Genomic DNA, 288,358 nt, shown 5'->3' with positions numbered 1-288,358 from the left:
GCTACATTTTCATTTAAAATTTTAAAGATATTAAATATGCTTGAGGAAACTGAAGCACACTCAGCTCCACATAAGCCTCTGTGTGTTTGCATGCACATGCAGACACACACACTCACAAGAAAAGACAGCCAACACCCAAGAAGCCACTTTTTATTTTTCCGAAAGGGGGTTGCTGTGCAAACATCATACCGCAGTTGCTTCTATGAAATTTCAGGTTTCTGATTTTTACATTTACACACAGACCCCTGCAGTGATACTCTCACCTGCACACAGATGGACAAGGAAACAACACACTATTAGACTTCTTTCTAGGCTCCTGAGCTCCCTCTGGGATATGGCTGTTGGATGGTTTTTCATTTGTTCTTTCTTCATGCTCCACTAGCCAATCAACTATTTCCTTTCCTATGTTCTGAGCACTGTATACAGCTAAAAGGGAACATAGCCTCAAAAATAATACTAAGGAGTTGACTCATAATTAGCATGGGTCCACTGATGTATGTTAACTAAGGACAACTGATGAGTCAAGCTCATCCTCAAACTTTGTAAAAGTTTAAACACCACTTATTTCCCAACTGGTAGTTTTCCTGTTTTAAAACTTAAGACTGTTTTCCTTGAAATACAGCTGGATATCTTAAACAATTAGACCAGGCTTCCAATAGTTAACTTTAAAGATACGGATGCAAAGGTCACATATTTTTCTCTCTGCCCCATGATTAAATTTCTGAAACTGTAAAACAAATCTTTAAAAGACTTGAGTTAATATACCTGTGCACAAAGACCCCGTGTCTTAGATGAAGCTAACAGAACTTGCTCGGGGAAAAGCATATCCATATAGTTATATTATTATAAAGAGGGTAATGTCCATAAAGAACATTTGATTTATTAACCTAGAGATAGAATTACATTAAAGGAAAAATGACAATGAAATTCCATAATTACATGTCTAATAATTCAGTAACTAATAAGGGTGGTGTTGAATGCATCTCTATATTAATTGAAGTGATACGGTTTACTAATTTTTCCCTAAGTTATGCAAGTGCTAAAATTGACTTGTAACACTAGAAATTATAATGAATTTCTCTTATTTTTTTAAGTGACAATCTAATCATTATTCTAAACTCATATACTTTTATAGAACAAATTTTCTACTGTTACCCCTTTGGTAACTAACTAGATATATCACACATCTGTAACACTTAAGTGAACATTAATTAGTGCTAATTTACAATCAAATTCCAATGGAGAAGCAAATTATGCTTTCTTGAACATCAAAAGTCTTTATTATGACCATTATGATGAAGAATGCCAGAACATCTTAATTATTTCTGCTTATAAATAAGGTTTCCCACAAACCTTCAAAATTCACAAGAATGCTCTAGAAAGCAATAATAATAATAATGCTAGTCTTACTATAATTCAGTTTTAACTTAGTAATAGTGAGGTTCATTTCAATGAATATCTTGCTCTCTTTACTACTTTATAATAGAAAAGAGATTGCCTGAAAACTTAGGAGCAAAATTTTCCATTGTGTATTGTTTAACAGCTATTGAAATAGATTTTAAAATTTTGACTATACTGCCACAGGATTTTGCTACATAAATCCAAGTTTGTCCATAATAAATATATCAGTTTTAGATGAACCAAAAATCATTTAAACTGTAAAATATTTGCCTCCTTGTATGAGTCACACAGTTCTAAAGCAACATGCTTCCCAGAAGAAAAATAAGCAACAGATACCAACAAACTCCTATTCCACTCATTCTAAAATTGTGTATAACTGCCAATAAGTCATTGAAGAAAAAAGAGAAGTAAATTAAAAATTCAATAAACACTGATCAATATGCTTGTAAATACCAAGTCTATAAAATGATCTTCTTTTTAAATGTATTTAAACCACAGGCACATGTTCTATATTTTGGAATTCAGTTAAGTCTAGTTAAATTTTTTCAAATGGAAACATGCCTGAAACTTGAGACCACCAGAGAGGATAATAAAAAAGAAGAAAGGAAGGAAAGAATAAAGAAAAGAAAGAAATAGGGAGAGAGAAGGAAGGAAGGGATGGAGGGAGGGAGGAAAGAAAGGAGAAAAGAGAGAAAAAAGAAAGAAAATACGGGGAGAGCAGAAGATGGCGGAGGAATAGGACGGGGAGACCACTCTCTCCTCCACAAATTTATCGAAAGAACATCTGAACGCTGACCAAACTTCACAAAACTACTTCTGAAGGCTGGCTGAGGACGTCAGGCTTTCACAAAAACTGCGCATTATCTTCAAAAGAGTCCTCTATTACACCTTTAACTTTCATTTTCATAACCCACTATTAACTTGCAAAAAAAAAAAAAAAAAACCCCTATTTTTGAAGCAAACTACATACATATATCTTATACCTTTTGTGTTTTTTTTTTTTTAATGTTTTTTTCCTGTTCTACATTTTTTTACTGTTTCTTTTTTTACTGTTTTACTGTTTTTTTTTCTTTTTACACTGTTCCCTTTTTTCTTTTTTTTTTTTTTTTTTTTTTTTAGATTGTAAGTTTTATAAGAGTCTAACCTCTACTCTAGATTTTTAATCTGTGTTTTACATATTTGATATCAACTTTGTACATTTAAGAACCCAATCTTTAGGACCCATTTTTACTCAGGAGTGTGATCACTGGCCTGATCACTCTCTCCCCCTATTGATGCTCTTTCTTCTCCCCCAGGGAACCTCTATCTCCCACCCTCCTCCTTCTCTTCTCAACCCAATTCTGTGAATCTCTGAGGGTGTTCTGGGTACCGGAGAACACTTCAGGAACAGGATACTGCCCAGATCTCTCTCTCCCCTCTTAATTCCTCCCTTTCTACTCATGCTCACCTCTGTTACCTTCCTCCCCCCTCTCTATGTATCTCTGTGAATCACTCTGAGGGTTCCAAACTGTGGAAAGCACAGAGGGAAGTGCTTACTGGCTAGATTGCTCTCTCCACATTTGAATTCCCCTCTTCCCCTCCTGGTCACTACAACCCACCCCCCCCACCTCATCTCTCCATGTAACTCAGTGAACCTTTCTGGGTATCCCTCACTGTGGAGAATCTTTTCACCATTAACCTAAAAGTTTTATTATTGAGGCTGTATGGAAGGAGAAGTCTTGAGGCTACTGCAAGAATAAGACTGAAAGCCAGGGGAAACATTAATTAATAAGAGACCATCCAATAGCCTCCATAAATTCACTGAAACCAAGCTCCACCCAAGAGATAATAAGTTCCAGAGCAAGACATACCACGCAAATTCTCCAGCAACGCAGGAACATAGACCTGAGCATCAATATACAGGCTGCCCAGAGGCACACCAAATCCATAGACATCTCAAAAATTAATACTGGTCACTCCATTACACTCAAGAGAGCAGAAATCCAGCTCCACCCACCAGAACACCGACACAAGCTCCCCCAACCAGGAAACCTTGACAAGCCACCTGTCCAACCCCAACCGCAGTGAGGAACCTCCACAACAAAGAGGAACTTCATACTACCAGAATACAGAAGGGCCACGCCTAACACAGCAATCTAAACAAGATGAAAAGGCAGAGAAATACTCAGCAAGTAAAGGAAAATGAGAAATGCCCACAAAGCCAAACAAAAGAGGAGGAGATAGGGAATCTATCCGAAAAAGAATTTAGAATAAGGATAATAAAAATGATCCAAAATCTTGAAAGCAAAATGGAGTTACAGATAAATAGCCTGGAGACAAAGATTGAGAAGATGCAAGAAATGTTTATCAAGGACTTAGAAGAAATAAAAAGGAATCAATATAGAATGAATAATGAAATAAAGGAGATAAAAGACACTCTGGAGGGAACCAACAGTAGAATAACGGAGGCAGAAGATAGGATAAGTGAGGTAGAAGATAGAATGATGGAAATAAACGAAGCAGAGAGGAAAAAAGAAAAAAGAATCAAAAGAAATGAGGAAAACCTCCGGGACCTCTGGGACAATATGAAACGCCCCAACATTCGAATCATAGGAGTCCCAGAAGAAGAAGATAAAAGGAAAGGCCATGAAAAAATACTCGAGGAGATAATAGTTGAGAATTTCCCTAAATTGAGGAAAGAAATAGTCACAGAAGTCCAAGAAACCCAGAGAGTTCCAAACAGGATAAACCCAAGGCGAAACACCCCAAGACACATATTAATCAAATTAACAAAGATCAAACACAAAGAACAAATATTAAAAGCAGCAAGGGAAAAACAACAAATAACACACAAGGGGATCCCCATAAGGATAACAGCTGATCTTTCAATAGAAACCCTTCAGGCTAGAAGGGAATGGCAGGACATACTTAAAGTAATGAAAGAGAATAATCTACAACCCAGATTACTGTACCCAGCAAGGATCTCATTCAGATATGAAGGAGAATTCAAAAGCTTTACAGACAAGCAAGAGCTGAGGGAATTCAGCACCACCAAACCAGCTCTCCAGCAAATGCTAAAGGATCTTCTCTAAACAGGAAACACAGAAAGGATGTTTCAACACGACCTCAAAACAACAAAGTAAATGGCAACGGGATCATACTTATCAATAATTACCTTAAATGTAAATGGGTTGAATGCCCCAACCAAAAGGCAAAGGGTTGCTGAATGGATACAAAAACAAGACCCCTATATATGCTGTCTACAAGAGACCCACCTCAAAACTAGGGACATACACAGGCTGAAAGTGAAAGGATGGAAAAACATATTCCATGCAAACGGAGACCAAAAGAAAGCAGGAGTCGCAATACTCATTTCAGATAAAATAGACTTTAAAATAAAGGATGTGAAAAGGGACAAAGAAGGACACTACATAAAGATCAAAGGATCAATTCAAGGAGAAGACGTAACAATCATAAATATATATGCACCCAACATAGGAGCACCACAATATATAAGGCAAATACTAACAAGTATGAAAGGGGAAATTAACAATAACACAATAATAGTGGGAGACTTTAATACTCCACTCACGCATATGGATAGATCAACTAAACAGAAAATTAACAAGGAAACACAAACTTTAAATGATACAATAGACAAATTAGATTTAATTGATATTTACAGGAGTTTCCACCCCAAAACAATCAATTTTACCTTTTTCTCAAGTGCACATGGAACTTTCTCCAGGATAGATCACATCCTGGGCCATAAATCTAGCCTTGGTAAATTCAAAAAAATTGAAATCATCCCAGCCATCTTCTCTGACCACAATGCAGTAAGATTAGACCTCAATTACAGGAAAAAAACTATTAAAAGTTCCAACATATGGAGGCTAAACAACACGCTTCTGAATAACCAACAAATCACAGAAGAAATCAAAAAAGAAATAAAATTATGCATAGAAACGAATGAAAATGAAAACACAACAACCCAAAACCTATGGGACACTGTAAAAGCAATACTAAGGGGAAGGTTCATAGCAATACAGGCGTACCTCAAGAAACAAGAAAAAAATCAAATAAATCAACTAACTCTACACCTAAAGCAACTAGAGAAGGAAGAAATGAAAAACCCCAGGGTCAGTAGAAGGAAAGAAATCTTAAAAATTAGGGCAGAAATAAATGCAAAAGAAACAAAAGAGACCATAGCAAAAATCAACAAAACTAAAAGCTGGTTTTTCGAGAAGATAAACAAAATTGATAAGCCATTAGCCAGACTCATCAAGAAACAAAGGGAGAAGAATCAGATCAACAAAATTAGAAATGAAAATGGAGAGATCACAACAGATTCCACAGAAATACAAAGGATCATAAGAGACTACTACCAACAGCTATATGCCAATAAAATGGACAACTTGGAAGAAATGGACAAATTCTTAGAAAAGTATAACTTTCCAAAACTGAACCAGGAAGAAATAGAAGATCTTAACAGACCCATCACAAGCACGGAAATCGAAAGTGTAATCAGAAATCTTCCAGCAAACAAAAGCCCAGGACCAGACGGCTTCACAGCGGAATTCTACCAAAAATTTAGAGAAGAGCTAACACCTATCCTGCTCAAACTCTTCCAGAAAATTGCAGAAGATGGTAAACTTCCAAACTCATTCTATGAGGCCACCATCACCCTAATTCCAAAACTAGACAAAGATGTCACAAAAAAGGAAAACTACAGGCCAATATCACTGATGAACATAGATGCAAAAATCCTTAATAAAATTCTAGCAAACAGAATCCAACATCATATTAAAAAGATCATACATCATGACCAAGTGGGCTTTATCCCAGGAATGCAAGGTTTTTTTAACATCCGCAAATCAATCAATGTAATACACCACATTAACAAATTGAAAGAAAAAAACCATATGGTTATCTCAATAGATGCAGAAAAAGCCTTTGACAAAATTCAGCATCCATTTATGATTAAAACCCTCCAGAAAGCAGGAATAGAAGGAACATATCTCAACATAATAAAAGCTATATATGACAAACCCACAGCAAACATTATCCTCAATGGTGAAAAATTGAAAGCATTTCCCCTAAAGTCAGGAACAAGGCAAGGATGCCCACTTTCACCACTACTATTCAACATAGTTTTGGAAGTTTTGGCCACAGCAATCAGAGCTGAAAAAGAAATAAAAGGAATACAGATAGGAAAAGAAGAAGTAAAACTCTCACTGTTTGCAGATGACATGATCCTCTACATAGAAAACCCTAAAGACTCTACTAGAAAATTACTAGAGTTGATCAATGAATATAGTAAAGTTGCAGGATATAAAATTAACACACAGAAATCCCTTGCATTCCTATACTCCAATCATGAGAAAACAGAAAGAGAAATTAAGGAAACAATACCATTCACCATTGCATCAAAAAGAATAAAATACTTAGGAATATATCTACCTAAAGAAACAAAAGACTTATATATAGAAAACTATAAAACACTGATGAAAGAAATCAAAGAGGACACAAACAGATGGAGAAATATACCGTGTTCATGGATTGGAAGAATTAATATAGTGAAAATGAGTATTCTACCCAAAGCAATCTACAGATTCAATGCAATCCCTATCAAGCTACCAATGGTATTTTTCACAGAACTAGAACAAATCATCTCACAATTTGTATGGAAATATAAGAAACCTCGAATAGCCAAAGCAATCTTGAGGAAGAAGAATGGAACTGGAGGAATCAACCTGCCTGACTTCAGACTCTACTACAAAGCCACAGTCATCAAGACAGTATGGTACTGGCACAAAGATAGAAATATAGATCAATGGAACAAAATAGAAAGCCCAGAGATAAACCCACGCACATATGGACACCTTATCTTCGACAAAGGAGGCAAGAATATACAATGGAGAAAAGACAACCTCTTTAACAAGTGGTGCTGGGAAAACTGGTCAACCACTTGTAAAAGAATGAAACTAGAACACTTCCTAACACCGTACACAAAAATAAACTCAAAATGGATTAAAGATCTAAACATAAGACCAGAAACAATAAAACTCCTAGAGGAAAACATAGGCAAAACACTCTCCGACATAAATCACAGCAGGATCCTCCATGACCCACCTCCCAGAATATTGGAAATAAAAGCAAAAATAAACAAATGGGACCTTATTAAAATTAAAAGCTTTTGCACAACAAAGGAAACTATAAACAAGGTGAAAAGACAGCCTTCAGAATGGGAGAAAATAATAGCAAATGAAGCAACAGACAAACAATTAATCTCAAAAATATACAAGCAACTTCTGCAGCTGAATTCCCGAAAAATAAATGACCCAATCAAAAAATGGGCCAAAGAACTAAACAGACATTTCTCCAAAGAAGACATACAGATGGCTAACAAACACATGAAAAGATGCTCAACATCACTCATTATTAGAGAAATGCAAATCAAAACCACAATGAGGTATCATTTCACACCAGTCAGAATGGCTGCTATCCAAAAGTCTACAAGCAATAAATGCTGGAGAGGGTGTGGAGAAAAGGGAACCCTCTTACACTGTTGGTGGGAATGCAAACTAGTACAGCCACTATGGAGAACAGTGTGGAGATTCCTTAAAAAACTGGGAATAGAACTGCCATATGACCCAGCAATCCCACTGCTGGGCATATACACCGAGGAAACCAGAATTGAAAGAGACGCGTGTACCCCAATGTTCATCGCAGCACTGTTTACAATAGCCAGGACATGGAAGCAACCTAGATGTCCATCAGCAGATGAATGGATAAGGAAGCTGTGGTACATATACACAATGGAATATTACTCAGCCATTAAAAAAAATACATTTGAACCGGTTCTACTGAGATGGATGAAACTGGAGCCCATTATACAGAGTGAAGTAAGCCAGAAAGAAAAACAACAATACAGTATACTAATGCATATATATGGAATCTGAAAGATGGTAACGATAACCCTATATGCGGGACAGAATGAGAGACACAGATGCATGGAACAATTTTATGGACTCTGAGGGAGAAGGTGAGGGTGGGACGTTCTGGGAGAATGGCATTGAGACATGTGTATTGTCATATGTGAAACAGAGCACCATTCCATGTTCGATGCATGTGACAAGGGCTCGGGGCCGGGGCAGTGGGATGATCCAGAGGGATGGGAGGGGGAGGGAGGTGGGTGGGGGGTTCGGGAAGGGGAACACATGTAAACCCATGGCTGATTCTTGTCAATGTATGGCAAAAACTATTACAATATTGTAAAGTAAAAAAAAAAAAAAAAAAAAAAAAAAAAAAAAAAAAAAAAAAAAAAAAAAAAAAAAGAAAATACCAGCTCGGATTGTCAAATTCTCACTGTCTCCTGGTTTAGCACCAGCTCACAATCAGTTGAATAAAGAAGTCATCTCTGTCTAAGATGTAAATAAATCACAAGCCTCAGTTACTTTACCACTAGCTGTTTGTCATTCAGGAAAATAATGGTTAATCAATGTCTAATCAATGAAGATGTGTAACATATTAGTTTGCAGTCCTTCATCATCCTATTTTCTTCAATTGCCTGGGGGTTTGTGTTTAGTACTTACAGAATCGATTACAATTGAGAGTGATCATTCAGCTCATGTTGAGAGCTGTCAGCTGTGCTTTCCACGAGGCAGCTCTACTCTTGTGTTTAATATGAGATGCTAATATTTAGCTGCATCTGACAAACTAGGTTCCACAGTGCAACATTTTTGAGAAGCGCTTAAGTAACTAATTGTATCACTACATGTCACTTGATGAAACTAAACTTTTCCTGACTTCACAATAATCATAAGCATTACGGGTTTGCTGTGGAAAATTAAAGGGAAATAGCTGCCTGCTTGAGTCTGATCATGCCTTCAGGGAAGGTCTAAGAAAGGCAACTACAGTAACGCCTTTATAAATAACTACCAGGGGGGTCGGGGCAGGGGGAGGAGATAATTCTTCCATTTTCATATAAAGCAACATTTTTGACATAAGGTTTTGTGTATTCTCTAGTGCGAGCCTCTTTTGAATGCCCGCGATTTCTCACAAACACCAGGAGAAAAGTTAGACCCGCACCCTCTTGACACATTTCTTTTAAGAAACGATCTTTGGTGGCTATTCATGTTTAAAGTCGAGAAAATGTTAATTGCCTGACAAGCCTATTTTTCTTGCCATTTATAAAAATGTACCACCAGCCTATATACACATGCTGAAGAAAACCTGGAAGAGTATTATAAAGGTGGAAGAGGAAAATCCTGATTTCCTTTCAACAACAATAAATAATTGCCAAGTTATGGAGAGCTTTGCTTTCATTACTCCCTTGTAACTTGTTTTGGAAATTATGCTGATGACATTCACAGAACCCAATGTTAAAGACTAATAATAATATAGTATTTCATGAGAAACATTTTGGATCTGGATAGGACTGATTTTGAAAGCGCAAGTTCAGGTGTGTTACGGTTAGTATCAGCTCCAACAGCACCCTCTAGTGCCCACTGCCCTGAAACACCTTGTGGAAAGCGGAAAAGCCATTTGTATGCATGCAAGCTCATTGACACTTGCTTTATAGCCAATATTGCAAAACTTTAAAAACTGTAATTATCATCGCAAATGATGCGATGTGATGCAAATGTGCTCTTAAACTTAAAAATGTTTGAATATCATTCTGTGATCAAGCATACCTGAGAAATGTACAATGATCTAAGGTTTTTACAGGTAAAATAGTGCATTAATAATAATAATAACAATAGTGTGTTGCTTCAGTGATATGTTGTCCAACTTTATGGTATTTCAGGATGTGTTTCAATAGTTTAAATTGCTAAGATAGTTGAGAAAAACTTAACTAACGACCATACCTTAAAAAGAAACGTGGTTTATGCTCAATATCATAGTGTACAATGAAATATTGAACTTACATTGTTTTCACTAACAGTGGGAATTTTGGTGAATCTGACTTGTCTTTAAAAACAACTATTTTAAAGGTGAGCAATAAAGATCCCATCAAATGAGTAAATAAGCATTTTTGTTTTCTCTTAGCTTCAACTCCCATTTCACCAATAAATCCCATTATAGTCATGTGTACTTTGGACCAGAATGGGTCTGGTGGAAAAATAAAAGAAATTCTGTAAAATACTGGTTTTACTTATTTTTTGAAATAGAATTTCACAGTCAGAAGGAACAGCTACAGAGAAGACATGTGTATTCAACTTTAGATAATGTATATATCTTTCTGGGTTGATGTGCAGAATGTGTAGCAGAGAAATCAGAAATCATGGATTTATAGTAATATGTTATGCTGGCATAAACTGTATCATATAAAGAAGTCACTTAGCTCACCTGACCTAAAAAACAAACATGCAAATATCTCATCCTTTAAGTGAATCAAAACTGTGTGTATGTGCGTGCACACATGTGTTGGAGCATGTATGTGTGTGTGTGTGTGTCTTGGCAAGCCAGTGGTTAATACTTCCCTTCCAATGCAGAGGGTTTGGATCCCTGGTCAGGGAGCCAAGATCCCACATGCCTCAGGTCCAGCAAACTAAAACATAAAACAGAAGCAATATTATAACAAATTCAATAAAGACTTTAAAAAAATGATCTACTTCAAAAAAAATGTTAAAAAAAAAAGAAAACCCATACACCCTCAGTGTGTGTGTGTGTGTGTGCGCGTGTGTATGTGCTTGCAGATATGACAAAGAGACTAAGGACAAAATTGCTAGAAGTATGCAATCCCAGAAAGAGTCCCCACCACAAAAATGCTGTTTTATCAAATACACATGATGGTGTTTTTCTCCCTTACATCAAATTTCTTATTGAGAAACAGTTCATACATTTACATCCTGAGATATCTCAGCAAGCTTTACAAGGCTGTTTCTTATATATATTTTTGTGGCAACTGGAATATTCCAAAAGGAAAAAACCTAACATTTCTGCAATGCCTAATATATATGTTAGTCTCCAGTCTAGGCATAAACATATGTGTTATCCCACGGAGAATCACACCAAGCTTGGCAATAAACTTGGTCAACATTTTCTAGAAGTTATTCTTTTTCCTATCATATGTATTACTTAAGGGCATGAGAAACCTTATTAGCTGGATGTCTTATAAGCTGGGCTCACATACCTGTGCAAATATTTGTAGTCTTCTTAAATTACATTTTGACCATCAGCAGTTCCTAAATCAACCACACCACACTTTAAAAGGCAAACCAGCAAAGAAGTATGTAAAAAATCTTCATCTGGCTCTTTGCACAGCTACCAGGAGAGGTGAGCTAGCCCCATGAATGTCTGCACTTTGATATAAGAGCTGTGATAATGATGAAAAGTTAATGGATTTTTATCTATATCAACCTGATGATCATAGACCTTGTTATTTTTATTATTTTTTAAGAAGGGGATTGGTGCTGCATGAATATGAAGGCATATATTCACAGCATTTCTTAGATTCATAGGTACAGGGGCTACAAAGCCTTCTTTCCTTTCTAGGTAGATAAATTGAGTTCCATGCAGTTTACTATGTAGGGGTCTTTCAAATGAGACCACAAAATCTTAAATCCTACTCCCCTGCGTGGACATTAAAGATCCCATAGCACTTTTCATAAGAGTAGGGGCTTGTCACCATGCCACTAGGCAAATTCCTGCAACTTACCTTAAAGTCCAACAGCCAGCTTCTCTCCACAGGCTATTAGTGTATTAGGTACCTTGGAAAAGTTCAGTATATTTATTCAATTTATTAAAAATGTTAACCTAATGGTTCTGAAAATACCTTTTTTAGTGAAAAGGAACCAAAGGTCTCCTTAGGCAGAGATACCGTAATGTTTGTTGCATGAAATCAAACTTCCTTCCAAAATATTTGATTAGTCTCTTTTGAACACAAATGCCTACAGTATTAATTTTATTTAAAAAACAAAAACAACCAATATATAATAAAAAAATCTTATAATCCATGATCCATGCTTTCTGATACAGGTAATATAAAACAAATGATATAATCTACAAAACCATGACAAATGAAAGACTTGGAAAAGGTTATGGTTTGACAAGGTAACATTTTTGAAATCTGGACACCAATCAAATTGATGTAACTATTGGTGATGCAACACTCTTTGACACTAAAGTCTTTACCACTGTCTAAAACATAGAGAAGAGCCCATTGTGATTGCTTAACGTCAGCTTTTGTTCATAAGCTCCTTCATAAAACTGAAACGAGGAAAATGATTTAAAGCAGTTCAATTTGTCTATTTACCTTAATCTTTAACTATTCCCATATGTCTGGCTACATGATGTATGACTCTTCGTAAACCAATTTTTCAAAGATATACACGACAGAAAAAAGTCAGGCTCCTAACCTTTTATGCGTTGAACTTTTATAGAGCTCTAGAAAACAAAATGCTTTTAGGTTTCAGAAAAGGAAAAAAAAAGGGGCAAAAGGTTATTTTCTTTCTCTCTCCTCTTAGTAAATATTTGCATCAGTGAAAGTAGAGCAGACACTAATTTCTAGGTACATGAAGAATCATTTGGAAGGTCCTATCTGCAAACTTTGATGATAAGGACTTTGTTTTAAAAAGAGCTATTTAAAAAATGATGATGCATAAATTAATATCATTAAGTTCTTACAAGTCCAGCAGTTGAGGTAGGAATATTGTGCTAGGTATAATACCATTCAGTGGGGTGAGCAGAAAATAAGAAATGCAGGTTAGAGATTCCTTAGAATAAAGAGCCTGAATCATGACCATAGAAGATTTAGTTTCACTCTTATGGGAAACAGTAATTGGAGAAATTAGTCAGTGTTGAAATAGAATGTTTTAATTATTTTAAAAATATCACAAGATTAGTAAACCCATTTTAATTAATTTACATGACTTTATAAAGATGGAAAATAAAGAAAAATTAAAGTGTTTTTGCTCATTCATGTAACTGATATTTATTAAGTACCTACTGTATGCTGGAACTGGATAAACAACTGAACAGGACACATTCACATCTCTGCCCTCTTGGAACCTATAATTTTGTTTAGAACTAGAAAAAAACAGATTCAGGATCATTATTATCAAGTTATGGTTAGGAGTTAAGGTAAAAGTGAAGATTTTCTGGTACTTTAAGTTTTTAACCCTCCTACAAATTTTGTACTATAGCCTGTGTAATTTTCAAGGGACATTATAATATCCCAGGTAGTTTGTCCAAACTACAAAACCTAGTCTTTTCCCACAGAAAGGCACAAAACATTAGAATTCTTATATAAATAGGGAAAGAGAGTTAGCATTTGTTACATGTCTAACTATGTGCTTAGCCCAATTCCAGGCACTTTGCATATTTTTATCACAGTCACATCTTTCAAAGGCAGATTAAGATCAGCTAAATCATTTTATAGATAAGGATAGCCTTTATCCTAAAAATAGAAAAAAGCCAAATAGAAAAACCAATGAATCATTAAAATTAACTTACTTCAGCTTGTGGAATGATTAACTTTATTATGCCACTGTTTCTCCATTAGTAATCCCATAAAAAGTACCTTTCTTACGCAGATTTTGTAAGGGGGTCTTAATGAACTATCAATTGATAAGCTATAAGAGCTAATGCAAAAAAAGTAAATCTGTCAATCAATGTGGAAAAAATCTTCAAATTATTATCATCAAGCTTTGTTGAAATCTAATATATGAAATCTACATGACAAAAATCAGTATGCTGTCTAAAGTGTAATAAGGAATTTTATTTTCATCAACACCACAAGATGATTCTATGATTCATCTGTGCCATTTTGATGTGCCATTTGATCAAATAGGCATAAATGCCAAAGTAAAATTTTAGTACCAGCTTCCAAATTATATTGAATTTCCATCTCATGTACACAATTATTACCCTCCAGGTGAAATAATGAAGCACATGCTTATTAAACATATATGTATACACAGACACTTCCTTGTCGTGGCAAAGGGGCTTGTGCAACTCAGTGAAGCTATGAGCAGGGCCATGCAAAATGGAAAGGTCATAGTGAAGAGTTCTGACACAATGTGGCCCACTGGAGGAAAGAATGGCAAACCACTCCAGTATTTTTGCTACAAGAACCCCATGAACAGTATAAGAAGGCAAAAAGATATGACACTGAAAGATGAGCCCCCCCACCCCCACCCAACAGGTTGGAAGGCGTCTAATACTGAGGAAGAGCGGAGGACAATTACTAAGAGCTCCAGAAAGAATGAAGAGGTTGGACAAAGCAGAAATGACACCCAGTTGTGGATGTGTTTGGTGGGGAAAGTAAAGTCCAGTGCTGTAAAGAACAATATAGCATAAGAACCTGGAATGTTAGGTCCATGAATCAAGGTAAATGGTCAAGCAGGAGCTGGCAAGAGAAAACATCAACATCTTATGAATCACTGAACTAAAGTTGACGAGAATGGGTGAATTTAATTCAGATGACCATTACGTTACATTACTACTGTGGTTGCAAGAATCCCATAGAAGAAATGAAGTAGCCCTCATAGTCAACAAAAGAGTCTGAAATGTAGTACTTGGGTGCAATCTCAAAAAGGACAGATATTATATAACTATATATAATATTTACTATTATACATATAGCTATACTTGCAGTTCTTAAAACCCAAATGTGGCTATCCTTATAATTTTAAGAATGAGAAAGGGTCACAAAACTTACAAAAACTAGGATTTAACTAATGTGACATCATTTTAATGTACATCATCAATCTACTAAAACTGAAAAGGAACTCTAAGTGTACGAGGATAACAAGAAAATACTGTATTCTCAAATTAAGCATATTCCAAAATAATTATCTTTTTTCTACTAGTGGTAATCATAATTTCTAATCTTATTCCAATTTCAAAATAAAAAGTTGTCATCTTAAAGCAATTTTAAATAACTACAGAAAATAAAACCTCTAATAATTAATTATAGGATGTAAAGTTGTTAATTGTTTAATGAAATATACTGACAGTGCTCAGAAGGAAGGAAAAAGCAAACACAGCCATATGAGATTTGGTAAATGGCTCTAATCTATTTTGTTAGAAAACTTGCCACTTTTTCTTAATCCACTGATAAAGAAAAAAACAATAGAAATTAGATTAATATCACAAGGTATATATTCATATATGGCTATTGTTTGATAATCAGGAGGCTTTATGAGGATGGAATAGATGAGCATTTAACTATACTCTCACAAATAGAAATATCAGTAAATAACTTGAAAATTTTAAGTTATTTTTAAAACTTTATAATATTATACTATTTTTAAAGAAAATAAAATAATTTTAGACTCATTTAACCTGAAATAAAAATGATTCTTCTGTCTAGCTCATTTGGACAAATACGTTTTAAATCAACTATTCACAAAAACCAACTCATTTAAAATAGGTTTTTTGTTTTTTTTTTAAGTTCCAGCTTTTTTTTTTTCCAATGGTTCTTTTTTAAAACTACAAGTGTGCTTGAGAAACTGACTGTAGATCATGTATACAATGTAGGGTCAATGCTGTATTGAATTTCCAGACCATTTTCAGACTACCTTCTGGCAATGGAAGCATTTTGACCACTGACACTCCCTTTGGGTATATCTGACTATCCTGGTACAATGCACCATTCCCCATTATTGAATCTACAACAAACTGCTGTAGGTTATTCATTGATTGAGTGTTTAAGTATATTCTTTAGGAGCAAATAGAGAACTAATCCTTAAGCAATCACATAAAATAAAAAATCAGCAGAATTCCTGCTTTAAAGATGCTTTGAGCTTAAGCACTTAATTATGTGCATTCTTTGATTATATTGTGTTACATTCAATAAAGATATATAGGAACTCTGTTTCTTCGTACCACTGTAGATTCTTCTCAGCGCTTCACTGTACCACGCAAAGAAATTAAGAAAGCACCTCCCAAAGCAATCATACCAAGTTAAAGCGTATCTGCTCTCTTTTTATACCAATATTTTTTCCCCTGGGTCAATCACATTATTCTCTAGAATGTTTATTTAACCAACAAAGATGCTAGCAGTGATTCTATAGTTTTCTAATATGCATCACCTAAATATCAGGTGAACTGTTTTCAGACTCCAGATATACATTTGTCTAGGCATAGGCATCTACATTCATCTTAACTAGACTGTATTTTAAGAGCAGGCTTGAGGACTCCTTGCTCCGTGTTCTTAAACAATTCAGAGCCTGAGAGTGTGTGTAGTGGCATGTATGAGAGAGCAGACAGCTCTGCGTCCATTCTCACGGCCCCTCTGTCAGTGTGTATTTAGGACAGCTTTCTAACATGAAATCAGCTCAGCTGCAGAGTCGACTTCGGGGGCTTCTGAGAGAGAGAGAAAGAAAGAAAATACTTCAACTCCTTAAAATGTATTTGCTGTTTCTGTTCTCTGAAACCCTGAATGTGTTTTCTTATTTCTCAAGGAAATGACTTTTGGAGGATATATCTAATCATATCCAACTTACTTCTTTTTGTTCAAATCAGCTTGGTAGCTGTTAATAATTTGACAAACATTTAGAAATGTTTAAAAAGAGAGTAAGACATTCAAAGATATATATTTTCAGAAAAAAACTTTTTAGAAACGTGTACAATTTAACACCTGGATTTTAAAAAAGGTGGTGAGAAAATGAAGTGTAAATACTTTTTATAGCCATATAGATGCCAAGTCTTATTTTATTCTTTTGTAAAATATACTTCTGGTTGGTTAGGTTCTATGTGTTTTGTTCTGTTCTATAGCCAGCAAAGCTTTCATGGAAGCCACTATCTGCATAACAGAGGGAAGAAATGTACAAAGTGTTGATATCAATAAATAAAAATAATCACAATTTCATCTAAATTCCTTTTCTAAAATGCAACAGCAGCACTGCTTTGATGCTGATGCTTTTATTTACTGAACTATTTTTACTTAAACTCAGTAGAGAAGGCCTGTAGAAGAAATTATCCCTTTGTTGCCTACCTAATAGAAGAATTCAGCATAATCTTGAGTTTATTACAGCTAATGCTGGATGTGAAAACAGTTTATTTTAATAAAACATTTTAGTAACATTTCTTTCAAGTGGGAAATGACTAGAGACTGTAAAACAATTTTAAAATACAAGCAAGCAAACAACAACAAAAAAAGAAAATGTCAATCTCTGTGGCCAATGTCACATTACCAGTCACTTCTCTGTTCAAGTTTATAGAGTTCTTCAAGTGTAACAATTACTGATCCAGGTCAGTTAATCAACGTGATTATGCTGTGGGGACCTGTATGTGTGAGAAGAATGTAGCCTGTTCACAAAGGACTTTGCACCGTGAGACAAGGGTATAGAAATGGAACTCGGTTGATTATAAACTAGTGACAAAAAATGCTGACAATGTGAGAGATTTTAAAAAAGATTTCTCTTTTCCAGATATATTTCCCCTAAGTTATGACCAATTTCAAAAGGCTTTTTCTTTAGGTGGGGAGGAAATGCAGAGCAAATATTTTTTGCCATCTTCCTACAATATCATGCAAAGTTTTATTTTACTTTTTGTAAATTGTACTTTTGGTGGGTTAGATTTGGTAATGATAATACTTCCCAACTTGAGGTCAAGCTATTACATTCATATATACATAGGTATATATATATATATATATATATATATATATATAAAATACTTTTACTGTATAGAATTTGTCAACTACATGTTTTATATTCTTGAAAATGAATATCTGTTACCAAGATACACACTCAGAGGCATTTGGGAACTTTTCCATAATTTTTAATATAATCATTTTGACCCTTCCAGGAAAATGTCTTTTTTCAATTTAAGAAAGACTCGGCTAAAAGTTGACCAATGTATAAAAGCCCATATCAAACAAATAAAAAATATATTCAAGCCACCAATGAATCCCAGCTAACATCATCCTACTGATACTTAACTATACTTATACACTTGTCATGTTGAATTACTACCTTTTTCATATGTATATAGTTCTTATCAAACTATGGAGTATTTAAAGACTGAACCATATTTCATTCAGAGCCTAATTCATGTAGCAAATTTACAGTCAATATTTGTGGAAGAAGAGAATGGAAAGAAAGAAAGAAAAGGAGAAAAGGAAAAATGGACAGGCTTGAACAAGAAAGCTAAATAATAAGAAAACCCCAAAGAAAAGGAATGTATAAAATACGTGACAATATTAAGTTTAGCAGCCTTTCCTATTAGACAAGGAAAAGCATTAATCTCTAAGTCATATACATAACTATGGTAGCTGGACTTACTATTTATCTATGCTTGAGAATTTCAACATTTTTTTTATTATGTAAGCTCACCTTACTTCATTAACATTCTCCAAGGACACATTTTGTGAAGATGAGTTTATGTTTTGTTTTGTTTTTTCAAATAAAGAGAACACATTCTACCCACTGCTATCTAGTTTCTGAACCACATTGGCAAAACTAAGTTTCCCTCTGTGAAAGCCATACAAGAACACCCAAAGGTGTTCTTATGAACCATCAATAAACAGTCCCCTTAGGAACTTCTGGACAACAGCAGCAGCCATACCTGCATTCAGAGCCCTGCTACCTAGGAAGACTCTACCAGCAAGAGTCTCAGATTGATCTCCAGTGGGAGGGAAGTTGCAAACACGGTCAGTTTCTGGAACAGAGGCTACAGTGCTCACTCCACGAACAATCTTCACATGTATACACTAAGGAAAGAATTACTCTTGGTTGCTTCAGTAAATGCAGTCTTTCTTGTGCATCCATTTTTGACCTACAAAGAATGTCAGAGTCTCCCTAAAGTACTATTGAAATTTTTTAAGTCTTAAGTTTCATTGTCAGAAACTGAAAGTCTATGTACTGCTCTTTTCTGGTAATAAGCAGTGTGTTTCCTTCTCACAAATAATATGGATTTCAATTCTACCAACCATAAGACAAGGTTATACTATAGTCTAAAGCAATCATCTTTCATCTGCCATAGGGTCTGAATACATCCCTAAAACTGCATGATGTATCTGTCTTGAGTTTTAAAAGCTAATAGAAATGAATTCCAGTGTCCCACTAATTAGTCAATCACTGTTACAGTAAAAAAGTGATGATGCTATAAAAATAAAAATATGTTACAGTTTGGAAAACAATTTTGGAATAATCTTACTAACCCAAGGAAGAGGGAAAAAGATACATAACATGCTTAACGCTATAAAAGAAGAGTGGATTGGAGTTTAATTGTATGTCTGAGAAGAGAACAAGAAACTATTTAATTTCTTTTCAATTGCTTGGTTATAGTAATTTTTAGACAGATTGGATAATTTGAAAAATGAAATAATTTATTAAATTCTGCTCTTGATGAAGGTCAATTATATATGACATGAGAACTGAGTATATCTTTCCTTTTTCAGTATCAGGGCCTAATACCTTGTAGACACTGTATATCTTGTTGAATTTGTTGAGTTTATTTGAACCGAACGGGCCTTTGCATAGCATTTACCTAGTTCACTGATGCTGATGATGCGAGCTAAAAATAGTGAACAATATTTTGAGAATTTGTTTGTGAAAAGAGAGAGAGAAAATGAGAGGAAAAAATTAGCTGGATAAGCTTTAAGCTTAACTGAGAGATCCTCACTAAAATATTTCATAAAAGCTTCTTCAGTATTGACATACACATGTAGTTCCCCTCTCAGCTGGAATGACTCCAAAAGGGCTGTCATGGTTGGTCGAGTAAATAATACATGCTTTAAAAACAATTATAAATTTGTATTCACCTGATGGACTTTGTATTAATTCCAGTCAATTGGGCATATAATACTCGTTTAAAAAATAAGTACATATAATGCATTAAAAACTGTTTAAACGCCCATTTAACCGGAGGGGCCAAAACAGCTCTAAAATGGAGCATGTGATTAACACTAATGGAAGTTATGCATATGTAATGCAAAGGCGAACCCCAAACCCTTTTTAAAAGGACCTTGGCAGGAGAATGACAGCTGGGAAACAGTAAGATCTAAGGCTTCTATTGCTTTTGAAACCTGGCTCTGCCCACAAAGCAGGCAATAACTCCCAGGGTGGTGAATCTTGGGGTTCACTGCACTAATATTAAGGTAAAAGAATGCTAAAAAGAATGGTCATAACAGCCTGATAAGTAATGTAGCACTGTTATTGGGTTGTAAGTCTACTTAAACAGCTATTCACTGATGATGGCTTGTTCTAACTCACTTCAAGATCTTACCCAGGACTGCTCCTTTATAATGTCAAACACAAGAAGGATCTATATTTTGTCATGAATGAGCATAATGTGGGAACAATCTCATCATATTTTGACTCATGGTGTTTTTTTAATAAAAAGAGTATAGGACATATGCAACAGTTGACAGAAAAACAGAAATGATTCTAGCTTATTTCTTATTTGATTGGGCTTTTAGAGAGTATTTACCAATTAGCCAGATAGATGGTGAGATTTGAGAAGCAATCAAAAGTTCGTCTGTTGTCCAAATTGCTTCCCTGTTAGCCTTTAAAAAAAAAGTTCTAAAATTATCCACAAAGGTGCTTTGTAGGTGGTGAGTTAAGATGAGGGAAACTCCCTGCTGAAATACAAACAATACCTGGACATCATAAGCATTAATCCATTAGCACATCTCAGCCCATAAATTAACTTCATAGATAAGTTACCTGTGACCTATGGAAATAGAGTGGTTCTGCAGGGGAGTAGGAGAAGGCAATGGCACCCCACTCCAGTACTCTTGCCTGGAGGGTCCCATGGGTGGAGGAGCCTGGTGGGCTGCAGACCCATGGGGTCGCTAGGAGTCGGGCGCGACTGGGCGGCTTCACTTTCACTTTTCCCTTTTATGCACTGGAGAAGGAAATGGCAACCCACTCCAGTATTCTTGCCTGGAGAATCCCAGGGACGGCGGAGCCTGGTGGGCTGCCGGCTATGGGGTCGCACAGAGTCGGACACGACTGAAGTGACTTAGCAGCAGCAGGGGAGTAGGATACAGGAGGGCGAAGTGTGATGGGAGAAGATGTATAAGGTATCTTACGTATACTTATAAATGATCAATGAAAGCATGGATCTGTCTCAAGGAGCCTTGGAAATAAACACAATGTTGTCATCTGCTATTTTTCTGATCACTTTCAAAATGGTATCATACTAGTAACTACTATAATTCTAATCAAGTCTCAGCTTCTTTTCCATTTCCAATAGTTTGAATGTTGCTAGAATATGAATATCTTGAACACGGGATTGTTTTCGTGTATAAGATCTAGGTATTATTACCAGTACCAAGATGTGTGACAAAAAGGAGGAAGGCACTCAAGTGAATATCTGTTGAATGAATAAATAAGTAAAAACAGTAATGCTTGCAGAGGCACGGAATCAGAAATTAAGTTCAAAGTCAAATGATGAGCTGACTTCCTATTTAGTCTTCTCTTTCAAGGTGTAATGAAGATAATTTCAGCTATTGAATAGATGTTTTGACTAGATTAACACTTTGATATAGATCAAAGGACATACAGAGCAGAAGATGTATGAAAGAGCTAGCAGGAAGAGGAAAAAGAAGCAGACAGACAAAACCCAAACAACCCTGGGGATGCTTCGAGGGCCATTAACAGGAGGACACAAAAATGAAAGTACATAAAACAAAAATCCCTCAGAGATTCTTGAATCTAGTTCCAGTCTCTGCAAAGGGTGGCATGCTATGCTTACTGTTCTTTATTCCCATGAGATAAATGCTGCCTTCCTTACTGTCAGGTATAGTCTCACAATAAATCCCTATAACCTGAGCCTGGCAAACTTAAGGTCCCAATCCTCTGAGAGTCACAAAATACTGGGCCCTATGCAAGAGGGCACAAAGGTCTCCTTCCAAACTCTGTGCCCACTTTATCGCCTAAGTACAGTGCAGCCCTAAAGGATCTCACCACTGCCGACTCTATAGTTGTAGAAATCCAGTTCCAGGGATGTGAGTTGCCAGCAGGAAGGAAAATTGACTCCATTTCATTTCCCATCCTCCTCTACCCTTCCTACATAATGCACCGAATCTCTCCTTCACCAGTGAGAAAATAAATCTCCCAAATGAAAGGAAGCAAACAAACAAAAAATACTAAGGAAGTAAATGGGGAAGGGCAGTACAAAGATCTAAAATAACAATAAAGTGAAGTCACATAGTCGTGTCCGACTCTTTGCGACCCAGTGGACTGTAGCCTCCCAGGCTCCTCCGTCCATAGGATTTTCCAGGCAAGCGTATTGGAGTGGGTTGCCATTTCCTTCTCCAGGGGATCTTCCCAACCTAGGGACTGAACCCAGGTCTCCCGCTTTACTGTCTGAGCCACTAGGGAAGTCCTATAATAAAAATAGCTTGCCAAAAAAAAAAGTCCTATTATTCAGTCCTCACCATCTCCCAATGAAGTTATCCCACCTTTGATATGTGGAAACTGAGGCTAACCTGAGAGAATAAATAATTTACCCAAGGATGTATTGGATACCTGTAATGCATTAGCATTAGAAGCCCAGGGCTCAACCAGAGGAAATGGCCCTTTCCTTCATGGAACACACTTAGTAAAGGAGATAAAAAAAGTAAATGTGAAATAAAACACAGTGTGATGAGTGTTACAGTCACTAAGAACCTAAGACAGCTTCTAGCATAGACCTGAGGAATTAAAGACAGTGCTAGATACACTGAAATCTAAAAGATGAATTGGATTCTGCAAAGCAGAGGTAATGGAGACAGACCGTGTATAAAATACATTCAAAAGACCAGAAATAAGATGAACAAAATTGCAAAGGTGTAAAGTTTCAAAAAATGATGGTAAAGACATCAACAGAGACCAGCTCATGTAGGCCCTTGTAGGTCATGGAAAGGAATTCAGACATTATCATCAGGACAATGGAAAACAGTTGAAGGGGATTAACAAGGGTGAAATCTCATCAGATTTGTAGTTTTGAAATATTTCTCTTACTAATGTGAAACATGGATTAGAGCAAAAAGAAAAGTATTTTGGTCGAACTGTGAATATATTAATATTTCTCGTCTAACAAAGATGCCAATTTCATAAGGTTCAGCCTGCTGATTAGGCAGCTGCTGCCTGCACTAAAGCCGTGATGGGAGAATGGAAATATATAGATGCTTTCCAAATCATCTGTAGCTATTTTTGAGCAGGCATAGATTTGAAGATTGATCGGATATAGCAAAGAGAAAGAAAAGAAGGCATAGAGAGGGACCCTCCTCAGAGTTTCCAAAAATAGTATCTGGGTAGATAGTGAGGGTACCCATCTAAATATGAAAACAAGTGAAAGAAACAGAGAGAACAAGACAGAGAAATGGGCTGATTGAAGGAGTTTACATATTCCCAGAACTCCGCATTTCAAGAGTACAGGAAATGGTTTAAAATCAAAACACTATTAATAATTTAACAGAATAAAAAATGAGTTTAAAGAAAGGATGATATTATGAATACATCTATCAATTTTCTATATTTTAAAAATAAAATCCTTAAGCTAAATTGTCTATCCCTATCTTTCTGTAAAATAGATAATTGCTCTTAACCCATTAAAAAAATAGGCTCTTTTTTTCGCATAGATTGATAATCTGACCTTCTCCAGGTTGCCAAAGCCTAAGAAATAGCTTCAAGACTATAGATTAACCTTTATAGGGTGTACTTGACATGAATTTTTAAGAGATATAGTGTCTTCAAATAAATGATCCCAACACAAATTTAAGATTCAATCAGCATTAATGGTGGTATTAGAAATGATAACTTCAATTATACGCATAATGCATTTTCCTCTGGGAAATTAATTTATGTAGAGTAGGTACTTGGAGTTTGCCCTCATACAGCCATACTTCAAACCTACTTGTGACCAAGAAAAGGCATTTGTGCTAGTATGATCTTAGATAATAGCAAATAGCAAATGTTTTAGAACATTAATGTTATGTAACTCATTTTCCAAAAGTTCTTGTTTCCAGTCATCTAAGAAAAGAAGTGTGGGTTGAAATTAAAGCAAGGTAAGATATGAAATTAGTCAAGGAAATCTAGGTTTGTCCTTGCATAAGTTTTATATTCAACCCATGATTTCAAAAGTATAATAGTAACTGTAAAGTATTGGGATACATAAGAATAAAACAAGCAATTTAATCTCAGCATTTTTTATTACTCCACTTTTTGAAAGAAAAAGGTAGCTCTTCAAGGAGATATATAACCTAAAACTACAAAGTAATTTTTAAAGATGTTGACAGCTACTTTTTAAAATGAGGATCAGGAGAGTTCTCTTGAAAGTGAAAACAAAAATCTCTATAACATCAAAATTATCTAAATGAAACATTCAAAAGAGGAATTTTTTTCTCTAGCTAATTAAAAAAAAACTATTTCTAAAAGAAATTTTCCTGGGAACACTGACAGAGTATCAGTTCAATTCAGTTCAGTCGCTCAGTCGTGTCTGACTCTTTGCGACCCCATAAACAGCAGCACGCCAGGCCTCCCTGTCCATCACCAACTCCCTGAGTCCACCCAAACCCATGTCCATCAAGTTGGTGATGCCATCCAGCCATCTCATCCTCTGTCGGCCCCTTCTCCTCCTGCCCCTAATCCTTCCCAGCATCAGGATTTTTTCCAATGAGTCAACTCTTCGCATGAGGTGGCCAAAGTATTGGAGTTTCAGCTACAACATCAGTCCTCCGGATGAACACCCAGGACTGATCTCCTTTAGGATGGACTGGTTGGATCTCCTTGCAGTTCAAGGGACTCTCAAGAGTCTTCTCCAACACCACAGTTCAAAAGCATCAATTCTTCGGTGCTCAGCTTTCTTTATAGTCCAACTCTCACATCCATACATGACCATGGGAAAAACCATAGTCTTGATTAGACGGACCTTAGTAGACAAAGTAATGTCTCTGCTTTTTAATATGCTGTCTGGGCTGGTCATAACTTTGCTTCCAAGGAGTAAGCGGCTTTTGATTTCATGTCTGTAGTCACCATCTGCAGTGATTTTGGAGCCCAGAAAAATAAAGCCAGCCACTGTTTCCACTGTTTCCCCAACTATCTGCCATGAAGTGATGGGATCAGATGCCATGATCTTAGTTTTCTGAATGTTGAGCTTTAAGCCAACTTTTTCACTCTCCTCTTTCACTTTCATCAAGAGGCTTTTTAGTTCTTCACTTTATTCCATAAGGATGGTGTTATCTGCATATCTGAGGTTATTGATATTTCTCCCAGAATTCTTGATTCCAGCTTGCGCTTCATCCAGACCAGCGTTTCTCATGATGTACTCTGCATATAAGTTAAATAAGCAGGGTGACAGTATACAGCCTTGACGTACTCCTTTTCCTATTTGGAACCAGTGTGTTGTTCCATGTCCAGTTCTAACTGTTGCTTCCTAACCTGCATGCAGGTTTCTCAAGAGGCAGGTCAGGTGGTCTGGTATTCCCATCTCTTTCAGAATTTCCCACAGATTATTGTGATCCACACAGTCAAAGGCTTTGGCATAGTCAATAAAGCAGAAATAGATGTTTTTCTGGAACTCTCTTGCTTTTTCGATGATCCATCGGATGTTGGCAATTTGATCTCTGGTTCCTCTGCCTTTTCTAAAACCAGCTTCAACATCTGGAAGTTCATGGTTCACATATTGCTGAAGCCTGGCTTGGAGAATTTTATGCATTACTTTACTAGCATGTGAGATGAGTGCAATTGTGCAGTAGTTTGAGCATTCCTTGGCATTGTCTTTCTTTGGGATTGAAATGAAAACTGACCTTTTCCAGTCCTGTGGCCACTGCTGAGTTTTCCATATTTGCTGGCATATTGAGTCAGCACTTTCACAGCGTCATCTTTCAGGAATTGAGATAGCTCAATTGGAATTCCATCACCTCCACTAGCTTTGTTCGTAGTGATGCTTCCTAAGGCTCACTTGACTTCACATTCCAGAATGTCTGGCTCTAAGTGAGTGATCAGACCGTCGTGATTGTCTGGGTCATGAAGAACTTTTTTATACAATTCTTCTGTGTATTCTTGCCACCTCTTCTTAATATTTTCTGCTTCTGTTAGGTCCCTACCACTTCTGTCCCTTATTGAGCCCATCTTTGCATGAAATGTTCCCTTGGTATCTCTAATTTTCTTGAAAGGATCTCTAGTGTTTCCCATTCTATTGTTTTCTTCTATTTCTTTACATTGATCGCTGAGGAAGGTTTTCTTATCTCTCCTTGCTATTCTTTGGAACTCTGCATTCAAATGGAAATATCTTTCCTTTTCTCCTTTGCTTTTCACTTCACATCTTTTCTGACAGAGTATAAAGAAACACATTTCTTAAAGTATACTATAAAATATATGGATTAGAATCCATATTCAGTATCTATAAAACAACTATATTAATAGAATTAAAAAATTTTGTCAAATTGTAAAGCCTTAGAGTGTTAATAAGTATGGGTAATATTTACTAACAGCTTTATATGCCACACAAAATATATCAGATGTTTTAGGTACTTTGAGGTAAATACAGTTATTAGTTCCAGTTTACTAATGAATAAACATAGTGCGGAGTTGCTCATCTGAGTTCTCCAGGCTAAGGAGTGGCAAAGTCAGACCTTTATCTCCAATCTGCGTGTCTTTTGAGCATGAGCTTGACTCCAGAATGCTCTATATTGCCCCTTCAGCAAAGTAAAAAGTGACCTGATATCTTTATATTTACTTTAGATCAGCATATCTTTTCACTGGCAATATTTAAATAATGGGAGAGGTGACACTAAGAGGTGAAAACTGGAGGCTTTGAGTGGGAGTATCCAGCTATCCGTCTGGGCTGGTCATTAAGTTTTTAACCAAGTGAGTCATTTATCTATGCAGTTTTTCCATCTGCAAAATGAGAATGAGATTAGATTGCACTAGTACACCATTTTAAGTGATATTTCTGAAGTTATATTTGGTTATTATACAGATTCATCAGATAATTTTAAACATTTAAATAAGAAGCGCTTCATAAAAAATTCTCTTTAAAATAGTTCAGTATAGCTTTCATTTATTCTTACAACATATACATGTTACACATTGAAAAGAGCTTGGTGGGTACTTTGAGAAAAAAAATGTCAAAGACATTCTATGCTTTCCATGATATATCAATCTACTTGGAAAAATAAGAAATGCATGTAGCCAACACATAATTACTAAGCAGTATACAGACCAGAGAAAATAACATTGTAAAAGCAATCACCTAAATAATGAACAGATATTGAATAAAAGCATAATCAGTGTGCATAGGTATAGTTAGAAAAGAGAGTTGAAAAGATGAGTTTTGACCCAGAACATCAAGGAAATGATGAAGATGGACATCCAAAGGGAAAAGGTAGGGAAGCATGAGAATGTATTGTCTTGTGTTGTGTTAGTTGCTCAGTTATGTCCAACTCTTTGTGACCCCATGGACTGTAGCCCACTAGGCTCCTTTGTCCATGGAATTCTCCAGGCAAGAATACTGGAGTGGATTGCCATGTCCTTCTGCATGGGATCTTCCCAACCCAGGGATCAAACCTGGGTCTCCCGAATTGCAGGCAGATTCTTTACTACCTGAGCCACCAGGGAAGCCCAAAATGTATATTTGGGCTAATGAAGTTGTAGAAGAAATAAGAGCTGGGAACTTGAGACAGGGCAGTTGACAGATAACCTCAAAGATCATAAAACACAGATTATATGAATAAACAAGCTTATTTTAATTTGCTTCTTCAAGTTGCTTTTGCAGTTTGGAAGACAAAATTTCTAATTCTAATGTATTGTTGCCCCAAACTGTCTAAAGTATCTATCAAATCAGTGTTCTATAAGTTAGTCTATGTGTTACAATCTAAACAAATCAAAAGAGAGAACCAAATCCAAATATTTCCAATGCAAGCTGAAACGTGCATCTTTAGCCCAAAGTTTTCTTTTAGAAAACTACATACTTATATACTTTAGATTTTCTTCCACCCTGCTTTAATGTAGTCTTAAAGACAGTTGTGTCTTTTGTTTTCATTTAATCTCATTTGTGTAACTTTTTAATGCTTTCTGCAAAATTCAGCAGTTCCATCTTGAGCTAGAGAAAGAAAACCTTTATGACTCCTAAAGAGTTTAAGATTAATGCAGGAAGAAATTACCTTGGTTAGTCATGCCTGTTCCTATTAACAGCTTGAAGTTTGCTTGTGCTGCAGAAGAGGTAGGAGCTTGGCGTGAGCCAAGACTCAGTGGATCATGTTGAATGGCTTGTTTTTAATCACTGAATTCAAGTAAAAGCTAGAATTGCATTTTGAATGATTATGTGATTGTACATGATATCAAATACTAACTAAATAAGATGGGACATTAATGTGCCTGATAAACAGAAATAAGTATCTTCCTTCCTCTTTAGATTTTATCAACAGAGCAACTGAATATTCTATAGTTTGAAAGCAACATAAACACATTTTTAATGGAAGCCCACATATAACTATCATGAATATCTTTCTAAATAAGAATATTGAACGCAGCTACTCAACTCAAGACATATATTACATTGGGAAGTTTGTAATTGTTCTCCCAGAATATGTTATGAACACTACAGTTTTAATTAATTAATCATGCAGTTACTGTTCTGCAAACTGTAAGCTGTGAGTGTATCTGCATAGCGTACATGAATTAAGAATATGAACACAGAACAAAATGCCTGTTTTTAACCTGCTTTCCCTTGCTCAAAGTAAAAGACAACAGAGCTAGTTAAAACTGAACTAAGTATTCACACATGGCCTGAGAGTGAATGGTTTCTCCTAATAACTGGTTTTATTTAATACTGATAAAAATATTGCTCACATTTTTATCAATGAATAAAAATATCTAATAGGATTTCCCAGTTGGCTCAGTGGTAAAGAATCCACCTGCCAATGCAGGAGACATGGGTTCAATCCCTGGGTCAGGAAGATCTCTTGGAGAAGGAAATGGCAACCCACTCTAGTATACTTGCCTGGGAAATCCCATGGACAGAGGAGCCTGGTGGCCTATAGTCTGTGGGGTTGCAAAAGAGGCAGACACAACTTAGCAAGTAAACAACAATAGCAAAAATGTCTGATCTATATTGAACAATAATTACATGCCAGATACTGTACCAAGTGCTTTGCATGGAACCTCATTATTCTCACTAGTACACTATTGCAGTGGTCTCAAATGGGACCTTTTTGACCCCATGGGACATTTTTCAATGTCTGGAGTCATTTTTGGTTGTCAAAACATAGAAAAGAGGGGTTGTACCATTGGTGTATAAGGAGTAGAGGCCAGGGATCCTGCTAAATATCCTTCAATGCAAATGTCAGCTTCTGCAACAAAAAATTATCCAGTCCAACATGGCAATCATGCAGAGGTTAAAAAGCCTTGCCCTACTTTTATCTTCACTTAACAGATAAAAAAAATTAGGCTGAAAGAGATTAAATAAATATAAGGTATTTTAAATAAACACTAATTAAATAAATATTGCTCAAGGTAAGAGAGCTAATAAGTGCCTGAGGTAGACCTCAAATCCTGCATTTTCTGTACTCCGGATCCCACAGCCTCTCCACCATGTCAGATTCTTGCTGCACTGCACCTTGTTGAAAAATAATTTGTCTCCCTGTACATGATCTCATAATGCAGCAGACCTACTGCTTTGAATCAGAGGTCCTAGGATTTGGTATAAGTAGGGCTGCTCTCTACCTGTTTGATCTTCAGGAGTCAACCAGTTAATAGTAATCTGGGGGCCTCCAGCTAGATCTTTCTTAAATGTTTCCTCCAGCTGGCTATGACTTCAGTCCCGAGCTTTCTAGCAAGGTTACCTGATTGCCTCTGCATCCCTCCATGGGGTGTTAGAGTGGACCTCCCTTAGGCTTCAACCTTATTCTGTTCTCTGCTTCCCAGCCAGCATTGGAGGAGTCCCTGGAGTGGCCCCCTGCTGACTCTGCCACTTTCTCTTGTGGAATATAATTCTGCCTTCAGCGATGCCATGGATGATCTTTTTTGACCTGTAGTTCAGTTCAGTTCAGTTGCTTAGTGGTGTCTGACTCTTGGCAACCCCATGGACTGCAGGACACCAGGCCTCCCTGTCCATCACCAACACCTGGAGCTTGCTCAAACTCATGTCCATTGAATCAGTGATACCATCCAACCATCTCATCCTCTGTCAACCCCTTCTCCTCCCGCCTTCAATCTTTCCCAGCATCAGGGTCTTTTCAAATGAGTCAGTTCCTCACATCACATGGCAAAAGTATTGGAGCTTCACCTTCAGCATCGGTGCTTCCAATGGATCTTCAGGACTTATTTCCTTTAGGATGGACTGGTTGGACCTCCTTGCAGTCCAAGGGACTCTCAAGAGTCTCCTCCAACACCACAGTTCAAAAGCATCAACTCTCCGGCACTCAGCTTTCTTTATAGTCCAACTCTCACATCCATACATGACTACTGGAAAAACCATAGCTTTGACTAGATGGATCTTTGTTGGCAAAGTAATGTTTCTGCTTTTCAATATGCTGTCTAGGTTGGTCATAACTTTCCTTCCAAGGAGCAAGCGTCTTTTAATTTCATAGCTACAGTCACCATCTGCAGTGATTTTGGAGCCCCCAAAAATAAAGTCAGCCATTGTTTCCATTGTTTCCTCATCTATTTACCATGAAGTGATGGGACCAGAGGCCATGATCTTAGTTTTCTGAACGTTGAGCTTTAAGCCAAATTTTTCACTCTCCTCTTTCACTTTCATCAAGAGGCTCTTTAGTTCTTCTTCACTTTCTGCTATAAGGGTGATTTTATCTGCATATCTGAGGTTGTTGATATTTCTCCCGGCAATCGTGATTCCAGCTTGTGTTTCATCCAGCCCAGCATTTCTCATGATGTACTCTACATATAAGTTAAATAAGCAGGGTGACAATATGCAGCCTTGACGTACTCCTTTCCCGATTTGGAACCAGTCTCTTGTTCCATGTCCAGTTCTAACTGTTGCTTCCTGACCTGCATACAGGTTTCTCAAGAGGCAGGTCAAGTGGTCTAGTATTCCCATCTCTTTCAGAATTTTCCACAGTTTGTTGTGATTCACACAGTCAAAAGCTTTGGCATAGTTCATTCATAATAATCCATGATTGGATAATAATCTAAGAAAGTAAATAAATGTTTGAAAGTTTAAAAAATATACCATTCTCACACCCAGTTACACATAGTAATAGTAAACAGGCAGAACACAGAGTAGTCATCAAAACTAGATAATTGGAATTTACATGAGGACCTGAACTTCAACAAATAGTTGCTTCTTATCTTCCTAAGTCACCTCTTAGATGTGTTAACAAAGGCCAAAATTATCCAGTGTGGACTGTATTTCCTTGTTTGTGGAGGTCAACAAAGAGGACATGACCACAAGTTGATCCCAGAACTGGTCCCTAGCAATTGAAGCCCCTTACTCCCACCCTTACCCTTGGAATGTACATTCTGCCCACTGTTCCTGTACTCAGAGCCACTCTGAGGAGGACACACCTTTGGGAAAGTAAGGTGTTCCTGAGACCACCTGGACTGAGGGAGAGACTGAAGCCCATTCAGACCTCTCTATACATTCCTAGGGTTACAGCAGGTGGATGCAGAGACCTACTCATCTTACACTCACTCAAGACAAACCTCAGATGTAAGCTTATTAGCTTACTGAAATTGCCACCAACCAGTCTGGAGTGGTCATTCTTTTTCTTCAATGTATCTGAGAGTAAAATTTATATTGAGAGTCAGTATTCTCTTATCGCCACCAAACCAACGTCTCCCTGGTAATGGTGCTAACGATGATCAAAGTCCAAGCAGTAGAATGAGAGAGAGACAGAAACCCTCCAATATTCAGAAACTTAAAGTTTGCTATGAACAAATGCAAAGGAACTACAGCTTAATTATCAGTGCAGTGAAACCTTACCCATCCCCAGTTTACCTGGCTTGGCAGGGTTTCTGCTTTAATCCTTCTGAGGGAAGCAAGAGACTGCTCCCTGGAAAGGCGAGTGCAGTTCGTAACACAGGCACATTTCCCACCAGGAAAACAATCAAGATGATAAGAACCTCATCTCTGGCTTTGTTGCTTATGGTACTCATGTTCTTTCAAACCCACAGACCATATGATGGAGGTAGTGTCCAGTGTAGAACCACTGGTTAGATTCAAAGTGATCTTCCCATTATCTGAAAGCTAATCAAATGCCTTAGAAATAAAGCCCAGCACCTTTCTACTCTGTGAGCTCTGGATATTGCAAAAATGGACTCAACTGTGCCTAGTGGAGACCTAGGCTAATTTGATTCTAAATAATTCACTGTTTCTGGTCATCTCATTATGGTGCTCCCACCCTTATCCAATCTTCTACCTAAAAACATTCTCTCTCTCTCTCACTCTCTCTCTCTCATACACACACACACACACCTTTTCTTTTATTCCATTTATTTCCAAATATTTAAGTGGATGAAAGTGAGCTGGCTGAACCCAGCTAGAGCAGGACAGCTGGAGCTGTCAGGAAGTTATCTCCCCTTGACACAGAAGTCAGCCAAATTGCCATAGTCAAGTAGCAATCATTTGTCTTTTCCCCCATCTTTGCAGAGCAGAAGCTGATGCTCAGGGTGGTTTTAGAATATGGACAGGGGTCTCCACAGCCAGGAAAAGACATCTTATGCCATCTCTTCCCCTCCCCCAAACTGTGCTCAGCAGTTATGGCTTCTCTAAGGCTGGCATGCCAGTCTCCAGAGGTGAAAGGAGCATGAATTTAGCCCACTGTGCTGCCTTGCCCACAGCATAGTATAATATTAATTAGTCACCTTCCTTATTATTCAGTCAAAATATGCCAGACTGAAATAAATTACATTCTTAGCACATATTTCACACCCCTGGATAAAGTCTTGCAAGGGTTTTCTTTTATTATTTATAAGATCATGTGCTGTCTTCCTGTGGAAAATGAGATGGTCTGCATGAGGAAAAAGGTAAAAGAAATGCAGAGAAATGAAACAATCAGATATTCCCTAATGATATTTAAAAATAGAAAATTTGCTACTGTTACATACAGCATGTTCCATCTTTTGAGATTTAATGGCTCTCTTGTGGTTTAATGGAGAATTACTTTCAGTAATTGATTATTAAAATTTAAAATTGCTAACCATCTTCATTATTAGATGAGCGAACATGTTATCCTTGTAATTAAAAAAGCCCGAGACTCACTTTCATCCTGTTGACAGAGCAGGCAGACTGTCTCTGCACTCAGACTTGATGGTTTCAGGCTTCTTGTTTGACAAAAATAACCAGACAGTCATTTGATGATGAAAATGCAGAACATCCACAGAGACAGAGCAGAAAATATAATGAACAAAAAATAAAATAATAAAAAGCCCTACAAGCTAATTAAAGTTTTCAGTCCCGACTCATTAAATGCTTGGCATCACTTCTGTGATATTTCACTGTGCTGTGCTCAGGTAACATGGGCACTGTCACATTAGTCCAGCCTCCCTCAATGTGCCTTCAGAAAGCATCACAACCTGCACCCGCTCCTGCCCTTTCACATTTCACCTAGATATGTTACAGTACAAACTGTGGGTTTTGGCACATATTCCACAAAGGGGTGCTGGAAAAATACAGTGTGATTTCCTGCTCTCTGGATGTGTTTTTGATGTGTCCAGACTGGCATGGAGAGCACCAAGATTCAAGCACCCTGCTGAGTCCAGACAGTAGTACCTCAAAATCCCTTGCCAAGGCCCCATTCAGAGAGAGAAAGGGTTATCAGTCATTTATCCACACACTAGGGGTGGGGAATTTGTCTTGATGGGAGCTTGCACTTCCTTAGATGTTTTCATCATATTAGAGCATTCCTTTTGGGAAGACAGTACTCAGTGATTTCCAAAAGTATATTTTATAACTGTCAATGAAAAGAACCTACCAGAGGAGACATTTTTCACAACTCAAGTATTAGACAGATGACAGCCTTTGGGAGAGGAAAATCCAGCAGACTTGAGAAGCACAAATAGGAGCGAAGCAAACATTTTTGTACGTGAAGGTATATTCTGAAAATCAAGGAAAGCCCTCTGAATATCAGCATTTCTACAGAGTCTCAATTGTTTAGCTCATATAATTCCTGCTCAAACATCAATTTTTAAAAATGGATTAATCAATGACTTGCCAATATTCTCTTAAGATTCAGATCCTCAAGTATATCCTCTCTGTTTCCACCCAGACAGCCTCGATTATTCTTTAATGCAAATCACTACCCTCCCCTTTGTCCACACTCAGACTGAGATATCACTGGACCATATTTTGATGGTGTTATAAAGCTATTCTCATTTACTTGTCCTTGTATTTATCCTCCAAATTAGATTATAGGATTCTCAAGTGAAAGAGAAATGTCTTTTATTTCTTTTGCTATTTTCACTTACCTCCATAGCCTCTTACCTGCTATCAAACTCAGACAGACATCAGGTCCACCACCCATCTTATTTGCTTTCTGAGTTAGATGTGAAAGTTTGACAAGAAGCTGAGATATTTTGTACTAATTAAATATAACCTTGAATTTAGAACCCGTACAGACTAGCTCAGCTTTCTTCAACCATGGAACAATTGACTTAATACTCCCAAGGAGGCTAGTTGCATGCTAGATGCATATGAGATAAGTAAATTCATTACAAGAAATGAACATTAGGTCTTAATACGCAGAACACCTTCAAAAAGCCTGATTTGGACTGTTTTTTCAGATTACCTTTAACAATCTCACAAAGTCATTAGTAATTTTTTTTTTTATTATTTCCCTCTTCTATGGGCTTTCTGGCTCTAGTGATGTAACAACTTTCCTCCTGGAATATAAAGTTCTAACCAATTTATAAGACTATCTCACATGTTATCTCTCATAATCATTCATGTATACCCAAACACCAGGACACCTTACTTGTGTTAGTGACACGCATTTCCACCCTCTATCAGGTTAAATAGAAAATTATATGCATTCTGATAGCATAATTCACATTTGAATACCTTTCTACCTCTCTCAGCACCTAACATCTAGCTTTAAATGTGTAAGAGTTTACAGTGCATATTAACTGAAAGAATGAATGAATGAACAGATGAAATCAATAGAATGGGCTAGTCCTACACTTTTTTTTCCCTTTTCTCAATCTCCTTTCTTAAATTTAAATAGAAGGAAAATTGCTATCCAACACAACTGTACTGATATAGTGTTTACAAAACGTTTCTTTCTTGTATGTGGATCAAAAACTTACACCCACAAATTCCTGTTCTTCCCATTTCAGTTGATGAAAATTTCATATTTTCATCATCTCAGGCCATAATATCTGAATCTTCTTGGATGTGCCTCTTTTTCTCATACCCCTTGATCCTATCCACCAACAGATTTTTGTCACCTCTCTGTCAAAGTAAATCCAGACCATTTCTCACCACTTTCACTACTACCAAGGTACCATTATCCACTCCCTAAGATTACTCTAACTGGTCCTCTAACTGGTCCCTAAGGTCCCTCTCTGTTTACTGCCAGAAATGCTGCTACTGCTGCTAAGTCGCTTCAGTCGTGTCCGACTCTGTGCGACCCCATAGACGGCAGCCCACCAGGCTCCGCCATCCCTAGGATTCTCCAGGCAAGAATACTGGAGTGGGTTGCCATTTCCTTCTCCAGTGCATGAAAGGGAAAAGTGAAAGTGAAGTCGCTCAGTCGTGTCTGACTCTTAGCGACCCCATGGACTGTAGCCTACCAGGCTCCTCTGTCCATGGGATTTTCCAAGCAAGAGTACTAGAGTGGGGTGCCATTGCCTTCTCCCATTACAATATCACTTGGTTGAAGTCATTCCTCTGCCCAAATCCTCTAGTACCTCTTATTTCATCACAATGGCCTATAAATTCCTACATGATCCATCTACCCCTTCTCATCTTCCTCGTCATCCTCTACTACCTCACCTGTCTCTCACTGTCCCCAGTTATTCTGGCCTTCTTGCACTCCCTCCAACCAGGCACTCACCTGCCTCAAGAGATGCCTCTGGGCCTTTGCACATGCTCTTTCCTCAGCTTGGATTGCTTTTCACCAACATAGATGGGAGGAGAGGTTCAAACATCACCTTTAGACCTTTATTAAGACCTTTAGAGATGTAGAAATATGTTTATTCTACAAATAATTTAATCCAGTTAATTTAGCAAGACAGTTTTAAAATGGAGAAAACATAAAAGCTGTACATGGCTTACAGAATACCACCATATCCAAGGAAAATCCAAACACTGACATAGTTTGATGAATAACATAGGCTCACAATGTAGAACAGCTATGGCTTCCTAGTAGGAGGCTGCTGAAAATGCATTTTCCACTCGAGTTTCTTTTTGTTGCATTCCTTTCAGCTTCCACAAGTGGTGAGAATGCCTAAAAAAGAGTTCTCAGAAGGCTTTTGACAATTACCTGAAATGGTTTCTACCACTCCAAATTACCTTTGAACATTGATTTTATTGACTCCATTTTTCCTTCCAGGAATAAGGCTCTGGAGGGAAGGTAAGAAGGGAAAGGAAAAATTAAAAGAAAGAAAAAACTTATTTGCTACTGTCTTATAGTCAGATAAATCAGACTGACAACAAAAACTCACTGAGCAGCAAAAGATTTCCCTCCAAGCTTTTGTTTTTGTTTGTGTTCTTATTTTATACTGGGTCTTCCCACATATTATAATGTCTTGGCAGCAATTCAACTGATAACAGCCTCTTGGCATTAAAACAATTTCTGGAAAACATTTCAGTTTTGTTATATTTTTATAGCCTATCATGTGATGGGACCTGGACCAAGGCTAATTTTTTACATAATTTGTAGTGCATTCTCTTGAGGATAAAGTAAGGTGATAGATTAGAAAATATTTTGAAGATGATAAATTATAAACTGAAAAATATATGCCAATTTGAAAACTTTGTCAGGTTGAAAGACTTTGTAGTAGCATTTTTTCCTGATCAGCTTCATATATTTTTTTAAAAGTTCTTTCAAGGATCCCTTAAAATTTGATCTAGATGGAATATTGGTTGATCTTCTCCTTCATTTTAAGGATAAGGATACAAAGACAGTGATATTAAACGATTTGCTCAAGGCATAATTTGTTAGCAGAGAGTTGGGAATAACACACAAGCTCTTTGGCATTCACTGTTCTCTAGGCTTCACTGTGTTTGAGCTTTTTTCATGATTGTGCCACTTTGGTACTCACAGTGAAAATCCAACTACATTAGCCCTGCTGCCTAGGAAGTTGCAATCTAAAACTTGAGACCAAATGGATGACATGAAAACCATCATAGTTGTCATTGTAATGACATATATTTTTCAGCTTACAATTTATCATCTTCAAAATATTTTCTATCACCTTAGTTTACTCTCAAAATAATGCTCTACAAATTATGTAATAGAAAATATTGCATGAATATTTAATAGATAACTTTTACATACTCTAGTTTGCTCTCTGGGAGATGGTCAGGAAAGAGAAGTCACTGTGATTTCTTACATGTATGAACCATATGATGCTCTTACTATATATGCTGGATGCCACTAAATTGATTTTATGACCAACCTATAACATGCATATATACACATATGTATATACATATATATTTGTGTACACATATACGTGTAGGTATGTGTGTATACATGTATATTTTTTATAAATACACATATAATTTATGTTCTTTATTTTCCTAGGCATATTTGGAATCCACTAATGCTCTTTGCTATATTCCATGTGTCAGCACAGACAAAAGTCATCTCAGGGCTCTGGAAATGGCAGAGAGTGAATAATTAAGATCAGGCATCAAGACATTGACATGTCATTCACTGGTAACACAGAGGGACAGGATGCCAATAGTACTTTCTAAATATGCCACCAAGGGAGGGATTTTCTAGATCCTTAATAAAATTGGTCCCCATACATAATGGATACTACCAGTCAGTACCTGCTTTCTACTGCACAGCTTATGTCAAAATTATGAAGGAAAAAAAGAAGAAAAGGATACTGCCCATTTGCTTACGGAGTAGACAACTGTCTAGTTCGTGAAATTTGAATGGAGTGAGGCAGGGCCTCTGGCCAAAAGTATATCCCTCAATACCTGTCAAACTGCCTGAAATCCCACCATTATCTACTCAATCCTTTGTGTCTTGAATCTGTTTCAGGCCTTAAGCAAACTTATTAAAATGCAGATACTCTCAAAAGTGACACAATCTTCTTGCAGATTAGGCCCTTAATTAATGGGACCCAGGATAAACCAGGGATGAGGAGAATGATAGCAGAGTGTGTTTTTAAAATAATAGAACACAAATATACTTCCAGATATGGAAAATATGCCTGGGGCCATTATACATATCAGAATGTGGATTGGGACTTTTCTATTTGGGCATTAGGATCCACAGTTGAACATAACAGACAAAAAAAAAATGCTCAAATTATAAAGGGAATCACCAGCAACTGGGGCCAGGCAGCCTGATCCCAGGACTGCAGAGTGTGGGATATTTAACAAATCCCTGGAACCTGGTTTGGGGAAGGGGACCCAGAGCATATCTTTCATAAAATTCTAAGCCTCTTTATAATATTTGCTGGTGGGCACAAGGTCCTGATTTTTTCTTTTTAATATCTGAGTCCTTGTCTGACTCATATCTACCTACAAATAGAGCTGGGTACACAGTGATGTTTACCGCTTACTGTTTGCCTCCTAAAACCCAAATGTCATGATAGGCTTGCCACCAAGGAAGACCTCATTCCAACTGATCTGATATCATTAATGCTTAGATTCCTAAAATCTGTGAGGTTGAACTCACATGGGAGAGATTAGATGATAGACAATTAGATCATTTTGCATGAGATGAAGAAGATATGGTAAAAAAGTGCTATGCGAACTCCTTGACGAGGGACTGGCAGCAGAGTGATCATAAGAACATCCCTGACACCAGCCACTCCACACTACACTGCACGCCTGGAGCCCGCTCTGCACATCGGGACAAGCGAAGCACGAGTGTCCCTACATTTATTGCATCTGTTCATTTGACCACTGGTAAATGGAGACAAAAAAGTCATCCAGAGCCTCGATAGGAAACTCTACTCGTGACTGAAAAAACTCTTGACTGAGTTTGAGAATACCTCACAAGAGAAAGAAGGAGAGAGTAAAGAAAACCCAAAATGCAACGGAACCTAATCTGTACTCTAACAAAACCCCCTCAGCCAGACGGAACTATGACACATCCTGGGAAACAGCAGCTCAGCTCTTTTGAAGAAAAGACATTCTACGACCCCCAAGGGGACAGTCCTGCCCTCCAGGGACAGATTCTACAAACCTAGATGGACAGAGTGAGGAAAGGCTCTATTCACTCACTGGAATTTCCTAGAGTTTCTGTAAGTGTCAATAAACACCTGTCTAAGGGTTATATGATGTTCCAATATATTTTGGTATAATAGTGGTAACCAGGAGAGTCTTAAAATAAAAACACTGGAGGGAAATGTGTGAGTCTTTTGAAGAAGGCGAGGCCATTCTGAAAGCCAGCATCTAACTGCAGAGGGAGGCTTTAATCCCCCGAAACCAATCCAATAATCTGTTTCACTGATACAATTATTAAATCATTGATTAGTGTGCTGAGTCGTCTTTATTACAGGTTAAATGTAGCCACCACTAGCTGTTTCTGTGGTAAGTTCTTCTGCTAGAGAAAAGCTGGCATTATGCCCAGATGGAGCCTGGGAGCCCCACTGCTTCAAAGTATTTTTTCTTTCCTCCAGCGAGTGCTTCCTCCTGTCATTACATGGTTTCCCTGTGCTCTCATCATTCCAACAATAGAATCCATAAAACCAAACACAGAAACAAAGGGATAACTTATTGGCAACTAATGAAACACACAAAAAAATTGTTCAAGCAGTGTAAATGAGAAAGGGCTTTGAATTTGTTTAAATAATCTGCCTTTATTTCATCGCCCCACGGTTAACACAGGCATGAAGGCAAGTATCTCAACTTCATAGAAACTACACATTCTTTGCCTTAAAGGTCTGCTCGCTTTTGCTCCACTTCTCAAACTCTTGGAGTGCTGGTTTGCTTTCTGTCTGCTTGTCCAAATTCTTCTACCCATTTAGCAAGGCTGGCTTATCTCCCAGCTTTTTAAAGAAAACTTCCCTGGACATCCAAATTCTGCTAAAAAGCTTTCTTTTCATTCTTCAGTAATTCGGGTGTGTGTTACTCATTTGGCCAGCAGGTGCCAGGGCAAGAATGGGAAATTTCGAGAAGCCATGCTCCATCACAGTAGACAAAAAAAGGCACTTTCCTCTGATCTTAGATACACACACAAAAACTTTCTCAATCAATCCTCCCCGTGGTCCCATCACTTAGCACTGGCAGCTGAAACCTGTTTGCTATGTGCTGAGGAATTAGAACAAGCCTTGGCATCAGACAAACCAGGATTCAAACCCCAGATAAAAATGTTTAGTAGATATGCAACCACAGCTTTTGTGTTTCTTTGCTTAATCCCCAAGACTCAGTGTTTTAATCCATAGAATAGAAATGATATGATCTTTTTACACGGTGTGTGTTATGCCTGTGCATGCATGCTAAGTTACTATGGTCATGTTCAATTCTTTGTGATCCCATGGACCGTAGCCCGCCAGGCTCCTCTGTTCATGGGATTCTCCAGGCAAGAATACTGGAGTGCGTTGCCATGCTCTCCTCCAGAGGATCTTCCTGACCAGGGATCAAACCTACATCTCTTATGTTTCCTGCACTGGTAAGTGGGTTACCACCAGCGTCACCTGGGAATCCCATGTTATGCCCACTACTTGGCATAAGGTGGCACCAAGAGCCTAAAGTATGAACATGTCCTCTCCTCCAATCCCAATCTCCAACCCCGCCAGGACACTTATCATATACCACTAATCAGGTCTTCTCTCTCCAAGTAGACTGTAAGTTCCTGGACGACAGGGCTACCAAAGTTCTCTATTCTAAGGCTAAAACTGTATGCTTAGATTCTAAACTTTGCGGCCTTTTCCTGAAACTAGTAGGTAGACTGGAAGAAATGTAGGTGATTCTATAAATAGAAATAGTAGAATATCTGCTAACAGTTTCAGGTAGTTGATTTTTAGCATTATGATCATTCTCTATTGATTCAATGATATGCAAACATGATAGAATAAAATCCTACCCATTTTTGGCCCAGATATATAACAACCTCAATAATATTCTTGCAGATACATGTCTGAGAATATTCTGATGCATTATTTTAATGTCTCCATAGGGTCTGCTCAAGTTGGGAGATGAGCACCCTGATTTGGTCTGGCACAAGCTTGAAAAATGGTAAGAAAAGAACACATCTACCTATTAGTTTCAGGCATGCTGCCAAATTGTGCTTGAGAACCATTTTGAAAAAGGAGTATAATTAGCACAGATATCATATTATTCTTGAGAGAAGAAGTCATCTATCATAAATTGAAATTGCACTTTTAACCAGAACTAGCAGTATTTGGGAGGCTTCCCAGGTGGCGCTAGCGGTAAAGAAAGTGAAGCTGCTCAGTCGTGTCTGACTCTTTGCGACCCCATGGACAGAGGAGCCTGGTAGGCTACAGTCCATGGGATTTTCCAGGCAAGGGTACCAGAGTGGGTTGCCATTTCCTGCTAATGCAGAAGACATGAGAGATGCAGAATTGATCTCTGGGTTGGGAAGATCCTCTGGAGGAGAGCATGGCAACCCACTCTGGTATTCTTGCCTGGAGAATCCCAAGGACAGAGGAGCCTGGTGAGCTATCATCCATAGGATCGCAGAGAGTCGGACACAACTGAAGCGACTTAGCACACACACAGAAGGCTTTTAATGCTTCCGTGCCCTATCCCCACACCCTATCACTGAATAGGCTTACTACAGGTTATGGTACAGTAATGGGTTATTTTTTTCTTTTAAATAAATTTATTTATTTTAGTTGGGGGCTAATTACTTTACAATATTGTAGTGGTTTTTGCCATACATTGACATGAATCAGCCATGGGTTTAAATAATAGGTTATTATATATGGTCTAAAGTATATTAGAGACCAATTTCTTTAACTCAAACATCTCCGTTTTTTCTTTCTTTTGAAATACAGCTTGTGGTGCAAACAAAATTCAAATTTTCCAAGTTAAAAGTCCCCTTTTTTCCTACATAGAGAAATGCAAAACTCCAGCCACTGAGAAAAACATTAAGTAATCACAGATTCATAGAATTTTCAGTGCTGGAAGGGACCTTAGAGACCATCTAGTCCAACCCTCTCATTTTAACAGATGAGGAGACTGGTGTCAGTGGAGGATTACAGCCTCCAGGGTAAAAGAGTGTTCATTAATTCACCTTAGAAAGGATCTGTTTTTGTTGTTAGAATAAATGATTAAATGATTCCAATTTCATGCCATCTCCTTTAGTCAGAAAGTTTATCATTCGCCTTCTCCTTTTGTCCATGTAACCATGACAATTGCTGGGAATAATATAGCTATCAGTATAAAAATAGCCTCATTAGCATCAACATGGAGCTCACCAATCAGCTTGGACCTATTAAAGGGCTGATAACCACCTTCGGTGGCCTTACACTTAGCAACACACACTCTCCTGACTCCTCCCTTAGACTGGCTCTTTCCTCTTCTGAGACTATCCGTCACAGCTTGACAGCTGGGATTTACAAGTGGAATCCTACCTGAGAAAGCCCTGTTCTCAAGCAGGCTCAGTTGGATCTTGTCCTGTGATTTCTGGTCTGCCTCTACTTTTGAGAATGTCTAAAGCAAAAGTGACCATTTTCCTTCTCTGTGTATTGCAGAGATGGAGAAAAATGAGCTATAATTTAGGAATGGACACATTCATTAGCAGGAATCCTTTAGAAAGGGTTTGGTGTTTACTTTAGGTTCTTCATTTGATTCTTCCACTGCCACTCCCCACCCCATCTTGAGCAATTTGATGATTCATGCTAATTTCTATAGGTTTGTATGCAATATAAAACAATTTGTCAAGGCATTTTCATCACACAACCTTCCCCCACCACCTTCAAAAGCACAAACAACATAAAAATTAAAATGAAACAAAACTGTCAAATGATAGAGAGAGGACTTAGATCCATTTTAAATCACTGGCTAAATTCACCTTGGATAAATTTCACTAAAAGAGAAAGTTAAACTGAATTTTCTAGTTGAACTACAGAGATAGAGGAGGAGACTGATAGAATGGAGCTCAGCAAGCTGCTTTGAGAATTAAAAGATTACACAAAATAACACGGCCTTAAAAATAGACAAATGGAGCAAGATGGAGAGTCCAGAAGTAGACCCATACATATATGATCAATTGATTTTTGACAAAGGTACAAAGGCAATCGGGTGCAAAAAGAATAATCTTCTCAACAAAAGGTACAGTGACATTTGAATATTCATATCCAAAAAGATGAGCATTGATGTCTCAGCAAATGAACATTTTTACTCAAAATGTAGCATACACCTAAAAGTAAAACCTAAATGGAAGTGAGAAATAGATTTAAGGGACTAGATCTGATAGACAGAGTGCCTGATGAACTATGGATGGAGGTTCGTGACATGGTACAGGAGACAGGGATCAAGATCATCTCCAAGAAAAAGAAATGCAAAAAAGCAAAATGGCTGTCTGAGGAAGCCTTGCAAATAGCTGTGAAAAGAAGAAGAGTGAAAAGCAAAGGAGAAAAGGAAAGGTATACCTATTTGAATGCAGAGTCCCAAAGAAGAGCAAGGAGAGATAGGAAAGCCCTCCTCAGCGATCAATGCAAAGAAATAGAGGAAAACAATAGAATAGGAAAGACTAGAGATCTCTTCAAGAAAATTAGAGATACCAAGGGAACATTTCATGCAAAGATGGTCTCAATAAAGGACAGAGATGCTATGGACCTAACAGAAGCAGAAGATATTAAGAAGAGGTGGCAAGAGTACACAGAAGAACTATACAAAAACGATCTTAATGACCCAGATAACCATGATGGTGTAATCACTCACCTAGAGCCAGACATCCTGGCATGTGAAGTCAGGTGGGCCTTAGCAAGTATCACTATGAACAAAGCTAGTGGAGGTGATGGAATGCAAGTTGAGCTATTTCAAATCCTAAAAGATGATGCTATGAAAGTGCTGCACTCAATATGTCAGCAAATTTGGAAAACTCAGCAGTGACCACAGGACTGGCAAAGGTCAGTTTTCATTCCAATCCCAAAGAAAGGCAATGCCAAAGAATGCTCAAACTACCACACAACTGCACTCATCTCACATGCTAGTAAAGTAATGCATAAAATTCTCCAAGCCAGGCTTCAGCAATATGTGAACCATGAACTTCCAGATGTTCAAGCTGGTTTTAGAAAAGGCAGAGGAACCAGAGATCAAATTGCCAACATCCGATGGATCATCGATAAAGCAAGAGAGTTCCAGAAAAACATCTATTTCTGCTTTATTGACTATGCCAAAGCCTTTGACTGTGTTCACAATAAACTGTGGGAAATTCTGAAAGAGATAGGAATACCAGACCACCTGAACTGCCTCTTGAGAAACCTGTATGCAGGTCAGGAAGCAACAGTTAGAACTAGTCAAGGCTGTGGTTTTTCCAGTAGTCATGTATGGATGTGAGAGCTGGACTATAAAGAAAGCTGAGTGATGAAGAATTGATGCTTTTGAACTGTGGTGTTGGAGAAGACTCTTGAGAGTCCCTTGGACTGCAAGGAGATCCAAACAGTCCATCCTAAAGGTGATCATCCTGAGTGTTCATTGGAAGGACTGATGTTGAAGCTTAAACTCCAATATTTTAGCCACCTGATGCGAAGAGCTGACTCATTTGAAAAGACTCTGATGTTGGGAAAGATTGAAGACAGGAGGAGAAGGGGATGACAGAGGATGAGATGGTTAGATGGCATCACCGATTCAATGGACATGAGTTTGGGTAAACTCTAGGAGTTGGTGATAGACAGAGAGGCTTGGCGTGCTGCGGTTCATGGGGTCGCGAAGAGTCGGACACGACTGAGCGACTGAACTGAACTGAAATCCATAGAACTTCTAGAAGGAAGAATAGAAAAATTTTGTAGCCGTGACTGAAGCAAAGATCCATGAATCATGTGTGATAAATTGATAAATGATAAATTAAACTTCATCAAAATTAAGTGTCCCTTCAAAGACATCACAAAGAGAATGAAAAGGTGGCCACAGCAGGAAAAAATATTTCCAAGTTACATTTCTGTTACAGGATTTGTATCCTAAATATACAAATAATTGTCAAAATCATTAAAATTCAGTTTAAAAGTGGAGCAAAATATTGGAATAGTCACTTCACCAAAGAAGATAAAGGATGTCAAAAAGGCACCTGATAGTCATTAAGTGAATTAAAATCACAATAAGACTTCACTGTATCACTCTTTACATGACTAAAATTAAAAAGGCCAAGCTGACTCGCTGTTGGTAAAGGAATGGAACAGCTACAACTCATATGCTGATAGAGTATGAGATGGTACAACCGCTTTGAAAACAGCACGACAAAAATTAAACATACACTTACTGTATGATTTAGTCATTCCACTCCTACGTATTTCTTCCAGAAAAAGGAAACCATATGTCCATACAGAGACTTGTATTTGAATCTTCATAGCAAATTTAATGTTAACAGTTGAAACCTGGAAATGATCCAAATGCTTATCAACATTTATTATTGAATGGATAAGTAAATTGTGGTATAAATATAGAATAAAATACTACTTGGCAAAAAGAAGGAATAAATTATTAATAGACGCAACAACATGGATGCTGCTTGGATAGAAAAATGCCTTTGTTGAGGTAAAAATGCTTACCTTGAAAATAAAATTCAAAATAATTATGCTAAATGAAAGAAGCAAAATCAAAACACCAAAAAAGAAAGAGAACATGTTATATGATTCCATTTATATAAAATTCTAGAAAATGCACACTAATCTATAGTGAAAGCATATCACTGGCTGTCTGGGAATGGGAAGGGCTTGGTGTGGGTGAGGATGGGAGGGTAAAAAGAGAGATTGCAGAAATGCACAATGAAACTTTGAAGGGTGATGGATATATTTATTATTTTGATTGTGCTGAAGGTTTCATGGGTATAAATATAGGTCAAAGCATATTCAATTTCACAGTTTAAAACTAGAGGGGTAATAAATATACTGTGGACTAATTTACTGATATGATTCCTTTTGATGATTATAGAATGCTACTTTTGAGGACATGGGTCAAGGAAAAATAAAGTAGGAGATAAAGATGACAAAAGAATATTTAACCAAAGAGTCATACAACATAGGGGCTTCCCTTGGTGGCTCAGATGGTAAAAAAATCTGCCTGCAGTGCAGGAGACCTGGGTTCGATCCCTTGTTCAAGAAGATCCCCTGGAGAAGGAAATTGCAACCCACTCCAGTATTTTTGCCTGGAGAATTGGTGGGCCACAGTCCATGAGATCGCAAAGAGTCAGACACAACTGAGCGACTAACACTTTCATACGACATTGCCAACTTAGGTATCTGAGCGCCCTTATTTCAGCTTAATTTGGGGATCATTTTCTAGAGCAGCAATTTTCCAAAAGCAGCAATATTTCCACTTGTTTCTTTTTTAAATTCATCCTCAGCACTTCAGACAGTGCCCTCTACTGAGCACTTACTTTGTGCCTAGCATCTTACCAAGCACTTGACTTGTATTTCCTCATTTAATTCTCCCAGTGGGTATTATTGTTCCCATTTTACAGATGAGAAAACCCAAGCTCCAAGAGTTTAATAATATGCTTAACATTATACAATCCGTAAGTGACAGGTGGAACTCAGATTCCCAAGCAAATCTGACTTTACAACCCCATGTTCTAAGCTATTGCTACTTATTCAGAAGATAAAAAAAAAATGCTTGGTGTGAAAATAACACAACGTCCCTTTGACTTAATCTATCCCTTTGAAAAGGCTTCCCTGCTCAGGTATAAGATCTCCCTTCATGCATTTCAACAAAATTCATCCTACTCCATAATCCTGAGCAGATTAAAACTTTCAGGATGTAGGTAGACTAGGGAAAAGCCTGTATGTCCCTGATAATATAAAGACCTGAAATCACAGGTAAAGCTAAGTAAATACAAATAAGTAAGATGCAGAGATGTGACATAGAGCCCTGAAGGATGTAATATACATCTGCGCAATCTGTTCACTGTGCAAGTACATGGCACTGAAGGGGCAAATGAAGCTTTGCACCCCAACTTCATCCACCAAGACTGGTCTTGTGCCCTCACTCAGGGCTTCACTGACAAAACAAACAGCACTTTAAAAGAAAAACTTTGCTCAAAGCTAACGGTGGTCTTGATGAACAGATTTCCTTTGTTTGTCTTTTGTTCTTTTACTATCTTCCAAACTCATGGCATTACATTATTGCTCTGGATTTTGCATTATGCACGTCAAATAATCTGCTAAATAATATGTTCTAGAAGGCACAATCTGAGCCAAGGTAACTCACATAAAAAAGAAAAAAATAGCATAAATGATAAATGAAATAAAGATTTTTAAAGAAATTTTATGGTATTTAATTAATCTACCAGTTTTACTAAGTTGCTTTCAAGTGAAATGGCTCTTTACCACTGCCTTTTGAAAAGGTTAGAAGTGAATTCCCTGAGCTACAATCATTAGCATATAGATGTCTCTAAGTGTTAATTTCTGTTTTCACTGAATGAATGTAATTTAAAATGAGGCCCTTTCAAATCAGTTAACTTTGGCCATTTGAGGAAGATAAGAAAAATGGACTCAAGCATGAACCCCCAGCAGAACCTGCTTCTTCAGGATAAGTACTATATGCCAGAGCCACGCACTACTTTGGGAAATTACAGGTCTGCTCAGAAAGAGAAAAAGGGTTTGAGGTGAGTAGGTTAAAAGGACCCCAAACATTTGCTTTGGATTTAGCTAATCATGAAAAGGAAATTGAAAATGAATGAAGAAATCAATTTTGAAAAATATGGCCAACGTGTCCCTGTAGAAAATTTCAGTAATACTGTTGATGCAGTCCAACAGCACCAACTTTTTACTCCTGCACAGTGCTTGACACACAGAGGATACTCAACACACGTCTGCTGAACTGTGTCCTCATAAATGGAAACGCATGTGTAGTAGTGATCTCAAAGATCATTAAGCCATTTATTTTACTCATGCTCCCTTTAAAACCCCTTCTTTTTATAGCAATGATCCTTTGAAAATATAAATCAGATTCTGTCAGTCTTGTACTTACAGAACCTCAATGACTTCCCCTTGTTCTTTCTTAGAATCAAATTCTAACTCTTGTGCACAGCCCATATGATCTTACATGCTATATCTTTGTGACCCCTCTCACTCTCCTCCCCACTAGGCTCAGCTATGCTAGCTTCCCTGTTCTTCACACAGAGCCCTGTCCCACCTCAGGGGTCTTACATCTGCCCCCCTCTGAATGGAAGGCTGTTCCTCTAAGCTCTCCTATGAGCAGCTCCTGCTCATCCCTCAAGCCTCGGGTCAAACGCCACATGTTTAGGGAGGCCTCTCCTTATCAGCCTGCCTAAAGTGACTCACCCTCAGTTCCCCCAGTGGTTCTGCATCTCATCACTCTCCTCTGTCATTATATTTTTCAAAATCTGACATTATGGTTCTTATTTAGCATCTGTGTTTGCACACTAATGAAAGGGCATTGTGAGAGCAGGGAGTTAGTCTCGTTTATTCACAGCAATGTCCCTGGTGCCTAACACACCAGGCACAGTGACTGTTCCTGTGTGGGAGATCAAAGAATATTTTCTGACTTAATAAGGGAATGACATACAGATGAGCTTACCAGTCCCACTCAATTTTTGTAATGGCATATAGACCTAAAGATGCAGAAAGCCCGTTGCTTATACAGAACAGTTTAAATTAGAAAGACTATAGACTCACTGTCTTCAAAGTGTTATTTGAAAAATCCAAGTATTACCTACATTCCCCCATAGCACTTAGAACACAGTAGCACAACTGCACTTAACACATGGTGCTGACCTGTCTGCCCCACTCACACTAGACTCATATATTCGAGGAACGTACCCATACCCTAAATTGTAACATGTGACAGGAATCAGATCACATCTAGCTCAACTTTGCATCCCCCAGAGTGCCATGCACATGACAAACACATATTAGCCATTCTACTAGTCTCTAACTTGGCCAGAATTCAGACATACTGCTGCTTGGAATCCTCCTCAAAACTGACTTCAGGCACCCGCCAGAGCAAGGAGAAAAAGGTGATCACCTAATAGATCTCCATGAGATGAGACTAGAACTAATTATTCACTCATTCTTCACTCAGTAAATGCTACTGAACATGTACCCACACAATATATTCTATATAGTAAGCTGTGTTGGCCATACAGTGATAAACAGGCAGATAAGGTCCCTCTTGGAGCTTATAGTCTAATAGAGAAGAAAAACCATATACAAGTATAGCTTACGTGCTAAGCTGCAGTCGTGTCTGACTTTTTATGACCCTATGGACTGTATCCCACCAGGCGCCTCCTTCCATGGGATTCTCCAGGCAAGAATACTGGAGTGGGTTGCCATGCCCTCCTCCAGGGCATCTTCCCAACCCAGGAATCAAGCATGCACCTCCTGCAACTCCTGCATTGCAGGTGGATTATTTACCACTGAGCAAACCAGGGAAGCCCACACAAGAACAGACAAACTAACAAAACCCCATAATTCAAATTATCCATTGTTTATGAAGATATGAATAAGGCAAATGATACAGAATAGGCTGTAGAAGGGAAAGGTAGTTAGGGAAGACCTCTCTGAGATGCCATTTAAAAGGATTCCTTAAAGAGGGGAGGGAACAGAATGTGTGGTAGCCCTAATGTGGGAGAAGACTGGGTGCCCTCAGGAAATTTAAGAGGCCCCTGGGTCTGGAAGCATACATAGAGGAGGGGTGAATGACACTGCAAAGGAAAGCACAGTCTGGATCTTGGAGGACCTTGAAGGACATAACGTGACTTTTTAGTGTATTCATAGTGCAAGAAACAGCAAAAAGCCATTGAAGATGTCCAAACAAAGGCATGATAGGCTATATTCCCATTTTTAAAAGGTTATTCTGGGGGAGGCCTGGCGTGCTGCAGCTCACGGGGTCGCAAAGAGTCAGACACGACTGAGCGACTGAACTGAACTGATTCTGGGGGATAAGTGAAGAAGGCATTAGTCCCCTTTAACAGCAGGGGATATATTCCTAACCCCCCAGTGGATGCCTAAAACCTTGGATAGTACTGAACCTATATATACTGGTATATCGGTTTTTTCTGTGTACATACATACCTATGATAAAGCTTATTTTGTAAACCAGGAGCAGGAAGAGATTAATAATAATAACTAACAAATAACATATAACAATTTTAACAAGAGACTAATGATAGTTGTGTGAATATGGCCTCCCTCTCTCTTTCAAAGTATCTTACTGTACAAATGTAATGTCTTTCTCCATCTTAACTAAGCATTCATCGCACACAGTGGCTGTAAGTTTTGCAATTTAGAGTGCAACAAGAAAACTAGCACACATTTCTATTTCCTTCTTTACAATTTCACAGATAGAAAATTCGTTCTTACTGTAAGTCTTAGCAACCTCAGCATACAATGTTTTTCTTTCCTTATAAAGTCGAGAACTTGCCCATCTCACTTAAAGGAAGCACTTTACGACTTGTCTTTGGCATATCCAAATTGCCAGCATCACTCCTCTTGTGTTTTGGGGCCATTATTAAGTAAAATAAGAGTTGCTTGCAGCAAGAGCTGTGACACTCCCACGGTCGGCTCTGATAACCAGCTGAGTTATTTTTGCCAAAGGGATGATTCTCGTTTGGGGCAGGACCTAGAGGGATCATCACCCGATTTCTGCACAGGAGCTACTCAGAAGGTGGCTCCCTTTAAAATTTACCAGTTGCTAATTTCTAGAATTTTCCATTTAATATTTTTGGATCAGGGTTGATCTCGGGTAACTGAAAAACACAGACAGCCAAACCACGGATAATGGGGGACTACTCCATCAGTCGCGGAGATTTATAAGTGCCGCTTCTTCAACAAGATAACATCATATTTTAATCTGACAAAATCTTTTCCTAACTAATGGAACCTCATCCGATACACTCAGAAAACCCCATTGGAGGTGCCTCAGTTTTTTAGGTACCTAATCACATCATGGAATTCATCACAACTTCAGAACTACACTGGGACCCTGATCCCGAGGATGCTGGTGAGTACCTTGCGCTTTGACACTGGATTCGTAACGGGTTTTCTCATCACCAGCTTCCTTCTTTTAAGAAGAGAGTCGGACACGATTGAGCGCACGCGCAAGCATTCCTTTTTGCCTTGCTTTCTCACAAGTTTGTTTATCTAAGTTCCAGTTTTATCACTAACAGGCCATATTTTTAAAGGCGAAAACTTCAGAACTGACTCTTACCTCTCACCGCAGTGCTAAGCTGGCTCCCCCAAACCTTATTTGACAAAGGTGATGTGTGGGCACATCTCAACACATACAGACACACACACAGTCACACTAGGGGCGATGGATGAAGGGAACCAAAAGTTTTGTAGTTTTGTTTTCCTTTTTTCTAGGGCAAAAGTAGAATAATAACTTGAAGGTCATGTAACATCTCAGTGGCTCAGATCGCCCGTCTACAATAGCTCCTTCCCCCTGCTTCAAGGAGCTATTTAAAGGACTCAATTCTCTCCATGTCCAGCCTTCCTTCAGTTCAGAAAACATCAGTGCATTAAAAAAACATATCTATTCCCTGTGACCTAAATAATATCCTAGGTAGCCTGAGTTGATATATCAACTAAGATGACAAATGTGTTACCAGGAGGACCCTAAGCTGAAGATAACATAGCTAAGGGAGGGATAGTCTCTCTATATTGAAGGTTAAGCTCCACAGTTCAAGAAACAAGGGTGTCACTAGTCAGTAAATTCACAATACAATCTGGTTCATCTGTACCCCTCATAGCCCAATTTATGCAACAAATCTGCACCTACAATTATGGTAATAAACTTAGAGGATACAGGAAATAATTATTAACAATCTATGTTAAGCAATGATGTGCTGAATGCACTTAATGTTTCTAGTATAATGTTATGATGAAGCAATTATTATTGTCCCCAATTTATAGATGATAAAAACCAAGCTCCAGTAGATTAAGGAATTTGCCAAGTTTGCATTTTAAGTGACAGACATGGGATCAAATCCAGGTCTGTCTAATCCCGGGTCTAAAAATCTTAGTACTATAAAATGCTGTTCATTGTCTTCAAGAAGACCACACAGTGTTAGTGGCTCTGTTGTGGTCAACTCTTTGTGATCTCATGGACTGTAGCCCGCCAGGCTCCTCTGTCCTTGGAATTCTCCAGGCAAGGATACTGGAGTGGATTCCATTCTCTTCTCCAGGGGATCATCCTGACCCAAAGATTGAACCCAGGTTTCCTGCATTGCAGACAGATTCTTTACCTTCTGAGCCACCAGGGAAGCCCCCACAGTGGGAGAACAAAAGCAAAATTTACTTGTATATGCCTTGGAAGTTGCTATGTATGGTGGTCTCTGTGGGAGCTCAGAAGAGATATTTCCTGGACAGAAGAGTCTGAAGAGAAGGTAAAGTATGAGCTAAATCTGTGGTGCTAGTGTAACATATAGATTATAATTTACTGTCTTGGAGGTATATTGCCTGAGCTTTAATCTGGTAAACTGACTTGTGTTCTTGTTCAAGTTATTAATATTTAAGTTTTCATTTTCTCAGTTTCCTCATCTATCAAATGGGGATGATAATTTATATGCTTCAATAGGTCAATATGGGGGTTTAATGAGTAAAGTGATGTCATGTGCTTAGAAATTTGGCATATAGTAAGCATGTCATAAATGTTACTAATTCCTACTTTTATCAAAGTAAAAGTAGGAGGTTATCAATATGAATTAGATGGTAGAGGAAATGGCATTCTAAAGTAAAGGAATATTTGCAAAAGCCTGCAGCGAGAGAGTATGACACAGTCAAAGCATTTTTTTTCATCTTATTTTTTTTAATTTTTATAGGAATATAGTTGATTTACAATGTTTTGTTGGTTTTAGGTATACAGCAAAGTGAATCAGTTATACATATATCCACTCTTTTTTTTAGATTCTTTTTCCATAGGGGTCATTACAGGATATTGAGTAGAGCATCCTAGGCTATACAGTATGTCCTCATTAGTTATCTATTTTATATATATATGGTATATTTATGTCAATCCCAATCTCCCAATTTATCCCTCTCACTCTCTGGTAACCATAAGTTTGTTTTCTACATCTGTGACTCTACTTCTGTTTGGTAAATGCAAATAAGTTCATTTGTATCCTCTTTACAGATTCCACATATAAGCTATATCATTCAGTAGGATAGAGTTTAGGGCCTCCATGTGTACAGAAAGGAGGTCTCACTCATGACAGGAGAGGGAATTGTGCACCATGACACTAAAATGATCTTGCCTGTAATTTTTGAATTAAGGAATAACTGGTACTTGGGGTTCTCTAAGCTGGGAGAATTTGACAAAATAATAATGTAACCCCTTGCAGTTCTAGTAATTACCATAGTCGACAATTCTTAACAATATCCATTACAAAATTCTTGTGGAATTTATTTCTTGAGTCTTTTTAATCTAGCTAGCCACCTGGCTTTCTTATTACAGAATCCTTAATTAGCTGATGTAAATTCTTGGCTTATATTTAATGTCATCATGTTTAGTAGTGACCATATCCCTGTAAGTAGACAATCTTAAAATTATGGTAACTTTTATATTTTGGTCATATTTTTGACAGTTAAGCTTTTCTCACCCAAATATTGTCAATCTTATCAAGGCATCTTTTTTAAACAAGTCTATGAAAAAATATATTCTTCAGATATAATAATAAAGAGAAATACTAGGGACATAAAGTACTGACAATAGTTAACATCACATGGTAATGTTTATCTAACAAATATGTGCTGTGTGCCTGACATTTCCCCTGGTACCAATTTGTTTTATTTAGTTTAGTTTTGTTTTTTTTTTTACTTGCATTAACACAAGTACATTTAAATAGTAAATTTGCTCTGGGCCTAAAAATGTTTGCATTCATAAAAACATATACATCGTGTTTTAATACCTTGTCAACACATTTATTAAAGATGGATCCAGAGACCAGAATCCATTCAAAGGCCTGCTGTTAGGGAAATCATTTGTTTCCAGCCAGTCCAATCGCTGCAAAAATAGGCATTGCCATTGTGCTGTAGATCACAGCATTGTTATTTATAAAGTGCTGCTTTGGAACAGAGAAGTGCCATCCATCAGTATCCAATCAGCAATGAAGCTGGCAGAGGGAATTGGGGTATACAAGAATGCATTGGCACAGACCATTTAAACTGGCAGATTCTAGAGCTTGAACTTGGCAGTGGTTTTTGAAACTAATTTATTTGTTATTTGCGGGAAATGGTTACCACTTTGAAACACATTCGACAAGCTTCCAGTTACAGGACATTGAAGAATCAAACACTGCAACTAGCATTCTTGTGCAACTCCCTCCGTGTATCCTCTTGGCCCCATCCTCATACCCGATAAGATGTCATTTCATTCCCTGCCATGGTTATATTTTTTTGCTCATTTTCTATTTCTGTTTTTAAAATTGGATCCTCTCCAAATTCTTTCCTATTTTAAAAACCACCTGCTCTTCTTTCTAAAGTACCTCCAACACAGGTTCACATCTCTTGAGTTAGATTTGGAAGTCATGTATACATACTATTTGTGTCTTGGCATTAAAGTCTGGAGTACGGCATCAACTCTTTATTTGAATATGTTAGTATTATGTAGACAAAATCAAAAACTCCTTGGGCATTATAAATTCAATGCAATTCCAATCAAAAGCATAATGAGATTTTTCCTATGCCTTAACAAACTGATTCTTAAATCCATGTAGAGAAATAAAGCTCTGAGGCTAGCCAAATAAATTTGGAGGAAAAAAAATCACAGAACAGAGAGGTCTTTCTCGACCATAAATAAGTGTTTTTATATAAAGCCATGGTAATGAATACAATGTGTTTATAGAGTAGAAAAAGGCATTTTAATCAATAGAACTGAATAGGAATCCCATAAGCAGAAATATAAATATAGATGAACTTGGTAATTGTAAACAGGGTATTAAAACACATCATCAAAGAACAAACTATTCCAAAATGAGAATTTGAACATTAGCTTCACATATTAAATAATAATAATAAAATCAGACTGTTAGCCAAACAATATACACAGACATAATGCCAAGGATATTAAAACTTACAAATAAAGAATAAAAATAGGAAATATTTGTGGACTTAGGAGGGCAAAAAAATAAGAGTTATAAAGGAATAGATGGATTAACTTGTCTTGATCAAAATTTAAATCTCTGTTCATAAGGGATATCAAAAACAAAATATAAGGACAAGACACACACTGAAAGAAGACATTTGAAACACGTATCCAGTATACTAATGCATATATATGGAATTTGATAGATGGTAATGATAACCCTATATGTGAGACAGAATAAGAGACACAGATGCATAGAACAGTCTTATGGACTCTGAGGGAGAAGGTGAGGGTGGGACATTCTGAGAGAATAACATTGAAACATGTATATTATCATGTGTGAAACAGAACACCATTCCAGGTTCGATGCATGAGGCAAATGCTCAGGGCTGGGACAGTGGGATGGCCCAGAGGGATGGGATGGGGAGGGAGGTGGGAGGGGGGTTCAGGATGGGGAACACATGTAAACCCATGGCTGATTCATGTCAATGTAGGGCAAGAACCACTACAGTGTTGTGGAGTGGTTAGCCCCCAACTAAAATAAATAAATTTATTAAAAAAAAAAAAAAAAGAAACATGTATCACAAGGAAACTGAATCAAAAAAAATTTAAAAACTCTTATATATGATGAAAACACAATAATATAGTAAAGTATGGAAAGGATTTGAACAAATACCAGAAAAGTAAATTTCCATTGTCAGTTAACACAATCCTGTGGGAATATACCCACACACATTAATATTTTCAAAATACTATTTCATACCAGACTGGCAAAAAAATTATAACACCTAGTGTTGATGAGGATTAGGTAGCTTTGGTTCATTACAATAGGCGTATAAATCATTAGGACCAATTATGAAAGCATTTTCAAAGTATCTTTTAATGTAGAAAAGGTACAAAATCTGAAATCTACCAATTCAATCCCTAGTTATATACTGTAAGAAGAACATTAACAACACAAACAAAACTCTTATAAGAACACATAATTTAGAATTTTTTGTAGTGTTATTGTAATGATGAAAACTTTGAAAGAATCCTCCCAAATAACATACACAGAAATTGATAGATCTTGGTATAATCATAAAAAGCAGCAATAGTTAAATGCATACACAACTAGACAGAATAATAGAACAATAAGTAAATCAACACAAATAGATCTCAAAATTTAATGTTTATTTACTTTTTAAAAACAATTTATAGAACAACATGTATAGGATGATAGCATTATGTAGTTTTTCAAACACATGAAAATAAAATATATCTTGTTAATGGATAGTTACATAGTAGTAAAAGTATAAAAAATACACACAAAATTTGTGAATGTGATTACTTTAGGGAAGAACAAAGGGGAGGCTAAAATGTTTTATTTCTTCAAAAAATAGCATGAAGAAAATATGACCAAATGTTATTCATAATTCCAGGGTTTGGGAGTTGTTGTCTGCCATGGAAATTAAAGCTGCAGGGAAGGGGTATGAAATAGTTCTACTCTTGACACACTCAAGGAATTATTGTCAGATCTCATTTCCCACAAGCTTTACCTTCCTGAACTTAAGTCATGGTTATTTTTCACGTTAATACTTGAGTAAATTTTACTTTAAACAACTTAAAATATCTACCATTTCAGAAGCAACTGACCCCTGAGCTTACACAGACATAAACTGGTATGGAAGATTTAGGTATCCAGGAAGCATTAGCATTTTTATCAGAACCCCAGGCAGAAATAGGGCGCTTTCCAGGTGGCACAGTGGTAAAGAATCTGCCTGCCAGTGCAGGAGACACAGGAGATGTGGGTTGGATCCTTGGGTTGGGAAGATCCCCTGGAGGAAGGCATGGCAACCCACTCCAGTATTCTTGCCTGGAGAATGCCATGGACAGAAGAGCCTGGCAGGCAACAGTCCTCAGGGTCACAGAGAGTTGGACACATCATCACAACTGAGCATGCACAGACAGAAATAAGGAAAAGCCCTCCCTCCCTTTGAATTCTCCCTTACTAGTCAGTCTTAAAGCTCTGCTGTTCTACTATCCGGAGAAGGCAATGGCACCCCACTCCAGTACTCTTGCCTGGACAATCCCATGGATGGAGGAGCCTAGTAGGCTGCAGTCCATGGGGTCGCTAAGAGTCGGACACGACTGAGCAACTTCACTTTCACTTTTCCCTTTCATGCGCTGGAGAAGGAAATGGCAAGCCACTCCAGTATTCTTGCCTGGAGAATCCCAGGGACAGCGGAGCCTGGTGGGCTGCCGACTATGGGGTCGCACAGAGTCAGACACGACTGAAGTGACTTAGCAGCAGCAGCAGCAGCAGCAGTTCTACTATCAGTTATTTCTTTGGATAACAGAATTGTTAGATCTGATCACCCTGGTCTTCTTTCCTACCTACTGTTGCTCACTACCTTCTTTCTTATTATAAGCAGCTATTAATATTTTCAGATACATGGGATTTTTTTAACCTTTCTAATCTAATGAAACAGCTAGCTGAAATGAAGAAAGTTTTGAAAGGAAGAATGTTGTTTAGTTGCTCAGTGGTGACTGATTCTTTTGCAGAAGGAAGAATAGCAGTAGGAAACAACCTGGGTCAGAATTTATTAAAAGATCGGGCTTGGCCTGGCTTTTAGAGGACAACTCCAAAGCACCTCCAAAACTCTAACTGGTTTAACATAAAAATATCTCTGTCTTATTCATGTTATATGGGCAAAGCAGATTGATGGAGATCTCTTTTCTACTGAGGAACCCAAGCAATAGAGGCTTTGCCAGTTCATAACTATGATATTTGGAAGATGTCATCTTCTTAGCACCATTTGTGAGTCAAGATCAAGGGAGAAAGGCACACAAGCTCTTCACTACCACATACTCTTTGGCCAGAAAAAGTTACAGGGTCCACTCACCCCGGAAGTTGGTCTTCCATGTGCCTAGAAAGGGAAAATATTATATGTTGGTGGTAATGTCTACCAAAGTTGGAAGTGGGTAGCTAGATAGGACATCAGGAGAGGACAGTCAATAGAAGGTTGAAAAGAGGGCTAAGAAAGTACACAAGGAGCAGATTTCCCCATCTTTACCTGAAAGTAGCCCTCAGATTCAGATATTTGATTGTCATACAGAAACTAGGAGAAAATAGTTTTAGTCTATGGCTTTTAGCATAGAACTTCCCTGCAGTGGTTACAAGATCTTCTGAATCAGAAACACAGGACAGGCATTTTCAATAATTGTTTTTCAAAGAATTCAAGCCAGGTTTCTTTCATTTTGCTGAGGACTACAATTGGAAAATAGGTGCTTAGGTCTTCCATAATCTAATGTGTTTATGGGAAAACACAAAAATCAAAGAAAGGTCATTCATTCTCATTCTTTCACTTCTGTTTATAAGATCTAGTAGAGTAAAATGAAAATTTGTTAAAGTTCCAGAAACACTTTGTGCTGAGATTTAAAAAAAAAATCTTTTAAGGGGATTATATATCTTCAATGATGTTAAGGTTTGTGCAATTATGCCTAAAATTAATCTCATTTGGACCAAATTCATTTACTATATGATATCTTCTGCACTATATTTGATTCTCTTCCAGCTGTAGCTAAATTGTTATCACCTATGCTGGCAGGTCTCTATGTGAACTTTCATACTAGGTATTTTTATATCCAAGACAATTTAATGTCAAAATGTATACATGTTCTGTAACAAGGGATTCTAAACTAATCTAACAGAGCTTGTCAGCTTCCTTTATCTTTTGTAAAAACTATTGGCAATTGCAAAATAACATAATCTGTTCTGAAGCATAGTATTTAATTATTGGCTCATAATTTTACTAAATTCAATGCAGCAACTATAATGAGTTTGTGTTCAATTCTGCATTCAGAATCAAGATCTAGGGATTAAGTAATCTTCTTATATTCCTATTCATAACAAAAATCCAAAAGCATTATATCAATTTGATAAGATGTAAAACCTCAAGGAAATTGCTATGGTCAGCTAGATCTGTAGTCTTAATTTTGATAGCAGAGATAATATAATAACTTCTTTAGAATTTTTTTTTTCTTAGAGTTCTTTTAAACCTACTGCATTTCCTTGCAGGCATGTCTCTGACAGCAAGCACAGAAGATTTTTTTCCCCTTCATTTTTCTCTTTTTGACAAAGAAAGAAAACAAAGTCAGGGAGTAATCCTTTTCCTAGAACAAGAACAGCAGAGCTTTTTAAAGGACTTTCATTATTTTATGTAGTAAATGTTCACAGCTCTCAAATTTATTGGCATAGCTGTCAACATGTATATTCAGTTTGATAATAATGTTCCAGCTTAACGAGGCCTCTTGGAATTATTTATTATTAAATTTCATTACTTTCTGCAAATGTTCATGCTGATTAAGCCCACCCTTTCAGCTCTACCACACTTAAACCAGTCACAGTGTGATGTGATGAGATGGTGAAATTCAAGCTAACATGCTTTCCACAGGACCTGTCTTGTCAAATCTTTAAATATAATTTAATGAAATGTCTGTTGACGTAACTATGGAAAGTGGAAAAACTCATTTATAAAATCAACCAACCATACCTGAAGAACATTTGCACTTTCTGACATGACAAGAATTACTTACACATTTTGGACTGCTTTTGTGTGGGAAGAATTGCCACATATGGCATTTGCCAAAGAGTCTGCCTATTATATTCTATTGTAAACATGGCACATCTTTCCTGAGGAGTGTTACTCCCAAGGCACAGACCTCCATAGAAATGTCTGGAAAGGTATCAAATGATATAGAAATGTAACATGCTCTTATCTTTACAGATGTTGACAGTCAGAACAGACGTTGTCTAAATTCTTGATGATTTTATACTGTAATAAAAGAATAGGAATATATTATATATTATCACTATTGCCATAAGAGAAAATCTATATTATCACTATTGCCATGAGAGTAATTTCATGTATAACATAGAGAAGGCTTATGAATAGGATAGATAAATAGATAATTTCCAAATGGAATATACAAGTGTCCTGGTTTTATGGAGTCAGTTCGGTAGGAAAAAGAACTCGTGATAAGAGAAAGGATGTGGGCCCAGTGAATCAAAATCATCACAGGCAAGTTGTGGAATAAGAATATCCCAGAACATGCCTTTGGCAGCCAAAATTAGGTTAAACTTGTCCATTTGGGGTGCTCTCATTATACTTCTGAGTTCTAGCACTGCACCAACCATATTTTTTATGCCACACAAATGCTTTTTATTGAATAAGCACAAAGTATTTTTTTAAATTTATTGAAATATGATTGCTTTACAATGTTGTATTAGTTTCTGCTATACAACAAAGTGAATCAACTATGTGTATACATATAACCCCTCCTTCTTGGACCTCCTTCCCACCCCACTCTCCTAGGTCATCACAGAGCACCAAGCTGATCTCCCAATAGCATCTTCCCACTAGCTGTCTATTTTGCATATAATCCTGTATATAAGTCAGTGCTACTCTCTCAATCCGTCCCACTCTCTCCTTCCCCACCGTGTCCACAAGTTTGTTCTCTGTGTCTGCATTTCTATTCCTGCCCTGCAAATAGGTTCATCAGTACCATTTTTCTAGATTCCATATGTGTGTGTTAATATATATTTGTTTTTCTCTTTCTGACTTACTTCACTCTGTATAACAGGCTCTAGTTTCATCCACTTCACTAGAACTGACTCAAATTCATTCCTTTTTATGGCTGAGTAATATTCCACTATATATCAGTTCAGTTCAATCATTTAGTCATGTCCAACTCTTTGCCACCCCATGGACTGTAGCATGCCAGGCTTCCCTGACCATCACCAACTCCCAGAGCTTACTCAAACTCATGTCCATCAAGTTGATGATGCCATCCAACAATCTCATCCTGTTGTCTCCTTCTCCTATCACCTTCAGTCTTTCCCAGCATCGGGGTCTTTTCCAGTGAGTCCGTTCTTTGCATCAGGTGATCAAAGTATTGGAGTATCAGCTTCAACATCAGTCCTTCCAATGAATATTCAGGACTGATTTCCTTTAGGATGGACTGGTTGGATCTCCTTGCAGTCCAACGAACTCTCAAGAGTCTCCTCCAACACCACAGTGCAAAAGCATCAATTCTTCATCGCTCACCTTTCTTTATAGTATCCAACTCTCACATCCATACATGACTACTGGAAAAAACATTGCTTTGACTAGACAAACCTTTGTTGGCAAAGTAATGTCTGTGCTTTTTAATATGCTGTCTAGTTGATCATAGCTTTTCTTCCAAGGAGCAAGTGTCTTTTAATTTCATGGCTGCAATCACCATCTGCAGTAATTTTGGAGCCCAAGAAAATAAAGTCAGCCACTGTTTGCACTGTTTCACCATCTATTTGCCATGAAGTGATGGGACCAGAGGCCATGATCTTAGTTTTCTGAATGTTAGGCTTTAAGCCAACTTTTTCACTCTCCTCTTTCACTTTCATCAAGAGGCTCTTTAGTTCCCCTTCGCTTTCTGCCATAAGGGTGGTGTTATCTGCATATCTGAGGTTATTGATATTTCTCCTGGCAATCTTGATTCCAGTTTGCGCTTCATCCAGCCCAGCGTTTCTCATGATGTACTCTGCATATAAGTTAAATAAGCAGGGTGGCAATATACAGCCTTGATGTACTCCTTTTCCTATTTGGAACCAGTCTCTTGTTCCACGTCCAGTTCCAACTGTTTCTTCCTGACCTGCATACAGACTTCTCAAGAGGCAGGTCAGGTGGTCTGGTATTTCCATCTCTTTCAGAATTTCCCACAGTTTGTTGTGATCCACACAGTCAAAGGCTCTGGCATAGTCAGTAAAGCAGAAGTAAATGTTTTTCTAGAACTCTCTTGCTTTTTCGATGATCCAGTGGATGTTGGCAATTTGATCTCTGGTTCCTCTGCCTTTTCTAAAACCAGCTTGAATATCTGGGAGTTCACAGTTCACATACTGTTGAAGCCTGGCTTGGAGAATTATGAGCATTACTTTGCTAGCGTGTGAGATGAGTGCAATTGTGAGGTGTTTGAACATTCTCTGGCATTGCCTTCTTTGGGATTGGAATGAAAACTGACCTTTTCCAGTCCTGTGGCCACTGCTGAGTTTTCCAAATTTGCTGGCACATTAAGTGCAGCATGTTCACAACATCATCTTTTAAGATTTAAAATATATACCACTATTTCTTTTATTTATTCATCTGTCGGTAGACATCTAGGTTGCTTCCATGTCCTGGCTATTGTAACATTGGGGTACATGTGAACATTGGGGTACATGTGTCTTTTTCAGTTATCTTTTATATAACCATATTTTTGTACTGGGTTTGTCCTGGTAATTTTTCATGAGTTCTTTGAGGACAGGAACCTGTTTTCTTTTTATGTTACATTACTTTGGCACCGAGAACAGTATCTAAGATATAGATGATCAAAAGTGCTAAATAGATTAATTGGAAATATGTAAAATAATCATAATCAAAAAACAACTTGGATACTTTCCTCAAATGGAGATGGGCTTAAAATTATTTTCATATTTCTCCAAAGGAGAGGTCCTGGTGAAGGTGAAGGCAGAAGAAAATGACCAGTTTTTTTTCTAAAATTCTGAAGAAGGATTATTTTATACCCCCTTTCTTTCTGATATGGTTTGGTTGCAAATGTGTCTGTTATACAAATCAGCAAATATTTGAGTGCCTTCCTTTGAATGCTTAGGGAGCATCAAGAAAATAAACAGTAATATATGCAATGCTTTCCCTGCTCATGAGGACCATGTAGTCTGTTTCAAACACATGCTGATTTTATAAAGCCCCTTCAACATGTTCTCAGAAATGTAAAAATTTGAGAGCACTGTGTGCTGTGTGAATCTAATGTTTTTCTCTTGGAAGATTTCATCAAAAAGGTACATGTCAAGTTGTGCTTTGAAGTACAACAAGATGGTGAATAAGTGAAGAAGCCTTGGGTGATGAAAAACAAAAGTCTACTTTTAGGGGAGTACATATTAGATGGCATGAGAACCTACCAAAAACAAATGAAGTATTCAGCAAAAGAAGAACCCAGAGAGATTTGGGAGACAACAGGCTCACATCTACAACCATTTGGAAAGTAGGCATGGAAAGATTCGGATAAGGATGGACATTATAATAAGTAAGCTTAAAAGTTATTCATACAGTAGCAGTTATTTATCCTCTCAACCAACATTTATTAAATAATTATGTTCACATAGAAAAAGAAGAAAGGAAATGATTTTTAAGATAGTATTTATTGTTATTTTGTTCCAGGCCCTAGTACTCATGTTTGACATATATTATCTCTCAGTCTGTATGGTAATTCCTTTTGTATAAGGAAAGTGAAGTGCAGAGAAGGTATTTGTGCTAAAATCACAGAGCTGTTAAGTAGACTTGAACCCACTGTCTTTCTGTAACAAAAACACATTTCCCTCCCATCCCCTGTCCACCTTGTACATACTTCCTCCAGAATGTGCCTTCTAACCAACACACACAGTGATGGATCTTTTACACGAAGGTCTCGTACTCTGGTTTTAAATAACGAAAGACATATATACATGGTTGGATAGCTAGATAGAGATAGAGATTTGACCATTAAATAGCAGTTGAAAAGCAGCACACATAAGCAACTGCAAAATAGATTAGTGTTATCAAATTCTTGGACAAATAAAAACCCTGACATATGAAGAAATCAAAAACAAATTATACCATCAACATCCTTAAAAGTCCATACATATCCCTACAAGTCCAGAACCTCAGTTTCTTAATCATTTAACCTATTTTAAATCATTTCACAATTGCTATTTTTATTCACCCATAAGGAAATGGCAACCCACTCCAGTAATCTTGCCTGGAGAATCCCAGGGATGGGAGCCTGGTGGGCTGCCGTCTACGGGGTCACAAAGAGTCGGACACGATTGACGTGATCTAGCAATGTTTATCCACAGATATAATTGTATCGTGCTGAGATTATGATAAAGTTAGACTACATAGTTAATGACAATCTAGTGAAAACCGGAGTTACAAAAGTAATCTTTAGAAACATATCTCTATAATCAACCTCAAACAAGTGGTGTCCAGGGCCCAACATGAGAAGAATTGGCCAATCCCAGAGTTAAATCCAGATTCATGAGATGGCCTTGAGGCTACTGTTTGTATTCATCATGATTTTTCCATTTGTAAATTAAGACTGAAAATCTCTTCTTCATTTTCCTGCCTTTGACAATAAGGCACTAACCTTCAACAGTAAACGTTACTATTCTACAATGACTCTTATTACATAGGCTCCAAAGAGTAAATAAATAATTAGATTCAATCCTATGAAAAGGCATAGACAGAGCCCTGTTCAAAGAGCCCTGGAAGAGGTTGTCAGATCCTTTCTGTTCAGGAAGGAGCACTGTTCTTTGACATCATAGGCACTCACACTGCCAGCCCCTTCATCAAGCCATGGAACATATTCGGTTCAATGCCTGGGCAATACCTGAGCCTTAGGAAGCATAGCAACAGCCTTATCTACTGAAAAGAGAGAATCCTTTGGAAAAAAATCTTAGGCCTTTGAGTCAGGCACTCATGATTTGAAAGCAAGCTACAATGCTTACTTTTCTGTTTTCCCTTCTCTGATATCAGAATAGCACAACTTCCTGTCTGGGCTTTTATCAATGATTAAATGAGGTAAACCATGCAAAGAGCTGTGATAGTGCCTGAAACTTAGCCCTTCAAAATAATAACTACTCCTGATATTGTTTGATTGGCCCTATAATACAGCTATAAGAAAATAGGTACATAAAGAGTTTAAATTTCTCTTCTGCTATCACACGATGGAAAGACCTGAACTGACACAAAATTTGTGTTCATAGCAGGGAAGAATCCATGACCTGGAGAGAAAAAGCATCTTAAAAACTTATTTGGAGGTCAGAATTGCTAGGGAAATTTCATAATTTTATAATTAACTAAAAACAACCTTATTTTAAGCCCAGCGATCTCAACAGCAGTTCCCATCTGATCTGGACATATACGCTTCACTGCTTATACTTCACAACAAACCTTCAATTTAGAAAATTCACTGGAGTAATTAAGATTTTTAATTGGAAGAAAAAGTATACAATTTGCAAAATGTATTTAATTAGCCCTCAGACCACTCACTGATCCAACACATAATTTCCAAAACAGTTGTACAATTTAATACATCATCTTTGCTAAAAAGGAAACCATATTATTAAAACAGCTAGATCTGACTTAAAGGGTAAACATGTCCTGATCAAATTATATTCTTACTTCTTGGCATTTAACCCAACTCCCTTTAATGTCTCACTTCTTTTTTTATGCTTCTAAGCTTGTTTTTTTATTAATTATACAAATCATTAGTATTAAAAGGCAATATAATTGTTTCAAGAAGTGGCTTCACAGACTATCTGCATATTTAATCAACTGCCTCTAAATTTTTAATCATTTGAGTTCAGGTTCTTGTCTTGAAGCTTAACGCGATAACAAACCTACCAACTGGTAGAACTAATTGGTACAGAATTAGTCAATAATTTATAAGGTAAGAAAAAAAAAAATATTGGATGTTACAAAGGTAAAAGACCATCAGTCACAGTTATTTCTGAGAGGTACCAGCAAAAATAGTACTTGCTTCTACAAATCTATGGTGCACTGGTGACATCCGCTGGCAGTTCTTTGGCATTGTTCAGATTCTTTGACTTTTTAGTGTTAAGAGTTGTTTAAAAAAAAAAAAAAACAGCGGATCTTACATATTTATGCCTTTTTTTAATGTTAAGGTTAGTTGGATTAACCTGTACACCCATTACATTGAGTGGATCATGTGTCCAATGAAGAGCTTGAAATTCAATAATGTATGTGAATCGTTCTGTGTATTCTGAGTTAGAGTGATTCCAGTGACGCTCCTGGACATTGTGAGTTTGAGAGAAGACAAACGGAGACATAGTGAGAAGAGGAAACATCTTCACTTTTTATACAATCGGTGAAAATCAATATTGTAGTGTTATGCTAATGGGGATGTGGTGAAATGCCTTGCTGCTGTCATTTTGAAAACAGTGAAGCAGGGTAGCAACGGTCAAGTACACTAAGATTAGTAGCTCTCGAAATTTAGTAAATAGCAGAACTATGTGGATTGCTTATTACAACTACAGATTTTGGGGCTTCATTGCAAATCTCTATCAGAATCTCTGAGGAAAGTTTTTAATGTAATTGGCTCACGAACCACACTTTGAGGAATAGAATTTCTTATCCTTTGCTCCAAACATGGAATTAGATACACAATGCAGAACATACTGTTTTGGATGCTCAACTGGGGGCAACATAGGGGAGAAGTTCAACTTTACCAGTGGAACAACTTTTTTAAATGACTTCTTTTGCATTATATCACTTCCAGTAATTTGATCATCCCCTGGAGAAGGAAATGGCAACCCACTCCAGTATTCTTGCCTGAAAAATTTCATGGACAGAGGAGCCTGGTGGGCTACAGTCCATGGGGTCACAAAGAGTTGGACATGACTGAGAGACTGAGCACATCCACACTTTCAGTAATTTGATCATAAGATCATTCAAAAGTATTTAAATCTTTTTTTTCAAATCTTCCAGGCAGTACGTATAAGACAGAAATAATTTATGATTGTTTATAAATGGAAATCAGATTCCGAGAAAGGAATGAAATTAAATAGGTGAAGAGTAATGAGTGTGAAACACTCAAAGGCAATACATCATTTATTCTCACTATTTGTATCAATGTGTTAGCAGTATTGTGTTATTTGTAGGTGGTAAAATCACAAGTAAATTTTTTTTGCTACATACGTCTGAATTTTTTGCAATTAGGATGTGTTTGTTTATTTTGTAAGTTTAGCTAAACGTACCCACCCTACAGGTTCTGGGGAAACCACAGTTGTTCAGGGAGGACTCAATGGTTCATTGATAATATTTAACCAATAATATTTAATCTATCATCCTTGTCATTGTTATCATCATCATTCCCCTGAATAACCTTCAATCAACCAGAAGCTTCCTGGATGTGTTTAAGAATTGAATCATTGCATAAAGAGTTTGGGTATTTACTCAGAAACTATGATTTCATAATTTAAATTAATAATTGTGACTAGGAGTGAAGAACAAATTTGAGAAGACCCGACAAGGTAGAGGACATAAAGGAAAGAGAGCACAAAGCCTAAGCTATTTTCTATGAGAATCCAAGTAAAAGGTGCTATAGAGATGGGGTTATAAAACAGTAAAGGCAGGAGGGACAGAAACTAGAACTTAGAGGGGGTGAAACTATTTTCAATTTTTTGGAGAGATTAAAGATTAAAAATTAACGAGGTAGATTGCAAGTCCAAGTAAGTTATTTCTTTTAGCTGTAATAAAATGTCACAGTGTTACAAAGTACAGTAACAAAAAACCAATGTCCTTTCAGAGAACATGCTCAAACCACCTTCAGGGTCCCAAGGACCTGTGTAGGATTCTTGTGTGTCTGGGATAATGTTGCTGGAAGAGAACTGGGGAGTTTGATGCTGTGGCCACTTTGTAATCATTTCTAGTCTCTCAGGATAAAAGCTGAAAGCTCCCCAGCCTCAGAAGATAAAAACAGGCTTCTTTTAATGAAAATTCTCTAGTTCCTTTGAATTACAAAACCACAGCCTGGGGAGAGAGCCTAAATTTAGACTTTTCTTCTTTCCTTAAGGAACTGTCAAACAGCTGCCAAGATGTGTGTTCATTGTCCATTGAGAATTAATGGGAAATAACTAATCCACCTGTTTTGGAGAAAGAGTAACATGCTCAGATCAAAACACTAGCTTGGATGGACAAGACATCCAATAATCCACATGCATATTTTACAAGAATGCTAGTTCACATTAAGAAATGACAGTTGTATTAGAAAAGTAGAGAGTATAAAATCACTTAAATAAAAATTTCCCTGTGTTGATTAGTCTCTTTTTCTTGAAAATGAACAGAGATTGATTCTTCTGAATATAAAAACTACCCATTCATCAAAAGCCATAAAGAAAAAATGCAAAGCCAAATAGAAAGTCAGCCAAGAATACCACTAATTTTATATTATAGGCAGACCAGGGTCCACTAATTCTACCCTCTTTTTTTGTGAGCGTCTTTCTAGCATTGCACACACATTCACGCATATACTTTTTCCAAAAATTGTGGAAAATTTTCCATATCAGTGAGTTTATGTATATAAGCATCCATTACGATTATGACTGGTCCCCTAGCTAGTCTCGGTTTCCACTATTTTACAATTGTAAATTATGCTGCAGTAATGGGGATATTTTTTTCCCCTCTACATCTCTGACAATACTTGATACCATCTACTAGGAAATGAAATAATGGATCAAATTTAAATTTTAGCTTCTGAATGTCAATAAAGCTGGGCTTCTTTTTATATGTATGTTGGTGATCTTTTTTTTTAATTGGCAATTAGTTATTTATTTGTCTTTTTTCCCTCATATGCCTGTCTTGTATATTGTTATATAAATGCATTTTGCACAATGGGAATACTAATCTTATTTTTCATTAATAATGTCACGAATAGTTTACCAAAATTTTCTTTTGTAATTAAGCCTTATTTGTGGCAATTCCTCTTTTGTATAAATTTTAGCTTTTTATATTTCAATGCTTCTTTTATTTCTGGCTTTAATATTTAAATACAGCCACAATTTTGCAGAAATATTCCTCTATCATTTTTCCAGTTCTTTATGATTTCATATTTTTTGTTTAGGGTTTTGAACTATCCAAAATTTATTATGGCTAAAAGAATAAAGTAGGGAGTTTCGAAATACTAGTTGTCCTATCAAACCTAAAAAATCAACTGTTTCCTCATTGATTCTAATCCCAGGAACATTCCTTGTTCTTTTCCTGGCTTCTCTTTTTTCCATTTTAAAGAAATATGAATTTGTTCAATGACACTTGAGTGCAACAAACTTTATCTTAATTGAAATCCAAGGCATGGTCCCAGGCACCAAATGCTGTGACTTGATCTTCCTTTTTGGCGATCAGCACCATTTGATACTTTTGCTAAAATATGTTGTGTCATATGGATCCTCTGCCATCAGGTTACCCTTGGTGCTCTGCACAGTCTACTGCTGACTCCAGCTTCTGCCATAGAAGCTTTGTCTCTCTTCTTGAAGATAAAATAGTCTCATCTCCCAGGCATTCTCCAGTCATCCACCTATCCACAGAGCTGTGGATAAGAGGGACACAGATTTCTGCTCCTCAAGTAAAATTCCAAACCACCATCTGCTTCTCAATTTCAGCTAAACTATATTACCTCTCCTTTGGTTAGGTCATTTCCACTTCTTGTAACATGCAAATCCCTTTTCTCCTCTTTGAATAATCTAGCTTTTAGCACCCTTCATTAGTTCTAAAAGACAAAGTTGCTTCATCTCTCTTCAGGTGTGAGGGTAGCTCGGATGTTTACAGTCACAATGTTTGTCTCTGCTTTCTGAAGTAAGGAGAGGAGAAGGAGTAGTTTTCTTCTCTAATGAGTCCTCAGCAACAACAACCAATACCAAAGTAGCTCAGTTACACAATAATCACATTAGTCGATTTAGAAACTATTTTTATCACTTTTACTTTACATATGTTTTAATATGGTATAGCAATATCCCACCATTTTCCACGTACTGTTTGCTATTCTTATATGTTAATTTTTCTGGACAAAGTTAGAATCATTATACCATGGGACTGGGGAGGATCCAGTAGAATCTTGATGAGGGTTTACAGGTTTGTTGAGTACTAAGACTCTAGCAATTTTTCAAAACAGAATAGGAGAGATATTATGCCACCAGCCCAGAAAAACATGAAGGGGATTTTGGCTGCTCTCAACTGGATTCAATGTAAAAGCAATTTTTAATGAGTATAAAATTTCAGTTAAGGAGGATAAAATAGGATGGAGGGAAACCAAAATATCATCCTTCTCATGATTAGGTAAATGATCACAGGGTATTCCTGAATTCTGGTTTTTATCTTATAGTGTTTGAAACCATTTCCTCATGAATGTTGCACAGGAATTCTAGATTTAGGAGTTCCAAAACTGATCTCATAGTCTGTTCCTCCTCCTCATCCTATTGATTCATTCAACAAATCTCTATTGAGCACTTAATATCTGCCTTAGATACTTTGCTAAGTTCTGAGGTTACAGCCATGAACAAAGTTCTTTCTTGCCAGGAACTTACACTTATAGGCTTCCCTGATGGCTCAGATGGTAAAGAACCTGCCAACAATGTGGGAGACCCAGGTTCAATCCCTGGGTTGGGAAGATCCCTTAGAGAAGGGAATGGCAACCCACTCTGGTATTCTTGCCTGGAGAATCTCACGGACAGAGGAACCTGGTGGGCTACAGTCCATGTTGCAAAGAGTTGAACACAATTAAGCGACTAACACTTTCACTTTCCCTTTAGACTTATAGAGAAAATAAAAATTAATGAGTAATTCAATAGAGTGCAACAAGCATTATAACAGAAAAATAGGAGGAACATATTATTGGGTAACCTACCTAATCTGTAATCAAGAACATTTTCCTGAAGAAATAGTTTATTACATAAACCCTAAAAGGGGAAAAGTGTTACCTGGGTTGGAGAAAACAGTAATGTGTTCAAGATAAAGGGAACAGTACATGCAAGGGCCAAAGCTAAAGAAAACATGTCAGAATAGATTCTATTCCAGGGCATCAGCTAGCTGGAAAATAGAACACGAGGAAAAGTGACTAAAGATAATGCTGGAAACACAAAGGCCAAATCATGAAAGCCTCACATCCCTGTTAAAAAAGCTTTATCCAAAGCCAGTAGGAAGCCACTGAAGTTTTTAAGTAGAGGAGTGGTATGTTCAAGTATTTTTGTGAGACCACTCTGAGTATAGAGTATGGAATAAACTTGAGAAGGGAGGGTAAGTATAGAGAAAGATCAGAAAAAGAAAGGCCAACCAGGAGTCTGCTAGGACAGCAAGTGGCCCAGATCTGTGTAATGGCAATGGAAGTGGGTAGAAGTACACAGATATAACCAACATTTTACAGCACTTGGTATTTCTAGATTGTTGTTTGGGAAGTTGGTGGTAGCATGTTTACTGAGCTGTGAAGCACTGGAGGAGATCAGGTCTGGAGGGAAGATGAAGAGATCCATGGAAATATAGTTTGATTAAACTATAACATACAAATGGAGACATTGAACAAGTAGCCAAATAATTGGATCTGAAGTTCAGAAAGGAGGCGCAAGCTTTAAAGCCACTTAGACTATATGTGAAGCCATGAGAATAAAGGGACAGAGTGAAATAAGGAGGGAGGAAAATTGTCTTACGGCCTAGCTAAGCAGAGCAAGATTTAAGGAATGAGCAAAAACGGAAATGGATTTGTAAAGAAGACCAAGAAGAGGTATCCAGGATTGGAAGAATATAATTTTGTTGACATGGAAACCAAAAGAAAGGAATGGTTCAAGAAGGAGAGACTAGTTAGAAGCACCGAAGTTGTTGAAAGAGCATGTATGAAAGATCTGAAATATTTCCTTTTATGTGTGGTCTCACAGTTTCAAGGAGGTGGGGGAATGTCAGCGATTGTGAATCACAGCAAGTGAAGGAAAGGTGATGTGCAAGAAGGTACTTTATAAAGGAGGAGGGCAGGGAGAGAGTTAGAGTTGTTACTGAGGCAACCAAAGGGTGATGTTTTTTAATGATTACAAATAGTGAAAATTACATCTTAGCTGAGGGTAGTCACTTGTCTATGTGGAGATTTCATGTCAGGTTTGGGAAGATGAAGCGTTGTTTTGGGAAGATGAAGCATTGTTTTGGGAAGATGAAGCGTTGTTTTGGGAAGAGGAAGCGTTGTTAAACTGTAGAAGCACACAGCAAACATCTTAGGAAATATGTCCTCAATGTCCATATTACTAAGAGTCTTTTACAGCCTGATCTCTGGAATTTGCCAATAGCCATCTTTCACCTCGGCTTCCAAGCCTCCCACTCTCTCATTAGACCGCTTGATTCATTCTCTTGCTGCTTCCATGCTCATTCATTCTCTTGTCTACTTCCATGCTCAAGTTCTTATCTCCCATGCAAAATGAAGTTCTCTATACTTAACTAATTTTTTCAGCATCAAGTTTCAGACTCATCTTCCTACATAAAGAGGTGCTAAAAAAGATAATTATTTTTCTAAGAACTCCAATGACATCTGTTAAAATTGTAACTTTGTCACTATCATAATTATTATAATCTTTCTAGTTTGGGGACTTCATGGATAGCTCAAATGGTGAAGAATCTGCCTGCAGTGCAGGAGACCTTGGTTCGATCCCCGGATCAGGATGCTCCCCTGGAGAAGGACATGGTAACCCACTCCAGTATTCTTGCCTAGAGAATTCCATGGACAGAGGAGTCTGGCAGGGTTCAGTCCAGGGGTTCACAGAGTCGGACACAACTGAGTGACTAACACTAGTTTCTTTGGCCCTAAACCTACTAATAATTTCCAGCTCCTCCCTTTACTCCTTCATGTCCCTCATCCAAGGTCTGGTGATAACACTGATGATTTCCTCCTCCATAAAATCATTTTTTCATGCCCATGACTGGAGAGCAGGTTCTCCTGATTATTGCCCAGATTACTGCTATGGCTTCATGATGGGCTATCCTCCTTTGGTTCTCCTCTCCTCCTTAGTCACCTAATACAGTTACCCTTCTAATCCAGATGTCATCAGAGTACTTTTATCCTCTGATTATTACACTCATTGACTCAATAGATATTTCTGAGAATTTCTAATATGCAGAGCAGAGATAAAAAGACAAAGCTCATTTCTGATTTCAACAAGGTAAAAATGAAATGGGGTGGCACACTGAGGGACATGGCTTTCCTGAACTAAAATGTAAACCACTTTGCCAAGCTTGCCTTTCCAGTTCTAATAGCCACGATCTTTCCGTCTGTCAGATGCCCTGTACACTTCAGGTACAATGAAGCTATCATTTGCTAGAAGACTCTTAAATTTAACCTGTGCCCTTTCCACACTGGCTGGCATTGCCACTCTCCCTTTGATGACACTCTCGGCTCTTTCTCCAAGGTTTGGCTTTATAAATGTAATCCCCGCAGGCCTTCTAGGACCCATCTCATTCTTTCCATCATTCAGGAAGTGTAACCAATGTCTCCCATTGTATTTATAATCTTATTCATCTTGGCTTCTGGACACCTTTGTATATCCAATACTGTAATATTTAATTTAGCAGTCCTTTTTTCTTCTTCCATTCAGTCATGTATTAGCTCAATTCCTGTGTTGTCTAGGTCAAGGGCAGGGTGTCTCTGGATCAGGTTTTCAGTATTCTACATTTCCCACTTTAATCAATGTTATTTGGGGGAATGGAGATGGAAAGTATGAGAATCTCAATTATCACTTTGTATTAATCAAGTGGAAGGAAGCATGAGTCTGTAGGATCTGGTGCAGGTAGGGACAGCTGTCCACATCGTCTCTTCAGGGGTGGGGTGGGAGCCCCCAACTATACTGCAACTGTGGCTACTTCCATGAAAGCAGTCTTACAGGAAGGACTGAAACTGGGGCTGAGGCACAATATATGATGTATATTGTGCTATTCTTGGCAGGAAGGCCACACAAGTGGTGACATGGCAGATACTCAGTGGTGGAAAGGGCAATGTTCCAGGGAGGTAGAGCACCTAAATGTACAATCACTAACATGATTTTTTTTAAATACATCAGTTAAGATTCTAGATTGTGTGCTAAGCACTTTATGTGAATTTCATTTCACCACCCAACTGAAGAAGTAGTGGTGATGCTGATAGTGATGATGGTAATCCCCTGCAAAGGAAAGAAGAAACTATGACTTGGCCAAGGCTTCATAGCTACTAGGCAAAGGCTGGCATCCAAATCTGCAAAGTATGACTTCAGAGCTACAATCTTAACTCTAGTTCCCAATGCAGGGGTGTCATGTGGAGTTGAATTAGAAAGCAGTCAATTTTTTATAATTACAAAGCAAACTAGTGTGGCAAAGGACCTGATACTCTAACTGTAGAAACAAGTATTTATGCTGATTAAAAATTCACTTGGATTCCTTTCTCAAGTTGGGGAAATCTCTGCAATGACATTTTGGGTTAAAATAGTTATGTGCTCAGTCCAAAGGCTAGCCTTTCTCTTGTTCACATCTATAATTTGTGGCCCGAGATATATGCAAGTAGAGACATTAGAAGCAGTGTCCTGGTTATTGGCATTCCTAAGTGTTAAGTGGTAAAAGTGTGGGAGTCAGGGCTGGCAGGGAGTGATACATCCCACAAGAGGCAGGTATGAAGGTTGAGGGTTCAATAAATGTTACTAGAAACCTGCATCTCAAGCAAACTACTCTACGCCCCATTGGTGTGGTAACACTGACTGAGCATTACCCTTGTATTCCCTAGAGGATGTGACACAGAAAACTGGAGGCTTTATATGAGCAACAGTCCACACAGCAGGCGACACAGCAGGTCACACTACCGCACGTTTCCACCTGGGGTCCATCTGCATATATGATCACACAGTTACGATTCTCTTATTACTTTGTTTTGAAATGCTATTTTAATTTATGCATTTAAAGATATTCTGTGAAGGGAGTTCATAAATTTCACCAGAACTGAGAGATGGATCCAAGGCACAGAAAAGTTTAAGAATGCCTGGTGATAGGGATAAGAGCTTTCTAAATAGTGGAGCCAGCTTGAAACACTGATTTGTAACCATTATCAATGGTAATCTTTCCTCTCAGGGAAATCATAATTCAGGTGGCAGTCTGATAGCAGTAACGTAACACAGCTACCATATGTAGAGTTAGCACTGTTGGTGATCAGAAGCCAGAGACCACATGGGGCTCTAATTGATGCTCAGTTCAATAGCTCAGTCGTATCTGACTCTTTGCTACCCTCATGGACTGCAGTACACAGGGCTTCCCTGTCCTTCACCAACTCCCAGATCTTGCTCAAATTCATGTCCAGCAAGTCGGTGATGCCCACCCTACTATCTCATACTCTGTCGGTCCTTTCTCCTGCCTTCAATCTATTCACCATCAGGTCTTTTCCAAAGAGTCAGTTCTTCGTATCAGGTGGCCAAAGTACTGGAGTTTCAGTTTCAGCATCAGTCCTTCCAGTGAATAATCAGCACTGATTTCCTTTAGGATGGACTGCTTGGATCTTGCTGTCCAAGGGACTCGCAAGAGTCTCCTCCAACACCACAGTGCAAAAGCATCAATTCTTCGGCGCTGAGCTTTCTTTATAGTCCAACTCTCACATCCATACATGACTACTGGAAAAACCAAAGCTTGGACTACATGGATCTTTGTTGGCAAAGTAATGTCTCCGCTTTTTAATATTCTGTCTAGGTTGGTCATATAGCTTTTCTTTTGAGGAGCAAGTGTCTTTTAACTTCATGGCTGCAGTCACCATCTGCAGTGATTTTGGAGCCCAAGAAAATAAAGTCTGTCACTGTTTCCATTGTTTCCCCATCTATTTGCCTTGAAGTGAAAAGATGTCCTTTTCATTATAGGAGACTGGAATGCAAAAGTAGAAAGTCAAGGAACACCTGGAGTAACAAGCAAATTTGGCCTTGGAGTACAGAATGAAGCAGGGCAAAGGCTAATAGAGTTTGGCAAGAGAACGCACAGGTCATAGCAAACACCCTCTTCCAGCAACACAATAGAACTCTTCACATGGACATCACCAGATGGTCAACACCAAAATCAGACTGATTATATTCTTTGCAGCCAACGATGGAGAAGATCTATATAGTCAGCAAAACAAGACTGGGAGCTGACCGTGGCTCAGATCATGAACTCCTTATTGCCAAATTCAGACTTAAATTGAAGAAAGCAGGGAAAACCACTAGACCACTCAGGTATGACATAAATCAAATCTCTTACGATTATAAGGTGGAAGTGAGAAATAGATTTAAGGGAATAGATCTGATAGACAGAGTGCTTGATGAACTATGGACGGAGGTCTGAGACATTGTACAGGAGCCAGGGATCAAGACCATCCCCAAGAAAAAAAATGCAAAAAGGCAAAATGGCTGTCTGAGGAGGCCTTAAAAATAGCTGTGAGAAGAAGAAAAGTGAAAAGCAAAAGAGAAAAGGAAAGATATTGCCATCTGAACGCAGAGTTCCAAAGAATAGCAAGGAGAGATAAGAAAGCCTTCCTCAGTGATCAGTGCAAAGAAATACAGGAAAACAATAGAATGGGAAAAACTAGAGGTCTCTTCAAGAAAATTAGAGATACCAAGGGAACATTTCATGCAAAGATGGGCTCAATAAAGGACACAAATGATATGGACCTAACAGAAGCAGAAAATATTAAGAAGAGGTGGCAAGAATACACAGAACTGTACAAAAAAGATCTTCATGACCCAGACAACCACGATGGTGTGATCACTCACCTAGAGCCAGACATCCTGGAATGTGAAGTCAAGTGGGCCTTAGGAAGCATCACTATGAACAAAGCTAGTGGAGGTGATGGAATTCCAGTTGAGTTATTTCAAATCCTAAAAGATGATGTGGTGAATGTGCTGCACTTAATATGCCAGCAAATTTGGAAAACTCGGCACTTGGCCTCAGGACTGGAAAAGGTCAGTTTTTGTTCCAATCCTAAAGAAAGGTAATGCCAAACTGTACTCAAATTGTGCTCAAACTACCACACAATTGCAGTTATCTCACACGCTAGTAAAGTAATGCTCAAAATTCTCCAAGCCAAACTTCAACAATACCTGAACTGTGAACTTCCAGATGTTCAAGCTGGTTTTAGAAAAGGCAGAGGAACCAGAGATCAAATTGCCAATATCTGCTGGATAATCAAAAAAAGCAAGAGAGTTCCAGAAAAACATCTATTTCTGCTTTATTGACAATGACAAAACCTTTGACTGTGTGGATCACAATAAACTGTGGAAAATTCTGAAAGAGATAGGAGTACCAGACCACCTGAGAAAACTGTATGCAGGTCAGGAAGCAACAGTTGGAACTGGACATGGAACAAGAGACTGGTTCCAAATAGGAAAAGGAGTACGTCAAGGCTATATATTGTTACCCTGCTTATTTAACTTATATGCAGAGTACATCATGTAAAATGCTGGTCTGGATGAAGCACAAGCTGGAATCAAGTTTGCTGGGGGAAATATCAATAACCTCAGACATGCAGATGACACCATCCTTATGGCAGAAATTGAAGAAGAACTAAAGAGCCTCTTGATGAAAATGAAAGAGGAGACTGAAAAAGTTGGCTTAAAGCTCAACATTCAGAAAACTAAGATCATGGCATCTGGTCTCATCACTTCATGGTAAACAGATGGGGAAACAGTGGCAGACTTTATTATTGGGCTCCAAAATCACTGCAGATGGTGACTCTAGACATGAAATTAAAAGACGCTTACTCCTTGGAAGGAAAGTTATGACCAACCTAGACCAACCAACTTAAAAAGCAGAGACATTACTTTGCCAACAAAGGTCCATCTAGTCAAGGCTATGGTTTTTCCAGTAGTCATGTTTGAATGTGAGTTGGACTGTAAAGAAAGCTGAGCACCGAAGAATTGATGCTTTTGAACTGTGGTATTTGGAAAAACCCTTGAGAGTCCCTTGGACTGTAAGGAGATCCAACCAGTTCATCCTAAAGGGAATCAGTCCTGAATATTCATTGGAAGGACTGATGGTGAAGCTGATACTCCAATACGCTGGCCACCTGATGCGAAGAGCTGACTCATTTGAAATGGTCTGATGCTGGGAAAGGTTGAAGGCAGGAGAAGAGGACAACAGAGGATGAGATGGTTGGATGGCATCTCAGTGGACTCAGTGGACATCAGTTTTCATAAACTCCAGGAGTTGGTGATGGACAGGGAGGCCTGATGTGCTGCAGTACCTGGGGTCGCAAAGAGTTGGACATGACTGAGCAACTGAACTGAACTGAACTGATGGGACTGGATGCCATGATCTTAGTTTTCTAAATGTTGAGTTTTAAGCCAATTTTTTCACTCTCCTCTTTCACTTTCATCAAAAGGCTCTTTAGTTGTTCCTCACTTTCTGCCATAGGGTGGTGTCATCTGCATATCTGAGGTTATTGATATTTCTCCCAGCAATCTTGATTCCAGCTTGTGCTTTATCCAGCCCAGTATTTCACCTGATGTACTCCGTGTATAAGTTAAATAAACAGGGTGACAATATACAGCCTTGACATACTCCTTTCCTGATTTGGAACCAGTCTGTTGTCCCATGTCCAGTTCTGTTGCTTCTTGACCTGCATACAGTTTTCTCAGGAGGCAGGTAAGCTTGACTGGTATTCCCATCTCTTTAAGAATTTTCCAGTTTGTTGTGATTCACACAGTCAAAGGCTTTAGCATAATCAATGAAGCAGATGTTTTTCTGGAATTCTCTTGCTTAACTGATATTGACCATCCTATAATAGAGCTAAGACAAAAATCTCCAAATGACATATCCGTCAGGTCTTACACCATTATACATGTGAAATAGTAATTATTCTGAATTACTAACACACCTAGTAATTTTTATCTTGTCTGACTAGGTCTCCTGAATGTTTCAAAATAAATAATTCTCCCATGTTAAAAAAAATGAAACAGAACTTTGTGAATGTACCAGATCTGCTTGTTTTTCTTTCTTTCTAGGACTGTATACTAACTCTAACATATGAAAAGCAAAAAAGAAGAAAACACAGCTCATCTGTCCTAATCCTAATCCAAAAATGGTGTGATAGCAGCAAGGAGATCAAACCAGTCAGTCCTAAGGAAATCAACCCTGAACAATCATTGGGAGGACTGATGTTAAAGCTGAAATTCCCATACTTTGGCCACTTGATGTTAAGAACTGACTCTTTGGAAAAGACCCTGATGCTGGGAAAGATTGAAGACAGGAGGAGAAGGGGACAACAGAGGATGAGATGGTTGGATGACATCCCTGACTCACTGGACATGAGTTTGAGCCAGCTCCGGGAGATGGTAAAGGACAGGGAAGCCTGGCGTGCTGCAGTCCATGGGGTCATAAGGAGTCAGACATGATTTATTAACTAAACAACAAGAAGAATTTGGCTAAACCAAAATGAAAAATAATCCAAAGGTAATTCATGTTTTTCTTGGAAATTCATTTTAATACTGTACTAACTCTGGATGTATCTGACACTCTCAGATTTAATTTCCTATAAGGTATATATACTAATTAACACCCGTTCAAAATTCTTTATCAGAAAGAATCAGAAAGGATAATGTCAACCTTTCCTCAATAATTTTTCTTGGCTCATGCTTTAAGATCAAAGTGAGCAATGATGTACAAAATCTGGGCTCCACAATAATAAATTTAGATAATGAATGAAGTTAGAGACACAATAGTGAAGACAAGCACAAGCTGGTCAATTTATGAGAGTCTAGCATTTAAAACAGGACATTTTCTGATACTGTCAATTTGACCCTGCTACAAAACAAGAAAATGCATATCAATTCAAAACAAAATATTTCTATAAATCAGAAATAATCCGAGATATCCTACAAGGATGAATGGGTCAAGTGTGTTTACTTCTTGCTCTTCTATTTAGAGATCCTGTGTGTTATCCAAGCCTTTGTAAGACACCAGATCTATCTCTTTTTTTGGTGTTTTTAAGATTTTTTTAAATTTATTTATTTTTTAATTGAAGAATAATTGCTTTACAGAATTTTATTGGTTTCTGCCAAACATCAACATGAATCAGCCTTGGGTATATATATATGGACAGATCAATCTTTGATAACATCAGATTTGTGTTCTAAGTGTTGGTGTTTTAAGAATTAGGTTTGAACTGGCTAAAAATAAATTGAGTACTTTTAAATTCTGTCAATAATTCTTTTCTAGTAACAGCTGATTGTATTAGCATTTTGTGAATGTTTTTAGATGCTCTATTACTAAAAATGTACAGCTTTTATTTAAAACTAAGGTATGCATTTTTGAAATATTATTCTTAAAAAAATCTTAACTTTCCCACAATGTTTTACAAGGATCAGAGCAGATGGGTAACATTGGGTATTATGTTAAAATGTTTTTTTGCGTAACTTCTCATTCTTTTTTAGAACACTGAATACCCTTCTCACAAAAAGTAGGAAAAACAGAGATAGAATCCCAACAAAAGCTTTCAAGATGGTCTCAGGGAGGTGACAAGGGAGGCTGGTGTTACAATTTTCCAAAACCTTTGTCTTCCATAGTGGTATTGCCAAGGTAAGAAACTGAAAAGGGGGTATGAAAAGAGAATAGCATGGATTTACCTATTTGAATCTTAATAGATTTTTACATCTTTGATTTTAACATTTTGATCAGGTTAATGATCTAGTTGTATAAGGATCTAAAGAACCTTCTGAAAGTGACAGCATGGGGCAAGTGGGAAATATTAAGGTAAAAATGTTACACTGTCATAAATTTACATGCCATGAGAAAGCATGTGCAAATTATCTAAATCCCCTCTACATTTTGATCATTTTCTTAAAAACAGGTAGATAGTCACAGTCAATCCTTAAATAAATGAAAAGCAATAAATAATGTCACTGATAGGTACAATATCAGTGTAATTACTATAGTATAATTAATAAATTTAATATGTAATAAAAGTCATTCTGAAAAATCAATACATTTCAAAATAATTTTAAGCTGTTATTTCAAAATATGATTTGATCTTAAGGTTATAATAAACTCAGAAAATATACAATTCAAAATAGTTTTTAGTTCTATTAACAGGTTGCGAGTAGCTTCGTTTAATTGATAACTTGAATTTTTATCATACTTCTTAAGTTATAAAAACAGTAGTATAATTGAAATTCAGTCCACAAATAATTCATTCTGAGCCTCAAATTTTTTTCACATTTTGTGGTTGAGAATTCTAATGCTGCTATAGTAAATAAGGACAGAAAGATGTCTAAATTATGCATATTTGAAGAAAATCTTATAATAATGTAAAATCACACAAGAACACACCAAATCATTTTTTTTCTGAGGTTTAATTTTAACTAATTAATTTTTAAATGATGAAGGTAATGTCAATCCAAATCAAGAATTATTTGTACAAACTTTTTTTTGTAATTGTAGGTGAAATAGATTATTTTCACCATGGCAATGCCTTCACCCTTATTTATGGTCTTTTTCTTGAGTTCTTTATCCTCAACAGTTTAACAAGTCACTTCTGGTTTGGCTAAAGTGCAATCCTAGCACAATAATGTTTCAGCTTGCAAGGAAGAACACCCTTATTGAGTTGATAGAACTCCACCAACTGGATTAGATCCGTAAATCTTGTATGTCCATCATCTAGGGTGTGGAACATTTCACCATCATCTTCCACCTGAAACAGGAAAAACAACAAACCAATAAGAAGGGAAAAAACTACTCAGAAAGGCACTCATGTTCTATTGCACACTGCATCTTTAAATGCCAAAACTGACACATTTATAACACTAAAAGACAGTGAAAAGAAGATTTGGGGACGTCCACTTCTTTTTTGTAACTTTACTTGCATTTAAAGGAAATATCATCTGATCCCAAGGTAAGCAGTGTGGCTCTACTTCCTCTATCTTTAATTCTCTTAACGTTCTATAGTTAGAATAGTAGAACAAGTCTGAATCAATACAGTACACAGTGAGAAATCTGCACTATTTAGTGTAAGAGTAAACAAAACATTTTAGTATGCCTACCCTCAGAAAATAATTTCCATTTCTAACTGCTGTCTACCTAAAGCCTCACTTTGTATACTTAAAAATGAATATCCACCAGAATTTGTATCAGTAAATTGATTCTGGAGCAGTCAATCAAACATTATGTTAATGGAATGACAGGTTGGTTTGTTTTTTGTTCCCCTTTGCATTGAGATCTTTGGGCATTAAGCAATTCATAACTTGCCAGGGATGTCACTCACATAATCAAATGCAGTCAGGAAGAAACTTCATATGGATTAGATAATTTCAAAAAGAGTTCATTTGAAAAAAGAAAACACTAGCAACTTAACAATTTCATGTTAATACTTTCTTGAAAGTAGACTGGATCTCTGTTCCACACTATCTGGTTCTAATACACAGACCACATGCATACATACATGCACACATGTGTGTACACACACACACATGCAGCAGATGCAATAACAAAAAAAAAATCTCAAAACAAGCTGTGCCACCTGGAAGCAGAATTACATTTTTAAAAGGTGTTCAAAATAGTTTAAATAATGATCTCCAGTGCTACAACATCTGCTTACATATCCGTAATGATGATTATAAACAAAACTACAAAAAAACATTTTTGGGACAAGAGAGGAGAACGGGCTTTAAAATAATGGTTTTTATAGAACCACTAGTAGATTTCAGGAGAAAGAATTTGCAGTGGCCTTTTAATAATAGGTGGCATGGGGTCTATACAATATTACCAAATCATATTTCATGAGAAAAGGGAAATTTAATTTTTACAATTCCTGTATTTCTTATATTAATTCAGACTCATAAAACCATTTCTGCCATACTTAACTCTAGTCAAAGCACAAGCTCCCATATTATATTTAATAAAAGAACCAAAGAAAACTAAAGTCTCCAAAAGCTTATGCATTAAGATCATCTCTAATACACGAATAAGAAATCACAAATACTTACTGGTATAATTTGAAAGTGCTTTATTTTTTGTCCATGACTCATTGACAGTACAAAAGTTTTGGGGTTACTCTGACTATCCCGTACCAAGAAAACTCTAAAGAGAGAGAAGGAATTTCAATATTTTTCTATATTTATTCATGGATTTCATAGAAATTTAGCCTATACCAAAACCGGGAAGTATATTCCTAAATGTAGCCAGAGTTTTTCTTTACTGTGTATTCAATGATGGGATTATCCAACATGGTAAACAATAGGGTATGATATACTCTAATACTATAAAACTATCATTGGAACTAATTTAATTTTAATAGGATAAATACACAGTCATTTGTCAGATTTTTTGCTCACAATAACCAACATAAAGCTATGCTGGCATTAACAATTATTTCCAAGTCGTTTTCCCACTAGGAAATTGGGTAATCATATGCAACTCTTTGGTACAGAGAATGAATCATTAACATATTGCTACTTCTGGGTCATGTAAGGTCCTGCAGAAAGAAAATTTGTAGCATTAAAAAATTTTAAACCCACTCTTCTATACTGGATCCTTTTTTTTTATTCTGGTTCCTACTATTACATACAAGTGAAACTGAGAAGTGAATATAGTCTAAAAAATCAATTCTGAAATCATTTATTAAATGTTTGAGTAAAATATTTTTAGTAAAAGAAACAGCCAAACAACATTTACTTCAACCTTGAAAAACGCAGCATAAAGTCTCTATAACAGGTGAGAAAAACAAGACATGTCCTAATGGCCTAAGAAAAATGTGACCAGGCGTGGATTCTTATTAACTGGCAACTCAGTGCATCACCATCTTTATATTAATTGCTGGCAAACAGACTGTGCAAACAGTCCCCACTGGTGACCCCAATACTAATCTCACTGTGCCTGGGGAAAGAGACAGCCAAATGTGAGCCATCACAGACGTCTGACAAGATTATCCATTTCATCTATGCTGTGTGATTCTGACATTACATCTCTGGGAGATGGGACAAAAGGGAGTTTGCCTGGTCAGTCAATCTCTTAAGTTGCTCCCCATTCCTGATTCCTGAGTGGATCAACACTACCACCTAGTGGACTGCCTGACTGCATCACACCTTTCCAAAAGGAATACCCAAAATAATTTTTTTTTAATTAAAAAACGTAAAATGTAAAACTTAAAGACGTAAAAACATACTGTCATTCTTTTTGCAGTTATGTCATTCAATTCAAAAAACTGGGCTCAGAAATAAGGAAAATTACAATCCTCCAAAATATTTTGACAATTCTTTGTGATTTATTTCTCTTATTGGTCTTATTAGATGGTAATTCTGCTGATTGTTCAGATTTAATCTAAAAAGATCTAGTTCCATGCAGAGTATATTGAAATCCTTTCTTATTTAGAGTCTACTGAAATGCTGACTTGCTATTAATAATCTTCTACATGAAAATACATTTTTGCCCAAATGTCTGTATTAAATCACCTTGAAATCTTGCCATCATCTTAATCCAACCCTTGAAGATATAAGATCCCATTACCACTTGTTTACATTGATGCTGGTTTTATTTCCCATCCAAACCTCAATACAACCTCCTTAATTTGTAGTGCATTTAGGAATAAAATTCAGCTAATATTATATTATAGGAAGAATCTGTAACACTGAGTAATTTGAGAAGAATAAAATTCTTTAGACCATAAATCTTGCATAATAAATTTACTGCTTCTCCTGTGTCTTCTATGGTATTCCACTAAAAGATAACATGAGAAGAGTCAAAAAGTACTATTTTCATAGGTTTATATTACTTGAAACTGTTAAAATTTAGAGGAAAGAAATGGGATGTAAACAGAAAGAAAAACGTGAAATAGTCTAAATATATAAGAAATAGCTTTTTACTTTACTTTTACGTTTTACTTTAACACACCCTCCATCAAACTTAAAAAATGTGTAACATGTAAAATGTGGTTCGTGGTTTTGTAAGATGCGGTTTTGCCATGACACAAACCATACTTTGCCATCATACTAATCAATTCAAATCAAAATGTTGACATGCCAAAACATGTTCAGTTTCTCCCCCATCAATTAATATCTGAGATGCACAGAATGGGAAAATATTAACTATCACTGTTTAAGACCAGAGAATCCTATTCAACTATCTTCTTTATGGACAAAGACTAAGCAACCACTACATAACAGGTATTGTATAGGTATTGCTAGGATTCAGTGGCAACCATTCTTACAGCACAAAGTCACTTCTGTTTTATTGAGCCAAAATCAAAACTCTCTCTGTGTGTTGAATAAGTAATTACTGATTATAGGAGAAATCAAAAATCAGTGCTATTCAAAATCTAACTTACCCATCCACTAGACCTTGCTGAATAATCAATCGCTGAGCTTCCTCTCTAGAAATTTTGTGGTGAAACCATGGTTGGGACCGGTGGATAGCTGAAGAAATAAAGTGGGTTAACACAAGATTTGTTTGAAATGATCACAATCTAATTACATGTACTTTGACCCTTGCCCCTCAGTGACTACATCTAAATGCAATCTTCCCACCCAGTTGGTCACAGCAACGGTGCACAGACATACCCATGTTTGTGGCAGAGCTCTGTGAAGACGCTGTGGGGCTACCATGACTGCCCAGGCGTAAACACCCTTTTTTCTGCATAAGGAAGTGGGAAACAAATTTCAATTTTTGGGGTGAAACAAATTCAAATCATAAATATTTTGAAGAACATGAAGCTAATCTGTACCCTCCAAGCCAGTCCTTCTTCAACTGCAACGGAAAGGGCTTCAGTGGGATTTTCTATAACTCTGGTTTTCTGACCTGAGAAGTCCATTGCTACCAGGGAATTCTCTGATATACTTCTCTGGAAAAAAGCACATTTTTTTTTTTACCTTGAAAATACCTTTGAAGTTAACTTTCAGTCCTTTGCTGGCAATACATTTCCATTTTAGGATATGGTTCCAAAGGTAACTAGCAGGAAATTAAAAAGTTAACAAAACACATTGAATAGGAAATGATTCTATAAAATAATTTGTTTAAGTAGGTTACACAGTTATTTGTTAAGGTCACTGAATTAAGAGAGATTAATAGCTTTCAAGGTAACTATGTCTTTCTCCTAAAGCAACCCTGTATCTCTGAATTCATTTAAGCAGAAAAATACCAATTTTCAAAAAAATAACCCTTCATATGGCTAAAAATATCCATCATTTCCAAATTCACGTCTCTATTATGCTTTGAAATTCATCAATGATTATTTAAATGTTAAATCTACCTACTTATAAAACAGCTTTTATTAAGATTCAAGATACACTAAAGCTATAACAGATTGACTTACATTACTTCAGAAAGAAACAGTACTCACATTTTATAAAAAACCAACAACATGTATTTTAAAAGTTTATCACATCAACTTTCCTCTAACTTAGAAAACAAAATTTAATGAAATAATTCAGATAACTCCATAATATTAAAATTTCTATAATTTAGTATGTGAATGCTTTTTCATATTGTGGGCATAAACATGGCAAAACGAGAGTTGCAAAAATTAGTCTGAATGACAAAAGAACCAATATAAAAGGAAGACATCTTTAAATAAACATAATTTTAAACAAGTAAGAAAGTCATCTTTGCCAATTACTTTTTTTACTCATAATCTCTGATTCTGAAAATAAAACATCCAAAACATGGACCTTATTTTATTTTTTCTTTGTTTAGGACTCTAATTCACAATCATCTTTCTTAAAAATGTGCCATCTTAAGTAATGTATCCTAAAAAAAAATATCAAACTGTCCAATTACAAGTGTCACTCGGTTTACAGGAATTAAACCTCTCCAAAACTGCTGATGGTGATTGCAGGCATGAAATTAAAAGACGCTTAATCCTTGGAAGGAAGGTTATGGCCAACCTAGATAGCATATTTAAAAGCAGAGACATTACTTTGCCAACAAAAGTCCGTCTAGTCAAGGCTATGGGTTTTCCAGTGGTCATGTATGGATGTGAGAGTTGGACAGTGAAGAAACCTGAGGGCCGCAGAATTGATGCTTTTGAACTGTGGTGTTGGAGAAGACTCTTGAGAGTCCCTTGGACTGCAAGGAGATCCAAACAGTCCATCCTAATGGTGATCATCCTGAGTGTTCACTGGAAGGATTGATGTTGAAGCTGAAACTTCAGTACTTTGGCCACCTCATGAGAAGAGTTGACTCATTGGAAAAGACCCTAATGCTGGGTAGGATTGGGGGCAGGAGGAGAAGGGGACGACAGAGGATGAGATGGTTGGATGGCATCACCGACTCGATGGACACGGGTTTGGGTAGACTCCGGGAGCTGGTGATGGACAGAGAGGCCTGGCGTGCTGCAATTCATGGGGTCGCAAAGAGTCGGACATGACTGAGCGACTGAACTGAACTGAAAAGACAAAATATCCAAAACCAGCATGTGCGTGCATGCTAAATCACTTCACTTGTTTCCAACTTTTTGTGACCCTATAGATCACAGTCTGCTGGATTATCAAAAGAGTGAGTGAGTTCCAGAAAAACATATATTTCTGCTTCATTGACTGTGCCAAAGCCTTTGACTGTGTGGATCACAACAAACTGTGGAAAATTCTGAAAGAGAAAGGAATACCAGATCACCTGACCTGCCTCTTGAGAAATCTTTATGCCAGTCAAGAAGCAACAGTTGGAACTGGACATGGAACAACAGACTGGTTTATAATCAGGAAAGGAATACATCAAGGCTGTACATTGTCACCCTGCTTATTTAACATATATGCAGAGGACATCATGAGAAATGCTGGACTGGATGAAGCACAAGCTGGAATCAAGACTGCCAGGAGAAATATCAATAATCTCAGATATGCAGATGACACCACCCTTATGGCAGAAAGCGAAGAAGAACTAAAGAGCCTCTTGATGAAAGTGAAAGAGGAGAGTGAAAAAGTTGGCTTAAAACTCAACATTCAGAAAACTAAGATCATGGCATCTGGTCCCATCACTTCATGGCAAATAGATGGGAAAACAGTGGAAACAGTGACAGACTTTATTTTCTTGGGCTCCAAAATCACTGCAGATGGTGACTGCAGACATGACATTAAAAGACACTTGCTTCTTGGAAGAAAAGTTATGATGAACCTAGACAGCATATTAAAAAGCAGAGACATTACTTTGCCAACAAAGGTCCATCTAGTCAAAGCTTTGGTTTTTCCAGTAGCCATGTATAGATGTGAGAGTTGGATACTATAAAGAAAGCTCAGTGGCAAAGAATTGATGCTTTTGAACTGTGGTGTTGGAGGATACTCTTGAGAGTCCCTTGGACTGCAAGGACATCCAACCAGTCCTGCCTAAAGGAAATCAGTCTAAATATTCATTGGAAGGACTGATGCTGAAGCTGAAACTCCAATAATTTGGCTACCTAATGTGAAGAACTGACACTTTGGAAAAGACCCTGTTGCTGGGAAAGACTGAAGGCGGGAGGAGAAGGGGACAACAAAGGATGAGATGGTTGCATGGCATCACCGACTCCATTGACATGAGTTTGAGTAAGCTCCGGGAATTCGTGATGGACAGGGAAGCCTGGTGTACTGCAGTCCATGGGTCGCAAAGAGTCAGACACGACTGAGTGACTGAACTGAGCTGAAGTGAGACCATAGTCCTCTAGACTCCTCTGTCCATGGGATTCTCCTGGCAAGTATAGTGGAGTGGGTTACCGTTTCCTCCCCCAGAGGATCTTCCCTACCCAGGGATCAAATCTATGTCTCTTAAATCTCCTGCATTGGCAGGTGGGTTCTTTACCATAGTGCCATCTAGGAAGCCCCTAAACCAGCATGGGCAATGTTTAATAGTTTTTCCCCACTGGTCATTAATAGGAGAGCAACACAAAAAAAATGGGCTTCCCAGATGGAGCCAGTGCTAAAGAATCCACTTGCCAATCCAGGAGACAAAAGAGATGTGGTTCGATTCTTGGGTCAGGAATATCCTCCAAAGGAAATGGTGACTCACTCTGATATTCCTGCCTGGAAAATTCCATGGACAGAGAAGCCTGACGGGCTACAGTCCATGGAGTTAAAGAGAACTGGACACGAACGAGAGCGTGCGCACACACACACACACACACCACAAAAAAGGGAGTTTTCGTGGTAAAGGATGAGCCAACATACACCTGGAAATTCCTGGTGTAAGGCCATTTTCCCTCTCTCCACACATGGTTTCTGCCATATCCTGCTTCATCTAACAGACTCTAGTCAAATGTCTGCCTGAAACAAAACCTGGTTCACACAAAAATGGGAGGGGGGGATCATTTATCTCTGTGTTACACATCCCACTTTGTTAGCATTTATATTTCCTCTAGAAACCTTGCTGTAGTGGTCCACAATCTTATTACAGTTCATCTTTATTTGTGGAGACCCGGCGTGCAATCTTCCATTGGTTACATGAGTTTTTGTAACTGACAGCTGCTCTTTCCAGACAGACGCTGTCTCTGTAAAATCTCTATTTGCTGTCACACCTTACTTTGCCCTTCTCACCCCGTGATCTTCTGTGCTGGGCTGTGGACCAGTTGGATATACTTTTGCTTTGCCGACATGAATGAAAAGCTTCCACCTGCCGAAGCCACAGAGTAACTAATCTCAATCATAAGGATAGCTTTATCCTTATAATATCTCTGCCTTCACATGCCAAGATGGCCTCTGTAATAACAAGACTCTGATAACATAAAAATACTGTTAGGAAAGAAAAATAAACGTAAGCAGTTGTTCTTAATTCGTTTCTCATTTTTTTCCCTATAGTATGACAGGCTGAAATGTAAAACAAGATCCCGTGCTCCATAATTACTTGACCTGAAGTAGGGAGTCTACAATACAAATAAGTATTTTCATTTGCTACATTAACTATGCTAGGGGAACACACAGAAATAGAGCAAATGTTTTCTACTGAATGGCAGGTGGTAGATGAAAAATTAATAGTTTACCTTTGGTGGACAAAGAAATGGAAGTGAAGCAAAATCTGACTTGAACCAAAAGGTCATTTTCAGCTCAATTTCTTTCACATAGGAGGGTGACATTGTTAACATTCAGAATTAGTGTATTTCTCAACTATTTGTCCCTTTTTCTAGCTCTTCCATGTGGCGGATAAACAGGGAAAGCCCGAAAAATAAAAGTCTGTGATTTTAACAGCATGCCTATCTTTAAGAAAGAAGGAGCCTGAGTACACCCTCCATTATCCAGATCAACCTTGAGATCAGATCCAAACACTTTTGAGTGTGGCTGGGGCATGAAATGTTTTTCAGGCAGATTAGCTAAGCAGCAACTAGTTAACCACTCAGTCTCTGCCACTCCAGGGCTTCCCTGGTGGCTCAGACGGTAAAGAATCTGCCTGCAATGTAGGAGACCCAGGTTCAATCCCTGGGTCAGAAAGATCCCCTGAAGAAGGGAATGGCAACCTACTTCAGTATTCTTGCCTGGAGAAGTCCATGGACAGAGAAGCCTGGCAAGTTACAGTCCATGGGGTTGCAAAGAGTCAAACACGACTGAGCAACTGACTTTCACATAAACATGCAATGCAGGCCATAGTAAGAGGGCACTGAATTTCCTCAGATAGTATCCTCTCATCAGTGTCACACAGAGCCACAGGACATCAGAGGTGTAATCATTTCTACAGATCACACAACCACCCCCCCCTATTTTATACTGCAGGACAGCAGTGACTCAATCAAAGTCACACTCTTGGTAAAAATAGTGACAGGCCCTAGCTAAGGTTCTTTTCTGTACCATGGGATGGGAGGTACAGGGAAGAAAACGCAATTTGGAATGTCTAGCTCAAGGTCAAATATGAGAAATAATAAATAAGAACTTCAGTTGATTTGCTTCTCCCACCCCCTCATTCTGGCCAGGGTCTAAGTAACAGATGTTCCTTTAAATGAATTCCTTTTTTTTGTCCTAAAAAAAAGACCAAATATCTGCTTCTTGAAATATCTGCTGATGATTCTCCTTTCAAAGGCTGATGGGGTAGCTACTGTGTGCTATATATAGTTAAGTTGTTCATTATGGTGTGATAATTTTTTTCTCATTTCCCTTCTCAAAATGAATCCCTGGAGAAGAAGACAATATTGTCCCTTAAAACTATAACTAAAGTAGGCAAAGTTTTTCCTGCTGTTCCTTGAACATGGTGCCTTGATGAAAACCCACAGAGGGAGGTGAGGTCATTGATTCTCTCATCTAGAAATTATCCTGGGATTCTGTATAGATATCAAAGTAAACACAAATGCCTCCCCAATCTTCTAGGTTTCCTTCGTGAAAATTAAGAGTAGAGATACCATTTTGTCTGATCATGTCAACTGCCATACAGGACTAGGTCCTTATCCTCATCACAGAGACTTAAACCTTTTGTCCTTGAACCCCTGTTTACAGCCAAATTCAAGACTCAAGCAGTGTCTTTTCTTATACAAGGTGTTGAACAAATAAAGCTACATTAACTGAACTATCATAGATATACTGATCAACAGTAGGATCAGTTTCAATGGAAAGAAGCAAGAATAATACTATACTTGTATATTGATGACAATGATGAGACTGGAAAGGACTTATTTTATAGCATTTTTTCCCTATGATTAAGAGGATACTAAATAATAATTGCCTCCAAATCATGGCTGCTATTAACATGCTCATCCTAACAACTTTAGACTCTAAAAGAAATTTAGAAGGATTTAGAAAAGGATTAAGATAATAAAATTCATTATTCATATATACATGAATTAAAAGATTAGAGTAAGCTGAAAAATTATAAAAATTCTCACCTTAAAGCTACTGCTTTTATAAAAATTCATTACATTCCTTACTTTCTTATTTTAGAGCTAAAAAGTAATAGATATAAAAATGAAAAGTTACTCTTCCTTAACTTAAAGCACCATAACTACAGAATTGGAATTCTTTTTCCATATTAGTCTATCAGGATACATAATCAACATTATTTCACGCCTCATTCCTAGAACTGAGCGTTTTATCTGCTATGTTACCATGTGCGAAAATGCACCTCCCTTGGTCACAGCCATGAAAAGCATGTTTTAACCTAAGTGTAAATGCAGCACGTTAGCTGATTTGTCATACAAGCTCATAAGTCCAAATTTCCAATATACTCAATGGTAAAGAGCACAAGCAAAAACAGCAGAACATAAACTTTAAGTTCAAAAATAAATTTCTTGTTAATGCACAGGAAATTAAAATTAGGTCCCAAAGACGGGGAAAGATGTTTCTGTGTATAAATATCCAAGTGCCACTTAGGATAAACTTGTGAAGCGGTGCTAGTCTTAATGTAATGCACAACCAATATTTTGGCTTGCATCTTTTGGGTTTCCTGAAGAGCGGTATGTTTTTCAAGGACCTGAAACTTTAAAAATATCATTGTTAGAAAGTCAGAATGCAAAAGAAGTCATAGGCTATGATAATCCCAGAATTAATATTTAAATAAATAAACCTACAATCAAATCAATAATTAAGAAATATCTACACTCTCGAGGACAGTGTTCTATAAAATATCTTATTAAGATCTAATCCTCAATGTAATGACACAATGACTCTCATAATTCTTCCAAATATTTAAAATTTTTCTTTAACATAAAACATTATTTTAAGTGACTACTTAATGTATGCCCCACTATGTGATTTTATCACATAGGCTGCAATCATATAAAATCCAAAAGTAAATAGTTTAATATAACATGACGGTAAGCAGCTGTCCAAAAGTTGCTCTACTTGACCAAAAAAAAAAAAAAAAAGGAAATGTATTGTAATGTACATTTATAATGTAACGTGATTGCAAATTAATGTAATGTAAATATAAAATAAAATATAGGTTCAAAAACTTGGTCCTTACCATGGGAGATATACTCTGAGAACTGTAGCCACTTCTGCCTTGATATGGATGCATGTAATTCTGGTACAGCTGCATGCCATACTGCAAAATAAATAAATAAAAACACAGTCCCACCACTTTAACCACATATATAACTTATGAAAATCAATACTTTCATTCATTATACATCATCAATATAAAAAAATGAAAATTATAAGCTTTCATTAAAACAAATAAGTAAAGCAACCAAAATTTTGAAAGATAAACTTTTATGTTCTAAATAGGACTGTTTAAAAGAGTGATTTTTATTGGGACCCACACTTAAGTTCTAGCTCACAATAAAAAGATCTGGAATTGACATTCCTATTCATTATTCTTAGTGCCAATAGCACCAAAACTACGTGGAGTGGTATATCACCTAGTGATAAGATAGCTCACTTGGGAAGCCTTCCTGAGTTTATGGTACAAAGACTCTGAGAATCTGACACACATCTTAAGCAGAATTGGGTAAAATTTACCATAACTCTTCAATGACTGATTGATGAATTACACTGTCTTTTGTAATCCATAAACTTGATCCTATTTTGAAGAATCCTGGTACTGTACCATCCTCTGGTAACAATACTCTTAGGCCACTGTTTAATTTTTTACTTTAAATTCTGGGAATCAAAATGGTGGGGCATCAGGCTGATTTCAGACAAAGGGTCATGGCATACAGTGTAAAGAGCAGTAGATCAGAACTACACAATCTTTACTTTCAAGAGGTAACATCATAAGAACCAGACTGCCAGGCTATGATAAGTAAGTGGGTCTGGATTATAATTGGATTATTAGTTTGAGAAACACTAAGAATGTCAAGTGCCATGGCCAAACATCTTGCAGGAGCCCCCATCTGAAACTGGAAGACAACCCCCTTAGATTTAAGTTACTCCCTTAAAAAACAAACAAACAAACAAAAAAATGGAAGAAACCAGTGGAACAGATAGGCTTATCTTTTTTTCTGCTAGCCTTTATAATTCTTTCCATTTCATGGAGCCATTATGAACTTAAAAGTAGGTCCTATATAATAGACTTTGAAAAGACACCATGGAAACCAATATTATCCTTAGGATGAATTCCATTTAAACATTCCAACAGAGCTATTTCTCTACTAAAAACTATTTTCTTGAAAGCAATTCCAGCAATGTGGATATACTTGGTAATTAAGCAGAAAGTCAGAGGGGGGCGAGAGAAGTCACTGTTTTCAAGATTTTGCTTTTATGAATACAAACCTAGAGTCATTTAAAATTCTCTGTGTTGACTTCTTTATCCAATTATTTCTCAACTTCTAAAAGTTATTTTTTAATTTAAGGTTTGATTGACATTAATAGGATCTAATGAAATTTATTTTAAATCAACTCTAAGCCTACAATGACTTTAAAAAGAAGACAGAGGAGCTTAATTTCTAGTCAAGTTCATTTTGAAGAATATATAATAGACTCCAACCAACACTTTCACAAGTATGTGCTGCCTGGACACCTTTTATTCACCTGCAGTGAAAAGTCTGCCATATACTAATAAGACTGTTTTCTTCAAAGATGTTCTGTCCCCAATACCCCTGACCTTAGGAAGTTGCTTCTGTGCTGCTGAAAGTCTTTAGTAGGCAGTTAACTCTGGCCAAGGGATAGGGCATGGATCACCTTAATATTTCCCCATCCTATGGAGGGGCAGATAAGGGACCAAAGTATGTTAAAGAGTTCTAACTAAAGGGAAGGAGAAAAGACACCATGTACCTGGGACTCTCTACATGAACAAATCTCCCCTTTTCTAAGTCTCTGTTTTTTTCTGATTCTATATGGAAATGGAATTTCTTCAAAGAGAATGGGAATATTTCTGTTTGTTGCTACATGAAGAGTTTACACGTATATATGAAAAAGAAAGGAAAATAAAGCAAGAGGCCAAAACTCTTGGGGAAGACTATATCTAATAAACAGCATATAATGGAAACAAGAAGGGTACTTCTGGTTGAGCCAACATAGTATAGACTAGTCTTCCCCTGCTCCTTGCTACTAGGTACAATGATAAACTGTGGAAATAACACAATAGACAACCAAAGGAGATGATCAAAAGCTACTTCTAACCCCAGGTGAGCCCAGCTGCACCAGCCATGGGGATCAAATCAGCACCTCACTGACAACAAGCTGCCAGTCCCCTATTAGAGAGTCTCAAATGTGTCTGTGCTGGCAGGCCCAGGCTTCCTGTAACTGATTATTTTAAAACGTAAAACAGATCATACCACTTTCTTGTTTGATTCCATGGAGGTTTCCCATTGGTTCCATGCTAAAAGACTTCACTGATGCTGGCCTATATTTCTAGCCTCATATGGAAAAGCTTTGCCATAACTGAAACAAACAGGGAACATGGATGTGGTAGCAGAATAATGGGCCATATATGTCCATATCCTGGAACCTGTGAATATAATACATCAGGCTAGCTGTGTGTGTGTTAAGTCGCTCAGTCGTGTCCGACTCTTTGCGACCCCATGGACTGTAGCCCACCAGGCTCCTCTGTCCATTGAATTCTCCAAGCAAGGATACTCAAGTGGATTGCTAGGCTAGCTGTAAAAGGGGAAATAAGGTTGCAGATACGATTAAGGGTGTTGATCAGCTGACTTTGGAATGACATGATTGTCTTAGATGATCCTGGTAGATCCACTATAATCACAAGGGTCCTTATCCAGAGCCAGAAGAGAGAATCAGAAAAAAGGGAACATGGAAAGGACTCAGCAGGATATTGCTGGCTTTAGGGATGGAGGAAGGTGTCATGAGCAGTCTCTAAAGGCTGGAAAGGGCAAGAAAACAGATCCGCCCTTAAAGCCTCCAAAAGAGAAGGGAGCCCTGTTGACACCTTCTTTTTAGGCCAATAGACCCATTTCAGGCATCTGAATGACAGAGGTGAAGGATAATAATTTTGTGTTTTAAGCCACTACGCTGGCGGTAATGTGTTACAGCAGCTATAGAAAACTGACACAACACAGCCTCTTTAAACTGGGCATCTGGGACTTGAAAGAGACAGAAGAGTCAAACAATAAGAAGGCACAATCTTCCAGAAACTGAGCATTCTGGATATAAAAAGAACAAAGCTTTCAGTATATTTCATCATTTCTCAGACAGACATCTGTTTTCAGACTAACAATCTGTATTATAACCTACGGCATCTTATATTCACTGTGGACCAAGCAACTCGCCATTGCCTGAAATTGATGGGATTAAAAAGTCATTAGCATCAAACCTTGCAAAGGGATTGCCAGCGGCTAGAAAGAACCTCACAGACCATGGCAGAGCACTCATCTGCCTCCCCAAAGCTCTTGAAGGCACAGAGTTGGATAATCTGTGGAAAATATAAGTATCCATGACTCTGAGATGAAAATGATTCAGAAAAGACAGATTTAGAATATGAAGAAGTTTCATGAATACCTTAACTAATTTATTTCATATATATATATATAAATATATATATACACATGTACATACACAAAATTGATAACTTCAACAAAAATGATGAGAAGCAGGACTACAGGCCTAAATAAATCTAAATACTCAAATGAAAATAAAAATTATAAGTGATGTGAAACCTCACATCATAATTTTATTGGCATAATTCTTATCTTTCTAGTTACGTAAAAATAATGGAGCATCCTAGTAAAATCAATGGCATGTTAGAGTCACTGAAGGACTGTTTAAAGGAAGTGGGTTTAGCATCTGCTTCTGTGCAGGGTATTTGAATCTGAGCCCATGAGAAGGGAGAAAGTCTTGCTAAACAAGGTTGGAAGGTATCTCCTCAATCAGCCTAGCTAGACTTCCAGAGTTCTGATGGAAGGGGAGAGAAAATCAGAGACCTGAAGATATTTTCTCTACCATAACTGTGATGGAATAAAGCCTTCCAAACAGTGCCAGCTTCTTTATCTGTGAAAGGAGGGGACTGGATGAAGTCAGTGGTTCTTAATCAGGTAGACACTTGGAACTCAATCACTAACTCAGGATCCTCGAGGATGCAGCTGGGGACACAGAGCCTCAGAAAGCACCTCCTCTGATTCCAATGCATGTCTCTGGTTACCAAGTTACTACTGCTTTGACTGGTTGGTTTCCAAGACACTCTAAAGTACTTCTGTCTTTTTTATTTTGTTTGTTTGTTTTACATTTTATGACAATGAGAGCAACATAGAAGTGACTAGTGACTACTTATCATGAGGGTTTCAAAGAGTTAATAATTATAAGATTTGCTGAAATCAAAATCATGACAGCTATTTTGACAATAGACTATTTGAGAAACAAACAAATCTCTAATAAAAAGGTAACCATAGTGACTTTCTGCCATAACACAAAAGGAAGAAAATTTCACAGTTAATCCAAAAGCTTTAAATTACTTTTAAACACTTGCTTCCTACCACTTCATACCCACTAGGATGACTTTTTTTTTTTTTTTTAATGGAAAATAATACGTGTTCATGAGGTATGGAGAAGTTGGAATTCTTATACATTCCTGGTAGGAATATAAAGTGGTTCAGCCTCTGAGGAAAACATTTTGGCAATTAATCAAAAACTTAAACATAGAATTACCATATGCCCAGCAATTCCATTATTAGGTATATACATATATATATAAAAAAAAACCTGTTACTCAAATAAATATGTGTATAGACCTGTTCAAAACAGCTCTATTCACAACAGCAAAAGGTAGAAACAATCCAAATACCCATCAATGGATAAATGGATAAACAAATTGTTTATTTAACATATATGCATATGTTAAACAATACACATACAATGGAATATTACTCAGCCATAAAAAGAACAAAGTACTGATACAAGCTGCTACCACACGGATGAACCACAAATTACGCTAAGTGAAGAAGCCAGATTCAAAATGTCACATATTGTAAGGTTTTGTTTGTGTGGTGATTTAATTGCTAACTCATGTCCAATTCTTTGTGACTCCATGGACTGTAGCCACCCTGGCTCCTCTATCCATGGGATTCTTCAGGCAAGAATATTGGAGTGGGTTGCCATTTCCTTCTCCAGGGATCTTCCCAACCCAGGGATCAAACCCAGGTCTCCTGCACTGCAGGCAGATTCTATACTGACTGAGCTACTGGGGATGCCCAAAAACATGTGCCACCCAACGTGGGGCCTGAACCCATGACCCTGAGATTAAGAGTCTCATGCTCTACTGACTGAGATAGCCGGGCACTTTTATTTGTATGAAATATCCAAATTGGTAAATCCATAGAGGCAAAACATGGTTGCCAGGGGCTGGGAGAAACTGCTTACAGGGCACAGAGTTTCATTTTGAGTGAAGAAAATGTTTAGAAACTAGACAGAGGTGGCAGTTGCACAATATTTTGAATGTACTCAATGCCCCTAATTTGTTCATATTAAAAAGAGTTAATTTGGATAATTTTATGTTACACGTATTTTACCTCAATTAAAAAAAAAAAAAAAGGAAAAGGACAGAACATAAAACTTTCCTCCAAGCCTGGTATGAGAACTACTAATTCTGATCCTGATTATTCTGCCCTTCTTAAAATGAAAGGGGTGATGTTTTATAATTATAAATTTAAAGCTGTGCTAAATTTACTAGCATACAAGTTTTGAAAATACATGTGCTTTCTATACATCCGGGAAGGTATCAGCTGTGTCTCTCTTTCCGACCTTCTTTCAGAACATCCTTACTCCTTGTCAAAATGCTTGCCAATAAATTTTGCTTATGGAAGCTATAATTCTTACTTAGCACAAAGGTGAATATTTGAATAATACAGCTATAGTAAAATTTGTAAAATAATTTGCATTAAACTAAAAAGCAATTCATACAATACTTAAATAAAACATAAAACAACTACACGAAACATATCCAGGTGGGCACATTTTAAAATACACTTTACTTCGAATTGATGACAATGTTTTTAAAATGCAGACTAAGTAGCAGACAGGAGAAATTTCAGTCAGTTTTACTGGCTATAGATATAACACTCTTACCAAAACATAAAAATCAGAACATTTCTAAAAATGGAAGACTACATACACACAAGATAAATGCATTAGGTTATTCCACTCTACTCTGGAAATGTTTATCTTTTAGATAAAAAATAAAATAGATGCATATGGTGGTATTTTTCTTTTTCCTCACATAACCACACGACTTCAGAGTGAGTCTTCTGAGTTTAGAAATACAGCCATTTTCAAACTTTGATGGTACTCCCAGCATTTAATAGAAATTCACGCCTGCAGCGAGATTACCTTAAGCAATCTAATCGCGGTCACCCAGCACGTCCTACTCTGCTCTTCTTCTGCACAGAGCATTTTCAGGTCTCGGGGCCCTCCCGCTTTGTTAGGCTAGAAGGCCACAGCACATTGTTTATCGTTAATGCATATCTTGAAGGTAACACCTGTTGAAATAAAAGCCACTAAAATTCTCCTACATATAAGAGAAAGCTGTCTCTTTTTAAAAGAAATTAAAAGAAACTCAAGCTTACCTAAAAGGCTGAGGCTTGCTTTATTCATCTAGCAAAATATTAAGCCTGTACCTTAAAGCAGAATCCATAGTTAGTCGGTGCTCCATGTTTTTTTTTGCCTGCCAGTGACACATAAATATCACTATTGCCAAATTCGCTGAAAAACTGCAAATGCCGTGGTTCCTTAAAAAAATATACATGTGTGTGTTGAAATGGGTACATATATTTTACACTACCTTTTGTATTTCTACTATATTACATAATTTATACCTTGGTAAACATTATCCCAAATAATGTCATAGAAACAAAAGGAGAGGAAAACTAAGTCACCGTATCCTTAGATAATCAGGAGCTGGATATGAGATTATTTAATTTAAGAAGAGGCGACCTGTTTACAGTTTAACTTCCAATATACCAAAAAATATATCTCCATATTTAAAATGACTTGCTTTAACCACCACTCCAAGGAATCGGAAGGAAAGAAGAGAGCAAAGATTGGCTTTTGAAAATGTTTTCTTTATCTAGGTTTCAAATAATGGTAGTTCCTCAAAGGGAAGAAGGGTGGTTTAAGCTTCTGCAGCAGTAAAAGAAAAAAAAGAAGAAACAGGTGATGATCCCTGCTTCACTGAGAAATGATCATTGATCATTCCTCACGTTTGTGTACTGCCTCACACACCACAGCAAGCAATGAGAAAGGCAGCACGACTACCTTCTTTTACAAAAGCAAGGGAACCTGTACAGATAAATGCAGGGAAATTACCTGGCAATGGAATGTGTATGATTTTCAAGGCAAAATGGAATCATGAAGGGCTATTTTTTTCTCTGGGAAAGCCATGAGATTTAGAGTTGGTCATGGGAAATCTGGGTCATACTCTTCTGTGATAGGTTAATAACTCGGAGAAATGCTTAATTCTGGGGTTGAATGTGTAATCAAAACTGAACAAAATGCATTTGTTCTTTAAAATCTTGCTACTAGCAGTCTCAGCCCAGCAGTATCAGCAGCACCTGGGAGTTTATTAAAAATGAAAAATCTCAGGGCCCACCCCAGATCTGCTGATTCAAAACCAAAATCTACACTTTAACAAGAACCCAAGTGATTGTATGCACTGAAATTTGAGAAGCAGTAGCACTCTTAAAACAAAAAGACAAAGCAGAACATTAAGCAATTTGAGCAACCCATTCAAATCCAAATCCAAAAAACTTCAGTCAATGGACAGTAGGCTGGCTATCCCATCAAGAGTTTCTGTTGTATGCAACTGTTTCTCTGTGTGTCACTGTTCTTTAGGCACTTTAACCCAATGAATGAGTATAGTTCCCAACTCCAAGGGAGAATGAAGCAGAAAAGAAAATTGTTAAAGAGACCCAGCCTAGGTTCCAGGGAGAAGGGAGCAGGAGGAAGGAGAAAGGTACTCTCACTGGCATGGCCTTTAAAACTTTATTCCTTGATAGAAACTTTGCTCATAAAAATGTCTTATTTCTATGAAGATGGAATAATAAAACCATTCCTGCCCACTGATACTGTAGAAGTCAGTGTAGCGGAGTCATTTGGATGTAAGAAAAAGGCAACTCAAGAAATACTGGAAGGCCATAAGAGGCATGATCAGCTTCTTCTCTTGAGTTTTGTTCCACTAGTTTGGATGGCATCACCGACTCAATGGACATGAGTGTGAGTAAACTCCGGGAGTTGGTGATGGACACGGAGGCCTGACGTGCCGCAGTCCACGGGGTCGCAAAGAGTTGGACACGACTGAGCGACTGAACTGAACTGAAGTGCAGACATATCAAGGCTTACAACACTGTAAGACTGCAGGCTGAGCTGGTATGGTTAGCAAAGCTATGCATGCACACGCATACATAAGGGGAGGAGGTGGACAGCAGGGTACTTAGATATTTCTCTGTAAATGTAAGTCACAGCTATACCTCCAAGGCTTGCAAAAGAGTTTATCCAACTCCCGTGCAGCCTACATCTTCAGAAAGTAAAATAAATAAGACCCTTCTCATAGAAAAAGGGAAGGAAATGGTCACTTTGCCAGGCAGGTATGCCATATTAGACTTTAGACAACCTACATGATTTGTATCAAAGTCATAATCCTTGGGGTTATCTAATATATGGAATTCCTTTTTTGAGGGAGAAGGTAAAATCATTTTTATGTATAAACTATGGAACACATGCTCATTAAGCACAGGCTAGAGAGAAGACTGGGCTTCCGTGGTGGTTCAGAGGTAAAGAATCTGCTGCAATGCAGGAGATGCAGGTTCAATCCCTGGGTTGGAAAGATCCCCTGGAGGAGGAAATGGCAACCCACTTCAGTATTCTTGCCTGGGAAATCCAATAGTCAGAGGAGCCTGGAGGGGTACAGTTCATGGGGTCTCAAAGAGTTGGACATGCATGCTGTGTGCTAAGTCACTTCAGTTGTGTCCAACTCTTTGCGACCCCATGGAGTACAGCCCCCACCCCAACCCCCAGGCTCCTCTGTCCATTCTCCAGGCAAGAATACTGGAGTGGGTTGCCATTTCCTTCTTCAAGAGTTGGAAACGACTTAGCTAATAAACAACAGAAAGAAGGCTATTATGTATGATGCCCAGCAAAGTCAGACACCATGCTGAGGAGAGCTAAAGTAGGACCTGAGAATAGAGGTTTGATACTTGTAATGCCACTCAGCCAAGGGGGAACCATGGCAAGGATAAGAGCGTGGCTCCAACAGATGGAATAAGAGCTGTCTTATTATGTAATAGGTAGGAAAAGAAAGGAACCAGGTGAAGTAAAAAGATAATGGGCAGTGGATCAGTGGATTTTCATGAGAAACCAATTAAAGAATTCAGGAATTGAGGAGATACTATTATATCTTCCAGTGAAGAATCACTGGAAAGACAGTGAAAGAAACATAGTTACTGGATTTACTTTTCTCCCATGTTAAAAGTAAAAAGATGATCCAACACACATTTGTTTAAAACTAACTTCATATATTACTTCATACATTAGGAACACTGGGAAAAGAGAAAGTTCATTACAAAGGTTAAGGAAAAATCTAAAATCTTAATTACAAAAATGGGTAATTATTCATCCTAACATTATCTACAATATAGAAATTTGAGAACTAGGTTTAAATCCTCAAGAAAAGTTAAATGCATCTATAAGATAGAATGGGGCTTCCCTGGTGGCTCAGAATACTAGCAGTCAAACTATATATACTTATAAATAAACATAAAAGATTTCTGTGAGGGAATGGGTTACTAAGTAGAGCCCTATTCCATGAAATAGTCTACCACTTAAACCTTAAAGAAACACACATACACACACAAACACCTGCAAGTCTTTGTGCACAAGTGTGTGAATAGCAACAAAGGAAAACTGTGTATCAGGGAAGCCAGGAAACCATGCAAGAAAAGTTGGGGAAAATATGGTATCATTACTCCTTTGCAACTCCGTAACTCCTGTTAAGACCACTGCCCAAATATCTAGTCTCCATTATTAGCTGTGTTCTGGGCATTTCCATTTGATGCTTCATCATCAATGCAATATATCTTGAACTAAGATCATTGTCTTTCTTCTAAGATGGTGACCTTGAAACAGATCTCCTATTACTGTTTATTTCATCATTTTCTATTTATTTTCCTTTCATGTCCTTCTCTAAAAACATTAAGTGCTTCCTTTTCTTTCATATCAACTGTCAACAAAGCCTGGCCATTTGCCATTTAATCTTACATCCACCCCTTTCTTCTCTCTCCACTGCTCATCCTAGGTTAGATCTCATTGCCTCTATCCTTGATTAATGAAATGATCATCTAATTAGCCCTAATCAGCATCTGTGCCTCAACTCAATCAATCTTTCTCCCTTCCCTGCTCACTACCCCTCCATCTCCCCTGCTCCTTTCCCCTCTTCATTTTTATGTCTCTCTAGTTGATTTTTTAAGCTTCCTATGGCCATTCTAATCTTCTTACAACCTGATCATTTCACTCTCCACCCAAAATTAAAAGATCTGTCCATGTCCTAACCTGAAGAAACTGTGAATGTGACCTTTTTTTTCTTTTGCAAAGGGGTCTTTGCAGATGCAATTAAGTTAAGGATCTAGAAATGAGATCTTCCTAGATTATCTGGGTGGGCTCTAAATCCATGACAAGTGTCCTTATCAGAGACACACAGAGAAAGGAGAAGACTGTGAAGAGAGAGGCAGAGACTGGAGGCAGCCACCAACAAAGGGACACCTAGAGCCACGACTGGCCAAGACAGAAATCAGTCCTACTATGGAAAGGATCAAATATTGAGAATGAGAAATAAATAATGAACATCTTCAGCATATAAGAAAAACATGAATTCACAGACTGAATGTGTATGTTGAGAATCAAGCCAGGTTTAGCAGAATATATTTGAACATACCAAGAAATATGCCAGGAAATGACTAAATACCAAAGATGATAATAAAATTTGAAAAAGAGCCAGAGAAAAATGACAGATTACCCATAAAAAAGCAACAATGTTGTCAGTGACAAAACAGATTCATGAACATAGAATTAAACTCTTATGGAAACTCTCAAAAGTAGTTTTACTTAAAAGAAATCTATGCATTGCATAAAATATCAAGACACAAAATGCAGGCATATGGCGTAGTCAACAACAACTAGACTACATAGAAACAGACTACCTAGTGCTAACACTAAGGGAATTATATGCATATGTGATTCTGTATGTGTGTAGGAACATCAGCACAGCTATGTTTATGTAACTGTATACATAGATAGGTATACATACACAAACACACAAACACATACATCCATCTGATCATAACATGATAACTTCCTCTAGGAATTTACAATCTAGGCGAGGAGACAAAACTGACACACACAAAGGAATTAATAAGCAGTTGCAAACTCAGCTAAGTGTTATTAACTGCTCAACATCAACAGAAGGTCAGTAATATGAACCTGGGTAAAAAGAAAAGATGTGAACTCTGCTGGGCTTCAAAACCCCAGCCTTGATAAGCAGAATGGGGGTAGATTCAGAATGGGGTAAAAATGGGCAAGGAATGTGATATTGAAACAAGAGCATCCAAATTCCATCAAAGGATGTATATTGAAACTAGTGGAAAATAAAGCTGAATAATTAGTTTTTAAACAGGTTATGGCAAATGTTTGGAATCTTAAAAAAAAATGTTAAATATCAATATCATGTCATAAAATAATAAATAAAACAAAGTCCATTTTAACTTCCAACTTCCATATAATTCATAATATATCATTGATATTACAATTTACCTTTGATGTCCCTTTAGTAGAAAAATATAAACCGGATCTTCTTAAAAGGAAGTAAATCTTTTTCCAGGACTTCTTTCCCTGTTCTTTTGCATGTAAGAAGCCATGGATTTCAGGATATGTGCTTGAACTTAGAAACATCTGAAAGAAAAATTAGACACTCTCATACAGTTTCTGAATCAAAGATACTGTGTAGCTTTATACTTCAAATAGAAATGTGCACCTTCAAACAGCACAGATACCACTTATACACCACTATGGAAATCGGGATATGTATACACAGAAAATAAATCAGTCTTCTGAAACCCTGAGGCAAGTTCCAAATGGAAATATGCTCACAAAATATATATTCTAAGTGATCAGTACTTAGTCAAACACGGAAATTATAAGCTATTTCAATGTCCATTTGAAAAGTTCAACTTCATCTTGATACTTTTCATCTCTTTCTTTCATAAAAGGTGAAAGATTTATAAGATCTGAAGAGAAACCAGAGGATCTTTTCATCCCTTTCGGTGATTTTCCTTGAGATTATAGATTGACCTATCAACTTCAACTTCATTCTAAGTAAGGCCACGATACAGACTTCTATTATTCAGTGAATAAAGAAATTGAGCCAAATTCATCTCCTCAGTGAAGGTAAAGCAAATAATCTCTTCTTTGTCCTCTATGGTTCTCAGTTGTGGGTGGGTATGGCAGGTTGTGCTTTCCAAAGGGAACTGCAACAGTGGCTCTAATGCACACGTTACCCTGCCACTGAACCAAGAAATGAAGTCTCTCCATTCCCTTGAATCTGGGCAAGGCTTGTGACTGCTCTGACCAATAGGATGTGGTGGGAGGGGCACACTGCTGATTCTAACCCTCTGATGGCTTTCACTCTTTAACTCTTGGAAGCTAGCTGTCAGGGAAGAAACTGAACTACCCTGGGATGGCTGTATAGTGAGAAGCACGATGCGACTGGAAAAGCCCTAAAGGATGAGACACCATGTAGGGTGGGGGAGAGGTGAGAAAGAGAGAGGGAGGGCGCCAAGCAATACCAGGAACATACAGTTGGAAAAGCCATCTTAGAAGAAGTGGAGCCATAACCTCTTTGGGAGTCACTCTGCCTCAGAAAACCAGCCAGCTAAGCCCTTTCCAAATCCTGACCTACAAACCTGTTGACAAAATGTGAGTGGGGACTGAAGCCATTAAAGTTTGGACTAGTTTACTACCCAGTGAAAAGTAACTGAGACAGAGGGCATGTGTTGGTCAGGAAACGGAGAATGAAAAGGACTAGCTCTGAGTAGCTGTGCTCAGCATCCTTAATTAAGACAGTGGAAATGCATTAGTGTCTCATTAAAAGAAGAAAATAGAAACCTCTATGAATAAACTAATGCAAAATAGAAAAACTGAAACTAAGAGAAAGTATCAGGTAAAACAACGTGACATATTTTTAAAAGGCTATTCAGGGAAATGCCGAGAGTAGATAATGTTTTTTAAGTGAATTAAAAAATAACTTTTAATTTAATGAGCCACAGATATTAATTAATTGACATGCAAAACAGGGAAGTAGGTTTTTTAGTTTGAGTGCTTTCCAAGTTATTAAACCAAACCAATTAAATTTTAAAAAGGGAGTCACAGAGGTCACACTCAAAAAAGAAGGAACGTTTTAAAAAGTAGAAACATTGCCTCAGTGGAGAGAAGAGGTCAGGGGTGCATACAGGACTATCTGATTCCAAAGTTATGATTTTTCTTGTTTTCATAATCTAACATTAAAGCAGTATAACTAAATTAAAGGAGAACTTGGGAAAGGAGGCAGAAGAAGAACTCTAATCCACTACTCTCTCATAATCCAAATGCAAAGTATTAAGACGCATGAGAGCAGAGGTCCTGGGGCACTACCTCTGCTGCAATTCACCCTAACATTCCATGGGGTGTCTGTGAAAACCCACTAGCATATAAGTAGCTTTTGGAGACATTTCGACACCAATCATATCTCTAAAATATTTTGAAGCAAAAAATGAAATACAACCTATTAAAAATAAAGAGCCCACAGAAAAGAAATCTGTGATCCTCAGTGTATTTACCAATATATTCAAATATCAATATATTTACAGTAATGTCTATACGGGAACTATTAAAAGTTTTCTTCATTAAAGATGAGAGAATATTGAGTGGATTCGAGGATGCCTAAAGTTTAGATCAAACAGCAACCATTATAAAGACACTGCTCCCCATTAACCTGTTAACAAGTATAGTATCCAACATAAAATACCTGAAACCTTTTATTGTAAGGCAAATGTCTTGGGAAAATGGTCACCTAAAGCCATAGTCAGTTTGGAAGAAATGCCCAACAGATGCAAAACTAAGGAAATATTAAATACTTAATATTCTTAATTCTCCAAGCCAGGCTTCAGCAATACGTGAACCGTGAACTTCCAGATGTTCAAGCTGGTTTTAGAAAAGGCAGAGGAACCAGAGATCAAATTGCCAATATCCGCTGGATCATCGAAAAAGCAAGAGAGTTCCAGAAAAACATCTATTTCTGCTTTATTGACTATTGCAAAGCCTTTGACTGTGTGGATCACAATAAACTGTGGAAAATTCTGAAAGAGATGGGAATACCAGACCATCTGACCTGTCTCTTGAGAAACCTGTATGCAGGTCAGGAAGCAACAGTTAGAACTGGACATGGAACAACAGACTGGTTCCAAATAGGAAAAGGAGTACGTCAAGGCTGTATATTGTCACCCTGCTTATTTAACTTATATGCAGAGTACATCATGAGAAATGCTGGGCTGGAAGAAACACAAGCTGGAATCAAGATTGCCGGGAGAAATATCAATAACCTCATATATGCGAATGACACCACCCTTATGGCAGAAAGTGAAGAAGAACTAAAGAGCCTCTTGATGAAGGTGAAGGAGGAGAGTGAAAAAGTTGGCTTAAAGCTCAACGTTCAGAAAACTAAGATCATGGCATCTGGTCCCATCACTCCATGGGAAATAGATGGGGAAACAGTGGAAACAGTGTCAGACTTTATTTTTTTAGGCTCCAGAATCACTGCTGATGGTGACTGCAGCCATGAAATTAAAAGACACTTACTCCATGGAAGGAAGGTTATGGCCAACCTAGATAGCATATTTAAAAGCAGAGACATTACTTCGCCAACAAAAGTCTGTCTAGTCAAGGCTATGGTTTTTCCAGTGGTCATGTATGGATGTGAGAGTTGGATGGTGAAGAAAGCTGAGCGCCGAAGAATTGATGCTTTTGAACTGTGGTGTTGGAGAAGACTCTTGAGAGTCCCTTGGACTGCAAGGAGATCCAATCAATCCATCCTAAAAGAGATCAATCCTGGGTGTTCATTGGAAGGTCTGATGTTGAAGCTGAAACTCCAATACTTTGGCCACCTCATGTGAAGGGTTGACTCATTGGAAAAGACCCTAATGCTGGGTAGGATTGGGGGCGGGAGGAGAAGGGGACGACAGAGGATGAGACGGTTGGATGGCATCACCGACTCGATGGACATGGGTTTGGGTGGACTTCGGGAGTTGGTGATGGACAGGGAGGCTTGGCGTGCTGCAATTCATGGGGTCGCAAAGAGTCGGACATGACTGAGCGACTGAATTGAACTGATTCTTAATTCAGCTATTTCATATTTCAATCAGGTATTTCCATCATAGATAGTATTTCATTGAATTGCTAAATATTTTATCACAAACAGGATTGAGGGCATTATTATAAAAGTTAATAATAAATATCTGTTTGTAAAGGGTCTACAATTTACTGGAAATTTTGACTTTTTCAAACACTAACATATTATTTAAATATGTCACAGCGCAAAACCCTGCAAATTTCCGTTCGTGATACACTTAAAATCCTTTGACAATTGTCCAAAACTGGAAAGAGTAATATAGTGTTGGGGTCTTTATTGACTTAGGGAACTCTTTATCTAGATTTTGTTTTTTCCTATTCTTTTCCAACTTTATCTCCATCAAAAATTAATAATTCAAGACATGACATCCAAAATCTGGACATGTGTAAATATGGACCTGACTGAATAGTCATTTCTCCAAAGAAGACATACAGATGGCACATGAAAAGATACTCAGCATCGCTTATTATTAGAGAAATGTAAATCAAATCTACAATGAGGTATCACCTCACACTGGTCAGAATGGCCATCATTAAAAAGTATACAAATAATAAATGCTGGAGAGTGTGTGGAGAAAAGGGGACCCTCCTACACTGTTAGTAGGAATGCAAATTGGTACAGCCATTATGGAGAACAGTATGAAGATTCCTTAAAAAACTAAAAATAGAACTAAAAATATGATCTTATAAACCCATTCTTAGGCATAACCATTATTGGAAAAGATACATGCCTCCCAGTGTTCATGAATGCACTATTTACAACAGCCAAGACATGGAAGCAACCTAAATGTCCATTGACAGATGAATGAATAAAGATGTGATATATTTACATAATGGAATATGGTATATTACAGAGCCATAAAAAAGAATGAAATAATGCCATTTTAAGCAACATGAATGGACCTAGAGATTTTCATACTAAAAAGTGAAGTAAGCCAGAGAAAGATGAATAACACATGATATTGCTTATATGCACAATCCTAAACAAAAGTGATCTAAATGAACTTATATACAAAACAGAAACAGATCCACAGACATAGAAAACAAACTTATGGTTACCAAAGGGGAAAGCAGAAGATAAATTAAGAGTTTGGAAACAACATATACATACCACTATATATAAAATAGATAACTAATAAAGACCTACAGGGACCTATACTCAATATTTTGTAATAGCCTATAAAAGAATCTGAAAAAATAGATATATATGTATGTATAACTGAATCACTTTGCTGTACACCTGAAACTAACACAACACTGTAAATCAACTATACTTCGATAAAAACAGAAAAATTTTAGTCTCATAAAGTAAAAAAAAAAAGGGCATTGAAATGCAAGATGAGTATATCTACTTATAAAATTAGATAAATAAATAAATATGGACCTTACAGTTTCCCTTTATTATCTATTACTTACATATTTTATTGAAAATATATTTTACCTGCAAAATCTGTGTGGGGGATATTTCACCATTGGTTTCAGTTGCAAAAGACACCATATGCTCTGGAAAAAAATACTAACGAAAAGATACATGTTACATTCTCCCAAAAGCCATGCCAGAAAAGACGGAACTATGACCAACACAGTAATCTAAAGCAAAAGCTCTTAAATCTGTGTTTTGGAAATTCACCCAAAGCACTTTTTAAAATGCTAGTCCCTGACTCTAACCAATACACAGGTACCTTAATGAGAAGGTAGGAGCACAGCCCCAACATTAGGCAGACACCCTCAGGGGGTGCCGACCCATGAAGATCCACATACCTCCAGTTACAAACCACTGCCCTCAGGCTGCTAGTGTGTGAGCTCCCATGCCTTGTCCCAGAGTCCTGCAACCACTAGAGTGCTAGAGCAGGTACTGAAGGACTATTTTATAAACTCAAGGCTCACAGAAGTAAAGTATCTACCCAAGGTCACAGCCACAGTATAAAGGAGCCAGGACTTGACTAGAGGGTCAGGTTGCTAAAAGGACAGTTTTTTCTACCCACTGTTTTCCCAAACCTGTTTAATCATAAAATTTACCCAGAAAAGCTATTTAAAATAGGAATTCCCAAGCCTCAATACTGGTTCAGCAGGTCAGGGTAGATCTGGATCCTGTATTTTTAATAAGCACTATCCCCTCCCCCAGGAAACTTTTATGATCAGGCAAGTTTGGAAAATTACATGCCACTATACTTCCTCTAGGACAGGGTTTTTGAACAGTAGCTCTATTAACATTGTCTAATAACACTGTGCAGGGGGGAATGTTCTGTGCATTGCAAGACGTTTAGAGCATCCCTGGCCTCCACCACTAGCAGCCCCCTTTCTCCTCCGTATGACAACCAAAAAGGTCTCCAGACATTATTATCAATCACTCTCAGTTGAGAACCACTACTCTAAGTCTACAAAATGAATCTATAGCTTGTTTAAATAAAAGAAAAATAGATAAACCAAAAATGAGCACTAAATCATATGTCTTTAATGATGACTTTTAAATTTCTTGCTTTTAATAAAGATTCACAACAAGAAAACAGTTTCCTTTTAAATTCTATTTAATTTTTATTAGGACTCTTATTTTATTCATCAAAGATCATCCCATTATGTTTCTATTAATAGGTTCAAATAAAAGAGAACATAAGAGGCCTTTCTGGGTTTGAAAATATTCTATTATGGTGTGTATCATATATTTTTCATTAAGTACATCATTCAATCCAATTATCCAAAACTTAGTGTAAAAATATGCTACAGCTGCAGAGACAAAAACAATTTAAAATAATGAGCCCAGAGGCTATTCTGACTTCTCTAGATCACTAGTCTTCATTAGTATGTGACATACATTTATTTTCTTTTAAAAAGAACTATAATGAAAGCAGTATTTACTAGATAATGGACTGGTACTTATCTCATTTCTTCTTAGCTCAGCAATTATTGCACTGAAAACAAAATAATTTGGAACAGCAAGATGCTTGTTAATCTAAACTTCTGGTTAAGTTTCAACACTCCCAACAAACATCAATCTGTTTTTCCTTTAGAATTTTTCTTAATTTCCTAAGTTCTGCAAAAAGACTTAAACCATAGTATTTTGGAAACTGCTTGGGAGATATCTAATAATTCATTCCCCAAATCAAATGTAGTTTTTTTTTCTTAAAAGGCAAGGAAAAAAAAGCAACAGTTCCCCAAAACTACGTATATAAACTTCTGTGAGCATGTCGACTATAAGTTTAAAGGACTAGAATTCTTACCTACAATTTACCAAGTACAGAATTGTACTTTATCTATAGTGTACTTTTTCCTCACATAAAATAAAATAAAATTTAACCAAACTCATTTATTTTCCATAACTATTAATTGGGATTTCACTTACCATTGGATTTTTAAAGAATTCATATTTGGCATAATTTTTTCTAAAGTATAGCTTATTTTCTTCTTCCATTCCCCAGTTAGATAGTACTTCCATCACCAGCTCGTGGTCTTCTATTGTTCTTTCTGTAAAGAATGTTCCAGTGAGCATGTCAACAGATGGATGGATGGATGGATGGATGAATAGACAGAAAGATGGACAGATAGGTAAACAAATATATATATGGACATATATATCCACACAAATATATAAAATATATTATGTGTGTATCTTTATTAAACATAGCCAATTTAAACTCAATTCTGAAATAGCCAGAATGATAAAATTTTTATCAATTTTGAATTTGCAATGTTGATTTTACACCAAAGCAGTTTGTAACCCAAAGAGAAAAATGACAAAATATCACAACGCACTTTTCACTAATTCTTAATCTCCTTTCACTGCTATGTAAATTATAAGTTTGTAACAAACCTGCATTAAGAATATGAGAGCTATTATTTTTCTCTAACTCATCATGGAGCCAAAAATTAAAATATTTGCCTCGAGGTTGAACAATTCATCCCATTAAGAGATGAAAAATTTTGACAGGTTCAGTATGCATTTAAGACTCATAATCTGGATAGTTGAGAAAAATTAAAATAAATGCTTTAAAAAAGAAACTTTTAATGCAAGGACATACACTTTTTAAGAAACTTAATTTCTTGTGGTACTTTTTATTTTCAAAACTAATGTTCAGGCAGTTTGCATTAACAAAGAAGATAATTAGGCAGGGTGGGAAGGCACTTAGGAGGAAAGGAACTTAGATGAAAAAAGCAGTGGCATCTTCAAAGAGGTGAATATAACATGCAAAACTCCTGTTTTAAAAAGAAACTGTGATGTTCACAGTGGTACTATTCATAATAGCCCCAAACTGGAAGCTATCTAAATGCCTATCAATGTGAGAATGAATAAGTAAATTGTGTAAAGGACATGATGGAATATACACTACACAACACACAACTGCATGGATGAATTCCACAAACATAATAGTAAATGAAAGAAGTCAGACACAAAGAGTAATATTCTACTTTTATAAATTCAACACAAATACAATAGATCTATGGTGTTAGAAATCAAGATAATGGGTACAGTGGGTGAGTGTGCAGGGGTGCGAGGGAACCACTGGGTGAAGGAGATATTCTGTTTCTTAATCTGGGTGTGTTAGATACTCAGGTACATATAATACAATATCTGAGAATCCATCAAGTTGTCTGCATTTGTTCTCTTATGGTAAGGTATGTCACACTTCAGTAAAAGGGTAAAGAAAAGTGACTATGAAATTATTAATGCAAAATGGAGAAGAGTCAAATAAGAAATACAGAAATCCTCTGCTTTTTTTAGGTGCTTCATGGACCTTTTTGAAAAGAATCTGTCTCAGAAATTCAACACTCAGGAATAATCTGTGACCAACACCCAAACCCTTGAAAGTAATGTCATACTTAAACAGAAGCTTATTCATCTGAAAGGAAGTTCTTGTAAGAGCGCTCCATGAATATGGATGAGTTGGAGCTAAGTGTGTATTAGTATTCTGGGTTCTGTTCCTAACTCCGATCGTTCTTTTTCTGTCTCATTGACTAGCTCTGGTAGCTCTCTCCTAAGATGCAGTCCTTGGCTCGACTCTTTTCTCTCCCTTCTCTCAACTAATTCACTCTCCCTCCTCTTCAGCTATTAAGTCTGTCTGTCAAGTTCCTTGAATTGAAATCTCCAGCTGCAGTTGCTTTCACTGGCACTTCAATCCTAACTGCTAGACTTTCCACCACTGCAAACATAGTCTGTCTAAAACCAAAGTTCCGAAGGGTGGTTCCTCAAAATATTATACAATTCCAGCAATTCCAGTTCTGAGTACATAACCAAAAGAAGTGAAAACAAGGACTGAAACTGGTACTTGTACATCAGTGTTCATTGTAACATCATTCACAGTAGCCAGAAAGTAAAAACATCCTCATGCCCGTCAACAAACGAAGGGGATAAACAAAGTGTAGTAAAGACATACAGTGGAATATTTAGCCTTAAAAAGAATGAAATCCTTACACATGGTACAACACGGATGAACCTTAAAGACATTATGCTATATAAAATAAGACAGACACAAAAGAATAGATACTCTATGCTTCTATTTACATGAGGTACCTAGAACAGACAAATTCATAGAGACAGAAATTAGAATGGTGGTTGCCAAGGACCAGGGTCGGGGAGGAATGAGGAGTTATTGTTTAATGGGTTCAGGGTTTCATTATGGGGAGATAAAAATGTTCTAGAGATGGACAGGGATGATGGCTGCCAACAATATAAATGTATAGAATTCCACTGAATAGTAAAATGGATAAAATGATAAATTTTATGTTACACATGTTTTCCCAAATGTTGCTGAAAAAATGAAAAAACTAAAGTATCTTCCTTTTTCTCTCTCAAAGTGCTTTTTCTTAAATTCTGCTATGTCTCTTACAACTCCATGCCCTCTCCAATATTCTCCACTGTTGTTACCCCAGACATTAGACTCTTCCTCACACAACCAACAACTCCTCACCCCCACTGTTACCATTGCAATTTAGACCTTCACCTTTTCCTAACTAATCTCCAAACCGCTGTTTTCTCATTCCTCCAATACAACCTGGACCCTTATATCACAGGCAACCTCATAATACATTTGCATCAACGTGACCACTGCTCAAAAACTCATCTACTTCCTACTTGTTATGAGATAAATCCACATAATCTGGCAGTTTTCACTTGTTCATTCATCTATCCATTCAACAAATATTTACTGAAGGCCTACCATGTGTCAGACATTCATCTTGGGACTTGGAATTTTGTAGTCAACAAGACAGTAAGTAAGAAATCATTGCCTTGTGGGGCTCCCATTCTAATGTGAAGACATGAAAAAAAAATCTAATGTAAATCTTAAAAGGTGGCAATAAACACTATGGAGAAAAATGGATTGGGGAAGAGGGGGAGAGGAGGGAACAGGGGAAAGAAATTCATTTTCTAAAGCTTGCCAAGGGACTTCCCTGGTGGTACAGTGGTTAAGAATCCACCAGCCAATGCAGTGCACATGGGTTTGATCCCTGATCCAGCAAGATTCCACATGTCACTGAGCAACCAAGCCAGTGCACCTCAACTACTGAGCCTATGCGCCTAGAGCCCGAGCTTCTCAATGAGAAAAGCCACTGCTATGAGAAGCCTGTGCACTGCAACTAGCGAGTAGCCTCCACTCGTTGCAATTAGAGAAAGTCCACACAGCAACAAAGACCCAGCACAGCCAAAAATAAATAACCAAAAAAAAAATTTAAATAATAAAGATTACCAAGGAAGACCTTGTTGAGAAGGTAATGTTTAAACAAAAATCCAAAGGAGAAGAAGGCATGAGCCAAGCAGCTATTGAAAGGAAGAACAAGAAGAGACCCCTTGAGGCAAAAATCAAGGCTGGCATGTTTGAAGTAGGGCAAGGAGGCTAAGGTAGCTAAAGCTGAGGGGAGTACCAGGAGGAGAGGTCAGGGAAGTAAAGGTGGGGCAACTGGATAAAGCCATGCAGGTCAGAATAAGGATCTGGCTTTTCCTCTGAGTTAGATGAGAAGTCATTTTGAACAGGAATACTACAAGCTGACCCCTGTTTTCACTGGATGACACTAGATGCTGAGTGGAGAACTGATTTCACAAGGCTTAAGGGTGGAAGCAGGAAGCCCATCTAGTAGAATACTGCAATTAACAAGGGGGGAGATGAAATGGTTTGGATGAGAGCGGCAGCAGTAAGAAGAAGACATGTAAGAAGCAGGCAGGATCTGGATGTGTCCTGAAGGCAGAGCCAATAGGATCTGCTGACAAATTGGATGTGGAGTAAAAGAGAGGGGGCAGTTAAGGAAGACACCAAGATTCTTGGCTTAAGCATTTGGAAGGACTGCCACCATTAAAGAGCTAGGAAGACTGTAAGAGAAGCAGTTTGAGGGGAGACCCAGCAGTCACTTAGATATCAAGTGAGAAGTTGCACCTCTAATAATCTTTATTAGCCTTACTTGTATCTACTTCTCACACAACCCCAGCTGATATTTTCAATCTTATGAAACACAGGTTCACATTGTTAAACATACTGTGTGCTTAAGCGCTGTATCTGTATTCACTGCAACTGCAGTGGGAGAAAATTGCAAGGTATTAAGCAAGAGGACTGCCTATTTGTTTTATCAACCTGTGTTTAATTGTACTCATCACCTATCCCTACCACTAAGAAAACAGCACATGATCTGCCCTGAAGATAAACTATGCAGAGAGGAAAAATGACAACGATGCACTTTCTTTACTTTTGACCTTCAAATTAGACTTTATCAATCTTTGACAAATATGATCACTTAGGGAGAATAATGGGCTTCCCTGATAGCTCAGTTGGTTAAGAATCCACCTGCAATGCAGGAGACCCCAGTTTGACTCCTGGGTCAGGAAGATCCCCTGAAGAAGGGAAAGGCTACCCACTCCAGTATTCTGGCCTGGAAAATTCCATGGACTGTATAGTCCATGGGGTCGCAAAGAGTTGGACCTGACTGAACGACTCATTTTCACTTTCAGGGAGAATAATGGCCAGCCGATCCTCCACTGCCCCATTCTAGGATGTACCCTCTGTCATCTGGGAAATTATCTTGGGTTAAGGGGTTAGTGGAGGAAAGGGTAGAGTGGAGACTGAGAGGAAAATGGAGAGTAAGTGGATGGCTTAGGTCCCAGTGACCCCATACTCTGCCCTTCCTAGAACTAGGACCCTTTCAGGGTGAGGAGTGGATGGTGATAAAACCCCATATAAGTTTACTGGTGGTGTGTGGTTCAAACCAGAGAGAGCCTCAGGAGACTTAGAGCCTCAAGTAGAAGTCCTGCATCTAACATGGCAGAAAAGCAATTAGCTAAGTGCAACCTTGAGGAAGATGAGTCCATAACATTCAAGAATGAGAAAAAAAACACTGCAGAATCAAGTCTCCCAAAAGGAGTGGGGAAGGGCTAAGAGAAGACAATGAACTTAGTGGGCTTTATGGTACACGCAATAAGGTTGAGAATAACAAGAGTTTCTAGAACATGAAGAGAAAAGTTGGATAGCAGTTAGACAAATACCCTTCCTGGGACTTAAATGCCCCACCAGAGTATTTGAAGAGTGAATGTAGGTCTTAACCTTCAACTGAGAGGATTTTAAACCTGTATGTAACTTATGTATATAACCTGAACTGATTTTTTACCACAAAAAGACTAAGAATAATCCATGAAGCAAACCAATAACAAAAGATTAAACTGTCATTAAGAGGTCAAGAGATTCACTCAGAAATTAATTCAAGCTATAGAAATAAAGCAAGTTACATCTCTTCATGTCTAAACCTGAGAAAATATGGCTGTATTTAATTATTATATAATTATTCTGCAGTAAGTTGAATAAAGACTTCAGGTACTGATCTCTGGAACCTGTAAACATTACCTTATATGGCAAAGGATTTGCAGATGTCATTAACTGAAAGATCCCAAGAAGAGATTATCCAAGACTATACAGGTGGGCCTTAAATCCAAACACAAATATCCTTTTAAGAGAGAGACAGAAGGAGATCTGACAGAGAAAGAAGAGGAAAGGACAATGTGACCCCAGAGGCACAGACTCAAGTGATGTGATGTGACCACAAGCCAAGGAATCATGGTTGCTACCAGAAGCTGAAAGAGGCAAGGAAAGGCCTTCCCATAAAGCCTCTGGAAAGAGTGTGGCCCTGCCAACACCTTGATTTCAGCCTAGCGAAATTAATTTAAGACTTCTCACCTCCAGAACCTTTAAAGATTACGTTTTTATTGGTTTAAGCCACCATCAATGACAGAGGATGAGATGGGTGAATGGCATCACTGACTCAAAAGACATGAGTTTGAGCAAGCTCCGGGAGATGGTGAAGAACAGGGAAGCCTGGCGTGCTGTAGTCCATGGGGTTGCAAAATGTTGGACACAACTGAGCAACTGAATAACAACAACAAAGCCACCATAAATTTGTTACAGCAGCCTTACTAAACTAAGAGGATAATCTATAAGAGCAAACTATTTTCATTTTACAGACAAGGAGTTTCGTGTTTAGAATAACAAACGTCTCGGGATTTGAACAGCAGCCACATATCTGACCTTGAGTCTCTCCTCCTTCCTCTGCACAGCACTGCCTTGGCCTTCACTACAGTTCCCACTGGAAGGGCATCCCCTGTTTATAGCCTACTTGTTCTTTCTGTATCAGCTCAAATCTCTCTCATGTTCTGGCATTTCTCAAGACTCCATTGCCTCATATTCTTTTATTTTGATATATGTTCAATGACTATTTACTAATTAACTGAAAACAAACAACCACAGTTTGGGTGTAAGGAAAATAATTTAACAGGCAGTATTTCAAATTATCAATCTTAACCTCACATAAAAATAAATTATTTGAATTTGGATTCTCTTCAAAAAAGAAAATAAAAAAGAGTGGAAAAGCCAAGCTGCATTTGAACAGCTATGACAAACATGTCACACACACAAAAAACTAGTGTAATATGTGTAGTCACGAAAAAAGCAATAGTCTAGCTGGGGTTTTGTTGGTTACACACATATGAAGCCCAACATACCAATCTAGAATGGAAAATTAAGGGATATACTATTTGCAGAAAAGTTCATAGAATGATAATACCAAATGCCAATTACTAGCATCAGGAAAAGAGCCTGGTAGTTTTAAGCAGAAAAAATGTCTTCAAATCAAGCAGGCAAAAACTAGAGTATGTGGGAAAGCAAAAACATACTTCTGGTACTATTCTATTGAAAATTCAGAAAAAATATAAAAAGCAAACAAAGGCCAGAGTATCAAATGCAGCCACAGGTTTTTACCCCTTATACTCTTCTGGTAATGGAGACAAAACTTACTTATTATAGAATCTGGCTTTTTAAAATGATGTTAAATAATTTACTTACATTTACACATAACAGTCCCCATTTAGATGTGTCATTATATATACCATCTCCCAACCAATGCTCATTATGTTAAAGGATAAATGCTATAATAATCCAAAGAGCCCTAAAAGGTCTAAGTGATTATCAGCTAATCACATCTTACAGAAAATTTGTTTGTTAAAAATTCAGAAATCAAACTAATTACAGGTCTTAATAGGGAGAAGTTTAAGAGGATACAAGATGTCTAGATGGAGTACTTTGTGAGAGGGAAAGAAAAACACTTAAAGGGGAGGTGAAAAGTGGCCAAAGACCAGCTTTGTTTTGCCAAGGCCTATTCATAAAGTAAGACATCACCACCAACACCCAAGAAAGGGAAAACAAAACAAAAGACTTGTCTAGATGGTTTCCAATAAACTTTCTGTTGACTCTTCTTCTGGAGTCCCATGATAAAGCCAAGCAGACTTTAACCAACTGAGCAATCCTAGTAAATAACTTATATTGTTTAAATAGCAAAAGAAATGTATTAATTCTATATTTAGAGGCTCTTTGCTGTAAATGTTTGAAAATACAATATTACGAGCTATTATCCAGGATGAACTCATTTGAGAAATAACTCCAGGTAAAATCCACATAAATTCAATGTTATTTTTTAAAAAACCTTACTTTTAAAACTTCACAAATTCATCGAAAATATTACATTAAGATGTATTATTAAAACTTCACAGGGACTTCTCTGGTAGTCCAGTGTTAGGACTCCATGCTTTCACTGCAGAGGTCACGGGTTCCATCTCTGGTCAGGAACCAGGAGGCTGCAACCAGCGCTGCATGGCAGAAAAAAAAAAAGCCACAAAACCTTCACAGATACAAGTTGATTTAAAACACTTTCTGAAGAATTTTTCAGGCATTGTAAAATGAATTTGTTATAATGATAAAATTCCACTCTTACATAGGTAGAAAAATAAGACAGAAGCCATCTTAAGTCACTACAAAACAACAACCAAAAGGAGGGGAAAAAAGCCTCCGAAAAGAATGAAAAAAAAGCTGTCTTAAAAACAAAAGCTTCATATCATTAAGTTTTTCTGATAAACCAGTGAAGTCTTATGGTAATAGACTGAAATATTACTGAATAGTAATAACTACACATAATTCTGTTTTCTATTTAATTTTCAGAAAATTTTTCTTTAAAAAAAAAGGGAAGAAAGAAGTTTCTTCTGAAACTGTTTATTTAACTTCAAAGTCTTTTTAAAAAACCTCAATCCTCCCAGAATGGAAAGTGTTCACCTGTGACCTTCTGCCTGGACGTCTTCGCTGAATCTACTGAAAGTACAGCATGAGGATCAAATAGAAACCGAAGTCCCTACTCTTCTCATCACTAGATAAGAGAAGAAACAAAAGTGGCTTTTAGCTCTAATTCACCCAGAAAACAATTCTTTGTATACCTTTGTTACAGGAAACTCCAGGAGACAAAAGGTCCTTGTACTTCTCTGTGCTAGCTAGAAACTACATACATTTTGTCAATCTTATTTTCAGATAAAAATGAACAGCATCTGAGCAAGCAAAACAGTAACTGGAGAAGCAAACAATAAAGCAAGGCTCAATTTCTAAAAGGTTCCTTAACCTAAGAAAACTATCTAATACCAATAAGATCCCCTAGAAAATTGTCAATGCCAGATTCAGCTTCCCAAGAGCAATAATAGGAAAATCTTGATGCATAAGTTGATGGGTATAAGGGTCTTGCGGATCATTCCTCAACAAAGCATAACAGTTCTCATATTAACTAAGATTCAATGATCACAACTTGTATTATTCATAGAAAGCCTTATTTTTTCCCCAAAAGTCTGCATATATGTTATCTCAAGCTGACTGCAAATACTTGAAGAGTTTAGAAACAACTTCCATAAATTCTAAGTTATCCAATGCATCCTTTAAGGACTCAGAGTAAATTTCCAGGCATGGCATGGCATGTGATTTCTCTAGCTCCTTTTTCAAATCTCTTCCTTCTATGCACTTTGTAATCTATCCTTTGAACTGCTTGCTTAGTACAGCTTAGTTCAGAAGCCACTCTAGGTTACAAAGATGCACATATACACAGTTCCAAAATTGATGGAATTATAGATTAGATTTAATAATACGATCCCTATTAAGACAGCTGCAGAAAATGTTACAGCAACATAGAAGATTGGTACTTGATCCAACTTGGACCTTCAGGAAGTTGTCTGAATTAAATCTTATTTAAAAAAATCTCTTAACAAGTTTTAAAAATTGTGTTTATTTTTTTCCAGATTACTAAAATAATGTATTTTCCATTACAGAAAATTTGAAAACAGACAACTCACAATCACAATCCATCTTTAAAACTATCAATTAGGAATAAGCACTTAACATTATATTATATTCCCTTCTTGTCTTTTTCTTTGTGAGTGTACATGTATAGATTTTTCACATTTAGAAAACAACGTATATATAGATTTATAAACATATATACAACATTTCCTAAATGCCGTGAAAAGCATATACTTTATTCAAATCACCGTTACAGTCTCACATTTGTCCATACTAGTCTTCATGGAAAAACTGCAAAAACATGATTAAAAGCTGCATAACATCATATTCTATAAATGTACTATAATTTATAACATTCCTCTATTATTATCGCATTAGGTGTTTTTTTTTTTCATTAATTGATACTGCTTGAAACGGCCTTAAATCTGTTTCTTATACAAATTTGCTTGCCCCCTGAACCAACCTATCTGGTATTTGTGGGAGAGTCGCCTGTCAGAGCACAATTCACCTCTATCACTCCTAGTCAGTTTTCATTCCAATCCCAAAGAAAGGCAATGCCAAAGAATGTTCAAACTACCGCACAACTGCACTCATCTCACACGCTAGCAAAGTAATGCTCAAAATTCTCCAAGCCAGGCTTCAACAGTACGTGAACTGTGAACTTCCACATGTTCAAGCTGGATTTAGAAAACGCAGAGGAACCAGAGATCAAATTGCCAACACCTGCTGGATCATCGAAAAAGCAAGAGAGCTCCAGAAAAACATCTACTTTTGCTTTATTGACTACGCCAAAGCCTTGCCTGTGTGTATCATAACCAAACTGTGGAAAATTCTTAAAGAGTTGGGAATACCAGACCACCTGACCTGCCTCCTGAGAAATCTGTATGCAAGTCAAGAAGCAACAGTTAGACCTGGACATGGAACAACAGACTGGTTCCAAATCAGGAAAGGAGTAAGTCAAGGCTATATATTGTCACCCTGCTTATTTAACTTACATGCAGAGTACATCATACGAAATGCTGGGCTGGATAAAGCACAAACTGGAATCAAGATTGCGTGGAGAAATAACAATAACCTCAGATATGCAGATGACACCACCCTTATGGCAGAAAGAGAAGAACTAACAAAAGTGAAAGAAGAGAGTGAAAAAGTTGGCTTAAAACTCAACATTCAGAAAACTAAGTTCATGGCATCTGGTCCCATCACTTCATGGCAAACAGATGGGGAAACAATGGAAATAGTGACAGACTTTATTTTCTAGGGCTCCAAAATCACTGCAGATGGTGACTGCAGATATGACTTGCTCCTTGGAAGAAAAGCTATGACCAACCTAGACAGCATATTAAAAAGCAGAGGCATTACTTTACCAACAAAGGTCCGTCTAGTCAAAGCTATGGTTTTTCCAGTAGTCATGCATGAATGTGAGAGTTGGATTATAAAGAACGCTGAGTGCCAAAGAATTGATGCTTTTGAAGTGTGGTGTTGGAGAAGACTCTTGAGAGTCCCTTGGACTGCAAAGAGATCCAACCAGTCCATCCTAAAGGAAATCAGCCCTGAATATTCATTGGAAGGACTGATGCAGAAGTTGAAACTCCAATACTTTGGCTACCTGATGTGAAGATTTATAGGAAAAGACCCTGGTGCTGGGAAATATTGAAGGTGGGAGGAGAAGGGGACATCAGAGGATGAAATGGTTGGATGGTATCACCGACATGATGGACATGAGCTTGAGTAGGCTCCAGGAATTGGTGATGGACAGGGAGGCCTGGCGTGCTGCAGTCTATGGGGTCGCAAAGAGTCAAACATGACTGAGCGACTGAACTGACTGACTCCTAGTGCTTCCTGCATCACTCTGTTTTGGGGGCTGCGGGAAGGTCTGTAATTTCTTATAAGATGTATGAGACAAACTGGTGCCAGCAAGTATGCTGATTGTCTCAAAAGACAACTAGCTTCTGAGCAGCCATAGTCTGCACCTAGGCATATGGGAGAGGCAAGTGTGTGTCCCTACCTGCTCTCAAATGGAAAGGCCGACTCCACTTCACAAGGCAGAGTGTGGGATGCCTCCAACTGCTTTCCCATCTTTCCTTTCCCTGGACTATGGCACCAGGTTAGCTGTCAGTCAGCCTGGACAGCTGAGGGGCTTCATCTTTGTTTTTTTATAGGAATTTTTAGAAAACGGATGGCAGTTACCATTTGAAAGTGCCAGTCAGTCAGTCGTCTCTTTGTGACCCCATGGACTGAAGCCTGCCAGGTTCCTCTGTCCATGGGATTTCCCAGGCAAGAATACTGCAGTGGGTTGCAATTTCCTTCTCCAGGGGATCTTCCCAACCCAGGGATGGAACCCCCATCTCTTACCTCTCCTGCATCGGCAGGTGGGTTCTTTACCACTAGCACTATGGGAGAATTATTATACAGTTATACTTTATTGTCAATTTTAACTACCATTCCAAGCAAGCCTTGGAAGATGCATAGCAGTTAGCCAGGTAGAGATGGGTGAGAAAGGACTTCCTGAGAATCTTAACAGCACGAGTAAGGACACTGAGGAGTAGAAATGCAGGCAACTACAGGCAGTTGTCTAGTGTATAGCCTCAGAGGAGAGGAGCAGGACACAAGGCTGGAGACAGGAAGGGTAGTAAGTCGCACATACTACAAGCCCTGCAAAGGACCTTGCACCCAAACACAAGGTGAATCATGTCTGCGCTCAGATGGATAACTCTGGTATGATCAGAGGCAAGAGAAAGGACCAGTTGGGAGAAAAAAGGAATTCCTGAGAGGAGAGGTGATGAGACTTGAACCCAGGCTATTAGAACACTGAAAAGGAAAAATCAGCTGGATCACGAGAGGCAGATTTGGTTATGAGCACTCTCTGCTGCTTTAACATTCCATCTCCTGTCTTAGTGTGCTACCAGAACCATGTTGCCTTAACCCTCGGGTCAGGGTCTTAGGAGATATGCGGGCACACATGTCCTAAAAGCTTCACAATCATTTCTGCTGGTGACGAGGATGGTCACAACTCTGATGGCTGATGGGTTCCAAACAGCACAGAAAGTACAAATACACATTAGTATCAGTGTCAAACATCCACACGTGTGCTTCTTTTGCAAAAAAAAAAAAGTGGAGTAGCTTCAAAGCAGGCTGTTGGAAAGGGTTCCCTCCCCACGTCTGTGTACTGCTTCAGCCTTAAACAGACCACGTGGGTAGAGCTGCACGCACAAAAGTGGTTTCATTAAAAGTCTCCAGTCATTCATTTTGCTTATTAAAGCCACTGTGGGTGATATTCAGAATAGAAATCTCAGCTGTCCCCAGCAATGACTCTAAAATACAATTAATTCCACTTCCCAGTTTGAGATGGATGAAACTGGAGCCCATTATACAGAGTGAAGTAAGCCAGAAAGAAAAACAACAATACAGTATACTAATGCATATATATGGAATTTGAAAGATGGTAATGATAACCCTATATGCGAGACAGAATAAGAGACACAGATGCATGGAACAATTTTATGGACTCTGAGGGAGAAGGTGAGGGTGGGACGTTCTGGGAGAATAGCATTGAAATATGTATATTATCATATGTGAAACAGAACACCATTCCATGTTCGATGCATGTGACAAGGGCTCAGGGCCGGGGCAATGGGATGATCCAGAAGGATGGGATGGGGAGGGAGGTGGGTGGGGGGTCCAGGAAGGGGAACATATGTAAACCCATGGCTGATTCATGTCAATGTATGGCAAAAACTATTACAATATTGTAAAGTAATTAGCCCCCAACTAAAATAAATAAATTTATTAAAAAAAAAAAAAAAAAATTCCACTTCCCGAGGAGTCTATAGCTATGCGCTTGAGGTATTGTGTTAACTGCCACTGCTTCATACCAGGAATCAAAATGGGAGCAAAGCAAACAAGGATCCTATTAAGTTCCAGAAGACTTAAAACTGAAGTTTCTTTTTCCTCCACCCTCCTCTTACACAACGATTCTATAAGCAGGGGACTCCATCTGGGGAACTGCAGTGACATCCAGTGGCTATGAAGTAAAACACACCAGTTATAAAAACTTGGTTTGTTTTATAATTAGAGAAGGGGGAATATTTGTTGATTTACTGATATTTGAAATCCAATGTCAATAAAGCTGTGTGTACATCTAGAAACTCATAATAACGCAACCCCAAATCAGGCAAATCAGGGATCTGTAACAAAAGCAGGATGTTGGGCTGCCCTCCATGATTTACTCTGCCTGGGAAAATTCTCGGCAGTATATATTCATAATTATGGACAGAGGTAATGAAATAATGATACTGCAGTCAAAGCTCCAAATGTCATATCACCATTCACGACAAGTATAAATTCAAGAAGAAGTCATTTCCAAAACGATCCTCTTGCTCGGCCAAAATAAATAACTGGCTCTGCAATAAAGTGGACCAGGCTAGATCAGTTTGATTCCAGTAATTTCAGTACTACCTGGCTGAAGGGTTATATGAAAATGTTCTTGAGGTTTCAGAATTTCAATTTGTATTTATAGCATGTATGAGAGATGGAGATGGAGAGTGAGAGAGACAAACCAACTACAGACTCCCCCATAAATTTGCCTGATCTAATGGGGTGAAGAAAAAACAAACTTGCTTCCATGGAAAACATGCACACTTGAGAATCTGACAGGTATATAGATTTGTGCAAGGTTTAACTCTGGGTCAGGTATTTTATCACTGATTCTTTGTATTCTTATATGTAAAATGGAGATGAAACTAATGTACCTTGCAGGGTTGCTATGAAGCTAAATACTGAGTGTCTATCAAGATGAATGTGAAGCCTCTAAGTAGGGGCCCTGCACACACAAGATGCACATTAAATGTAGCTATCACATATATACATTCATATTAAAATAAAAAGAAGTTTTCTTTGCCACACCAACTGTCACTCTGAAAATAGACTTTGGAGTCAATGTGTGCATGTGTGCTCAGTTGCTTCAGTCATCTCCAACTTTTTGTGATCCTCTGGACTGTTGCCTGCTAGGCTCCTCTGTCCATAGGATTTCCCAGGCAAGAATACTGAAATAGGTTGCCATGCCCTCCTCAGGGGATCTTCCCAACCCAGGGACTGAACCCACATCTCCTGTATCTCCAGCATTGCAGGCAGATTATTTACTGCTGAGCCACCAGGGAAGTCCTTTGGATTCGATAACCCTACCATATTTTTAATGTCATGTGCTCCTCCTCCTGACCTCAGTAATCCGTGGTGTGCTGAAATGGATCAGAAGCAACAATAGTAGCACATCTATTAACAACATAGCATGTCTCTGAAACTTTCCTAAGCTTATCTGGGACATTAAAGTCAACTGGAGTGCAGAAAACTCCCAGCTGTCATGTATCTCATAAGTCAAAATGTTCTTGCCTACAAGGTTTCAGGATCTCACAAACACTAAGCCTCATATGTGTGCAGACCATGACGTGAAGATGGTACAATGTGACATGCATCACTAGCAGAAATGAGAGATGGGCAAGGACCAAGCCAGGAAACCACAGATAATTTGATGTAAACACAAAATGAATTTGCTTAGCCTCCAAATGGTTAAAACTTGCATTTGGGTCTTCTCAGTAGTAGACTTTAAACTAAGTCAGATCCTACTGCTTTCTGATGCAAAAACCTCCAGTTACTTTTTGCCTTACTCAGCGTAAAAGTTCAGTCCCCTCCATGGCCTGAGGGCCCCACAGAAGCTCCATGCAGTCCCTTTCCACTACCTTCCTGACTCCCTAAGTGCCCACCTCTCGGCTGCTTCCTGAACACAAGCAGGTTGCCAAGTCCAGGCCTTCCCTCCTTATGTTCCCTCCTTCCTGAACAATCTTCTTCCATTTAAGTGAAAGAGCTGCTCCTATCTGCTTTGATCTCCACCCAAACATCACACTGTCAGGGACACCTTCCCTGATTTCCCTGCCAGCCCTAGACTCCCTACCCCATTCTCTGCCTTCATTTTCTCCCCAGTGCTAATCATTACCTAAGAGATTACACATTTTAATCACGTGTTTCTTGTCTTTCTTTTCCCATCAGAATGCAAATTCATCAGGGCTCTGCTTTTTGTCTATTGTGTTCCACTGTACCCCCAGGATCCATATATAAAACAGGCTTGTGCAAAACAGTCAATAGACATTTGTTAAGCTATTGGAAGAAAGCAATCAGGAAAGGCAGAGGGGGCAGAGGGAGTTCCTAGCTTTTGTGGAATCTCCAAAGTGAAAAAAAAAAAAAAAGAAAACTGAAAATACTCAGGATTTTTTTAAAAAATGTACACATACATATAGAAAGGTAGTTTACACCAGTGAACACACAGGCGAGAGATAATGTTAAAATAGAGAAACTAAAGAAACATTTCAGTGTTGTTAAATTGTGGATAGCATTGTTTACTTCTTGACATCTTTATTTCTAAGTTATCGGCAGTGAGCCTAATTATTTTTGTACTAAAAATATTTTTAAAAAATAACAGACTAACCCTTCACCTTTAGAATTCTATGTATTGAAAACCCAGTATTTCTATCAGAGAGAGGTCAAGAATGTCCCCTGAACAACATGCAGAGCTCACTAGCTGGTCACCAAAGTTTCAGCAAATGGTTTGTCCTTTGGTTCTTTTAGTCAACAGAACGCGAAGAAGATTTACAGTTCAGTATGCCAGTGCCTCACTCTATTGACAAAGGACATTGTCATCTGCACAGCATATTTAAGGGGGAAACACTCCATCCTACTTGTTTTCATTTTAACATGCAAATAGCAAAAATGTTGCTTAATACCACTCTCAGGCTGAATAGATATTGCAAGAGTATTTATAAGCTCCATACTCACAAATACAATTCAAAAACACACTGGTTTTACACTTCATGCTGAGAAAGACCACAGTACCATAAGAGTTGTTGTTCTTGTCACACTGTTAGATAAAGAAGTGGAAGAAATAAAAAGGAAAAAACTGTTCCTCAGGAGTTTATTTGGATAGTCATTAACTATTACCATCTAACATCTCAGTGTATCCTTACAGAAATAAAGCAGCAGATTTTTTTTAAAAAGGAAGGGAAGGTGGTAAATCTAATACACATTAGTAATTCAGTAGCATTAATGTCTACAATTTTTCTACTGTATAAAGATATTATCTGAGTAAAAACAATGAGAAAAAAAAGGAACACAATAAAGCTTTGAAACTCAATTTCTTTCTCATAAGCTTCGGACTAATGCTTGGTTAATGAAACCATGAAACAATATTCTCACATCTTTGATTTTATTTCAGCAGTTTCCAGAAAATACAGTAATGGAGAAATATATTTCTATTCAGTGCGTAAAAGTTTAAATTTAGTATGTAGCTCAAATTAATTCTCAATGTTCCATTTTAAGCTTCTACATTAAAAGACTTGCACAAATCTTTTTATTCCTCATATAACCTGCAGTGGTCTCCATGAACACTGCTGCTTGATTTACAGAGTAGATTTTATTACTGAACTTCAAGCTCTTTGTTAGGGATAAATCATAGTGACTGTAACTGCAAAAGATGTTTAATGATTTTTAAAGTCTCTCCAAGAGAAAAAGTTAAGAGTATAAAATACTTTTATTAGATATTATGTTAATTAAGAGCTATATTGCTAAAAGCCATAAGTAAATAAAATAGTTTGGAATTATGGCATGTGCATTTTGAGAGTTACCACCACACTTCTAAGAGGTTAATGATCATAAATAGAAGTTAAATTAGTTACAAATGGCAATGAAGAAAATATACATTGGAGTTTTTCTGGCCTACGAAGGTGAGTCAGCAAGTCACACGGACCAGTACAGCATACTTGCAAGATTCGAGTTTTCCTGGCAGGTATAGGCTCAGTTGTGGAGATCAGCTGACATGTTATGGCCCATTAACTCGCAAACAGAGGGTGGGAGGGTGGGTTGGGGTTCAGAATCCCTGTGGGGACTATCCAAGCTTCTCTGCAGGTTTCCCTCTGCCCTCTCCCAAGGTCTTGACACATCTTAGGACAGCAATCTTCAAACAGGAAGTACTACAGACACTTTCTGAATTCTTTAGGGAATGCAAGGGACTTTTAAATGAACCAACCACTTTCCAGAATTTTTTGAAAACGGATCCTCCTAAGAACATAACTTTTCTGCCAACATCATCTCCATTGTACTTCATAAGACAAAGGCAAACTTCTCATCCAAACTGAATCTTGCTTTGGTACACTGCTCTGGGGCATAAACATGTTTGGTACACTGCTCTGGGGCATAAACATGTTTGGTACACTGCTCTGGGGCATAAACATGTTTCCTTTGTTCTATGTATCAAACAAAGGAAAATGTTTATCATACTAGTAGCTAGCTGTGCAAGAAAGTGAATGACTCTCATAGCTAGGTATAAAATTCTCAGTTCTTTAAACAAATCGAAGGAACAAACTATGCTGTCACTGACAGATTATTTGAAATAATTTTGATGATTTACTACTAAGTTGTTTGATATACAATGCAAAGTAGTTGGTGGTAGGCTAAATGATAGATACCCACATCTTAATCCCTGGAACCTGTGGATGTTACCTTACATGATAAAAAACAAAACAAAACAAAGCTTTGCACATATAATTGATTTAAGGATCTTGAAGTAAAGAGATTACCCTGGGTTATGCTGCATAAACCTTAAATGCTACTGTTCTTATAAAACAGTGACAGTGGGAGATTGCACACGGACAGAAGAGAACGCAGTGTGACCACGGAGGCAGAGAGTAGAGTGAGGCAGCCCTAAGCCAAGGCATGCCAGCAGCCACAAGAAACTAGAAGAGACAAGAAATGAATTCTCTTCGTGAACCTCCAGAAGAAGTTCATCCCTGAAGATACCTTGAATTTAAGGTATACTGATACTGATTTCAGACTTCTGGCCTCCAGAATGGTAAGGGAATAAACTTTGGTTGTTTTAAGCCACCAACTTTATGCTAATTTGTCACAGTAGCCAAGGGAAACTAATATAAAACTCTAAGAATCAAATGGCACTGTCCTAACAAACTTTCTCATCTACCTATTGTGGGAACATGCTTTTTAACAGCAATATCTGTAAAAATAAGAAAAGGGAGATAAAATTGTTGTTAAATTCTGTCCCGTTCTACCAGGAGAATAGAAATAGTTTATAAGTTTTTAAAAGGTTTGAGAGGTAAAGCCTCTACAAGTTCACAATACAGAGATGTATTTCCAACTGAAAATAAGACTATTTTTTATGTTTATAACTTTCAAATGTGAAGGAATTATTTATTTAAGAAAAATTTAGGGTATACACTCACATAAAGTGAAACACCACTGTGGGTGTTTCCCATGGCTGTACTATAATTAATGCAAAATGTAGCCCACATTACAGCATATTTTATTAACCTCTCAAAAATTGTCTTTGTGCTACTAAAAATTATTATGCAATGTATCTTTCCATCAACTTAAGACTCTATGGTTTAGCTCCCAAATTTCCATAGATCATTATTGAAACAATGAGAGGTGGTAAGTTTGTAATATTTCTATCCTTATTTCTATTCTTATTTTTTTATTCTTATTCTTATTATTTCTATTCTAGTGCTACTTCATTTTTCTCTCAATCACCATCAAAAAAAATTAAAAACAAAGAAAAGGATGATTCATAACTGTCCTCTTTCTATAAGTGAAGCAAAACTTTGCCATATGATCAAAATTATAAAGGACAGAAAAACAATGATATGACCATGATTTTGTGTCCTTACCTAGACCTACATGAGGCAGGTGCTCAAAAAGGGTCCAGCTGTGGTCATCAATGTAATGATTCTTCAGGATCAATAGCTGGCAAACATCTCGGGCAGTGATGTCACTGGGTACCTCTAAAGCTCTGCTGGTTTCATCTTCACTGTATACTTTAACTACCTGTGTAGGTAGAAATTAAAAAAAAAAATGAGCTAGAATAGTCTGTTAAAAATATCATTCTAACAAGTCATTGAACTTATTGGTTGAGCTAATTACAAATTCCTCATACAGTCTATTTTACATCTAATTTTCTTATACATGGAGCAAATGGTGCCCATCCAAGACTTATTTATAACATGTCAAAGTCACTCTGTCCGACAACTTCCAATCTGTTAAGCGTGTAAACTTCAGGCCATTCGATGACCATTCAATGTCATTTTCTACCACTCTGATCTACTAAAAAGCTATTCATCTCTTCTCAACATTTAAAATTTTCCATTCCATATTTTAATCTGTAAATAATCCAAGTAACACAGGTGATTTACACTCAGATATACACAAGTTGTAATAGCAGCAAAGATTTCTCTATTTCAGCTTATAGGAACTTTGGCAAAGACTGGCTAGATGTTCACAAAATCCTTTTTTCTTTTCTGCCTTGCAAGTAGTTGTGTACACAGGATTGAGATTTGGTCAATAGGATGTAAGTACATGCAATGTGGCACTTCCAGGCCTAGTCCCTAAAGCTCTCCCACATACTGTCCTCCATTCTCTTACACCACCTGCTCACTGAATGGAGATGATGACCAAGCCCTAAAGAGGAGAGCAGAGCTACGTGACAGAAGGAGGCTTTGTCTCTAAATGAGACCACACAAAAGGTGCTCAACTAGGAATGCCTGCAAGGAACTTTGACAAGAGCAAGAAATTAACTTTTACTGCTAACTTATTGTGATTTTGTATTTATCTATTACAGCAGCTTATGTCATCCCCAAAACATACAGAATCAGAGAAAGTTTCATATACAGCACTCCTATCAACGTTTACCAAGCTGTGCCAGGTGCTAGAATTTCCACTATTAACTATGGTATGTCATATATAAATTAAATTATTTATGATAAACTAAATACCTATGAAAATACTATAGTAAGATCAACACACACAAATGTCCAGAAGTTATAAGAAAACTTGATATAAGAAATATTCTTGCTATAAAAATGTTGACATTTAAACATTTTTAGCAATTCAAATAAATGAAAATTAAAATGATGTATCAATTCTCTATTGATTATTTTTCTAATTACATAAAATGACTGGAATGAAACAGTTACTCTCTTACAATGACAGAGTGTTATAAATTGGTAAAACTATTTTTTACATCTACTGGAAAGTATCAAAAGCATTAGAGAGGCTATTTCTTCAACTTAGTCATTTCACTTAGGCAAACTATCTCAGTAAATCTGTCCTAAATGTGGGGAAAATAGCTTTAGGCATAGATATGTCCTGCAAAGAATTATGTATGTTCTATCAACCTACATATTCCACAATAAAAGAGTGGTAAACAATAGTACTTTCACAAAATGGAATATTATAAGGTGCTTAAAAATGTTATGCAAGAAAATGACATAAGAACTTAAAAAAAAATTATTAAAATAAAATAAGGACACCAAAGTATAAGTTATGCACAGTCTTATTGGCTGGATTGGCTATCAGGCACTGACTCCTCGTTTAACTGCATTCTGATCGGCTTTTAGAGAACCGCTGCCTCCCTCACCATCAGCCTCTGTGATGCTGGCAGCTCTAACTTCAGCTCAGCGACAGAGTAGTGGAGCTGCAGAAACTTGCTCATCACAGTTGACTGTTAAACATTCAGGAACTTGGCCAGCCAGGCATCCTGAAATCAGCCTTGGTGGGAGAATGTATGCTAAAGAATTTGGCAAATGCTACAAATAGGTCTTTTTTAAAGAAAAATTTTTTAGAGCCAGTTTACCACTGCATGATTGCCTCAGCTCCTCAGAGAATATATTATCTAGATCGATCAATCAATGCCCAGAGTTTCCCTGGCAACAATGACTATTTCAGAGATGGGGGCATGACCTAATCAGAGCTGATCAGGGCCAATCTGGACATCATAAAGTGGGTCTTCTTTTCCACTGGGCAGGGGTAGGTGTGGCTGCTACTGTTCACAAACAGAAAGACTGTGAAAAAATAGGGTCCCACATGGAATAAACCACACCAAGAGATAAAAAGAGTCCTGAGAATAATCCTGTGCCCTTGGACCAAGGAACTTGTGAAGTCTTTGTGTTTTAATCATATGTGTGCTATGAGGCTGTACACTTCTAGTGGTAATATCCACCTACTTATCTCCCTTGTTCTAGCCATAGACCTGCTCTAACTCCTCCATACTGCTAGAGGAATAAACTTTCTAATAGCCGATCATATCAGGTCATTCTTCTAGAATTCTTCAGGGGCTCTTCATTGTCCTAACCCAAGCAGCTCATTGTGCAAAGTCCCCATGCAAAGTGCACATCCTCTGCTAAGTGTTTTAATATAAGGCTGGCTTCCTAGGTGGTTCAGTGGTAAAGAATCCGCCTGTCAATGCAGAAGACACAGGAAATGTGGGCTCAATTCCTGGGTCAGGAAGATCCCCTGGAGAAGGAAATGGCAACCCACCCCAGTATTTTTGCTTGGAAAATCCCATGGACAGAGGAGCCTAGGGGGGCTACAGTCCATGGTCGCAAAGAGTTGGACATGACTGAGTGACTGGGCATGCACATGTATGTCAGTGAAAGAGTTGGCTGTTGCCCTCAGAGAGCTGAAGCACAGTGGGGAAAGCAGTATTAAAAACAATAATTAGAAAGTAGACATAAAAATGCAGTATGTTACTCAATCATCAAATGGGTGTTAGGGAAAGCCCAAAAGACATCCCTGGGAAAGTGATATTCAGGCTAAGACCTGAAGGAAGAGTGGGCAGTAGCTAGGCAAAAAAGAGTAAGAGCATTTCAGGATAAGAAAAGTGAAGTCATGCAAAGTACCTGGGGCAAGAAGAAACTTGGCAGGTTCTAATGATTAAGCGAGTCAGGGGTGGCAGGAGTAGCAGAGAGCATGGTCCTAAGGACACAAGTCGTAAACATGATGGTCGTAAGAGGGGTGTAAGACCCTAAGTTCAGAACTGACTTAAGAATCACTGAGCTTACAGGTGGTAAACAAACTTGTGGACATGGATATATCAGACAAGGGAGAAAAGGAAGAAGCATGAGGGAAAAAAAGAATCTAGGGCTGAACCCTGAGAAATTCCAATATTTAATGGCGAGTTAGAGGCAAGAAAAGTCTGAAAGATGAAGTGAAATAGAGAACCAGGGAAGCAGGGCCCCAGGGAATAAAGCCCAAACTCTAGCACACACACAGCATGCATGTGTGTGCTCGGTTGTTCAGTCGTGTCTGACTCTTTGTGACCCCGTAGACTGCAGCCCACCAGGCTCCTCTGTCCGTGGAATTCTCCAGGAAAGGATACTAGAGTGGGTTGCCGTTTCCTTCTCCAGGGGATCTGCTCGACCCAGGGATGAAACCCGCATCTCCTGCATTGGCAGGCAGATTCTTTACCACTGAGCCACCTGGGAGGCCCCTCATAGCGTGCGGACCCCCAGCAAGTCAGCCTATGGACCAGGTCACTCTGATCTTAGACAAGTATGATATACATTTGCTACTTCTTCTATTTGCTCATGAGGTATCGTCTACTTGAAATCTTTGCTCCAACCACCAACAACATGCTTTATCTGGCAAATTCCTACTTATCATTTGGCTCCAATTTCCATAGCACTTCCTCCAGAAAGTCTTCCTTGACTGCCCTTGGCTTTGTAATGTGCCCCTTGCAGTGCTCTTATTTTATAATTTTGTATTTGAATATCTTTCTCCTCAACTGTACTAGTAAGCTCCTTTAAGGAAAATCTCTATTTACTCACCATTTGACATGATATCCCAGGGACTGAGCCCAAGTAAATGTATGGCTTAATAAAGATCTTTGGAACAAATGAACTTTGTACCCGTGCAAAATGTTTTGCACATAATACTCAATGCATATTTGTAAATTTTAATTTGGAAAAATTTTTCTGTTGCAAAAGTATAAATTGATCAAATTTTAATGCTTGGGAAATTAAAATTCTTCTATTTTTCTTGTAAATAATCTTAGGTAAGAACTGACAATATTGCCATCAGCAGACAGTTCTGAGTTTTGAAGTCACTGAGGCAGCTATAAGGTCATTTTATATCAGAAAAACTTAGAAATAAAAATCTGGAGACACTGCCAAAATCAGATGCAAGTGTCTGAGCCCTCAATTCAATTCCTTTACTTTAGGGTTAATACGTGTGGCTCACTAAGATCCCAAGATCTATTTGGAATTTCAGTGTTTCCTGTGATTGCAGCTGGGTAGGCTATTGTTCTTATGCCTGTGTCTACAGTGCCTTCAGACAAATCTCAGTGTCAGACAGTTGCTGAGGTGCTAAGAGATGCTGTCCACCATGCTGCTGCGGTCAAGCACTGGTGGGAGCATTTGCCAAAAGCAACACGAAGATGACCAATCCTGAGAGGACAAGAAGATTTGACTTGGGGCTGCTCCTTCATGTGGAACAATGATAAGCCGCCATTTCAGTACCCTCAGAGGCCACTATCCACTCCATACCAGGGAACAAGGGATTGGGAATGAGCTGGTGGCCACTGGACAGGTTCCCTGGACTTCCTGACTACCCCCATGCTTTCTTGCAATAAACTCCCATCACGTAGGATAATGGAAGCATGCCTCTTATTTTTCATGCTCTATTGTTTATATCAGATGAACTACGAAATGAGAATCTGGAGATATTATTCTGAAGTCTAAGCCAAATTCAAGAAGAGAACAAGGACAGAGCAAGAGGTAAACATTGGGGAAAGCGAAAAAGACATCTAACCAACCAGGAAATGCCATTAATCTTGTCAGTTGATGCTGCTGCAAATTTTTAAAAAAATAAAGTTACCAAGAATTGAGACACACAAATTTAGAAGGACAAGGCTAATTTAAATTTCTGGAATAATTCAATATACTCATTTTTTAAATAAATAACACTTGTTAGGAGAAAAACTCAATATTTTTGCTTGAACTCCATTTCAAATCTTTCTTAAAAAAAAAAAAAAGTTTGATTTAATGCTGACATTTGTCCAAAATATACATTTATCTACAAATGATGAAATTACATTTTTGGTTGATATTCCACAGTCCCTGTCATCTCTCAGATCTATTCAGTACTTATGAAAAACTCCTTACACTACCAATGGAGAGGCTTTGTTAAAATGTCTCATTACTTATTTCTCCTTGAAATATGTGAAAAGGGGAAAGATAATCTAACCCTTAACTCTTTAGTAGGTTGAATAAGCCCCTCGCCAATATTATTACTACATTAAACTTTTCTATTTAAGAAAAATGTCAAGTCATAAGTGAAACTACATGACTACTACAGATTTAAACTAAGGTACAAACTTTTGTGATCATACAAAAACCAAACAGCAGGGTTGCTCTTAAGAATCATTAGAGCAAAACAGCGGTATCCTATTTCCTCCACATACTGAAAGATAAAAACAGAGAGATATGGAGATCATATAATCACGCTATCTAATAAAGGGATATTGTACATTTCTGGAGAAGGCAATGGCAGCCCACTCCAGTCCTCTTGCCTGGGAAACCCCATGGACGGAGGAGCCTGGTAGGCTGCAGTCCATGGGGTCACTCAGATGACTGAGTGACTTCACTTTCACTTTTCACTTTCATGCATTGGAAAAAGAAATGGCAACCCACTCCAGTGTTCTTGCCTGGAGAGTCCCAGGGATGGGGGAGCCTGGTGGGCTACTGTCTATGGGGTCACACAGAGTTGGACACGACTGAAGTGACTTAGCAGCAGCAGCAGCATTGTACATTTCCAATGCAGTGGCCCAAATCCTCAACTTTCTATATAAAGTAAAAAAAAAAAAAAAAGGGTAAAAAGTCATATCAATTGATCCACGAGATCATTTGCAATTGTATATTAGCAAGAAGAAATCCTCCCGGAACCCTAAAGAAGAACAGGCACTGTCTCTGTCTCATCAATGAGCAGATGCTTGATTAGCAAGAAAGACAAGCTAAGATAAGATCTGTCTATAACATCCTGCCAGGATGAACAGAGAGAGCTCTCAAGGACAGCCAACAATGTACCTACAGGCTGTGTTGAGGAAACCCTCAAGTGTCATTGTAATCCTGATAGAGCAGCCTTGGCCTTTAGAGTGGTTTACAGTTTAAACTGCTCTAGGAGCATATGGCATCCAGCAATGAAAACGTAATATAAAGACCCAGTAGCCCCTGCAAGAGGACATGCCGGCATGTGGATGGAGCAGATCTCTGTTTTGGCTGACATCCTTACCAAGGAAGTTTATATACTTTACATCCCAACTCCCCTAGACTGGCCCTTCATAAAAAAATAAGTGGAGGCAAGAGATTAAAAAATTAACATAACTCATTTTAACAGCAGTAGACACAACAATGTTCAAATATACAAAGACAGCAAGAAATGGTTAACTTCAGAAAAGAAATCTGAAAGCCTAGGGACTAAAAGAGATGAATGACTTAAAACATAAGACAAAAGCTATTGCCAAAAATTAAGAGACTGAAGTTGAAAGTCAATCTGATATATATTGCTTTGCCCCCAAAGCACACACTCTAGTCATCTGTTATTTTCCCCGGAAATTCTCATTCTCAGAGCAGATTATGTGGGAAGCCTCAGGAAAGCCCTGGGCGGGGGCTAAGCAGTCAGCCTTTCTCTTCCTTCCTGCAGACTCAAGAAAGTAATGGAACAGGATGGCTAGTTCCTTTCCAAACTGGATTCATCCTAGAATATGGGGAAAAAACTCAGGATTGTCATCTGGTCATTTGGCAATACCACAGAGCAGAAAGGGGTAATGGACCCACTGGTAAGTAACTAGCTACTTGATAACCTTCCCCCATTTATTGCTTTGTTTCTTCAGAGAAAAGAGGAAAAGGTGATAATCATTCCACAGGTAAAAAGCAAGCACAGACTAAGCATAACGACATGAGCAAGAATCTACAGGATGAAGCAAGAGACCTTTTTAAAAAAAAAGAAGAAAGAATGAGCAAAAGAGAAGGAAAAAGACCACTGGATATGGCCATTTTCTGTGTCAAAGTTTCTATTTTGGGAAAAATTAAATTTGATTTTTAGATTAAGTACCCTTAAATACCACACTTGATATTTAATTAAATATAAGTTAAACAGTATCATTTAAATACCAAGATCTTACTACAATGAAAATTACCTAACTTTTCAAAAGAAAAATACATGCATTTATTGTACCTATTAATCATATATGATGTTTATATATAATTAATAGAAAATAAGGAACAAGGTAAAGTCCATAGAAATTTGATTTCAACTAGGTCCCAAAATAAAGCTTATTTCTACTGCTCTTTAAAATTTTATCATCCAAGTACAGCCAGATTATAAAGATATCTTAGTGCTTCAGATGTTTTTTCTCCATTATTTTTAACAGATAGGCAATGTACCTAAAACAGTGAAATATTTTTATATAGAGGTCAGAGTAGCCCTGGATTTTTACATTCTTCTAAATAAGGAACGCAACGTCCTAAGATAAGAGGAGACAGATATTTTGAATTAAGCAACTCAATGTGTTCCCGTGAAGGAAATGGCAAATAATATATTCATTCTCGCTTTTTCCAGACCTCTAGCAAAATGTTATATCTAAAAACAAAGACTGTGCCAAAAGATCCTAACAGTTCAAGAAAAGCTGTTGCTTCCTTATTGCTACCCTTCATATTTTGCTAGCTGTCAAATATTTATTAAGAGCAAAACAGTACATAGTTTAGAGAAATCAGATAGTAGGGACTTAAATTCTTGTCATTAGAAGAGACATTCAACAACATATTTTATTTGAGCATGAGCAGTGCATGCTCAATTAGCTATCAGATATGAACTCAAAATAGATACCGTCACCAATATCAGAATTACAAGAAGTGACTGACATAAATGGGTCCATTTCATACTCCGGTGGCCCCTTTCAATTTTATTCCCTACCATCCTTCCCTTATTCTCTAACTCTGATCATATTTTTCTCAGTATCTTCAAACAGCCATGCCCCTTCCTAACATGGGGTCTTTGCACCTTCTACTACCACTGTCTAGAACACTGTCCCTCCACCTCCTGCTTCTCCTCCCTCAGATAAACCATCCATTCTGTGGGGAAGTTTTCAAGGCTCCTCCCAGTTTAGGTCCCAGCCCTCTGTTTCATGTATGCATACATGCAACTATGTGATTACTATCCATCAGCTTCCTCTCCTCCGCATGCTACATGACACCAGGGATGACGTCAATATGTAATTCCCACGATGTTCCCCGCAGCAGTCAGCACAGGGTAAACACTCCTTTAGTGATGACTGATACCATCATGAACGGCTCTGTAGGAGACAATATTAGGGATTCCAAAACAGTAGCTTGGACACCTCACAGGGTTTAAAAACTTCTAGGGGAGGAAGGGCCTGCATGAGACCAAAGAGAAAACACAGGCAAAGTTTTCAAGAAATCGGCAGACTCAACAAAGGTGGATGAGATGACATCTCTAGGACTTTGTGAGAATTTGAAAAAAATAAAGACCGTATGCGTGGAACAAATATCATGAGCAAAGATACTTGGACTGAAGAGGTGAAAACTATGCATGAAACAGGAGACGAAGACTCAGCTGAGATGAGACAGACTGAGTTCTGAGGACCAGCTGAGGAAGCACGGGCGCTGGGAGGCCTGTGAAAGAAGCATCTTGGCCCAGCAGTGCTGGACACTGGTTTCCATCAATGCGAGCTAGCGAAGGGGGCATCCCCAAGAGGGGATCCATTTTAATATACACAGATGACAAACTACCTTTTTTTCAATGGCTGGAAATAGATAATTAAGTTTTAAAAAGACAGTTTTACTAGAATAAGATTATCAAGTGGTAAGAGAATGATAAATAACCACATGGCGATCTAATCATTTGGGAACAAGTTCAGTTACAGGTAACAGAAAAATCTATTTGACAATGGCTTATCAACCAAATTAAAGTTTTAATTTTTTTTTTCTTTTTCTCACATTTGACACCAGAGGTGGACAGCTCAGGGTCTGATGAGGCCATTCCATCAAGTAACTATGGATCCAGGCTCTTTAAATGTCGGCTCACAATCCCTCAAGGTCACAAGGTGGATCATCCCCACAACACCTCTATAAAAATCCTCAACTTGGTTACATCTGGAGGTTATAACATTTTAGCAGGAACATAAGAGTGCGTGCCAGGATAAAGAAATGAACTAACTCAGAGTTAAAGCATCTGTGTGGCTGGGGATCCATACAGTTCTTCTGGGAGTTTTGTATGAATTCAGAAAGCCAGGATGAAGCTTTTTGCTGTATAAATTCATTTCCCGTCTAGCATCAGGCCCTGAGGCCCAGTGTGGCCTCACTTCTGGAAATGCCCCAAGCCTGGCATGGTAGGGGATTTAGCACTGCCCCACCTGACAATCTGGATCGGTGACACTGGAAAACCATGCCATGTCTAGGCTTCCAACCAAGAGAAGAAAGCATGTCTGCAGGCAAAGAGGGGCCCAGAAACTCTCCTTCAAGCCCCTTTGCTCTTCTCTGTTCTTGCTCCTTTCTGCTCTCCTTCTCAGGCCAAGAGCCAGGCATATTGCTCATTCCTTGGACTTTCTTTCTTCCTCAAGGATAGCAAGAAAGACCCTAACTCAAGCGGGTGTCCAATTTTATAAAGCAAGATATCAGAAGCCGTTTCAGTGTGTTCTGTTACGTGGTAGGAAAAAGGGCAAAAGAAACAGCTCCAATTTCATTATAAAAGAAAGTAAACATTAAAATTAAGTCTAAAAATATCCCAAACCGTGGACACACACATATACATATGAATATATTCATGTTATTTTAGGACCTAAATCCAACACAAATAATAAAGAGGGTCAAAGCACAAATCCCACTCTAATGTTCCCAGTAACTTCATCAAAGGAGTGTTCTCTGAAGTCTCAGTGTTTTTAAAACTCATGTAATTCCTGTGAAGATGCCAGTGCTGACTAATTCATCTTTGAAGTAAAAAAAAAACAAACCCTTCACAAGTGCTAATGCTTATTCATATTTAAAGCAGAAAACCACTGGTCATGCTTATGTTGGACACAATGTTATTCCAGTATCTCGTTTCAGTTTTTCAGCAGTCCTTTGTTCCCAGAATAACTATAAGACATGCCTAAGCAAAAAAGTTAATAAATGTTTCACACAGTGAGGAAGAAGGACAAGTAGGGGAGGGGCAAGGGGGGAAGAGTTTAGAAAAGAGGAGAAAACATGAGCAGAGGAAACAGAATATTTATTAGAGCCCAGGACCCATCAGACTTTTTGCTGTAAATTCTTGAGCTGCCTGGCATCAACTGAAGCACTTTTAGGACCTACTTGTTTCAGTGATTTTCAAAAGCACATCTCACATTTAACTTCTCTGAACTTTAGGTGTAATTTACCATTGATGATTATGGCATAGTTTAATTGGAAGCATATAAGATAATGATGCTTTTTGTGATGTAAGGTGCCAGAGAATCAATGAAATATGCGATATTCAGTCTTCTGATACACCTGCAGGTATTATTTTATGAACTTTTAACAACATGCAAACTATCACTTTCTAGACCTAACATTCCCATATTGTGATAGCACTAGGGAAAACTGATTAATATCCATTTTTTATAATTTTACCTTTTTCTCACTTTTCTAAATATTTCTTTTCTATCAGTGTAAAGCATGTGTATCAATATAAAACATGTATATTTCCATAAAATGGAGTAGGAAATGGCAACCCACTCCAGTGTTCTTGCCTGGAGAATCCCATGGACAGAGGAACCTGGGGTGGCTATAGTCCATGCTGTTGCAAAGAGTCGAACACAACTGAGTGACTAAGTACAAGCACATTCCTATAAAAAAAAAATGGCATCAATACTGTTAGAATTATAAAATACTTAAGGCTGCCAGGACTCTTAGAAACACTCACTGAAATCTTCCCATTTTACAAGTGAAGAAGCTGAGACTGAAGAGGGCCTGACTTGCCAGGGGATCTCCATCTGCTCACTGGCAGAACCTACCAGGGAACCCGTCTCTGGGTTCCTACCTGGTCTTTCCAGTCTGCTTACCCAACTTTATGCTGCTGTTTTGACAAGACATCTTGGATAAACACATTAGATAATTGAAAACCCAAATATGCAACCACATGCAAATACGGCTCCAAGCACCCAGCTTTTTGAATGTCAAAAAAGTTATTCTTTGTGTTTCACCTTTTTCAGCACAACTTGCCAGGAAAAAAAAAAAAAAAAGGCATATTCAGAAACAGCCAGCAGAGGGAGTCTTTACTTCTCGGTGCAAATAGACAAAAGAAAACAGGATGCTTTGAAAATTGCTTTAATTTTGTTAGCCCTTTAATATTTAATACTGCTTTATTATTATTGGGCTTTCCTGGTAGCTCAGTTGGTGAAGAATCTGCCTGCAATGTGGGAGATCTGGGTTCAATCCCTGGGTTGGGAAGATCCCCTGGAGAAGGAAAAGGCTACCCATTCCAGTATTCTAGTCTGGAGAATTCCATGGACTGTATAGTCCACGGGGTCACAAACAGCTGGACATGACTTAGTAACTTTTACTTTTTTCACTTTTACTATTATTACCCCTATAGAGGTCCTGCTTAAAATAGTTGCAAGCTTCTAACAAATTTAAATCTATTTTTAAACATTCTGAACTATTTGAATTTTTAAGATAAATCATGTCTAAATCTTTAATAAGAAGGGTTAGGGGCGGAGGGTGGTGTGTATATATTTATACATATATATACATGTGTGTATATATATATATATATATGTCACTTCAGGTGGTATATAATATAAAGTCCCCTTTCCTGGAACTCAAGCTGAAGATCCTCCTTGGCATTTGGAATGATCATGTCAAAATTTTTCTTCAAATCCTGATAAAACTACCCCAACTCATTTGACTTCTGAAACTATAAAATAATACTCCTGGTATCTTCACAGACACAACTGAATGTGTACATTCAAATGTGATGTCCAATTAGGAAGCTATGAACAACAGAGGACAATGCTGTTTTGCCAAAATGGTTTTTTAATCCCTCTTTTGAAACTGTATTAAGAGCAAGCATTTTTAATATCCTATGGGAGTAGAAAATCTTTATCCTTTCAGAGAGCTTAATAACTGAAATAACCAAAAGTCTTACTTCTTGTTTTCTGCCAAAAACATTCTTATTTTTTTAGATTTGGCTTAGGGCGCTGAGGCATGGCCAGGAGAGTCAGCCCTAAGACCAGCCCTGAGAGAGAGTCTTAGACTGTTAATCAGCCCAGCTATTTTTAATCTGCTTTCATTGCCAAAAGTGGACCAGACATTGTAGTTTGCAAACTAATATGAGGTATGGCCCTCAATCGTGCAGATTCAAACCAGGTGCTTGAGGCCATAGTGGACTTCCAAAATCTGCTCTGTGATCAGACCCTAGACCACCAGCTTATCAACTATGAGTCTTAGATTCCTCATCCTGTAAAATGGGCAAAGTGACAGCAAACTCATAGCACTTCATTCATAATAGTGACTACTATTTCACATTTTTGGAAGCAAAATAAGTCCCAAGAGATTTCTACTGAGGTCCAGTGAACTCTCTCATATGGTTTGATCACTGTATCTTTGAGGCAAGATTAAGTGCACATCAAGGAAAAAATAACTAAGAGGGCAAAAGACAGAGTGGTTAAAGAAAAAAAAGGTGAGATTTGTCCAATGAGTAGACTACAGGTGGGCTTCCCTGGCAGCTCTGCTGGTAAAGAATCCACCTGCAAGGCAGGAGACCCTGGTTTGATTCCTGGGTTGGGAAGATCCTGGGAGAAGGGATAGGCTAGGCTACCCACTCCAGTATTCCTGGACTTCCCTGGTGGCTCAGACAGCAAAGAATCCAGCTATCAGACGGCAGAGAATCTGCCTGCAGTGCGGAAGACCTGGGTTCAAGACGTAGATTGGGAAAATTCTGGGAGGAGGGCATGGCAACCCACTCCAGTATTCTTTCCTGGAGAATCCCCATGGACAGAAGAACCTGGCGGGCTACAGTCCATGGGGTTGCAAAGAGTTGGACACAACTGAGCGACTGACTAAGCACAGTACAGCACAGACTACAAGTGAGAGGCAAGGGCTTGGCGGCTGCGGGGTGGAGCCCGCTCTGCAGCCTGCACGCGCCAATCAATTCTGACAGGCAGTCCCTGTGCAGGCAGGGCTCACCTGGGCTCAGTCCTGCCTCATCGTTCATTAGTACTGTGCTTTGGTTAACTTCTCCAAGCCTCACTTTTCTCATCCCAGACTGGGTTTACCCACCAATCCTTTAGGGTTCTCAAGAGGATTAAAGAGACCGTGTAATTAGTGCTGAACAGAGTATAGCTGCTTTTATTTCTATTGGTGTATGTGGATGGAAGGGAGTGCTCAAAACTGCCCAGGGCAACAAGCTGGGGGTGGGGTGGGGTGGGGGATTGAGGTGAAACAGAGCTCATGGAAAAGCAGGGTAGACCAGATAAAATGGGTCCTGAGTGCATGTCTTCTCACCACAAGGTATGGAACGCAGGGAAAAGGAAAGGAGTGCTACAGAAAGACAAACGCAAAGAACGAAATGCCAATAACAGGTCAGCATCAAAAAAGCCCAATTTCCTTTTTTTAAAAATGTGTTTATTCAATGAATAGGAATTATATCTCAGCTTTGTACATTCCCTGTGCTGGGCACTTGAGTCTAGTGATGATCAAAAATGACACAGCCCCTATCAGCGTACAGCTGACACTCCAGTAATATCCCCTCTGTCTACTGAGACAATGTCTTAACACTAGGTACAACGGTACCTCCTTCAAATATTATATATAACCCAGAAGTCCCTGATGGATATTCCCTAGGAGATTGAAAGGAGAAGTTATCTAAATATCTGTCTTATTATATTTAAATATATGTTCCCAGATTTAAAAAAAAAAATATTTATCAGCATATAATAGTTAGATTAATTTTTTTAATTCAAATTAGAGTCCTCATTCAGAAAGTGAGCAGAGGGAACAAGAATTTGAGAGACATATTGTCTTTTGTTCCCTGGCTGCACTGTATCAAAGACACTGTATCAATGGTTGATTCATTTGTTACAAGAAAATTTTTGGATACCTACTTAACAGAATAGAGCCCCCCCACACACACCATTTTTAATAGGCAGATTTTAAACTGTTTATGAAACTAGTAAAACATGCCAGATGAGGGGCGGGGGGAGAAATTCACATTTGTTGAGCTTCTACTACATGTCAAGTACTTTTAAATATTTATCCTATTTAATCCTCACAACTGTTCCGTGAGGAAGCACCATCATTCCCAAGACAGAGAAACTGACTGTTAGAAAGGTTTAAACAGAAGACACCTAAAGTCACAACACTGATCAGTGACAGAGCTGAGTTCAAACTCAGGGTTTCCTGACTCTAAAGTAGACTCTCCGCTCTATCACACTTCCTACAAGTGCACTTTTAGGGAAAAGAAACGGTCTGTGAAAACACAAAACCCATTCATCTATGTGGTACCTGTGCTGGGTGAATATGCAACTGTGTTACCCTGTATAAAAATTAAAAGGACAGAAGAAAGATTAAGGTTTAGCGGGAATGAGAACTCCAGGCAAATCAGCAAAAACAGTACTCACTACCACTTCAAGACCACCTTTCAAGCAAGTCAGCCACCTAAAGTCAAGTTACCCTCTGTGATCTCCAGTAGACTCCCCTTCTCAGGAAATCTGCTCTCTCCCCACTTACTAGCCTTTTACTGTCTCCAATCAAGCAATAAAATATTTTTGTTCAAAAAGCATAACCATATCTTGTAGCTGGCATGACAATAATCAAAATCTAAGGAACAAACATTTTCTGCATGCCTTATATGTAGGAGGCACTTGACAGCTAGTTGCCCACAAAGAACCATCCTCCCTATCTCCTGACTCTGATGAGAAGGGCAGCGTGTGGAGTTCAAGGCCTACATTGCCAGGCTTCCCTTGGATCCAGACCACATGACACGATCCTGGTCAGTAAGTGGTGAGCAGAAGCTCCTGGTTATTCCCTGGTGGCCCGTTAATACCTGACACAAGTAGCCTGTATACCCTTGGTTCCTCCCATTTTGAATGCTAGGAATGTGAGCTGGATGACTAGCAATTTGCAATTGTCTTTCCATAAAAGAAAAAGGGACCAACACTAAGGATGGCACAATAGAAAACAAGGGGCCTGAGGACATTGCAGGAAGGCTATGTTAGCTTTGGACCAATTCTTCTTGTAAAGAGAAAGAAAAATGAATTTCTCCCCTGTTTAATACACTGTCATTTGAATTTTCTGGTTACATGAAATTAAATTCAGCCTGCAACTGACAAAGCACTTTATTTAAAGAGTCTTTTCCTTAAAAGTGTAAAATTTAGTTATGAAACAAAATACACCAAATTTTGAAAACCAAATAGAGCAAGATATATAAAAGATACACGAGGTCCACAAAGAAAACTGAGAGTCAAATATGAAAAGTCAGAAAGTTTAAGATATCTAAGGATAAGATAATAAAACTTAAATATCATAAAAGGTAATAACGAAACTGATGTCACCGAGCAGGCATTACTGAATTGAGGAATAAGTAATAAAGGTACAGCCACTGACACCTGAGCCAAGACATCATCAAGACAGATGTGATGAGAATGAGTCTTAGAAGGCTTCAGGATGGTACTACAGCCTGAGCTGGGACACAGCCAATAGCCTTTGGGAAAACAAACAGGAGGATCCTGGAGTTGTCTACAGGCCCTGGAGCACAAGCCAGGGTGCAGAAGTACAGAGGGACAAACAGCACACCCCGTTTGGAGCACAAGGAGAAAAACCATGCGCTGGAGTGGAAGTTTCACATGAAGCTGGGGAGACCCCTATAGATCCAGGTCCTGAAGCACAGTGAGTGCTACGTATGCCTGGACTGATTTCATTTATAAGTTTCTGGGCAAAATAGTGACATGAAGATCTATATTCTTTCATTCTTTATAAAACTGTTTTTAGAAATTCAGAGCAATAATTCTAATTGTATGAGGAGAGAAATGAATATAACAAACTATTCTCTTGTATAATCAGGGAACTGGATCGTTTAGTAAATGGCCTTGCTCCATATTATACTCATGAATTTTGGATTTTCAAAATGATTTGAAACTTATGAAAAATATATTCTAAAAAGTATCTCTTATTTCTCTGAGATTTTGGAAGACATGTTAGAATTTTGTGTGCCTTTTAAAGTTTCTTGTAATTGTAGTATGGATAAAGAATGTAGAAATGCTTGGAAACATAGTTTGCAAAACGATTTTAATCTGATTGAGGTAGAACCCTTCCTACCCACAGAATCAAAATATGGACATCTGGCCTTCTGACCCTGCAGTCTTTCTATAAAAAGAATGTGAATTTTATATTGCACTTAGTGTAAGCCTTATAATGCTTCAGTCTTTTGTTAACTCTCTGGGACCTTAAAATAGTTTCTTGATGTAATGAACCCAATTACAGCGCTGGGTACAATTGCCTTTCCATCTCTCTCTCTCTCATTCTCTCCATTCTCCTCTCCCTCCGTCTTTCTTTCACACACACACGCACACGCATGTGCATGCACACACACACACACTCATTTTGTTGCTCACAATTGCTTTCTGAATAAAATGTTTTCTACACTAGAGCATATGGGAGTTGGTGGAGGTGCAGAGGAAGATGAAAGGATTTGTCTGAGCTAATTTCAGACTAGAAGCTGAATGGCAATTAAACACACCATAAGGCAATTTCATTAACATATTAATTCAGGAGGTAACACATATCTAATAAGAGAAGCACACTGGAAGTCACAAGACCTAGATTCTATTTGTAGCTTTGCCATTGACCTTCTGAGTGACCTTGCCTAATAAGTCACTCAACACCCAAGAGACTCAGTCTTCTCATCTGAACAAAAAAGGCATAACCTAGTAGTGATCTGAGAAAAATGCTCTGAGGTAAAGAATTCACTCAGTACACTTGATGAGGATGTGATCATTTCTGAGAGAGATGATGAAACTTTCTTCACTGGAACCTTGACTAACTACTAACTAGAATCAAGGAAATCAGATCCTAATAGAATTAGAGAAAGTAAAATGCTCTTGCCAATTTACTTCATAGAGAATCCACACAAATACCCTATTCCTCAAAGATCAAACTACATTTGATCTGCTACAAAAAAGACCCATACCATGTAACGAGTCATGTTAAAGTTCAAGTTCTCAATCCATTTCAGGAGATCTTATACCCAGTTAAATCATATGCACTTGCTGATAAGAAACTTACTCCTTAGCACTGTCAGGCATTTTCAGAAATGTCCTCAGCCTTTGAAATGATTAGGATTCCAGTTGGCAAATTATTTCGCAAGCACTACTCATTCAGGATGAGCAAATTCTATGCCAAACCTGTGGAAAAAACACCTACGTCCTTTGGAAAAGGAAGAGCTGTCCCCCAAATACTTTGAGAAATGCTTGTATTAATTTGTATCATCTTATATTATGGTGCATATAGAAAACGACAAGTTAATTACAAGTACGTAGTAATTTCCTATCTTAGGGAAAAAAAAGGCATGGTGTGACCAGAACAGATAGATGTTTTTTAGTCAGAAAAACACCCAGTTCCTAAAATAAGATTAACACTAAGATTTTCAGAACAATCTTACAGACAATGGGTCCTCTGGGGATTAAAATGTTGGGAGAAAGAAATAGTATTACATATTTTCAGCAAATGATGTGCTAAATTATATGAACATCTAATATGTGTACTCACAGGAAAGGAATAACATGGACTTGGGCAAAGGGAATTTTGACTTATGTAATTATTATAATAGAAACCTGACTAGAAGCTTATTATAAAAGACTAAGAGAAATCACAATGATATATCCATTGGCAGCTCAGACTTAATATTAATTATAATCACAGTAATCTTGTTTTGCTACTTACCAATCAGAGCTGGATGTTATTTACTCACACCAATTTCCCCTAGACTAACTGCTCCAAATACTTGAAGATGACAGCATCTTTTTCTAACATTTTATACACTAAGAAAATAAGAAATGGTTTAAATATTTTATTATAGTTATAAAAATCCAAATACTTGATTCACAAAATTATAGACACAAATAAGACTGAAGAGAGCATTTAACGAAAATCTCTCAACAATTATATTATAGGTGAGGAGGTAATGATGCCAAGTTTAAGTGACTTGTCCAAGGTCATACAGCTAGGAAATGGAGAATTCACGTGGCAGGCTTTCCACCATACCAACATGTCATGCAAAAAATACCACACTTTGAAAGTTTCTTGGTTAATCCAAACTGCAATATTAACTGGATAAAGAAGAACCCAAACATAAGGACATAGATGTGATATATGCTATTATATCTTTTCACATCCCCAGTGACTCAGGAAATCTACATAGTCATTATTAATATACTACTAAGTCTAAATCAAAATAAAGATTCCAGCTCAAAGCAAAATATTTTTAATTAAATTTGCTCAAGATGAGAGAAAGACATCAAGAAAGATAAGAACAAACGCTGGCAAAATTATCATATACTATTTCACTGCCAAGTAAGATGTCCCTGGTGTATAAGTAGTCAACTGGATAAGAAAATAAATTAAGAACAATAAAAAGAGACACTTCTTAAAAAAAAAAAAAACAAAACTCTAATTGTAAGATTTGTCATTTTCAAATAAATTAAACCATGACATCGGACTTAATGAAATACACTGATAGTAAGTATGGAAATAACATTACAGTTTCTAGAGTCACCAGAATCATTCAAAAATTACAGTGCCAAAATGTGTTTTGGTGCTTTCTTTTTTTATAGAACAGATTTGATTCTTTAAGGATTTCAATACATGCTTCTTATTTGGTGCATTTACAAGAGAAGTTTAGTATATTCAGCTTTACTTAAATGCTACGTTATGTGGTGTGTTTATTACCTTATGAAGTACAATGCAGCGAGGGAGACAAAGGAATAAACTTTACAAAAAAACTAATAGACAAAATATTTTCACGCAAAGGATTGATTGCATTAATAATTAACAGAAAGCCTTTTCACAGGGTAATTCAATGGAAAGTTTTTCTTAAGCAAGAAAGCAGAAACTCAATAGAAATGGGTAGAAAACTGGAGGCTGATAAACTGGTGCCATATGTTTAAATAGTAAAACAATTACACAGTCCATTCAACAGTGAAGATGGATATATTATGAATTATAGTGAAACAAAGAAGCTGCTCCTTAGTAAACAAATATGAAACATAATAGCTAGCAGATTGCCTATTGAACTAAAAGCAAAGAGGCCTGAAGTTACAGTAGAAGGAGAAAAAAAGAAAGAAAAAGCTTCAATACAGTCTCTAAATCACAATGCCCTGAAATTGAGACCAAACTGCTTTCACATGGAGCTTTTTAACAACAGAGATGTACTGGCCCTGCTTTTTTTCCCCCTTAGTCTAATTTAAATAATCTGTCCTTTAATCACCTATAGCCTCAATGAATTCTAGCCCCTCTCAGGATAGGTAACAAAAGTGACCAACACACTAATAAACACAGGAACAGGAAGAAAAAAAAAAGCAAGAAGAAGAAAAGAAAAAAGCAGAAGTCACATACCCTTTTCTGGAGAACTATGGGCGTTATTGCAGGCAGAGTGACTCTTCTTGCACTCAAACTCATGCCTGCTCTTCTCAGAGGGATCCCCTCCCGTAGATCATGGACGAAATGAAAGAAATCTTTTATAGTTTCTCCTTGGGAATCTCGGAGCTCAGTGCAAAGAAACAACTAGGAAAGTAATAAATGTCACTCTGCTTATGTGATTCCAATCTACCCAAAGCCAAGTAAGGATGGCTGTGGGACAGGACAAGGCAGCGACCAATCAAAGCCCAGAAAACTCCGCCTTTGTCCTTGGAAACACATTCTGATACTTTTGTTTATGATATTTAAAGAACCAGATTAACAGCCATCTAGTTCACTTAACTTTTTTTTCCAAAACAGTGCAATTCAATGCCATTCTTTGTTGACTAGGCAGTTATGTCTTTACTTTACTAAAACATTTCAACATATGGCAGATAAGAAACTGTTTACATTGGTCTATTTAAAGTGTATAAATATGCAGATGCACTAAATTTACTTATGCTACTCATAAAAGTGATAAATGGGTCGATTGAAACATGTTATGTGAGTCACAAAAAAAAATAATGCTGAAGCTAGAATCGGTCCAAAAGTGTTCATTTACAAGTTATAATAAAAGGATTTTAATATATACTTGAGCATTTCATCTTCTAAGCAGCTAAAATTTTTTGTTATGAACTTTTCAGCTACCCTTGAAGTTACATACTTAAATATTCCTGTTAAATACAACCTTAAGAATCAACCTAAATAATAATGTTAAATATAAATGGGGCATTAAGCTACAACATATGAATTGGAAATGCTAATGTTTTTTAAAAGCACAGATCTGTGTAACTGAGCAAATTTCACTTAATTCAAAGCATTTAAACAATAATCATCCTTAAAGCATTCTCAAAATTTTAACAAGCATTTTGACTTTTGTCTTATAATAACTAAAAATTGTATTTCAGTATTTTTGAGGGTTGGAGAATGGACCCATTTCTGGTTAATGAGCAAATTTTCAATAAAGTCTAAATGAAGAGGAAGAGAAACACTCAAAAATGACAAAAAAAGTATTACAATATTAAAACTAATCTAGTTTTTGTAATTATAAAATCTCTTCTGGACTGACTCCTTAACAAGCACCTACTCAATGCCCTTCAAGCAGGACACAGGGTGTGACGCACTGTGTTTAGCATGAGAGGAGCTCCTCATCACTAGATCACAAAGTGGTTGCTGTAGAAACAAGGCAAAATGGAAGATTCTCAGCAACTCAGGCACAAACTTTCCATTTCATTGTCTAGCTGCTACTGGGCAGGGTTCACATGGGTGTGTTTCATATGCATGGTGATCTCATACTCCTCAAAAGAAAAAGACACCACAAACTCTAGGGTTCCCTACTTTGAATTTCAAATCCTACACAGATGGCTCACAATCGTAGTTAGGGGTAGGGGGAATTCACTTAATAAAAAAGTCACAGTCATCTAATTTTGGGGCATTCATTTGATTCCTATCCTACTAGGTTTATCATGGTCTTTTTTTTCTTTATTTTTTAAAAAAAATTTTGCAAGGTTGAGTTGGTTTCTGCCATACAACAATGCAAATAGGCCATAATTATATATATATATCCCCTCCCTCCTGAGAGGGACTATGTCCACAAGTCCATTCTCTACATCTGTGTCTCCTTTCCTTCCCTTCAAATAGGTTCATCAATATTGTTGTCTTTTAAAATAAAACTACCAACAAAAATTCTACTAATATTGAGAGGGAAGTCACCATTTGTGAAAGAAAAGATTTTGGTTTAACCTTGAGTCATTTTTTTGGCAGGCACACAATAACAAAGCCCACTGTAACTACATAGTTTGAAGATTACTATCCATAATTTTTCTTTCTACTCTTCTCAATTTAGTCTTTGAATATTACAAAGAAGCGTTATCTCTGGTCTCAAAAACATTTCGACCATAATCAAAGTAATTCATTCCACTAAATCTTCAGGCAAAGTACCTACTATGTGCTAGGCAGTGAGTTAGGTGGTAGGCACATCCTGATAAGTAAGGTATGGTCACTGCTTCGTAGTGGAATAGACACTCATTTTTTAAATGAAAAATCACATATGTAACTTTATTCTGTATTTTCCAAGTCTCTGTAAATCTGTCATCATATTTTCATAATTTAAAAAATAAAAAAGCGATTTAAAAAAATACTTAAAAAATTTTAAAAAAGAGGTGAACCAAACAAAAAAAAATTACATTCGGTAATGGACTGAGTCTCATTGTGACTAAATGCCAAGGACCAGGGGTGCACCATCATGACAGGCTTCAAGGAAGAAATGACATTTGCTCTGAAAAGTGTTTAGAAGACAAGAATATGCAGAACTTGATAACTGATGGAGACACAGAGGGAGCTTCTCAAAGCTGACTGCAAGTTTTGAAGTCTTGGCGAACGGAGAGTCAGAGATGCTGTTTTACATCACACAAACTTTTTAAACACTAAAATGAGTCCTCCAAGTCAAAACATCATCCAGGCTCTATATTCACTGCAGTGCAACATACCTGCTCTTAAAAAACTTTCAAGAGACAACAAACTGCTGAAATACAATAGGTCATCTCTTTGGAACTCTTGAAAATTAAAGTTTACAAATTTTCAGTGAAAACCATGAAGAGTGAAATGTGGCGTTTTGTGACTCCATGTTTCCAAAAAGATCTTTTGAAAAAAACTCACATACATTTTTCACAGTCACCAGGCTAAAAAGACTAATGAGACGACACGTGCGCTTAATAACACAGGAGGAGTCCACTGTTCAGCGATCCTTTCCAAGTGTTCCCAGTGACTGTCCTTTATCTTATGTCCTAGTTATTGTAGCCACTGATTCAAACTTTAACTTTAGCCTGTGCTTTTTATCACTATTATGAATGGTTTGCATACTCACTAACCTTGTCACCTAAGCCTTAATTTATTCAGCTGCTGCTAAATGGGAATAGAAAGCTAAGGCCAACAATTTGGGGATTGCTATGAGGGTCAAGGATATCAATTCTGTGTAGGATCTGGAAGAGTCCAAGGCAGGTGTTGCAAAGTATTCCTTGAACTGCTCCTGCAAAGGACTGGGCCAGAGATACCTTCTCCTTAGACTGTGTCACAGATCGTGGTTTCCAAAATTAAATGTTGATATAACAGGGTTGCAAAAAATCCAGTATGGTATACAATGAAATATTATAGAATAGCACTGTATATTATTTTGTTCTTTGCTCAGTACTTTGTTAGAACAAGAGTGAATTTTGTCACTCAAAATACGTATATCAAAGTTTCAATGCGAATTAAGACTAACAAAAAATAATATATAATAATAAACACTATGATGATAATAATATATAAGGGAGCACCCAATATGAGCCAGGCATTTAGCTAGTTTTCATTGAATTCTCACAACTTTATAAGGTCACGTGTGTGGTTAGTCACTCAGCTGTGTCAGACTCTTTGCAACCCTATGGGCTGTAGCCTGCCAGGCTCCTCTGTCCATAGAATTCTCTAGGCAAGAATACTGGAGTGGGTTGCCATGCCTTCCTTCAGGGGATCTTCTTGACCCAGAGATTGAACCCGGGTCTCCTGCATTGCAGGCAGACTCTCTACTGTCTGAGTCACCAGGGAAGCCCACTCTATGCAGTAGGCACTAGCTATTCAGTAGATGAAGAAACTAAGGACAGAAGAGCAGATGGCTAAAAATGGTCTCAGATATAAGTACATATTGCAAAAACTTACCCAAATTCACAAAGTACGTAAGTCCACCAGTCAAGGTGAAAACTACATCTGGCCCTCTCCAAGACACCACTCTTTTACTCTACAATATTCTCTCCCACATTGCACTATATAATTTGATGTATAATTAGCATAAAATGTCATCTTCATACCACTCTTTTTCTTGCCTGGAGAAACGTACCTAAGCATTCATTTTACTAACTCACTTAATAAATACACATGGGGGGGGAGGCTTTAGTATGCATAAAGTATGATGCTATTTGCTATTGGGAGTTCAGACTTGATAACCCCTGATACCTGTGTAGCAGAGGAGCTGACACATGGGAACATGTAAACACTTGGTCAAAGTAGGATACAAGGTGGGATCCAGGCAGAAGGGATGTGGCATAAGCACCAGTCACCCTCTAGGTTTCAAGCCTGCCTTTCAAGCCTCTCTTTCCACTCAACATCAACGAAAGCTTCTTGGAACTCACTTAAGCATGTTCAAATTCTACCTCTTTATATCATAATGTTCTCTCTCTTAAACCCAAAAGGCCTCTCTAAAACCTTTCAAGGCCTCAAACCAGCCCACCTCTTCTGAAAGTTTCACCGGTGATGCATCATTCAAGCATCTCTCTCTCTCTTTTTTTTTTTTGCACAAGTTACCTTAGAATTGAGAGGTAGAGAATGCTCTATAAAGCAGGCATTATTTATTCCCATTTTACAGATTCAAGCCACATCCATCTTTCCCAGACTCTTTACCCTAGTTTAGTCAAGCTTCAGCTACTGTTTCCTAACATTCTTTTTTTTTTTTTCCTAACATTCTACATTATTTAGAATGTAGGCTCCTTGAAAGTAGGGACGTGTCTTTGTTGTTGCTGTTTAGCTGCCAAGACATGCCTAACTCTTTGCATCCCGATGGACTGTAGCCCGCCAGGCTCATCTGTCCCTGGGATTCTCCAGGCAAGAATACTGGAGTGGTTTGCCATTTTCTTCTCCAGGGGATCTTCCCGACCCAGGTATCAAACTCACACCTCCTGAGGCTCCTGCATTGGCAGACAGATTCTTTACCATTAAGCCACGAGTGAAGCCCCAGGGACATGTCTAACTTCCCTTTGACCAGCACTCTGTCTACTCGAGTGGCTTTATACATAGGGGAAAATGCTGCAATAAATGCTTCCTATTTACTAAATCCTACAGATACTTCTTTAGGGGACCCATCGACCAATCTCCTGTCTCACACAAAACAAAACTTGTTTCCCCCCTTCACCGTGTCCCGGAATATCGTGCCATTATGCTACCCAGTAGGGTAGCTAATTGCCCCTCCATATTCATTAACTCCCTCAAAGACGCAGATCAAAATTGGCCCCTCCAAGAAGTCATTCCCTGCATCTAAATTATATCATTTCTTGTTCTATACTTTTTGGGGGGCTTAAACTTTTCCCTTTCCCATGCCTTTTTCTGTACATACTAATAATTGCTTTGATAACTAATAAATCCTTTTATAGGCCTTAGTTATTTGCCCAAGGAAAATATAATCCTTAAGGGTGGGACCCAGGATTTCCTTTCCTGTGCTGCTCCCAGAACAGCCAGCAGACTGCTCTCTGTGCATAGTAGGCATTCTATTACAGTCAATGTGGAATGACGACTCACTCTGGTCACACGGCGGACAAGCTTCCTTTCTCGTCTTAACAATAGCTAGCCTTATGATTTATTCAGAACAAAAGCACACAGTCTTCTTCACAGGACCATACGGATATTCTTTTGCTAACTGACATAGTTCTGGGCTTCCCAGGTGGCTCGTGGTAAAGAATCTGCCTGCCAATGCAGGAGACGCAACAGAGAAGTGAGTTCGATTCCTAGATTGGAAAGATCCCCTGGAGGAAGAAATCCCCTGAAGGAGGCAACCCACTCCAGTACTGTCTGGAAAATTCCATGGACAGAGGAGCCTGACGGGCTACAGTCCATGCGGTCACAAAGAGCTGGACATGACTGAGCAACTGAGCACGCATAGTTCTGTCAGTGGTCAGCAGTGCTGTCACTAACTTTAACTGTTGTCCTAAGAACAGTGGATTCAGAAAAATCTTAAAATATTTCGTTATAGCTGCTGCTGCTGCTGCTAAGTCGCTTCAGTCGTGCCCGACTCTGTGCGACCCCATAGACGGCAGCCCACCAGGCTCCCCCGTCCCTAGGATTCTCCATAGCAGTTAACAGCAATAAGTAGTCTAGATCTTTAGATACAAACTCAGTACTTCTAATCCTATCAGTTCATCTTACTCAAATACCCTTTGCTTCCCCAGGTATATAACATAGCATCATTCTTTATACTTGGTGGATCTGATCGGATCTTCCTCTATCTTACTTTGCCTCCTCCACCTTGACAGCTCTTTCCTTCCATCAAAAATATCTGGACTTTCTTACTGATTAAAACTCTGATAGAAAGTTTCTTTCTGTAAAGAAATTACTGAATGACTTATGAGACTAGTGATGATAAACATTACTAATCTACAGGTCATTCAAGTATTTTTAAAAGTGCCTAGGTATTCTTTCTCCAGATGACACAGTTTTCTAGGAGCATTCTGGCTGCCGACCAAGAAGGCATAATGTACTGTGCTGTCTACAGGAGGGTAGATGGACACATAAAAATAATTATAACAATGTGTTAAGTTGTTTAACCAAGTATATATAAAGTTCTGGAACCATAAAAGAGAAAGACATTAATTTCACCATGAGCAAGCAGTCAAGTTCCACAAGTGGACAAAATATTCAAGAATGAAAGTAATTCCAGATAATGGAAACACATACAAAGATGAATCTGGAAAAGCATGGGCCAGCCAAGAATGGTCATTCTATGTCACACTGAGAAGTTTGACTTTCATCCTCAAAGGTAGCAGTATTTGATAAGATGTGACCTTTATCTTAGTGTGGAAGACAAACTGTGGAATGGTGACTAGAAGGAAGAAAAAGAGAGAGAAATTAGTCCTAAATGAGTCCCAGAGAGAAATGGAAATTATCAAGATAGAAACTAAGATTTAAAAGATGACAAGGAGGAGAAATACAGGATCAAATAGTAAAAACGTTAACAAATATAAATAAAACTATATTTTCCCTGTATATGAGCTTTCAACATAAATTATAATTTTAAAAAGCATAGAATATAAAAAGATAAATGTCTTATCTACACTATTCAAATTTCATATACTTTAAGGTTCTCGTAAGAAAAATGGAGAAGGAAAGTAGATAGAAAACAAACACTAACTTTCTTCATGCCTCTAAAACCTTAAAATGACAAGAAGAAGGAAGAAGAGAAGAAAAATGAGAGAGACTTTCCTTGCTAAAAGGAAATATGTCATTTCTTTTTTTTTTTTTTTTTACCATGCTGGGATACAAGAAAGGTACCTTCAGCATACCATAAATTAAAAGAATTTCTGAAAGCTAGAAGTCATTGAGATTAGACTGGTAAGAACACAAGAAATTACAGCCAGAATTTGTGTATAAGGGAAAAGATGGTGAAGGCAGGTCTAGAGAACTTAGGTTTACAGTATATTTAGAGAAAGTAAGAGAAAAGGAATGCAGAAGATGAGGCAACTAGAACTCTCAAACATTATTATAACAAAAAAAGCTAGAAACTAGAAAACAATATAGAAGATAAAGTTGAGAAAGTGTCTTCTATAAAGTGAAGGAAAAAGTCAAAGAAATGAAAAGAAAAAGAAATCATGGAGAAACAATCTAAAAAGATCAACACACATAGAATATGTTACAGAAAGAGTTTTAAAAAAGAAAGTATGAGCAATAAGAAAAGCCAGAAGAGAAGCTCCCTTAGCTGAATAAGGTTACAAGTTTTAAACTAAAAGTGCCCCAGATGGCTAATATGAACGAAAAAGGAATCATGCTCAAAAAATGGTGGGAAATGTGACAACTTCAAAGAGAAAAAAAATTCCTAACACTTTCTGAGAGAAATTTTTGTTTACCTGCAATGTAGGAAAATCAGACTGGCATCATACTACTATTCGATTTCTCATCAATGTCTCCCATGAACATAGGCACAAAAATCCCTTTAAAAAGTAACAGAAACCAAAGGAGGTAAGAAATCAATTTTTGCAGGAACACCATACCTCTGTAGCGGTGGGAAGTCATTATATTAAGAAAAACATCACATATTCCCAAATCCCTTAGCTTAGAAGAATTAAAGACTGAAAAAAATATTCAATCACAGAAAAGGGAAAGTCTTTTTAACTTAGTACTTAAACTGTGGCTGTCTTCCTCCTGAACCTCTCAAAAATATGTTCCAACAAAAACCCAGGGCTTGTAGATGAATATTAAAACAGACACATCCTCAAATCTGTATAAACATACTATGAATGGGAAGAAAGAAGAAAAGGCACAGGAAAAACAAATGGCAGATGAGGACTACTTGCAAGAAAAGTACTGGCAAAGAGCAGATAAAATTTAAGATCACACATTAAACCAAAAATTAAAAAATAATTAATGAAGCAAAATCATATCTGTTTGCACACAAAGTAGACAATTAAAAGTATAAGGAAGAAACACCAAGACAACAAGAGGAGATGAAACATCAACTGACAGAGCTCAAGAGATTTAATTGCTATGTATTGAAATCTATGGTGACATCAAAGTCAGGATAAATAGATGACAAATACAAAAACTGCAACCAAAGAGAGGAAAAAAAAAAAAACTGCTTTAAATTTAAGAAGCACTAGAGGCTCAGACAGTAAAGAATGCTCCTGCAATGCGGGAGACATGCACTGGATCCCTGGGTTGGGAAGATCCCCTGGAGGAGGGCATGGCAACCCACTCCAGTTTTCTCGCCTGGAGAATCCCCACGGACAGAGGAGCCTGGCAGGCTATAGTCCATGGGGTCGCCAAGTCCATGTCCCAAAGAGTCAAACATGACTGAAGCGACTAAGCACAGCACAGAAACAGAGAACTAAAGACAAGGAAACGAAATCTGTACAATCTCCCCAGAAGAAAATCAAAATATTGGAAATAAGTAAATATATTTTAAAAACCATAAGATATAATAAATTATAATAAATAATTTAATAATAATTAATAATATTTATAACATTTAATAATTTAATAATATAGTAAATTATAATAAATAAAATACATACTGAAATCTGAAAAATATATAGATATACAATTTATATTTATTTACGTATAGCTGAATCACTTTGCTGTACACCTGAAACTAACACAACATTGTAAATCAACTGTATTTTAATTTTAAAAAAGAGATTTATTAAAGGGGCACATCAGAAACTTCTACACAAAGTTTACTTCTAAAAGAATTTAAGTATTTTCCTCTCAGTAGGCTCTGATGGCCATATACTATCTTGCTCTGAAATGAGAGTTCAACATTCCAATAAAGGCTTGTTCCATATCTGTTGAGAGAGGGACATCTTCATACTTTCTAAATGCTAGCTTCTGCTTAGATATGATTGTAAGATAAAACATCTTAGTGTACTTCAGGGAAAAACAATATAATAAGAGCTCTGCTGTCTGAAAATAAGAATAGAATTGTCTAGTGGGTTGGTCTACTCTCTCAACATGGAGAATGAAGCTACTTGTGTAATGTTCATTGATCATTTGTATATAGTTTAATAGGTATTTAGCAATACATTTGGAACAATAGTGAATATATGTGATATTTTGTAAAAATTCATTAGCGCATTTCCTAGCTATAAAATGCAGAATGTAGAAGTCTGTATTGAGAGGTGTGAAAGCTTTAGTTGCAGTGTAACAGCAGAGAAATATCAAATAAGACTAGGAAAAGGATGACAATTATCACTTCATTCTTTGTATTTCTTTTGAAGGATGTGTATTTTATTATACTTAGTGAATCCTGGCATTCTCTTCTGCAAGTCTTTCTTTCCCCTAGATAAAAATGAGTGAGTTACCAAAAGGTAACAATGAGTTAAAAAAAAAAAAAAAAGACTAGATAAATTTAACTCAAACATTCAGCTCCATCTTGCCTACCACTCTGACCAATAAATGGACATTGAACTCTTTGCTCTTACATGACAAATGTAGCTGTAATTGAACCTAGGTTATACCACTCGCTGAAATGTTACTTCCAACTTACAGTAGTCTTATTTTCAGACCTGACGAGGTCTGAGGCTGGCCACTGGTACCCCATCGCTCACCAAAAGATTCTGCAGACCCATTTCACTTAGATGCGGGAGTCAAGGTTTATTTTGTATGAAAAGTGAGTGGGTAGCTGGGAAACGAATAGAAAGTTCTAGTTTTGCTTATGGTATAAACTGATTTCCCTATTCCAAATTTATTATTAATAAAGCTGAAATGCTATTTTAATGCTTAAAAAATAAAATACCTACCAAAGGGTACATAGCCACAAAGAAAGTCATTTTAATAGCCAACAGTAAAATATCCTACTTTATTGGACTTGAAATTTAGAGAATGCTTCGGACATCAAGGCAAAAAAGCCCTAGTGGCTCATAAGGGGGAAATCCATCTGTTGCAGTATTTCTCCATGATAACATTCAACAAGTTTCACTGGACCTCAGTGCCTTCTAGTTACTCCACTGGATGAAGTAAAAGTCCATGAAATACTTGGGGAAAGAAAAACAGAAACGAGATTTTTAAATCTAGTGAAACTCATTGATTATAAAGACAACAGACAATATTCAAAAGTTTTGAACATGTGAAAGCACATAAAATCTTGTTCCCATGGAACCTTCTTGAAGAATTTACTAGAAGATAAATTGCAATCATCTGAGAGACAGCTGGAAAATTCAGAGGAAAAGGACTATAATAAATACCAAAGCTAATTATGGGACTAAATCCCTATGTAATTATGTTGCTATAATAAAAGTAATATAAACCTTAAAAAATGCAGAAACGATAAAACAAACATGGAAAGATAAAAGCTGAAGGAGGAAAAACATGGAAATGTTACTGAGATCAAAAGCTATTATTTAAAACTGATAAATCACAGGATAATTTAAATTATTTTATAATGCTAAAGCCAGCGGGTAGAAAAGGGAGGAGGAAAAAGAAAAATATTAATTTTATTATTGCTTCTTAGAGGGGATTAATAGATAATGCTTAAAGAAATAAGAGGTTTAAGGGTTTCCATATATAGTCATAATGATAACAGAAATGTAAACCTTTCTAATTAAAAGAACTCAATGCTAAGAAGGCAGAACACACAGTAAATTTTCTTCAAAACCTATAAATTTTAAAACATAATAAATAGTATAACAGTAGTAACACCAAAATTTTATGTTATCTCAATAAATGTCAGAGAGCCAAACTCACCTACTGAAAGGGAACAAACTTTCCATTTGAATCATAAAGCAGATTCCACTCTACTCTGTGGGAAAGAGACTTCCATAATCAAGTGACTGAGAAAGTTTGAAAACAATGTGGGAGAGTGGCACGGGGGTAAGAAAGGGAAAAAAAAGGAGGGAAGGAGGGTTAGAGAAAGAACAGAGGGAGGGAGGGAAAGAACGCAGTGGTCAGTATCATGCAAGATTGAACTCAGGACAGAAAAGCACTAAACAAGCAAGGAAGACAACTTTAATGTTAAAAGATGTGATTCACAATAAAAAATATATACCGATTATGAATGTCTAGGTGTCATATAATACACATCCATATAGGAGACATAAAGAACATCAGAAACACACTATCAACAGACTATTATCCAAGCCTCTCAAACTATGATGAAGGGGTGTATTAAAAAGTAGATATAAATATGAAAACTATAGTTTGATGTAAGTAATAAAATGGGTTTAACTGCTACATATTGAATTCTAAGGTTAATTGAGAATGTAACTTCTCTTTAAGAAAATGGTTAAAAAAATACTCAGTCACATTTTAGGTCACAGATAAAACCCCAATAAATTCTAATAGTGGAAGGATGACAGACAACAGTTTCTGACCACAATATAATAAAATGAAAAATTACAAAGAAAATATGGGGTTAGTAAAAATTTTAAGATTCCTCATGTAACTCTCCAAAGAAAAAATAAAAATTGAAATTGAAGAATATCCATATAGTAATACTACTACTATTAATAATGAATTTAATGAAAACACTATAAATCACATCTTATACTGCCAGCATAATTCTCATACTATGCTTCATAGCCTTAAATATATATTAACAAACAAGAATGAAAATAAATTCACTAGCATCCAAAATTTAGAAAACATTATTAAGTTAAATCTCAGCAAAATAGAAAGAAAAATCACTTAATAAAAATAAAAGTAGAAATTAAAACTTGGAAAAAAAAAAGCAAAATGATAAAACTGAAAAATGTGTCTCCATCAAAAAAAAAAAAAAGTCCATGTCCTAATTCCTAGAATCTGTAGCTGTGAATATATTAGCTTAGATGGTAAAAAGGGCTTTGCAAATGTGATTAATTTAAAGATCTTGATAAGAGAAGATTATACTGAAATATATAGATGGTCTCAAATTATTCACAAAGGTCCTTTATGATGAAGGCGGGGATGAAGTCCGAGTCAAAGAAAATGATGTGCTAATGGAAGCAGAGAAAGATGTAAAAACAGAAGCAGGGGTCACAGTGAGGTGGGACCAAGAGCCAGAGGCTAGGAAAGGCACGTCAACGGAGTCTCCAGAAGCAAAAAGGCTGTTACCTTGCTTTTAGCTCAATGAGTTGGTTTCAGATTTCTGAAACTGTAAGATAATAAAAGTGTGTTGTTGTAGTTTGTTAGCGTAACAATAGGGAACTAATACATCCCCCTTTCTCTCTAGTTTCTTAGCAGTCTTACTTTATGCTCTTTTCTCTCTCCTGGGTATTTAACCTTTTCTCAACCAGATTTCTCTACTAAAATTTCTCTCCAGCTAAAATATTTTTTTTTCTTTTACCAACAAACTTTCTCCAAATACAATCTAAGGTTTCCACTCTGAGAGACTTAATTCAGTCCTTTTACCAATGATCTCCTTGAAGCTAAGTAAAATGAACATTTTTCATCCTCCTTTCTATTTACCCTTCATTATGTGAACATTCTTGGCTAGCATCTCTCTGTTGACTCTCATTTGGCCAGCTCACTCAGTCCAAAGACTTCAATTACCACCATATAAGCAGATGCTCACAAACTCACATCTCTTGCTCAGATATCTCTGTGCAGCAAGACTCATGTAATTATTGGCTATTTGATATCTCCACTTGGAGGCCTCAAATGCATCCCAAACTCAAAAATTCTGAATCAAACTCTTAACATCACTATCCAACATGCAAATCTGGTCCTCTTCCAGTGTTTCTAGCTCAGTGAATGGCATCATCCATCCATTCAGCAGCCAGAAATTTGGGAGTGATTCTGGATATGCCTCATATCCACACCTCATATCCATTCTATCACCAACTTTGCTACTTGTACTTCGCGAACGTCTCCAAAATCAATCCACTTATCTTCATCACTTATAGTAAAATAGTGTAAATCTACAAGCTTATAGAGTGAAATAGTTGAATAATTTTCAAAGTATTTAAATTCATTAGTCCAAAAGAAGGCAGAAAACAAAAAAATAAGAAATATAAAATGAGTGGGACAAATAGTAAAAGGGTAAACAATAAATGGTCTGAAGCTGTAAGGTACTGTACTCATTTTTACATTAAAATTGACATAATTTCTTAGTAGATTTTCTGGCTGTAAACATTCCAGGTAAGTTCCACAAAGAAGAACTTTTCTTACTTGAGGACATTTTCTTCTTTACTGAAAATCATACTTGTTTTGTTTCCCTGTGAATATACAGGATTAGCTGACCTCATATGCATTTACATATTATCATCAATTCTATATCAGTACCCAGAGTCTAAAATGAATTACACTGAATTCAACTTATAAACTGTGAAAGGTTAAACCCAATTTCAATTTCCATCATATTTTTATTTTAAATAAGAAATTTTTAGTCAGCCTAGTAATAAAAGTGAAAGTGTTAGTCACTCAGTGGTGTCTGACTCTTTGTGACTCCAGGGACTGTAGCCTCTGTCAACAGACTTCTCCAGGCAAGAATACTGGAGTAGGTTGCCATTCTCTTCTCCAGGGGATCTTCCCAACACAGGGATTGAACCCAGGTCTCCTGCATTGCAGGCAGATTCTTTTTTTCTGTCTATAAATTGTGACAGGTATGCTCTGTAATGAGATGAACTGACATTTACAAAACTATTGCTAATACTAATGTTGTGATGTTAGGTTTAAGATTAATCCTTATTTTCTTAGAGCACTTAAATTCACTCAAGAGTTTCATTTAAAAAGGGAGACCACAGATAACCACATTTCTGGGTTATACTGAGAGATTAAAAAGAAGACGGCCTACTCTTGAACCCCAACTCTACCTCTTCATAGTGTGATCCTGAGCAAGGTACTTAATTTTTCAATGCTTCATTTTCCTTATAGTGAGAGTATATGAAAATATATGCATTATACATATTAGCTGCTATCATTACTATTGTTTTTTTGTTGTTAATATTGTTAGCATTAAGTTGGAAGACTTGATCATTTTGGTCCCAGGTCCTCTACCAACTCTCAGAGCATCTATCCTTCTCTGCAAAATGAGGTATTGGTAAAAAAAAAAAAAGTCTTTAAATATTTTTTTCATTTTTAAGGGGAAAAAATACTAATATAAACTTGAAAACACACTCATGTCATGAAAGAAAAAAAAAACTGTCTATATTTATCAGGGAGATGATCAGAAGTAAGTCTCTACAATTTAAAAGTTCTTTTCAGAAGACTTAAGTAAGGATTTTTCTCTTAAGTACTGTCATCATTGCAAAACTGCACAGGAATATGTTGACTTGCCACAAATCATTGCCACTCTGCTGACTGAAGACATAAAATTATAGCTGCTCTTTTCCCAAATATTATAAGTCACACATAACAAATTGCCGTGTAATGTCTTGCCCTACTCCTCTTCTTCGTATCCATCAAGAAACTTCTAGTGCATTTATAAAAGTCATGCACTTAGTTACAGAAATGCTGCAACTTAAAGACATTTCATATCTTCAGTTTCATCAGTGGCAAAGAAGTTAGAAGACAGAATGCATTTTGAAACACAACTCAACTCTCAGCAGATTTATCAGTCAATCCCAAGTAACAAGTATGTTCACAGGTAAAACAAATTAGATGGTATAAGAAATTTCATTAAAATGCACAATATTTTTCAGTCACAAGCAGTATTATATCTGATTTTCATTTTTCTTCATAAAGACTTTTAAAAGGAGAAGAACTGAAAGCTGAGTAACTACATCCTAAAATTTGACACATCCTATGTCATTAGAAAGTGCTTATAGCTTTCATAAAAATCAAGAAGCGATCATATAAATGATATTTTAAAAGAGCTCTAATCAAAATAGTCAAAAAGGCAAAATTTTGGTCACCAGTTTCATCAAAAACAAAAAACCTCCAAGTCTATTTCCCTCTATGTAAAACATTACACTGCAACATGACTGCAATGCATTCACTCATTTAAGCATTCAACCATAATTATCAAGCACAGGTTACAAAGCAGACATTATTGCACCTCAGTAAATTACAGATGAAGATACAGTTTGTACCTTAAGTCATTTCAGTGCAGTATGTTAGGTGCTATAAGAGATGTACAAATCCTGTGCTTTGGGGCCATACAGAGAAACAGTTACAGAGACTGCCGGAGGCTTTGTAAAGGAAGAAGCTCTGGGGTTGAAACTTAAAAGCAAAGGATTTCACTAGAAAAAATAGAAGGCAGGGAGAACTGCAGGCAAAGGCAACAGCATGGGATAGATTTGGGAAACAGAATAATATATTTTAATTAGAATGAATGAATATGTAGAGAACAGTAGGATATAAGATTGGAAAGTTTAACTGGAGCCAGTGTTTTGGACAACTTGAAAATTAAGTTCAAGAATCTGATGCTACCTCTGTAAGGAAATGGAGATTCAACAAAGATTTTTAAAGAGTGGTGACATGACTGGAGTTCTTCTTCTGGGAAGATTAATCCAGCAGCTATTCATCAGTTGAATCTATATGGAAATACTGTAGATCCCACAGCTTCCTTGTATAGACTTCTACCTTATAACAACCTGGGTCACCTTGTTGTTTAATATTCTCCCATTTCCACATTTACTTTGACTCTTTTTTTCTCTGTGCTGATCACTGTAGTTGACATGTAACACAGCTACAGTATCCAGAGAAGTCTTCGGAAATGAGCCAGTGCTACCTTGAGGAAGACCAGAGTCATGTCCAATAACCTTCATGATAAAAACAGCCCAGACATCACTTTAAGAGCCAGAAATCTATATTTAGCTTCAAGTGCCTTGATCAAAACGGTAAGCTTAGAGGAACAAGGCATCTGAAGGAGAAAGAATAATTACCATTTTGGGTACTGGCCTCCTGGGGATTATTATTTCCACTTTATAATAATGCAATTGATGATCAAAGATGTTAGAGGTTAACTAGCTGAAAACCACAAGGCTGACATAATGCTTGGCAAAATTTGGGCCCAGAAGGGAAAAACAGAAGAGAGAAAATAATGAAACACACAATGTTCTCTTAGCTAAAGACAAGACTGTGAGCTTGAGATTAAATGAGCCTACCAAGTACAGAGCAGGAATAGTAGGGTTTTTAAGACAATTGTTAAACATATTTTAGTGAAATATCATAACCCCAACAATAAGAGAAAAACTGCAAAGCTTCCAGAAAGGAGAATAAAAACCAATAAACAAATCAAAACAAAAACTCTTACAAAATAAACATGACTCAGGCTAGCAACACACTTTTTATCTTCCAAACTGAATGCTCAGAGACAAAGGATTGAGTCAAAGTTTTGAGGGTAAAATAATTTTGAACCTAGAATTCTAAACCTAGCCAAATTAATAAACAAGAATGGGGGTCAAGTGAAGATATCCTTAAAAACAGAGCTCTATTCGCTTTTAATTACCAATGATTAATTAACAGCACTATTAATTCACCTGAGATAATGGATGCCTAGCACCATACCCATCCTTTCTGCTTCAGATGTGCTACTAGGCATTTATTAGCTCAGGTGAATTACTTTGTCCAAGACAGTTTTTCTATATAAAAGGGTTTTCTTACAGTTAATAAAAAAAATTCAGTTTACTGGAACACTGTATTCCCCAAACTGGCTTAATTCTAATATTTCTATAAATGAGGTATTTTTTAGTACTGGGATTGACATAATAATGTACTATTGTTTACATCTACCAACTCTCATACCACAGACTGACAAATAATCACTGACAGTAAAGAAAAAGAAGAAGGGAGTCATTCAGGCAGTCAGTAATTTGAAATTCCAACAAATAATTCCAGGCAAATCTTTACTCATTTTTATTTTCTCCAATTCAGAGTCTGCTAATCTTACTGAACAAGAACTACTAAACGGCTCAACTGCTAATCTTAATGAACAGAGACGACCAATCTTACTAAACAGATATTTAGGATTATCTTCCAAAGCAAACTTTCGTTCTAGACAATAGGACTGAACGTGAAGAAAACCGCACTTGACGTAAAACATTTCTCGTACAAGATGGGGTTACCGTGGATTCACCACAGGCCACACTAGAAGGAGGTGAGCTCACCAAGGGTCTTTTCAGAGATGCCTGCCATGGCAACTTCTGATATAAACATCCAGGTCCAAAAAGAGTGTGTGCATTTGTTTAGGACTTCACTTTTAGTCACTGCAATCCTTCTGCATTAGAACTACAGTGGTCACCAAAATATTTCTGAAGCCAAAGGAAATGGTCAACTTCTCATCAACTTTTAACAGATAAATCCATTTCTGGTCCTCACAAACTTTCTATGTGTAACAGGATTTAAACACAGAGCCATCTTTTAAAATATTATGTCATGCGGAAAAATGATTTTATTGTTTAAATGATTCATTTAATGGTTTTATAAAGATAAGAGAACTAACAACAATGCCCAGCCAAGGGTAGGCAAGAAATGCAGAAATGGTGCCAATGTACCCCATCTTAACAGCAGCATCCTTATGTTCTCTCATTAGACTCTCCTGAGCAGATTGAGTAGAACTACCGAGTTAAATAAAGGCCAAAGAATTTCTCTACTCAAATCAACAGACCATCTGGTCTGCTCTGCTGTTTCTGCCAGTGGTCACAGCAGAAACTTTGAGAAAGCAAATGTGGACATCATTATAGAGTTGTATGTAGGTGGAGAGAGAAAAGTATTCTTAACTTTTAAGTAATTGTGGGAGAATATGCAGTTTCTTGATTGCAAGTTCAAATATTTATGAGGTGTGACTATGTGATATTATCCTGATTTAACAAATATACCAGAACATAAAGATGCAGCAAATGAGTGAACTCCTTCAAGAGTGATTGTCTCAGGAGTTATTCAGGTAGATCTCATCACTTGGAGCTGCATTTCAAAATAAACCTGTATTTTTATTTTCAGCCACCTTTATCCATGTGACAGTCTATTGAGAAGAGACCATTATTTTCTGGAATAAATGGGGAGGAGCTATAAGCTCCTCCTTAAGTAACATGGATTTAAAGTTAATGCAGTAGTTTTGAATGTTCAAGTTGCTGCAGGGCAAAGCTATTTTGAGAAGAAGATCATTTCCATTGAAACCTCTTAGACATGCTTATTAAAATTCCCAACTCAGATAAACCATTCCAAAAATTTCTTCTGAATAGCCCCAGTAGCTCAGCTGGTAAAGAATCCACCTGCAATGCAGGAGATCCCAGTTCAATTCCCGGTTTGGGAAGATCCCCTAGAGTAGGGATAGGCTACCCACTCCAGCATTCTTGGGCTTCCCTGGTGGCTCAGATGGTAAAGAATCTGCCCACAATGAGGAAGACCTGGGTTTGATCCCTGGGTTGGGAAGATCCCCTGGAGGAGGGCATGGCAATCCACTCCAGTATTCTTGCCTGGAGAATCCCCATGGACAGAGGAGCCTGGCAGGCTACAGTCCGTGGAGCTGCAAAGACACAACTGAGAGACGAAGCACAGCACAGCACAACATTCATTTATTGGTACATACTGGCTGCACAGCAGATGAGGTACAATTATACTTCCGGTATGTTAAAAGTACACATTACAGCACACAGAGGTCTTTCCTGGAGACTGTGTGCATTTATAGACATTTTATAGTCACTGCAATATAAGACTATATGCCCCTGTTACTTAAGAGTGATTTATGGTTACTGTGTTTTTGCTTTCACAATACTGTCCTTCTAGGATGTATTTAGTTCAAATTACAACTATAATAATACCTTGTCTTTGGAAAAAAATGCTATCCTGGTTAAAATATTCTAATTTGCAGTTCGAAAGAAAATGTCACAGAAAAATTTTTAGACATCCTATATCCTTATTCTAACAATGTTCTTTTCCACAAGCATCTTTCATATACTTCCTAAGGAATATCAAGGTGTTTGAGTCAAGCAAGAAATGCAGACCCTTCTTCCTATATGTCCTGGTTCGAGCATTCCCATCATTCTCTAGAACTGGCTCAAAACAACTTTTTGCTAACTCTAAAAATGAGACTGCTTCAAGGAATTAAGATCAGTCACCAATGAGAATGGTTAAAAGATTGTTATCAATCTCTAAAAACAACTCAGTTGTTACAAACTTTTGAGCAGTAACACCATCACTGGAATCAGTGTCATCTCCTAGTGTTTATCTTGAATGAGAGTATATTTATTCAGATGTATCAATTCCAGAATAAAATAAATTGCATGACTTTAACACATATCCAAATGAAGATGAATCCAGCTTGGAGGGAGAAAAAAACAACAAAACTATTAGTTAGATTATAATCTAGTGCAAACTGACATTTAATTTATGCTCTCTATATAGAACACTGGAGAAGGAAATAGCAAACAACTCCAGTATTTTTGCCTAGAGAATCCTGTGGACAGAGGAGCCTGGTGGGCTGCTGTCCATAGGGTCGCACAGAGTCGGACACGACTGAAGCGACTTAGCAGCAGCAGCATATAGTACATAGCACCCTGGCATTGGATGAAATCTACAAGGCTACACGTTTTTTCAAGAGTATCATTTCATCTGAACCTATGGCTGAAACTACTTTTATAGTGCTTTGCAAAAGTAGTTTCACTTTTTTTAAACAAACAAGACACAACCATATTCTTTATTCTATGAAAAGAAAATATCAACTCCATTGTTTTGGTATTACAAGTGCTCTAAATATACAGCTTCACTGGTTATATTATAATCCGTATGTGTAAAACTGCCACTTGATTTATTTTGTAAAAGCTACAACACATATGCAATAACAACCCAATAGGACAATACTTGACTATAATCATATATCACATGAGTTTGTTAACCCAGTAAAATTATTTGACCTAATGAATTTGTCTCAGCCCTAGGAAATTGCTTTCAGTTCTAATATTAAGCTGAGGAGAAATAATACACAGAAATTTCTGTGTATTTAATTGAGAGTTCCTCTAAAACTCAGCAACTGCTGCAATAAATTGGCACTTAAAAATACTCTTCCACATCAGTCTTCCACATAGAATGTAGACTTTCAAAGACTAAGGATGGAAAAAGATTATACCAGCATGCACCTCATTTGTGAGTATTTCACTTAGGTGCCTTCCATCCTAGACCATTAAGTAAGCAGTTTTGATCAAAACACTGCATTTAAAGGGTCTACTGAGTGATAAAAGTCTTAGAATGTTTCAAGAGTTAAAATCTTTTCCTCCCTTCCTTCTCTTTCCCTTCCCACTCTCTCCCTCCACCAATAGGCTTGAGTTCACCACAGGCTTGAGTCCTCAGTACCTCAACTGTACTTACATTCTTCAATACAAGAGAGAAAAAGAAAACGTTATTCTGCCCAAGTTCAGTGAAGTCCTGAAACACCATGCTGTTGTTTTGCTAATTTTCAGAGAACTAGAGGTCAGATATGGGAAGGCCTGGTTACAATCCTCTGGACTGCTGGTCTGGAAACCAGAAGTTTCCAAAGACCTCAGGGCAAGTTACTTCCCTGTCATTCCCCACAAATCTTCAGAACCTATTTCCTGATCCCACTGCCTTCTGCAAAGCAGTACCTATTGTTCTGGGCAGCTGAGCAGACACATTTGGTGTGCTTGACTCAGAGACTGCTTCACAGGCTACTGACCTTAGCAAGGCCTTCGGGACCCAACCCTGAACAGGTCAGCTCTGACTTGGAGGCCCTGACTCTTGGGCACCATGAGGCTGGGATCCAAGCAAGTGGCTGGCATCAGCCACTAGGCACACTGTGTGCAAGCTGCCTCTGTCTTCACAGTCTGGCATTGGTATGCATGGCAACCTGCTAACAATCTGAAAAATCAGAGTGTGACTCGCATTCAGTGACACTGTAGCAAGATCATCAGAAAACTTAAGGTTTCCTCTTGCCACCACTTCACTTGATAAATGATCATGGCCAAGTACTGGCAAGTAATTTAATCCACTTGGGTCAGTCTCTAAATTTGTAAAACAAGAAAAAAATCATTAATAGAACCCTTCCTGCTAAAAGCTATGACTCTAGATCAATACACAATATTTGATTGAAAAACTTTATATGTTTAGATGCATTAAAGGGATAGAGAAAGATTAAAAAAATCCAAAATTTTAGGAGTTATTTCTAAGCAATGGGATAGTACTTTTATTTTTGTTCAGTGGTCTTAATTTTATCTTTTGTTTGTATAGTGTTTATAGTTTTCCACAATATTTAATAATTTAAATTAATTAAATTTAAATATTTATTTTAAATTTAAAATACAAAATGAAATTATATAACTTCCCACAAATAAACTGATGGTTAAGATCAGTCAAGCAGAGTTTTTCCAAATCACCAAATGATTTTGTGTGGTTTTTGTGTAGACTAGGAAGCTATTTTAGTAGAGCTTTCTCATTTACACATACATAAAGCATGATGGAACTATGCATATAGCGTTACCAACTGAATTACAACCAACAAAGTCTTTGAGTAATTGTTTTTGTATAATGTTGATATAGGGCTTCCCAGGTGGTTCAGTGGTAAAGAATCTGCTGCCAGTGCAGGAGACAACAGGAGACATGGGTTCAGTCTCTGGGTCAGGAAGATCCCGTGGAGGAGGAGGAAATGGCAACCCATTCCAGTATTCTTGCCTGGAAAATGCCATCAGTGGAGGAGCCTGGAGGACTACAATTCATGGGGTCACAAAAGAGTTGCTTTCGTGACTAAGTTGCTAAGGACATGACTTAGCAACTGAGCACAATGTTGATATAGATGCTCAGAGAATAAGTTCCTTGAAGCATCATCCTCATTTTGAATCACTGAATGCGTATGTACTGCTGAATATACAGTATAAGCCAGAAAATATTTAATGGTCTCAAGTCTATCAAAGTTTTTCAAGATGTGTACAGATGCATGTTCTCTTTTAGAAGTGGCAACAGTTTCTGATGCAAGCTTTGCTATTTACTAGATATTTGGGGAAGCATATGATGACACACACCATATGCTTACTTTGTATGTGTTTTGTATGTGTTTTGTATGTAGTTGAACACTATACTATCTATATTATTTTTTCCATGTGTGGAAATACTCCTCAGTTTATGAAAGTCGCCTAAATACCCACCTCCATTTTTCTAATTTCCTTTCAACACTGAGCGTCTCTCACTGCATCTCAACTCTGCCTCCATGCCCCAGCCTTTTCTATCTTTTATACCTCAATCTTCAAACAATCCCCATGATAATCCTTGAGTTTCATAAAAATGTGATTGAATGTATACAAGAACTAATTCTAAACTCTAAATTAATACAAATCACTTTATAATATATAGGGGCTTATACCACTGAAAGTGTTTTCAAGTTAAGATATTAAGAGAAAGTGTTAAGCCAAAAAGCAAAGTAAATAGGGTACGCCTAAAAATAAATACATATTTATAGCTATTAATATTTACATAAATAAGAAGAAGGAGATGCATTGTTGTCTTTCAGTCACTCATTCATGTCCAATTCTTTCCAACCCCATGAACTGCAGCACGCCAGGCTTGCCTGTCTTTCACTGTCGCCTCGAGTTTGCTCAAACTCATGTCCATTGAGTCAATGATGCCATCCAACCATCTCATCCTCTGCTGCCCCCTTCTTTTGCCTTCAATCTTTCCCAGCATCAGGGTCTTTTCCAATGAGTTGGTTCTTCACATCAGTTGGCCAAAGTATTGGAGCTTCAGCCTCAGCATCAGTCCTTCCAACGAATATTTGGGTTGATTCCCTTAGGACTGGCTGGTTTGATCTCCTTGTTGTCCAAGGGACTCTCAGGAGTCGTCTCCAGCACCACAACCGAAAAGCACCAGTTCTTTGGCACTTAGTCTTCTTTATCATCCAGCTCGCACACCCACACATGGCCACTGGAAAAACCATAGTTTTGACTCTACAGATCTTTGTTGGCAAAGTGATGTCTCTGCTTTTTAATACACTGTCTAGGTTTATCGTAGCTTTTCTTACAAGGAGCAAGCATCTTTTAATTTTGTGGCTGTAGTCACCATCTGCAGTGATTTGGGATATATAAAAGACATTAATAAAAGTGAATCCCTACAGGACGTGGAGGAGATGTCCTAAACCAATGGATTCAAAACTGAGAGCAAGACTTCTTGATGAATAATTTTAATATATTTTGTATTGCAAACTATATGTATGTTGTAGCTACTCAAGAGAATAAAATTAAAAATGAAATGAATAAATGCATGAATGCATTTTCAATAAAATTAAAGTTTCAAGACTCTAGGGTAATACATTTTTCCTCCTTTTCAAATGCCCCCAAACAAGAACAATAAACAAAAATATTCATTTCAGCTACAAAGAGATCAAGGAGCATATTTAACTACAAACTGTAATATATGAAAACATAAAATAGCTAGAATAGTAGATGACTTAGGAGAATGGAGAGAGGTCAAACCTAAGAGCAGAAGCAATGAGAAGCAATCCATTATGTCCTGCAAAGCCCTGGTATGTTCAGACACTAGAAATATAAGGTATGTACAGAAGAGGAGCTCTTCAGTTCAGTTCAGTTCAGTCGCTCAGTCATGTCCGACTCTTTTGCGACTCCATGGATTGCAGCACACCCTTACTAGATATTTAAAAAAAAAAAAAAAAAGAGGGTTATGACCTGAAATTTTGAAGAAAGGGTCTCTGCACTCCTGCATCCTTCCTCTCCACTCTGCAGAGTCAGGCCACTTCTTCTACCAAGCCTCAGGGGAGACAGAGTCTTAAGAGAAATGAAGTTGGAGAGGCTCTAGGGTCAGAGGAGGCTAGGGGTGAAAATCTATATCCCAAATAATCAGACACCCACTCTGCAAGCACTCTGTTCTTACCCAGCTCCTACCCACTGGCTGCCAGGCTTATATCCTCAGGGAAAACACTGGCAAATCCCTGTCTGAATGAACTAAATGGCCTCAGATGTAAGACCTATATAGACATGTGTGTTTTCCAGTAAGCTTGATTAATACTGCTTTACCATGAAAACTGCCAGCCAACAAACAGTTTCCAACAATCATTTGCTGACTTCATTTTTAAATATGAATGGGCAGCCAAAATTCAACAGGCATTGGGTGAGTATCTCCAGCACAGGAGAAAGAAGCACAACAAATAAACAGAGGAAAAAAAATCAAATGCAATGACTGAGACAGAAGTTAACTTCAGAGAAGCTACAAATAATATCCAGAGAGAGATGGCATAAATTGCATCAAGAAACTATAAAAATTAAAAAGGAAAACTTAGAATAAGAAAAGGGTTCTTAGACATGAAAGATATAATCATTGAAAAAAAATGGTTGTTTCAAAATGGAAACATAAAAGGGGGAAAATCATCCAAAAAAAGGATGAAAAGGAAGAAATTATTTAAACATTAGATCAGCAGGCTCAACATCTGACTTGTATAACTCTAAAACAGAGAAAACAGGGAGAAGGAATATACCACAGAAATATTACAGAAAAAAATGCAAAACAGAAGGACTAATCTCCAAATTACAAACTGCCTTACACAATAATTAAAAAAAGAATCCTACATCATAGCATTTCATCATGAAATTCTAGAACATTTCTGATAAAGAGACCATCCTAAAAGTCTCCAGAAAAGAACAAACAATTCACAAAAGACTGAAATTTTGAACGAACTGGGCCTCTCAACAACAATCTCCACCAGTGGAGAGTTACTCAAGGATTAACAGAGAAGAAAATCATGTTCAGGTTTAGGTTCTTAGAAGTACTCAAGTACAACACCCAAAGAGAGAAAGGTATGGTCTGGGAGACCACTTGATGGCATCTGGAGATTACTGCAATAATGTAGAATAGGGACATACATCATATTAAAATATGCTCAGGGAAAAACTAGGGAAAAGCTGAATTCTATACTTGGTACCTACATATAAACTTCCAACTTAGGCACTAGTACTTGGGAATTAGTACCTGGGAATAGTTCTGTAGGTATTCCACTCCATGTACAATTAATGTATAAAATATTTCACTCCATGTATAATTAATGTACAAAAATTAGTTAAAATAAATTTTCCCAACATAAGTAAATCAGCAGTGTTGGAAGGGACATGAGAATTTTCATAAAACCTAGAACAATATCAAGTCAAGTTTTAATCAAGCAAATAGAGCTAAGTTTCTCTTTTGAAATACTGAGTGTCTGAAAGAATTTGTGCTCTAATAGATGTTTAAAGAATCCTGAACCCTACATAAAAAGTAGAAATTAATACCACTCGAGTCATTAAAATGTCAGTTTTCTTTAAAAAAAAAAAAAGGGACTAAGAATTAACCAAGATCTTTAATAAAAAGTTTCCTTACATATCATCCTAAGTTTCTCTTAAAATTACTATTTAGGATTCTCTCATAGTTGTGTTTTCAGTTACTTGAAAAATTATTTAAAGGACATTTGGTCTAAGAAGATAAAAAAAAGCAAACAGTTTAGAATGGCTAGGGCAAAAAACTGATAAATATGTGAAAGATAACATTTTGTAGAATAGTATGTTTTTCAATTTGAGACTTCCTGGCATCTTGTTTTTACACTTCAAATCAGGCTCCAGGGAACATAAAACACAAAACTACCTTGAACTCTTCTGCACAATTTTTTTCTTATCCTTGAGGAAAAGAGAACTGTCATAGTGCAAAGTACTCTGAATAAAGAACTTGAGTTCACTTGTCATCAAAAAACAAGTGGGGGAAAAAAATTTCCTAGTTGTAGTCTTTAATCCTTGAAGTAACTTGCAAAACCTTTGTTTATTTAAACTTACTCTAAGGAATAGAAGTATATAATGTAGATACTGCCCTTATTATTAGTGAATTAGCCACACGTTTATGACTTTACACAGTTTCACTGTTTGATGATATTGTAACAAGAAAGTTAAGCAGTAATAAAGGGAAAACCAAAGGCAAAATTTGACTTGCACTAAATATTCAGGCTAGGAATGTGAGCAATAGACCAGCATTCACAGGATTTTAAAACAATTGTCAGGGCATTTCACTCTCTTTCATTGCACAGATATAGAACTATAGAGGTCATAATTGTGATCTGTAGTCATTTTCACAATAAATATTGCTAAGTATTTCAAAATTATATGAAAGGGATTACAGAGAAAAATCAGATGTAGTCTCTCCTAGCAAGAGCTTATAATCGAGTAAAACACCTATAATTTGTCTTAGTTATATAAGCAGTAAAGGTGCCACTCACCTGCTCTAAATCTAAAAATAAACTGAAGGATTTAATTAACTATAGCAGATACCAGGGAAGCCTGGCATGCTGCAGTCCATGGGATCACAAAGAGTTGGACACAACTGAGCAACTGAACAACAATAACCAGATAACAATTCCCAAGGCATAAAAGAAATTAGATTGATTGTAATACAAATAAGGGAAAGAGAGGAAGGAAAGAGGGAAAGAAGGAAGGGAAGAGAGAGAGGAAGAGAAGGGTAGAAAAGAAAATCTCCCTTCTATCTTGAGAAATAGAAAAATGAAAAGCCTTCATCCCATCTCTAGTGAGTTTAAGAACTGATACCTTGAATGGGGGAAGCTATTGGGAAGGATGAAAAGGAAAGAAAGTAAACAAATCTCTAGGATTCTTAGAAGAAAGGGGAGGGAAAGCACCAGGAGTTGATCTGAACTGAGAAATTTAATCAGCAAGAGGTCCTGAACCTTGCTATTGCTCCCTTTCTTCTCCTTATCCCCAAAGAGAGCACACTTCCAATTGCACAGAGCCCCCAGAACCTGCTCTACCTCATCCCTAGGCATAAGAAGTCTGCCTCCAGCTGATGCTAAGAGCGAGGTAAAGTACTCACTCTTACTGCTCATGAAAGAACAGAACTCAGTTCCTCTGCCACAGTCAAATAAAGGGAGAGGCTGGACTGATGGGTTCACAGATACCAAGCTGGAATTTGGAAAGCATCATCCTATAGAAAATTAACAAACATGGTGATTATTTAAAGTATTATATATTAGGCATCAGTTCAGTTCAGTTCAGTCGCTCAGTCGTGTCTGACTCTTTGAGACCCCATGAACCACAGCACGTCAGGCCTCCCTGTCCATCACCAACTCCCAGAGTCCACCAAAACCCATGTCCATTGAGTCGGTAAGGCCATCCAAACATCTGATCCTCTCTCATCCCCTTCTCCTCCTGCCCTCAATCTTTCCCAGCATCAGGACCTTTTCAAATGAGTCAGCTCTTCGCATCAGGTGGCCAAAGTATTGGAGTTTCAGCTTCAGCATCAGTCCTTCCAATGAATATTCAGGACTGATTTCCTTTAGGATGGACTGGTTGGATCTCCTTGCAGTCCAAGGGACTCTCAAGAGTCTTCTCCAACACCACAGTTCAAAAGCATCAATTCTTCGGCACTCAGCTTTCTTTATAGTCCAACTCTCACATCCATACATGACCACCGGAAAAACCACAGCCTTGACTAGATGGATCTTTGTTGACAAAGTAATGTCTCTGCTTTTCAATATGCTGTCTAGGTTGGTCATAACTTTCCTTCCAAGGAGTAAGCGTCTTTTAATTTCATGGCTGCAGTCGCCATCTGCAATGATTTTGGAGCCCCCAAAAATAAAGTCTGACACTGTTTTCACTGTTTCCCCATTTATTTGCCATGAAGTGATGGAACTGGATGCCATGATTTTAGTTTTCTGAATGTTGAGCTTTAAGCCAACTTTTTCACACTCCTCTTTTACTTTCATCAAGAGGCTCTTTAGTTCTTCTTCACTTCCTGCCATAAGGTTGGTGTCATCTGCATATCTGAGGTTATTGATATTTCTCCTGGCAGTCTTGATTCCAGCTTGTGCTTCATCCAGCCCAGCGTTTCTCATGATGTACTCTGCATAGAAGTTAAATAAGCAGGGTGACAATATACAGCCTTGATGTACTCCTTTTCCTATTTGGAACCAGTCTGTTGTTCCATGTCCAGTTCTAACTGTTGCTTCCTGACCTGCATACAGGTTTCTCAAGAGGCAGGTCAGGTGGTCTGGTATTCCTACTTCCTTCAGAATTTTCCACAGTTTATTGTGATCCACACAGTCAAAACCTTTGGCATAGTCAATAAGGCAGAAATAGATGTTTTTCTGGAACTCTCTTGCTTTTTTGATTATGTGTTAAATTGAAATTTGCTTATCACTGTTTACATAGGGAAATGCATTCCAAGTTACCAAATTCACCAAGGAAGTTCTGGAATATAGGGCTTCCCTGGTGGCTCAGATGGTAAAGAATCCATCTGCAATGCAGGAGATCCAGGTTTGGTCCTGGCAATCCACTCCAGTATTGTTGCCTGGAGAATTCCATGGACAGAGGGGCCTGGTGGGCTACCATCCATGGGGTTGCAGAGTCGGACACACCTGAGCAACTAACACTTTACTTTGTGGAATACAAGTTGCATATATGTTGAGATTACCGATATAGGAAATGAGAATTCATTATTTGTGTATATGCTTATTTTTCTAACATTACTTACTATATTTGAATATTAAGTGAAACATCCATTTACACTGGAATGTAACTTTTTTAATGATAGTTAAATCATACAAAATGGCTGGATTGGGTAATCCTGGAACAAACACTGTTTGGGGGTCCTTTCTAAGGTTGTATAAGCGTTCTTTCTGTCATGTTACTATTCTCTTGGTGCCTCTATGCTATATCTACCTGTCTTGGCTTTACCAGGTATAAAGTGAAAATTAATGATCTAGGGTATTCCAGCAGCAAATGCAGCAGTCAGACTAGAGTTTGACTGTGACCATGACTGTCAGGATGACTTGAAAGGAACATGTCACTTCATTTCTCTGGAATGCAGCTTTTCCCTATAAATGAGAGTGGTTAAGTAAGATGTTCCCCAGAGTTCCTTCCAGTTAGCACCATCTATTCTTCTCTCAGGAACTTTGCTTGTGTTCTGTTTATCCTATTGCTGCATAACAAACTGTCCTAAAATATGGTGACTTAAAACACGAATGCTTTTATCGTATCACAGGATTTTGTGGATCACGACAGGACTTGGCTAAGCACATCTTCAGTTCTGCATGATGTCAATTGGCTAAGCACTTCTTAGGTTCGGCATGATGTCAATAGAAGTCATAGGTATTCAGCCAGAGGATGGGCAAGTCTGCAGGGTTCAAGATTGTGTCACTCTGGTGCCCAGCATCTTGGCAGGGTTGCCTAAAAAGCTGGGCTTAGCTGAGACTATCAATCAGAGAGCCTAAATATGGCCTCTCCAACATGGTGATCCCAATACAGTTAGACTGGACTCAGACAAGAAAGCTGGGGGCTTTCAAAGAGAGGATTCTAAGAAACGGTAAATGGAAACCACCAGTCTTTCAAAGCCGTGGACCAGACAGAATCACTTCTACTGTGTTATACCGGTCAAGTAATCAGACCCATCAAAGATTCTAGAATACCAAGATATAGATGCCACCTCTTGCTGGGGAGGGAGGGGGCGTGCTGTAGAAAGAATCAACAGGCATTTTTAATCCAGCATATAGCCTGTATCTAAGAACTGACACCTGCAGTGACACTCATTACTCTGTCCAATATTTCATAGCAGAAAATAAAAAGATAAAAAAGGACAAATAGTCCCTGGCTTCAAAAAAGTTCTCAACACAGCAAAAAGAATGGCAAAAGAAGCATTCCTTTTCTGCTTAGTAACCTAACTCAAGCTGATTTATTCTGTTGTTACTAATAGAACATTAATTAATAACTGATAAAAGCATGTATGGGGAAATGGCCACATTTTTTAAAAAAACACCAAATTATAAACAGAGTCTATCTATAAACTCGGTCTAGAAGGAAAGAAAAAAGTTTTAGGATATGGAATTCATTTCCAATTTTTTAGTGATATAATTTAGTCTAAATGATATGTATCTTCAATTCCTAGGCAAAACACTGTGAAACTTTACTCAACAAATAGTCTGTAGGAAGTATCTGTCAATTCTAGTTTTATAATCAACTAACCATTTAGCTTATCAGACTCTTAATTCTTACAACCGAAAAAAAAAAAAACAAACCCTAACTGGAAGAGATGCTAGCTACAACCAGTGTTTGTAACATAATGTGAAAATGTGGAAAGAAACCAGAATTATTTAAATACATAATTAAAATATTTTTCCTCAAATAATTAACTGATTAAAACTTCTGATCACATGGTCCTTCCTTAAATAGACCATTTGTTTCAACAAATGATACTTTCCTAATGGTCAAAATGAAATGAATTAATGATGTAATCTAGAATAACTCATATTAAAACAATTAGGTCACAGGTTCTCTGGGTAATTTAAAGCAGGCTCCCTCTGCTGTCTGTTTTCCAAACTAACCACAGATAAAACCACATCCCAACAGCGCCCTCCTGTGTGATCTACATCAGCAACCACTTGAGCAGTCACACAGCTGTGCCAATTCTCATTGCCACAGAAGTTCTTTATTAAGCAACAAAGACGCTTTATTTTTAAAGGCAATGCAGTTTCAAATCAGCTTGGAAAGAAAGTAAAAATATTTAGACGAGTGCTATCGTTCAAAAAATACAGAACCACAAATGGATGTAAAGCATGTGGATGTAGATGTGGAGTAACACTTCCACAATAATGATGGATTGCCTAATTCTTTCTCTGCAAGGGAAATGCTGTTTTTCCAACCCCTGACTCAATCAGAATGATCCCAAGGTGTCCTCAAAAGTGGTCTACAGACAACCTGCACCAGAGTCATAAGAATCACCTGTGAAGTGTTTGTTAAACGTTCTAATATCTCGACCCCACTCCAGACCTATGGAAACAGATTCCCCAGGATAGGACCCAGGAATCAGCACTGATATCAAACGTTCTAGGTATGTGACACATGCCCAATGCGGCTTGAGAACTGCCACCCTAATGCATTACAAATATAAAATGACTTTTCTGGGATTGGAAGGTAATCATATTAATAAATGAAGGATCACACATGCATATGTATGGCTGAGTCCCTTTGCTGTTCACCTGAAACTACCACAATATTGTTATAATTGGCTATACCTCAATACAAAATGTTTTTGGTATTAAAAAAATTAAATTAAATAAAAAAACGAAGGATTACTAATTTTTGTTAAAAGTGTTAATCACTCAGTTGTGTCCGACTCTTTGCAATCCCATGAACTGTAGCCCACCAGGCTCCACTGTTCATGAAATTCTCCAGGCAAGAATACAGGAGTATGTTGCAATTGCCTCCTCCAGGTGATCTTTCCAACCCAGGTATGGAACCTGGGTCTCCTGCGTTGTAGAGAGATTCCTTACTGTCTGAGCCACCCGGGAAACCCACTAACCTTTTTTAATGGAATTTAATTTGATCTCTGAACACTTGAATCATTTTTGATTCCATGTTTCAAAGACCAGAATTCTCTGTGCTGACATTTACAGCCTTACATGTAGTCTAACAATGTATCTGACTTGCTACAGGCGACAATGCAATGGCAGTACAGATTCACTACCAAATATTTACTCTCCATAGATGACCTGGGTTCTATCCAACGCAACAGAAAGGTTGAGAAAACACACTGCTCTCCACTTCATCTACTTTGTCCAGTTGTTCTCTAGGTCACAGGGCAGGATTTTCACTAACTTAAATCTCAACTAAATCCCAGGCCGTGGTCTGTCAATGAAAAATTAATTTACCACCCCAAAGCACAGCTAAGCTCTTTCAGTCAGAATACAGCCTGACTGGAGAGGATCCAATTTCCTGGGTAGTTTCCAAAAACCATTCGAAATCCTATAAATTAAAAATAATAAAGATTTCTGACACTTTCTGAAACTATAATAAAAAGGGTTTTTTAAAATATATTTCCTGAAAGCAATATACCAATACCATTGGAAAAACACTGGAGGTAGAGGGAGATCAGAATACAGTAAGGTTGGGTTTCACGTGCAGTTCAAAGGACAACTCTTTATTATTGTCACAATTTATGTTCTATGACATGAAAATCGGTGATATTGAAAGCAAAAAGAAGGAAGGAATTCTGCATGTAGTTTTTAAGTAGAATGCCACCTATCAATCTGGTGTTAGGGACTCAGGGCTGGAATTGAAATCTGAAAATCTTGGATCAAGTTTTAGCTACACAAGCCTCTACGATTTAACCCTTGATCTTTGACTCAGCTTCTTTCCATATGTAAAACTGAGATAACACTAACTCTTCTACTAACTACATTCAGATATTAAAAGGATAACAGCAATAACCTATTTGAAAGTACCTTGCAAGCTGTACCATCACTAACACAGGCAGGAAGCTCCACGTACCCTCAGAAACCTGCATAAGAGAAGTCATGCTGCTCTGAACAGCCTGGACCTCCACAATCTAGGAGCCAGACTTACTAGTTTTGAAAAGCCATTCTTCTCAAAGAAGTAAAAAAGCATTTTTATATTTAAATTCTGTGCAATTACTAAATTTTATATATCCAGAGATAAACTAATCAACTTCAAGCTAATGTTGTGTGAAAAGAACCTCTGGGTAAATCTCACACTGGCTCTGTTCCATCAGGCACACTGGTCACATCCTGTATGAGAGATGTCTCAGAAATGCCTATCTCTAGAATTCTACCATGCAAAACAATTCATTACTATGAATTGGGTCTGGTCTATTAAATAAAACAATCATTTTTTGTTTTCGAAAAAATTTTAAGAGTGGGGGAAGAATAGAGGAAGGGAAGAATAAGGGAAGGGTCATCAGGAATGTGCAAATGTCACTAATCCAAGGTGGCCTGAATGTGGATCCTGCCCCTGTTACTTTTTGTCTGTGTATAATTGATCAAATAACAATCTTTCTTAAACCTGAACATCTTCCTCTATAAGATGGATATGATGATAGCATCTACTTCACTGAGGTATTGGGAAAAGTATATACTATAAAACTCATCTTCTTAGCACAACATCTGGTGCATTGTAAGGACTGGATAAATATTACGGATAATAGTAATAACTAAGTTATTACCTTTAAATAAGCCTCTAGACTGATGGATCAAAGGGATATCCAGGACTAAAATATCTTAATTTCTAAAGAATAACTGAGAAATATCTCATGACACTCTGGATAGACAAAATGAAAATAAGACCAAAATGATGACACAAGTATACATATACCAAACACAATGACTAGTACAAAGCAGACACTCAATAAATATTGGTTGAACAGACTGGCAACATGTTGAGAAAAAAACAAAAGTGTTTACAATCCATTAGCAAACATTTGAAGCAGGCTAGACTAGCAAGCTTCATTTTTCACTCTTGACTGAAGACACTAATATCATCTATATTTGCATGCATATGAAGCAAAAGTGAGAGAGATAATTACTGTAATGAAAGAATACAATTTAATAATATACTGATATGCTGGAAGAATGGATCAAAATTTAGACTTAAATAGGGAAAGGTAAAATACTACAGACAATTACAGTTAAATTATTTTCTGACCATTATACACAATCTTGGTATGTATGCAATTCATAAGAAAGTATTGGTACCAGGGTTTTCTTGGTCAAAGGAAAATTAAGCTCATCATTGAAATGCTTAAGGAGACTATATGGATCATCTATCAGATATTTTTCAGAGACAAATCCTACTTTAGGTAAAAAAAAAAAACAAAAAATAAAAAACTGTTATCTGAACCATCTGTTCAATTCAGCAAGTATTTATAGAGGGTATACAAGATGCCAGGCAAAAGGCTGGGGTCTGGAAATGCTCTGACGTCTGAGGCAAACTTGGTTCCTGCTGCCCCCAGAGAACTTCCTGGATAGTGGACCGATGATACGTAAACAGACAGATGATGCAACCTACTGAGCGAATAACAGAGCATCAACCACAGAGCTGGGAGAGAGAGAAGACTCTCTTAGCCTAGTGTTCAAAGAGAGGTATTGGAAGCTAGCTTTGTATTCTTGGGCTTCCCTGGTGGCTCAGATGGCAAAGAATCCACCTGCCATGTGGGAGACCTGGGTTCGATTCTAGGGTCAGGAAGATCCCCTGGAGGAGGGCATGGCAACCCACTCCAGTATTCTTGCCTGGAGAATCCCATGGACAGGGGAATCTGGTGGGCTACAGTCCATGGGGTCTCAAAGAGTCGGACATGACTGTGAGACTAAGCACAAGGAGAAAAGAGATGCAAATCCTTACAAATCAATAAAAAACACAATAGAAAAATATAGATAATTCACAAAGAAGAAACATGAATTGTCAGAAGCAAATGAAAAGATGTGCAACCTTACAAGTAGTCAATCTAAAGCAAATCAATGCCATAATTAATTTCATTACACTGGCAAAAACTTTAAAATCTGAAAATACCAGCTGTTGATGAGAAAATGTGGAAATAGAGACACAGTGCTGGTGGGTGCAACCACTTTGGAGAAACAATTTGGCAGTATCAAGAGAAACTGATTATGTACCTGCTCTGCAGCCAAACAATCCCACTTGTGAATACATACAGTAGAGAACGCCTTCACATGGGCATGAGAATGTGTACTTCAGTGTGTTTCTTAATGATAGAAATTAAGAAGATTCTCAATTTTCTTCAATGGGGAAAGGATAAATAATTTGTAACATATACAAACAATGAAATAAAATTAAAATAAACTAGATCTACATTTACTGACATGGAATAATCAAAAATGTTGAATGAAACTGTAAATTCCAGAGATATTCATACAATATATATTTTTACATAAACCACTAAAAGAAAGTACAGTGCTATATATTGCAAAAGTATAAAAATATGAAAGGAAGGATGCTCACCCACCTCACGACAGTGGTTCCCTTCCAGTAGGAAGAAAGGAGAGACAGAACAGGATGGAGAACAAAAGAACATAGAAGGGAGCTACCATGAAGGAACAACCTCCTGTTTCCTCAAAAGAAAAAATAAGCACTTCTCCACATGTTTGGAATTATTTCATGGTTAAAAGCATATTATTACATGTTACAAAATGGATGAACTTCGAAAACTTGCTAAGTGAAAGAAACCAGACACAGAGGTCATACATTATATGATTTCATTTATATGAAATATCTAAAGTGAGCTAAATGCATAGAGACAGGGAGCAAATTACTGGTTGCCAGGGGTTGGGGGAAGGCATGGGTTGGGGAGTGACTTAATGGATACAGGGTTTCCATTTGGGGTGATGGAATTAAACAGAGGTGATTATTGCACAACACTGTAAATGTACCAAATACCACTGAATTATATGCTTGAAAATGGTTAATTTTATGTTATATGAATTTCAGCTCCTCAATTTAAAAAAAAATTGTTTGAAGCACATTACACTTTTAGGAATACAATAGGACTAAAAATAGAATAATCAGTGAGGAGACTCTCAAAGTAATTATGAGGTGATTTGGCCTGAACTACGACAATGGCAGAGAGCGCATTAAAAAAAAATGGATAAATTCAACAGTTGTTTTTCCAAGAGAAGTTTGTAACCAGCTGAATAAGGAGACAGAAGAATCCTGAGAAGCCAAAAGAGAAGGAAGAATTATGATCTTCTTCTAGTATATGCAGAAAGCATGCTATTCCCTAGGAAGGGCACCACAGGAGAAGAAGCAAGTTTAACAGAAGTATTAATTTGGTTTGGAATATGCTGACTGCACAATGCCTATGGTCTGCACAAATGAAGATATTTAGCAAGGAGCTCAGGAAAACCGAGTTTAGACTTATACAGAGAGGCCACGAGAGTAGATGAGATTGCCCCAGCAATAAAATGAAAATAAAATGAAAACAAAAAGCTACAGCATAAAACCCTAATGAACACCAACATCGAGATCCTCCAACAGAGACCTATAAGAGGTAGAAGCCAAGAAAATGTTTCACAAAGGAAAGGGTAGTCAAAAAAGCCCCAAAATGCTGAGATATCAAAATAAGCACTGAAGTGGGTCTTCAGGAATATGGTGGTCTTTAGAGATTTTAGTGAGAGCAATTTCCTGCCATGCTGCAGGAAAGTCAAGTAGAAAAAAGCACTTCAAATGTTTAACAACCCAATACCCTCAAGATTAATGATACAGGTACCAATAAAATCAGAGACACTTCAGCGAGAAAGAACTTTGGCTAGAAAAGAACCAAGACGGAAAAGAGAGATGACAGCTGATCCTTTTGAGGATTACAAAAAGCCACTTTCCACAGACCTGAAAACTACACTAGGGTTTCTCAAGTTTTTCTACCAGAAAATTCTTTTCTATCAAGACTACAAAAGAAAGTCATTACACAGCACTTGCCTTCTCAGGGTAGGCAAGAACTGTAAGGTATACAATTTGTTCTTAAAAATCCATGTAAATTGTGCATTTGACTCATAAAAACAGGAGTGCTTATTCCAACATAAAAGTGTTTCCTCTCATTTTCAATTAAAATTATGGTTCCAGAAAGGTGTTCCATGTTTATCGTGCAACTTCCCCTATGGCCCTCCCACCATCCTCATACACACCATATGCATACACACACCATATCCTCCCACTTTGAGAAACATGGAGGGCGTGCTTCATTTCCTCTGACAATTTCTGCAGAAGGATCTGCTGGAGCACAAGGCTCATGAACTACTACATGACCTATAAACATTTCTTCCTTTCACTTTTCTTAAATCTATCTTCAACCTTCAAAGTATGTTTCATGGAACTGAATGGCTACATCCATGTGGAAAGGACTTCAATTATACCACTTCCTCATCTTACTTGACAGAAGAGTCCTAATTTATCAAGTATTCTTTACATGGAGGTTGGTCCAATGCTTTCAAATCACTTTTCTCTAAACCTGTCCCATTTATTTCCCAAGGCATAGACATGGTTTGGTAAAGTCCTTATGCCTTCAGGACAAAGACAGGTTCAGCCTAAATGAGGTCATTAAAACAAAACATCAAGTTCCCAGTGCCCTAAGATTCTAAGCCAGTGACCTACAGAATGTTCCAGGTGATCTTAATTTCCTTGGCACAGCACAGTAGGAGTACTGTAACATAATGCAAAATGTCTCTAAAGAGAAACTAGATACTGGCCTGAGTCTTGCCAATACACAGTTAAATAATACCAAAGTACCCCTTTCATCTGAATACTGGGCTTCGTCACCCTTCCCAAGAATGAAAGTAATCTTCTACTGTGAATGTGGGTTGACTGAAAAGCTTTTACTGGACTTAGTCCCATAAACCATACATGCTTTTTAACTGGCACTCATGGGCTGGTAAGACTGAAACGCTTACAAGGAGACCAAAGAGACAAGAACAGCACTTATTCTGAGCAACGGGAATCCAGATTTAGAAATGTGCTAATAGTGGTAAATCAATACTCAAAAGTTTATTCTGACGAGGATCTCTTTTAACATCTAACAATATCAGAACCTTCCCAGTAACTAAACTAAATTTTACTTTCCTAAGTTTTCTTCCAAACTCCTTATCATTTATATTAAACTATCACTACGTTCTTAAACATACTCTCATTCCTTCTCTTAATAATACCTACTTCCTCTGCTCCTTTCCCGTGCATTCATTCATTTATTCTTTCAGCAAAATTTACTGTTGTTGTTTAGTTGCTCAGTTGTGTCCAACTCTTTTGACCCCGTGGACTGCAGCACACCAGGCTTCCCTGTCCTCCACCATCTCCCCGAGCTTGCTCAAACTCACATCCATTGAGTCGGTGATGCCATCCAAGCATCTTGTCCTCTGTCGTCCCCTTCTCCTCCTGCCTTCAAATCTTCCTAGCATCAGGGTGAGGGTCTATTAAATGCCAGACACTACTCTATCTACTGGAGACTGAATAGCATATGAAACAAAGTCCCTGCCCTCACAGGGCTTATACGCTAGTGGAAAAAGGCATTGGGAGAATAAACAGATACATGTATGAACATGTAATATGCCAGCTGACAGTAAGTGCTAGAGAATAATTAAGCTGAATAAGGGAGAAAAGAGTGCAGAGGTGACAGAAAGCAACATCAATCTTTGAATTCCATCTGAGCTAAAATTCATTTTTAATGATCAATAATCCAATAAATCAATTAGGGCCTCTTATAATATAACCAAAAATTGAATTGTAAACCACCCAACTATTTGCTACCCAATCAGATTAATTCATTGTCTCAATTTCTGGACAGTTTATCAACAAGGCCAACACTTTCACTTAAATATACTTTGTTCAAAGTAAAACACTCAGAAAAATATGGGAGAAAAGTGTTAATTTTATTACACCTTGGCCAAACCAACATGCTGATGAGGTTTTTGCATGACTTCTTTCCAATTTTTTTTAATACAATGTTTTTGTTTTATAATGTACTGTATACTTCCATCAAAAGTTTAGGGATATATACTGTTTACAATAGCCAAGACATGGAAGCAACTGACAGATGAATGGATAAAGAAGATGTGATATATGTGTGTATATATATATACACACACACAATGGGATATTACTCAGACATAAAAAAGAATGAAATAATGCCATTTGCAGCAACATGGATGGACCTAGAGATTATTATACTAAGTAAGCCAGATAGACAAAGACAAGTATTATATGATATCACTTATATGTGGAATCTAAACAGTGATACAAACTATGAACTTTTTTTACAACACATAAATAAGTAGACTCACAGACATAGAAACAAACTTAAAATTACCAAAAGGGAAATGGCATAGGAGAGGGATAAATTAGGAGTTTGCGATAAGCAGACACAAACTACTATGTATAAAATAAACAACAAAAGTCCTACTGTATAGCACAGGGAACTATGTTCAATACTGTGTAATAAACCACATGGAAAAGAATATGAAAAAGAATATATATATATATTATATATATAACTGAATCACTTTGCTGTATATCAGAAATGAACACAACACTGTAAATCAACCATAAATCAATTCTGAAAAGTTTAATCCTTCTAAATTAAATAATAAAAAACGTTTAGGACTGTAAATTTAGTGCATTCAATTTAAGAAAAATGTCAACCATATAACTGGAAAAGTTAGTCCTCACTCTCAAATCAATCAGACAAATCAGACTAATGTTCTATCAAATAAAGTCCAGCTTTACTTTCCAATTCAAATGGAGGGATCAAAACGCATTCTGAGAAAAAAATATTTTAAAAACCAGTAAAAATTAATTATCAAATGTATTTTCTAAAGAATAGCTGAAAGCACTCAAAATTAAAATAATATAGAATTAAGAGTTCTGAGTAGTATGACGAAGTGCTAGGAAGGCCATGGAATTCCTTTGATAATTGTGTGAATGTACATTTTACACCGGAGAAGGCAATGGCAACCCACTCCAGTACTCTTGCCTGGAGAATCCCTTGATTTTCAGCTTTTGGATGTAATTTTTTACAATTAAGTATAAAATTAGTAACAGTTTCATTAATTATAGTATTCATCATGATAAGTTTTCTTATGGTTTTAATAAAAGCAAACGGTATATACTTCTAAAAATTAGTCTAGTGTATTTTATCGATGATGTTGTCATTGTTTAGTCACCTAAGTTGTGTCCAACTCTTTTGGACCTCATGGACTGTAGCCCACCAGGTTCTTCTGTCATATTTCTCAGGCAAGAATACTGGAGTGGGTTGCGATTTCCTTCTCCTGGGGATCTTCCCAACCCAAGGACTGAACCCAAATCTCCTGGATTATCAAGAGGATTCTTTACCACTGAGCCACCTTGGGAGCCCATTTAATTAATAGAAAGTAGAAAATACTAATGTATTTTATGATAAAATAGGTTGGGAATTGACTGGAATGAATAGTTCATTATATAATTTGATAAAATACCACAATACTAAGTAAGACACATAAAAGCTGAAAGAAATTATGTATAAATTATATCCTTGAGACGCTGCGGCATACAATCCAAGACTGCCCTTTTCAGGACTGAAGGACTAATTCTCCCAGCTATTACAGTGTCAGCCACTAAAACCTGGCTAAGGGTCAGGGGTGGGGCATGCAAAATATCAGACACGACTGAGTGACTGAGGACAAGGGCTTCCCAGAAGGCTCAGTGGTAAAGAATCCACCTGCCAATGCAGGAGCTGAGAAGGTCCCCTGAAGGAGGAAATAGCAACCCACTCTAGTATTCTTGCCTGCAAAATCCCATGGACAGAGGAGCCTGCCGGGCTACAGTCCATCAGATTGCAAAGAGTCCGACATGACTGAGCGACTAAGCACACACATGCATGCAAGCCTTTCCCACCAGTCACTGCTCTCAGCTGAGGAGAGTCACCATGTTCAAGCTCAGGTCCCTGCTGAGCAGCCTCTGTGCCCTAATTCTGAACAGTTCTATAGAGCCTTTGCAGCTCTAGCTCCTATGAGAGCAGCTGGTGCTTCTGCTGTGGCTGCACTGCAGCCCAGCTTGTCCTGTGTTCATCCCACAGACAGTGTTTCCAAGTGCCCTGAGCCCCAACATACTTCCTGCAGGCAAACCTAGACTCCAAATCGGCTCCCCAGGGAACTTCTCTCACCCGCAGAACCCACTTAGTAATATATATAACATCAGGTGTTTGTAGGTGCATTTTCTTTCAGCTGTGGATATGTCTCAAGTGTTGAGAACAGTGGAAAATACATATAAATTACATTTAAATACATCACAAAAGGCCATTTTTAGCATTCAGTATTTCCCACTGATGCGCTTGCTATTTGCTTTGTTCTTAGGAAACTCTCCCTCAAAAGTTATATATTCTTTGACAATAGTCAGTAAAGGGAAGAACTAAGTCAACAAATGTAAACTGAAAAACAGAAAAAGTGAAAATTGTCATTACTCCCATCATATATCTGAATTCAGAATGTTTCAACACCAGCCAAAATCCTTATTTCTAACCATGTTGCCCCTTAACAAAAATATAAGGCATAAAAAGACAAGAACTCCTTCTGATTTGTTGCACTCTGATTAATCATTAAAGGAAGCTTTCCCTTTGTGTGATGCCCTGGAGGTTTTCATGCCCCAGGGTGATGCACCAAGTGAGACAGTTACTGTGAACACAGGTAGCTATTAGGAAGAAGTACACATGGGGGATGAGGATCTGGAAACCAGTTACCTTAAATCTCTGAGTTTGTAAATCTCTTGGAAAGTCTTTCTGTATATCCACAGGGTATATGTCTCCCCATTTCTACATCATAGCACTGGCCTAAATCATTCATAGATGACATTAATAGGTAATAATTTAAAACACTTGCTATAATAACAGGGCTTCCCAAGTAGCACTACTGGTAAAGAACCAGCTTGCCAACGCAAGAGACATAAAAGACATGGGTTCGATCCCTGGGTCGGGAAGATCCCTTGGAAGAGGAAATGGCACCCCACCCTAATATTCTTGCCTGGAGAATCCCATGGACAGAGGAGTCTGATGGGCTACAGTCCATAGGCTCACACAGATTCAGACACAACTGAAGCAACTTAGCATGCACACGCTGGTGGTTCAGATGGTAATGAATCTGCTTTCAATGCGGGAGACCTGGGTTCAATCCTTGGGTCGGGAAAATCCCCTGGAGGAAAGCATGGCTACTCCTCCAGTATGCTTGCCTGAAGAACCTCATGAACAGAGGAGCCTGGCAGGCAACAGTCCATGGGATCACAAAAAGTCAGACATGACTGAAGTGACTTAAAACGCATGCATGCACACTATAATAACATCTACCCCTTGCTCTGAGAGACTCATATTAAAAACCCAACTCGTATTTACACTTAATTTTTTTTTCTAAATGCATAGATTTTAAACACACAATAAACTGGAAGTGTAACAATCCACCATGTACTTTTCACTTATAATTCCATTAAATGAGAATAATGATTAAAATCAGAAATATGTCCACTAATTTCATTACACATGATCAAAATTTCCTATGTGCATAATGAAAGAAAAAGATATGTACTGCTAAAACCCCACAGGTCTACGAACCTAGTATATTAGTTTTTTGTAAATAGAATCTGTTAATAAAATTAGAAATATGTTTAAATGTTTTAAAATTTGATGAAGAGGAAAGAGATGACTGATAATGATTAGAATAAATATGCCAAAATATAGTCTGTTAAATTGGTTTTAACTATTTATCTTCAACAATCCATTTACTCATTAATTCTTTCCTTAAAAGAATCCAGGAACAGTAAAACAACAGCATTTTATTAGGAGAGAAAAACAATAACTAGAGCAAATAAATGAGACAGTTCAGATTATGGAAACTATGACCAAGGAAATATACTAGGAAATGTAATAGGATGGGGAAAGAAAGTGTGGAGGGATACTTCAGGTAGACTTGTCAAAAAAGGCCTCCTTGATAAGATCTTACAATGGGATCTAAAGAATAAAGAGGAGTCAGCTTTGTAAATAACCAGGAAAAAAAGGTTCCGGATGGAGAAAACAGTGAAGCCCAAGACTCTGAGGTAGAAAAAAAAGCCTGCCAAGTTCACATTCAGGCAGGACTGTCCCTCTCCAGTGGTTAGAACATGAAGAGCAGAATGCAGGTGAGGTTCAAGACATGGACAGAAAGCAAACTGCTTAGGAACCTGTAGGCCAAGGCAGTATTTTAAATTCTCTCATAAGCTATCAAAAAGTTTTCAACCAGGGAGTGACATAATGTGATCTACATTTTTAAAAGTTCATTTCTAGCAAGTATATGGAAAATGGACCACAACAGGCTAAAGCAGAAGCAAAAAGAGGCCATTTAAAATGTGCCTAGATGTCAGAAGACACAGGCTCAAGTTGGGATGGTAGCAGCAGAGATGGAGAGAAGGTTATGGATTCAAGTTTATTGGGATGAAAGATGTAGCAGTACTTGAAAGAAGGCCAGAAGGAGGACTCCTTGATTTTTGACTTGAGTGATCAAACAGATGACTTGAGCAAGTGGAGTTTAGAAAAGGACATAGAAGTTATAAGCCCCTCAAACCCTTTAAGCCAAGCGTAACCAAGTGCATACTGACTCTAGGCCAGTCTCCAATGTTCATATCTAATCTCATAGCCTTATTTCTAAGTTTAAATACAATTTCACCACACAAACTGACCCCTTCCAGATATGATACCTTTCTGACTTTCTCTTATTTGGATCTAGACACATTGATGCACAATGTCAAGTTTAAAAGCCCCTTCTTGTCCCCATCATCTCTGTAAAGTTGGCCCCTGTGCACCTTGCCCCATGGCACCCAAATGTTTTCTTCGTCAAAGGAGGTGTGGTAACCACGTGAGAAGATCTAAGACTGAAAGGGAAATGCTGGGGCCAATGGGATCAAAAAAGCCTCCTAAGATACCTGTCTACTATGCAATCATTAGTATTAATATTCCAAGAGCCATTAAAATCACTTGCTCTAGGAACAGAATAAAATTGTAGCACTCAGGGGCCCAGAATGTGTGGGCAATAGGCTAACATCACATCACTCAGCAGCAGGACCCTATTTTTTTTTTTTAATAAATTTATTTATTTTAGTTGGGGGCTAATTACTTTACAATATTGTAGTGGTTTTTCCCATACATTGACATGAATCAGCCATGGGTTTACATGTGTTCCCCATCCTGAACCCCCCTCCCACCTCCCTCCCCATCCCATCCCTCTGGGTCATCCCATTGCCCCAGCCCTGAGCATTTGTCTCATGCATCGAACCTGGAATGGTGTTCTGTTTCACATAGATAATATACATGTTTCAATGCTATTCTCTCAGAACGTCCCACCCTCACCTTCTCCCTCAGAGTCCATAAGACTGTTCTATGCATCTGTGTCTCTTATTCTGTCTCGCATATAGGGTTATCGTTACCATCTTTCAAATTCCATATATATGCATTAGTATACTGTATTGGTGTTTAAAACTAGGTTTGTGGATTCCCAGTCCAATATCTTTCAATTACATTATATGGCCCTACATCTTTCTAAGCAAATGGTATTAAAAGCTGGTGCAAAGGATGGTGTAAATCTACCATTTAGAGGTGCGATTGTGGGTTAAAAAACTTTAACTGGCTCTCTAATAACCTAATAATCATATCTAGCATTGTATGTGCTAAGTTGCATCCAACTCTTTGCAACCCCATGGACTATATGTAGCCTGTCAGTCACCTCTGTCCATGGAATTTTCCAGGCAAGAATACTGGAGCAGGTTGCCCTTTCCTCCTCCAAAGGATCTTCCCAATCCAGAGACTGAAGAAGTCTCCTGAGAAGTTTCCTGAGTCTCCTTCACTGGCAGACGGATTCTTTACCACTGCGCCACCTGGGAAACCCCATCTAACATTACAGCTATGGAAAAAATACAAGTGAATAAATAGCCAACTTATAAACGATCTTTCAGAATAGATGGAAACATCTGTAAACTATCAATAGTTAAAAATGGTAATCCTGCTATTTGTGTTTATTCTCTCTGTGACTTTGAAAACTACTCAACAAGTGGAACCAAAGGGAAGCACAAGAAGTAAAAGATACTTTTCCTATGTCAGCTCTCCCATTAGACTTCTAAACTGATTCCCTTATGCTCCCTTTCTTTGGCAAAGGCTTGTGGCCATTTCCTAAGTTCTCCATTGAGCTAGCCCTTACTGAGAGTGCTGAAAGGACAATTCCCAAGTCTGCTTATCCTTGCTCAGATACTTATATAATGGAGTTTATTACTATTCCATATAAGCTGACATGTTTCAAAGCAACTCCATAAGACTGCAGAAAGTTTTTTTATATTAATTAAGATCCACATTTATATTGAACCATGAATGATTCCGATTTTCCTTCTCTTGAAAGAACTTAATATATTCCCCTAGGGAAAAACAAACTAGAAGCTGAGCTTTCAAAGAAGTAAAAAATAAAAGTCATGTTGCAGATAAAGGTTGGACTGCAAATGTATCCTGCAAATTAACTAAAAATTAGAGGTAAACTTCAAACTGGAAATAAAACTTTGACAAGCAGATCTGCCAGGGGATTTAAGTTTTAAAATAGGAAGAGACAGCTGTTTTCTGTTACAGTCGAAGGTGTCTAACACAAAGTAGGAGGATCCTGAGTTGATAGCTGCTGTCCTCAGAAGCCAAGGGACCTTAATAAGATGCAGGCTTGGAACAAAGACCAAGGAACAAGGAAGACGACCATCACTGAAAGGTGTCATCAACTGAAACCACTGTCAAGTAAACTCCCTTCAAGTGAATTAAGTGATTTGAGGTAAAGGAGTTGGATCCTGTGAACTGTGCAGGTTATGTCAGACAAATTAATTGGTAGGTTACCATATATCATTCATATATTATAAGAATTTGTGTGTCCACTGTTTTTTGTTTGAGCTTTTTTCCCCTAGGGCACTAGTTGTTTATTATTTCCTCCCCACCTCCATACATTATACCTACTGAACTTGTGCTTCCTACTCACAGAATTTGTTCCATAACCTTTGCTGAGTGAGCAGCGGTCCAGGTCCCTTGTGTCACCTTGGCCACAGCTGACTGAATAAGAGCTGGACATACTGGGCTAACAGCTCTCTCCAAATATGGACTCCAGTCAGTCACCACGTGCTAAACCAGCAACAGGAAGAAACAGTTATTCCAATAAGGGGAATCAAGACAAGCAAGACCATAGAGAAACATCAGAGGATAATACGGATTTAGAAAAAGAAGCAGAGACTATGTGCTATGTTTATGGGAAAATAAAGAGAGAGAATGGAGAAAGTGGCTGTCTTGATTTTTGCTGGCTTTCTGATTCCCAAATCCAGTCTCTCATGAGATCAATGAACTTTTGGCCTTCAGGTACTATAACATAACCTTTCAAACTAGTTCACATGAGGCTCTATTCACCCCAAACAATCAATACCTGGATAAAATACCAACTAAAGTTCTTTTGTAATATTTCTACCTTTTCTCAACTATATAAAATTGTTCACTATCTTGAAAGGTCAAATTGCTCCAGAGCCTGAAAGCAGCAGAGAACAAGAGCACCCCTAATTTTGTACATATGTTAAAGAAAAAAAAGAAGTCAAATCCCACGCCCTTCACCAGGATATTATTATTCAGTAGATTTTACAAGAAGCCCCAGTATCTATATTTTTAATAAGCATCCCTGTTGATCCTGAGGAAGGTGGTCCAGTGAGAAGTACTGTTCTAAAGCCTGTTTCAATACTGCTACAAAGATCCGGGCACTTTCAAATTTCTCCCAAGAAAAATTATATTCATCAAGTGCCAACATTCAAAAGTAGCACTCTGCTGCTGGAAACACATATTTGTTTGAAACCCCAATAGGAGCAAGTATTGTTTCTGTTATATTTTCTGTAAATATATGAAATTTGCATTTCATTTTACATAATATAGGATTTTGTAAAATAGCCTGGCAGGCCTAAACACAATGTATAATGCTGTTTCCGTGAATTCAAATAGCCAAAGACCTAATTTAAAGATTCTGAAATATAACCAGTTAGTAATTTGAGGATTTCATGTATCATTCCAATTTAGAAAATTTGATTATGAAGGATATTAAGTGATACCAAGGAATTTTTCACACTCAGCTCATCTGGTAAAGAATCTGCCTGCAATGCAGGAGACCCCGGTTCAATTCCTGGGTCGGGAAGATTCCCTGGAGAAGGGATAGGCTACCCACTCCAGTATTCTTGGACTTCCCTACTGTCTCAGCTGGTAAAGAATCTGCCTGCAATGTGGGAGACCTGGGTTCGATCCCTGGGTTGGGAAGATCCCTTGGAGAAGGGAATGGCTACCCACTCCAGTATTCTGGCCTGGAGAATTCCATGGACTGTATAGTCCATGGGGTCACAAAGAGTCAGACACGACTGAACGACTTTCAGTTTTCAAGGAATTTTTATTTTTGTTAGGGAATAATGGCCTGTTGGTTAAATAAGAAAATGTAGTTTTCAGCAGTGCATACAAAACTAGGTAGGGATGCAATGACAAAATGTCCAGAATTTACTTGTTTTTAAAGTAATTTGTTGTGCTTCAACAAATACAATAAAAATTTCAAAAGGAATAGATGAAATAAATGAGACAACATCTTGATAACTGCTAAATCTGGAAAATGAGAACGGGGAGTAGAGTTCTTTGCTTTCTTCTTCTATGTATATTGGAGAAATGAGTATGTAAATTTGGATAATGCGGCAGCCACATAAGAACCACACATACAGGTTTAGCACTGCACAAATTAAAATCACTACTGACATCATGAAGGAACGATATCAGAGACCCTTTCATCGGGGACAGAGATAAACTTATCGTTTGATAGTCCTGAACATACGAGAAGAAAACAAAAATCAAAGGCAGAGCAGATGGAAAAGAATTTCTTCAATTATTTGGAAGATAGTTTTTCTTTTCCTGAGATATACAAAAAGGTTTAATTCAATACAGAATAGACCAGAAATAGTATGGTGAGGGACAAACATATACAGAAATGACACTCTTTTAGATTTCCCTTTATCTAAACTGTGGCAGCATGGACAAATCACTTCTGAGTTTTGTACTTTTTTAAAAAAAAATCTTAGGATGTGGATGACAGACACACTTCCTGGCCTCACTGTGCCTGTGGACTGTAAACTATACACAAAATCCATTTATTAATAACACTGATAAAACTTACTTGATGTAGACCAATGATTTGATAGATTTTTCATATCAGTTTTAGGGAGAAGACAGAGAAGAAAGCTAGAGGGGGAAGAAAACACAAAAAGACTGCTATAGTCGAGGAAGGAAAAAGAAAAATGAATCCAGATCCTTAGGTGGAGATCATCAAACAGCATTTGCTGCCTCAGCTTTTATATTATGGGGAGAGTTATAACTAACAACAACTGTTACAGGTTTATTACTTTGCTATTCTTCCAGTTCTCAGTTTCTGCGGATATTGTACCTTCCTTAAAAGGGGGCTGTCTATGCTTCAAGAAATCCAGTTTTCAGGTTCTAGCTGTGATAACATCAGCCACATAACATTTCTTTGCCTCAACTTACTCATCTGTAGAAGAGTGTTTCACCAGCTTATCTCAAAGATCTCTTCCAGCTTGAAACTTCCATGACACTGTTTCTCACAGGTGATTTTTTTATCTTTAAAATCTTCAGTGGCTTTATTTTGAATTAGTTATCCTACACAGTCCTGGAAAGCAATGAGCCAGAGCTACTACATAAACTGAGTCCAAGTACAAAAATAACCTGGGGGTGGGCAAACTTGAGAACAGAACTGATTCTTTTGCAAGGGCTAAAGATATTCTTTCCCTTTCTTCAAATAATAAGTGCTCAGGTATGATTTCCTGATAAATTTTAATCAGAAATAGAAAAAAAGAAAGATATCTAAATTCATAAGTTACTTTTCATAAAGTTTAAATTGCAAGTAATCTTTCTGGATCATGTATATGGAGGGCACACTTTAAATCTGCTTTATTGGCAAACACAAAGAAATATGCTGAAGAAATATACCCAGCTAGTATTATTTTAAAAAGGCGGGGGGGGGGAGAATAAAGAATCCAGATTTTATCCCAATCTAGTTCTTATTTTAAAATAAAAATATTGAAAGTATATAGTACTGTATACTTTGAGACATTTTATTTGCACAAAGATATAAGCATATTCTATTTGTGGCATCAATTCATTTTATCACTCATGCATTATGTAGATATCGCAAATTGTAAAAAACAAAAAAAGTATCTATGGCCTGTAAAATGGTTTTTGACTGTGGTTTTGAAAGGCCACATGAGATTTAACATTGCCAGTCTGGATTCTTTCAAACTTTCTGGTCACTTATTTCTAAGTAACAAGTGCAATTCTTCACTTTTTCTATGGGAGGAAAAGAATTGCTAAAATGACTGGAATGGTTAAACAAAACAAATGAAAGAGAGACTAAAGAAATGAGACATCGTCTCCTATAATGTTTCAGCCATAAATAACAGTCAATAGAAACCTAGTACATCATCTCAACCGAAGGTCAGAGATAATTGGGCCTGAAATATCATCTTGTAAAGGGGTAATCTGTGTCACAAAGACACTGAGCTTGGGGGAGTTACTGACATAGAGTCCATCTGTCCCCAAAACCTCCCTCATTCCAAAGAACTAAGCATATAGAAAGGAATAAAAACAAAGGATCAGTTCTAAAAGCAAAGTTTAGATGTAGAAAAGAGAACAAAAAGAATGCAAGAGATTTCCCTGGCAGTCCGTGTGTTAAGTCACTTCAGTCATGTCCAACTCTTTGTGACCCAGTGGACAGTAGCTCACCAGGCTCCTCTGTCCATGGGATTCTCCAGGCAAGAATATTGGAGTGAGCTGCCATGCCCTCCTCCAGGGGATCTTCCCAACCCAGGGATCGAACCCACATTTCTTATGGCTCCTGCATTGGCAGGCAGATTCTTTACCACTAGTGCCACCTGGAAGCCCCGCCCTAGTGGTCCAGTAGTTAAGATCCACTTTGCAATATAGGTGATGTAGGTTTGATCCCTAGTCAGGGAACTAAGATCCCACAACTAGAGAGCCCACAAGCCACAACTACTGAGCCTGAGCACTCTAGAGCCTGTGCCCCATAACAAGAGAGGCACCTCAAGGAGAAGTCCCTCTGCTGCAACAAGAGAAGCCCCTGTGTGCTGCAACTAAAGAAAGCTCATGCTCCTCAACAAAGATCCCACAGGCTGCAATGAAGACCCGGCACAGCCAAAATAAAAGAATGCACAAAGGAACCTTCTTGCCCAGCTCTAGGACATCCTTCTCTTCACGGAAATCCCAACCCTTGCACCAAGGAAGAGATGAGCAGGGAGAGCACTTCTCTGGTGGGAGTACCCTTGGGACTGGTCCCTAGGATTCAGGCCAGAACTCTGCTCGGGCCACAGCACAGCTGTCTGTGTGGGTGCAGGGCTCTCGCTGAAGGTCATTGTGGGACAGGACACAAAGGCCCAAGTAGGGAACTGTTTGGAGTAAAGCACAGCATAGCACCCTTCTCCCACTTTGCCAATCCGCTGAACCGAATCTGAAGAAACATTGTCATTCAGAATCAGACGTCCTGCTCTAGATGGTGACTACCCACACTTGGGCCACATTCTGACTTGACCCTGACATGTATACCCACTCTCTTTCTCCTTTTTCTTCCTCTATTAACCTAATCATAAAATGTTTATTCTCTTTTTATTCAAAAGAACCCCTGCCCCTTCGACTCATCTGTAGACACAGGCTTTCTCCCAGTGCTCATTCACGAATTTAAAGCTGGAGTAAACCCAGGCCTTTCTCCCTCTTCTTCCCTTCCTCTGTTCAGCTCCTAATGTTAACCTAGCCCTACCTTTTGATAAACAACCTTTTTAATTTAATTATTTTTTTCTTTTACTTTGTGGCTGCACTACATAGTATGTGGGATCTTTGTTCCCCAGTCAGATAAAACTCATGTCCCCTGCATTGGAAAAATGGAGTTTTAACCACTGGACCACCAGGGTTAGCTTAGCTCTGTGCCTAAGAGCCTAGGATGATGCAAGGAACATAGCAGCCCATCCATAAATAGAGAAACGATGTATTAAATTCCCCAAAGGGCTATCATGCCATCATCAGACATTTCCTTTCCCCATCCTGGATCACAGGAATAGTCCAAATCAATTTTTCCATCACCATGATGCACAAATAAATCTATCATCCATATTCCCATCTTACATCTTAACCCAAACACACATTATTAAACCCATCACAGATAGTAAAAGTGCAGAAAAAAGGAAAAAGAACAATAGCTGGGGGAAAATAATCAACCATCTTTTCTCTTTTCATTAACCCTCTCCTTATGGCAAGCATCTGACTGTTTAAATTTATTGCTTTTACCCTTGGGAGAAAAGTTATTGCAAACCTAGAGAGCATATTAAAAAGCAGAGACATCACTTTGCTGACACAGGTCTGTATAGTCAAAGCTATGGTTTTTCCAGTAATCATGTCAGGATGTGAGAGTTGGACCATAAAGAAGGCTAGACAACAAAGAATTGATACTTTCAAACTGTGGTGCTGGAGAAGACTCTTGAGAGTCCCTTGAACTGCAAGGAGATCAAACCAGTCCATCCTAAAGGAAATCAACCCTGAATATTCATTGGAAGGACTGATGCTGAAGCTGAAGCTCCAATACTTTGGCCGTCTGATGCAAAGAACCGACTCACTGGAAAAGACCCTGATACTGGGAAAGATTGAAGGCAAAAGAATGGAGCAGCAGAGGATGAGATGGTTGGATGGCATCACCAATTTAATGGACATGTATGTGTATGTATGTGAAAGTTGCTCAGTTGTCTCCGAGTCTTTGCGGTCCCAAGGACTATACAGTCCATGGAATTCTCTCAGGCCAGAATACTGGAGTAGCTAGCTGTTCCCTTCTCCAGGGGATCTTCCCAACCCAGGGATCGAACCCAGGTCTCCCACAGGTAGATTCTTTAGCAGCTGAGCCACAGGGAAGCCCAAGAATACTGGAGTGGGTAGCCTATCCCTTCTCCAGGGGATATTCCCAACCCAGGAATCGAACCGGGGTCTCTTGGATTGCAGGTGGATTCTTTACCAACTGAGCTATCAGGGAAACCCCCAGTGGGGCAGTTGAGCAAATTCTGGGAAATAGTAAAAGACAGGGTAGCCTGGTGTGCTGTTTGTAGTACATGGGGTCACAAAGAGTCAGACACGACTTAGCGACTACAAACAACAACCCTTGCAAGACCAAGGTGCATTTTACCTAGTGAAGCTTCTCTTTGCTGATTCAAGACTGCAATGAAGTATATTCAGAAGAGATGGGATTAACCTGCTGCTGCTGCTGCTGCTAAGTCGCTTCAGTCGTGTCCGACTCTGTGCGACCCTATAGATGGCAGCCCACCAGGCTCTGCCGTCCCTGGGATTCTCCAGGCAAGAATACTGGAGTAGGTTGCCATTTCCTTCTCCAGTGCATAAAAGGGAAAAGTGAAAGTGAAGTCGCTCAGTCGTGTCTGACTCTTAGCGACCCCATGGACTGCAGCCTACCAGGCTCCTCCGTCTATGGGATTTTCCAGGCAAGAGTACTGGAGTGGAGTGCCATTGCCTTCTCCGGGTATTAACCTAGGAAACAATATTTTTTTCTTTTTAAAGAAAAAATATATATATATATAATTGTGATGCATCTCCCCACAGCTGCTTGGTTCTTAAAGTTTAATTTGCTCAAGTCAGCTCCAAACTAGAAACTTGAAAGAAAATCATAAAAATTAAGTCCATAAGCTAATCATCACTTAGAAGTTATCTGCCTTCTGCAGTCAGAAGCTTCCAAACTGAGGAATTTGCTGAAATGAAAGAAAACCTGTGGAGTTCAAAACTCCATTACATTTTCACCACAGATTCACCATTATCACTTTCCTTTAGTAAATAAGGTTGGCTTGGGTTGCAAATATGAAAAATTAAAGAAGGTATTAAAGGAACCAGTCAATTCCCTTCTCACTCTAAATCACTACCCACTCTTCCAATTTTTGAGTTAAAATTGATCAGTTGTTATCATATATAACTCTCTACTTACAATGTGAATAATAACAGCTCCTAGGCTCTGTACTTCACATATATTCTTTCATTTAATCCATTCCAAAAGCCTGATGGGTATGTTTTAACGTCCCCATTATAGAGATGTGAAAAGTGAGACCCTAAAGGAAACTAATGGCAAAGAACTATGTCAGTTAATAGAGTTATTTAAAATAGGCCATGCTAATCTTTTGCTAATATTGTAAGTTATTGAGTATCTTAAAGATTATATGGATATAGAACTTCTAAGATTTTTTAATTAGAACATTTTAAAATGCATACCTGTTTTTTCCTTGAATTTGCTTTGGGAAACAGGCCTGCTGACAACACAGATGTAAATGGAGAGCAGCATAGCTCAGGAAAAGGGTTTGGAATAGATGGCATTTCCAGAACATCAAGATCTTTCTTTTTTCTCCTACATCGAGAGAACATAGGATGTAATTTACATAAAACGGAATGTAAAATATAATTGCTGTCAGGATTAAAAAGTTAAGGCCAGAATGCCCCACTCTGTGACAACACTAATATAAAGTATACACGAAAGGTCTGTGGTGTACTTTCTGTGGGTCAGAATAAAACATGTTAATTGATATAAATCAATCTCCTTTTGCATTCCTTTCTTTATTTTCTTTTGGCCTTTAAAAAAAAAAAAAATCACCAGGCCTGTAAGACCCATTTCCAGCACTTCTGATAATTTTCCTGAAACTGACATACAGACTACAGAATTACTGAAGTGAAAATCATCCTGAGGAGTTAGACATTGTTTTGCATCCACTAAATTGACAGTCTATAAACATTTAGTGAATTCATCCCTATTCTATTCTACTAATCACTTTTGAAAGTTATGGTTTATTAATTATAGCTGCGGTTCATCTCACTTCAAATTTCATTCACAATGTGGCCCACACACAGTCTGTTGATTTTTCAAGTGCTTATAGATACTAAACTGCAAGGCAGTGTTTTTAAGGAGGTAAATGAATAGAACTTGCTAGTATTAATGTACTTTGGTCCACTGCAGAGTAATTTTAACTTCAGTGAAGTTGAAGCACTTTGAAAATCTGAAGAAAAAAAAGACATCATTTAAATGTTGGAATATAAAGGACTATAGATTTTTGTATTGTTGCAGCCTTTTTCTTTCCTAAAGTATGTGAAATTGTGAATTCTACAGGCACTTAGTGCTGAATGCTATGGAGATTGGGAAACACTTTAAAGCCTCTATTCTTTTCCTGCTGAACAGCTAGACTGCTCAAATGTCAATCCGTACTTTGCCTCTCCAGGGTTGCTCTAAGACTCCATGTGGGAGGCGAACTGATTTATTCTGATTTTCTATAATATATAAAAGGGATTTTTGTTTTTTGTTTTTTAACGCAGTAAAGAAGGAAGGAGGGTGGTTAGCCTGCAGCTTGGCCTCCTAGTTCACACCAATGGGCAGAGGCGAGAGCGACCCGGGGCTCTCAATGAAACGGTGATGCTATTTATAAGGCGCTGGGAGATCGCAATGTCCTGCCCATCCGGTAGGAGCCAGCTCAAAGGGAATTGTCTTCAGAGACTTTCTCAAACTTGGCCCAGCTCTGGGCACATGGCTCACCCCCTAGGACCGCCTCCTCACCCCTCGCCAGCTGCCAACCCAGGACACTCCCCCGCGCCCTCCGAGGGCTGCCTACCTGTCTGCCGCACAGCCGCGGGTCGCGTCCGGAGGGGGCAGGAGCGCCCGCGCGTGCAGCCAGGGGGCCGGCGCCAGGTCGCCGGCGTCGCCCCTCCCCTGGGCAGCGCCGCACACCTGGGTGGCCAGCGGCGAGTCCCGGGCAGCCGCCCGACCCGCGGCGCTCTGCCCATCTTGCAGGGAAGTGGTCATTGTCGCCGGCCGGGGGGCTTGGGCGTCATGGGAGATCCGGCGCGGGGGGAGAAGGAGATCGGGCCGCGGGAGGCGAGGTGCCGGTTCGGCAGCCCGAGCGCGCTGCAGGTGCGGTGGCCTCGCCGCCTGCGCTCTGGGCCCGGGCAGCTCAGACGCTCGGCCGAGCGGTAGGCGAGGCGGCGGGGGAGGGGAGGGGGCGGAGGAGGAGGGTGGGGAGAGGGGAGGAGCGGCGGGTGGGTGGGGGCCGCGGGCGGCGGGGCGAGGCGCGGAGGGGGCGGGGAGGGCGCCGGGCGGGCCCCGCTCGCGGCCCGGGGCGCTGGGGGGCGCTGGCTGGGGGCCCGGGGCGCCCGCGCGGGGGCCTGACTGCCGGCGCCCGAGGCTCGGGCCCCAGGTGGGTGCCGGAGCGCGAGGCTGAGCCCGCGGTCGGGGCGGATCCGCGTCGCGGGAGGCGGGATCCATGTGATCCGGCGCTCCCTCGGGGCTAGCCTGGCAGAGCGCAGGCGGGGCAGGGGTCTGGGCAGCCCTGACCCCCGAGACCTTTTCATTCTTCTTGCTTTGCTATCGGAGAGCTGTCCCCGGGCCGCCATGACAGGCCCACCGTGCCAGGAGACCGGGGGACCAGGTTTGTCCCAGTCTCTGCCCCACGTGCCTCTTCTTGCTTCCACTCCGCAGCTGAGGACACCGGCGAGGGAAAGGGATGGACGGGGAACAGGCAGTACAATCGGTGCCGAAAACTACTGAGATGTTTGAGAATTCTGAGTAAGGTATGAGTAAACCTGACGTCTTAGGAATTAGGAAAATTATTCATTTTCTTCTCATCTAATGAGCCCCCACTCTGCCTAGTCCCGTTCTACCTCACAACGGCCTCATAAATTAGATATTTACCCCGTTTTACAGATAAGGAAATTGAGGCTCAAAGTCATGGAGTACCTGGTACAAGACACGGCTAGTGAAGTAATGCAGTGAAGCTTCCAACCCAAAAGATTCCATGCCTCAAATTCAGACTGTTTGAAGCGGTAATTACATTATGCTCACCTGAGATGCAGCCGCCCTACTCTGAATTCTGGGTGGTAAATCTGTTTCTGCACTTCCAATAAGTGCACCATCCCAGTGCACTGTTCGGGATTTCCAAATGTTTTATACACTCTTTGTTCTTTGACCAAATTAGGTAACATCTGTTCCTGGCTTCTGTTAACCAGGTTTTCTTAACCTTCACAACCTCTGCCCAGGGAAAGGCAAACACTGCCTCCCAAAGAAACTGGCAAACCCCCCTGCTCCATATCTATGCGCCCCCCCTCGCCCCAACACACACACACCATGGCACCAACCACTGCTGATACCCAGGGTTTGCTAATCCCCAGCCTCTGAGAAATCTGTAGTACTTCATAGAGGCACAAAATCTTTGAGTCAAAGAGTTTACAGAATCCAGGTTCTTCATTTTGCTCACGTCAAAATTAAAACCCAATAAATAGCAGTATTGGTACTGGGTTACACCTCAAGAGTGGTCTCCAGGACACTTTATGCAATGCAGTGGCTAAGCCCAGACCAAATGGTCGTTCCCCTGAGGGATAAAATTAGTAATACTAATCATGATGATAGCTAACATATTGGTGCTGTGTGCCAGGCAAAGCCCTCATTCACATCCTATTCCCTGAAGGATGGTCTGGATTCTCTATGTGGATTTCAAGAGTTTAATGTAAAAACATATAGATATGTTGAAGTCTTTCCAGCAAAATAAAAAAGAAGCATGTATTTGCAGATAACTTGAGCTAAAGACAAAGAAATATATTTTCTTCATCATCATCATCAATCATTCCTATTTTCATCCAAAAGTCCTACAGGCAGCCATTGCTCCTTTCTGAAAATGATATAGTTTGAGCATTCTAACAGGAGAGTGAATCAATGGCTGAGGTTTGTCCCCTCCCTACTCAACATCTCTCTCTTTGTCTCTCTGTCTCATACAGAGAAAGAGAGAGCAGGCTGTCTTTTTTTGCCAGAGAAAAGAGTAGGTGGAAACTGTATCTTTGGAATCACTGGAAATACTATTTCCCAGTAGTGTATACTGCTCCACTTACCAGCATAAATTTTTGACCTCAGGAAAGAATATTCATTGGTTGGAATGAGATCTCAATTGTGTCTCCCCTCTCTGGGCATTTTCTCATTTAGCGGAAATCCAGGGAGTATCCATTTGCAGGCTTTATACTCCTCCTCTAACCCCCATGAGTAAAACTTGTTATACCTGTAGTAATGGGGGGCAAAAAGGAAAAGAACAAATCTCTGAGGAATGAGAACTTAAATAGTTTTGTCTTGTAGATTGACGTTAAATATTGAATTTACTCCCAGACACCTTGAGGATCTATATCAAGAATGATACAGTTCCCTCATTCACATTTTTGTAGCGAGCCAACAAAAGAACTAGCTTTTGTATCCGAGAGATTTACAAAAAAAAAAGATTCTGAATAAAGAACTACGCAATATAAAAGGTGCAGAATACTATCAGACCTAGTACAGCCTAAGAGAATACAGAGGCATTTTTCTGTGAAAAAGGAAGTTCAGAAGAGATTTTCCTTCCCATAACTAATGAAAATATCTGAAACAGTAAAGCAGATACCTTGTCACCACAGAGCCAGTCCTCCCCTAGCCTCTGCTTTTTTGACTTGAGCCTGTAAAATGGCAAAGGAAGCAGTTTGTCTCCTGGCCCCTCCACCACTGTAAGCCTTTTCTGCCCCTTGGTCTCTCTCCAGGGATCCTAGCCTTCCTACCCCTAAGGAAAATGTGACCTCTTTGCTTTGTTCTCTCCCTTTCTCAACCAATCAAATTGCTTAACCCTTTCTATTAGGAAAGGTAACCCATGTGCAGAAAGGAAGTTCACAAACAGAACTGTGTGATAAATTATCATAAGGCAAACACTGATGTCAGATCATGAAATGCATTATTGTCAGTCATCCCAAGCCCCGCCCTCCAATCCAGATTTTTCTGAGTAATCAACTTAAGTTTAACCATAATATCCATCCCTACTCACAATAGAGTAGGTTGTCTGGTTTGGACCTTTACATAAATGGAACCATGCAGTAGGGCCCTTTTGTGCTTGACTTGGTGGTTCCCTTTACCCATTGTTTACGATATGCTTCCATGCTTTTACAAGTTTCTCTAGTTTTTCTAACTCTTCTATTGTATGTAAATACCACAATTCATGTATTCATTCTGCTACTGATAGGGCTTCCCTCATAGCTCAATCAGTAAAGAATCTGCCTGCAATGCAGGAGACCCTGGGTTTGATTCCTGGGTTGGGAAGATCCCCTGGAGAAGGAAATGGCAACCCACTCCAATATTCTTGCCTGGAGAATCCCATGGACAGAGGAGCCTGGCAGGCTACAGTCCATGGGGTCGCAAGAGTCGAACATGACTTAGCGACTTAACTGCTACTACTACTACTACTACTGATAAGCATCTGGGTTATTTCCTTTGGACTGTTTTAGTACTGTTGCAGTGAACATTTTACACCCTTCTCTTGGTGGTGTGCGTGCATTTCTGCAGAGCATGTATACAGAACTGGCATTGTGAGGTCATGGTGTGTCTATGCTCATCTCCTGTAGATACTGCTAGTTTCTCAAATTAACTGTACCAATTTTCACCACACCAGCAATGCATGTTTCCCCAGTTCTTCATATCCTTGACCTTTGGAATATTATTAGAATTTGTACAATAGACATTCTGGTATATATACAGAAATAACCTCATGGTGGAATTTGACTTTTCTTAATGACTGATGAGGTTGTGCCCTTGTTCATGTGATTATTTGCCATTTGGGCATTCTCGTTTGCTAAGTACCAGTTCTCCTGCCCGTTTTATGATGAGTTGTCTTTCTTATTCTAGTTATATTCTAGTTATGGGCTCTTTTTTAATGTCTTGTAAATCTATTCTCCCATTCTGTCTTATATCTTAGACCTCATTGATATTTTTTGAAAAACTGTTCTTAATAGTTACAGAACTACTCTAATATTCTTGATCTAATATTCTTCTTTCTTCTAGTGTCAATTTTGACAAGTAGCATTTTATAAGAATTTTTCTCTTTCATCTAAATTTTTAAATGTTTTGCATGTTCAGTTGCTCAGTTGTGTCCGACTCTTTGTGACCCCATGCTCCAGGGTCCTCTGTCCATGGGATTTTCCAGGTAAGAATACTGGAGTTGGTTGCCATTTCCTCCTCCAGGGGATCTTCCTGACCCAGGGGATCAAACCCACGTCTCCTGCTTCTCCTTCATTGCAGGTGAATTCTTTATTGCTTGAGCCATCAGGGAAATGTTTTAGCAGAAAATTATTCATCAGTTCAGTTCAGTTCAGTCGCTCAGTCGTGTCCGACTCTTTGTGACCCCATGAATCACAGCACGCCAGGCCTCCCTGTCCATCACCAACTCCCGGAGTCTACCCAAACCCATGTCCATCGAGTCGGTGATGCCATCCAGCTATCTCATCCTCTGTCATCCCCTTCATATTTTCTTCTTAACTTTTTAATACCTAAAGGATGTATTGTATTGGCCTATTTCTTAGTCCTAACATTAGCTATTTGTGATTTCTCTGTTTTCTTTTTGATGATATTCACCAGAACTTATGAGTTTTAAAGCTTTTCAGGAATGACTTTATTGTCTGTTTGTGTTCTATCTTGTTTATTTCTATTCTAATCTTTTCTTTTTTCCCCCTTCTACTTTCTTTGGGTTTATTTGCCATCCTTTGTTTCCCCTAAATTTTTTATGTGGTTGCTTATAGCTCATTGATATTTAGCTTTTCATATTTTCTGATATTCACCTTTAAAGACATATGTTTCCTCTCAAGTATGACCATAGCTGTATCTCTCAAATTTCAATGAGTTATATTTTGATTATTATTCATTTCAATGTATTTTCCATTATGATAGAGTTTTTTGCTGTCTTTTTCTTTTGTTCTTGTTTTTAAATATAATTTACTTTCTTTGTTGTCACGGACGGTACTCTATGTGATTTCAGTCCTTTGAAAGTTGCTTGGCCAAGCATATGGCCAACATTTATAATAGTATGTGTATGATTGAAAAGAAGGTGTTTTCATTTCAGTGTGTCAACCATGTTGTTTAAATTCTCTGTATTCGTAGTGATTTTTTATTTGTTTATTCTACCATATTCTGAGAGATGTTATATTAAAATCTCCCACTATGATTGTGGATTTTTTTTTTACTCTATTTTATTTTGCTTTATATGTTTTTAAGGCTAAATTTTTAGAAGTTAGTTTTAGAATATTATTTTACAAATTTAGAATTGGTAGGGCTTTTTGGTAAATTGAAACATTGAACATTTTGAGCTGTTCTCCTTTACCTCTATTAACTTTTCTGCCTTCAAGTTTTCCTTTGATAGTCATACAGTTTGGCTGATGTTTTATGGTACATCTGTTTTCCATACTTTGTGTCAGCATTTTTTATCTCCATGTTTTATGTGTCTTTTATGACATGTGATTAGGTCTCTTAGCTATTTTTTTTTTTATCCAAGTAGATTATCATTGCTTTTAATTGAAGAATATTTTGTGTTAAATGTCTATCCTAATAAGTGCTGTCTTCTTATCTAACCATTTCTGTGTTTCTTTTCCCCTTCTTTCTTATCTTCTCTTGGATTATTTTGTATTACTTCATGTTTTTCCTTCTGCTTATCCATTTGTCATACCTGATTCATTCATTTTCCATCTTTCCCCACCCTGCCCTGGGTCCCAAGGAAGGCCACGTTTATGGATGACATCAAAGATCTTCCTTGCTTTTTGACTTCTGGTTGTTTTTGTTCAATGGAAGAAACCAGTAAGAAATTGAACAATGGGAAGAACATGAAATTGGGATGTTTATTCCCTTTTTCTCCTGTCAGGTGGCATGGTTCCTCCCTTGCAATGCAATCCACTGCATGTATGTGTTACCTGACCTCTTTATGTAATCCTATGGGAATTTCAAGCTCAGAAAACGGCACAAATGCCGATACTTGGACTACTACTATTGCTGTGAGTGACAAACTGTCCTTTGTCTCTGACCCAGGAGTTTTGTGTCTTCTGCCAGCATCCTTGAAACTATAGCAGGATAATTTGTTAGCTTGCAAGCTGAGTAAAAACTCAGATAGATCTTGACACAATGGAGTTCTGCACTAGCTCCTTTTGTTATATTTTGTTTTGTCTTGTTTAAACTTGGTCACATCTTTATAAGGAGCTCCTTTATTAAACTCGCTTCAAATTACCCAGCTTGAATGTGCCATCTGTTTTCTGCTTTATTAACTTGAGAATAATGCACATTTTTAGTATTCTTTTAGTGATTATATCAGAGATCACAGCATAAATAAATAATAATTTAATTTTAACCGTCTTTCCAAACAATGCAAAGATATCACACTTTTATATGAAATGTACAGAATAAGTAAATCTGTAGAGATAGACATTAAATTAGTGGTTACATAGGACTGCTTGGGTTGGGATAAAATGGAAAATAATTGCTAATGGGTATGAGATTCTAAAGGGGGTGATAAAAATGTTCTAAAATTAATTGCATTGTTGGTTGTACAAACCTGTGCATATATTAATAGCTATTGAACTGTACACTTCAAGTAGTGAATTGTGTGGTATGTACCTGTATCTCAACATAGATGGATACTCCCTGGTGGTCTAGTGGCGAGGATTCAGCAGTCCCAACATTGTTGTTATATATGGTCTTTTATGACTGGCTTCATTCACTTAGCATACATTTTCAAGGTTCATATGTGTAGCATTTATAAGTACTTCATTCCTTTTTATTAAGGAATAATAGAATAATATTGTTCTATTTATTGAGGAATAATGTTCTAATATTCTATTCATTTTGTTGAATGAATAGAATTCATTCTATCCATCAAATATCACTTGATGGATATTTGGATTTTTTTCCACTTTTTGACTATTGCGTATAGTGCCACAGTGAACATTTGCCTACAAGTTTTTGTGTGGACATATGTTTTCAATTCTCTTTGAAATTGCAAAGCCATTTGGTAACTCTATGTTTAATCATTTAAGGAATTGCCAGAATATTTTCCAAAGTGTCCACACCAGCAGTATACAAAGGTTCTAGTTTCTCCTCATTTTGACTAACACTTGTTATTTTCTGTCTTTTGAGTACAGCCATTCCAGTGGGTGCCATGTGGTATCTCATTATGGTTTTGATTTGCACTTCCTAAAACACTAACAGTGTTGAACATCTTTTCATGCACCAACTGACCATTTATATATCTTCTTTGGAGATATATCTATTCAGATCCCCTCCCCATTTTTCACTTGATTCATTTGTCTTTTTTTTTTTTTCCAGTTGGTTCATTTGTCCCATTGTGGGTTTTCTTTTCATTTGTGATGATTTTTTAAATCACAATGTTTTAAGGTTAGATAAAGTCCAGTTTTTTTGACACGTGCTATTGGTATGATGACTAAGAAGGCTGAGGTCACAAATATATACTCCTATATTTTCTTCTATCAGTTTTAGAGTTTTAGCTCTTAACGTTTAAGTCCCTAACACATTTTTATATTATCATGTGAAAAAAGAATCCAACTTCATTTTTTTACATGTATATATTCAATTGTCCCAGCATTATTTATTGAAAAGACTTTTGTTTCCATTGCATTATTTTGGCATCATTGTGAAAAGTCAATTGACCACTAATATGAGGATTTACTTCTTGACTTCCAATTCTGTTCCATTGAACTCTATGTTTCTTATGCCTGTTATACTCTTTTTATTATTGTAAATTTTTAGTTAGTTTTGAAATTGGGAATTGTGAGTCCTCCAGCTTTGTCCTTTCTTTAAAGTTTGTTTAAGCTATTCCGTATACCCTTAATTTCCTCTTGAATTTTAAGATCAGTTTGTCAGTTTCTGCAAAGGAGCCAACTGAGATTTTGATAGGGATTTCACTTAAGCTTTGGTTCAGTTAAGAGGAGAATATTGTCCTCTTAAAAATATTAAGTCTTCCAGTCTATGAACATGGGATATCTTTCCCTTTATTTAGGTCTTCTTTAGTTTCTTTCATCGATGTTTTGTAGTTTTCAGATTATAAATGTTGTACTACTTTTTAAAAATTTATTACTAAGTACTTTATCTTTTTTGATGCTAATGAAAATGGAATTATTTTCTTAAATTCATTTTTGGATTATTCATTTTTAGTTTATATAAATTAAATTGATTTTTTGTATATTGATTCTGTATCCTGAAACCTTGCCGAACTGACTTATTAGTTCTAATAGATTTGAGGATGCATTTTTTTTCTTCCCCCTCAGGATTTTTCATATGCAAGATCAGGTCATTTGCAAATAGAGACAGTTTTAGTTCTTCATTTCTAATCTGAATACCTTTTATTTTGCCTTCTTTATTCTTTTTTTTTCTTTTTGTCTAATTAGCTTGACTAGAGCCTATAGTACAGTATTGAATAGAAGTGGTGAGAACAGATATCCTTGTCTGGATTCTAATCATAGGGGGAACAATTCAATCTTTCAGCCTTCAGTATGCTGTTAGCTATGTGTTTTCATAGATGACTTTTATCAAGTTAAAAAAGTAAACTTCTATTCCTAGTTTTGAATGTTTTACTATGAAGTAGTATAGGATTTTGTTAAATGATCTTTTCTGCTCAGCTTCCTATTTGAAGGATTTTTTGCTGCATAGAGAATTCCTACTTGGCACTACTTTCAACACTTTGAATATATTCTTCCATTGCTCTGACTTAATTGTTTATAATGAGAAATCAACTCAGTCTAATTGTCATTTATTTTGAAGGTAATTTGAATCCTAATTACCCCCCCTTATTCTTAAGGTTTCCCTTACCTTTAATATTCAGCAATTTTGTTGTGTTGCACCTAGGTGAGAATTTCTTTTTATTCTTCTTGCAGTTTATAAGTGCTCTTGAATCTGCTACATAATATTTTTTGTCATCTTAGAAATGTTTTTAGCCATTATCTCTTCAAATAGTGCTCCTTCCCCTTTCTCTCCTTTCTTGGATTCTAATTATGTATATTTTAGACCTTATCACTGTGCCCTCCTTGCCTATTGACGTTTCTCATGTATAACCAAATTTTTATTTTTTCATACTTTCTGCTAGGCATTTTTTTCCTGACATATCTTTTTTCAGCTGAGTCCAAGATATGAATAAATCCATTCATTCATACATAAATTCATGTAAAAGTATCCTATTTTTAGTATCTAAATAGCTGTTAAAATTCAGTCTTCTTGCTTATCTCCTTGAAAGTAATAGGTGTTATTTAAATGTGTCTGATAATGCCAGTCTTTGAACCCCTCGTGTGTCTATTTGCTATTCTTATTATATTTGATTCCCTTCTTTTTGTCTCTTTAAACTCTTGGTTATTTATTTTTGTTTACCTGACATTGATTTGCAAAATAACTTTTAGAAATAAGCAGAGGCCTAGGATGACACTAGCTTCCTTCCCAAAGGGTTGTAATTGCTCCTCCCTGCTTCTGGAAGCACTAGCACTCTGAAATTATCTCATCTGGTGATGACTCAAAGCTGAGCTCCAGGTCCTTTAAAGATTTGCTACTTCTGATTTGCCATTACTGCTAGAGTACATCCTTTCGGTGATCCATCCCAAATCAAGGGGTGTTTCCAGGATTCCTTTTTCTACTTTAATAGCGCTCTATTGTCATAACCCTCACAAGACTATAAAAAAAAAATTGCTCAGCCTTTCAGCCATCCTCTAGAACTGACGAATGAAATTTCATCATCAAATCTTAACCTATGCTATATCTTATTCCTTTAAAACAGGACTATTGTAGACCACCCCCACCCTTCACCCCTACTTATAGCCAGCTGTGCTAACAAAGCAGTTAATAATTGTGGGAAAAGCTTAAGCATCTTCTCTGTGATCTAGGAGACATACATTTATTCTGTGACTTTTAGAAAATAAAGTCTACCCCTGAATAATAGAAAGTACTGGAAAATAATAGTAACAATTTAAGTTCTTCTAATATAGAAGGGTGGTACCATGACCAGCCAGTGCAGAAACCTGTTTTCCAGGAGCACATCTATTGGAGATCCCGTTATCTTCTGTTATGTGGCCCTCTCCCCTGAGCAGGCTGTGCTTAGTGGCTCAGTCATGTCCAACTCTTTGCAACTCCATGGACTGTAGCCCTTCAGGCTCTTCTGTCCATGGGATTCTCCAAGCAAGAACACTGGAGTGGGTTTCCGTGCTCTCTTCCAGGGGATCTTCTCAACCCTGGTATCGAACCTAGGTCTCCTTCATTGCAGGCAAATTCTTTACCGTCTGAGCCCCCAGGGAAGTCCAAGAATACTAGAGTGGGCAGCCTGTCCCTTCTTCAGGGGATCTTCTTGACCCAGGAATCCAACTCAGGTCTCTTGCATTGCTTTCTTTACTAGCTGAGCTACCAGGGAAGCCCCTGCCATGAATAACCATTTTAAATAATCTTTGTGCGTTATTAAAAATGAAATTTCCAGGAGCCATAATTGACATATCAAACTACCTGCACTTCTTGTGAATTTTTTCATTTATCTCCTACCACTGCCTTCAGATGCAACAACAACCTGGTTTATGTAAAAATTTTGACATGCTTATAAGTTCCTATAATGCCCCAGTTAAGTCCCATTACTAAAAATGTTTCAGCACATTTGTGATATTCCTGCCTCTGTTGCTGTTGCTTTGCAGGAAGAAAAATGGGGCTGCAGAACTACCAGTCTTATACTTTTATGAACTACATTCTATACGATATCATTTTTTAAGTGAAAAAGAAAACCACTACAATACTCCAGGGAGCATACTTTATTCTCCAGTCCTAGAAGCATGACGTTTAGTGAGTGCCTACCAGTGCACCTGTGTGTGCCTGCCTTCATTAGCTGGAAAATATGCATTCTCTCAAACTCCTGAATTCCAGATGGCTCGCAGAGATTCTGCCACCAACTTTTTCTATGAAAGTATAAAACATTTTATATTTCAAGTTTTATTACTTTCAGTGGTTTGGTATGGTTCCCTTCTTGTTAATTTTTTTTAATAACTAATTTATTTTAATTGGAAGATAATTACTTTAAAATATTGTGATGTTTTTTGCCGTACATCAACATGAATCAGCCCTGGGCCCTTCTTGTTAATTTTTTTAAAAATATAAACAAATTAGTGTGTGTGTGTTAGTCGCTCAGTCACGTCCAACTCTTTGTGACCCCATGGACTGTAGCCCACCACGCTCCTCTGTCCATGAAATTCTCCAGGCAGGAATACTGGAGTGGGTTGCCATGCCCTTCTCCAGGGGATCTTCCCAACCCAGGGATTGAACCCAGCTCTCCTGCATTGCAGGCAGATTCTTTACCGTCTGAGCCACTTGTAAGCACATTGGGTATCTGCTATTTAAATAACAATACCAGAAAAGCCAAAGACTAGGCTTTGAATGACTGTCTTAGGTGAGCATCAAGATTAGATTGTTAAAAGAAGGAAGGAAGTTAGAAGGGAGAAAGGGAAGAAAGGAAGAAAGGGCAAAAAAGATCAGGATAGTGTAAAGATAAAGTAAAAATGAAAATTCACTTAAGGAGTATTCTAGAGAAATTGAAATCTCAGGTAGCAGTTTTTAAACCAGCAAAGTATTGTGGGCTTAGGCCTAAAGAAATCTGACAGTATACCCTAAAGAAAGGCTTCTTTCCCTAAAGATGCTTTTTGCTCATATTCTAAGAAACTTAAAATTTTCCAAGAAAATCAGACTCTACCTGTAAAGTTCAAATGCTATGTAAGAAAGGTCAGTGTCACTCTTATCCATTTATAGCAAGTGTACAGATTCCAAAAGCCTGCCTTCTCTATGTGAATACTACCTATAGTTGGAGCTTATTTCCCTTTCCTTATGTTCAGCATTGACTTTGACTTCCTTCTGTATATTTGGGTTTTTGCTGTTCTTTTTATTGTTATCTTGCTGTGTGTGTTCTGGCCATCTCATACAGTTTTTGGAATGAACCTAGTGAAGAGTAGATAAATAATAATGATAATTAACAGTTTATTATGGTTGCTATGCACTCCACAGTGTTGTGAGGGGCCAAAGGCCTGCAGAGTGGGTATGGACAAAGCCCAGAGAAGTGTTCTTTGTTAAAGCTATTTTGACTAATTTTCCATTTTATTGGGCTTCCCTGGTGACTCAGACAGTAAAGAATCTGCCTGCAATGCAGGAGACCCTGGTTTGATCCTTGGGTCAGGAAGATCCTCTGGAGAAGCGAATGGCTACCTACTCCAGTATTCTTGCCTGGAGAATCCCATGGACAGAGGAGCCTGGCAGTTTGCCTGTCCACCCAGCAAATATGTCTTGGGGAATCTCTTTTAATGGACACTTGAATATCAAAGGAATAGGGGGAGGTTAGGGATAAGATTTAAACCTCCCTGCTGGTGCCAGCCTCATACTACTTAAGTCTCATGCCACCTAAAGCCTACTTCAGTGTCCTCTTCCAGTCACCAAAGATGTCTCTCATAAGCAGTTTACCTGATGTGTAGATAAAGATGGATCATTTATTCCTTTCTTAAATATTGATGCAAAGCACACTATTTATTGGGTATGGTATTCTAATAGACAGCCAAACCAGGCCTTGTATCAGTCTTCAAGAAATTTAGATAATATATTGTGGTGGTTTAGTTGCTAAGTGGTGTCCAACTTTTTGCAACCCCATGGTTTGCAGCCTGCGAGGTTCCTCTGTCCATGAGATTTTCCAGGCAAGAACACTGGAGTGAGTTGCCATTTCCTTCTCCAGGGGATCTTCTTGACCCAGGGATCAAACACCCATCTCCTGCATTGGCAGGTAGATTCTTTGCTGGTGAGCCACCAGTGAAGCCCAGGTAATATATTACCAGACACATAATTTTATGGGACTACCATAATGATTTTCTCTTGGCTCGAATCTCATCTTTGACTCTGAGCTGCTGTTTTGCCTAATATCAGATACTCAGTTGAGTTCATCCTGTTTTAACTGAGTGATTTCTCTTTGCCTTGTGAGGATTCATAAGTTCTGCTCAGAATTTGGTTGAGAGTTCTATCCACTTCTTTCAATATAGCCTCCAGCCTCACCATAAGATAATACTTAATTGCAGACAGAGATCTGTGGCAAGCATTTCCATCCCTAACTTTTAAGATCCATAAGAATATTTGTGAACCTCTTCTGCAAATTCTTTAGAAAATGAGGAAGATAGGAGAGGTGTATCATTCTGTAGCTTCTCTTGGATTTCAGGTATCATCTCTTGTGGGTTTTTTTTTTTTTTTTTTGCTGTTGTTATTGTTTCTCTTTTTTTGGTTGCTGTGGGATGGGATTTTGGTTCCCTGATCAGGGACCCAAGCCTTGCCCGAGTGCAGTGGTTCTGCAAGTCCTAACCACTAGACCACCATGGAATTCCTTCCAGGTGTCATCTCCTAGTACACACCTGTATTAAGAAAGGAAGTCTCTCTTCCCATTTTAGAGATTGGCCCACCTGGCTGTGAGAACACAAGTTTGTCAAATATCTGAATCTTTTCCTCTTCTCATTCTGATTCCATACAGCTACCTGGTTAGATCACGATGAGGGGTCAGTTTGTTTGACAGTTAACACTTTCAGCATAAATAAGAAATTGTTTATTCTGGTTTTATACATCTGTCTTAAGGGTGCTGTTAGCAAGTATAATATGCATTAACCTAAACAATTCCCCAGGTCATTTCTGAGTCTTTAAAGTAAAGGATGTACTCTGGGCTGAAGTGAATTCAGATTGTTGGCTCCATGAAAGCAGAGACTGTGTTTATCTTGCTAATCACCCTGTAATTTAAAGTGCCTGGTCCTCCGTTGGTGTTTGATATATGTTAATGAATAAAAATTTTACCTTCTCAGGTTTATTGAGAAGCTTCTAGCTACTGAATTGGACTCTGTCCTGGTGACATCAATTATACCACACAAGATTTCTTTTGAACTTCTTGGTAAGCTGTATTATTCTCATTTTATATATTTAAAAACCAAGACTTAGTTAAATAACTTTCCTATTGTCACAAAACTAACAGAATGACTTTTGAACCTAGATGTAAAGAATTCCAAAGCCCATACCCTTTCCATTGCATCACGGTGGCTTTAGGAATAAATCAATGGCGATCTCAGCTAGCTAGAGTTATCAGGTAAGGCATCTTTGAAAAGGTTCAATTTGAACTAGGTTTTCATGATATCAGCAACATGGTATCAGCCAAGGTGAAGTGATAAGATACTGCATGTTACATTGAGGAAAAATTAGGTAATAAAATTCAGATTCAGTGTATAAGCAGTAAGTTATAATATGATAGACAATGAATCCAGAAAAGAATGACAGATAATTAAATTCTTGAATAGCAGACTGAGGAATTTGAACATTCTTTATAAATATTCTTGGGCTTCCCTGATAGCTCTGTTGGTAAAGAATCTGCCTACAATGCAGGAGACCTGGGTTTGATTCCTGATCAGGAAGATCCCCTGGAGAAGGGAATAGCAACCCACTCCATTATTCCTGCCTGGAGAATCCCATGGACAGAGGAGCCTGATGGGCTACAGTCTATGGGTTCACAAAGAGTCAGACACAACTAAGCAACTAGCACAACACTAAAAGTATTCTTGCCTGGGAAATCCCATGGACAGAGGAGTCTGGCAGGCTGCAGTCCATGGGGTCACAAAGAGTTGGACACAATTGAGTACAACAAAAAGACTAAAAAAGATAGCAGTAAATGTTAATTGGGCTTCCCTGGTGGCTCAGGCAGTAAAGAATCTGCCTGAAATGCAGGAGCCGCTTGCCAATGCAGGGCACCCAGGTTTGATCCCTGGTTAGGAAGATCCCTGGAGAAGGAATGGCAACCTACTCCAGTATTCTTGCCTGGAGAATCCCATGCATAGAGGAGCCTGGTGGGCTCTATAGCCCACGGGGTCGAAAAGAGTTGGACAAGACTGAGCAGCCAACTAAATAAATCGGAAGCTAATGAAGATTTTTAAAGACGATATGAAACATGATTAAAGCCATGCTTTAGAATGATGATTCAACTTGACACGTTCCTCAGTTGGAAGCAAGGAGACAAGTTAAGATGTTACTGAAAGTAGTACAAGTAATGATAGGAAAGGTGAAACAGTAAGGGAGGAAGCATATAATTCAAAGAGCTCTGAGCCTCAAGGCAACATAGATAGGAAAATGAAGTACTAACAGAAAAGAGGAATTATGTTATCCAAATGTAGAAGACTAGTGCTTCCCAGGTGGCTCAGTGATAAAGAATCTGCCTGCCAATGCAGGAGATGGGGGTTCGATGCCTGGCCCAGGAAGATCCCCTGGAGAAGGAAATGGCAACCCACTCCAGTATTCTTGCCTGGAAAATCCCATGGACAGAGGAGCCTGGCGGGCTACAGTACATGGGTTCACAAAGAGTTGGATGTGACTGATCACAGAGCATAGCAAAGAAGACCAGCAGGAGGTTGGAATGTGAGTGAGACTATAGCTTGAGAAATTTCTGCTAGACTCATCTATTTGGGATTCTTCTGTTGAAGGCAACATTGAAATCATAGCGTAAATGAGATTATCAGAGGCAAGAGTCTGAAGAGCAGAAAGTAAAGACTTGAACGAATCTCAGGCAGGAACATTTAGGGGACAGAAGGAGGAAGAAGAAGCCTCAAAGTAGACACAGAAGGCGTGGTCAAAGAGGTAGGTAGTTATTACTTCCCTCAGGGGGTTATTTCTGCTAGTTTCAAGACTGAGAACTACTGTCTTAGTTTAATGATAGAAAATGATGGAAATAGCTAGGAGGAAGTAAGTTGGTAAATATGGATTAGGCCAAGGCAAATTTGATGAGCTGAATAGAATTTTTTTTTGGCAGCCATTTACTTTTAAAACATTTTTTTTTACAATGCTACTTGGAAACTGGCTTATTTTCCCAAGCATTCCCCACCCTATTTTGAACAAAAGTAATAGGCAGTAATGCATAAAGCATTCCTGGTAAATTCTTAAAACATTCAAGAATATGACTCGAAGCTGAATTTTAGACTTGATTCAAATATGAATTGAATTACTAGCGACTGACGTTATAAGTTGACTTTGAATTGAAAATAGTCTATTAATTGAGTGACTTTATCTTAGCTATTAATGTACTCTTTTCTATTTCTATATTTTGTCTCTGAAATACTAATCTCTCTTTGCCCTCTGGTTTCCAATCTTTGGTAAGTTAGATAATGTCATTTTATTTTTTAAAAATTCCAACTTGACATGAGTAACATTTGTTTCTCTGACCTTTAATAATGCTAAAGTCACAGAAATGCTAGTCTATATTTGGATTTTTGGTGGGAGTTGATAAACACACAGCATATTTCTATTATATGATTATGTGATACTTTTATAGAACACAAAAAAAAGATGAAAAAATAACTATTGCTCAATATCAAAACTTGTTTGCTTAGTCTTTTTTTTGCTTTTGAAGTATACTTGATTTACAATATTATACTAGTTTCATAGGTACAACATATGACTCTGTATTTTTATAGATTATACATAGTTTTTATAAAGTATTGACTATATTCCCTGTGTTTGTTCATTCTTAATAAAAATATGCATATTTCGTAGCCTTCTGAATATTTTTTGCTAATGTAGATTTGTTCTTTTTGAATAATGAATGGAGACTTTGGAAAATTGCTTTTTAATTGAAGAAAGGAGTTTTTTCTTCAGTTGATCTCTATGATTAATTTCAACTGATACGAGAAACCCCAAAAAGAATCTTAATAAATGTACAGACTGTTTAGAAAGTGTCAGTAATCTCTATGTTTATTTGTTATGGCTATTTTTAAAAGAACATTTTTATTGGCTAAAATTTTAAAAAGGAATTGATGTCATAGTAAATATATTAGAAGAAGATAGCTAGAATTAAAAAAATTTTAAAGATGAGAAACACCCAATGGGAATTTAACAACAGAATGTTTTCTAAAAGTAAATAATCCACTTTAGTGTAAGAAAAACATCAAGTCTCCTATTTATATTCATTTCTTGCCTAAAAACTAGAAAAGAAATTCAGTTGTACCAATCATTAGTGTAGATATTTACACTTACACCCTCCTCGTTGTGTATGTCAGGAGGTCATGGATCATACAATGAGTGCAGGGCACACCAAGGGCACACTGTGACATCCGACGCTGCTCCATCACTCTTGGGTTCCCTTTCAGCATTTTGCCATGTGTTGCAATTTCCTTGTCCCGTTAAGTGAATTTTTAAGTTTATTATTTTCAATATGATAACCATTAAATAGTTTGTAATGAGAAAGACAATATGTAAAAACTTTTGTCTTACAAAGACATTCACTAGTTATATCATTGAAGTACTTAAAGTGATTGTTGAAGTAAAAATTGAGTTATACATTTTTATTTTATATATTAAATAAGGGTTTCCTATTTGCTGGACTTTTCTGCACTGGTAGGTGGATCTCAACAAAACGCCACCTTGTAGATATTTTTTGAAAAAAGACATGTTTTCATCCGGGCCATCGAGATAAAGTAGGTGGCTTAACAATGAGTGATTCACAAATTGTTTTTGCAACTCATTAATTAGAGAAGGCACTTTTGAAAATATATGATTTTGCTGCATTTTAATAACAGATGTAAATATGACATCTATAAATATCCATTCCTTATTTTAAAAAAATAAACTAACATTATTTAATCTGTTTTAAAGTCTTCTAAGTAGTCTTGCTTGGGAAACCCCATGGACGGAGGAGCCTGGTAGGCTGCAGCCCATGTGGTCGTGAAGAGTCGGACACGACTGAGCGACTTCACTTTCACTTTTCACTTTCATGCGCTGGAGGAGGAAATGGCAACCCACTCCAGTGTTCTTGCCTGGAGAATCCCAGGGACAGAGGGGCCTGGTGGGCTGCTGTCTATGGGGTAGCACAGAGTCGGACACGACTGACGCGACTTAGCAGCAGCAGCAGCAATTGAAGTTTTAAGTGGATCTTGAACTCATTGCTAAAAGTATAACAATGCAACAACTTCTGATTAGGTGTCAAAATCTAGAAAATGCCGAGTTGCTGAATTTCAAAAAATATTCGGGTAATTGGTAGATGGAATTGAAAAACAAGTAGTATCATGATTTCCTAAGTATTTCCCTTGATGTACTCATTTCATTGGAATATAAAACTTTTTGTAAAGTATCTTCTTCAGATATGTTAGCCATTAAAACCAAGTTTAAAAAGTTGAACCTTTAACTTGACTTTCAGATCACTAAATGTTAAAATAAAACTTTCATAGAAATTCAGCATATAAGGTTATATTGTTTTCTCTAAAAATAATTATCAATAACTTTAACAGCAAAGATTTTGTCATTAATAACTTAAGAATTATTAAACATTATTTCATCTTTAATCTAGACTTTAAAGTCTTCCATTTATGTACTTATAACTATGTATATATTATATTTCATGCACTATCATAGAACAGTGGTAGATATATATATTATCATTATTTATTTATTTATAGCTTCCAGGATACACACAGGCTTCCCAGGTAGCCCTAGTGATAAAGAACCTGCCTGCCAATGCAGGAGACGCAAGAGATGTGGGTTCGATCCCTGGGTCAGGAATTTGCCTAGAGGAGGGCATGGGAACCCACTCCAGTATTCTTGCCTGGAGAATCCCATGGACAGAGGAGCCTGGTGGGCTATGGTCCATGGAGTCACAAAGAGTTGGACCCGACTGAAGCAACTTGCATGCACGCACACACGCATTCAAATAGTTTTGAGTCTATTCAATCGTAAAACTAGAATGGACATGATAACATGTTTTTCTGTGAGAATAATAATTGTACTGAAGAGTACACAGCCCCTTAGTGTCTGTTATCATATAAACACATGCTGCTTTTATTATGACTTTCAAGGACCCTAGACACAGCCTTCATGGGCCTTTTCCTTCATAAAACTATATTAAGTTATATTTTACAACTGCATTGGCTGAAAATATATATATCAATATTACCTGTAATGTCTAACCTAAGAGTTCATTTTTTCTTCTGATGTTTAAAATAAATTGAAATATCTACATATTTTAAATATTGTGGGCCATAGGCACCATAGCACATGGACAAGTTGGCCCTGGCCCCCACACCATAAGAGATGAAATACAGCTTCTCACATTCAGATTTCAGTGCCATAACTAGTACACCATTTGTTACAAAATAACCACACATGAGGACCAAGTATACTTTGTAAGGAAGGAGGAATGCAAAACACAAGGTATATGTTTTCTCTAAATGATCTGTCAAAGACATTAAGTCCTTCTGTTGGAAAGATAAGGGAGTCCCAGAAGAGCAGCGAGCACAGGAGAGAGGAGAGAACACGGACCTGAAACTACAACCTAGGAGCAGGTAGAAAATGTGCGGGTACTACCAGCATCAGTACAACAGTGAGGGTCCAGTCTTGAATGAAACTGAAGCCCAGCTCCTCCCCTTGGCCCGCACATCTGACCCACCCTCTTAATTCCTGTGTCCTTCATCAGGTCCCCATCACAATGGCCTGCCCGCCATTCCTCACAAATGTGTTGAGCTCCCTGCAGCTTAAAGGCCTTTGCTGGATCACTCTTTCCCTGCGTTAGGGCAGCGCTGCTCCCGTGTGTCATTTTGGCCTCTGCTTCTGTGTCACCTCCCCAGACAGTATTTCCTCGCCACCCCTTCCCTCACTACTCGGTTAGAATACCCTGATTTCTTTTCTTTATAGCATTGATCACTCTCTGAATCTTGATCATTAATTCATTGATCGATTGCCTGGCTCACCAAACGTAACACAAGCACCGTGGTTACAGAGGATGTCTGTCTTGTTCATGTGTAGCTCCTCAAAGTCTGTAGCAGTGCCTGGCATTCAAGTGATAAATGGAAAAACTGAGCTCAAGGCAGCAGCTACCTCAGTCTTTCCTTCCTCTGCTTCTACTGAAGCCCATGGCTCTGTCTACCATGTGATCTTTCCTTTTAGGAATGTCAAATGTAGTTCAACACCTAGTTTAATGTACTGTATCTGAACGTGCTTTAGTAAAAGGATACAGGGTGGTACAGTATGGCTAGACAGCCGAGAAAAACCTACCCAAACATCTTAAATGTTTGTTAGTATTTCCTGGTATTAATACACTTCACATGAGTATGTATCACAACATCATTAACTAACTGGCACTCTGTTGTTACATAAAACATCTTTGTGCTGCATCTATAACTTAGATGTACGGAGAAGGCAATGGCACCCCACTCCAGTACTCTTGCCTGGAAACTCCCATGGACGGAGGAGCCTGGTAGGCTGTCGTCCAAGGGGTCGTGAAGAGTCGGACACGACAGCGACTTCACTTTCACTTTTCCCTTTCATGCACTGGAGAAGGAAATGGCAACCCACTCCAGTATTCTTGCCTGGAGAATCCCAGGGACAGGGGAGCCTGGTGGGCTGCCGTCTTATGGGGTCGCACAGAGTCGGACACGACTGACGCGACTTAGCAGCAGCAGCAGCATAACTTAGATGACAGTCTGCGTAAAATGACATGGCACTTGCAATATACCTACTGATCATGTATCTGCCTCACAGAAGTAAAGACGATAGCAGAGAATGCAATCTCTAATATTTAAAATGTCAATAGTGTTGTTTTCAGGGCCTCTTTTCTCTAGCCACCAGATATATTCCCAAGCAGGAAAGTTTTTGAAGTGCTTGATCGCCCACTTTAATTTTCTGTGAGGCAGTCATACTACTGCCTACTGTCCAGTGCTCACTAACTGTTAATATACGGCTCTAAAAAACTGCAGAGGGTGATGTTTAAGGCCCCTCATACCCCCAGACACTGATTTTGACTTCAATCACAAGTTCTTCTATATCTTCAATGTTCTGTTCTTCTTCCTCATATTCTATTATGCCCCCATCCCCACAAGCACTCACAAAGCAAACGACCCAAAAGTATTTGCTTACTGCTGATGGTGTGTCAGTACTGTGCCAGAGCTTTGAGGAGATGGAGGTGAGTTGTAAAAAGCATTCCTGTTCTTGAGAACTTATAAACCCAATTAGAGACAAAGTTGTTGTTTAGTCGCTAAATCATGTCCAACTCTTTTGCAATCCCAAGGACTGTAGCCCGCCAGGCTCCTGTGTCCATGAGATTCTCCAGGCAAGAATACTGGAGTGGATTGCCATTTCCTTCTGCAGGGGATCTTCCCAACCCAGGGATCAAACTCACATCTCCTGCATTGGCAAGCGGATTCTTTTACACTGAGCCACTTGGGAAGCCAGAGACAAAATTACTAGGAATAAAAAAGTATCAATGAATATTAACTAAACTTATTGTTGTGATCATTTTGCAGTAAACATATATTGTACTCCTGAGACTAATGTTATATTTCAATTATATCTGTTTTTTAAACATTAAAAGCAAATCAATTATTTTTTTAAAAAAGCATTGAATCTTTGAGTAAAAAATACAGTTATAGGATGCGGACCAAGAGTCCATTCCCCAAATAAGCGAGAAGGCATTTCAGGCAAATGGATAAAGGCATAAAGAAATGGCTTATTTGTGGACTTTGAGGAGACTTGATTAAAATGGTGTCTATGTTAGAAAAAAAAAAAGTGGGAAATGCGGTTAGTTAGCAAATGAGAACATATCATCAAGATGTTGAATGTTAGGCAGAAGCATTTAGATTTGTTTGAGCGGAAAACTTGGAATTATATTTACTCTCATTTTTCTCTCCATGTCCCAAATTTGTGGAGAAAATAAAAGACTTCTTTTTGTTGAATAATTCCTTCCTGGAAGTCTTCTATTTGTAGTAATGACAGTCAAAACCCTCTGAAGGTATGTTAAGAATAGTTGCTGAAACCTCAAGCTGGGATTTTTAGCATTTATATGTTTTTTCATAAGGTTCTTTTTGCTATTTTTAACCCTAAATAATTTGGTTTGGAAGAATGAAAGAAATGATCCTTAATGAGAGGTGACTTTTTTCCTGACAGCAAATAGATTTTTCATTTCAGCTGGTCTTAGGACGCGGTGACTTTCTCAACTATCTTAAGCTGCTTTTGGTTTGTCTCAGAATCTGGAATAAGAATATATTATATCGAAGTGGGCAATACATGCCCTAATTTTTAATTTTTTTATTTTAAAGCTTATTTCTATCATCTTGTGCACTAAATTATTGTCAAAGGAAAGAAGAAAATTTGTAGAGCGTGTATTATGGATCGTTGTCTTAGTCAGGATAGAGTAAGATGCAGGACAGGTAAAAGAACCAGATTCTGGTGGGCACTAGTGAGGTCTGTCAAGACCATGCATCCAGCCAATGTGCTTCATAAGTTTTATTAAATCTTTACAAAAGCTTTAAGGAGTAATATTATCCTCAATTTTTCAAATGCAAAAAGCAAAGTGGTGCGGTGATGTAGAAAGAGATTTGGGTCAGAGGTCTTGGATCGAGATCTCAGTTCTGTTATATATTTAGTTGTAAGACAGTTCAGCTGATATGTCACTTCTGTAGAATTAAATTATGCACACCACAGTAGGATGATTTTCCTGATCTCTTGATCATATTAGGTGCCTCCTCTGTCTTCCCATAGCAATCTGTACTACTTTTCCATCATCATCATTAGTGTAGTATAACTACTGTGATAATGATAAATTTCTTAAGAAAATGGTTATTCATAGTTGTATCCATTATATCTAGTTCAGTTCCTGGTACCTGGTATTTAATATTAATCTTTATTGAGGGAATAAATTCAAAAACTTAACTTTCTAGTCATCTATTTGCTGACAAAGGTCCATGTAGCCAAAGCTATGGTTTTTCCAAAAGTCATGTACGGATGTCAGAGTTGGACCATAAAGAAGGCTGTGCACTGAGAATTGATGCTTTTGAACTGTGGTGTTAGAGAAGACTCTTAAGAGTCCCTTGGTCAGCAAGTCGCTTGATCAAACCAGCCAATCCTAAAGGAAATCAGCCCTGAATATTCATTGGAAGGACTGATGCTGAAGCTACAATATTTTGGCCACCTGATACAAACACACTGGAAAAGACTGTGATGCTGGGAAAGATCGAGAGCAAGAGGAGAAGGGGGCAGCAGAGGATGAGATGGTTGGATGGCATCATCGACTCAATGGACATGAGTTTGAGCAAACTGTGGGAGATAGTGAAGGACAGGGAAACCTGGCATGCTGCAGTCCATGGGGTCACAAAGAGTCAAACATGACTGAGCTACTTAAAAACAACAATTTAGCTGAAATATCAGATGAAAATGCAGATGTTGGTAATGGTATGAAGTAACTTGCCATATTCCAGAAAAGCATAGCCAAAAATATCTATTTTTACAAATTCCTAGGGTTTTTATGTAAAAAATAAAACAGATTTAACAAAATTACTTAATATTACAGAGTGGCAAACCATATATGAAACTGACAGGTGAATTTTTTTTTTTACAATTGTATTGGTTTCCTAGGGCTGTAGTAACAGAGCAACACAAATTATGTGGCTTAAAACACAAGGATTTTACTGTCTCATAGCTCTGGAGTCTAGAAGTCAACATGATCAGTTCCTTCTGAGGGCTGTAAGGGAAAATCTGTCCCATGCCTCCCTTCCTGGCTTCTGGTGACAGCCAGCAATCCTTTTTGTAGATGCATCATTACAACATCTGCCTTCCTCACATGACCTTTTCCTTGTGTGTTACTTTTCCCTTCTTATAAGGACACCAGTCATGTCGGATTAGGGTCCACCCTAGTGATCTCATCTTTACTTGATTACATTTACAAAGACCCTATTTTGGAAAAAGATCCGGGACTTCCCTGGTGGCCCAGTGGTAAAGAATTTGCCTTGCAATGCAAGGGACACAAGTTCAATCCTTGGTCGGGGAACTAAGATTAAGCCCGGGCACCACAACTAGAGAGTCTATGTGCTGCACTGAAAAGATCGTAAATGTCATGCCAAAGATCCCGAGTGCTGCAACTCAGACCCTACGCAGCCAAGTAAAATAATAACAAGTTAAACAAGGTCACATCAACAGGCACTAGAGTGTAGACTTCAACACATCTTTTTAGAGGTCAGATCAAACTGCAACAACTATGAATAGCATTGTTTTAAACATGTGAGTCAACAGTAAGATCATTAGACCTCAAATAAAAATCTAGATCTCTAATTCTCTTGAAAACTCAAAAGATCTTGGAAGAGAGAACTGGGTTTTCAAGGTTGTGCAGCAACACAATATCAGCAAAGGTAAAGGGGCAAGATGTTGTATGATATATTGGAGAAATATTAAGTAATAAAGTCCAACTTTAGTGTATAAGCTTTAAGATATAGGACTACCAAAATGAATTTATTCAGGACAAGTTATTTCAGATGAATGACTTATTTTAAAAGCCTGAAATATAATCAGGCAGAGCCCATGAGAAATGAGAAGGTAGTGTCAAAGGAGAAAATAAGGTCAATAATCACTTTTTCACAAAAACAACTGAAACAGTGCAGCAATAATTAAGAGGAAGAGACATAGGAAAATGAATTGTATCATATGACCCTCCCATGGGCAAGATAAGGGCTTCCCTGATGTCTTAGATGGTAGACTCTGCCTGCAATGCAGGAGACCTGGGTTCGATCACTGAATTGGGAAGATCCCCTGGAGAAGGAAATGGCAACCCACTCCAGTATTCTTGCCTGGGAAATCCCACAGACAGAGGAGCCTGGCAGGCTACCATCCATGAGATTGCATAGAGTAGGACATGACTGAGCAACTAAGCATGCGTGGGTAAGATAAAAAGATGTATTCAGAAAAAAAAATTAACACTATTTAAAATCTTAGTAGTCAACTTTTAAGGATACACAAAGAGAATTTATAAGTAAGAAAAGAAAATTCCTAAAGGGACTCATGAGATGAGAGTAAAATGTTAATTGTCTCTTAAAGTTGTTTTATATATTGCTAAATAGAAAGTGGGCTTCCCTGGCCCAAACAGTAAAGAATCTGCCTGCAATGCAGGAGACCCAGTTCAATCCCTGGTTTGGGAAGATACCCTGGAGAAGTGAATGGCTACCCATTCAAGTATTCTTGCCTAGAGAATTTCATGGACAGGGGAGCCTGGCGAGCTACAGTCCATTGGGTCACAAAGAATCGGACATGACACTTTCTTTCTAATAGAAAAAATAACTCTATGCAGTGTTCAAGGGCAATGGGTTTAACAAAAGAGAACAACAATAGATCTTTAGACCTAAATAGACATGAATCGCCATCCTCCAGTCATTAAATTTTTGATGTCAAAACTCATTTTATGCTCATTTTTCACTTCCCCGACCTGATCCAAGCGTGTCTCTCTGCTGAATTCCCTGAGTTAAAAACTAACCTTGTTTTCCAGTCGTCTGAGATGCAAACATCCCAGCCTCATATTCAATCACGGATCTGGTCTTGTTGTTTTTTTACCTCATAAATATATAGGGAGACATCTATTTCCTTTTCATCCTCACTATCCCCACCTTCATGAGGCCCCCTCCACCACACCCACTCTGCAAAATGGAGCTACAAATAATCAGATGAATGCATCAAAGCAGGTCCTCATCATCCCTCCTGTGGACTATTGCACTTCCTGGAAATTGGTGTCTCTGTCACTTGCCTCCTCCAATTTTCTTTTATTTTATACCCAGATGGCCATTTGCACATCCTGTGTCCTATATAAAATACTCCCTCCACTCAAATGCATATGCCTGCGTGCGTGCATCCTCAGTCACTTCAGTCCTGTCCAACTCTTTGTGACCCTATGGACTGTAGCCCAGGAGACTGTCCTCTGTCCATGAGATTTTCCCAGCAAGAAGACTGGAGTGGGTTGCTACGTCCTCCTCCAGGGGATCTTCTCGACCCAGGATTGAACCTGCATCTCCTGGGTCTCCTGCATTGCAAGCAGATTCTTTACTGCTGAGCCACTGGGGAAGCCCACTCAAATGCATATCATACCTACCTCTCCACCTTCTATTGCTTATCCCTCAAATCCATCTCCCTCTGTGGAGCCTTCCATGTTGAGTTAGTTTCCTTTCTTCTATGCTCTTTTAGCATCACTCTGTTTATATCTCAATGAATTTGCTCCTAAACTTTGGTCCATTGGTCCACAGTCTCCACAGCCTGGGAACTTGTGAAAAATGTAGAATCTCAGGTTCTTCCCCAGACCTACTGAATCACAATCTGCATTTTAAGGAAATCTGCAGGTGATTCTTACGCACGCAAATGTTTGGGATGTGTGAATAGAAATGATATCATCAGAGATTTGGATCTCTATCTTTTATCCTGAACTCTGAGCTCCTCTAGATAAGAGCCACATATTTTATTTCTGAATGCCGAACAAAGTGTCAGTGTATTCTGAGCACTTACAGTATGTAAATAAGTGAAAGAGAAATAGAAAACAGATGGTTCAGTGGTCACCTGAATGTTAGTGACAAAACCAGGACTCCTCCAGCACGTACATATCAGAGCCTTTCTACTACCCATGCTGTGCCACTTACAGAATGTCTTTCTTTTACATTTCCAAGCCTTAAAGATGTTGAATGATGCACTTACAGTCACAAGGCTATTTTAAGTGGCAAAGAGGACCCTATAATACAAGTTTTTATCTTGACACTTAGTTGAGGATCTTTCCACTGTGTCATTTGGCCTCTATCTGTCAGAAGAACAAGAGAAAAACATTAATTGAACTTCTGTTCTCACAATTCAAGTTTCAAAGAGCATCTGCCATGATGAATAAAAATATATTTGTATTCCCCCAGTGTGCTTCAATTCAGTCAGTCCTGGGTTACAGTCCAGTAAGCTAAGCTCCATGAACATGTTTATTTTAAAGGAAAAGCCTGAAATGAAACAAAAAAATAATTATAAATAGAAACATAATTACTCACTCAGTTTGCCAGTTTGATTTTTTTCTATGTGGTTCAATAATTTCCAGCTTGTAACATTAAGTATATTTTTATAGCACATTTATAAAATGTTTGATATATAATGGTTACAAACTTTCATTTAAGACATATTTATATTCCAGATGATACATTTACTTATGTATTTTAAGCATGCTTAAATATTTTGGGAAGGAAACAAATAGAACATTTATATAATTGCCACCAATAAGCTTTGTTTTGTTTCACTTTTGAAATAAGAATTGTATTATGCCATCCTGTTCATTCATGAAGGCAGCAAATATTTAATATGTGTGCACTATGTTTCAGGCACTGTCATAGGCTCTGGCCTCAGAAAATTCTGCCTCCAAGAGTCTTATGGATTAATGGGGGAGAGAGCCAAAGAAGCAAGCAGTTTCATGAAGGCAGGTGAAAACACAGGTCCTACAGGGCATCTAGGCAGAAAGAGCACCTGGTCCTGGCATGCGAGACCAGAAAAGTCTTTGCAAAGAGGTAGATGAAACTGGAGCCTATTATACAGAGTGAAGTAAGTCAGAAAGAAAAACACCAATAATATACTATTATATTAACACATATATATGGAATTTAGAAAGATGGTAACGATGACCCTATATATGAGACAGCAAAAGAGACACAGATGTAAAGAACAGACTTTTGGACTCTGTGGGAGAAGGCAAGGGTGTGTTGATTTGAGAGAATAGCATTGAAACATGTATATTATCATATGTGAAATAGATCGCCAATCCAGGTTCGATGCATGAGACAGGGTGCTCAGGGCTGGTGCACTGGGATGACCCTGAGGGATGGGATGGGGAGGGAGATGGGAGGGGGGTTCAGGATGGGGAACACATATATATCCATGGCTGATTCATGTCAATGTATGGCAAAAACCACTACAATATTGTAAAGTAATTAGCCTCTAATTAAAATAAACTAATTAATTAAAAAAAGATGGCCATGAAGCTATGTCCTAAAAAAGAATAGAATTTAATTAGACAAATTATGTGAAATGGGATTTGCCAGATATAACAGCTACACATGCAAGAGAAAGAATGTGTGTGCTCAGTCACTTCAGTCATATCTGACTCTTTGCGACCCTATGAACTTTAGTCCTCTAGGCTCAACTGTCCATGGGATTCTCCAGGCAAGGATACTGGAGTCGGTTGCCATGCCCTCCTCCAGGGGATCTTCCCAACACAGGGAATGAACCCACGTCTCCTGCGTCTCCTGCACTGCAGGCAGATTCTTTACTGCTAAGCCACCGTGGAAGTCTAAGAGAAAGAATGGAAGGTTCAAAATAGATGCAAGCAGTTCAGTATACGGAGAAGGCAATGGCACCCCACTCCAGTACTCTTGCCTGGAAAATCCCATGGACGGAGGAGCCTGGTAGGCTGCAGTCCATGGGGTCGCTAAGAGTCGGACATGACTGAGTGACTTCACTTTCACTTTTCCCTTTCATGCACTGGAGAAGGAAATGGCAACCCACTCCAGTATTCTCGCCTGGAGAATCCCAGGGACGGCGGAGCCTGGTGGGCTGCCATCTATGGGGTCGCACAGAGTCTGACATGACTGAAGCGACTTAGCAGCAGCAGCAGCAGCGAGAGCAGAGCTTTGCTGGTGTGAAGGAGGGAAAGGTAATAGAGAGTGAAAAGGGTTAATGCCAGACAGGAAAGTAATGGCAACATCATGAGGGGTGTGGATGCCCTACAAAGCACTTTGGATGTCATGCTAAAAAGTAAGAGTGACAAGTAATGCACTTCTAGTGCTTATTATGGGCTCCACATTGTTCTAAATGTATCTCATTTTGTTTTCATAACTGGTATATGCTCTTGGTACTGTTATTACTCCTACTTTTATAGATAATGAAACTGAGACATAGAGAATTAAAAGTCCTTTAGCAAAGTTGTACAGCTGGGCGTTAAAGGTGCTAGGATTTTAAAGGTGATGGGAAGGGGGCTGATTAATTTTTGTTTTGTAAAGATCATTCTGACTCAAGAGTGAAGAGAGACTTTAAGAAGACATTTCAGTAATCCAGGGGAAATAAGCCAAAGAGTTGAACTAAACTGAGGCAACCAGGCGGAGAAGGCAATGGCAACCCACTCCAGTACTCTTGCCTGGAAAATCCCATGGACGGAGGAGCCTGGTAGGCTGCAGTCCATGGGGTCCTGAAGAGTCAGACACGACTGAGCGACTTCACATTCACTTTTCACTTTCACACATTGGAGAAGGAAATGGCAACCCACTCCAGTGTTTTTGCCTGGAGAATCCCAGGGATGGAAGAGCCTGGTGGGCTGCCGTCTATGGGGTCACACAGAGTCGGACACGACTGAAGCGACTTAGCAGCAGCAGCAGCAGAGACAACCAGGAGGAAAGAAGTAGAGGCCTCGAGAGATGTTCAGGGGGCTAGGACAGACATAGTGATGGGTCAATAAGGTGTGAGGCCAACTATGTAACCAGATGCACTCCTCCAAACAGGCATAAGTACCAGATTTTAGGGCATAAACAATCAAATATACATTTTCCATGACCACATTTTTCATTAGAATGACTAAAATAAATATCAGCTAATCTCTAATTGATGACACATAAATTAATTTGAATAGTGACATAATTTAAATGAATAATTGGAAGACCTAGTTTCATTTTATAATACATAAGTAATCTGACTATGGTGTCACTGCATTCTTATGTTGTTTATATTACAGCTCTCGCTCATTCTCTTTTTTTCCTGCCAGTTTTAATTTCTCAGCAGAAGAGCCTCATCTGTGACTATTCTCCCAGTGTTGGCAGGAACTCAAAATTCAGGTTGTTCCCTGCAAGTTTTGGACTATCCTTGGTAAATGACACAGATTCCAGGTTGTGAATATCTTTCTTGATCCCATTCATCAATCCACCTTGTCTCTAGTTACCCTATTTTTATATGCCAATTTCTATGCTTGGGCTTTTCACCATGCAGTGCTGGCCATTCACATACACTTGAACCCTGGCCTCTCTAGTTCAGGATCCATATTGCTGCTGCTGCTGCTGCTAAGTCGCTTCAGTTGTGTCCGACTCTGTGCGACCCCATAGATGGCAGCCCACCAGGCTTCCCCATCCCTGGGATTCTACAGGAAAGAACACTGGAGTGGATTACCATTTCCTTCTCCAATGCGTGAAAGTGAAAAGTGAATGTGAAGTTGCTCAGTCGTGTCCAACTCTTCATGACCCCATGGACTGCAACCTACCAGGCTCCTCCATCCATGGGATTTTCTAGGCAAGAATACTGGAGCGGGGAGCCATTGCCTTCTCCACCCAATGTTATCAATAGCTATTAATCCCCATTTTAGATTACATCATTATTCAGTTCAGTTCAGTCGCTCAGTTGTGTCCGACTCTTTGAGACCCCATGAATCGCAGCACGCCAGGCCTCCCTGTCCATCACCAACTCCCAGAGTTTACCCAAACCCATGTCTATCGAGTCGGTGATGCCATCCAACCATCTCATCCTCTGTCGTCCCCTTCTCCTCCTGCCCCCAATCCTTCCCAGCATTAGGGTCTTTTCCAATGAGTCAACTCTTCGCATGAGGTGGCCAAAGTATTGGAGTTTCAGCTTCAACATCAGTCCTTCCAATGAACACCCAGGACTGATCTTCTTTAGGATGGACTGGTTGGATCTCCTTGCAGTCCACGGGACTCTCAAGAGTCTTCTCCAGCACCACAGTTCAAAAGCATCAATTCTTCGGCGCTCAGCTTTCTTCACAGTCCAACTCTCACATCCATACTTGACCACTGGAAAAACCATAGCCTTGACTAGATGGACATTTGTTGGCAAAGTAATGTCTCTGCTTTTAAATATGCTATCTAGGTTGGTCATAACTGTCCTTCTAAGGAGTAAGCGTCTTTTAATTTCATGGCTGCAATCACCATCAGCAGTGATTTTGGAGCCCAAAAAAGTCAAGTCTGACACTGTTTCCACTGTTTCCCCATCTGTTTCCCATGAAGTGATGGGACCAGATGCCATGATCTTAGTTTTCTGAATGTTGAGTTTAAGCCAACTTTTTCACACTCCTCTTTTATTTTCATCAAGAGGCTCTTTAGTTCTTCTTTGCTTTCTGTCATAAGGGTGGTGTCATCTGCATATCTGAGGTTATTTATATTTCTCCTGGCAATCTTGATTCCAGCTTGTGTTTCTTCCAGCCCAGCGTTTCTCATGATGTACTCTGCATATAAGTTAAATAAGCAGGGTGACAATATACAGCCTTGACGTACTTCTTTTTCTATTTGGAACCAGTCTGTTGTTCCATGTCCATTTCTAACTGTTGCTTCCTGACTTGCATACAGGTTTCTCAAGAGGCAGGTCAGATGGTCTGGTATTCCCATCTCTTTCAGAATTTTCCACAGTTTGTGGTGATCCACACAGTCAAAGGCTTTGGCATAGTCAATAAAGCAGAAATAGATGTTTTTCTGGAACTCTCTTGCTTTTTCGATGATCCAGCGGATGTTGTCAATTTGATCTCTGGTTCCTCTGCCTTTTCTAAAACCAGCTTGAACATCTGGAAGTTCACGGTTCACGTATTGCTGAAGCCTGGCTTGGAGAATTTTGAGCATTACTTTACTAGCATGTGAGATCAGTGCAATTGTGCGGTAGTTTGAGCATTCTTTGGCATTGCCTTTCTTTGGGATTGGAACGAAGACTGACCTCTTCCAGTCCTGTGGCCACTGCTGAGTTTTCCAAATTTGCTGGCATATTAAGTGCAGCACTTTCACAGCATCATCTTTGAGGATTTGAAATAGCTCACCTGGAATTCCATCACCTCCACTAGCTTTGTTTGTAGTGATGCTTTCTAAGGCCCACTTGACTTCACATTCCAGGATGTCTGGCTCTAGGTGAGTGATCACACCATCGTGATTATCTGGGTCGTGAAGATCTTTTTTGTGCAGTTCTTCTATGTATTCTTGCCACCTCTTCTTAATATCTTCTGTTTCTGTTAGGTCCATACCATTTCTGTCCTTTATCGAGCCCATCTTTGCATGAAATGTTCCCTTGGTATCTCTTATTTTCTTGATGAGATCTCTAGTCTTTCCCATTCTGTTGTTTTCCTCTATTTCTTTGAATTGATCACTGAGGAAGGCTTTCTTATCTCTCCTTGCTATTCTTTGGAACTCTGCATTCAGATGTGAATATCTTTCCTTTTCTCCTCTGCTTTTCGCTTCTCTTTTCCCAGCTATCTGTAAGGCCTCCTCAGACACTCATTTTGCTTTTTTGCATTTCTTTTCCATGGGGATGGTCTTGATCCCTGTCTCCTGTACAATGTCACAAACCTCTGTCCATAGTTCATCAGGCACTCTGTCTATCAGATCTAGTCCCTTAAATCTATTTGTCACTTCCACTGTATAATCATAAGGGATTTGGTTTAGGTCATACCTGAATGGTCTAGTGGTTTTCCCTACTTTCTTCAATTTAAGTCTGAATTTGGCAATAAGCAGTTCATGATCTGAGCCGCAGTCCATTCCCGGTCTTGTTTTTGCTCACTGTATAGATCTTCTCCATCTTTGGCTGCAAAGAATATAATCAATCTGATTTCAGTGTTGACCATCTGGTGATGTCCATGTGTAGAGTCTTCTCTTGTGTTGTGGAAAGAGGGTGTTTGCTATGACCAGTGCGTTCTCTTGGCACAACTCTATTAGCCTTTGCCTTGCTTCATTCTGTATTCCATGGCCAAATTTTCCTGTTATGCCAGGTGGTTCCTGACTTCCTACTTTTGCATTCCAGTCTCCTATAATGAAAAGGACATCTTTTTTGGGTGTTAGTTCTAGAAGGTCTTGTAGGTCTTCATAGAACCGTTCAAGTTCAGCTTCTTCAACATTACTGGTCGGGGCATAGACTTGGATTACTGTGGTATTGAATGGTTTGCCTTGGAAACGAACAGAGATCATTCTGTCGTTTTTGAGATTGCATCCAAGTACTGCATTTTGGACTCTTTTGTTGACCATGATGGCTACTCCATTTCTTCTAAGGGATTCCTGCCCACAGTAGTAGATATAATTGTCATCTGAGTTAAATTCACCCATTCCAGTCCATCTTAGTTTGCTGATTCCTAGAATGTCGATGTTCACTCTTGCCATCTCCTGTTTGACCACTTCCAATTTGCCTTGATTCATGGACCTAACATTCCAGGTTCCTATGCAATATTGCTCTTTACAGCATCGGACTTTGCTTCTATCACCAGTCATATCCACAGCTGGGTATTGTTTTTGCTTTTGCTCCATCCCATCATTCTTCTGGAGTTATTTCTCCACTGATCTCCAGTAGCATATTGGGCACCTATTATAGTTTCAGTGTGTCTGCCCTCTGATGCCCTCTCGCAACACCTACCATCTTACTTGGGTTTCTCTTCGCTTGGACGTGGGGTATCTCTTCACAGCTGCTCCAGCAAAGTGCAGCCGTTGCTCCTTACTTTGGACAAGGGGACATCATTATTAGAGTGGCCAAAATCATAGTACATCACCATATTTTAAAGATAATCTATCATGAAGAGAAAGGTGAGAGAAGATAATTTTATATTATTAAGAAGACAGAGGAATACTTACTACATTTATGAAAACCTAAAAACATAAAATGACAACCATTTATCAAAGCAAGGATAAACAAGCTGATATATTCTTTGGTATCAATTGTCTCAGTTTTTATCAATTATTATAAATAATAACAATAGAGAAAATCAGTGCACGTTTTGAAGAACATAGGATAGAGGGTAAAATGGTTAATGGACAGTAAAAAAAGAAAAAAAGATAGTGGATTTGGAAAACAGTGCAAATTTGGAAGAGGTAACAAAAAAAAACTCCCAGCAGAGAATAAAAGCAAAAGCAAATATACTAATTAAAATGCCACTATCTCTACATCTTTACCATTGACATTTAAAAAATCAGTTCATTGGCAGATTTTTGTTATTTTCATCTACACCTGACTTCACTGTTTTTTGCAGGGTTTAATAAACTACAGCCGGAGGACCCACTAGCTAAGAATGATTTTCACATTTTTAAATGGTTGAACAAAATCGAAGAAGAATATTTTGTGATACATAAAAATTAAATTCAAAATTCAGTGTCCATAAAGTTTTATGGGAAGCAGTCACACTGTTTGTTCATGTATGACTGCTTTTGCATTACAATGGCAGAGTTGAGGAGCTGCAGCAGAGACCGTATGGCCAGGAAAGCGTGAAATGCTTATTATCTGATCCTTTACAAAAAAGTTTGCCAGCCCCTGATTTTGCAACTAAGTTTCATCTTATTTGACAAAGGCCTTTAGACTCAAATATTTTGTAAGTATTCATTCCCCAAAGCAGTGGATGCCTATATAATGGTGTAATGCTTAAGTATGTAAGTGAATAAAACAACTAATTTCCTACACAAATCATCAGGTCATTTATCAGACTATATAAAAACAATGATTTTTTTGGTATTTGTGACAGTTGAACAGTCTATAAAACTTCTCTAAAATATTCTGTTGCTTGCTTATTAATTCCTGGGTGTTTTTCTGGAAAGTTCTCAGGGATAGAATGAGGTTGGTTTGGATATACAATAGGAAATAAAAATCCTCAGAAATCCTAAAAAGAAACAGAGAATAGTGGCAAATGAATAAAATGACTACATAAAATGACCGTCATTTTTATAGCACATAAGAATGTCTTTTGGGAAATAAATGTGGCCTCTAAAAATGACTTGTATTTTTGGAACAAGTTTGCCATGTTAGATTGAACTTGACCCTGGTGTGTAAAGGCCACGGAAGCAGTCCCTTGAGCAAACCCATTGTATTTACATAGGTCATCAATGTGCTCTACAACTTCACTTAATCTTTTAAAAAATACAAGAGCTTTTGTTTTTGTTTACATATACTTAAATCTGGAATTAAGACAACTATACAGTATATACATCAAAGGTCAGCACAATTCCATGTATAAAAAGTTAACACAAAGCAAGGTGTTTATGTTAATATTAGCCAACAGATTTTATTAAAGTTTAGGAATAATATTTTTGCTAAACTGAATTTGAGACACTAATAAGATAAATTAACAAAATTATGTAGGGATGAAGAAGGGTTTTAAAAACTCATAATCCAAGGAGGAGTTTTATCCTCCCTAATTTCAGTGTTTAATGTATTTATTTATTTAAAAAATATATCTATTCAGTTTGCATTCATCACAGGCAAAGTGGTGTGGCTAAGTCCATGGACTGTGTTAGGAAAAGACCTGACTTCAAACCTCAACCCATCTGTAACTAACAGGATGTACTTAATCACTGTGACTAACTTTTTTTTGTACCTTAGTTTTTCTCCCTAAAATCAGATGTAATAATATGTCCATGTTGTAAAGTTAACTTAAATATTAGTTCATTGTTATGGTCATTTTATGCCAGGCCCTATGTGAAGTGTTTTAACATAGTATAAGTGTGAACATTTACTATCTTCTTGATTTTTCTATCAGCTCATGAAAGTGAAAGTGTTAGTTATTTTGTCATATTCAATTATTTGTGACCCCACGGACTGTAGCCTGCCAGGCTCCTGTGTCTATGGGGATTCTCTAGGCAAGAATACTGGAGTGGGTTGCCACCCCATTCTCCAAGGGATCTTCACAACCCAAGGATTGAACCCTGGTCTCCTGCATTGCAGGCAGATTCTTTACCATCTGAGCCACCAGAGAATCCCATCAGCTCATGAAGTAGATCGTTATTACTGGCCCCTTCAACTGCATGTTTTTATATATATATTTTTTATAATGTTAGTGAGAAAATGAAAATGTTCCAAACAGCACTGTGTCACTTGTGAAATCTACCCATCGTCTGTTCATATTAAATCTTCACCTAACCAGTGATCTTTAGTTACATCTATATAATAAAATACAATAGCCATTGTCTGCCATAATATGGGGATAGCTATAGCTGGTCGGAAAGTAGTTTCTGAATGCATATTCCCACTGTGTGAACATCCCTGTAATCATGGAGCTAGTCTCACAGAAAGATTGTGGGAGCCAGTCTGACTGTATGTAAGCTTCCCTTGAATGAGGTCCTGTTTTGAGCTGGTGTTGGCTTGAGGAGACTGGAGCACACCCAGCGGTCACATCCAGGACCTCACTAGGAATTTCCCCTACACAGGCATGACTCAAGTCAGCTAAATAAAACCCAAAGTCCCCAAGTATGAGAACTTCATGTTGCCTGGATGAGCAGACATTTCTGAATGCCTATTCCAATTGTCTTATTTTCCTGTCATAACCCTGTTGGGAAATTTGGACCCATCCTATGTTATAGCACACTGTGCAGAATTTTGACCAAGTATATTTTTGTCCAAAATGCACACATACTTCCCTGAATTTACAAAACATTGCTCTGTTGTGAGGGATGGACTGTGGGTGTCACCGTGAGTCAAGTCTTCTCTGAAGATTTGGTCTTGGTTCAGTATTGCCTGCCAAAAGATGGATCCAAGGGGGATTCCCTGTAAGGTTGAGAGATTCCCTAACAGAATTACTGTGAAAGGGGAAGCCAGGCAGTCTGGAGGGCCATCATCTTTTCCTTCAAATCATATTTGTGATCTTTCCCAGAGGGGAGGAAAAAGATTCCATGTTATCTTGAAAAGGTTGGATCATCCCTCAAAGGTGACATCTAGGCCACTGAAGGAATGACTCAGATGAGACATGAGGCAAATTAGATGGAAAGTCCCCAGATTTCCTTATGGGGAACCTTGGAACCAATTTTCTCATGAAAAGATTTCTGTACCAAGAACCCACACTCTTTGGGGAAGGATATTTCTTGAATTTGCCATTTTCAAATCTATTGGCTATCTCCAGACTGTGTTGGAGTCGATAAAACAAAATGAGACTCTGTGGGAAAAAAAAAATTTCCCAAATTTCTGCATACACAATGGAAAATTGGATGGATAACCATTAAGTTTAACCAAGCTTTGTTCAATAATCTTTCATTAATACATGCATATTAAAACAATCCATTGTAACTTCAAAGAAATTAGACAACTTGGTTTACTAAGTGTTTCTTTAATATTATAAAACTGATGCAGTGGGTACTGCCAAGTCCCAGGCATATGGCTCCATCATGTGGATGAGCCTTTGCAAGTTACACTGACAATAACTTTTTTAAAAGAAGTTAGTCATAATGAAAATCCGAGATCAGAGGCCAAACTCTCATTTTATATGTATGACAAGAGAACTCAAGAGATTAAAAGATTTACCCAGTCACACTTCAACACTAAGGCTAGCAGCTTCGGGTTCTTTTTATTAAAGTAGTTGCATAAACTAATTAAATCTTACTGTTATTTCACCCATTCATTTATTTTAATTATTAAATACTCAGATTGAGCATGTTCAATGGGTATGTCCTTCATTTTTGTCTGCTCAGAATCTAAGACCCCTTTTTATTTGGTAGGAATCTTGTTATGGAAATACCTTTGGGGAACCAGAAGGAACATTCATTCCCTCTTCTTACCCTGAGAGCTAAGATGCAGACATGTCTTTTAGGTTTGGTCAGCAGGAAGCTCTATATGGGAATGTTGAATCTTTAGGAAGTGACAAAATCAGCGGTAGATGAGGGTTGTTCTGGAGGCAACTGAGTAGTTAAGTCACAGAGGTTCCAGGCCTTCATGCCAGCAGCAGCAGCCAGGATCCAGTGGCAACACTGCTAATGGGGATATTCTGTCCAGGCTGATCCTGAGAAAGAAGCTTAGCTACCTTCTCTGCTTCCCACTCTCTAATCCAGGCCCTTTTCCTGAGCTTGATTCTCTAGCCCTCTTATAGACTGTCTGAGCCAACATTTTTTTCTTCCAGTGAAATCCTTTTCTGCTTTGTAGAATCAGAGTAGGCTTCTGCTATGCAAGCAAGACCCCAGTTTAAACAGGAACTGTTACGAGTAAGTGAGTTGCAGCACAGAACCTCAGTGAAATTGGGCAGGATCCAGAGCTTTTATCTGGCTTTGTTGAGGGTGATGGAATATAAAATTCTAGTCATTTTAGAGATAGAATGTAGATCTGCCTGATTCTAGTATGAAGAACTGAAACAGCTAATTAACTTATTTCTTGTTGTTCCTGGGAATGAAATCCTACCACTCTCTGACCGTCATGGTCTGTGGTTGCCAAGAGAGGCCTTATGTAATTACTTCAGTCATCAGTCTTCGTCCTTGAGTCATTCCAATCAAGGTACCAGATATGTGCGAAGGAGACTTCAGATGGCTCCAGCCCATAGTTAATGAGTCATCCCCAAGCTTAGGATATCCTAACTGAGGCAGTAGACATCACAGGACAGGGGAAAACCTTCCCCAGGTTTCCACCTGAATTCCTTACCTACAGAATTCATGATCATAATAGAGTGATTGCTTCAAGCCACTAAAAAATAAAGTGAAAGTGTTAGTCACTCAGTGGTGTCCAATTCCTTGTGACCCATGGACTGTAACCCACAAGGTTCCTCCATCCATGGAATTCTCCAGGCAGGAATACTGGAGTGGGTTGCCATTTCCTCCTCCAGGGATCTTCCCGACTCAAGGATCAAACCCTGGTCACCTGCATTGCAGGCAGATTCTTACTGTCTGAGCCACCAGGGAAGCCCTAAGCCACTAAATTTTAGGTTAGTTTTTTAAACAGCAAAGATAATTAGAACAAGAACCTATACCAATCCAGTGGCTAATGAAACTAGCCAGATGGCCAGGCAGTTGGGAAGAGTAGGATTGGAGGATGGAGGAGTTTGGGGAAAAGGTATGTTGAACAAATCTGTGCTCTCATAATGTGAGTACTTTTCTTGCGAGGTTATATGTTCACCACAAAGCGTCTAGTGTAGATATGTGATCCACTCCATAAATATAGGTTAATCTCCTTTCTTGGCAATGCCAGTGGGTTCATGAATCAAACATTTATCATAGAGGGAATGAAGATTATCCCTGGTTTCAACAACATGGAGTTCTCATCAGTGGCCATCCAGCTACAGGGAACACTCCTGTTTCTAGTGTCAGTAACTGATCATGGGCTTCTAAAATGCATTATACCTAGGGAGACCAAAGAAAAATTTAATGTCAAACAGCTCAGCTGGTAAAGAATCTGCCTGCAATGTAGGAGATCCTAGTTTGATTCCTGGGTTGGGAAGATCCCCTGGAGAAGGGATAGGCTACCCACCCCAGTATTCTTGGACTTCCCTGGTGGCTCAGCTGGTAAAGAATCCACCTGCAATGCAGGAGACCTGGGTTTGATCCCTGGGTTGGGAAGATCCCCTGGAGAAGAGAATGGCTACCCACTCCAGTGTTCTGACCTGGAGAATTCCATGGGGTCACAGAGTTGGACACGACTGAGCAACTTTCACTGTTTACACAGAATACCAGTCATCTTTATGGTATGGGAGCAGAGAGCAGCAATTTTTCCAAATTGCAGCAGATATTCTGAATTTATGTTTGCTTTCCCTTATCATTTTTCCCTGTCATGCCACCTGTAGATTAACTGGTTGCCTTAGGCAAAGACATGGTACCCCACACTAAATAGTTCCAGTTTAAAAGAAGTCATTTTTTAAAGAAACAGGAAGTCAGCGAGTTAATTTTCAAGGGATTCACTGTTCCTTTTGCACACCCCATTCCTAGTCACTTAGGTAAATTTCACCTGAGAGTCAACAGTGTGGGGGTTTGACGTGTTGTCCTGCAGGACATGTTATACACTGAATAAATGATTACCACATGAAGTCCCTTTTCCACTTAGAATATTCAAGTCGGAAACCCTAGGGTTTGAAATTGGGATGGAGGTTCTCGGGATTATATCTACTGACTCTCATGCCAGTTGTTTGCTTTCTATCCTTTTGATTTTAGATTCTGATGGAATAGTTACGTGAAGATTGGAATTCCACTGAATTGAAAAGTAAGGCGCACCTAATCAGATTGGGTTCTTCATGCCCTATGTGTGTTTGTGTGTGTATGCTCAGTCATGTCCAACTCTTTGCGACCCCATAGGCTGTAGCCTTCCAGGCTCCTCTGCCCATGGGATTTCCCAGGCAAGAATACTGGAGTGAGTTGCCATTTTCTTCTCCAGGGAATCTTCCCGACCCAGGGATTAAACCCATGTGTCCTGTATCTCCTGCATTGCAGGCAGATTCTTTACTGCTGAGCCATTGGGGGTAAAAACAGAAACCTATAGAGAAGGACTTCCCTGGTGGTCCAGTGGTTGGAAACTCACCTTCCAGTGCAGGGGACACGTGTTCCATCCCTGGTCAGGAAACTAAGATCCCACATGCCATGGGGCAGCTAGGCTCGAGTACCGCAACTAGAGAGCCTGTGCTTTAACTAGAGAAGCCCATGCACCACAATGAAAGATCCCATGTGCTACAACTAAGACCTGACACAGCCAAGTAAATAAATACTAAAAAAAAAAACACCAAAAACACTACAGAGAGAAGATGATGACTGTTGCTGTGTTGCTATGTTTGTCTGTTCTCCTTAAGGGAAAATAGACTTACTGTCACAGTGGTGGGTGGAAGAAAATGTCAGTATACTGCAAGCTGACTTAAACAAGGTTACTAGGGGCTCAGCTCCCTTACCATATTGGGTAAAAAGTCATGACCCACCGAGATTCAAACTGAAGGCAAAGGAAAGTATAATGGACAAAGGGAGTCACAGAATCCAATTAAGGCCTCAGCCGAAGAAGAAGCCGTGGTTACTTTTGCTATATCACGTTGCTTTGTCTGTGTTACTGTTTGCAGCCAAGAACTTGGGCTGGTATAGTTTCCAAATTTGTTGTTAACTCATTTTTCTGGAAACTGATAGAAAAATCACAGTCCAGTTTAAATTTATAGCTATTGGAATAATATAAATTTGCATCGATTTTAAATTATAGTATCTAAATTAATTATAATTTTAGGGAGAATTATTGTATTTCAAGTAGACAGACATATAAATTTTCAAAATAGAATTTATTTGATTTAAATATTTATTTGACTTAAACATTTCATCAGGTGGTGAATGGTAGTGACATGGGAAATTATTATTTTTAGTATCATAGTACTTTATGATTAAAAATACTTATTTCTCAACTTTACATAAAATCTTTTCTGTGTTAACAATGCATTAATAATAATAATCTTTTCTGTAATAATGACATTTCAACTAGTCTCCACCATAAAAATGGACCCTTTTCTTAAATATTCTTAATAATAAAGTAATAGAGTATGGAAATAGACCATTACTACATTAGTATATTAAATTAAGTAGCTTATTATTGGGGAAAAGTGTCAAATTTTAATTCTAAGCATTTTTCATTATTGAAGAAACCATAGTATGCCATGATATTTAGTACATTAAACTAACATAGATATTTTGAGTTTTAAGAACTGATAACTAGGCTGTGGAATGGAAATAAAAATTTCATAAATGTTAAGATTATTTGCTACCAGAAAGGAAAATTAAGTCCTGCAGGGTACATGCTTTGGATCATACAAAGAAAATAACATAATGATTTGTGGTTGTTGGAGTCTTTCAAAATAAATTGGTAGTTATGTAAGAATATTATTTCAGTGTTTACAGAGTAATTTATCACAGAAAAATGTTCAATTAAGATCCCAAAATGATTTACCACAGACATTTTAAGCATATCCAAACATTTTCCCATAAATTAAACATGATGTAATTGAGTGTTACGTTAGCAATGTACCACTGCTGATTCATGTGGAAATCACAGACATTTCACTGATTACTATCCTTTCACCATGTATTAATGTAGATGTCATAGGTATTTTCATGAGATTTTCAGTAAATCAACTTTAATGTACCGTTTTAAAGATTGAAGCAGTTTTCAAAATGTCATAGTCCATTTATGCAGGTTCTTATACTGTTTAGAACTTACAAATAAGTGCTATTAGGATTACTTCAAGTAAAACTATGTATTTAAATAAGTCATTTACCCATGAGAATTCTTCATGTTTACTAATACATGACTTGTGTGTGTTCAGTCACTTGGTTGTGTTGGACTCTTTGAGACCCCATGGACTGTGCCAGGCCCCTCTGTCCATGGAGTTTTCCAGGCAAGAATGCTGGAGTGGGTTGCCATTTCCTACTCCAGGGGATCTTCCCAGATCTGGGATTGAACCCCTGTCTCTTGCATCTTTTACTTTGGCAGGTAGATTCTTTGCCACTGAGCCACCTGGGAAGCCCCGATACATGACTTATTATCTGCTAAAAAGTGATTCTTTTTTATGGCCATTCATTTTGGATATTCTAGTATAAACATAATTAAAGCAGTAGGCTATTTCATAATTCTGGTGTTTGAGTTTCCTAATAATCATACAAATTATTTAGCCTGTCTTTATTTATATCTAGATAAGCACCCAGAACAATTTAGGGTAGATGATTGAGAGTTTATTTCACATGTAAAAATTTTTTTGAACTTTTAAATAAGTGTTTTTAAACAAGAAAAAATAAGGATGGAAAAGTTAAATGGAGCCAGGAGTGAGGTTAATATCTAAAAAGCATACACTTGCTACTGAACTGCAAATTTGGCTCCAAGCTCTCCAGCAGCCAGATATTCCTTAAATAGCTTGAGGCTGTCTTTACACAGAAGCGAAAACCCGGCCTGAATGACCTTGAGGCTACTCAGCCTAGCTTAGTACAGTATAAGAAGATTACAAGTGAACCATGCTTTACACAATAGATTCATTACTGATAAACTGTGCAGAAACAAAAATTTTGTAGATGAAATAATGTTATAAATTATACTCATAGAGGGATCATAAATGATCCCTTTTAAAGAAAACCAAAAAATAACTCCTTGTGTAACATGGAACTAATATACATACTTCTCTCATGTGCTTAGAATTTTTAATATTGGATTTTCCAAAGAGTCGATATGCAACATAAGGCCATCCTCTCATCTCAATATCATGGTAGTAGAAATATTTAATGTATGCACTGAAGGGAGTAGGTTTAGACTGTAAAATCCTTTAACTTTTGTTTGTTATGCTGTATTTATCATGTTTCATTGCTTTTGTTCAATTTTCTGAGTGCATAGGGCAACTTACCATTTAAATTCCTTTGTACAATACGCATGTATTATCCAATGTTTGAAAATAGAAATACACACATCTTTAGTCGTATTCAAAGATAACTCTAACATTCACCAGTTATAGCCTACCATGGTAAACTCTAGATATTGAACCAGGTATCACTTAAAATATCCTACTCTTTTTTTAAAGCTTTGCATTTACTAAAATGGGTAATGTTTTATGATCCTTGAAATAAAAACAATCAGATGAATTAGACAGTTTACACCTAAAGGGAGCTTTATGAAGTTATCAGTTTCCTATTTTGCAAGAGAAAAGCACAGGGTGCCAAGAGTGTTTTCCTTCCTGTTGTATTCCAAGGCACCACACTGCTGCTGCTGCTGCTGCTGCTGCTGCTGCGTCGCTTCAGACTCTGTGCAACCCCATAGACAGCAGCCAACCAAGCTCCTCTGTCCCTGGGATTCTCCAGGCAAGAACACTGGAGTGGGTTGCCATTTCCTTCTCCATTAGGCACAACACTGAGCTAATGCATAATAGGTTCTTGGTGAGTATGTTTAATGAAAGAAAGAAAGTGAAGTCGCTCAGTTGTGTCCGTCTCTTTGTGACCCCCTGGATTGTAGCCTACCAGGCTTCTCTGTCCATGGGATTTTCCAGGCAAGAGTACTGGAGTGGGTTGCCACTTCCTTCTCCAGGGGATCTTCGCGACCCAGGGATTGAACCTGTGTCCTCCCGCATTGTAGGCGGACGCTTGCTTAATGAAGGTGAGGTATTTGAATATTATTTCATGATGACATTCCTTAAGTGTTCACCTATGATGATTAAATTAAGCTTCAGAGGTACTCTTATGAAAACAGAGAAATATGACTTATATGTCATCTATAAAAGCAATGAAACAGAAAATGTAACAGTATTACATTCTCATTTAGAGAAGCATAAGTTTTTGTAATACTGTCTGATATTTTCAAATGCTAAAAGAACTAAGTCAAAGAAAATAGTCAAATTAGAGTCTTTGCTTATAGTCAAGACTTCATAACAAAATGAAAAGTCTAACTTTTACTTATATTTAGTAAGTTGAAGAGTATTTTAGGGCAGTTGATCCACTTAGACTGAAAATGTTTCACTATGAATAACTCAGAAAATAAATCATTAGCAACACAGAATGAAAATACAATATTGCAAACAGACTAAGCAACAGATACCTGGCTAGTTTACTGCAACACCAATGAAGACCAGAAATACTATTCAACTGTATGACAAACTGTATACACTAAGTGACAAAAGCTATTTTGAAAACAAGTGGGAAAGTAAACTTAATTTTCCCACAAAGCATTTATTTTTACTGTGTAAATATTAGGTTGATACAAAAGTAATTGTGGTTTCAGACCATGAATTTTAAATCATTATAACTAGACTCAAGCACATCTTTAATAATCAAAATAGGAACCATTACAATCAACACATTTTTGCCAACGAGAAGTAAGTTTGTTTATTCTTGTAGCATAACAATCTGTGCTTCAGGATTTGAAGAACTCTTGGAAAGTATTTTCTGCCTCCTGCTGGTTGTGGAGGCATTTTCCCTGCAAAAAGTGTTGAGATGCTTGAAGAAGTGTTAGTTGGTTGACAAGAGATCAGGTGAATATGGCAGATGAGGCAAAACTTCATAGCCCAATTCATTCAACTTTTGAAGCGTTGGTTGTGGGTTGTGTGGTCAGGTGTAGTTGCAGAGAAGAATTAGGCCCATTCTGTTGACCAGTGCTGGCTACAGGCATTGCAGTTTCTGGTGCATCTCAACGATTTGCTGAGCATACCTCTCAGATGCAGTGGTTTTGCCGGGATCAGAAAGCTATAGTGAATCAGACTGGCAGCAGACCACACAGTGACCATGACCTTTTTTTGGTGCACTTTGGCTTTGGGACGTGCTTTGGAGCGTCTTCTCGATCCAGCAACTGAGCTGATCATCTCAGATTGTCTTGTAAAATCCACTCTTCCTCGTATATAACAATCCAATCAAGAAATGGTTCATTGTTGTTGCGTAAAATAAGAGAAGACAACACTTCAAAACAACGATTTTTTTTTATTTTCGGGCAGCTCATGAGGCACCCATTTATTGAGCTTTTTCACCTTTCCAATTTGTTTCAAATGCCAAACGACTGAAGAATGGTCGACATCGAGTTCTCGGGCAACTTCTCATGTAGTTGTAAGAGGATTGGCTGAGATGATCCTCTCAGTTGGTCACTGTCAGCTTCCAATGGCTGGTCACTGCACTCCTCATCTTCAAGGCTCTCATCTCCTTGGCAAAACTTCTTGACCCACCACTGCACGGTACATACGTTCATTAGCAGTTCCTGGGCCAAATGTGTTGTTGATGTTGCGAGTTGTCTCTGCTGCTTTACAACCCATTTTGAACTCGAATAAAAAAAAAAATCACTCAAATCTGTTTTTTGTCTAACATCAGTTCTATTGTCTAAGATAAATATAAAATATACAGCAAGTAATGTCATTAGAAGAAAAACACAAAGTGAGAAATGTGCATTAAAATGATGTATAACATAACCACAGTTATTTAAGAATGTATTCCCATGTCAAACAGCCAAGTTCAGCAATGCAAAACAGCAACTACTTTTGCACCAACCTAATATAAAGAAATTGAAAGCATTTACTCTGTTTGTAACAGAATTTGAATAGAAGACAGGAATAATTAGAAGATGTTCTTAATGACACAAAGCTATTGTTGTTTAGTTCTTCTGAGAAAGTTAACCATAACCATAAACTTAGCCATAACCACTTAACCTAGAAGTACTGTTTAAGAGCTAGAGTTGAATTAACCTTTATTTATGTCCACTACTGAAAATGAAATTATAGCTAGTCAGCCAGGATATCTTTAAACACACACACACACACAAAATAGGGTGAGAATAAAAGTGCATTAGTGAATTAACTGTAAATAACATATAGAAATAAAGGATAAAATAATTATATCAAGATGGAAGGTAAAGAAAAAAAAATTTACTAAAAAGTATTGAAAAGGGAGCCTTAAAGCCATGTTAAAGGAAATTTGTGAGAGGAAAGAAGAAAGGAGCAATATAAGCATCTGCTGTAGTTGAAGGAAGGAAAGGAAGAAAGGGAGGGAGGGAAAGAGGGAGGCAAGAAGAATATGATCTCTTTTTATTTATTTATTTATGTATCCATTTATTTATTTATTTTCGACTCTGCTGGGTCTTAGTCGCTGTTCACCAGCTTTCTTTAGGTGCCCCGAGTGGGGGCTACTCCCTAGTTGCAGAGCTCGGGCTTCTCATTGAGGTGGCTTCTCTTGTGGAACACAGACTCTATAGCATGGTCTCGGTAGTTGTGGAGCATGGGGTTAGTTGCCCCAAGGCCTGTGGGATCTTCCTAGACCAGAGACTGAATCCATGTCCCCTGCACTGGCAGGCAGATTCTTAACCACTGGGCCACCAGGGAAGTGCAAGAGTAAGGCATCTCAAAGTTCACTACAAATTGAAGACCCTGCTCCAGAAGATTGTTCTCAGTAACTTTTCTCACCAGAGTGGCTATTTCAGAAGTGTAAGCTCTAAACATAATAGCTTTCCTTGGAGGCGAATGGCAAGGAGTTTTTTAAATGTTGTTTGTTTTTTTCTTTCCAGTTTTGGTGTGTTTGCTTGGTTGGTTTCTGTCACCGGGGGTGGGAAGAGAAAGCTCTATCTATTCTTCTAATGACAAAGAAAACTCTCCATCATTTATTTATCTTATTTGTTAATTCTCTTGCATATCTCAAGCAACATTTTAAGAAATTTAAGAGGAAAAAAAATCACCTAATCCTTATTCCTATTTTAACACTATTGCTTCCACTAGTCAATGTTAACCTTCTAGTTTATTCACATTACATGGTATAATCAAAGTAAACAGATCATTTAGTGCCCTGATTTTTAATATCTTGTTTTTCTATGTTATTATGCAGTTTATATTTATCATTATTTGAAGGAATGAAATATTCCATGTTGTTTACTAATCTATTTGTCTATTGTTGAACAATCAGTATGCTCCTTAGGTTTTATTTATAATTGACACTATATTTGAATTCTCTCTCCATTTATGTTTTTTTTTCCTTTTTAATTATTGCCTTAGGATAAATTCCCGGGAATAGGAGGAACTGTGCCAAATATTATGAACATTTATAGTGCACTTTGTAAATGTTGCCAAATTGTTTTCTAAAAGGAATATACCAATTTATACTTTCATCAGCAGTATCTGAACATATCAGTTTTCACCAAAAGTTGACAGCAATTTTGCTTTATCATTTGACCACACACATGCTTTGGGATGTTTTCCTCACTATCCAAAAGGGATAAGTGGATGAACTTGAAAAGAATGGAACTTTTAACTTAGTTTGGAATGACTGAGGTTCTTGTTTTCATTCAATAGCTGTTGTTACACCCACTCAATGAAATATTATGCAGGAATAAATAAGGATAAACACAAATGCTACATACTAACATAAAAAGCACATTCTGGAATTCAATTCAAAGGAAAAGGAAGACTTAAAGGGTTTGGCTTGTCCACTTATGTTTCCAAACCCACACCATCTGAGAGACAACTGTGTATACTCAGCTTCCTTTCATGCCAAAAACTTTCTTGCAACACAGTCTGTTTCCAAGGGTAATACAAATCTATTTTTCCAAGAACACTGCTTGCTGCCTAACCATTTCTAGCTACCTACAAAGTTCAGAAGAGACGGATCAACTCTGAGGCCCTGTAACTTTTCTCTGGATGTGCGTAATAAGTCACTTGGGAACATTGCAAAACATTCTTTCTTAAAGAATAGGGCATCTGTCTAATTCTTTTCCTGGCAGTTATCTATCTGGTCCTTTTCTAATTAATTGCAATTAAATTGTAAAAAATTTAAAGTCTTTTTAGAACATTTGACTTAAACTGCAACATTAACAAAAATATCTGCTCAATATTAAACTCTTCTATATCCGTTTGTGTATGGTCAGGCCATTCAAGATGGCTGTTCTCTTATTCTCTGTACGCCCCCTGCTCAACCAGGCTCTGCTTCTCTCACATGAATATCCAATCCTCTTAATCATGGAACCTAATTAACTGCCTGCGTGCTTGCCCCTTGCCTCAGCTGCTGGTCTCCCTGGTAACTGAGCCAACCTGACATCAATTCTCCTATAAACAGAGGTTTCCTGCACCCCACCCCCACCCCCAGGTAGCAAAGGTTGCTGGCGTTAGCTGGCTGCCTCACACAGCACACAGTGGGATGCTGCTCCGGGACTTCACTTCAGACAAGTAAGATCTCCTGTCCCTTAAGCCACTGGTGTCTCTGTCATAACTACAGACTGTTTCTTTAGTCTTAAAACTGGGCAAGTACAACAAAGGTCCATCTTAGTCAAAGCTATGGTTTTTCCAGTAGTCATATATGGATGTGAGAGTTGGAGTATAAAGAAAGCTGAGCGCCGAAGAATTGACGCTTTTGAACTATGGTGTTGGAGAAGACTCTTGAGAGTCCCTTGGACTGCAAGGAGATCCAACCAGTCCATCCTAAAGGAAATCAGTCCTGAATATTCATTGGAAGGACTGATGTTGAAGCTGAAACTCCAATACTTTGGCCACCTGATGCGAAGAACTGACTTATTTGAAAAAACCCTGATGCTGGGAAAGATTGAGGGTGGGAGGAGAAGGGGACGACAGAGGATGAGATAGTTGGATGGTATCACTGACTCAATGGACATGAGTTTGAGTAAACTCTGGGAGTTGGACAGGGAAGCCTGGCGTGCTGCAGTCCATGGGGTCGCAAAGAGTCAGACACAAGTGAGCGACTGAACTGAATTGAGCAACACTTGCAGCCCAGCAATTGGTGAGCCAGCCAGGTGGCCGAGAAACTCCCGTAAAATGTCAAGATATTGGGAAGTAAGGACAGGGAATGAAAGTTGCAAGGTAGCCCCCTACCCCCAGCATGTGGAGCCCTGTGGCCACTGTTTACCATGAAAGGTGTCTTTTTATTCCATTATGTCGACGAAGTCCTGTTAACCTCAGAGTCTCTTGCCAGTTGAAAAGTAGCAGCCCCATGCTTGTGCACAAGAATGACTGATGAATACAGACAAAATGCAGGACCTGGGTTATCATATTCCTGGCTGTTTGCTAGTTGGGTGGCAGTGGTGGTTTAGTCACTAAGTCATGTCTGACTCTTGTGACCCCATGGACTGTAGCCTGCCAGGCTCCTCTGTCCATGGGATTTGCCAGGCTAGAGTACTGGAGTTGCCATTTCCTGCTCCAGGGGATCTTCTGACCCAGGGATCAAACTCTGGTGCTCTGCATTACTGGTGGATTCTTTACCAACTATGTTGAGCATACCCCTAACGCACCACCCGTAAGCAATTACAGACACAGGCTTTAGGGATATTAACTCAGGGACGGGCTTGTAAATTGGAATGGCTGGTTACTTGGAAGGGTTTGTTAGGAGCCTGTGACAATAGCAAAATAATTGGAGCATTCTTGGGCTTCAGGTCCCAGCTATGCAAAAGGGCAGAGCGACGATGCAGTGCGATGAAACAACAGCTAAATGTAGCCTACCATATAACAGATAGAAGACATTACAGGAGGCTTATCCTAGCTATCTAGCAACCCAAAAAACATTATTTGGGATCTAGAATAGCTATGCATGATAGACCCGCTCCTCCCCCTCACTGTAAACTGATAAGAACCAAGGGATCCATTTATCTTGACCATGAAGTCAGGAATGGGCCAATAAAAATGACCTACACTGGCATTTCTACCTTCCTTACAACCCCACTTCTGCCAGGCTACTTAAACAATGATTGAGATGGGAAACCCAGTCTCCCCATGTGTGGTCCCATCCCAGTTCTGATGCCCTGTTAACCCAGAAGCAGCTGGTCCATGCAATCCGAGTTCGACTACTGACCACCAAAGGATGACTGCTGGTTATTGAAAGGACACTAACTTGCTTTTGCCCTTGCCACAAGATCTAGCCCCAGAGGAACACATTGTAAAATGGCCCTGGGACTGGCAAGTAAGGCCTTGGTGGTTTCAGTTTGCTGCCTACAGATCTCTCCTGTCTCCTGCCAGGCCTCACCTAGTAATGTTACTACTTCAGGCTCTCTACCGGAGAAAGGCACCCTTACATTACCATGGGGTCTGTCACATCACTTCTCCAGTATTCAGCACCAGCTGTCAGCACTGTGGGTGGACAGGCGAGGTGGTCCTACAGGCCAGGATGAAAACCACAGGCAGGGCTGACGTTGTCTCAGAAGGCTGTTACTGCTTGTATTTTGCTTAGTGGTCGTGATCTCCCCTGTATTGTGCCTGTTAAACATCTTGCATTTCATCCTTAGTCTGAGCGGAGGGAATCTGTTCATGAACAGGTGGCTTCACTGCAAAACAAGTATGATTGCTGAGTTGCTAAAGCGAGATGACTGTGTCATCCTCTCCTCGACTTCCATGAAAAATTAACTTGATAAGCATGTGACCCCCAAATTGTCCATCTCTTGGCCTCTCAATACTCTTTAGCTACAGCTACAGTTTGTCGATTCTGTATGTGTGGTTTATGGTTTCCATGTACCTCTACATACCTGACTCCAGGGGTATCCGGAAAGATGGGTGGACACGGACTATAAGAGTTATGCATGTGTGTAGAGATGGAGTGTGTAGTCAGGCCGCTCAAGATGGCTGTTTTCTTGCTTTCTGCTTAACCAGGCCCTGCTTCTCTCACATGACTATCTACTTCTCTTAATTATAGGGCCTAATTAACAGCCTGTGTGCTTGCCCCATGCCTCAGGTGCTGGTCTCTCTGGTAATTGAGCCAACCTGATATCAATTCCCCCTGTTAATGGTAGCCTCTTTCTCCCTGAGTAGTGAAGACTGCTGTCATGTCCCTCCCACCGTCTGTGCACAGTAGGGTGTACAACCTTGGATAAGATGGATAAGATCCCTCTATCCCTTAAACCATTGATGTCTCTGTTGCTTACTCTGGGCTTTTTCTTTAGTCTTAAGGCTGGACAAGTGCAGGGCTTGCCACCCAGCAGTTTACAAGAATGGACTCGAACTAGATGGATTGCATTCAAACCCTAGCTTTGTCACTTAGCTATGAGATTTTGCATATTACTTAACCTGTCTTTGATTCATTTTGCTCATTTGTAAAATGAAGATAGTGATACCACTTGTCTCAGGACTGGTACAAGGATTGAATCAGTTATATTAATGATATCTTAGTGTCTAGAAACACATAATGAAACATTCAATAAATTGTCTCTGATGTTGTTACATGAGAAATTCTCTGATGTTGTTACATGAGAAATCTTTCTGTACTGCACTGGCTCCAAGCTCAAGACAGAGTAGCTTACTAGTGACCTTCATTTCCTTTCCAGTTGTCATTTTTTCATTTAAAATAATACATAACAAAGAGAATAATTACAATAGCTGTCATGATTGAATGCTTATTATGTACCAGGCACAGTGCTAATTGCTTCATATGGTTTATTTTATGAGTCATCACAATAACTATGAAGTTGATACCAGTTTTCAGATGCAGTGACAGAGCTTAAAGAAACTAAGTAGTTTGCCCAACACTAGCTAACTAGGAAGTGGCAGAACTTAAAAGCAGTCGTGCCTGTCAGAATATGTACAGAAAAAGAAAATGTACTCAAATATCAGTGGTTTCTGGATCATAAAGTTGGAGTGATGATTTAAAATGCTTCTATCTGTTTTATGTAGTAAGAGCATATTTCTCGGATAATATGAGACTTTGCATATTTAAATCTATTTCAAATTCTGTATATATTAGCATTTCTGTTTCATAATGAATAATAGTTCCTCTTATTGCTCACTCCTGTGAACCAAAAGGAAGTCTATCTTTGAATCAGTCTTTTTATCTTTTGCACAAAGCAGTTCTATTACAGCTTTCTAAAAATGAATATAATGTTTTAGAATCTGAATTCCATCTACTTGTTCTTAGCACAGAAATCACATACACAGATTTTATTAAAATCAAGTTAATATCCAGCATCGCCTTGAGCGTGGCATCGTAAGGTCTCCTTGCTCTTACCCCTAATGTCCCTAAGGGAAATCCCCTGATGACTTTGCATGGGGATCAGCAACACAAGAGAGGCCAAATGAAAGCAGAAACACAGCCTGATGACACTCAGAGGAGGCAGGTGTGTCCCACACTCCATCACTTCTCTCCCAGAACTTTAAACGAATGGAGAAGAGGCAAAAAAGGCACTGTGTGGCACGTTAGATTCATGGTTAGTGTCGACTAACATCTTACTCTACTGCTTGTTAAGTCCTATGTGCTTTTACCAGCATTTTCTCATTTTATCATCCAAGACCAGTGTAAAATAGGTATTATTAGTTCCTCTTACAGATAAGGGCAGTAAGGTTCAGGTTCAGCAGCTTACTCAGTCACCCAGATGACAGGCAGCAGACAAGAGATTTGAACACTGATCTGCCAGTGGCCTACACTTATCTTTATATAGTGCCACCAACACTTTCATCATTCCTAGTGCCAGAGACATAAGAGGCAGTAATCTATAAGAAATATTATATATAAGAGCAGATCCACAAATTGGAATACTATAACAACATTAGTAAATAAATATAAGTCTATTTGCCTACCAGTCTGTACTTCCTTTGCTTTTTTATGTAAGAGCCTATTTCTCAATTACATGTTTCAGTTTAGATAGTGTTTGCTAAACTTATGACTCTTGGTATGGATTGCAAGGCAAACTTTCATTTATTGATGTGTGATAAATCTTAGATCTGATTTATAGAAAACAAATAGTTAGAACCATAATGTTACTGTAACTAGAACCAGAGTCCACAGATGTGCTAATTATTCCCTTCTCTGAGGTCTCCAAGAAGATATAACCAGTTCTGTGACCCATCTCGAAGGCTCTCATCATCGATGTTTCTGTCAATTTTATTATTCTATATATCTGTCAACAGGGAGCTTAAACAGGAGTGTGGACTTATATTGCTTTCAGAACTTTATGAGGATAAGGACACTTTAGACAATGGAATATGTTACCGAAGCGCCTTATGAATTTTTTTTTTTTTTTTCTGAGAGGCTGAGCTGTCATTTGCCTGGAATGGTTCAGGACAGTTCTGCCTGGAGGCAGGACTATGGACTCATTAACCTTCTAGCCCTGCAACTCTGTCAATCTCAATTCTCTCCACAGTTTCAATCAGATACAGCTGCCTCTAGTTTCATTCTGGTTGGTTCAGTGTGGCTGTGTGCTCTTGCAATTTTCCATATTGCAAGGGAAAAATAAAGCATCTTCAACATATGTAGCTGTGTGTGAGGCAGTGTGCATGGTGGATCTTTCCTTACCAAAGGCTCAGCATAAAATGCACTGATAGACAAGCACACTGGTATATAGAAGAGCACCATGGGCCAAATATAGAGGATTTTTATCATTTCTCTTTGCATATAGATGAATACACAGCTGCGGCACTCTCAGGAGGCCTCGGAGTCGACTTGGTCCAGAGGAATGACTGTGCTATTTTTGCACTTTCCCTCACATTATTTCTCAAGGCTTGAGGGAATTTAAATGTGACTTACTTGGCAATGACAAGTCTCTGTCCCCTCGGTACCTCCTGAATGAGATCATTTGCAAAAGTCACCTCACCATAGCTAATTCTATTTCTTCATAGAGAAACAGTATCACTTAGATGGACTCTAGATTTCAAGAACGGATGGTGTTTTATTTCCCCTTAAAAATGACTCCTTTAGAATGTTACTATTAAATTCATAGTACTTCTGTAATTTATTTAAAAAGTATATGTTCTCTGGAAGCGATAAGGGTCGTGTCATAGAATCTTAGTTTCACGAATGAAGGAATTGAGGTCCTGAGAAATTAAATGGCCTGGGTAAGGTCTTCTGGTAAGTTAGTAGCATTCAGTTCAGTTCAGTCGCTCAGTCGTGTCCGACTCTTTGCAACCCCATAAATCGCAGCACGCCAGGCCTCCCTATCCATCACCAACTCCTGGAGTTTACCCAAACCCATGTCTATCGAGTCAGTGATGCCATCCAACCATCTTATCCTCTGTCGTCCCCTTCTCCTCCTGCCCCCAATCCTTCCCAGCTTTAGGGTCTTTTCCAATGAGTCAACTCTTCGCATGAGGTGGCCAAAGTATTGGAGTTTCAGCTTCAACATCAGTCCTTCCAATGAACACCCAACATTACAGGCCTAGAATTCAGCTCTCTGGTGTCCCAGTCCAGAATGCAAGCCTCCTTTCCTTCTGAGGCCCTGTTTGCTGTTTAGTCACTCAGTCGTGTGCAACTCTACGCGACCCCATGGGCTGTAGTCCGTCAAGCTCTTTCTATGGGATTCTCCAGGCAAGAATACTGGAGTGGGTTGCCATTTCCTTCTCCAGGTTCTGAGGCCCTACATACTCCTGAGTGAAACTGATTTTAACAAAAGCAGTAAGATCTCTCCTCAGTAAAATGTTACTGTACTTACCATGAAGTAGAATTTTTAAACTCTCAAATGTACTCATTGGTGGTGATTTAGTTGCTAAGTTGTATCCAGCTCTTGCAACCCAATAGACAGTGGCCTGCCAGGCTCCTATCCATGGGATTTCCCAGGCAAGAATACTAGAGTGTGTTGCCATTTCCTTCTCCAGGGGCATCTTCCTGATCCAGGGGTCCAACCTGAGTCTCCTACATTGCAGGCAAATTCTTTACCGACTGAGTTATTTCTTACAGTTGAAGAATTTTTTGAAACAATGAAATTCATCCATTCCCCTGGAAAATCTTTTAAAATGGAGACAAGTAGTAATCAAGCCAATTGTAAAATACACAGTGAATTGGAGTCTGGAGAAAGTGACCATTTGGAGTCCTTCTCTGTAGAGGGAATAATCAAAGACCCTGGGAGAGGTGGTGACTTGATTAGAGCTATAATATTTTAGAGAGTAGGGATGAGGATTTTATTTTATTTTATTTTATTTTTCATGGATAAATAAGATGTGGTTTATTCATACAGTGGAATATTATTCTGCCATTAAAAGGAAAGACATACTGACACATGGTACAAAACTGGTGAATCTTGAAAACATTCTGCTGAGTGAAAAGAGTCACAAAGGCTACATATTATATGATCTCACTATTATGAAGTATCCAGAATAGACAAATATTTAAATATTTAACATAGATTCTTGGTGGCCTAGGCTGTGGATGGGATAAGGGGTAAATGGGGAGTGGGTGCTTAATGGGTCCAAGGTTTCTTTTCAGGGAGATGAAAATGTTCTATTATGGACTGAGGTGATGGTTGCCCATGCCCAACTCTGTGAATATACTAAAACCATTGAACTGTATGCTTCTAAGGACAAATTGTATGGTGTGTGAACTACATCTCCATAAGCAACTCTGGTTTCTTTGTGAAATAGACGCTGAGGCTGTCTCCTAGAACCCAGGGTAGGCAGTGGGGAGCTGCTTCAAGTGAAAAGTGAAATTGAAGTCGCTTCAGTCATGTTTGACTCTTTGCGACTCCATGAACTGTAGCCCACCAGGCTCCTCTGTCTATGAGATTTTCCAGGCAAGAATACTGGAGTGGTTTGCCATTTTCTTCTCCGAGGGATGAGGATTTTAAAAATCAGTAAACAAACTCGTTTATAGAAATTCTGTTTGTAAGCCACTTTTACAAATACTATGAAAGGTTTCTGTGCTTCCTAACGTATTTGTATATATTTCTGGCAGAATGTGTTTTAGTGGAAATCAAGACAGCTTTGAGTAAATTTAACCTAAATTACCCAAATTTTCTGTCTCTTTAGAATTTGAGAGGATTCTGCAATAGTTGTATCAAGATTGAAGTTAGGTTTGTTGTCATTATTAAGCTCTCAATACAATTGGCTATCATTGTTTTCTTACATTTGTAGAGAGGTGGATCAATATTTCTAATGAGAGAAAAGAAAAATTCAAATAATCCATTTCTCACTTAGCCAAGATTTTAAAAAGCTATTTACTGAATTGCTTTTAACCAATACTTATCGCTTGCATAATATGATAGGTAATATAGGAGAATGGGGACTCTGAAGTCAGAGTACCTGGTTTATGTTCTGATTTTCTACCTACTAGATGTGGTCTTTTGCTAATTTGTTCCTTAGTGTCCTTGTTTGTAAGATTGGAGGTAAAAATATCTATTGTTAGATTAAAGGATTAATGTCAAAGCATTTAGAAGAGCATATGATAAGGGCAAAATGTTAACTGCTGCTGTTATTATGTGTTATGGACTATGGATGGAAAATAAACAAGATATGATTTTTTTCCCTCATGGAGAACAAGTTAGTAATTGAAAATAGTAAACAACTGGATAAATAACTTCAAGCTACAATTGTTAAGTGCTAAGGGAAGTACAACATGAATAATATCACATGGAAATAACATCTCTCCAAATGTTCATGTGTCATTGTCTTGTTTGCAACCAGGAGAACCATACTTCATTTTTCTGTTCCATACCCTCCATGGTGACTGAGTCTCAAAATCTTTGATATTTTTAAGATTAATCATACACTTTCAAGTGAGTAGCAAGTGGAATTTCACATCAGGACCATTGTGTTGGGCAGGCATCCTCAGAATAATTTATTTTCCCACTTCTCATTGCTTTATGACCATTTAAAGTTTCAAAAGGGTGGCTCAGACAGTAAAGAATCTGCCTGCAATGCGAGAAACCTGGGTTCGATCCCTGGGTCAGGAAGATTCCCTCGAGAAGGGAATGGCTACCCACTCCAGTATTGTTGCCTAGAGAATCCCACGGACAGAGAGGTCTGGGGAGCTACAGTCCATGGGGTCACAGAGTCAGACACAACTGAGAGACCAGCATGTACACACACACACACACACACACACACCCGGTGTGCCAAGGAGGAAACACACAGCCCCATCACCCAACCATCCTCGTCTCACTTAAAAGCTCCACGTCACAACTACTGTCACATCTTCTCATGCAAGTCTCGGCCTTCTAGGAGGAAGCTGATTTGGATAATCTGCACTAATATTAATCAGATACCCCTAAGTACGCTTGGCATTTTGGCCCTACCCAGACTTTTGAGGCAGATTTTAAGCTCATATTTAAATGAAGGTCAGCTTTTTCCACAGACTGCTCATAAGGGTTTAAAAAAGAAAATGGTCAAATTCTGAAAGAAGTCAGGCTTTTTTTTCTGATTTTTTTTTTTCTTAAAGAATAAAACAATTCTTATACAAGGATTCCCCAAATCAATCCTGGACACAATCAAAAGTCCTAGGTTTACTAAAAATGATCTACTTGACCTTTGGCACTTATATTAAATCTCTTATTTTTAGACAAGGTTTTTGAGGTCTCCTCTAAAATACAGGGTCATGAAAATATTTTATTGCTCTTTTTTCTTCTTGCCACAACACGGGTATTCTTTGGGCAAATAGGAAAATTTAGACTCACCCTTTAAGTTGGAAGACACAGATGACATAAGCACAGGCCGCCTGCTACGAGGGAAGGTGCAGCCTAGGACTGCCGTGGTTATATAGTGAAGTGTTAAAGCGTTTCTGCCCTGTGGTACTTGAGTGCACTAAAAATAGGCAACCCTGAACTATTACTGCAGTTGAAGGACAAGATAAAAATAGGAAATAAAGTTTAAAATGTTGTATAAATAGAGTACTGGGATTAACAACTCAACCCACAGGATTGAATTCACTAATAAGATATGTTATTTTGTGTTGAATGTAGCAAATAGGATACCATTTAAATATTTAAGAGAAATCTTGGTTATGAAAGTATGTTCAAAATTAAGGACGATTGACATTCAAGCAATGACAACTTATTTGAAATAGGGTTTCTTTCAGTTTTTCAGCTGGTGAGTCCCTTTATATTTTTTAATGGTACTCTTCTCACTTAGAAACAAAAATGCAAAAAAACACTCAAATTTGGATAATAACATCAGCTAGCTAGACATAACTGATCTAGCAGATGTAGCTAAAACTCACTGGTGATTTATGGTGTCATTTTACCCTTGAATTCAATTCCCATTCAGTAGGACTGGGAAGAGCCCAAGAAATAAAGCCATTCAGTTTATTTAGCATAAATTTTAGCCACTTACGGAGACAGCATCAGAAATTTAAAATTCACATCTCCTTAAAAGATATTGAAAATTCTGGCTTCAAAAATTCTGTGACGAAAAACCTATCCTGGGAAATTAGCTCTTGGCCTCCTACTTTAGTCTTCCTTTGTTTTGGCCTTCTGTGTTTCCACCAAGAATACTAGCAACACTTAGCCCTGTTTCTTGTTCCTTCTGATGCTCCTGCTGTGATTCCAGGGCCAGTATGCCGTCGCTAACTTCTGAATTTCTACTGTTTTCTGCGTCTAGCAGATTAACATAAATGTATAGGGATGTCTTTTCTGCTCAAAAACTTCAGAAGATTAGAGGATAAATTTGAAATTCTCCACCTGGATCTAGACTTCCTTAACCTGCTTTCATGGTTTAACATTAATAAATTATAGGTTTGTTTTTATTAAACCAATTTATTTTCACCCCTAAACCTTCCATCTAATTCATAACAAGATAGTAATACTAATAACCTAATAACCTACCTGTGTCCTCCTTGTCTACCCTAATCTTACCCTTTTCCTCTCTCTCAGAGCTAACCACAGTCCTAAATTTGGTGTTTGCCATGCCTCATTCTTAAAATGTTTTAGCATATATAAATAATCTTCAGTTTTATAAAAGGTTATCATGCTCTAGTTTGCCTTCTATGGCTTGCTTCAAACTTTTCCTCAACATTTGGTTACTAAGACTCATCTCTGTTGCTGCATGTCTTACGGTTGGTTAGTTTTCACTTTTGTATAATATTAGGTTGCAAATATATCACAATTAGCTTTGATCCCACCCCTCCTTGTTTTCTGTTTTGCTATTACCAAAGTGTGCCAAGTGTATTGCGAACATTCTTGAACATGTCTCCTGGAAAGCATTCCTGCTTTGGTTTCTCTTGGGTGTGTGCCTAAGAGTGAAATTGTTGAGTTTTAGGTTGTACCAATAAGGGTCCTGGCAGGAACAAGGTCAAATTGTGTAATTGAGGAAAGTTAAATAAAGGAACTATTATGGGATGATGAAGCATGCTAGCTCTAGCAAGGGCAGGGAGCCATGACCATCCCATCCCTGAAGAGGAAGGGAGAGGGAGGAATTACTGGAACCTGAAGAGGGCAGCTGCAGCTGTAGGAGGGGATTACCCAACAGAGCTCTAGCTTTTCGTAGAACTCTACCAATCAACAGCCTGGCAGAGAGGGAGCTGATCTCACTAAAAACCCTGACCTCACTCTCAACCCGTCCCTTCAGTGTTTGGCAGAGTGTCTCATTAGCTCAACCCAACCCAACCAGAATGCCAGGGAGCCCATTGACTAAAGTCTTTAAAGGTCAGCTTGCAAAAACAGAGCAAGGTTTTGCCTTTTCATGTTCACAGGGTTCTCGAGGCAAGAATTCTGAAGTGGTTTGCCATTCCCTTCTCCAGTGGACCACATTTGTCAGAACTCTACACCATGATCATCTGTCTTGGATGGCCCTGCATGGCGTATAGCTTCAATGAGTTACACAAGGCTGTGATCCATGTGATCATTTTGGTTTGCTTTCTCTAACTGTAGTTTTTGCTTTGGAGGCTGTGCAATTATAGTTCTTACTTCTCTTTGCCCTCTGATGGATGAGGATGAGGGGGCTGTGAATGTTTCCTGATGGGATGGACAAGCTGTGGGGAAAAACTCTTGCTCTGGTGGGCAGGACCATGCTCAGTAAATCTTTAATCCAGTTTTCTGCTGATGGGGGGGCTGTGCTCCCTTCCTGTTAGTTGTTTGGCCTGAGGTGGCCCAGTCCTAGAGTCTACAGGCTCTATGGTAGGGCTAAAGGTGACCCCCAAAAGGACTTATGCCAACATGGGCCTCATAGTACTGCTGCTACCAGTCCCCATATCCCTTCGGGAGGCCACTACCAGCCCACATCTCTGCAGGAGACCCTCAAACACTTGCAGGCAGGTCTGGTTCAGTCTCTTGTGGGGTCACTGCTCCTTTCCCATGGTTCCTGGTGCACACGAGGTTTTGTTTGTGCCTCCCAAGAGTATCTGTTTACCCTAGTCCTTTGGATGTTCTGTAATCAAATCCAATGACCTTCAAAGTTGGAATCTCTGGGTATTCCCAGTTCCTTTGCTGGATCCTTAGGTCAAGAAATATGACATGGGGCTTAAAGCCTTCACAACAGCACAAGAAACTTCTTTGCTATTATTGTTCTTCAGTTTGTGGGTCACCCTCACACTGCATATGGGGTTGGATTTTAATGTGATTGCACCTCTGTCATTTGTTGCAGCTTCTCCTTTGTCCTTGGAGTCTGTGAGTTGAGTCTGTTTCTATTTTGTAGATAGATTCATTTGTGTCATATTTTTGATTCCACATTAAGTGATATCATATGGTATTTGTCCTTCTCTTTCTGACTTAATTTCACTTAGTATGATAATCTCTAGTTATATCATGTTGCTGCAAATGATATCATTCATTTTATGACTGAGTAATATTCCATTGTATATATGTACCACATCTTTCTTTATCCATTCATCTGTCAGTAGACACTTAGGTTGTTTTCATGTTCTGGGCTATTGTGAATAGTGTGGTTATGAATATAGGGGTACATATATCTTTTTCAATTATACTTTTGTCTGGATATACACCCAGGAGTGGGATTACTGGATCCTATGGTAATTCTCTGTTTATTTTGAAAATATCAGTTAAGTCAAACTGACCTATTGTATCATTTAGGATCTCTGTTGCTTTATGGATTTTCTGTCTAGAAAATCTGTCCGTTAATGTGAGTGAAGTCTATAAGTCTCCTACTATTATTATATTTCTGTCAACCTCTCCTTTTAGGTCTGTTAGTTTTTATGTATTTGGGTGCTCATATATCAGATGCCACATGTAGCTGTATTTTTGATGTACTTGTGGGAGGAGATGAGCTCCATGTCCTACCCCTCTGCCATCTTCATCATGCTCCCTCTTAAATTTTATTTTCCTTATTTCTATCCTCCCTCTCACAGATAACGCTATATTTAATCAAATCTTGAAGTGTATCTTTTTTAGTTAAGACTTAATAAAACTGTTCAATAAACTTTGCTAGTAGCTAGTTGCTTTTGCCAGATTAATACTTGCATCACAACATCTCCTCTGACTTGCCTAAAATTCTTCATTGGTGGAAGGGAAACAAATGACCACAACTTAAACTGTCCTTCCTAACTTGTGCATAGTGCAGCTGTTCACTACTATAGGAGTATCTCAATAATTTGTCCCCCAACTTTATGAGTAATTTCAAACATGTAGGAAAATTTGAATAATCATTTGTAATTATAATCCAGATACCCCCTATTAGATTTATCAGTCATTATAATGATTATCATATGAATGATGCTGAGGTTAATGAGAACATTAGCAGAATATCGTTTTTATTTTTTTTATTGAATGAAAGTTTCTTTAAATTCTACAATGCTTTTAAACAGTTTTCAAAAGTTTCACACAAACAATTTCATATAATCTCAGAATATCCCTTTTTTTTCCACTATATTGTGTTTCCACCCTTCTTACTCCCTCCTAGTAATGACTAGTTTGTTCTATATATCTATATATCTGAGTCTGTTTCTTTTTTGTTATATTCACTAATTTGCTGTATTTTTAGATTCCACATGTAAGTGATATTTTACACCACTTTTCTTTTTCCATTTGACATTTCACTTAGCATAATGCCCTCCAAGTCCATCCATGCATCCATGTTGCTGCAGATGACAAAATTTTATTATTTGATTTTTATGTGGCATTCCATGTCTCCTTTATTCATCATCTGTTGCTGGATACAGGTTGCTTCACATGTCTTGGCAATTGTAAATAATACTGTGAATATAAACATGAACATTGTTATTGTTGCTGCTGCTAAGTCGTGTCTGACTCTTTGTGACCCCACTGACTGTAGCTCTCCAGGCTCCTCTGTCCATGGGATTTCCCAGGCAAGAATACTGGAGTGGCTTGCCATTTCCTCCTCCAGGGGATTTTCCCAACCCAGGGGTTGAACCTGCGTCTCTTGCATGGGCAGGCAGATTCTTTACCACTGAGCCACCAGGGAATATTGATGTGAACATTGAAGTGTGAAAGTGAGGTGTTCACCAATGTGAACATTGAGGTGCTTGTATCTTTTCAAACTAGTGTCTTTTTTTTTTTTTTTTAGGATACATACCATGGAGTGAAATTGTTGGGTAGTATGGTAGTTCTATTTTTGGTTTTGTGAGAAACTGCCATACTGTTTTCCACAGTGGCTACACAAATTATATTCCCACTAACAGGAGAAGGCAATGGCACCCCACTCCAGTGCTCTTGCCTGGAAAATCCCATGGACGGAGGAGCCTGATGGGCTGTAGTCCATGGGGTCACTAAGAGTTGGACATGACTGAGCGACTTCACTTTCACTTTTCACTTTCATGCATTGGAGAAGGAAATGGCAACCCACTCCAGTGTTCTTGCCTGGAGAATTCCAGGGACAGGGGAGCCTGGTGGGCTTCCATCTATGGGGTTGCACAGAGTCGGACATGACTGAAGCGACTTAGCAGCAGCAGCAACAGTGTATGAGGATTATCCTCATTATCCTCTTCCTCAAACGTTTGTTATTTTGTATTAGAATATGGTTGATTTGTTAGTTTCAGGTGTATAGCAAATTGTTTTGGTTATCCATGTGCAAATATCCGTCTTTTTTTCAGACTTTTCCCATATAGTTTATTACAGAATATTGAGTAGCATTTCCTATACATTACATTACTATACTATAGTAATGTAATGTAGCATTTCCTATACATTACATTCCTATACTATACATTAGGTGCTTGTTGATTATCTGTTTTATATATAGTAGTGTGTGTATGTGTGTGTATATATATGTTAATCTCAGACATCTAATTTATTCCTCTTCTCACCTTTCCACTTTGGTAACCATAAATTTGTTTTCAAAGTCTGTGTGTCTGTTTCAATTATATAAATAAGTTCATTTGTGTCATTTCTTTTTAGATTCTACATACAAGTGATATTATGTGATACTTGTCTTTTCTCTGTCTCTTACTTCACTTAATATGATAATCTTTAGATCCATTCATGTTGCTACAATGGCATAATTTCATTCTTTTTACAGCTGAGTAATGTTCTATTGTATATATACCACATCTTTACTCCTCTGTCAATGGACAATTAACTTGTCTCTATGTCTTGACTATTATAAATAGTACTACAATAAATATTGCTGTGCATGTATCATTGTGAATTAAGATTTCTCTGCAAATGCCCAGTAGTAGTGATTGCTGGATCATATGGTAGTTTTATTTTTTATAGTGGCTACCAGTTACATTCCCTCTACCAGTGTAGGAGGGTTTCCTTTTAACCACACCTTCTCCTGCATTTACTCTTCGTAGACTTTTTGAAAATGAATATTAATTAGTGTGAGATGATAATTCATTGTAGTTTTGATTTACATTTCTCTAATGATTAGTGATGTTGAGCATCTTTTCATGTGTTCTTTTGCCATCTGTATGTCTTCTGTGGAGAAATGCCTATTTAGATCTTCCGCTGAATTTTGATTGGGTTTTGTTTTTTGATATAGAGATATATGAATTGTTTTTATATTTTGGAGATTAATCCCTTGTCAGTTACTCCACTTGCAAATATTTTCTTTCATTCTTTGGTTTGTGTTTTTGTTTTCCTTTGCTTTGAAAGCTTTTAAATTTAATTAGGTACCACTTGTTTATTTTTATTTTTATTACTCTAGGAGGTGGATATTGCTGCAGTTTATGTCAGAGTGTTCTGCTTATGTTTTCCTCTAATAGTTTTATATTATTAGATCTTCCATTTAGGTCTTTAGTCCATTTTGAGCTTATTTTTATGTATAGTGTTAGAAAATGTTCTAGTTTCTGTCCTTTCTAGACTTGGATGACTGTTTCTTCCCCAGGTTAGGAGAGTTTTCAGGCCTTATGTCTTCAAATATGTTCTCTATGTCCTTTCTCTCTCTTGTCTTTCTGGGACTTCTCAATGCAAATATTAGTGCACTTAATGTTTTCCCAGAGGTCTTTTAGGCTGTGCTCACTTGTTTTCATTTTCTTTTCTTTCTTCTATTCAAAGGCAGTGATTTCCACTACTCAGTTTTTCAGCTCACTGATAGGTTCCTCTGTATCATTTGGTCTACCATTGATTCCTTCTAGTGTACTTTTCATTGCAATTACTGTGTCTTTTCATCTGCCTATGTGTTAGTTCTTCAGTTGTGTCTGACTTTTTGTGACCCCATAGACTGTAGCCTGCCAGGCTCCTCTGTCCATGGGATTTTCCAGGCAAGAATACTGGAATAGACTGCCATTTCCTTCACCAGAGGATCATCCTGACCCAGGGATCAAACCTGAGTCTCCTGCATTGTAGGCAGATTCTCTAACATCTGAGCCACCAAGGAGGCCCATTTCATCTGCCTAGTTGTTTCTTCAGTTCAGTCGCTCAGTCATGTCCGGCTCTTTGCTATCCCGTGGACTGCAGCACGCCAGGCCTCCCTGTCCATAACCAACTACCGGACTTTACTCAAACCCATGTCCATTGAGTCGGTAATGCCATCCAAACATCTCATCCTCTGTTGTCCCCTTCTCCTCCCGCCTTCAATCTTTCCCAGCATCAGAGTCTCTTTAAATGAGTCAGCACTTCACATCAGGTGGCCAAAGTATTGGAGTTTCAACTTCAATATCAGTCCTTCCAATGAATATTCAGGACTGATTTCCTTTAGGATGAACAAGTCTGATCTCCTTGCAGTCCAAGGGTCTCTCAAGAGTCTTCTCCAACACCACAGTTCAAAAGCATCAATTCTTCGGCGCTCAGCTTTCTTCATAGTCCAACTCTCACATCTATACATGACCACTGGAAAAACAATAGCCTTGATTAGACAGATTTTGTTGGCAAAATAATGTCTCTGCTTTTTAATATGCTGTCTAGGTTGGTCATAACTTTTCTTCCAAGTAATAAACATCTTTTAATTTCATGGCTGCATGAAATCTGCCATGATTTTGGAGCCCAAAAAGATAAAGTCTGCCTCTGTTTCCACTGTTTCCCCATCTACTTGCCATTAAGTGATGGGACCAGATGCCATGATCTTACTTTTCTGAATATTGAGCTTTAAGCCAACTTTTTCACTCTCCTCTTTCACTTTCATCAAGAGGCTCTTTAGTTCCTCTTTGCTTTCTGCCATAAGGGTGGTGTCATCTGCATATCTGAGGTTATTGATATTTCTACTGGCAGTCTTGATTCCAACTTGTGCTTTATCCAGTCCAGCGTTTCTCATGATGTACTCCGCATATAAGTTAAATAAGCAGGGTGACAATATACAGCCTTGACGTACTCCTTTTCCTATTTGGAACCAGTCTGTTGTTCCATGTCCAGTACTAACTGTTGCTTCCTGACCTGCATACAGGTTTCTCAAGAGACAGGTCAGATGGTCTGGTATTCCCATCTCTTTCAGAATTTTCCCCAGTTTATTGTGATCCACACAGTCAAAGGCTTTGTCACAGTCAATAAAGCAGAAATAGATGTTTTTCTGAAACTCCCTTGCTTTTTCGATGATCCAGCGGATCTTGGCAATTTGATATCTGGTTCCTCTGCCTTTCTGAAACCAAATTGGACATATGGAAGTTCACAGTTCGCATATTATTGAAGCCTGGATTGGAGAATTTTGAGCATTACTTTACTAGCATGTGAGATGAGTGCAATTGTGCGGTAGTTTGGGCTTTCTTTGGCATTACCTTTCTTTGGGGTTGGAATGAAAACTGACCTTTTCCAGTACCGTGGCCTCTGCTGAGTGAGTTTTTCAAATTTACTAGCATACTGAGTGCAGCACTTTCACAGCATCATCTTTTGGGATTTGAAATAGTTCAACTGGAATTCCATCACCTCCACCAGCTTTGTTTGTAGTGATGCTTCCTAAAGCCTACTTGACTTCACATTCCAGGATGTCTGGTTCTAGGTGAGTGATCACACCATCATGATTATCTGGGTCGTGAAGATCTTTTTTGTACAGTTCTTCTGTTTATTCTTGCTACCTCTTCTTAATATCTTCTGCTTCTGTTAGGTCCATATCATTTCTGTCCTTTATTGAGCCCATCTTTGCATGAAATGTTCCCTTGGTATCTCTTATTTTCTTGAAGAGATCTCTAGTCTTTCCCATTCTGTTGTTTTCCTCTATTTCTTTGCACTGATCACTGAGGAAGGCTTTCTTATCTCTCCTTGCTATTCTTTGGAACTCTGCATTCAGATGGGAATATCTTTCCTTTTCTCCTTTGCTTTTGGCTTCTCTTCTTTTCACAGCTATTTGTAAGGCCTCCTCAGACAGCCTTTTTGCTTTTTTGCATTTCTTTTCCATGGGGATGGTCTTGATCCCTGTCTCCTGTACAATGTCACGAACCTCTGTCCATAGTTCATCAGGCACTCTATCATATCTAGTCCCTTAAATCTATTTCTCACTTTGACTGTATAATCGTTAAGGATTTTATTTAAGTCATACCTGAATGGTCTAGTTGTTTTCCCCACTTTCTTCAATTTAAGTCTGAATTTGGCAATAAGAAGTTCATGATCTGAGCCGCAGTCAGCTCCCAGTCTTGTTTTTGTTCACTGTATAGAGCTTCTCCATGTTTGGCTGCAAAGAATATAGTCAATCTGATTTCGGTATTGACCATGTGGTGATGTCCATGTTTAGAGTCTTCTCTTGTGTTGTTGGAAGAGAGTGTTTGCTATGACCAGTGCGTTCTCTTGGCAAAATTCTATTAGCCTTTGCTCTGCTTCATTCTGTACTCCAAGGCCAAATTTGCCTGTTACTCCAGGTGTTTCTTGACTTGCTACTTTTGCATTCCAGTCCCCTGTAATAAAAAGGACATCTTCTTCTGGTGTTAGTTCTAGAAGGTCTTGTAGATCTTCATAGAACCGTTCAACTTTAGTTTCTTCAACATTACTGGTCGAGGCATAGACTTGGATTACCATGATATTGAATGGTTTTCCTTGGAAATGAACAGAGATCATTCTATCATTTTTGAGATTGCATCCAAGTACTGCATTTCAGACTTTTTTGTTGACCATGATGGCTACTCCATTTCTTCTAAGGGATTCCTGCCCGCAGTAGTAGATATAATGATCATCTGTGTTAAATTCATCCATTCCAGTCCATTTTAGTTCACTGATTCCTAAAATGTCAATATTCACTGTTGCCATCTCCTATTTGACCACTCCCTATTTGCCTTGATTCATGGACCTAACATTCTAGGTTTCTATGCAATATTGCTCTTTACAGCATTGGTCCTTACTTCCATTACCAGTCACATCCACAACTGGGTGTTGTTTTTGCTGACAAAATGTCTTCCACTGGAGAAGGGAATGGCAAACCACTTCTGTATTCTTGCCTTGAAAACCCCATGAACAGTATAAAGAGGCAAAAAGATAGGACACTGAAAGTTGTTTCTTAGTTATCTCTAACTCTTTGTTTAAAAACGTGTAACTTCTTGCTCTGTGGTTCCATTCTTCTCCCAAGTTCTTTGATCATTTCTATTGTCATTACTCTGAACTCTTTTTCAGATAGACTGCCTATCTCCACTTCACTTAGTTCTTCTTCTGGAGTGTTATCTGTTTCCTTTGTCTAAAACATGTTCCTCTGCAGCCCTATTTTACCTACATTGCTATTTGAATTTTATGTATGTGTCAGGTTAGTTATGTTTCTCAGCCTTGGAGAAGTGGCCTCCTGTGGGAGACGTTCTGTGTGTTCTAGCAGCCCACTCCCCTCTCATCACCTAAGCTATGTGTTCTAGGGGTTTCCTCTCAGAGGGCAGCATGGGTTCTTCTTTTGTGACAGGCTGATTATGTTAGTGGTCTGGTAAGCTTGACTGGCCCATAGCCCAGTTGATTGCCATGTACTGCTTTGTGCAGATGCTGCTGGTTAGTGGGGCCGAGTCATGGAACAGCTTGCTGCAGAACCCCGGGGAATCCCAGGCTAGTGGTGGCTCAATAGTGTGTGGAATCAGGGTTCAAAAGACTCAAGAGCTGTTGCCTGCTCACAGGAGAGTGAAGCCAGATCATGGGGTAGTGCTGAAGTGCTGGCTCGCAGAGCCAGGTCCTATAGTTTGGCTGTAGGGCCCAGGGATACAAGTTGTTGTTCAGTCGCTCAATCGTTTCAAACTGTTTGTGACCCATGGCCCATAGCACGCCAGGCTTCCGTGTCCTTCCCTGTCCCCCCGAGGATGCTCAGACTCATGTTCATTGATGAGTGATGCCATCCAACCATCTCATCCTCGGTTGCTCCCTTCTCCTCTTGCCCTCAATCTTTCCCAGCATCAGTGTCTTTTAGAAGGAGTTGGCTCTTCACTTCAGATGGTCAAAGTATTGGAGCTTCAGCATCAGCATGAGGCCTTCCAATGAATATTCAAGGTTGATTTCCTTTAGGATTGATTGGCTTGATCTTCTTGCAGTCTAAGGGATGCTCAAGAGTCTTCTCCAGCACTGCAGCTTGAAAGCATCAATTCTTCAGCCCTCAAAGTTCTTTATGGTCCAACTCTCACATCCATACATGACTACTGGAAAAACCATAGCTTTGACTATATAAATCTTTGTTGGCAAAGTTATATCTCTGCTTTTTAATATGCTGTCTAGGTTTTCATAGCTTTTCTTCTAAGGAGCAAGCATCTTTTAATCACTATCTGCAGTGATTTTAGAGCCCAAGAAAATGAAGTCCATGACTGTTTTCTTTTTTCCCCATCTTTTTGCCATGAAGTGATGGGACCAGATGCCATAATCTTAGTGTTGGGAATGTTGAGTTTTAAGCCAGCTTTTTCACTCTTCTCTGTCACCTTCATCAAAAAGTACTTTAGTTCCTCTTCTCTTTCTGCCATTAGGGTGGTGTCATCTGCCTATCTGAGTTTATTGATATTTTTCCCAGCAGGCTTGGTTCCAACTTGAGCTTCATTCATCCCAATATTTCACATGGTGTACTTTGCAGAAAACTTAAATAAACAGGGTGGCAATATACCGCCTTGATGTACTCCTTTCAAATTTTGAATCAGTTTATTGTTCCATGTGCAGTTCTAACTGTTGCTTGCTGACCTGCATACAGGTTTCTCAGGAGGCAGGTAAGGTGGTCTGGTATTCCCATCTCTTTAAGAATTTTCAACAGTTTGTTGTGATTCACACAGTGAAAGGCTTTAGCATAGTCAGTGAAGCAGAAGTAGATGTTTTTCTGGAATTCCCTTGCTTTTTCTATGATCCAACGGATATTAGCATTTGCTCTCTGGCCCCTCTGCCTTTTCTAAATCCACCTTGTGCATCTGGAAGTTCTTGATTCATGTACTGCTGAAGCATAGCTTGAATAATTTTGAGCATCACCTTGCTACCATGTGAAATGATACGATTGTGCAGTAGTTTGAACATTCTTTGGCTTTGCCCTTCTTTGGGATTGAAATGAAAACTGACCTTTTCCAGTCCTGTGGCCCCTGCTGAGTTTTCCAAATTTGCTGCCATATTCAGTGCAGCACTTTAATAGCATCATCTTTTAGGATTTGAAACAGCTCAGCTGGTATTACATCACCTCCACTAGCTTTGTTTGTAGTGATGCTTCCAAAGGCCCACTTCACTTCACACTCCAGGATATCTGACTCTCAGTGAGTGATCACACGATCTTGGTTATCCTGGTCATTAAGAATTTTTTGAACAGTTTGGGTATTCTTCCCACCTCTTCTTAATATCTTCTGCTTCTGTTAGGTCCATACTGTTTCTGTCCTTTGTTGTGCCCATCTTTGCATGAAATGTTTCCTTGGTATCCCTAATTTTTTTTGAAGAGATCTCTAGTCTGTTCCATTCTATTGTTTTTTCTGTTTTTCATTGTTAACTTAAAAAGGCTTTCTTATCTTTCCTTTCTATTCTCTGAAACTCTGCATTTAGATGAGTATATGTTTTTCTTTCTCCTTTGCCTTTTGCTTCTCTTCTTTTCTCAGCTATTTGTAAGGCCTCCTCAGACAACCATTTTGCCTCCTTGCATCTCTTTTTCTTGGGGATGGTTTTGGTCACCGTCTTCTGTACAGTGTTATGAACCTCAGTCCATGGTTCTTCAGGCACTCTCTCTACCAGATCTCATCCTTGAATCTATTCATCACCTCTACTCTATAATCCTAAGGAATTTGATTTAGGTCATATATAAATGGCCAAGTGGTTTTCCCTCTTTTCTTCAATTTAAGCCTGAATTTTGCTATATGGAGCTTGTGGTCTGAGCCGCAGTCAGATCCAAGTCTTATTTTTGCTGACTGTATAGACTTCATCTTTGAGTACAAAATATATAATCAATCTGAATTTGTTATCGACTACCTGGTGATGTCCATGTGTAGTTTCATCTCTTGTGTTGTTGGAAGAGGGTGTTTGCTATGACCAGGTGTTCTCTTGCCAAAACTCTGTTAGCATGTGCCCTGCTTCATTTTGTACTCCAAGGCCAAACTTCCCTGTTACTCCAGGTATCTCCTGACTTCTTACTTTTGCATTCCAGTCTCCTATGATGAAAGAACATCTTTTGTGTGTGTATTAGTTCTAGAAGGTCTTGTATATCTTTATAGAACTGTTCAACTTCAGCTACTTCGGCATTTGTGACTGAGCCACAAACGTGGATTACCATGATGTTGAACTGTTTGCCTTGGAAGCAAACTGAGATCATTCTGTCATTTTTGAGATTGCACCCAAGTACTGCATTTTGGACTCTTTTGTTGACTATGAGGGCTCCTCCATTTCTTCTAAGGGATTCTTGCCCACAGTAGTATATCTAATGATCATCTGAATCAAATTCACCCATTCCCCTCCATTTTAGTTCACTGATTCCTAAAATGCTGATGTTCACTCTTGCCATCTCCTACTTGACCATGTCTAATTTACTTTGATTCACGGACCTAACATACCAGGTACCTATGCAATATTGTCCTTTACACTGTCAGATTTTATTTTCACCACCAGACACATCTGCATCTGAGTGTTATTTCCACTTTGGCCAAGCCTCTTCGTTCTTTCTATAGCTATATCTCTCTCCACTCTTCCCCAGCCTATTGGACACCTACTGACCTGGGGGCTCATCTTCTGGTATCATCCTTTTTGCCTTTTCATAGCTGTTCATAGGGTTCTCGAGGCAAGAATTATGAAGTGGTTTACCATTCCCTTCTCTAGTGGACAACATTTTGTTAGAACTCTCCACCATGACCCATCCATCTTATATGGCCCTGCAAGGCATGACTCATTGCTTCAGCGAGTTAAACAAGGCTTCGATTTATGTGATCATCTTGGTTAGCTTTCTCTGATTGTAGTTTTTGTTTTGGAGGCTTTGCGATTATAGTTCTTACTTCTCTCTGCCCTCTGATGAATGAGGATAAGAGGCTTGTGCGAGCTTCCTGATGGGAGGGACAAGCTGTGGGGAAAACTGGGTCTTGCTCTAGTGGGCTGGCCATGCTCAGTAAATCTTTAATCCAGTTTTCGGCGGATGGGTGGGGCTGTGCTCCCTTCCTATTAGTTGTTTGGCCTGAGGTGGCCCAATCCTGGAGTCTACAGGCTCTAGGGTAGGGCTAAAGGCAACTCACAAAATGGCTTATGCCAACATGGGCCTCCTAGTACTGCTGCTGCCAGTCCCCGTATCCCTTCGGGAGGCCACTACCAACCCACATCTCTGCAGGAGACCCTCAAACACTTGCAGGCAGGTCTGGTTCAGTCTCTTGTGGGGTCACTGCTCCTTTCCCATGGTTCCTGGTGCACACGAGGTTTTGTTTGTGCCTCCCAAGAGTCTCCATTTATCCTAGTCCCTGTGGATGTTCTATAATCAAATCCGCTGGCCTTCAAAATCGGATTCCCTGGGTATTCCCAACCCTTTAGCCTGATCCCCAGTTTGGGAAGTCTGTTATGGTACCTGGAACTTTCCCAACAGTGTGAGAACTTCTTTGGTAGTATTGTTCTCCAGATGTGGTCACCCACCCGGTGGGTCCAGGATTTGATTTTAATGTGACTGCACCCCTCCTACCATCTTATTGCTGTTTCTCTTTTGTCCTTGGAATCTGTGAGTCTGTTTCTATTTTGTAGATAGACTCATTTGTATTATACTTTAGATTCCACATTAAGTGATATCATATGGTATTTGTCATTCTGTTTCTGACTTTTAGTATGATAATCTCCAGTTATCTCATGTTGCTGCAAATGGCGTTATTTCATTCATTTTATGACTGAGTAGAATTCTATTGTATATATGTACTACATCTTCTTTATCCATTCATCTGTCTGTGAACACTTAAGTTGTTTCCATGTCTTGGCTATTGTGAATAGTGCAGTTACGAACCTAGCAGTGCACGTATCTTTTTCAGTTATAGTTTTTCTTGGATATATGCCTGAGAGTGGGATTGCTGGATCCTATGGTAATTCTCTATTTCCTCAAAATATCACTTAAATCTAACTGTTGTATCATTTAGGATCTCTGTTGCTTTATGGATTTTCTGTTTAGAATATTTATCCATCGATGTGAGTGGAGTGTCTCCTACTGCTACTGTATTTCTGTCAATTTCTCCCTTTAGGTCTGTTAGTTTTGTTTTATGTATTTGGGTGCTCATATATCAGGTGCCACATGTAGCTGTATTTTTTATATATTTGGGGAGGAGATGAGCTCCATGTCCAACCCCTCTGCCATCTTCATAATACTCCCTCTTAAATTTTGTTTTCCTTATTTCTGTCCTCCCTCTCACAGATAATGCTATGTTTAATCAAATCTTGAAGTGTATCTTTTTTAGTTAAGACTTAACAATAAAACTGTTCAGTAAATTTTGCTAATAGCTAGTTGCTTTTGCCAAATTAATACTTGCATCATAACATCTCCCCTGACTTGCCTAAAATTCTTCATTGGTGGAAGGGAAACAAATGACCACCATTTAATCTTTTTCTCTCCACATGTTAGTGCAGCTGGCCTCTATAATAGGAGTATCTCAATAATTTGTTTTCCAACTTTATTTTAAATAATTTTAAAACATGAAAGAAAGTTTAAAAAACCTTGTGTAATTATAATCCACATACCTCCTGTCTAGATTTCACAATCATTATAATCATAATAATGATGCTGAGATTAGTGAGAACCATAGCAGAATCTTTTTTATTTTATTTTATTGAATGAAAGATTTTTAAATTCTGTAATGCTTTGAAACAATTTTTCAAAACAGTTTTCAAAAGTTTCAAACACACAATTTCACATAATACCACAATAACCTTTTTTTCTCCTATATGGCAGCTCCATGGTTCTTTCACTTCCTGGTAATGATTAGCTCATTTCTATATCTGTGAGTCTGTTTCTTTGTTATATTCACTAGTTTGCTGTACTTTTTAAAAATTCCACATATAAGTGATATTATACACCATTTTCCCCCCTCTGTTTGACTTATTCCACTTAGCAAATGTCCTCCAAGTCCATCCATGTTGCTGCAAATGGCAAATTTTTATTTTTTATGGCTGAGTAATATTCCATTATATATCATTATATATGTGTGTGAGTGTATACACACATACACACACACATCCTATCTTCTTTATTCTTCATCTGTTGATAGATACAGGTTGCTTTCACGTCTTGGCAGTTGTAAATAATGCTCTAACTGTAAACATGAACATTGTTGTTGTTACTAGGTCATGTCCAACTTTTTCATGACCCCGTGCACTGTAGCTGGTTCCTCTGTCCATGAGGTTTCCCAGGCAAGTATACTGTAGTGGGTTGCCATTTCCTTTTTTAGGGGATATTCCCGACCCAGGGATCAAACCTGCACCTCCTGCATTGGCAGGCAGATTCTTTACCACTGAGCCACCACAGAAACCCAATGTGAACACTGAGGTGCTTGTTTCTTTTCAAACTAGTGTCTTTGTTTTTTTCAGATACATACCATGGTGTGAAATTGTGGTTAGTGTGGTAGTTCTTTGTGTTTTTTTGAGAAACCCCCACACTGTTTTCCACAGTGGCTGAACAAATTTGCATTCCCACTAACCGTATACGAGGGTTTTCCCTTTTTAAAATTTAATTTTTATTTTGTATTATAGTTGATTTACAATGTTTTGTTTCAGGTGTACAGCAAAGTGATTTAGTTATACGTGTACAAATAACCATTCTTTTTCAGATTTTTTTTCCATATAAGTTATTATAGAATATTGGGTAGAGTTCACTACCCTGTACAGTAGGTCCTTATTGATTTTATATATGGTAATATATAAATTATACAACATATATTTTATATATATATTATATAATTTATGTATTTATATATAAAATATATGAAGTAGGTCCTTGTTGATTTTAAATATGGTAGCATACATATGTTAATCCCAGACTCCTAATTTTTCCTTCCCTCCACCTTTCCCCTTTGGTAACCACAAGTTTGTTTTCCAAGTCTGTGAGTCTGTTTCTATTCTGTGAATAAAGTCATTTGTGTCATTTTTAGATCCTACATGTATGTGATACCATATGATATTTGTCTTTATGTGACTTACTTCACTTAGTGCGATAATCACTAGATCCATCCATGTTGCTGCAAATGGCATTATTCATACTTTTTTTTTTACAGCTGAGTAATATTCCATTGTATGTGTACCACATCTTTAGTCCTCTGTCACTGGACCCTTACTTCATTTCTATCTCTTGACTATTATTAATAGTGGTATAATGAACATTGAGCTGCATGTATCTTTTCGAATTATAGATATCTCTGCACTTATGCCCAGTAGTAGGGATTGTTGGACCATTTATTTTTTATAATAGCTACCAATTACACTCTCTCCACCAGTGTAGGAGGGTTTCCTTTTCTCCACACTGTCTCCATTATTTACTCTTTGTAGACTTTTTGAAGATGAACATTCTGACCAGTGTGAGGTGTTACCTCATTGTAGTTTTGACTTACATTTCTCTAATAATTAATGATGTTGAGCATCTTTTCATGTGTCTTTTGGTCATCTGTCTGTCTTCTTTGGAGAAATGTCTATTTAGATCTTCTGTCAATTTTTTGATTGGTTTTTTTTTTTTATAGAAATGCATGGATTGTTTGTATATTTTCGAGATTAATCCCTTGTCAGTTGTTCCACTTGCAAATATTTTCTCTCATTCCATGTATTGTCTTTTTCTTTTAATGATTTCCTTTGCTCTGAAAAGGCTTTTAAGTTTCTTTAGGTCCTATTTATTCATTTTTGTTTTTATTTTTATTACTCTAGAAGCTGGACATTGCTACAGTTTATGTCAGAGTGTTCTGCTTATGTTTTCCTCTAATAGTTTTACAGTATTCAATCTTACATTTAGATTTTTAATCCATTTTGAGTTTATCTTTATGGATAGTGTTAGAGAATGTTCTAGTTTCTGAACTTTATAGACTTGGGTGATTTTCTTTCCTAGGTCTGGGAAGTTTTTAGCTATTATGTCTTCAAATATGTTCTCTATGTTCCTTTCTCTCTCTTATCTTTCTGGGACTTCTAAAATGCAAATATTAATGCACTTGAGGTTTTCCCAGAGGTATTTTAAGCTGTGCTCACTTGTTTTCATTTTCTTTTCTTTCTTCTGTTCAAAGGCAGTGATTTCCACTACTCAATTTTTCAGCTCACTGATGCGTTCCTCTGTATCATTTAGTCTGCTGTTGATTCCTTCTAGTGTATTTTTCATTGCAATTACTGTATCTTTTCACCTACCTAGTTGTTTTTTTACTTTTTTCTCTTTAAAAACATGTAACTTCTTGCTCTGTGGATCCATTCTTCTCCCAAGTTCTTTGATCATCTCTATTATCATTACTCTGAACTCTTTTTCAGGTAGTCTGCCTATCTCCACTTCACTTAGTTCTTCTTCTGGAGTGTTATCTGGTTCCTTTGTCTAAAACATGTTCCTCTGCAGCCCTATTTTACCTACATTGCTATTTGAATTTTATGTATGTGTCAGGTTAGTTATGTTTCTCAGCCTTGGAGAAGTGGCCTCCTGTGGGAGATGTTCTGTGTGTTCTAGCAGCCCACTCCCCTCTCATCACCTAAGCTGTGTGTTCTAGGGGTCTCCTCTCAGAGGGCGGCATGGGTTCTTTGTGACAGGCTGATTAAGTTAGTGGTCTGGTAAGCTTGACTGGCCCATAGCCCAGTTGATTGCCATGTACGGCTTTGTGCAGATGCTGCCGGTTAGTGGGGTCGAGTCATGGAACAGCGTGCTGCAGAACCCTGGGGCATCCCATGCTAGTGGTGGCTCAATAGTGTGTGGAAGCAGGGTTCAAAAGACTCAAGAGCTGTTGCCTGTCCACTGGAGAGTGAAGCAAGATCATGGGGTTAGTGCTGGACTACAGCTGGCACAACCATGTCCTGTAGTCTCCAGGGGTCCTGGAGCTGGTGTCAGATCACTGGTGGGAGGAGGGACTGTTCCTGACACCTTTGGGTATGAGGTCCTGGGTGTCCTGAAGCTTGTGCTGGCCTGCTAGTGGGCAGGGCTGGGGTCCTAGGGAAAGGGCTGGCCTTCTCTAGGCTGGCTGGGTCTGTGGACTGCAAGATTATGATTTTCTTATGTCTGGTGTCTGCCCTCTGGTTGAGGCTGGTTTAGACACTAGTGCATGCTTCTTGGAGGCAGCACTGGTGCCTCCCCACTGTGGGGTTGAGTTGGGTTTTAGTCCGCTGATGGGCAGGGTCATATTAGAGGGATGTGTAGAGGTGGCCTGAGCTCAAGAAGTCTTTAGGCAGACTGCCTGCTGATAGACATGGTGTTTCCCTGCCCATTTAGTTGTTTGATTTGAGGTGTCCTAGGCTACAGGCCTAGAGGCTGTTGGGTGGGGTCGGATCTTGACACTGATAAACTAGAGGGAGGGTCCCAAGATGGCTCCCAGCAGCATGTCCCAATTCCCAAGTTGAATGTCCCCAAGGTGAGCCATAGCCACCCTCCACCTCCCTAGGACACTCTACGAGACCCACCTGTAGATCTGGCCCAAAAGAAAGTGAAAGTGTTAGTCGATCAGTTGTGTCTGACTCTTGCCACCGCATGGACTGAAGCCTACCAAACTCCCCTGTCCATGCAATTCTCCAGGCAAAAATACTGGAGTGGGTTGCCATTCCCTTCTCTAGGGGATCTTCCCGACCCAGGAACCAAACCTGAGTCTCCCGCATTGCAGACTGATTCTTTACCGTCTGAGCCACCAGGAAAGCCCAGGCTCCTATCAAATTACTGCTTTTGCTCTGGGTCCCAGTGCATATGAAATTTTGTCAGCACCCTTTATAAGTGAAGTCTCACTTGCCCCTAGTCCTGTGGGGCTCCCGAAATTAAGCCCTGCTGCCTTCAAAGCCGAACAGAATGAGAACTTGTCTTCCTAATGCAGGAGGCCAAGGCTGGGGAGCCTGACATGGGGCTCAACTCTCATTCCTGTAGAAGGATCTTTGCAATTATAATTATTCTCCAGCTTGTGGGTTACGCACGCAGGGATATGGGACTGGATTGTATCATGAGTCTGCTCCTCTTACCTGTCTCATTGCCTTCTTATGTCTTTAATCGTAGAAGGTCTTTCATGATAGGCTCTGGTATTTATTATTGATCATTGTTCTGCAAATAGTTATGATTTTGGTGGACTTGTGAGAAGAGGTGAGCTCACTGTCTTTCTACTCTGCCAACTTGGCCAATCTCTAGCAGAAATTTGCAAGTATATTATTTCCTGATGACTTAGAAAGTATCTAAAGTCCACCAACAGAAGTCATCCACAGGGTTTCTTCACTGTGAACTATTCAATGAAACTTTTCCTATTTACCATATAAGAGTTTCTCTGATGGTGCATTATCAAAGAGAATAAAGGTTGAGTCACTCTTCCACAAGGTCACTTTCCAGTTTCCTAACTCGGCTGGGCCTTTTCTCTCCTTTTTCCACATGTGGGATGCTTCATATCCTCCTCCTAGACTTTCATGAAATAGTAGGGTTGCCAGATATGGCAAAGAAAAATATAGGATGTCCAGTTAAATTTAAATTTCAGATCAGTGATTAATTTTTTAGTATATCTCCCAAAGATTGCATGGGACATACTTAGACTTAAAAATAATTCATTGTTTACCATTGAAATTCATATTTAGCTGGGAAATCTTTATTTTATCTGGCAACTGTATAAAAAACAAGTCCAAAGAGTTTCTAATGGGGTTGTGGATCTCTTTGATATTGGATCTCTCGTTCTCCCAGTTCTGCAGATAAATCGAGAGGTGAGAAAGGGAAAGAAAATATTTCTGTACCACCAGTAATAAAGGAATTTTTAAGTTAGAATGATTTTTTGAGCTAGCTGGGAGCTAAGGAGAGATTCAGAGGTATATTTTTGATGGATTTAGTAAATAGTCTGTGGAACTCTGGGGGAAATAGGGCATGTGAATCTGAACCAATTGAATGAATTTATATTTTGGGTTGCAGTCATATGTATATTTGTTTAAAAGGATGTATTGAATCTATCGCCACATTAATGCTGTATAACAATCAACCATGGAACCTTGAGGGCATCGCTGCTGCTGCTGCTAAGTCACTTCAGTCATGTCCAATTCTGTGCGACCCCACAGACAGCAGCCACCAGGCTCCCCTGTCCCTGGGATTCTCCAGGCAAGAACACTGGAGTGGATTGCCATTTCCTTCTCCAATGCATGAAAGTGAAAAGTGAAAGTGAAGTCGCTCAGTTGTGTCTGACTCTTAGCGACCCCGTGGACTGCAGCCTACCAGGCTCCTCCATCCATGGGATTTTCCAGGCAAGAGAACTGGAATGGGTTGCCAGTGCCTTCTCCGTGAGGGCATCGCTAGTGGGTAAATATTGATTGCTCACACACCAGGGGCAGCTCTGTGGTGCTGCTAATCTTGATTGAACTTGCTCATGTCTAGGGCTCTGACTGTTAAATGCTGTAGACTGACCTCAGTTGGGAGAACTGCTCTATGCATCGCTCATCCTTTATTTAAGGACCATTCAGCCAACCCAGAGATGTCTGTCACAGCAGCATTTCAGGCACAAGAAGAGCAAGCAAAAACATGCACACTTGGATATATGGTCTCAGAACTGGCACTGTGTCATTTTCATCTCATTCTGTTAGTCACGAAACCTATTTCCCTGGGTGGGGAAATGGGCCGTGTCTCTTTAGTGAAAGGAAGTGCAGAGTCATGTGGCAAAAGGTGTAGATGCAGGTGCGGTAAAGAATCGGGGCCATCACGGCCATCTACCACAGGGAGTGGGTAGGAACATAAGGATCAGTTGGGAGGTAAAGAAATTCCCTGACTTGAAAACTATTAAGTTTGGAATTCTAGCACTTTTGCTTCAAGATGAGTAATTTGTGAGACATCCAAATGAATTTCTCTAGTTTGTGAAGCAGAAATGCCAACAGTTCTACACAAATTGTCAGAATGTTTCACAATTTCTCTTGAAATACCTGTCAGAAAATTCTTTTGGGAGAGCACATGGTGGCATTTTTTTCTTGCCATAAACAAAATATATCTATCCATATGAAGAGTCTGAGGTGTTAAAGAAGAAAGCTTGCAGGAAAGTGGTAACATTTAAGAGAATAGCAAGACCAACTGAAGATCTGGAACAAGTAGGTCCCTAATCAAGTGTCCCCTGAAATCTAGCTCCATATTCTCCGTCATTTGCACAGTTTGGCCACAGGAAAGAGCAGCCTGGAAATGAGATGTGGGATTCGGCCACTTGTCTGGTTGTGTGAGCTTTGTAAAGTAGCAATTTCTTTTTGTATTTTTTTGTTCCATATGTGGATCAAATAATATAAAAGTTCTGTGTAAACTCAAACACCACATAAATTAGCTATTTTTACATAAAATATCGTGTAAGAAAAACATTCTATCCATGGAAATCATTGTGACCCCTAATTGCAAGTTGCCTTTTCTTTGAAGACATTTATGACAGTCAATGAATGGTAAAAAATGATGAGTTTCTTAACTCTTGTGTTTTTTTGTCTCTACTAGTAGTGGGTAAGAAATGAACTGGCACTAGACAAATAATTGTATCAACTGCAATTTTTGTAAGTTTCAGGGACAAACAACATGAGGTCTCAGGAGAATGGCTGGTCTCATTCAAGGACTTGCAGAGTGTGGATTCTCATGTCTTAGGCCAAAGCCAGATCTGATCTTAAAATGAGAGGGAAAGTCACTCTTCAGGAGGATGGGAAATATATTAGATTATTAGATAAATAATACCTGTTCACTAATAGTAGTACTGAATATAGGTAGTTTTATCTCCTCTGGAGAAGGGATAGGCTACCCATTCCAGTATTCTTGGACTTCCCTTGTGGCTCAGCTGGTAAAGAATCCACCTACAATGCTGGAGACCTGGGTTCAGTCCCTAGGTTGGGAAGATCCCCTGGAGAAGGGAAAGGCTATCCACTCCAGTATTCTGGGCTGGAGAATTCCATGAACTCTATAGTCCATGGGGTCTCAAAAAGTTGGACATGACTGAGCGACTTTCACTTCACTTTACAACCATCACCATGAGGCAAGTTTATTAACTCAATTTTTCAAAGGTGAAGAGGCACAGATAAAATAATTTTCCCAAACCCCATGATTCATAAATGGCAGACATATGATTTGAACCCAAGTATCTTGACTCTTGAGAGAACTGTGTACCACAGCAAGAAACAAACAATAGGAGAACAGCAAACTGAAACATGATAGGGTAGATCTGTATGTGGAAATGGAAAAGCCCTTCCAGAACGTTGCTGGTACAAAGGGAAGATGCTAAATAGTATTAAATCTTAAAAACACAGTAACAAACAAACAAACTGTAAAAATACAAAAGCCCAAAACAAACCGATATATTGGATATAAATATATCGACATATAGGAATTCATATCAAAACACTAACGTTGGTTATCACTGAAGAGGGGAGTGGGATGCTGGAGACAGAAAAGAGGGTATCTCAGTTCATACCCTATAATTTACGTAGAATCCGAATAACTTAAAAATATGCATTGTAAAGAAATAAACTGGTGGAAAATGAAAAGCAAAATACTTAGATGCCCAAAATTAAAGATGAAAATTTAAAGTTGGTTCTAAAAATATGTATTATAAAGAAATAACCTGATGGAGGGAAAAAGCAAAAAGCAAAATGCCTAGATGCCAAAAATTAAATATGAAAATTGAAAGTTCTGAATCACTCCTGTGTCTTCATTTTGCTGTCACTTAAGGATATGGATAGTTTTCACTAGTTTCACTAGTTTTCACATCCTTTCCCAATTGGGGAGAGAATGTAGCCCATGCTTTTCTCAAAAATAGTGTGGATAAGGGAAATTTTTTCAGAATGTATGTGTATTCATGGTTCATATATATCCCCCTAAGTCCTGTGTGATCTTTAAAAAATATCCTAATTACAAACTATTTCAAGTATGCTAAAATCTGGAGTAAAACTTGTTTTCAAACCAGTTTGTAAAAGAAACGACTACAAACACAATTGGGGCTTCCTATAAATTTCCTCAATCCAGTCTTCATTTCTTGATTCCCACTAGCAAACATGTGTATTCTATTTTTTCTGTCTTTACAACCATAATATAGTATCACTTTGCATTTTTTATTTTATATAACAGGTATCATAAAACAAGCATTGTTCCACAACTTTTCTTCCTCATTATTTTTGAGATGTATCCATGTTAATATGCATAACTATTCATTTTGACTGTTGTATAGAAAACTATTGTATGAATATACTATCAGTGCTGAGTGCCAGTTAGAATTCATTTCTGCTGCTTATATATAAGGCTGCCATGAACATTTTTATGTCTCAAGCACACACATAGTGCTTCTTAGGTGGAGCTAGTGTTAAGAGCTGAGACATAAGAGATGTGGGTTCGATCCCTGGGTTGGGAAGATCCCCTGGAGGAGGGCATGGCAACCTACTCCAATATTTTTGCCTGGAGAATCCCATGGACAAAGGAGTCTGGTGGGCTACAGTCCATAGTGTTGCAAAATCAGACATGACTGAGGAACTTGGCATGCACACAAGCACACACATAAGTACTTCCTTAAGGTAACATGGTAAGAGATCTTTAATTTTATTAAATATTGCACATTTGATGGTTGTGCCAGTTTACTTTGCCACCAACAGTTTAAAAAAAAAGTATTCATTACTTTATTGTCCTTGACAACATTGGCTATTTTGAAACTTAGATTTTGGATGTGATGTGGTATACTTCCTTGGGTTTGTAACTTGTGTTTCCTTGATTATTAGGGCAGAGTATTTTTTCCATATTTGTTAGTCTTTCAGATTTCCTCTTGTAAGAAATACTTTTGTTTTCAGTGTGTGCATATTTCTATTGGGTAGTAGTTTCATGAATCTTAGGAATTTTTACATTTTTATAAATTAATCCTTATATACAATAAACACTGTGGGTTATTTTTTCACTTTTATAGTACTTAATGTACATATTCATTTTAATATTTGTAAATGCATATCTTTTATGACTGTGCCTTTGTCTTATTTAAATAATTTTCCTATTCTGAGGTCTGAAAAATGTTGAATATATTCATTTAAGTTTTAAAATATTAATATCAAAACTTTAACTCAAATATATTTGTTCATAGTTTGAGGTAGGAATCCAAATTTATTGTTTTCCAAGAGGATAATCAAACAAACACAATTTTTCAAAAAAGTCACTCCTTTCCCTATTGGTTTATAATGATGTAACAGGTTTCCATATATGTAGGTCTCTTCAAGTCTGATTCAAGGTAATAGCAGCAGTATTTAACTTAATGTGTACTTGCCCTATGTCAGAAACTCTGCCAAGCATATTATGCATTTTGAAGTTAGAATGTGTGGGCTTATGTATACTAGAGGGCCCTGATGAATGCATGGTCTCAGTATAATGTTTACTGGCTGATGGAGATGAAATCAGGTGAAATGTAGAAATATCTGATTGACACACACTGCATTTAAAAAAGCATTCCAAATATATAACTTTCTTTTATTAAACAGGGGAAAAAATCAACATATTTTCCAAAGAGGCAGATATCCTAGTAACTAACGTAACATCAGTTTGTTTGACAAGGCTTTTAGAATAAGCAAGCAATTAAATTCTTCAGGTAGGAACAGAACATCAACAAGCTCCAGACCCCAGAATCGTTATAAGGCAACAAGTTAGGCATTGTTTTGCTTTACAATTTTAACTTTAATGTAAATATATATTATTTAGAATATTAGCTTCTGACCTACATAATGACTTTATAACTTTAATTAAAACCAGGATTTCTGAAACCTCCAAGTAATCTTTAAAGTTTTCCAATATGGACATAAACTAACCCCTATTCTTCTCTACATATTGAATTTGAAATAACTGTCACAATATATCAACATTTTCACAGAAAGATTTTTAAGGCTTCTGGCACATAAAATGTGTAAAATCTGTGTGAAAATAATGTTATAATTATATACAGAAAATATTTAAAATTCTCCTTGAGCAATTTAAGTTCTAAAGATTAAAAAACTTAAGTGTCCATGTTAATAAAATATTATTATGAGCTTTTCCATAAACTTGACACTGATTTTGTAATTACATAAAGAATATACAAGATAAGACTTGCACACTAAGTGATTCATCATTGAAATTAACTGTTAACTGAATATACTTATTGATATCATTAGATTTCTAGATCAAACTTTCAGCACAAATAGGCTTTAATATAACTTAAAAACATTTCCAATTAAACTGTAACGTTGAGGCAGC

The 288,358-nt window shown here is 38.1% G+C and overlaps 1 protein-coding gene and 1 long non-coding RNA gene across 4 annotated transcripts; one reads left to right on the top strand and one right to left on the bottom strand.

Annotated features, from left to right (window-relative positions):
- Positions 1–80,117: 80,117 nt before the first annotated feature.
- Positions 80,118–204,932, bottom strand: GRB14 (growth factor receptor bound protein 14). 3 transcript variants are annotated; one of them, XM_081581255.1, is made up of 14 exons: positions 204,557–204,932; positions 203,175–203,307; positions 130,617–130,773; positions 111,666–111,787; positions 109,767–109,841; positions 104,699–104,836; positions 99,517–99,627; positions 99,230–99,325; positions 92,976–93,056; positions 85,858–85,974; positions 85,694–85,766; positions 85,462–85,549; positions 83,126–83,219; positions 80,118–81,834 (listed from the first exon to the last, which is right to left on the bottom strand). In XM_081581255.1, the coding sequence occupies exons 1-14, from the start codon at positions 204,745–204,747 to the stop codon at positions 81,688–81,690; spliced, it is 1,623 nt and encodes a 540-aa protein (XP_081437381.1). In that variant the 5' UTR covers positions 204,748–204,932; the 3' UTR covers positions 80,118–81,687. The 3 variants fall into 3 exon arrangements, with proteins under 3 accessions (XP_081437381.1, XP_081437383.1, XP_081437382.1); XM_081581257.1 differs by lacking the exons at positions 203,175–203,307; positions 204,557–204,932 and adding an exon at positions 150,363–150,559; XM_081581256.1 differs by lacking the exons at positions 99,230–99,325; positions 203,175–203,307; positions 204,557–204,932 and adding exons at positions 96,225–96,323; positions 150,363–150,559 and having other exon boundaries at positions 81,218–81,834.
- On the top strand, positions 204,819–250,620 carry LOC145542444 (uncharacterized). Its single transcript, XR_014079855.1, has 6 exons — positions 204,819–204,914; positions 205,420–205,511; positions 218,601–218,686; positions 218,786–218,878; positions 244,422–244,470; positions 247,961–250,620. It is a non-coding gene; the product is annotated as an uncharacterized LOC145542444 (long non-coding RNA).
- Positions 250,621–288,358: the final 37,738 nt, after the last annotated feature.

This window comes from Giraffa tippelskirchi, chromosome 3 (genome assembly GCF_054371585.1).
Source record: "Giraffa tippelskirchi isolate mGirTip1 chromosome 3, T2T-mGirTip1v1.2.pri, whole genome shotgun sequence".
Lineage (NCBI taxonomy): Eukaryota > Metazoa > Chordata > Mammalia > Artiodactyla > Giraffidae > Giraffa > Giraffa tippelskirchi.
The sequence above is the reverse complement of the archived record's forward strand: the minus strand, read 5'-3'. Positions and strand labels throughout refer to the sequence as shown.

Coding starts and splice junctions, on each gene's coding strand:
- GRB14 (XM_081581255.1), bottom strand. CDS start 204,747: ATGACCACTTCCCTGCAAGATGGGCAGAGCGCCGCGGGTCGGGCGGCT. Junction 93,057..99,229: donor CCGCGATTAGATTGCTTAAG/GTAATCTCGCTG, acceptor TTTATTTTGCAG/TATGGCATGCAGCTGTACCA. Junction 81,835..83,125: donor AGCACTTTCAAATTATACCA/GTAAGTATTTGT, acceptor TTCCTGTTTCAG/GTGGAAGATGATGGTGAAAT.